Source organism: Trachurus japonicus, chromosome 14 (assembly GCF_045865225.1).
Source record: "Trachurus japonicus isolate A0001 chromosome 14, Traja_1.0".
NCBI lineage: Eukaryota > Metazoa > Chordata > Actinopteri > Carangiformes > Carangidae > Trachurus > Trachurus japonicus.
In genome coordinates this window covers 9,062,071-9,290,109 of record NC_140920.1, presented here as the reverse complement: position 1 = coordinate 9,290,109, position 228,039 = coordinate 9,062,071, and the positions used below count along the sequence as shown (strand labels likewise).

The 228,039-nt window shown below is 41.2% G+C and overlaps 9 protein-coding genes and 1 long non-coding RNA gene across 16 annotated transcripts; 4 read left to right on the top strand and 6 right to left on the bottom strand.

Annotated features, from left to right (window-relative positions):
* Positions 1-352: 352 nt before the first annotated feature.
* On the bottom strand, positions 353-93,264 carry uvrag (UV radiation resistance associated gene). The gene is made up of 15 exons (XM_085797342.1): positions 92,929-93,264; positions 89,757-89,874; positions 88,037-88,071; positions 86,442-86,603; positions 85,510-85,584; positions 85,294-85,379; positions 76,278-76,383; positions 71,347-71,473; positions 62,415-62,499; positions 59,176-59,263; positions 58,670-58,730; positions 55,435-55,600; positions 39,950-40,025; positions 12,331-12,422; positions 353-1,356 (listed from the first exon to the last, which is right to left on the bottom strand). The coding sequence occupies exons 1-15, from the start codon at positions 93,031-93,033 to the stop codon at positions 462-464; spliced, it is 2,277 nt and encodes a 758-aa protein (XP_085653468.1). The 5' UTR covers positions 93,034-93,264; the 3' UTR covers positions 353-461.
* LOC146974222 (uncharacterized) lies at positions 31,943-33,022 on the bottom strand. Its single transcript, XR_015037542.1, has 2 exons — positions 32,745-33,022; positions 31,943-32,710 (listed from the first exon to the last, which is right to left on the bottom strand). It is a non-coding gene; the product is annotated as an uncharacterized LOC146974222 (long non-coding RNA).
* Positions 93,265-95,049: 1,785 nt separating the features above from the next.
* dgat2 (diacylglycerol O-acyltransferase 2) lies at positions 95,050-105,321 on the bottom strand. Its single transcript, XM_085797340.1, has 8 exons — positions 105,161-105,321; positions 103,395-103,514; positions 103,048-103,155; positions 102,414-102,484; positions 100,338-100,542; positions 99,645-99,819; positions 97,549-97,751; positions 95,050-96,500 (listed from the first exon to the last, which is right to left on the bottom strand). The coding sequence occupies exons 1-8, from the start codon at positions 105,198-105,200 to the stop codon at positions 96,346-96,348; spliced, it is 1,077 nt and encodes a 358-aa protein (XP_085653466.1). The 5' UTR covers positions 105,201-105,321; the 3' UTR covers positions 95,050-96,345.
* Positions 105,322-109,446: 4,125 nt separating this feature from the next.
* On the bottom strand, positions 109,447-120,284 carry mogat2 (monoacylglycerol O-acyltransferase 2). The gene is made up of 6 exons (XM_085797339.1): positions 120,063-120,284; positions 118,946-119,124; positions 111,609-111,813; positions 111,313-111,487; positions 110,873-111,072; positions 109,447-110,010 (listed from the first exon to the last, which is right to left on the bottom strand). The coding sequence occupies exons 1-6, from the start codon at positions 120,151-120,153 to the stop codon at positions 109,856-109,858; spliced, it is 1,005 nt and encodes a 334-aa protein (XP_085653465.1). The 5' UTR covers positions 120,154-120,284; the 3' UTR covers positions 109,447-109,855.
* A 2,498-nt stretch (positions 120,285-122,782) lies between these two features.
* On the top strand, positions 122,783-142,941 carry map6a (microtubule-associated protein 6a). Of its 6 annotated transcripts, none has more exons than XR_015037596.1 (5): positions 122,783-123,769; positions 135,799-136,012; positions 136,921-137,098; positions 140,299-140,409; positions 142,375-142,487. XR_015037596.1 is itself a non-coding variant. In XM_085797335.1 (5 exons), exons 1-5 carry the CDS (start codon positions 122,997-122,999, stop codon positions 142,520-142,522), a joined length of 1,449 nt encoding a protein of 482 aa, XP_085653461.1. In that variant the 5' UTR covers positions 122,784-122,996; the 3' UTR covers positions 142,523-142,941. The 6 variants fall into 6 exon arrangements, 5 of the variants coding, with proteins under 5 accessions (XP_085653463.1, XP_085653464.1, XP_085653461.1 ...); XM_085797335.1 differs by having other exon boundaries at positions 122,784-123,760; positions 135,802-136,012; positions 136,921-137,135; positions 142,375-142,941; XM_085797334.1 differs by having other exon boundaries at positions 122,784-123,769; positions 136,921-137,135; positions 142,375-142,941.
* A 7,197-nt stretch (positions 142,942-150,138) lies between these two features.
* On the bottom strand, positions 150,139-167,657 carry umodl1 (uromodulin-like 1). The gene is made up of 17 exons (XM_085797333.1): positions 167,323-167,657; positions 166,798-167,040; positions 166,365-166,523; positions 165,688-165,815; positions 165,253-165,439; positions 161,891-162,031; positions 160,337-160,573; positions 156,931-157,188; positions 156,340-156,452; positions 156,027-156,246; positions 155,532-155,669; positions 154,363-155,438; positions 154,050-154,210; positions 151,828-152,064; positions 151,035-151,191; positions 150,808-150,892; positions 150,139-150,346 (listed from the first exon to the last, which is right to left on the bottom strand). The coding sequence occupies exons 1-17, from the start codon at positions 167,396-167,398 to the stop codon at positions 150,159-150,161; spliced, it is 3,804 nt and encodes a 1,267-aa protein (XP_085653459.1). The 5' UTR covers positions 167,399-167,657; the 3' UTR covers positions 150,139-150,158.
* Positions 167,658-169,486: 1,829 nt separating this feature from the next.
* On the top strand, positions 169,487-176,457 carry zbtb21 (zinc finger and BTB domain containing 21). The gene is made up of 2 exons (XM_085797331.1): positions 169,487-169,631; positions 171,681-176,457. The coding sequence occupies exon 2, from the start codon at positions 171,683-171,685 to the stop codon at positions 174,827-174,829; it is 3,147 nt and encodes a 1,048-aa protein (XP_085653457.1). The 5' UTR covers positions 169,487-169,631; positions 171,681-171,682; the 3' UTR covers positions 174,830-176,457.
* Positions 176,458-178,396: 1,939 nt separating this feature from the next.
* atg101 (autophagy related 101) lies at positions 178,397-181,409 on the bottom strand. Its single transcript, XM_085797330.1, has 2 exons — positions 180,785-181,409; positions 178,397-179,414 (listed from the first exon to the last, which is right to left on the bottom strand). The coding sequence occupies exons 1-2, from the start codon at positions 181,034-181,036 to the stop codon at positions 179,010-179,012; spliced, it is 657 nt and encodes a 218-aa protein (XP_085653456.1). The 5' UTR covers positions 181,037-181,409; the 3' UTR covers positions 178,397-179,009.
* Positions 181,410-182,506: 1,097 nt separating this feature from the next.
* On the top strand, positions 182,507-202,849 carry c2cd2 (C2 calcium dependent domain containing 2). 2 transcript variants are annotated; one of them, XM_085797329.1, is made up of 14 exons: positions 182,507-183,454; positions 183,801-183,896; positions 185,410-185,529; positions 188,454-188,555; positions 189,007-189,123; positions 190,236-190,344; positions 192,571-192,679; positions 192,780-192,844; positions 192,972-193,087; positions 193,225-193,393; positions 195,620-195,861; positions 196,707-196,974; positions 198,180-198,216; positions 200,255-202,849. In XM_085797329.1, exons 1-14 carry the CDS (start codon positions 183,164-183,166, stop codon positions 200,337-200,339), a joined length of 1,926 nt encoding a protein of 641 aa, XP_085653455.1. In that variant the 5' UTR covers positions 182,507-183,163; the 3' UTR covers positions 200,340-202,849. The 2 variants fall into 2 exon arrangements, with proteins under 2 accessions (XP_085653455.1, XP_085653454.1); XM_085797328.1 differs by lacking the exon at positions 198,180-198,216.
* A 1,328-nt stretch (positions 202,850-204,177) lies between these two features.
* On the top strand, positions 204,178-226,765 carry prdm15 (PR domain containing 15). Its single transcript, XM_085797327.1, has 24 exons — positions 204,178-204,285; positions 204,965-205,004; positions 205,105-205,198; positions 206,110-206,263; positions 206,362-206,514; positions 207,430-207,538; positions 208,214-208,279; positions 208,456-208,686; positions 211,245-211,439; positions 213,178-213,272; positions 213,369-213,456; positions 213,566-213,733; positions 215,335-215,429; positions 215,524-215,655; positions 217,120-217,260; positions 218,112-218,275; positions 219,452-219,531; positions 220,076-220,195; positions 221,097-221,228; positions 221,401-221,484; positions 223,431-223,606; positions 223,692-223,772; positions 224,710-224,931; positions 226,193-226,765. The coding sequence occupies exons 1-24, from the start codon at positions 204,187-204,189 to the stop codon at positions 226,748-226,750; spliced, it is 3,477 nt and encodes a 1,158-aa protein (XP_085653453.1). The 5' UTR covers positions 204,178-204,186; the 3' UTR covers positions 226,751-226,765.
* The last annotated feature ends 1,274 nt before the right edge of the window (positions 226,766-228,039 follow it).

Here is a 228,039-nt window from a genome sequence, read left to right as displayed (position 1 = left end):
AATGTTGAACTATCCCTTTAAAAAAAACAAAGTGAGTGGCATATATGAATGGTCCCTGGTTGGTGTGGAGCAACAGACAACAGTAACGGACAATAAACCCTGGTGCGTCGGGCCAAATCGTTTCATGAATAAAGACTGCCTGAATTATCGTATTGAGGCTGCATGGCGTCAAAAATAAAAAGTTAAGCCAACTGTTCCAGTACTTCCACTTTTAACTGCATTCCATTGAAAAGATTACTTCGGAAATGTTTACAATAAGTGCAAATTGGTCGTTATTCCAGATCAGCTCCTATGATTTTTGATGCTGTGATTAGGAGGTGGAGGCGCCACCTTTGTCGTCTCAGTCCGTCTCGTCTCGTCTCCCTGCCTTTATTTGTCCAAACTCCCTGTGCAAGTTTTTTTTTTTTTCCATGCCTCCCCGTCCTGTCTCCTTTTACGTACTTGTAGGACTCTCTCCGTCTTCACTTCTCAGAGTTCTTGCGCGGTCTGCGGAAGCTGGACATGTTCTCGTTTAGTGCATAGATGCGCCTGGAGAACTCCTCGAAGCCGGCCACGTCCAGCTCGCCCAGCACCTGTTCGTCGCACTCCACGGCCACGGCGTGGTCCACGGGGATGCGGCGGTAGTCGTCGTCGTCGTCCAGCCGGGCCTCGTCCGCCGCCAGCCCTAATCCCACCACCACCGCCCCCATCCCCATCCCCATCCCCATGCCCATGCCCATGCCGAGGCCTAAGCCGGTCGCCTCGGTGCCCATGATCTCCTCGGCTTGTTCCACAGAGCAGCGCAGCTCGGCGGCCAGGCCGACGGGCGCCGGTCCGGGCACCACCGAGCCGTTCATGGCGCCCGTGTGCTGCTGCTGAACGACCCCACTTTCCTGCACTGTGCTGCTATTGGGTGGCTCTTCTTTTTCTTCAGTCTTCTCTTCTTTATCTAAATCAATCTCTCTGTCAGCGCTCATGCTTCTCTCCTCCTTCACTTCCGTCTCTCCCCCGTCCTGCTTCTTCTCCTCCTCGTTGGCCTCTGTTGTCGTTGTGGTCTCGTTGAGGCTCAGTGAGGTCATGCTGGCGTCGAGGGAGGAGGACAGGTGTTTGGGCGAAGAAGGCAAGGCATCGGGGGCCAGACCAACGACGGCGGGGGGAGGAGGAGGAGGCTGCTGCTGTTGCCCCCCCTCGTCCATGGCCGTGTCGTAGCTGGGCGGAGGCGTCGGCTTGTACTTGTCGGCCTCGGAGCTCGCCCGTTTCCTCAGCCCTCGGTCGGGGGAGCTGGTGTGGTACGGGTAGCCGATCTCCGAGGCGGCAGACACACCGAGCTGGGACTTGGATGGCACCGGGATGGAGCTGGAGACATTGTGTCGGTCGCTGTGAGGAAGGAAGGAAGAAAAGCAGGAACATGAACAACAGCAATGACAACAGAACCACATTCAGAACAAAGTTAAAGGCTGTAGTGCAACTGTGTGAGGCTTTACACTTTCTTTTTTTCTTTCTTTTTTGTTGTTGTTATGGTCACTGCTGATTCTGACATGTACTACTTTTGTTTCCTTTGTCTTTGTTTTATTGTGCTTGGGTGTATATTCTTTGTTAAAGGGATAGTTTAACATTTTGGCAAATTGGCCCATTGCCATAATCCCTATAGTTTTTTGTCGGTGCGAGCTATTTTTAGAACGGCGGAGCAGAGCCGTGAGCTGCTCAGAGCTACGCTACGGCGGCTAATGGGATTTCTTGGTTTCCCTCATCAAACTCATCAAATACACACTGAGTTGTTTTCGAGGTAAATTCATGCAAAACCGCTGATGCACGTTCCCGTCAGGGGCAGTTTTACGGCAAGCAATCTCTGTATTTACCTCTAAAACAACTCTGTCTGGTAGCGTTCTGTTATTATCTCATAGCGTGGTGAATGTGCAGGTCACAACTTGTCCACCAGAGCGTTGTGGAGTTGTTGGATTGTGTATTTGATGAGTTTGGTGAGGGAAACCAAGAAATCCCATGAGCCTCCGTAGCGTAGCTCTGAGCAGCTCGCGGCTCTGCTCCGCCGTTCTAAAGATAGCTTGCACCGACAATTAAAGGTAACGACCTACTGCTATGACAATATGGATTATGGCAATGGGCCACTTTGCCAAAATGTTGAACTATCCCTTTGAGTCAATATTCTGTCCATTAGTGTAATTCCTTGTATTGGTCTTCTATGGTTCTTCTATGTATTTCTCATGTGTCTTTTTTTTTACTATTACAACAACCTGCCTGGATGACGGAAATTCAATTTACATGTGTACAATGTCCACTCTCCCCAATCTAAAATAATAATAATATTCAAAAATGTAGGTAAAACATTTAGGTTATTTCCCTTCTGCTACAGTATAGTGAGCCTTTATCTCTCCAGCCAACATGACTGACATGTCCAAAAGTGCTAAATGTGACACCCAGGTTTCTACGTATTTGGACCTGGTTCTCCATTGATCTCATCTGCAACCGACCGCTCTCCTCTCCGCCCCAAAGCGCCCAGCTCCTTTCCTCTGATCCAGGAGAGACAGCTGCAGTTCTTTGTAAATCACTCCACCTTACAACACTCTGAAAACATTTGTGCAGCCTCTGAGACCAGGCCTCACGTAGCCATCCAAGTATGTCAGACATTCTCCTCCATAACAGATAACAGACTAGGGCTCTGGGACACCCCACCCTGCCCAAGTGCTGGAGCCATAAATTTACTTAAATGGGGGCCTCACCACCTCTTCCGATAGCCAAGGCCATGTATAATTCACCGGACTACTTAGTGGTCTGCTTAACAGGACCGGTCTGCTATCTCAGGAGCTCGGGCACGGTGCTGCCGGGGTCAGAGGTCAAAGCGGGGCCTCTCTGTTCTCTGGTGATTCACATGTGTTGGTTAAAGAGTTAAGGACAAATCTCTGCTTGTTCAGTTGGATGTGTAGTAGTAGTAGTAGTCCCTGTAAATTTTCTCCTGTCACTTGGCACAAGCGAAAGGGAAGCCTTGCCTAAAAACAGTGGGCGCTGATGGGAGCAGCGGTTGACAGATGCGTTTACTAGTGTACTAGATAGATAGATAGATAGATAGATAGATAGATAGATAGATAGATAGATAGATAGATAGATAGATAGTAGATAGATAGATAGATAGATAGATAGATAGATAGATAGATAGATAGATAGATAGATAGATAGATAGATAGATAGATAGATAGATACACTGCTCAAAAAAAATAAAGGGAACACTTAAACAACACATTGTAACTCCAACATCAATTACATTGATCATTTTTATGTTATTTTGTTCTCAACACACTCTACTATATATTGAATAACGATTTTAAACTGCAATATTTCATTAATTGAGATCTAAGATGTGTTGTTTAAGTGTTCCCTTTATTTTTTTGAGCAGGATAGATAGATAGATAGATAGATAGATAGATAGATAGATAGATAGATAGATAGATAGATAGATAGATAGATAGATAGATAGATAGATAGATAGATAGATAGATAGATAGATAGATAGATAGATAGATAGATAGATAGATCCATCTATCTGTAAATTTTCTATCTATCTATCCCTGTAAATTTTCTCCTGTCACTTGGCACATGCAAAAGGAAGTCTTTGCCTAAAAACAGTGCCGCTGATGGGAGCAGTGGTTGACAGATGCGTTTACTAGTCTAGTGTACTAGCTTTGCCGTCTAATGGACAGTTTCACCACCAAACATGTGAAAGGCTTGTAAAAAAGGGCCCCGACCTTGACCCACGCAGGCACCCTGCCGAGGTGGTCCCGACAGGGTTCACAGGCAGGACGCCGCTGAGACGAGAGCAGAGGGGCTGTCTAGTTTTTTAGAGAAACTTGTCAAACTTCAAAGCGCCGGCGGTACAGTAAACGAGAACCATCCTTCGTCTGAAAGGTACAGTATGAAACCTGTTAGGCTAACAACCTGTAAATACTGCACCACTACCATTTCTGTTAATTGAAGGCGCACGGATGTGAAATGTTGGATATTGGATAGTCATCTGAGGTCAGGGTTAGGCAAACAAAGGGATCGGGTAATGACCTGATCCTGTGAGAGCCTTCGTCTTAAGTGGGCAGAATGGGAGATGGGCTGTGCTTTACTTGGCAGCGCATATCCATGAAAACACATCGTTTAATATAACTGGCTTCAACGTGCCCCCTCCCCTAACAAACACATGGTTAATTCTGCAGCAAAGCATTTTTTTGAGGGGGAAAAAATGGAAACAATATGCTCCTTAACACCTAATTTTCTGGGGAGACAAATGGAATAAAAAGAAAATATATGAGTTGAATGATTCGCCATCTTAAACACTTATCTGTGACTGCGATTCCAAATGAAACCATCATGGGCTCTTTTGGAAACGGTCCAAAAATTCAAAAATGTGATTTGAAGGGCAGGAATAAAGACAGATGTCATGAGAAGTCAATTATCATTTAAATAAGTGGAAAATCTGGTTCAGACTCTTTGAAACACAATACAGCTTTGGGGAACCGGAGACAGCTGGTACGGCGGGGAAGTCTAAGGTTTCAATGCATCATTTATAACAAGCTAGGAAGTGACTATACGTCGTTTGAGCTTGACAGAGCGATGTCCGACTCCTTACGGCAACGGCTGATTAGATGGCTTTGATTTTAATCATCGTCAGCTATTTCTTCTCCACTTCCCCCCCAGCAAACTCTCTCCTATAATCCATTTACTCGGGTTTTAAATGGCCAATTAACAAATATATTATTGATACTGGCAAAAAATCACATGGTCATCGCACCAACTCTTTAGTATAATGAGGAATCTTGTATTTGGACCATGTTATTTTGTTCCACTGGGCGCTTTGGTTGGGCCGGCATTAGTTCTATTATTTGTGTCAAACTGAGCTGCAGCGTATGAATAACAGAGAGAGAATGGGTGTGCGAGCGAGTACTCGAGCCAAGCAACCCTCTGGGCAGTCATAACATTTTTTCTTGAAACATTTTAACTCTGATGACATGTTTTTTAATGCCAGCAATTAGTCTACACATGTATAGCCACTGTGACCATATGTGCCAAATAAGGGTGCTGGGAAGACAGAACTGCTGAAAAACATTTCCTAAAGTTGTTTGGAAAAGCTGGAACTCATACAGCAGCGCCATTACAGAATAAGGCCAAATATACTCCCATGGCATGAGCTAACTGTGTCTCTCGTTGACATTCTCCGTGCACTGAATGAGATTTTTCATATTCTTCATAAACATTTACTCTGTTCCCTCTCAGAAATTTCCTTCGCCTTGTATAAACTATTCAGACAAACAGCCCTTAAACTGCTTTTGAATGTAATTCGAAGGATGGTCGCTGGGTTGGCCCACCACTTTGGCCCGGACGCTGAAATATCTAACCTGTTATTGGATACACTGTGATTATATTTAGGGCATACAACAAGTTCTGACTTTGTTAGGAACCCTCAGTCAAAACTAATGCAGTGTAATACAACCATTCTGCAGCAAATCACATCCTGTCCTTTGTGATCACGCATTGGAATCAAATACTAAATATAAAAGTCATGACAGAAGATTTATTGCAGGCCTTTTGTATTAGAGAACGTCAGTTTCAGCTAGATGTACCTAATAAACCGCTGAGTGGTCACATTCATGGTCCTCACGACTCCGGTGATCCGATTTTCCTCTCGAACCACCATGAAGTTGACATTTGTGAGGAAGTGTTATGACTCTGGCGATCCGTCGGAATTTTTCATCAAAAGTTGGTTGGTTAATTTCCAAATTCTTTCAAAATAAAAGCACGCCAAGGTGGGCATTATCCCCGTGGCTATGTGACAGAGCTCCTGGCGGCCAGGGGAAACTTTTTAGTTTTGGGTTTGAATATTGCAATACTGCTTCTGAATTTTGTTGAGAGGGTTATCACCTCTGATTTGTTGCCACGTATCTCCTCCTCATGACAGATATGCTACCGGTGTTACTCATTACGCATTTTTGGCATTCCTCGTCTCATAAGTATGTTTAATGTTTTAACTTCTCTCTACAAATAGACTTTTAGACGGACCAAAAGAGCACTAGGCTTGCTTCAGGCACTCACTTGCTATAGAGCCAAGGATGGTTAAGTAAAAAGCCTTTAATGAATCAGGGCAATAATAATTATAAAACAATAGTCAAACTTTATTTTAAGCTCCACATCACCTGGAGTTAACTCTTTTTTCTACTTACTCTTTTTAGACTTAAGTTTTTATTCTTATTTTCTTTATTTCTTTTTTAAAATTTTTTAATTTTGTTTGGAAAAGGTATTTTCCATCAGAATCAACAATACAAAATTAGTATTTACCATAGTCCTTTTACCATTTATGCAACAATTTATACATACAGGTGAGCAACAAGTTTGTGTGGTAAAGGACAGTCCTCCTGATCCTTCATAAGCATCCATTGTCACTTTCCTGAGAACAAAGTTTTTATTCTTATTTTCTGTTGCCAGTAACACAACTACCCAAACTATAGCAACTGTGTCAATAATAATAATAATTGCTAAAATGAATATATTGTGCAAAATGAAAAATCCCACCCACCCATATATGAAAATGTAGCTAAACTATACCGGGCTCAGATTTCAGACTGTACAGCTTGGGCTTCGTCCGAGGCATTCATGACAAGTAAAGTGAATTCATGATAGCAGCTCGACACACAATACTGATGGGAAAAAGGTCTGTTGCTCATCTCTAATGTATAATACGCAGCTGTGCAGTGATAGGTTCCCTCCACTGGCAGCACAGGCAACACTAAGTCTTTACGTTTCACCGGGCCTCTCTCTCTGCTACATTACTCCAACAACAACTTGACTGCACACTGTAAACGCTGCTAAAAGGCCTTTGCCTAAATCATCACGCAGAAAACTTGACGTGCTGAGCCAGAAATAGCCCTCATTCCTCCTGAGCTTTTTGCCTGCTCTCTTCCTTTCCACTGCTGATGTCAAACCTGGCATATTTCAGGCCGACTCAGGAATTCGGTAAGCCAGACCTTTTCCACCGTCCAGTCCCCCCACAGGCTTTACAACATGTCCCTGTTCATATCCAAAATCCGGCTACGGAGCCACGATTTTGGGCCAAAACAAGCAATGGCAGATAAGATTTTGGGTGTTTGATGTGGTTTAGGGAAATCCCTGTGAAACTTATAATGTGTTATGGTGGAAGCAAAGTTTTCTTTTTGTTTTGACAGGGCAGGACGTATCTACTGGCTGGCTTCGGAGGACAGGGAATCACCACAGAAAAGCATGAGCGACATGATCAACAAGCTCACTACGTTAATGATGTATCACATCTTGTCCAACAACGACACTGTTTTTAAAATATTACTCTTGATATTGCTGCTGTACAGTGACATTTATTTTGGCAAAATATTGTCTGCAAGCCAAAAGGGAACTGAATAAAATAAATGTAAACCAGTACAGTTTTGACAGTTTTCATACTAATCCCATACGGCCATATTGACAGCAAGATAAAACTAAATAATAACTTAAAAGATTAGTTTTGGAAAATATGCCTATTCATTTTTGATCTGAGGAGACAATGGGTAAATAACCCTATGGTAAGTATAGCTTGGAATAAAGATTGGAAATAGGGAATCCATTAGCCCAGCTCTGTCAAAAAGGCACATTTAAAACTTAGTGACAAAGTATCTTGGGCATTTTCTTACTGTTGATTGGCACGATGATAGAGATATTTATACTGTAGGCAGTGTTCTAAGCAATATGTTCAAGCTAATATGCTCCTTCGTAGGTTTAGTATGTGCTCAGTTGATGTTAAATGTTCCCTGTTTAGATCTTTCTGTACACCTATGTATACAGCTGTAGCTATAAGAAAAGCAGTATGCGGCGGCTCATAGTGGCCTACAATGATGGACTGAGGTTGTTGCTTCAGGTGCCCAGGTGGCACAGTGTGAGCCAACTCTTTGTTAATTTAAATGTAACCAATTGTGAATCACTTCTAAGAAATTTTATGTATTTTATGTATTTATGTGCCGCCTGGATGACTCGGGGGAACAGCATTATTGGGGCTTTGATTAGCCCTGATAGGAGCTGCTATAGGTATTCATCCAGGCTTAGAAAAAACTGGTGGGATAGTCTGCTTATGAATTATGTGGAGAGTTGATTCTCTATCTGTGTGTCTGTCTTTTTCTCTCTCTCCTTCTTAAATCTGTTTTATCATGTTTCTGTTTGTTGTTGTTGATATGGACCGCTTGTTGTGTCTGCAATAAAGATTAATAATAATAATTATAATTAGTGCTTGAAGTGCTTAAAATCTTATACTCAGTCTTGTTTGTTCCTTGTTTTCGAGTCAGTGTAGCATAACCCAGCCTTGCCCCCCTCTACTTCCAGTCTTTATATTAAACTAACCTAACCGTTGAATTAAGATTATTCAGTTTAACAAACTATCAACAAAGAACAGTGTACTTATTTAACTATCTTAGGTGAGGTTGACTAGACACCTGATACCATGTGAATGTGTGATATCCTACCATGTTCTTCATTCTTGTTCATGACTAGATCATGAGCTGTACTGTAAAACATTACTGGGTTGAAAATGTACTGTCGGTACTGATCTGTAGTTTGAGCTCTAATCTCCAGGAACAAGTTTTATTGGATTTTGGATCATGATTTTTATTGGATCATGTTATAGTGATTTCTTTCAAAGAGAGAAACATAAACATGTGGTTGGTTCAAATAATGGTTTTACGTGACAGAGGGAGAAAAAAAATGAATTGGCAATGGCAGTATTATTCCTGAAGGATGAGGAGGAAACGATGTTTGAGAAACTACTGTACTGTACTCTACCTTTGCAGAATATCACATGAACCATCAGAGAGGGTTTAATCCTTCCAAAGCATTTATTATTACAAATGTAGTGAATTCATACTGTAGGGCACTTGTCAGGTTTAATTTACCTTGCAAATTTTAGGGTTAGTGTTGGTATATAAATTTGTGTATATTATATCCTTTTATCCGTCACGGTTGAGACTGCAACTGTCGAGATGTCACAACCCTTTGTATACATCATGTAACACAAGGGGGACTACCGCGGTTTTGCTAACTTCTGACTCACTATGGGGTCTTTGGGGAAGTTCACATCACATCCTCCAGCTGCGGTGTTGAATCTGCCTGGCCAGGCGCTCTGCCACACCTTGTACGTAGCCCTGCTTCCAGGCACCGGAGTGGGATTAGGGCCCTGTGAACCTCTGCCAAGCCCTCAGTGGATGTGGAGCGGCAAATGGGAGCATGTTGAATGCGTTTGCTTTGATCTCAGCAGACTGTGCAGTTTACAAAGAATTGGTTTCTGGTACTGTCTCTGTCTCGCTCTGGGTAATAGATTCACCATTTTTCCGCTGTTTCTTATCCTTCAGCAAGATTTATAAAAAAAAAAAGAAAAAGAAAAAAACCTATACTGCCCATTTTTCACCAGAGCTTGACTGTATACATTATGAAATGTTATGATGTGTTTCTGAGATGGTACTGTTTGGAAATGTATGAAGATATGATCAGCAGCTTGACAAGCATCTATAGTCCACTGTGCAAAATGGACAGACTTTATAATAAACTCCTTTGTCTCCTTACGCACAAAACTGCTTTTCCTCAAATTTTCCATTTGTATCCTGTATAAAGCGATTCTGCGATACTACTGCTGTGTGGGTCTCGGCCCTTTGGGAAAGGGTCTCCCTGCAGACTGGATGAAAGCTGAATTAGTTCTTTATGGCGGGAGGAACCGCTTCCAAATCTGTTCTGGAAACAGTTCCCTTGGTCCTATCCTTCATCATCCCTCTTTGGATACATGGAAGAAAGAAAGAGGTGGCAAGGAGGGATAGAGGAAGCAGATTAGCCTCTCTCACACAGTCTATAAGATAATTACCTGCAGATGCAACGCTGCCCTCTTATATATTCATATTTCATAAAGCTGGGTCCCAGCGCTGGAAACTGTATCTGAGTTTAGTCTTTTTCAAACAGGGAATGAAAGACTGGAACTGATATGGGAAGAGTATGGCCCAACAGTGTGTGAAGAAAATTTAGTGCGTGTCCTCTATATTGGAAGGGAATGTGAAATAGCCCCCTCCTCATCCTCACTGGAGACTTTAATTTAGGCTGACGCTGCAGTGTGAATGGTGTTATGATGGAAGGTATTACAACTGTGACTCATCTTAAGTGTTATCACACTGTATCAAAGTTCGTTTAACTGTGTTTATTATTGTAACCATGCAGTGGTTTAGTTTTCTCAGTTTTTGTAGCCTACCTAAAATGATCTTGTCTAAATGAAACCATTTTACAAATAGATAACTAACATTGTCCTCATTACATCACTATACATTGTACTTTTGAAGCCGTTTCCTCTGCTTCAGCCTTTCTGCTAAGTAAAGCCAAATGGCTGCGTCATATCATAAATAATTTAGAGTGATGTCAGTCTAACTCCCAACTAATCTTCCTTTCTAAATGTTGAATTAAACATCTAAGTTATTGCTAACTGCGGCGCCTCAGCAGTAAAGACAATATGAATGACTGATGTAAGTGTGTGTTATCTGCTGAGTGTTGTTTCAGCCCGCTGATCTGAGGTCTGTGTCAGCAGCACAGAGCACTTTTGTACCCGTCCCTGTGGTCTCATTGTCACACAGGAGTGTGTTTGTGGGCAAGCCACTGTGGAACGGTTACACTTCCACCCCCACTTCTTAAAAACGTCCATGCTTGTGTACACATGTGCATAGACACACACAGCTTCAGGGTTTAGCGGGCCCATGCTTTCATCTCATCTATCTTTGGGCCCTTCCACTTCCCATTAAGGAGGAGGGGGGGCGATGGAGGGCTGATTTGGGAGCTCAGCCTTTTCATGGCTTCTTTCCTTTCAAAACAAAAGATTATTCAATTAATGTGTGTAATACACATTTTCCCCTTTGCTGACCCCGGGAGGGGAGTGGAGATCAAAGACAGCCCTCTCTCTCTTTTTTAGGACAGTGGAGCTGAGGCCTGATGTCGACCAACTCCCAGGTTTTAGTGGAGGGTTACTCACAGGGCACAAGACTGTAGAAGGAGCGAGGCAGAGATCTGAGCATTCCTTCAAACTGGGACAAAGTGACTGCTGCAAATCTCATTAACAACGGCTCTTTCCAAATGTGGAGGATGATGCTCAGAGGTGGTGCATCATTACAAAGGTCTTTTAACTTTTACCTGAGAGATCCACACGATCTCAGGCAATATTCTGTTTTACTATTCTGTGACAGACCCCCGTCCCATATTATCATCTGTGCCCATATACAATACTATCCTTATTCCGTTATACAGAGGTTGCAGTCAGGACTTGGAGAAGCTAGAACGATCTGCCTGAGGAAATCAGGTCAGCTGAGTCTGTGACTTCCTTTAAGTCTTTTCTTAAAACATACTTTTATCAGACAGCTTTCCCTGGATTTCCTGTCGTTTGACCTTCTTTTGAACTGTTTTAACATCTTTTAAAATACCTCTGTTGTACCTTTATTTTATAGACCTAATTGGTTTATAACTTCAATGATAATTTTATGTGTTGTAATATATGTTTCAGTTTGCTGCATTTGTCAAGTGGATTGTGAAAAAATTGCTAATAATCTATGTGAACAATCAGAAAGAGATTGCGACACAATAAATAAAGTCTTCCATGTGCTCTATACATAACCATACATGTTAAACATGCAGACTGATGGATTTTTAAGGCTGCAGGAAAACTAAAGTTATCTGTATTGGACAATCATTATTTTTGCCCTTTTTTCTCCCGCTCAGATTTATGTCACCAATATCTGTTGATCATAAAGACTAACTTAGTAAAAGTACAAAATAAAAGTGTGAGCTAAAAACTGTGAGTAATCGGTAACACATTATAATAAGTACACACTATTAAGCATTAGTTAAGCATTAATAAATACTGAATTCTTCATTTATAACGCATGAATACTCATTAGTATGTAGTTTATAAACACAGTTAGTGCTTATCAATGATGAGTAAAACATTTTTTACTCCCTTTATAGTAATATTCATGTGTTATAAATTATGAATTCAGTATTTAATGCTAATAGTGTGTGTACTTATTATAAAGTGTTACCAAGTTATCTCCTAAGCCAGCTCTCTCCCAGTCTAAATTGTCTACACAGACATTATGCTAAATTGTAATGCATAGTTACTGTACAGTAGGTTTTATTCTACTGAAAAGCGATTTGTTCTGTTGAAAATAAAAAACCTCTGTAATTTCAGATATATCAAGTATCTCTTAGGCTTCAGTGACTTGAATTGAGGTGTGATATCTAAAAATAATGTTGGTGGTGGTGGTGGTGTGTGTTTGTGGCTCTTACCAGCGGACCAGCAGCCCGTGCTCCAGGAAGTTCTTCAGGTTGGGTAGTGTCTGCTGCAGGTCCGGGGTGGTCAAGCCATGTTGATATCTCAGCTGCAAGAAAAAATGGAAAAGGAGACACTCATTAACTCTCAAACAACACACAACATCATAACGAGCTGTATGTCCGATCCAGTGTGTGGTGACCCAGCACTTCTGCACATGCTGTTAAGACACAAATATACATTCTTTATGTTAACATGTAGGGTAGAGAAGAAAGAAATAGAACCTAAAGAAGAGGTATGAAGTCCACATAGTTTCAGCATGACACATTTCTATTCTCACCATCTGACTATTACTCATCTGGACACAGTTTCATCCCTCCCTGATACCAGGCATGTGCACTAACACATAAAGTGTGCTGAAAGACAGGGGGTGAGATATGGCTGACAAGTAAAACAAAACTTGCTGTTAAAACACCTGAATGAGGGGCACGGAGCGCACATTAGAACCCTTATTTAATTCTCCTGTAATCTCTCCCTCGATCTGTCTTCTTTCTTCAGCAGAGCCACTTCTAAATTTGGCCTTGAATGTTCCTCCTGTGCCACAACGCTTTATTTCAAGATAGAATCAAATCCTGTGGAGGAAAAAAAAAAAAAAACACGTCGGACGGCCACCTTGAAACTCCAGCTCTGGTGCCAGACACATCTCCTCCAACAGTTGAGCGATGTCACAGCGAGCCGCCTCTTGTCCTGAAGAGTTTATTTAACCTATATTACTGAACAGCAGAGGAGCATCAGGCCGCACGTCCAGCGTTATATCTCCCAGGCCGCTCTGTCACACACACTGCCTGCTCCAGCTGACATCTGTTTTGTTTCCACTTGGGTGCCAAGACAACCACACTACTTTTTACACACACACACACAGTTGTGGTAAAAGGATGAGGTACTGCACATGACTCTGACACACCACTCACCGTGAGTAACTTGTTGCTCATTCATATATGACCACATAATGGATGAGCGGTACGGTAATAAAGGAATTACAGAGAAATAAATGGTTTAGCCTGAAAGGTCAAAGGTCACATGTCATTTTTTTTCTTTTTTTTTTTAGTCTAGAGTTGAGTTTGGTTTTACACTTTCGGAGACAAATTGTTTTCAGGGTATCAGCAGCACTACAATCACATCCATACCACTTTTCTTGTGACAGATGTTGTAATATTCAGTCAAGGCATACTGTAGCTGCAGCACATACATAGTGGCTCTTGTAAGGTTTGATTAATGGCCAGAGGAGTGGCATATAAGCATTAACACGAAAGGTCATGCTGACAGAGTACACACAGGCCACATGTGCATGTGTGTCAAATTTCTACTCAACATAAAAATGGCTAAATCCCTCTTCGTCTGAACAGCTGCCAGAACCATGTATAAACTGTATGGTATGAATGGTTCGGTATGTGTGGAACATGTACCAATGTGTTCAGTGTTCCAGTCTGTTGTTTGTGATCCGGCCTCAAATGGTCCGTGTCTGTTCGGGGAGTTAAAGAAACAACAGTTCTGACAATATCAGAGGAGAGGTTTTTTTTTTATTTTTTTATCAAAAGCAGCTCAGACTGGGGGAGTCGGACAAGGGGAAGGGTGTCGCCTTGAAACCCAGCTGGTGATGGAGTGGTCCAAAACCTACGAGAACAACACAGAGATCCATTCATGGCTCAGAGCAGACCTCAGGGTCTGACCAAATGACGGCACTACGCTGTCCACAAGGGCCGGCTGAACGGAATTGGGTTTGAAACAGTAGGCCAAGATCAATAACACCACCAGTTTAGAAACAGAGAGAGCATAGCAACACCGGGCAGGAGGGCTTGCTTGTTCTGCGGCCAGACGCTAAAAAAAGGAAAATCCCAATCTCATGGATATCTTAGAGAGTCACGGTCTAGAAAATACGAGTTAGAGACCATGAATCAGATATCAGGGAAGAATAAACACTATAGCCGGAGCGGAGGTGCACGGTATTTGTTGGGTGTAGTGTGCAGTGTACTTTTCTTTGTTACTCAGGAGGCGTGACAAAGTGGTATATCTTAAATCCCATTACTGAGCCCTGCAGTGTGTGTAACAAACAAGTGTGTGTCTGTTAGGAGTCCTATGTCAAATTACATGCCCATATATCTCAATGTGTGTGGGAGCGATATAGAAAGCATGAGTATGCATTACTATGTGCGTCTCCTATTGTTTTTTCTTGCCAAGCATGCGGGATAAAGAAAGTGGATATGGGTGCAGACATGAGAGTGATGGCTGACGTCACCGGCTTGCTCCGAGCGTACTTCATTACCATGAAGCTCGTTGTGTGTGGGGGATTAAAAAATAGGAGGATGTTACTAGAAGCACATGTGTAGATGGCGATGCTTTATATTTCTGAGAGTCCAAGGCTTCTTCTTCATAATGTATGCCTCCAACAAGCCAACACATAGGAATCCAATTCCAGCTGCAGACACGTTCGTTCACTCAGGGCTTTTGTCCATGCAGTTGTCTGCCAGAGTGGGCACCAACAACACTTGAGCTAAGTGTCAGGTTGGCAGCCACCAGCGCCGGCCGGGCGACTGCAGCTTCACACTGTCTTTGTAATGATGAGGTGCGGCTTAACGCGTTCAGACAGGTCGGGAGATGGAATACTGCAACCCCACGGCTGACCCAGCGCTCAGCCAGCCAGACTCAGACTCTATCTATATTCATAAACTGGTCTGGCCCTCCCTGGTGGAAACCGCATTAAGTTTCTCCTCAGAGTGCACTGAATGTGTATATATGTATGCGAGTTCCTCATGAACTTAGTCCGGGGAAAGGCATATAGTATTCTCAATGCTGGGTGTCGAGTGCGCAAACATCGCCCCCCTCCTCCCTCCCTTCTTTGCCGCTCGCCAGAGACAAACAGAAAAACATTAGTGACCCGGCGGCCGTGTCATCTGGGGGGAAAAGAAAACAGAGAATCTTGTAAAAAGAGACAGAAACGCAGGAGGCAGCTTAATGACACGAAGCTGGGTGTCATTTCCAATCGTTGCACCACGAAAGCTCTGGCTGATAGGAACAAACAGCTGAAGAGTGAAGGTTTTATATCCTAGTCTGTGAACCCAAACTGTTGCATATCACAGAAATAAAAAAATACTGCATTGTTTCTAACCCAAAACCAATAAAATGAGCATCTTGGAAAATTTTGGTCCAAAAAAACCAAAAGAAAAACAGACTCTGAGTGTTTCTATGTCAACAGCTCCAGAACCAGATCATACCGATTGCTCAGAATCAGCTCACTTGAGACAGCTTGTCATTCCCAGTTTCCCTTTCACACGTCCTGGTGGTGAATGAATGCTGGTGGACTTCGTTGCGTGCTGCTTGTGCGTATATGTGTATGGCAGAGCGCTCTGGAGCTAGCAAGCTGGCCACGGGGTTCTTTGTAATGGGACTAACCAGACCGTGGTGAGAAATTCCCAGGATCCATTGAAGGCGGCTGTAAGGCGAGAGCACCTATGTGGGGAAGGGGAGGGGGGCCGGGGGGCCGACTGGGGGCCCCCACTGTGGCTCTTTCACATGATGACATAGTGAAACAGATCTGGCCAGGTCTCCTCATCATCGCTCACACCTTTGTGTCTGGACACTCCCTTCGCTGTTCACCTTGTCAACACACACACACCGCTCAGGACTTTACGGCCCTACAAAGGCAAAGTGCAGTATCTGTAAAAATGCCAAACTGAGAAAAAACTGCTTTTTGTGTTTTTCATTGTCAGGTTTAAGCATCAAATTATGAATAACTAACAAGTCTATAATTGATTAGATAAAGGTGGACTGAATTAAATGTCTTTTGTAGTTTGTCTTTCTGACCAATTTTGCCCATATTTTGTGACCAATTTTGACAGTTTTATGGCAGATACTGCACTTTTGCCCTGGTTTTGGTGCAGATAGTGCACTTTGGCTTGGTATTAGCTACAGATACTGCACTTTGCCTTGGTTTTACTCCAATGGAATTATAGAGTAAACTAGAGAATGCATTTCCTGAAGGAAATACGGGTGAATGCTGAAAGCTGGAAGCTGAATGAGCTGAATAAATTGTTGAAACAATGCTGAATTAAGTGAAGAAATTGCTGAACCAATCTTTAAGAGATGAAACATCGGTTTTACTCCAATGGAATTATAGAGTAAATTGAACGTAGGGAGTACAGTACTCCTTGCAGATACTGCACTTTGCCTTGGTATTAGCTACAGATACTGCACTTTGCCTTGGTTTCACAGTGCGTTTTTGGATGGACAGCAAAATAAAAAGCCCAATAACTTCGGAAATTTTAGCAGTACCAACATCAAATTCTACCAAATTGAAGAGAATATGCCACACTTTTGATTGGTCAAAAAAAAGAAAAAAAAGAAAAAATGCAGATACTGCACTTTGCCTTTGTAGGGCAGTTTAGAGAGACGCTACAGCGTGTGTAGTAGTAGTGGTATGACTGTAGGGTTTGGTATGAGTGTATATGTGTGTGTGTGAGAGTTTGGAGGACGAGGGTAACTGACCCATCACATCAGAGGTTCCTGGGGCTCTTCCTTATCCATCACAAAAGATAAAGTAACAACCCGAGGAATGCAGCATGTGTATACAACCGCCGGGCCGGCCTGCCAATCCACTGGAGCCGCGACCACACGTAAACACACTCGGGACCGACGAGAGCTGGCGGGATCCAGTCCGTTTACAGTACACGCCACCCATCGTTTGACAGAACCTGCTTGTTTGCCCTGAGCTCTGTGCAGCGGCTAAACAAACACGGCCCGGCTTATGCCACATATTACTGTTTCCCTGAGTTTGTCAGTACTAATCACCTTCAGATCGGACCTCGAGTGTGGGCGGCGGGCTACGGAGAATTTTGAGGTTGATTGCTGATGATGTGGTGTCGGCGGGTGGCCCAGGTAACAAAGCATATAAGACAACCCCCACCATCCCTCCCCTCTTCCACATCTTTCATGAGATCACTGTAGAAGGTGCTTGTCAGTGCTACAGTACATCTCAACAGTTCAACGCTTTGCACATTATTAGCATCACTTGACAGGAGGTTTTTTTTTTTCCATTGTCAGTGGAGACCGGAGGAAATTTGGGAGACCGGATATTTTCATCAAGAGCGATGCACTTCATGTGTCAAGAGGTTAAAAGTCTCCAAATCAAACTGCATCACGGACAATTACCCAGTGATTTATAATCAGCAAGCTGTTGTCCACCGAGGTAAAAATAGATTTTTTTTTTTTTACATAGTACGTAGGTTTTACATATTCCCTGGGGAAGATAATCAGGGAGCTCATTAGGTCATATGACAGCTGACCAGGTGTTCCTCCCTCCCACGTCCCTCTTGTCAGACTGTGGACCGGATAGTTCAGCAGAGACCATGAGGTTAATACAGACGTTTGTCTCCATACATACAATTCAAAAGTAGAGGAGTAGAGCTGTGGCAGATTACCTGCCAGTGGCAATAATTCAGGGCTCTGATGACTTATTCATGAAGATCTTACATACTAGGAAATGCAACAAAAACTTACATACAGAATAGGCTATATAATATAGGAGTTGAATGATAGTAAACCCATTTTTACTCCATGAGAATTGTGTAGTCGCTGTCTTTTATTATAATTTTTATATTTCTCAGTGTTTTATCTGATATTATGTTTTTCTTAGTGCTTTTATATGCTTTTAATTTACTGTATTTTAACTTTAACTTTGTTGTGCAGCACTTTGTTGTTTTTAAAACATGCTATATAAATAAAGTGGATTGGATTGTGTGTATCAATTTCTTACAGTGTAATGAAACAGTTCACTTCTGTCATCCTTTCAGCTGATCCTGCCAGTAAACGCTATGACGCAAACATGCTGTTAATTATTAAGGCAAAAACAAACAGTGTTTCAGTGACCTGTTTGCATAACAAGTGGTCATCACCAGTTTTTGAAAATCAAAGCACACACACACACTACAGCACATGGTAGTTACAACAAAACCGTTGCTTGTTAACTATTAAAATCTGGCAGGTTATATTGTATTCCTATGAAATAACCCCAAACTGTGTTAAGACGCTAATGAGCTGTAAATGCAGTAAATGTTTCATTCACATCTATGTGGACTGATGTGGGTGGTTCTATATACAGACCATTACTCAATGGTGTTAAAACATGTAATTCCAAGGGAGAAAAACAATAAAATGGTCAATAACCATGCGTTTCTTGGCTTGTGGGCGTCTTTAGTGTCCTCTGGAGTCGTTTGGCTGGAGCATGTCGACTATATAGGCCCCACACGCAGTTTTGTTCATGATTAAGCTCAAGAAGATATTAACTCATTGCCAAGTCTTTGCATGTATGCGATTCCCTCACACTACAGTACAATGCTGCAGGTGCAGCTTTACTCAGCTTGTTGTCATTAAATTTGTGTGTCTATGTCCTTCTTTATTCCTCTCGTTATGCCTCTTTGCTTTCGTATAAGCAGCTCACACAGTGGCACATCGATCTAATTATTTTTTTGTTTTTTGTTTACGGCTCTGTGAGTCACACAAACGGCTCAGGAGCTTTTGATCAAAATCTTTTTTTTTGTTTTTTCCCCGTTCGCCAACAAAGCTCGTACTGCCAACTACTCCAAGACTAGTCAAGCTTTGAGAAAATAAACACCCGTTCACCTCATTGGGCTGATATGGTGCAAAATGTCAGAACACTATATTTACATACTCAGAGATCTCCATGTAATCTCTTGTTTGGACGTTTCAATAAACAGTTTGACTCGTCCAGTAGAATTACGACATTGGCGTTGTCTTTTGTGGCCGAGCTGCTAAGCCAGACCTCATAACTTTTTGTGTTATACAGTACATTTATTTTAACTCAGAACCTACAATGGAATATATCTAAACTATACTTGACCATCGCATTAAACCCGGGGTTGGAAACAATATTTTTTTTTTCTTCTTTTTTGGGGGGGGATTTCTCACCTCATGGTTGAACCAGAAAACTTTCTCTGTTGAAGTGTTTGCCACATTGATCGATGGTAAAAGAAAAAGAAAATAAAATGTTTTTGCTACAAAATTTCCCCATTGGTGCTAAACCAGCAAAAAATACACCTCAGGGGCATGATAATGATGATTTATAATTTGGCTAAGTTTGTCTACTAACCTCTGGCACCAACAGGAGATACAAATAAACAATTTTAAAAACCCTTAAAGTCAAAGGCTGCCAGTTTAGATATTTACTGAATCATCTACCAAGGCGCATGAAAGAAAAACAATAATTTGAAGGGTGAGAATTTGAGAGTAAGAAATAAATATGAAACTTCTTCCTGGAACCACCAACGGTGTAAACAGCAAAGAAACATGGTGTAATATCGTACTTTCTTGTCTCAGCATCTCCTTCTTTTGTTTTTTGTTTTTTGTCTTCTTCAAGAACTTCATTTGATTTATATCAAACATATTCCCCCCACTGAGAAGCTCTGTCTAGCTCACTGGTGGATTTGAAATGGTTGATTATATTTGTTACAGTGTGGCGCTTCCATGATTCTGCCCATCTGGTTTATCCTGGGCACATAATGAAACTCGCTCTGTGCAGCCTTCACTCATCCGCTAAATAAATTACACTGAAATGTTGAGCAGGATGCACACAAAATGGCTACAGATGGGAACTTGAATATATGAGAGCAATATATACATTTTAGTTTTTTTTTTAACTTTATATTTGATGTGTATTTACTGTACATTTGTCCTTTGCCTTTTCTGTGGACCTGCTGTTTTTAGGCTTTACATTTGCCGCTCTGTATTGGACGGTGGTGGGTAAAACCTCACATGGTGATTGGGTAAAACCTCACATGGTGCAAAGGATATTCAAAACCTCAACAATCATGTGGTACAGCGTGGAATATGAAATCCAACTTGATTAATCACCGCAGCCTTTCATGTGTCTCAATAAATATACAGAGCAGGGCTCAACAGTTGTTTGAGTCTGGCTGGAGTCATATAATTCATTCACAGCAGAAATTCACTTCCCTTCAACGCGAACAGTTTTCTGGCCTTGACTGTGTGCCACGGTCATCATCATCATCATCCAGGCTTCAAACCAAGCTGGGAATCAGGATTCATAAACACCACAGCCGCTTGCTTACCACAGAAAATATCTTCCCACATATTTAGCGTGAAGAATTTCTGCTGTCTCATACTTGTCCTCTACGGATGATTTTCCATTTTCCATGCTAAATTTTCAGTTAAAATTACAATTACTTATGCGATTCTGCTTAGTTACATTAGATTTAGATCCTATGAATGGGCAGAAAATGCCACAATGAAATGCTGATACTTCGGTGTAATGGGCAGAGCAATGTTGTAATGGTTAGAGAAATTATTGCTCATCCAAATGGCCTGGCCTCAAGCTTTCCAAAGGGCAAACAAAAAGAGAGAAGGATCAACAAAGTATCACATTATTACTGCTTCTATGTCTGGAGTTTATTTTCATAAAAATGTTCCAAGGAAGTGAGACTCACAGAAGCAGCTACATAGAAACTCCCTAAGATCAAATATTCAGAGAAACTAAAAGAGTAGAGCTGAAGTGTGCTGTAGTTACACGAGCTTTCCGCTGCCACACGACGTCTCCTTTTTCCATTGATTGTAATTGTAGAGATGTTGGATAAGTCATTATCAGATTTTATGTCAATATCAAATGTTGACCAGTCGATAAAATGTTCCTGTTCATTCCAGAAATTAATCAACATGGGGGATAAATAAGAAAAACTGATGTCAGCTATCTATGGTTTTGAAATAATAAATGACAGTTAAACTCAATAATTAAATCGATAATGATAACACAACAAAAACCTGCCCTATAGTTTGTTTATGATGGATTTTAAATTCAAACAGAGAGGGATTTTTTTTCCCCCAGACATGAGCCTTCAGTAAAAAAATAACACTCTCCAGTGGTTGCAATCAAACCTCATTCTTCTACTGAGCAATGTAAACAAGGAAGTGCATGAGCAACAGTCAGAATATTAGGCTTATACGGGAAAAGAAATGTTTCATATGATGATGTGTTGGCCGGCCACATCGGAGATCAAACGTGTTTATACCTGATCTGAACTGAGGGGGCGGGAGGTCACTCTTGGTTTATTGTAGTTGGACCAAGAATGAAAAAACAGGGCTGGAGAAGAGAAGTGCAATCCCTGGTTCCTTTCTCACCTCCATACAGCTGGCCAATCACAGCGTGAAGCAGCTGTGAATGTTTCCGAAGGTATTCAAACATCCAACAAGCACTTCAGGGTATACTGGCCCCTTAAGACAACTGAAATACAGCTAACTGTTAACAGCTATTTGATGTAACAGGGACTGTTTCTGTGTTGAATGAAAGTCATGGGTTAATAATTTATGACTTATCAGCCGCTGCCATCTTAAGGCCTTAACTTTATAACTGATCTACCGCACATTAAATTCATCACCCGCAAACACAAGAATGCGAGCAAGATAAAATGAAAATGTCTTTTTGAAAAGGTGTCATTTGCTTTTTTTCTTCCAAGCTGGAGAGAAAGGTCTAAAAGTCTGAAATAAGGATTGAATGCTGGTCGGTCATTTTGTGCTACAGGCCAGAAAACAAAACAATAATAAAAAAAACTTTGCAACTTTGACATTGAAGGAGAGCTCAGTCAATTTTAAACATCAAAATCTGTCTACAGATGTTGGGGATGTATAGTGAATGAGCTATGTGAAGTCTGATAAATATCCTCAAGTGATGTCTGTTGAGTCAGTGTAGGTTGGACCATAAAATAGAAGATGTATAAAAAAATAAAATGAGGGTTAGGGAGCAGTAAACTAGGTACCCTGCTCCTGATAGTGATTACATTGGCCTGCTAGTATCAAACACCTGAAACTCAAATGGTCAAGATATATTGTGGGAAATGTAGGGATCATGTTTTGACAAGAAGTAATACTTTGTGGAATACAAATGACTTTTTATCCCATTTAAATGAATGAAAATGACTTTTTATTTCTTTTTAATGAATAAAAATGACCTTTTATCCCTTTTAAAGGAATAAAAATGACCTTTTGACCTTTTATCCCTTTTAAAGGAATAAAAATGACTTTCCCTTTTAAAGGAATAAAAATGACTTTTTCTCCCTTTTAAAGGAATACAAATGTGTGTTATATTGTTGTTGTAGGAGCACAATAGTTAAATCAGTGGAGTAACCTTTGGGTCGTCTTAAAGAGTCCACTCAAGATGTGCAACACCTAAAACCTTTCACTTTCATAAACACATCCACACCTCTGGAAGATTAGATAATATATAGAAGAGAAGTATGTTTAAGATTAATGTGTTTGACTAACTTATTGACTTTAGCAGCGACCTTATCACAGAAAGATGTTTAAGAACCAAAGCAAACCTGATGCTCAAGTGTCCATGGGAACTGCCCGACTGCGCAGCTCATACGGTCCTACTACGTTCAAGAACTTCCTCAACAGGTGAAACGTAATATTCTTTCTACTTCCTGTCTCTGTTGCCATTTCAAAAAAGCGTGTAATAAAACAGTTTTTATTATTGCACACTCAAAGTTCTTCCACTTCATTTAACATCCTTTAACTCGGCTCGCTTTCTCCTCTCGCTCTCCCTGCTCTCCCCTCTCTCTCTCTGTCTCTTCCACGCTGTGGTAATGTAATACAGGTGTGGTGTACTCGCTGCTCCCAAGTCCAATTCTAAAGCAGCCCTAATTCAAACCAGATTCCTCTGTCGCATTACTTGTTGTTACACTTTGCTGAGTATCATATTGCCGCCAAATTCAGTCAACAGATTTACATAATTACGGGAAAGGCTGTGTGAGATGAATAGGAAATTCAGTTATAGGGAGACCACCGGTGACCAGAGACCAATGTTAGTCTCCTTTGACCCCAATCACAGCGGGGAGGGTTGGAGGTGGGTACTGCCGTGCCCACAGTCTTAAAGGGATAGTTCACCAAAAATTCAAATTTCACTGTCTACTCACCCTCATGTCGACTAAGAGCTGTGAGAAGTTTCAGAGTCCTCCGTTCCTTCTCTGAGTTACGGGGGGGGGGGGGGGTCCGCGCAGCAGTATTTGTCCATATAATGGTTGTCAATGGATACCAACTTTCTTTGTCCAAAAAGACACACTAAAAAACATCCAAATACCTCCATACTGCTCGTCTGTAATGTCCCTCTTGTATTGAAGCCCCGACATGAGAAATTGTTCCGAAAAAAATTAAATAAGTCTATATTTTAAGCTTGTTTGTAGCCGAAGCTCCCAGTGTCTCAGTTCACTGAGACACTGTGTCAGTGCAAATCACGTGAGATTTGCACTGACCGGTGGAACAATTTCTCATGTCGGGGCTTCAATACAAGAGGGACATTACAGATGAACAGCATGGAGGTATTTGGATGTTTTTTGGTGTGTCTTTTTGGACGAAGAAAGTTGGTATCCATTGACAACCTTTATATGGACAAATACTGCTGCGCGGACCCCCCCGTAACTCAGAGAAGGAACGGAGAACTCTGAAAATTCTCACAGCTCTTAGTCAACATGAGGGTGAGTAGATAAAGAGTGAAATTTGAATTTTTGGTGAACTATCCCTTTAATGAGATCCCTTCATGATGTGGTTATTTAGTCTGTGGATGTGCTGGTCAACCAGGAGGTGAGCTGTGAGCATTGTGTGCTACACTGACATCTATTGGAGGAGCCACCAGCGTGGATATCGCTCTGCTCCTCGGGGGCTAATGACGCTCGCCACTGTAACACTGGAGCCAAGCTCAGTAACCTAACCCCCACACAGCCTGACCCTGTTTGTGAGGTCAACTTCCTGTTGGCAGTATATTGACATGCAGGACCGTCATCAATGGCGGCTCTCACAAGAACTCGGGGTTTCTTGATGAGGCATATTCGGAGAATATGCTAATTCTCTACTTTGTAGTTCCAAATTCAAAGCATACGTTTGTGGTCTGAACAGCAAATGATGCCAAACAGTGACGGGCACAAGATGTGTGGGTGCGGGTGAATGGAGGGAAACGGAGGCGAGGTTTGGCTCGGCACTCGTCTAGTGTCGTCTTTTTTTTTTTTTTTTAACCATGGAAAGATAAACTAATGGGGAAAGTGTTCCTGAACAAACACAACAAACTTTGCCCTAGTTGTAGGCAGCATACCTTCTAAACAGCACTGCCAAATATAGTCCTTAAAACATAATTTCAATTTTAACCAGAGTCTGATCGCACTCATTTTATTATTTGGAATAAAAGTGTTGTGGTATTTTACAAGGGAAACCTTTTTTTTTATATGTTTGTTGTGTTTCCACAAGGCCCCTAGGAAAATAGTGGGCAAGAGAGGAGCGGATGAATATATGGTTTGTGGGCAGGTGTCTATCCTGGCCTCGTGTTGCCCACAATTCCTCTCTAGTTCCACTGCTTGTGAATGGGCATATTATTTTCTTTCCTCTTCACTTTGCGGATGGCTTTACGACTGAGATTTTCTATTAGTATTACCACTGGATTGGAAGTGACAGGGAGAGCCTGGGCTGGCAAACCTATGTACATTCTTCCTCATCTGTCTGAGTTACCAGCTTTCAGATGTATTTCTCTGAAAGCCATGGTTGCTGAGAGCTACTTATCCAAAATGCCTGCTTATTTTAAATGTCTGTTTTAACAAGCTAGAAGTGTGAGAGAGTGAACAATAAGAAGAAATGAAGAATGGATAATAACTGACGTGGGACTCAGTCTGGTTGTTGCTCGCTTATTGCTCACGACACAGAAATAGAAAACATTTGCAAGAGGCAAATAACATTATGAACCTCTCCCAGCTTACAGTGCTTCACAGAAACAGTTTGTCAAATATGAATACAGCCTTGATGACAGTAAAATGACCATGTCTAGCCTACAGTACAACCAACTGGCCAACTACATGGCCTATCAAAACAGTAACCAAAGAGCCTCAGATTAAAGCTCAGACTTCCAATATTTCACAGAGTTCAAAGGGATTTTCGGTCAGATCCCGCTGCTATTCTACCAGCGCAAAATATGTAGCATCAAACTGCTGCGTGGAGGAATTCAGGCTGGTGAGGATGACGGTGAAAACGGGAGAGAGTGAGGTCTTTCATATAGCCACATGGAGGACTTAGCTACGCGTATCACATGGAAGATATGTGTTTCATTGACTGCACAGACTATGTGTGTACAGTATGGCAGATTTGTAAAAGGTTTTTTGATTTTGTGTGTGTCAGCGTAAATGCTTGTTTGCGAGTGAGCCAGATAGGGCCATCAGGAGAGGGTTACGAACATATTAAGTATTAGCAGGGATTCCAGTCGTAAGCCAACAGATCAACTATTCCTGAGCTCTGGCAGAATAGATCTGAGATTGCGGTCAGCTTTTCAAGAGCCACTGGCAAAGACAAAGTCCATATCATGTTTCAAAAACAAGGCTTACATGAGAATGTTAGAAAGAAAAAGTACAATGTTTATGAAATATGGTATAACTGATAGTTGATCTTATAGACACACTTAAAAGCTGTACAGGCCAAACTGTGTAAACCTGAACTGAGAGATTAGTGCTGAGGAAAGTCACTATGCAGTGTAAAACTGTTGAGATTTGCTCTAAAAGCAAAAAAAGGGAAATAATATTAATAATAAAAGCAATGACTCACTTGAAAGACACACTCAATACAATACACTCCCCACATCTAATCATAGACTTTCATCAGTTTGCTCAGAAATAAAAATCAGTAAAATACCTCATGTGTGTTCAGCAGATACAGTGGTGCACGAAAAAGATTTTTTTTATAGGGATGAAAATTCAAACGCAGCATAATGGTACGATAAACAGAAGAAATAAAAAAAAAAAAACCATGGCTCTCCTTTTCATTGGCTCCCAGTATCAAATTAAAACCTGCCACGGTATGCAAAGAGTATAGGCCGTGTCCGGTTTACTTTGGAGAGCCTGGAGCATTCTCTGGTCATCTGGGTTTGTTCAACTATGACCCTGCACAGTGTTAAGGATGTTAAAACTTTTTTTGCACTGCCAATGGGCGGCTGTGCTTGGAATTTTAACAGTCATACACAAATACAGAAGGATTTTCTCATAATGAATGGTTGATTAAAATCAGGGACTGGTTTTTTGCAATCCATGGTGGATTTCAGAGACACAATCATCTGTATACAATATTTAATTCTGCCTCTGAAGCAATATAACAAAAATAAAATTGAGGCCAAAAAACCCCATGTGATGTGTTCCCTGTATTATGTATTTAAAATGAGTAAATGAGGTTTAATCTGTAATTTTGGCGGAATGATTGAAGTTCGTAACGTCGTCAGACTGAGCGACTGTTCAGAGTTCAAAATCCCCAAAACACATGTTAGGTGTATTTATGAAGATCCACCAATGTTCCTCACTCTTACCCCAAAACAGGCACAGCTATAAAAAATAAAATAAAATAAAATAAATAAAAACATCAATAGCTGCTTGGATTTGAAAAAAAATGGGACTTGGACTTGAACAGAAAGACAGAGACAGAGTGATGAAAAAGAGACAAATGGCTATTGTGTGGTCAAGTTTTTTTTTTCTTTTTTTTTTCCCACCACACTTTTGGAGGCCAAGTATGTAAACTGTTCCATTAATCTCAGCGTGGGGGAAAAGAGTGTGAGGTTTAATGTGTGGTTTCAAACTTTCTAATGAGCTGGATGCAGGCCACCGCTGAATTGAAGTGAAGGTTTAAGTGAAAATACGGGGTCAATCTGGCTCTGGTGCAACAGCCAATTCATAAAAGCAAAGCAACCACTTACAAAAAGAATTTGCAGTGGTGTATAATCCGTCCACTCAACAAAACTGTTAAAAAGTAAGACTGCAAAAAAAATCTATCAACTGCATTAGTGAAATATTACAAAATAAAACTAAAGTCATGTGAAATTACACATAGCCAAAAAACCAAACAACTGTTCACACTGCACATCTCATCAGTTGGATTTATTGATCATCATAACTCTAAAGGCTACAGACTTCCAATAGCTGCAGACTGGCCGGGGTTGTCAGGTGGAGAGAGCCTTGTCAACAGGGATGGAGGAGGAGATTTATGATATTGCTGCTGGCAGGTGAACTTCTCTGGCTGCCTGGTTTTCAGAGCCACGGGATGGAGCAATACTCTCCTTTTTCTCAGGAATAAGCCTTGTGCTCCCAACTGTTTCACTGACTGTTGTAATGGTTTTTTGCGAGTCTCAGGCTCCAAACACATAAAGCCAAACACATGTGCTGACATAATTTAATTACGGCATGTGCATTTGTGTTTATATTTGTAGTTGGATGCATACTTATGCAGGGTGCAGTCTCTGTGGACAGCATCATAATTGCTCTGAAAAGCACAAGCCCAACAACTTGGCTGAGACGTGTTTTAAAATGGGTCAGTTTCCATGGGGACAGCAAGACTATTGGCAATAATTTGTCCACTAAAACTTAAGAGATGGCCGCTTGGCGTCATATTGGGCAAGTAACAACCTGGGGTGTAACAACAAATAAAACTGTTGAGATGCAATCACACTGAATCTAAATATATGAAACAAGCTTAATTATGACTGGAAATAAACTTTGAACACAGGGAAATCTAACAACTATCTCACTAAAATTAAACTACATATTTATTTATTTATCATATTTCATAAATTATGGCTATATTTAACCATTCTTACTCTTGATACTCCATATTATTAAGTGTGTTTCAGAAAGGATGCATTTGCCCCAGGACCACACGATGAAAGTACAATTTTTATGCAATTTAATATTGTGGAAATTTAAAAGTTATTTGTATTTAAAGAAGCAGCTTACACTCATTATTCTTAAAGGAAAAAAAAAAAAAAACCTAACCTCTCCTTTTTAACTTGAGCCGGTGTTTATTTAACAGCTGCTTTCATTAGCCTCTTAGCCCCTTTTCTCCAATAACCATAAAACGATTACGTGTCCTCTGGGGCAACAGGCCGGGGCTCATCACAGATGCCTCATTAATAATAAGAAAAGCTGCGTCTGGATGGCAGAGCTGATGACACGACAGCGAGGACACCCCGCCCAGATCATCTCCTCCTGGCGGGGTAATGGAAGATGACATCAGGGGATGATACACAGACAACAGCCTAATGAGGTGAGACTTGTTTTGATGGAGAGAAGTGTTGGAGTGTTTGATGTTCAGAGAGAAAAGGCTAATGCAGAGATTTTCTTGACAAAACAAAATTAGGAGAAAGAGACTTTAGCTCTCCTAACTTGATGATGAGTGCCACTGAAAGGACTCTGTGGTCCGCAGCCGCTGTGTTAATTCAGATAAAAAGCTGCCGATTGGCCAGAGCCAAAGGGCTGTAATCGAATCCACATGGAAGCAGGAACGGCAGTGGAGAGGGGGACTAACAGAGCCAGCATGGCTGATATTTTTTCAAATACTGACCAGATGGGGCCAGCATTGTTTTATCCTAAGAGCTGTTTAATGTCATTGAGCTGCAATAAGCCCTGAGCTCATGATGGAATACCTCCACTCCCAAACACCCATATGACAGCACACAGGGTTTGATGAATTAACAAGAAAAACAAGTTTTTCTAAACTTGCTCACATAAAATATACTAGGTCTCTGCCCTCTCCGTTCTTCTGACAGGTTGGTGGGGGCCCAAGGAGCTAAGCTCGGCCAGCCAAAAAAAGCCCACAAGCAGAGAGAGACATTATTGTTTCAGTCCTGGGCCAGTTTACTGTGACTTTACCAAGTCAAAAACACAATGGACCTTCAAAACTTTTGATTTTAGCCCTGTAATTTCAGTATACTATGACATAACAATGATCAGTGGGGGAAGTACGGTGAAGAAAATGTTGCAATGTACTGTCAGTAGGGGTTTTCTCTTTGCTCTTATCTACTGAGCAGTTAATATCTATTATTAGGTATTGCCACGTAGACATGACTGTTCAACTGGAGGTGAGAAAGAGGAGTCATCTATAACTGAAAAGGACTGGGAAGGAGGAAAGCCTCGGTACTGAAGCAGTGGTATACTGTTTCATGTAGTAAGACAACAGGAGAAACAGACTCCAAACAAACAGGCCTAGGTTACAAATTCCACCCAGCTGGAAACTGCAGACGCACTATTAAGTAAATGATGGAGCAGAGCAGCCAACACTTTCCAAACACCCAGAATCACAGCAAAACCTCTCGTTTGCCAGTAAAAATCCACAGTCTGACCTGTGGGAACGAGATATTCTAAGGATATGATCACACCATGATTACCTTGATTGATTATAAAAGAGGAAACATAAAAGCAAATAACACGTGTCACTTAATCTATCATCTCTGGATCTTAAGCTGTTCATTCCGATGTTATGAGATAAACTATACCAACAGTATTGGTCGCCCCCCCCTCTCTATCCAATGACGTCTGCGGCATCATCAATCTCAGCAAATAACATAACATTTTGTCTTCACTTGATTCCCTTTAGACACAACATTGGTCAAGATTTAAATGACCAACAAAAAAAAAGGAATAGTTTTGCAGACACCAAATTTTTCTCCATATCACTCAGTCATTCTCGCTCCTGTCGACACAGACACACACACAAACACACAGACACAGGATTAACATTTACTTTTACCCTTATATTTAGTGGAACTAGCTCCTCTGGTACCTCTTTGTGGTGATGGACAAACCTGGAACTACCAACCACAAAATGTGGAAATTCAATTAGACGAATTTAAGTGTTTCATAAAGTCATAGGTGGTTGTCCAGAGGAATTCCCATAAAACCCTGGCGCTCAGGCATAATCGCAGCACACTGATGGCCTCACTGCACACACATATACACACATACACACACACCCAAAACTGGAAACCGCACAGCAGTGACATACACTTACAACTGTGGTCTGAGACCTGCGTATAGATCGCAACTTCTGGCCAAACGGCAAAGTAGAGAGAGCTGACAGACTACAAACACCACTCTCCTCCTCATTGTGCTGCTCTCGTCTCCTGCACCAATTTCACTCTTCTCTCTCTTATTACCCAACACTGAACCTGAGGCCGGGGTGTTTGAGGTTCAGATGCACTGTTTTCCACACACAAACAGTGTATGGTAAATATCTGTTTGTGGAAAAAGAGCTCCTATTTCTGGTATAGTAAAAAAAAAGAGGGTTCCACCAACAACTTTCCCTGGCCAATAAGTGGCACTGGATGCATGTTGTAGCTAACAACACAACTCTGTGATGGAAAACGGGGACCACACAGTACGGCTATGGAAACCCATAAGCGTACAGAGGTGTACGTTAGGGCCTGGGTTGGGTTAATAGATAGCTTGAACAAGAACTTTCGGTGCACCACAGGACGACTAAACCACCGGGAGCTTTATTTTTTCCTACAAGCCGTCTCCTTTCAGAGCAGACACAAATCTTACCTAGATGCAGTTCCTCCACATCCGTTCTCCCTCTATTGAAATAGTGCAGCAAAGGTGGTCAAGACTCTGCTGCCAAATCTCCTGCTCATATCGGCCAAGACACACAGACCATAGGTTACTCCCTTTTCATGTCGAAAAACATTTATCGGATCAGTTAGGTTACAACATGGCAGCAGTAATTGCCACTAATTCTTGCTTATTATGAAAACATACAAAAACTCAAATTCGAGGATTAATGTGGAAAAAAAAACAGAATAACTCACCAATAATCTGCATTACGTAATACTACATACACACCTAATATCATAATAACAGAGACAGTATCTGTCCAATACACACAATGTAGAATCCAAATTGGAAAACAGCACCGTAGACTTCAAACTACAACATTTTGACAGATCTAATCACAAGTCCAGCTCCATGAGAACAGCAGCTTCCATCTTCTCTCCTTCCTCTTTGCATCAATCATCACAGACGGCCATCGGCCTACTGTCTCCGCTCATGTCTGTCTGTTAACAATCTCACAATACAACCCGCGCCGCTCTCGGTTTAACCCTCTTACAAGCTGCCAAAAATAATTTCTTGCTGGAAATGTGATAAATAAAGGCCACTAATGGAGTGCTTTTTACTGTCAGCGGAGCAGAGAGATCTTGTTAGAAGTGGCACCTTAATGGCATTTAAATGCAAAACATTTTCAGACAAAAGTTATCCTCTGTTAGATGTAAGGGATGATTATTCAACATTCGTACAGCATGTGGCCATGTGGGGAATGACGCTCGGAGCGGTACAGATTCAGGCTATTCTTCACCAGGCTAAAGCAAAAACAGACACGTTTATGGCTTGGCCGAAAGAGAGAACTTCACTTGGTACCTCATTTCTTCATCCCTCTTTCCTGTTAAGGGTGAAAGTGAGGTATATTACGTTGGCTTGGTTGCTGCATATTCTGGTGCCTGTCGTGCCCGTTATGCGTTTTATCATATCAATCCCTGTAAAATAGAAAACGGATGTGGCTGTTATGGAAGGATGAAGACAATGAGTGGCAGCAGGCGGTTGAAATGGCTTGATTGCTTCCAGGCCCCGGTCTGTCTTTAGGGTAAAGAAGATGGTGGCAGAGTTCAGGTAAACAAACATCGTACGTCGGGCTGCTGCAGTTTGATTCCCACTGAACACTGAAGAGTCTGTTTGTTGAGATGAGGGATGAGGTTTTTTTTTTGTTGCAGCAGAGGCGGCTGGACAGAAGAATGACTGCAGTTGTTCAGGGGGGATATTGGAGATGTAATCGCCTGTTTTTCTTCCTTTTTGTTTTCAGGAATGTTCTCTGGAACGCACCGAGAATTGAGTCACGAACCACAACCCTCAGCTGGACAAGGAGAGAAAGACCAACAGGCTTCTGAGGGAAACCTGGAATAGTTCTGTCTAAAAATGTTCCAATTCTCAGAAAGATCCTGCTGAGACACAGGGCCGATGATACAGTTTCTGCTCTCATTCAAGGCGATTCAAGTGATGGGGAAGTGAAACATACTGCAGATATGTCCTGGTAGAGCAGAAGGTTTTCTCATGGGAACGATGCCTTGGAGTTCAAATGATGAATCCTTGTCTGCTCTTTGTTTCCACTCATAAAAGACTGTTAAGTAGCTTTGGGATTTTGGTTTAGACACAATGTAGCTATCACTCTTGTCTCACTGAATCAGGTTTTATACAGTACTGTAAAAAAGAAATATAACGGGAAAGGGAATTTAACAAATTGACCGTAGAAAGTTATGTTTGCGTTCACGGGATCCAGCGTCTGTCATGATAGGATAAAAAGGAAGTACACATTTCGATCACCTACGTTGCACAATCACTCATTGTTCGCAGCGACGTCGTCTGATTCACAGGCTTTTGTGGACTGACAGAGAATAAACACACAACTGCTTACAGGAATGTCAACTGTGGAAAAACTGAGTCCATGTGCAAATATGGTACGCCCTTTGTTTCACTATAGGGACTCTTTTCACAAAACCCAGTTGTAGGCCCTGTACCATCTCCAACATCCGCGTAAAAGGAAGTAAGGAAATAGCTGGAGATAGCTTTCAGTGGGGAATTTTAACAGTCTTGACAACTTAGTCTGAGGTGGAGGGGAGTTATGAGGTGGAAGGGACCTGTGTAATGTTCACTTTTTGTATGACTTTTGCTTGGGTCATATGGTTTTTATCGAAAACACAATCACATGAGCTAATGGCTGCAAAGGGCTAAGCCAAGAAGACTATGCATCTCTTTAGACTTGGTCAGAGAGAAGCGAAGAACAGAAGGAAGGGCCTACAGTAAAAGCTTGTAAGGCAGTAATGTGAACTACATGAATGAGAAAGGAGAAAAGGAGGTGAATCATGGTGAGTGAGTTTGCCTGCTGTCTCACTCACTCACCAAAACCTGATGACATTACTGTGTATTTCCATATTCATTTTTCTTTTTCTTTTTTCTTTCTAAGGTTGCAAACACAGACTGTTCTCCAGCAGCCAGCTCACTTTTTATGTGCAGATCAGTCAGAGTTTTTGTTTAACAGTGGTGGAAAAAAATATTTGTCTTGTTGTATTTTGTCCAAACCAACAAGGTCTGCTTGTAAGTTTGAGATTAGCGAAGGCAACATTTTTACAATTTGGGTCAAGAGGCCTGAGGATCAGATGACATTTTACCACAACAACCAAGTCAAAATGTGACACGGGGACGTTTTGTTGTTTAACCTTTGGGTTTTTTAATTATTATTTTGAGATGTTAAACACACCATAACTGGCCAAAAACATGTCAAAACTGAGTAATGCACAAAGCATCTGTGAAACGCTACACTACTTTGACCACTTCCACGAGTAAATCATCACCCTGTTTGCTATTATTGTCACTTTTAAGCAAAGGTTATTCTTGGTAGAGTACCTACAACCTTTCCAAGCAGCTTCCCTATATGAACACACTAACCACTAAACACAGTAGGCTCCCCCATGAGTCATAGCCATGTTTTATGGAGCCACAATTGCCGCTTTTAATGGCATTAGGCACTCTGACGTATGCTCCAGACCACCAGTATGGCACCGTGCCCGCAGATCATGGTGTGAAATTGCCCAGAGACTTGGGAGGTGAGAGACGGCGAGCAGCTTTTCCCCAGTAGAAAGAACTAAAGGTGAACCCAGAAGTGACCTGATTGAGCCACAACAGATTTACTGACTTTTAATTCCCCAATACTTGGTTTCCTGTTCCTGAGGACCACAGAATATGATACACTGAGCTTAGTGACTGAGAACTAATTGTTATGCCTACCCCCTTTCTTCCCAGAGATTTTGTGTAGCATCAGCTGTCATGTAATCAGCTCCACATGCCTGTTTCACAACAATGTACTGTAGCCCAGTGGATAACACTGGGGCTAGGTAAATGCAGCGCATGGCCTGACTCCAGACCAAAAGGCTGCTGGTTTTCCTTTGGAGTCAGCTCCACAGACTTAGATAATCTGTCTCAGTGGATGGAGAAATGGTAACAACATTTAACATGTACAAACCTCACACAATGTGCAATTCAGGCCTAACATACCTGTGGTCAACTACTTCGAGGAACAGTAACAAGGCAGATGCCATTCACTTAATAACTAAGCTGAGAAATTCAAATTACATTTTATGTAAATTTGCGTTTTGGTATCGGTTCAACTGGGACCGAAGAGAAAGTATGCATGTTAACGAATATGGCAACATCTCCTCACAGACATGACTGACTCACTCAGGCGTAGCGGATTTTGCAATTTTGTGATTGCACAAGAAATAAGGAGTTGAACAATGTCTGGACCGAAGCCCAGACATTCCTTTAAAGCCTTTCTTAACTTCTCTTTGTCAAGCAAATCAACCTGAAGTGGCGACCTGGGACTGCATTAGCACCTGACATTCAGGGTGCTGCGAGAGCGGCCTTCCCCATCCTCGCTGCTGCTGCCGGCCGCCTGACATGTGGGCTAATGAAGGCAAAACTTCTCCCTCTGCCACATCAAAGCAGAGCCGACCTGCTGTGGCCGTTGTTCCTTCGCCAGCTTCCCTGTATCACTTTCAAACACAGCCACATGGGGAAATTTAATAAGAGATGGGACAGCTAATGTCTCCCACCCATGCTCCAGTCAGTCCGCAAAGTAGCCAATCAACCAGTGAGCCAGGTCTGCTGTGAAATCAGACCTCTGCTTTGTATCACGGCGCCAGACATCGAACAAGCTGTGCCATGGCTGCATAGCTCGCATGATTCAACCATCGGGGCTATTAAAGAAAAATTAATAAGAGATATAAAAAGTTGGTGAATCATATCAGCAGTAGTTGGATTCATACAGCCAGTAAAGCAGGCATTACCTAATAAAGGCCCCAATAAATACACACAGTAGAACAGGACAGGAGTGAAACAAAGTTGATAAAGTAGTTGAGAATGACAAGGTTAAGGAATCCCGATTAGATTTAGACTTACATGCAGCATGAAAGAGCTGTGTTGACTGATTCCTCTCCCTGCCTTAACTCTCAAAATGTTGCACATGTGAAGTGAGATCCAGGAAAAGTGCAAGATCAAACTCACGGGAGAACGGTTTAATGCAGGGAGCAGAAATCAGCCAAACTAGGATGGGAAATCTTAGAATTTGGTGCGTTGTGTTTTATTGACTGTGACATGTTTACCGCTTCTTCACTTCTGAAACAATGGTCTATTATCACTATCATGTGGAGCCGGACTACTCATGTGGCGGCCGTGTTATACTGTTTCGGAGTCAACCTGATAACTCATCCTTAACATGGACATAGTCAGGCACACATGGAATACATAAGACGGCGCTTTGAATAAAAGCTGAAATTTCATCCTGTAAAAATACTGACGCTCCACTATGCAGTTTCAAAAGCGGGACGTGTTACTGTAGCTTACGGGAAAATAAGAAAAAAAAAACTGTTTTCCTCTCGGTGACCTTAGACTGAAGGCCGCCTGCAGCACGGTGTTACATTCAGTTTGCCATGCACACTGTCAGTCACTGAGATTTGCAGAAACAAGCCCCCACTTATGTACTGACAAATAAAGAAATATGCTCACAGTTTATTAATTCATCATTTCAAAGACTGCTGTTATACAGTTATCATGCACATATGCCCAGCTGAGTCACAGCTGATGGTTTACATCTGGTTTCAAAAGCTTACATTTGAATCTTTCTGCATTGGTTTCATGGACACAGGTGAAAACCTCCTGTTTTCTGGATCAAATTTTTCATCTATATATATTTCATCTGCACCAGATTCCTTTGAAGCACCTTATACATACTGTGTTTTTAGACGTAGCCATTATATACTGTAATGTGTGTGAGACCAGAACAATTAAATTCAACAGTATTCATTCAGATTATCTTTTTTATTTATTAAATTATTTAATAGATTTATTAGGAAGCTAATTTAGGTATAGGTATTTAGGTATAGACGGCTTGAAGCCACTTGTAGGTCACTTCTATCAGTAGTCAAATCAAATAGTGACCATACAGTCCAACATTAAATGGCTCTACGTGATAATGATAGTTTGTTTTTTGATGCAAGCTTGCATTAAGGTAAAATACATTTCAACCACATCTAATCAACATCTGTTCAAGCAGATTTTGAATTGAATTTATGTTTGAATTTATTTTGCTGTCCAGCAGCCCTTTACTTTGACTCAAACAGCTGATCTGTGGCATCAGCTTAGGTGTAAGAATATGGAAGTTAAAATATAGTGGGTATTTTGTAGGAGGCTAAAATACACCATGAGGTCTCCGTCCACAGCAGTGCATCGCTCAGCCAACCAAACTGGTAGTGAACCGACCGATTTCTAGTGCACCTCAAACGAGCCCACAGGGAATAACCCTGAACTGTCCCTTTAAGATCAAAATCTCAATAGTTTAGATCATGATGTGTGGTTTTGATAAAAAAATTAGGATTAGGAGTGGAGCTTACGTGACCTGATAAGGAGGAATATTCACAGAGATGTGAGTAGCTGACTTCAATAAGACTGCAACATGCGCATCCCAGCTGGGTTCATCACTATTGTGTGTCCCCTGGAAACAACTGCATTGTTATCTGTGGAGTGTGTTTGTCTACTTAGTATTGTGTGTATGTGCAGCACATGTGTTCACAAACTGTTTTCTTAATTTGCTTGTGTTTGGCTATTTGCATGTGTTTTCTGAAGCTGGAGTGTGATGACCTCTCTCAGCCACAATTTTTGTACTCAGCTGTTTTTAATGGTTTAAAAGCAAAGTTAGTCTACACTAAAGAGCATTAAGGGCCTTTCACACCGAACGCGGTATGCGCTGCGCCCACCGCGAGGTACAGCGCAGACAGGCGCAGAGCAGGGCGGCAGCGCGTACACATATGGCGCGAGTTGCTGAGCAACCGAACAAACAAGACAGGATTTGGGGGGGTAAAGATTATGTTCGCCAGGAGCTACAAAACGACCGCTTCCAGGTGAACTTTAGCGTCAGGCTGAGCAGGGAGCAGTTTAACAGCCTGTTAGAGAGAGTTGGTCTGATCCTCAGGAGGATGACAACTCATTTCATGCATCCCGTCACTTTAACTGAACGTCTGGTCGTTTGTTTTCTCTCTGCAAGCGGCTGATTTTTTTTCAGACTCCACTACATCCTCTCCTATTGGACGCGCCGAGATGTCGTCACAGCGCGCTGCGCCCGGATTAAACATTTTTTAATTCGGGCGCAGCGCGCCGCCGCGGCATGCGCCCACCTCGCGTGCCGCTCAGCTCGGCGCAGAGCCGTTCGCCGGTGCGCCGCGGTAGCACGTACACAATGAATGGGTTTGCTGCCGCCTTCCGCCGCCTGCCGCGTTCGGTGTGAAAGGCCCTTTACAAATATTTCCCTTTCAGCTACACTGCAATTCTTTTTTTTGAAAGATCTTAGATATATCGCAGAGGTGCAAATGCATGCGAGAAATCTAGTGTGTGTATGTGTGCGCGCACTCGGTCTTGACAGTTGTTATCATAGAATAAAATGAATCAAATGATTTTGACCTCAGTAGTTCAGTCCAGATAATATTTCACCTCAGAGTTGAGAGCACTTGGACTGACAAGCAGAGATGGAATGAGTGTCAGACTCTCAGATGAGTTATGCAACGACATCCACTGAGCCAGAGCGGCACTATAGAGTAACAGCTGTGAATAATGGATTCCTTTTTGATTAATTACACAAAAATCCTTTTTACAGAAATACGACAAAATGTATTCTTTGAGCTTGTTTCAAACAGATCATTTGTTGTTTTCTTTGGTGCCGTGAGACAGCGCTTATTTTCATTTGCTTCCTGTTATTTTCTTATTTTTTGGACTCTGGCTGAGAAGATGGCAGGCTCGGATACTGGCTAACAGCTTGTGGTCTGGTATTAAGAGCTAAAACCACGCAAAGTGCAGTGGTTTGAAGTCAGCCACCTGCTAGCGCTAATTGGCCCACGGTCTCATTCAGTGAGAGAGGCCCTTCATTCCCAGGTGGACGAGGAAGAAAACAGGGAATGGAATGCAAATTGTTGAAAACACATTAGGTGAACTTTAATAAGCATGAGTAGTTCAAGAGCTCAGCCCCTCCTGACTGTGTGACGTGTACGTGTTTGTGAGAGGAGTGGGAGAGAAAGCAGTTGAGAGGCATTACGTCTTCATCTGGTTGGCCAAAGGTGACCCACACAGATGGTACAGTAGTTAGATTTCATCTTAAAACTATGTGCAATTTCAAAGGCAACTTAAGGCCACAGCTGTAGCGGACCGCTACATCAGAAAATAAAGGTGTTAATAACGTGTTGTAATATGATTTAAAAGCAGGGGCAGTGGGTCACATTTTTGACGCTCCCTCATGTAAAGCATTCACAGTGCAGCTGAAAACATTTCAAAGCCCCAGTATGTAACTTATTTGGCTTTTTATTAGCAAAAATCAAATATTGCTTTCATAAATACGTATTTCACTGAAGTCGAATCACACCCGCATACAAATGAAATCTTTCTGGTACCTTAGAATGAGTCGTTACAAGTCGTTACAAATATATAAGTGGGCGACGCACCGAACCGAGGCGGCCATGTTGCATCGCCATTTTTTACGTTCAGTGGCAGCGTGACCGTAGGTAACCACGGAAACTCAGCGGAGCTGTGGGCTCGGCCTGTTAAAACTGTCACCACTGTGTAGTGTGAGGAAGGACGGAGGCACTGGTGTTGCATTCAGGTGCAGTCAGGCAGACGGCCATCGGCAAACCAACCGGATGTCATTTTACTCGACGAGAGAAAGACGGTAAAACAATACCACATCACCATGACAACATATTGTCACGCCTGTATTGTTTTGCCTCGTGCTGGCGGACCACTTGTTTACATAGATGCTTGTTTATCCTGTTACATGCAGCGTCTGTTGTCTGTCTGACGTCTGCCTGATTTCACGTGAATGCAACATCAAGAATACGTTCTGATATGCAACCGCACCGCTAGATGGGGGGAATTCCTACACATTATACCTTTAATGTGACAGAAATAGTGTAAAGTGCTGGGGAGGAGGGGGGCGTTTAGCTCACTTGGTGCCGACCCATGTTGAGGCTACAGTCTTCAACACGGTTCGAATCCCGCATCGGGCAGCCCTTTCCTGCATGTCATTCCCCCTCTCTGCCTCCCCATTTCCTGTCTCTCTCTCCACTGTACTATCAATTAAAGGCAATAAAAAGCCCAAAAATATATGAAATATAATACCTCACTGTCAGTGAATCCTTAATTTGCTGAAAAAGTGTTGTATATTACAAAATAAAGTTGTATAATCTTGACAATTAGCAATCAAACATTTGCTAATCCCCGCTAAAGTCAAAGTAAAGTTGAGGCTGCAGCTAATGTCATTAGTTTTGCATCAGCACGATTACAAGTCCTGCTGAAGGAGACATCAGTGAAATGTCTGAAACTTTTTAGTTTATTTTATGTTTATTTCTTTATTTTTTCTGTTACCATGAACTTTTTCTTTTTTTTAATGTTTTTTCACTACAAAATACATATATTTTGTGGGATCGCTCCAATACAATGGCTAAAAAGAAACATGTGTAATGGAACATGAATCAACGACTTGTGCAATCCTGCAATAAAGTATTTAAAAAAAAATGTCTGAAACTAATTTTAATGACAATCCATTCAGTAACTGTCAAGTCATTTAACCCGAGAATAACAAATGATGTAATTTGTGCACTGGATGTGTGTGTTCATACAGTATTTTTACCTGGGCAATGTTCTTGTTGAGTAAGTAGACCCCGTATTCGAAATGAAACCGCTCTCCTCTCGGATACAAGGGGAATCTGTGAAAGAAGGGAGGACAAGGAACATTTTGAACTGAACAGGAACAGGTACTTTACTTCATGTAATCCTTCATGGAAAAAAAAAATCTGAAAACAAAACTGTTAAGAGCCTTAAAACAAACACTCCCAAGCCAACTAAACACAGTCAATTCAACAACAGTATTATACGCATACTGCATATCATAATAAACCATAGGTGCAGGCATGTGAAAAACTCAATAATGCAGTGTGGAATTTGTTTGTTACTTTTTACTTTGAAGGATTTAAACAACTGTAACTCAATGGCTTTGATAACTCTTCCTGTTATTGAAAGTGCTCCTTCATGTAGCCAGTGGCGTTTACAGTACAGTGGGTAACACTTGCAGATGGTTGAAGAAGAAGCTGCCGGGGTCTGAGTCTCTGAGTCTCTGATCCCGGCCCACAGATGCCACCTCTGTAGCTTGTTAAACTGAAATATCAAACAGGGGGCAGAGGCGTCCAACCAGCCTGTCCATCCGCCTCTCAGCAGGAACAAAGGGAACTTTTCCTTTCAGCGTGGTGGGAAAGTCCCTCCGGTGCCAGTCAGATGTCCTAGTTAGGACTGCACAGGGAGGATGGGGTGGGGGGGGGATAGCCCTGGGTGATGCTGGGGAAGGGTATGCCGACATCCAGAGTGGGAAAATTCTCTCTCCCTACCAGGAACTTAAGGCTGGACTCATCCCTTCCTGTAATTATTTGCTTATGTCTGCTGATCTCCCACTGAGGAGGATACAGTATATTGGGAAAGCAGCTCCACAGACTTGAGCAGGGGCTTTGGTCAGACAAAACACACACACAGACACACACACACACACACACACGCGTGCCGTGCACACAAACACACACCTGTTTGTGTCAACTGGTTATCTACATTCATATCTTCGCTCCCTGTCCAGACTCCATCTCTAAGTGCTTCACCTTAACCTTCGGTGTGACCTAAACATAATACCACTCTTAACCTGCCAATCAAAAAGTGAAATAGTGCTTTTTTTTTCTCGTTTTTTTAAAAAAAAGGTGGCTGGAAAAATGTCTTCTTTTTTAGAGGCGTTTCACTGCTTATACATGAAGTTCACATCTGGTTTTTGTAAGAGCAAAAATCCCGATATCAAACATGTGAGATGTTACCAAGGTAACACACAACACACCGTAGACACAGCGTCCACGCAGTCGGTCAAATAAACAGCTGTTACTTTTTTGTTGCAACAGTTGTTTACGTCGAATGGAAACAAAGGGCGAAGAAATGTTATTGTAAAGATAAGCCTTTCCATCTGAAAACTGATTAATAAAGCGTGTGTCACCGTTGACGTCAAAACAACAGCACACAATTGTGTTTGGAGCGACACCTTGATGCATCTGTTTTACAGCAACCTCCATTCATCATAAAGTGCCATCTCTTTTCAATGAGCTGTTAAGTCTTTCATGTGACACCACTTTCATTTGTCACTACAGTCAGATCTGTGAAAAAAGGGCTGTTTTGTTCAGCTACTTTATCATGAAGACACGGTTGGAAAAACTGCTTCTAAAATGCGTGAGACACTCGCTTGAGTGTCAGGTTGAATCTTTTCAGGTTGATTTACAGCTACAAACTCTACATTTACAAGCTCAACAAGCTCACCCTGAATTTTTACCCTATTTACAGGAACACTGCAAAAACTCAAATATCTTACCACAAATATTTGTCTTATTTCTAGTCAAAATGTCATTTCTAGTCAAAACAAATCTCATTATACTTAAAATAAGAAACATCGCATAAAAGGTTGCTTGTTTTTAGACAGTTTTTACTTCTTTCAAGCATTTTTCACTTGAAACAAGTAGAAAAATCTGATCGTGGAGCAAGTTTTTCTTTCTTACAAGCACAAAAAACTTTCTTTTACTGGCAGATTGTTCTACTTACTGTATTTCAAGTGAATATTTGTTTGAAACAAGTGAAAATTATCTAAAAAACAAGTTGATTTTTAGGTGATGAGTCTTAGTTTAGACTAGAAATTAGACATTTTGACAAGAAAAAGGACAAATATTCTCGGAAAGATTTTGAGTTTTTGCACTGAAGAAAGATTACAAAAACAAAACAAAACTGTGAGAAGATTACAACCGAAAAGTAGAGTAAGTAAAGTAAGTAATATCAAAACAAAACAAGCAGAACCATCGTTTTAATAATAATAATTAACTTACTTTATCCATAGTGTTAAATATTTATTCAATACATTGATTGATTTTAAACATCCTTTTAAATTGGGAACTACAGTAGTTGTACATGATTTTAATTCATTATCAAGGCTATTCCATAAATTAATCCAATAACAGATATGCATTTGCCTTTAGTATTTATCCTTGCTTTTGGTTTGTTTAAAATGAGGTCATACTGGGACTCTCTAGTTGAGAACAGCTCCTGTATGCAGAGTGGAAGTAGTTTTGTTTAATGCTTTATAAGTTATTACAGGTCTTCAAATTTCAATGTATTGGTACTGATGAAGAGCGGATTGGTTGATGCAAGGTAAATTAATCCTTATGGTGTATAATACACCATACGGCTTTTTTACCCTGAATCGAGCCCGTACACCACAGTATATGACCCGTTCAATGAGACAGGTGCCTCTGTTATTATAAGGCCGTGTTGGAAGGAGCAGAAGAGGTGGTCAGATGTGTGTACAGTACAGTATGTGCAGACACATGTCAAACGCTTTACACGTGTGTGTGTGTGTGTGTGTGTGTGTACGTGGCTGTACTGTTGAGTATGTGCATCCGGCGTGCTTCCTTCCTTCCTTCCTGTCTGTGTGCCCCCCTTGGGCTGGGTCATGGTCTTAATCCTGTATGGGGCTCTTCAACCCCTCTTACTCTGACCTGTAGGTGCCTGAGGCCACGAGAGGATACAGCAGAAATTACATATCCTCGGTGCCTTCGCTGCGCTGGATGCTACTGTCAACTGGGATCATGTTAACAGCTCCGCAACCCTGAAGGTTAATGTGCCGACTTAGATGTGCTTGTGACATGTTGAAGGCCGAATTTGACTCAGATCCCGATGCTCTTAGAAAACGAGACTTTAATGACAGCATTTGCCTTTAAAAATTTGAAACTTAATAGTAACACATCCTAACTTATTTTAACTGTGTCTTTAATTTGGCTTTCATCTATTTCTTGTGAGGCCGGTTTGTCTGACCTGCGCTCACTGTAAACACCTCCTCAGTCACACGTTGCACTGCGCGTAAACTCTTCACAGATGGAGATCGTTCTAGGCCTCGGATGAATTCTAACTGGATGCTGCTGCAAACACTAGTAAGTAAAAGAAAAAGAGAAAAAAAAGTGAGACGCTGCGCCCTGAGGGCCACACAGCCAGCCTCTTGTTGGTCCTCCATATCCCCGACATGCAGCCGGGGCCCCATGGAGAAAAGCGACATGCCAGAGGTCATATCTCAGCACTAGGAAATAACTAACATAGAGAGGAAGAACAACACAACAAGCATTCCCCCCTTTACACTGTTGTTGGCATTCCCAATATCGCTTCCCCACGCACAGATAGGATTTGTCTACTGATGAACACGCACGAAAAGCAAAACAGAGCCACTTCCAACACACACACACACACACGAAAACACACTACGGGCTCTGTCACAGTCAAGTGATTAATGGCCGCTGTCCACTGTGTCTGAAATCACACTGGAGAGACTCTGGTTCACCAAACACCAGGAATTCCTCCCGGCGATGTCCAGCAAAGTCAAATATATTATTTCACAGCAGTAGGGAGGAGGAGGGAGGAGGAGGAGGAGGAGGGAGGAGGGAAGAGGAGGAGGAGGAGGAAGAGGAGGAGGAGGAGGAGGAGGAGGACGTGTGATGATGGAGGAGAGGGAGACGGTATCAAATGAGTATTAGAATCACCTAGGGACATTTTATTATTCTATATTAATTTATTCGCACAGGAATACCCCACTGAGATTAAAGGGACAGTTCAACATTTTGGCAAATTGGCCCATTGCCATAATTGCTACAGTCATAGCAGTAGTTTCGTTACCTTTATTTGTCGGTGCAAGCTATTTTTAGAACGGCGGAGCAGAGCCGTGAGCTGCTTAGAGCTACGCTACGGAGGCTAATGGGATTTCTTGGTTTCCCTCATCAAACTCATCAAATACACAATCCAACAACTCCAAAACACTCTGGTGGACAAGTTGTGACCTGCACATTCACCACACTATGAGATAATAACAGAACTTTACCAGACAAAGTTGTTTTAGAGGTAAATATACAGAGACTGCTTGCTGAAAAACTGTCCCTGAAGGCAACACGTATCATCGGTTTTGCATGAATTTACCTTTAAAAAAACTCTGTCTGGTAATGTTCTTCTCATAGCGTGGTGAATGTGCAGGTCACAACTTGTCCACCAGAGTGTTGTGGAGTTGTTGGATTGTGTATTTGATGAGTTTGATGAGGAAAACCAAGAAATCCCATTAGCCTCCGCAGCGTAGCTCTGAGCAGCTCGCGGCTCTGCTCCGCCGTTCTAAAAATAGCTTGCACCGACAAATAAAGGTAATGAACCTACTGCTATGACTATAGCGATTATTGCCAAAATGTTGAACTATCCCTTTAAGAACCTTTCAAATGAGACTTTACAGAGAAGATGAACCTGTCATACAGCAAATGCAACAAGTCAGAATGAAGCGTAAAGCTCTCGGGGGGCTTGGGGACAAATAGCCATTGCTATCACTTTTTCTGCTTTGAGTGTATAAATGCTGGTGGTACAGTTTGTGCTAGGGAGACACATAAGGAAGCAGAGTAAGATGAGACAGAACGCCATCTTTAATCACTCAGCCAGCGGCGGCGGCATAAACTGAAGCAGCCCTCTACGCTAAACAGGATGAAATAAATTACAGTCCTGAAGGAATATGCATGCCTAAATCAGTAACCGGTCAGTCCATCAGGATGGAGGGTCCAGAGTAAACAGAAACAAACAAGAGAGAATCACACACAGCTTGGAGACGTTTTGTTTGTGGCACCAATTGTGCTTTCTCACCGGATTGCAACAATTTGTTTTTGTGTTGTTTGCAAAATGAGGTCATGGTAACTTCTTCACCTCTTGTACCTCGTGCACGATATTGTTGGGTCTCTTATTTAATTTTGTTGTACATTTAAATCAAAATCAAATCATTTCTATCTCGGCAGCACTCCTTGTATTTCCTCACTCCGCCTTAATCACGGCGTTTCCTCCATCAGCACATCCCTGTCCTGCTCCCCTCAGTGGCAGCTCTGTTGAAGGGTCATGTCTGCGAAACTAACACAGCAAACGCAATATGACAGGCCCCATAATCAACACACCCACTCACTTTAGCATCCATTTAGAAGACTGATTACTGAAACATGAAGGCTGCTTTCATTTAGCTAATATTTAACTCTCTCATGCACTGGACAAAAAAGATGAGGAAGAAATGACAGTGAGTTAAGAGCCGGAGTAAACCTGTCACAAAAAAAATAAATCACCCTTCTGTTTTCTCAGCACAGGAGAGTTGACGTGCGAGTAAAATATGTAATTAATAAGCGCGGAGCCATGAAACTATAAAAAAAAACAAAAGCTACATCTGACAGGAAAGTCCCCTGTCTTTATGAGAGAGAATATGTACACCCCCAGCCTGCCAGCTCTGCTCTTTAACTGCAGGGTCTAGACACCCATTCTCCACACAGACAACCTTCAAATATAGAGGAGGGACTCTTGTTAAAAGGAGGAAACAACCATTAAACACACATACAGCTACAATAATGAGATCAAGAAACAGTTCATCAAACTTTCTTCCTGTCCAATCTTTTAAAAAAAATTGCTCCCGGCCCTGTCTTCTGCCCTGTTGAGGGATCTTGTAATAGCAGGATGAGTTATGTTTCTTTCCTCTCCACCACCACCACTGTCTACATGTATCTATACCGTCTCCTCGGGCTGAAGCTCGGGGGGCCTCCTCAGGGGCGATGTCTTTTATTGCCTCTGGTTAAAATGGCCATATTTGTGAGCTATTTTGTGCAAAGAGAAAAGGTAGGCGTTACTATGGCCAAAACACTCCAGTTAAAGCTTCACACATGCATTTGGCTTTGTACAGTACACACACAGCCTGTTTGAAAACAGTATTTCTTTCTGAAGTTACAACACTGACAGAAGGATATGAGTTTACCTCTGTTGCTCTGTTGCAGCCCTGATAAAAGCCAAACTAGTAGAGCAACAAGGCCACAAGGTCAATGGGTGCTTCTTGTGCAAACTAGACAGCCTGTATGTTTAAGCGTGCTCCAGTATATTAGCCTCCTCTCGGGCCCATTGTACTGTATTAAATGGAGGACGCAGACCTGCAAGTGGGTGGTCGCACACGGCGTTACTGAGCTTCATGAGAATATGGTGGGAAGACTTCTAGTGACTGGCTGACCTGCTGTAATGTACACACAGGCTGAAGGCTCCACATGTGTTGGCTTCCCTGTTTAGACATCCTAATTAATACTCCAAATGTGCAAAACAACAGTTGTGCACATGGCGCAGATGAGGCTTGGCCAGCGCTTAGTGCTTACACCCCTGCTTTAATGGTGGTGGTGGTGGTGGTGGTATGGGGGGGGGGGCCGGGACGGTGAGTTTCACAACGTCTTTAATGTGCAATTTCAAACGGCACGGCACCATAAATCACCCGGACCTGCTTTTTAAAACAACACCTGCCTTGCAACTGTCAAGGCTCTAATGGCAGAGGTTACTATATAAATCACGGCGAGCTGTAATTTTCAATATCTGAGAAATGATTACACTGAGCATCTGTCAGTGAATGCTATTTTAATGACCGCTGCTGCACTTAAGACCCCAGTATAACCGTTTCGCCATCTTGGTCTTTGCCGTTAAAGTGTCTCCTGAGTGATGTGGCGGTTGCTCGCTCTGTCACACTGGGTTTTCATCACAGCTCTTAAGAATATCCAGCGATGCACTGACCCCGGTTCCCAGCCCCCACAACGCTAATTTTTTCTTCTTTTTTGTTTCTCTTTTGTTTTGTTCCATTGTTTTAATCTCAAACAGAGTTGGAGATGAGTGGCTCAATCAGACCGGCGACTCCACACAATATTCAGAAATCCAACTTAGTCAAAGCTCTTTAACCCGGTGCCAGTAGAAACACTTATTTAGCATAATTATTCACGCAGCAGTCTCTGTTTTGAAGACAAGGCTAAGAGTGTGCAGCGAGTTTAATGTAGTCATGCTCATATTGACAATTCTTAGGCCTGAACTTTCCCATGTTTAGCAATTTCAGCAATCTAAAATGTGGTAATTACTACAAAATACAAAGTTCAATTGAGGTTGAATGATCCGTTTATCAGGTATTTGATCATTAAATTCTCAAAAATGAGACCTGACAATGAAACCGAGGTTCTTCAACGCGTCCTTTATGACAGCTTGGGAACACCAAGGAGCATTCACCCACGGGGAATCAGGAGTGTTTGTGCCAATCCCTCAAAACATTGTTGAGATGTTTTAAAAACGGTCCACTGACCAACAGACAGACCAACAGGCGCGATGCCGCCTTAAGAGTGACGACTGTAAAATCCATTTATCAATATTTGAACAAGTAAACAATAGTATTGAATGTTCTCCGCTGGCAGGGCCATTCCTCACAACCTACAGCACCCTCAAGAAAAGCTATTGAGCCCAGATGCTTCTTGTTATCTTTTTAATGAAGTATGGTCAAAGACTGCACAACAGCAGGGCTCCGAGATGAAGGGCTGCTCATGGAACTAACCTGTCAACGTAGAAGAGACTCCTTGACTTCTCCAGAGCTATTATAAACATACCATTACTGCCATTGTCCTTGAGTTTTTTTGTTGGGTTTTTTTTTTGCAGAAAACCTCAAAAAGACAAGTAAACATTCTGTCCAGTCCCGGGGTGTCTTTGTAGTTGACATACAGACCTAAATAATGAGCCATTTGTTCAAATTTGATTAAAGCTGTCTGGCTTTCATACTGACTGCCTCTGTCATCTCCCCCATGAAAAATACAATAACTATGTAACTGAACCACTACCTAATATGTGCATATAATACTGCTTAGATAACAATATCCTTTCTGCAATGCTGGACAATGAGAAGTCTCTTATAGAAACCACTAGGGTGTCATTAAAAGTCTAATATTTTATGGAGAAAACAACAAAGGATATTATTTTTGTGTCCACAACCATAACCATCTTTAGTTTCCGTTCACTGCGAGCAAGCAATATAGATAATATAATAACATAAAGCACATTTAAAGAAGGAAAAGTCTATTGGGAACAAAAAATGTTCCATCAATACACATTGCACAATATCGCTAAAAGAAATTTAACATGTCACAAAGCCCTTGTGAATCTGAATGGCTGGACCACAGAGGTGATGGAGAGTATTCCCACTTGTATTTGGTTAAATTAACTCTTTAACTACTCATGCTGGGAGCAGACTAAAAAAGCAAACTCTGCTTTTGTGTATTTTTCCATAATACAGATTGAACAGGATGTGTAACCTGCCCTGCAGCCTCACACGGCTTTTCCCCTTCACTGCCGTGCAACCATATAGGCAGGACGGGGTAAGTTGGGGTGTAATTCCCCCTCTCCTCCTATGCACATGGTCCATGTTAAGAGACATGAAACCGCTGAAGCCCCGGAACAATAACCTCTTTTCTTGGAGCTCACAGGTTCCTCTCATCTTAAGCTGGCCTCCCTCCCCTGGCATTCAAGTTCAGTGCCTCCACCAACATTTTCTTTTGTGACTGAACCAAGCAGTGATGTGTAAATCCCACTTACATCCGTTTTTTTTTTTGTTTTTTTTTTACTTTAACCAATGACAGAGAGAGAAATAAAATGAAAAAAAAGAGAAAAGAAAAACTGATTTGCTTCAATACTTTGGGCGAAAGACTATATGAGGCAGCGCTCACTTTTTAATGGCTGGGTTCTGGTCTCAATCAAACGCTGGACATCTGGATCGTATCTCCCTACCTCGCCCCCCCACCCCATGCAATCAGAAACACTGGGACTGTGCTCTCCACGGGACAAAATGTGGGAGCAACATGTCGTTAGAGTCCACTGATTTCAGAGAACATCTCTGAAAAGGAGGATGATGATGTGGAGATGCCAAAAAGTAAAAAAAAAAAATCATAATGAGGGCCAAACAGCCCAGTCATCTCTCACACTTTACTTTCAAACATTATTCCAGGACCGGTTTCAAAACCTGGTCTGTGCCCAAGTGCCGGAGGGTGACACAGTTCAGACCAACATATGGCAAAATATCATACAATATGAAATAATACAGGCTTTATTCTAACCCCCACCTCCTAACACCAGGTGGGAAAGAACAAAGTGATATTAACCAAAGTCAAAAGGTGAAATATTTTATTATTTTCATATTTCACATGCATAGTTTTTTCCACTACAGACAGAACGTCTTTGTTTGTTACGCTGTAATTTGTATTAATTAACAGATTCTACATTTGATAGTAAACTGGAGCAAATAGTTAATAGGAACTGCTACTGAAATCTGTATATACACACTAGCTACTGCAGCGAAAGCCACAGGACTCGACTTAAAAGGGACTGGAGATCTAAAAAAAAAAAAAGAGCAAAAGGTTTCATCGGGTTCCAAAAGTGAGGTCAGGACAATTACCATTCAACGGGGGCCTACGGTGCAACACACAACTAAACCAACCATCAGGTTCCTGTGCATGCCATTATAATTGACCGACTGCTTGCTAATCCTACCACACTTTGAGGAACTGATCCCGAGCCACCTCACTTATCACCGCCGGCTGCCTCTTTCCGACACTTTAATCACCCCCTTTTTTTGTACACATTTAGAGCACAGCTAGTTGCTTTCCGTCTCCCCACACATCATTTTGCAGTGTGTGTCTTGCATGCGGCCCGCTGGGACCTCAGGGGTCATAAACATGTGGAGGGGGGGCGGTTAAAAGTTTGCTGGAGTGTTTGACTCGGGGTAACACACCAGGGCGCTGCTGATTGTTGTGCAGTCACACAGTCTACAGGTTTATTTTTTCGTTGCTGGATGCTGGGATAAATATCCTGCGTGGTATACTGTAGGACTGGAGATGGATAAAGTGGCTCCCAGTGAGCCGCTCCAGCTGTTGTCATAATATAATCACCCATAGAGAAGAGATGGCCACTCACTCACTGTGTTGTCCGATAATGTCTCTTTTCTCACACACTTTCTCCCAGCTGTTTTCCTTCTTAGTATGACAGATGAGGATGTGAAAGTGTCAGGACTTATTTGCACATCATTCCCATGTGCCCGGACTGAGGAGAAGAGAAGCAGTGACTTTTCTTTTGGAAAAACAGTTGAATTGGGTAAACACTAGGACTTGTTGTCGACCCTGATACTACGGTTACACTCATGGATGGCTGCACCACTGGGCACAGGTGGGGAACCGACACAAAGAGGACGATGATGATGATGAGGGCTTCTGGCCTGCAGACCTGTTACAACAACCTGATTTGACACCAACATGTGGCCTGCATCTCCTCTCTTTCCAATTTAAATAATTCACTACCCTGAGCCGACATCAGGCTCCAAACGATCCACAACTTCATGGCAGACAAGCTTGGCACTCAAAATAAAAGGCACAGAAAAGGGCCCACAAGTGCTTCCAGAGAGACGACACCTTTGTTCAGTTTCCAACCAATAGTCACTCCATAAAAATGTGTCAAAATACTTTAAACAAGTATAAAACCGGAGTGAAAAAAAATAGATAAAGAAAAAAAAAAGTGTGAAATATTCTACTCTGCTGATATCAACAAGGACATGCTGTGAAGAGCTGGCGAGTGCAAGCTTGACTTTAATCTTTATTCTCCTCTTTCAATGCCTTTGAACTCAGTATAGTATTCACTTGCACTAAGGGGGCAATCATATTCCACCATGGCTATTAGCAAAGCAACACTGCTGATTATAACATAATCTTCTCACTTATTGAAAGGGGTCTTGCACGTGTGGAATGCTGATGTGTATGTAAAGTGCATACCTGAGTACTACGTGTGCCCCGAGCGTGCAATTATATTGCAGCAGGCTTTTTAATTCTGACTTGATACATAGTTACAAGACCATAACATGTACAAATAATAATTTCATTACATTGCCCTGGGTTGTAATTACAGTGGTTGTACAGTTCAGCACTTATACAAACGACCATGACAAATCCCCAGAGGAGATTAAACTGTCAGTTTATCATTTGCTGCTCTCCATCTCGACATAGGACTTTTTTTTTTGTTATATTTGTAGTCAATAATGCTTGATTCAACAAAAGAGATATCACGCTGTGAAGATAGGAAGTAAAGTGTTTAGAGCCTGAGGGTGTGATAGAGACACGGACGGACGCATAATGGGCTGAGTGATTTACAGTTTCAACAGAGCTTTATTATACACTCTAAAAATACCAGAGTAAATTGAAAAAAGGGGGATTTTAAGCTGTTACCATGGCTCAAACAAAACAGCTCCAGAAGACAGCACCTCCTGTCCAAGCATCTATACTGAGGTTCATCAGTGATGTGGGTGGTGGTGGTGTACCCAATCTGAACATTTCATGTTTGGATGTGTCTCAGACTCAGAGGCCAAACCCCAGACAGCATTGATGCAGCTGTGAGGATCAAAATGTCAGCTACCAGACAGCATCGCATTCAAATAAAATTAATTCTCAACAATAATACAATCTAAAGAGGAATAATTACTTTGGTGAGGAATTTAATTTTAAAGGCTGATGTCCATCGCATGAGGTCTCAACATCACATAATGTCATAAAAACATAATGCTGTCCAGTTTAACGCGGCTAAGTCTACAACACCAAACATCAAAGTAATAAATGAGACGAATGAAAATCTAAAACTGTACAAAACACTATCTGTTAACACTACTGAATGTCAGGTTCAAAAATAGTTAATTTGGAGTGTAGCTGTGTGCAAGAGTTGTCATTTTCCTAGCCGCCACATTAGTAAAGAGTAAATATTAAACAGTAAATCTGTGCATTGTGTGTCTTTAGTATAAATCTCTACAGAGAAGTGTTTTTCTTACTACTGCCTTTCTGCTCTTACAGTGATTTAATTAATCACCTAAATTCCACAGTTTCCTGACAAACTGAAAATGTATTCATACATTTGTTCTTTGTTTTTTATGTATTAAGTATGTGTTTCATGTATTAAGTATATGTTGGTTTGTATTGTCACTTATGAAAATGAAAAGACCCCAGGAAGAATAGCTGCTGCCTTGCAAAAGCTAATGAAGATCTTAATAAACCAAACCAAAACCTCTCATCATCATATCAGGGACTACGGATGGAAAGTAGCTGCTAAATCTGGTACAAAGCAAGACTAATGTTATTTTGTACATTGTTCCTGATACAAATAAACTTATTAAACTATCACATTACATATTTCTGATGGAAATTAGAAACTGGAACATTATACAGTAACACATCAAAGTGAAAGTGGGCTCGGCGTCCAAACAGAATGGTGATGGCTCTGTGATTGGTTTAATGGAGGTTGCGCCCAAAAAGCTGCCATGAATAAGCAAGAGAACGCCTTTTGAAGGGGGGGAGGGGGCTAGTGTAGTGACTGTTTTTTCCACCAGCAAAATGCATAAAAGACATGGATGGACACATCTTAAATGTGCTTGCACCACACACTTCAGACCATGTGCTCAGAGTTAAACTATATAGAAACAAAGAAGAATAGGGCAGACCATGTACACTGATTATGGTTCTGGGCAACGGTTTGGGGAAAAGTGAATTTAGATGGTGTTGGGTGACAAAACAGTTTCCAAATAAATAATGCCCTGTAGGATTTTAAAGAAATGAGCACATGAGATGCCCATGTTTTGATATTTTATCCAGTCCAGTCTGAGTCCCCGTGGAAATGATCTGTTTTTGCTTATGGACCAAAAGCTGCAGCCACCACCAGCTGATGGAAGACAGGATACTGCAGCAGAGGGGTGAGACCAAGATAAATATAATCCCTCCACACTGTGGAAAAAACCAAACTACTGTTACTGCAGTCAGTCACTGTAACCTAAGACCACTGTCACCCTGACCTCAACAGGTAGCTGAAAAATATTGGACAGGTCCATCAGACGACACTTCATTGATACCGTCTCTGCTGAGAAAACAATGCAGATCTTTTTTCAAGAAGTTACTCTGCATAAATAAATTCACATTAATGAGTGTTAAAGATATACACTTGGTAAAATCTCAAGTGACAGTTAGTATTATTATTATTATCAAAAGAAAGAATCAATGCCAACTCGACTGAAACACCCTATTTACAGATTTATCTCACATTTATTCTTGGAAAGCTTCGACTTTGGAGCTACTTTGGCCATTTCCAAGTGGATTACCTAAAACACTAAGTGGTTTACGCCACTCCCCAGTTCTGTCTCACACATGCATGGTGCAATTATATCACTGGATTTATGATCTGTTGAAAATATAGGACCTCAAAGAGAATAAAAGTATAACAAGGCTGGCAGTTCATTGACTACAATATTCCTCATCTTCGAAATCTGGCAGCAGAGTTATTTGATGTGGTTTTGACAAATTACTACAAGTCATAGTGCCGCTGGAGCACAGCAGGAAGACGCTCTGCCACTACTTCTATCCTTATGAAGAAATAACGGCATGGATGTTTTGAATACAGCTTCATTTGACCATTGTTGCTGAAGTGTTGTTGCGTTACTCGGTTCGGGTCACTTCGTCACTTTCCAGTTTATTCACAGAGCCAGTTTTGTTTCCAGCACACTTACATAATGGACATCTAGCGGACCATTCGGAGATATTCACCGAATCTGTGCAGCAAATTAGAATCATTTACTCCACCTTTTAATGCGGCTTTCATCTTATGGCCCATCTTTTTCCAGCGAGTATTCAAATTAGGGTCAAGGTTTTAGAGGACACCACATTCTTTTCAACAGATGCAACAATGCAAATTTTCCAAACTGTCAGATAGTAGGCAGCTGTTCGCAAAATTGAAAATAGCTGGAGTGAGAAACGCTTCAGCCTCGCACACACCCAGCCAACGAGACAGACGGGATCAGGTGACATGAGCACAGTCACAGGGATTTGCTACGAAATCAAAAAGATCATATGGCATCCGACTACAGAAATTCTTTCACACAAAAAAACTAACTAGTGAATAAATATAAAACACATTTTTAGTGTTCCTCAATCTTCAAGAAAAGGCTTGAAAGTACGCAGAGACAGGTTCGAAAGAGCAGAACGGGGCTCTGGGAGAAATCAAGGAAGAAGAACGACGGTAAATGTTTTGACACAAAACAAATACGAGTTTATATGTTGCATGTTTTTATATTTAATTTAGTGTTGTCCAAAACCCACATAATGAAAAGAGACAGAGCACATTACCAACACTTGGCTGGCAATGAGGGAAAAGTTGGAAGAAAAAACAAGAAATGGGTTGCACGATCCTAGCAATTAGTCTGCAAAGATTAATAGTTTTGTAACTGAAATTTGTATTTTGAGCTCAAAATGTTGCAGTTTTTTTTAAACGTTTTATATTCAAAATGCTTTTTAAGGGAGCAATCTGGTGTTGCACAATGTAAGTCTGAATGTGAACAGTTATTTATCAACCCAGTGCTGAAATGTGATGATTGAACTGTTCACAGAGGGACTACCATTGTGCAATGCAGGATCACACCTTTAAAACGTTTTAACTGAGAAACATGCCAGGCTCCAATTGATGTTTTTCAGTTGCAGTTGCAGTCCAAAGTCCAAATATTTATTTTCTACACACTCTGACATGCTGTTTAATTCAAAATATAATCATTTACAGATATTGGTAAGGTGATAAAGATGTGTTAACATTCCTTGAGGTAAGCTGAGGAATATCTTCACTGCAATCAAATATTCATTTTAAGTTTGTTTAAAAGCTCTTATTCACATTGATTTCCCTCATGCATTTAGTTTGTGTCCCTTGGATGAACCAGAGCTTTATATATATAAAAAAAAAAAAGAGAAGAGGATGGTGCTTTGTTGAGAACTAATGTGGTCCTAACACTAAATGACTTGCACAGCTTGTTTCATGTTCACAACGCTCCATGCCACAGTCTGCACACAGCCGTGAAAACAGAGCCCCTAATCTGAACATCAGTACATGTGATCCAAATATTTTGGGGAAGTGGAACTAATCAGAGAGTCCACACAAGGCTGAGTGAGAGCTCTAGCAGGGCTTAATATCAGCCACAAGAGAGTCATTAATTAAAAAGGAACACATCTACACTAAGTATTACAATGTGCTATTTGTACAGCAAGGTAGATGGACTTTGCAAAACTCATATGTGAGCATTTTTTCTGCTGGAAGAGAGATGGATGTGGATGGTTGGAAATGAGATGTCTGGTGTTTTCTGTGTCATGTTTTAAGCTCACTTACTCTCTCTCCTTCTCGGTAAGCCTGTCAGTGATGGTGTCCTTGATGGAGGAGCGTGAACCTTTGTGGATCACTGGATATCTCAGAGGGATCTGAAGGAAGCACGAGATCATCAGAACCAGGTGCGATGTGTAACCCAGGGCGACTGCCACGCTCCCATCATCCTTTGCTGCAGGAAACAAAGCCAAAAGCTCCAGTCAGTCACATTTGATAGAGTTTTGTTCACCAGAAACAATGTGAATGGCAACGAACACGCTTCACACAAAAGTCTGCCAGCTTGTAATCGAATGTAAATTAAATTCAAATTGGCAATGGAATTTTTAATTACACTAACCCAGTATTTTATCATATCTAAACCTTCAAAGCTTTTTGTTTGGAGCGTACTTTCATTACAAAATAAATGGTGTTTATATACACCATGTTCCCATCTTGTGAATCCAAACAAAAATGTGTAAACATCCAACCAGAAATAGCTTGGTATCAAAGTACTCACAGGAGGAAAAGCCGTTACATTCAGTGTTTTGAATGTGATATAAAATGTGGCAAAGCATATATAGTGTAGAGGCGGAAACATTGGCTGCAGTTGATACCCAATTTCTTTTCTTGATATGTGCTTGAGAAGCAAAAGCATCACATATAAGTATCCCCTCGGAGCCCAAATAACTTGAAGGGTGGAAAACTGGATGCCTGCTCTGTGAACATTTTCTGACAGGGAAAGAAACGGCCAACCATCTCACTTTAAGCACTAGAAATGGTTTCAAGACAACGCGCTAAGTGGTTTCACATTCTCAAACAGCAGCAGGACACTGCTCCAGGCAAAGACTTAGTATCACCGTGGTTTCTATCTTAATGCTTTGAAAAAATAAACCATGGCAGTGGTGAGCGCTGGACTCCTTGCATCATAGTGCGTTACACAAAAAGCCTGCTTTCTATCAATCTTTTTTCTATCAATTTTTTTTTATTACACGGCTATTATTTTACCGATGTTATATGCCTTTTAGATGATTTTATTTGTTTTTATGTTATTTTATGTCTCATGAAAGATGTTGTGTCTTTATTTCTGATGCTTTTATTTATTCATCTGTACAGCACTTTAGTCCAATGTGGATGTTTTAAAGTGCTCAACAAATAAAGTTGGATTGGATTCTTCCTGCTTTTCCCTCCGTAGCAGCTGAAGTACCTGAGGTGAACAGCTTCCTGACCTCTAGTGCTTTAGGATGATGTGTCACACTAACGGGGATATTAGGTCAACTAAAGGACAAGCCACAATGAAGGACACCTTAGGGTGCAACTGGAGACTGTTGATACCTGGTTCAGCCGGAGCTGACAAGGTAGGCTTAGTTTAAATGTAAAACATAGATGGGCGTCAGTGCCACCCTGCTCCACTTTGACCTGCAGTGGGATTAAAACTCCAACTAACTCTGACCCTGGTCTCTAATGTGGAACATCCTCTCCTTCAGGCCTTTCTTAAACTGACTTTGACACCCATGCAGACAGTTCTGGACTTGAACAGGCTCCTCTCTGAGGGAGACCTCACACAAATGAGAGCAGGGGGTCAGCGATGGGGTAAAATGGAGGGAGTGTAAAAAAAACGCATGCGTCTCCATGCTTTCTTCCTTTCATCTCTACATATACAGGCCTTTGCATGATGTCTGATGGTCACAGCTGTTAGAAGAGTGGATATTAATTTGGAATTGCAATACACAAAAACCACAAGCCACCCAAAAAAAGGGTGGAGGGGGCATATGGGAGTTAGCATTAATGCATTCGGATGGTCTCTGTTAGCCCTGTTAGCTGCTGCCACAGCACATGCTAAGTCATTTACTCACTGCTACGTGTCCACCTATGCAGGACTGGCAGGCAGAAGCAGACACAGGTCTCCACCTTATGGGAACAAGTGATCGCTGCAAACACAAACGGGGCTGGCTGTCACTTCTACTGAGCAGCTTCTGTGTCTGTGTGCTCTTATAAAAGACGTTAACAGGTGGAGTGTGACAGCGGGGAGCGGAGGAGATCGGGACTGGTCTTTTTGAATTATGGTGTTCAGAGGCTCTGCTCTGTCTCACCAGCTGTGGGGAAGGAATAGAAGGGGAGCTTGAGAAAGTCGGGTGGACAGTGAGGGGTGTGTTGTGTTCTCGGTATAAGACAAGTGCTGCCGACCAAAGCTAATCATTCATTACCCATTCAGTCAGTCCCACCCCCCCCTTCAATTCATCTGGGCAACTGAGAAGTCATTAAGTCATCAAGTTTTCCTTGCTATGACAGCAAATCCCATCCATCATGACACATACAGCGTGACCTTTGCTCTAACCTACTCCCCCCCTAGAAAACGATAACAAGGGCTTTGTGCTGTAACAGCCTGCTGACAAAACCTTTTTTTTTTTTCTTAAATGTTCTGTTCCCAAATACTGTGTCTTTGATATCCAAGCATGTGGTTTTTGTGGCTGTCTCGCTGGGGTGGTGGAACCAGAGAGTTCTGACAAGACTCTCTAAGACTGTGGTGGTGCTGAGCAAATCCTCCATCAGCGGCCAACAAGAGATCAGAAAGGCCAAGTGTTTCAAAAAACAGAAGAATGCAACCAAGCCTCCACACAGGGCTCTAAACGCCAGACTTTTCCCATATTCTTTTTTATCCTCCTTTTTTATTTATTTGATTTGTTTTTTTTTTACAAGTTCGATCAGTGTGCAACCATCCTCATCACTGTCAGCACCTTGCGTTAAAGTATCAGTCGTTTCTTTTTACTGTACCGATAAAAAAAGTTGGATTTGAGTCAATGTCAAAGGAGAAAAATAAATAAAATGCACCAAGCAAACATTGTGTGTCATGGACTCATTTCACATATTTGAGGAAAAATGTCATGTCTAGGTAAAGAGTAAATTTGGATGTATAGAAATAGCCAGAATAAAGAAGGTTGTCATTGTCAACCTTTCCCAGCTAGTAAAACTAAAACTGACTCGCTATTAAAGATACAATTATGTCATTATGTCTTTTATTTATTAAAATTACACACCAGTAATTATATACACATGCAATACTATAATTGCCATCTACAGTAGCCAAAATGATGAGATCATAGATACAATCATAGATACTGTAACTGTGAGATCATTTGCCATCAAATGGTAAAATGTTTAATTGCATTAAATCTAAGACGAAACAGTTGTTCTGCATGCCTTACCGCTGCTTATCCTCGCGTAACCCTGAAACACACACACAGCTTTGCAAATGATGAATTACCTTGAAAGTCTTCGGAGTTTGGCAGCTTGACTCCACAGATGACATAATCTGACTGATTAGCCTGTGGATTTAAATACAAGGTTTCATATTAAAGATGATCAGACAGCAGAAACAGATGGAGACAAGATGAAACACTGCATGGGACAGAGCGTCAGCTTTGCTGCTGACAAAGGAACTCACTTTAAATCATCATTCAGTCAGTGCCGAGTGGTGTCAGAATTTAAAGTATTTAGCTTTGTGTGCCAACGGTTTGAGAAAACTGACCAACTGTACTGTCAGAGAAGCATGTTAAATGGAGACATGAAGATTTCAGTTGATCTTCTGCGGTGACACTGACATTCAGAATTAGACATTACTATGGAATAAAAACGAGTGCTGTTACACACATGAGTATCTGCAGCACCATGTCTGCTTTATCAAAGCCCGGGTTGTGTAACCAGATAATTTGATGCAGTTGCCCTGTCAACAATGTGTTGTGCAGCAGGGTACCATCACGTCCAACTCACCACATCAATGGGGTAGATGTAGGAAAGCTCAGAGAGGAGCTGCCGACAGCGGAAGGTAAGCTGGGCGTTGGACTTGAGAAACTGCTCTCTGGAGGAAGACAAAACCAGACACAAGGAGGACACAATGAGACAAAAAAAGCTGCAATTTCGGAGCGCTGGACATAGGGAGTGGTAGGGCAAAGGAGAAAGGAGAGAAAGTGCAGGGATGAGATCGTAGAGGAAGGAGCGTAGCTGGAAAGCAGTAGAACTCATCCAGGCTAGTTACAGCTCCACCGGGACTATCTGTAAGGCTCCAAGGTAATTAAACATACAGGAAATATGACAGATTAATGACGACCAGAGCTGATAGTTCATGTACGCTGTATAATTTTGTGTGATAGCAGGTTAATGTCGGTCTAAGCTAAGGCTGGTCTGCTTTTTGTCCAGGGCACTCCTGCATGAGAGCTAATTGTCTCAGCAGCAGTGAATGGTATTGAGTTTAACTGTTAAAAAAACACACACAACTACCAAATTACATGCTATTTTGTATCTTTAGTGGGACAGTCCCAGTTAGCTTCACTGAGCCCCGGCTTATCACATTATCAAAACAGGCTGGAGACATTCAGCAATTATGACCTGGGAGTGGGGAAGTCTCTGTGTTTGTCCTTGTGCTTTTCACTGTCAACTGAGTCAGGGAACAGTGGGTGAAGGTGAATATATGTTGCCTTTGCCAGAATAAAATATTTCTTTGAACAAGACAGCAAAAAACAGCAAAAAAAAAAAGCAAAACTAGATAATGCATTTCCTGAAGTAAATACGGGTGAATGCTGAAAGCTGGAATGAGTTGAATAAATTGTTGAAACAATGCTGAATTAGGTGAATATGCTGTATGTTGCCTTTGCTGTCTTGTTCAAAGAAATATTTTATTCTGGCAAAGACAAAAAAAGAAAGAAAAATAAATAACATTGACATTTCTAATTGCTGCTAAAGTAAAAACCAGAATAACACGTTGCAAAATACCAGCATAAACAGTCTGGAAAAAAAAACAACAAAGAACTTTTGGAAGACTTTTAAGGAGAAAGTAATACATTTTACTAATTTCCCCTGTTCAAAAATCTCTTCCATGTAGAAACTCTCTGTGCTGTATTAAAATCATTTTGCCTGCTCATGTAAATGGATGTAAATGGATGTAAATGGATGTTCATTCATGGTGAAAATGTGTACACAATGTATATGTGCAACTATGTGAGAATGTACATACCATGAATGAAATAAATCAAAAATGAAAATGTAAATGGATGGCTCTGTGGTAGCGACAGCTCGATACGTTCATTACAACGTTACTGACTGTTTATGTAGTATGGAGTACGAGTGTTTGAGTAACACAGCAACATCCCCTGGTTTGAAAAGTTGACAACAAGCATGACTAACTGCTGTGGTTGGCTGCTCTTTGTGCGCATGTATGTGTGTATTTGAGAGAGAGTGTGTGAGTGCATCTCCCTCTCCACCTCTCTGGGTGTCCTGTACAGTACTTACGCCATGACTTGTGGGTAATAGTCCATCATTTCATGCGGATGAAAAGAGTTTTCAAGGGAAAATGGTTATTGAATGTGATGTATCCTCCCCTCTATGCTCTTTGCCTTTGACAGGAATTTCCTATGTGGCCTTGTCTGTGGTTAGCAGTCTCTTATCATTAGCCTTTCCCTGTGTGTGGCTGTGCTTTGTACGGGTCAGAGGGGAGAAAGATTGGTGTGACAGCGTGACCTGTCATACATATGTAGACGGGTACTTGCTAATAAATGTTTCTTAATGCTTCTACTGCATTGTGTTATTCTACATATTAGCTGGCATATGAAAGAAAAATATATAGATATAGATTTATCTCAAAGTGCTGAATTAAGTCAATCTATATACCAGAAAGAGATGTGACAGTGCTATGATATCCATCTTCTCATCCTCTCTTAGAAAATGTAACAATGTTGTTAGGTCCATTGTCTTTTGTTTATGATAAATGAAGCAGCATTTTAATCTTATAGCTGGTTGAGATGGAGTTTATTTAACTACCAGTCAAGTAGTGCAGTCAAATGGTAAAGACAAATTGTTTCCTAATCCTTCAAAGTGCTAAACTGATGTAAATGGTGCCAAAACTTTTGCCCTGGATACATTTATCTTTACTTACCCAATTCTTAATAAAAGTGACCCTGCATGATTTTTCTTTAATATTGGTTTCATGAAAAGGCCTTTCACTTCAAAAATCAACAAAATCCGAGGGGGGTGTGATATTAAATGGGACAAAAGAAGAAAAAACTATTTTTGGAATTTGATCTGACCTGCAGCAGTCTGAGAAGATTAGAAGAAAACATGTACAACCCCGAACAGCGCATGTGTATTCATATATTATACTCATGTGACAAGGAGCCCAAGTTTGAATTTAAATTTTTAACAATTCATAATATTTTAACAACATATACAGTATAAGTTTATCATTTACTTTTATGGAAAAAAGTAACTAAACTCTACAATTCTTGCCTCTGAAATTGTAAATTTCAAGTTACACATACCGAGTCCTGTTCAGCCAATATGCCAAAAAGTGTACTGAAAACAAAAATAGATGTACTACTTATGATAATGGTTTGATTTGATTCCATTTCACACTCATTTTGTGAGTGTGTGAATATCAAATGAGATTTAGGAGAAAAAGTTAAGTTTGAGCTTAAGCAATCTTTCCTAACTTCCTCCAAATGAAGTTTAATTAAAACAAAGAAATTCTTCCATGAAAAACACCAACGACTCAGACGTTTTCCAAGGAATTGATGTTAGGCAGATGCACAGCTGTCTGTATTAATTTCCTGTTTGCGGGGTATCTTTGCCCCCGCTGGCCTTCCTGGGGCTCCGGTTTACCCTCTCTCACTGCCAGGTACTTCTCAGATAAACAGAGCCGTGTCCAGGGTCGGCAACCTCCACACACGTCTCCCCACGGGCCAAGGCAAACACAGGCCAATAGGTTTTTTAGCACAATGTGCAAATTCGGAGAACACATAAATATAGGCAGCGCCAGCCGCAAAAACATCCCCTTGTTTTGAAAGAGCAAGGTGGGAGGCAGGGTGCAGGGTGTAATCTCATCGTTGAGAGTCGAACACAACAACAGCGCAACACACTGGGTCACATCATGCAGCGAGCCCTCGGCGAAGATAAATACATTTAAAAATGTGTTTTCTGTGCAGAAATACAGCAACAGCTAATGACAGGTTCACACATACCTCTTGGCTGTACATTCCTTCTGCAGCTTGGTTAAGGATTCTTTCTCCTCCTTCAGACAGTCATGCTGAGCGGAGAACGCTTCCTCTGACAGATAGAAAGAAAAAAAAAGGGAAATTATCGGGTGTGAGTTCTGATCTACGATGTCTGAACAGCCAGGTGGGCTTGTGTTTTGTTGGCTGTCATCCACGGTTTAAAATTTGAGGGAGATCAAACAGTTCCTTTGATGAGGCCAAAACCATTTCCTTCTGACACCACATAAAACTAAACAACATATGTATGCAAATTACAGGATTTGTCAGACTCTAAATACAGAGATGGGCAAATAAATAAAATCAGACAGATAAGAGACAGTGATGATACAGCTTGTAGACATTATGCAACCGCAATGCTGGCAAGCTCACAATAACTCAGTGTTATTGCGAGAAAGAAACAAAATAGATTTTAGGACTGTAAGAGAATATTTCTCTAATCTGTCTTCTCATACAGCGTCACATGTGGTGGGATGGCAGGCGAACGCAACGGAAATATGCCTAATGGTTCCATATGAGTAACATATTACTATTTAATGCATATTAACATACTACAAACACATGTGTAATATAATGTAAGAATTATGTTTTCAGTTTCTAGTTTAAGTTTCTTCTTTTTGTCCAACAAATATTACAAATGATCCCCATTATAAGTAAAGAGAGTAAGTAGACAAATCAAACTTAAACCACATGCTTATATTACTCTGCTGTATTTTTCCACACACTGAAGAATGAACAGAAGAAAGTGTTTGTTCGTTATCATTATAAAGAAGTGAGAAGTAAATGAAACTATTGTATTTGACTTGTCATAATTACTTAAAATTTAGTATTTGGAAATAAAACTTTTAGGGAACGTGGAGCTGACCATCAGGTGTAACGACTACAGGACTGTTGCTGTACAATCAAATTGTGGTGGTGATGAAGACAGAGCCAAAAATCACATATGCTTTATGTCCATATTATGAATATAAACACTGGTAATGAGGTTTATCCCCAAGGCTGCCGGCTTCACTCTGTGTGACACGGGGAAGAACATGGCCATGCAGGAGGTTAGGACGTTAGGAGTCAAGTCACTGCTGCTCCACAGCCAAATGATGATTAAGTTATTTTTAAAGTGCCTCCATTTAAAAAGTGGAAGAATCTGAGTTTTTTCTTTCATTTCGATACAGATTTTTGCTTCATACTGATTCCTGGCATGGGAATATTATCAAAAGGACTTAAAATATGTTGAAATTAAAGAACAGCTTTATGTTTGCAGATGTGGAATGCAATAAATACTGTAAATGACAAGATTCTCCGTGATATTGAAGTGTTTCAGTGCCTCCTATTGTCCATTTCCAATCAAACACCATTGCAACAGCCGGCAATAACAAGAAGAGGCAGAGCTATCCATTGTCAGGAAAACTAAACACATTCAGTGTTAAGCAACGAGCTACAAAACTAAACTCAGGAACCAATGACAGAACTAACCAGCTCATTTTCAGATGATTTTCTTTTTTTTTTTTTTCAAATTCCAGATCGCCTCTCACAAATCAATCTTTGTGTTTACCTGCATTCCCCTATTTAAAGTAAAAAAGAAAACCATTTCAATATCTATGGAGTGTCAGGGTGCTGGGAGTAGACCAATTCAAAAGCAAGACTGAGATCCACACACACACACACACAGTCAAGTGGGACGATAGCAGGTGGCATAAAAGTAAGATCATCGAATTACAGTTGTGATCAGATCAGATGGAGGAAAGGACCTGGGGCCTCATTTATCAAAGAGCGTGTAAAAGTCCTCTTAAATTTTCAGTACGACGGAAAGGCAAAATGTGCGTACGACCAAAAAATATACACTCTTTTCAGATCTATCAAACTCCGCGTACACACGGCTGCACGGTATTTCCCTTGATAGATCACACCGGACCTGAGAAAAGCGTGGATGAGAACACGCCTCATACCCAGCCCCCTAAACGGTCCCACACAACCATATGTGGTCAATGCAAATCAGTTACGTGCATATTAAGTAGCCATGTGCACTCTGGAAACGTGTGGAATGACGTCAGTGGAAGACGGTGAAGACAACAGACGACGGAGAGCGGAGGAAGAAGCGGAATTTCTCTGAAAGCGAGATACACGGTAACACGGCAATATCAGTCAGAAACATCATCTTGCATTGAAAGGCTTCAATAAAAACAAAAAACTCCCAAATCTAAATGAAACAGAACAGAAAGAAGAAGAATCATATTTATTCTGCCCCTTATTTTAGATTATGTCATAATAATTTAAAGCAGGGTTTCCACTGCCAGTCAGTACTTTGCACCCCTTTCCACTAACCCCCAACTTCCGTTCACTGGAAGACTTTGATTTTCATTTGTGCATAGCTATATATTAAAAAAAAAAAAAAAAAAAAAACATTGAAGTCCACCAGTCTGTGACTTTTCCTAAAATGATGTTGGGCAGCACCCAGTTTTGTTAAATACAATAAATATTATTCACACAAAAAATATCGATCATGTTTTCTCATTTGCTTTGATTTGCGCCGACATTATTGTGCTTGCTGCTTGCTTGTGTGTGTCCAGTCTGGCTACGTAACACACGCACGTCGCAGAAATTATTTTCCAGACTGGACAGACTGGTTGTGGAAGAGGTGTAGCCTACATGCAGGGGGAAATATCAATATGATATCAAAAGAAAACGAAATTCGTTTTATAAAGCCAGTATTTAGGAGCAAACTAGTGTAAATGCACAGGGGAAAAATCTGAGTCGCTGTGCTTTTCATGTAAAGTGCCGACGTCAACACGTGTGCGGTGGTGGTGGTGGTGGTGGGGGGGGGGGGGGTCATCATCACCACCACTTGCTACTTCAAACAGTGTCCGCGCTCCTCTCTCCCTCGCATACTGCAGTTCTCTGACTCTGCAGCGGCGTCGCCAATTCCTCTTGTTCTTCAAAAAGCGTGTAAATGCCGGTACGCCATGGTCGGACTGGTCGTAAATTTTTGCACTTACTCCCGACAAGTTTTGGTTTGATAGATCCCAAATTAGGCGGAGAAAAGTGCGTACGCACAAAATGGGGGAAAGAGCGTGTAAAAAAGCGTGTATCCACAATGATAAATGAGGCCCCTGCTTCTTATCACATACTTCCACTGACGTCCATACTGTGCTGCTGAAACAGACAGTTCTGAAGATAGAGGGAAGGAAAAAAATAGAGGTACTCAGAAGCATCTCCATCAGATTAACGTAGAAGACAGATAGTGTCAGACGGAGATCGCCTCACGCTGTGAGTGATGACATGAAAATATTTTAACACTGACTACGTGGGCCTGTATTGCAGTCTTGCTTTCATGTAATGCCCAGCTATGTCCTATCTGTTTTCTATCCATCCATTTTTTTTCTTCATCATCCTCTCATCCCTCTGACCTGTTCCATTTTGCATCGCCATATCAACATCATCAAAGACAAACTGCAGCCAATAACACGGCAGCGTGGTGGACACGACATGTGGTTGTTTGATGTGTGTGTTGACGTCCATGGTAAACATGAACGGTGCATTTAGGATGTTAAATCTGGAAACGATTTCTAATGTGACAAGGCTATAAAATGTAAAAATGCTTTTAAAAAAAAACTGTAAATCAATAAATAATAAATCATGGCACTGAGCTTGTTTTAGTTTTCTAATTTCAGGGAAAAGACAGTGTACAGTAACTTCCCTCGCTTTCGCAGATCCAGCTGCAAAGTCTACAACCACACTGCAAGAGAACATTAAAGGGATAGTTCAACATTTTGGCAAATTGGCCCATTGCATAACAGAATGTTAGACAGAGACAGAGTTGTTTTCGAGGTAAATGCAGAGACTGCTTGCTGAAAAACTGTCCCTGAAGGCAACGCGCATCAGCGGTTTTGCACGAATTTACCTCTAAAACAACTCTGTCTGGTAACGTTGTGTTATTATCTCATAGCGTGGTGAATGTGCAGGTCACAACTTGTCCACCAGAGCATTTTGGAGTTGTTGGATTGTGTATTTGATGAGTTTGATGTGGGAAACCAAGAAATCCCATTAGCCACCGTAGCGTAGCTCTGAGGAGCTCACGGCTCTGCTCCGCCGTTCTAAAAATAGCTTGCACCGACAATTAAAGGTAACGAACCTACTGCTATGGGCCAATTTGCCAAAATGTTGAACTATCCCTTTAAAAGTTTTAAAGAGCTATTAAGCTATTAAGCTGCCCGTTTTATTTTTATTTTCCCTATGGGGTGCTTTAGGTGGCCAACTTGTGGATATCTCAATGTTGCTCTGTAAAATAAAGTTTGCTATGACATATAGTGAATTTTATCAATTAAAAGCAATATCATCACCAGCAATTAAATGAACTTAATTCATTTCAACAGAACACATCACACCGGTGTCTGGAGGAGAAAATGCATCATGGAATCCTGGATGTATAAAAATGTTTAGGAGGCCTTAAAAAACGCTTCATGCTGGAAAACGACTGTAAAGAACATATATTTGTTTCCAACTAAAACATTATTACCACCTTGTTTTCCAGCCACGGCTCTTCACGCCTTATATGCACTGTAACATAAAGACTGAATGGGATGGCGGAGGTGGAGAGTTAACAAAAAAAGACAGGCAATATGTAGAAAGACATCACAGCGAGTCATTATTAGGCGGAGTGTCGGACTGTAGTACCTGTCAACACTTAACCATGAGTAAAGATGGCGATCAGCTGCTGGTAAAGGAGCCCTAATGATGATAGCTTCAATATGAGACCTTTTCTCTAAGGTGACAAATACCTCCACACACCACACCTTCGCTAAACTGTGTTCCTTACACTTGAGAAACCCAACCACTGACATTTATTGCTCGGGAGCCCTGGCGGTGTTACAGAGCGTGAGAATAACTACCGTTACTAAGTACAATAAACGCCGTTCACAGACTTGATTTATGTCATCTGCTCAAGGTGGAGGGAGGGGAAATTAGACGGGAGGAAATTGTGACAAGAGTGTGACCCCCACCAAAACCAAACCCATTACACCCCGGGGCCAGGAAAGACAGATTTTTTAGTTTTAAATTCACAGCTGTAAAAAAAAAAAAAAATGGTGGTCATGCTCATATGCCCTCTGTTACGGTTTGTGTGAAAGTATGTGTTCTTTTGCAGTGGAGAAAAACAACAGTATTTCTACACCCCTGCTATGATTTCGCTGCCATTACTGTAAATCAGCGGGCACTGAACAGCCCGTCGTTAACCTGTCATCAGGATGATATCGACCGCTGAGATTTTTCAGCGCTTATTATGCGAACGCTGTCCAGGGTGGTGAAGATGAAACACATGAAACACATGAACAAAGATGAACACAAAACAGGCATCAGCAAGTCTGCACTGCAGCCAGCAACCATCTAATAGTTACTTAAAAAATAACACAAAAACAGATACCAAACTTTCATCTCATCTTTATCTTTTACTACGTAGACGCACACACACCTGCGGATCTCTACTGTACTGTATGTCTGGGTTTTGTTTTGAGAGAGGCCCGTTTTCTGGGAATAACGGGGCTGATAAGAGCTATTTGCTAATGGGCCCCATGGCTGTGTGAGAGATGAGAGGACCACACAGCCAGGTACAGATGACATCCGAAAGAGCGTGACTAAGAAAGGAGATTAAGTCCATACGAGACGAGATGCCCTCTGGGGATGTATTGCATAGCGATGCACTTACACATACTGTTAAACTGTCAATAAAACTTACTTTGAAACCTGTGTCTAATAAGAGCTGCAATGTGTGAAAAGCCAACAAATTAAACACTTGCTTCTAATTGAATCAACATTGACATTAAATTGGTGTATAAATCATCCGTCCTTAGACCCTGTTAGTTAGTCTGTAAAACCATCTGTATTGAATAAATGGGACTAATTTAGCTCCTTCCAGGCCTGTGAGGGAGAGGCAACGTTCAAAATGAAATTTAACCAAGATCTGATAAAATCATATGTGTCTCGAAAATGAAAGATGAGATCAGATGAAACAAACACACTGCGCTGCCAACCTAAATATAATCAGACAAAAAAATCAGCTGCTGTATGAAATACTGTAAACACCTGTCCTCAAGAGTATCCTGTCTGTAATGAATGCAGGGTTTTTTCCGATTGTGTAACAAATGAATGTGAGCAGGCTGATTAGAAAAGTTAAACAACAAGCTGGAAGTACAGTAAAGCTCTGCAGCATATGGTTTTTGGCTTTTGAGTTATGAGTCTGAGGGAGAGAAAAAAATGACAAGATTTCAGCATTGCCCTGTTCAGCAACGCCACATCATTTCAATTTATCCCAAAATGGCTTTTTTCCCTCTTTAACCAACTGAAGGAATTTTTCTGCTGTTTCTTAATAAGCACCTGTCCAGTCGGGGGGAAAAAAGCCGTGAAAAAGCTGCAGAGAGGCAGAGCAGCAAATTCTTTTGTTTGGCTGCAGACGGAGCGCTGACAGGAAAAGAGGCAGAGGATTAACGGCTTTTTTTTCTTCTTTTTTTTTTTTAGAAATGCAGCACAAAAGAAATTCATCCCTACAACCCACTTAGTGCTGCATTTATGAGTGAGTGTGGCTGTCTGCATTCATGTGCAGACTTCGTACTAATTATTGACAATCCCCACCTCAGGTTGGTGGCTCAGTGAGGTTCCCTGCCCTTCGGTCAAACAGCTAGTTGACCTCACAGATATGTACGGATCATCTGAGCTGCTTTAAAGAGGAGGAACTATGACGGTCCGGTCGCTTTTTCGCTGTGTTGCTAACCCTCCTCCCGGGTCATGTGCATTTGTTTACAAAGAAGCCAGCGAGAAATCAATCAATAGAGCGGTGCATAACGTTACATATCATATACGATGTTACGACGTGTGTATTTGTGTTTTTCAGCCAAGAGATGCAATAAGTGACACGCTAAGTGGAAGGAAGAGAGCCTCCATTCTCCCTCGTAACAAGTTAAGCCATTTATTAAACCATCACAATTACTCCAAAGCTGTTTGATTAAGGTAAAAATGTAGAAATGTAGCATAGTTAAGCTACAAATCCTGCATAGTTCCTCTTTAAGACAAACACCAAATGTTTGTCTAATACATTTTGGAAAGCTGCACAGGAACAGGTTAACTGTACAACACAGTAAACTCTGCTGCTCAGCTCATTGTGAGTTTTTCTGACTACCATATTAAAACAGCAGGATGTAAAACACAAAAAGCTGTTGGAAAAAGAGGAAACTTAAGTGGGAAATATATGTTTCCTACCTCAATGTATTGTAATAAATGTAATAAATAATATATTTTATCATAACTAGTGCATTCATTCCTGGGACACAGTGACCTTGGTCCTTGACCACCTATCTCTAATCAGTTCCTCTTTCAGTCCAAGTAAACATTTGTGTCATATTTGAGGGAATTGCCTGACTGTGCTCCTGAGTTCACACATTCACCTGAACGTGACAGACAGACAACCTGCAAACATACAGTACAGTAACGCCTCTGGTCACAGCTGTCGCCAGCTCAGAGGCATAAACAACTGAGAAATTGTGTCCCAGCTCCCCCAAAACACTCTGAAACCACAATGTAACCACTTGTGTGCACTTACAATCATAAAAGCCAGACAGATACACGTAGCCTATGCGTATGGTGTGTTTGGGTTTTATGTGTCTTTTACTTCCCCACGAGCAGGGAGCAGTAAAACACTCCTCGGCCTCTCAGACATCAGTCAAGAGCTGCAGACTTCACAGGGTTAAACTGGATGACATCACTGAACAAACACCGGCCTTTTAGAGGCCTGACACAGGCTGCAAAATCCACAGGAATGGCTCTATATACTGTACATGTGTGTGCATGTGTGTGTGTGTGTTGAGTGACTCCAATCCACTTGACTGTGAGTGTGACTGATGTTTCCTGTATGTGACCGGCTCTACTGTACTTCACAGTGAACAGTTAGTACAAGGGGCACAGTCTACCTGCTGCTGTCTGGCAGCGCTGAAATCTTAACCGAGGTGTTTTTTAAACTTTCCAGAATAACAAAACCACATACTGACCTGGTTCCCCAGTCTTTTTAATTATAAGAAAAAGCACGAACACTATTTCAAAAACTACATGTCTCTTTAACTTGTCTTCTCTATCTGGTGGTGACACAATAATGTGGAAAATGTGGAAATTGACAAAAAAAACTATCGAGGATGTTGGGAAGGGTTCTTAATTATACCGTAGAAAGATGTAAGATGGTGAGCAATATTATAAGGCAAAATGAAGGAATTTAGGTAATCCGCTTAATTCAATAAGTCATAACCAGAGGAATGTACCGTATTATTCTAACTCAAAATGAAAAATATCCTGCTTAGTCCCGTGCTTTCTGTTATGTAGACAAAATGATGGTCCAACTATGTCAAAACAACATCCTCTGTTCACTTCACAATTAGCAGCTGAAGCAGCCTTTTGTGGCTGATCGTGAAAGGAGGTGGTGACTTGGTGAAACTCGCTGCTGACAACATCATGACAGTAAGATAAAGGACGAGAAAACGAGCTACAGAAGGACTCGCTGATCATGTCGTGTGATTCTTTTGCAACACAACATGTTGAGAGCTTTTTATTGGTATTGGCATCAGAGTGACTGATTTAAGTCTTGCAATAATTTGGAGGGTAAAAACACTGATTCAGTGCACCTGTCTGTGTTGCATTGATATTGTTGGCTCAGTTGCACTTGCAAAATGGAATTGTGTATTATTATGATATTATTTTGTAAGGCTGAAAAAGCTGAATATTTTGCTTTAAAACTCATCTACAGATTCTTCCATCTTCACATGGCATCTTCCAAACTACAACTATTAAAAGTGTCACATTGTGTGGTGCACAAAGAACAATGGAAGTTTCATTTGGGTGTTAATTTGTCGTAATGGGTTCTCATTTGTTTTACCTTTCTTCTGAAGCTGTGCCCTCTCCTTCTGCCGCAGGTCTATCTCTCTGCCGAGCGCCTTCCTCTGCCGCTGCAGCTCGCTGCGCAGCACGGCGATACGCAGCTGCATGCACTCCCGCTCCTTCTTCTGCTCAGAGCAAACACAGGACAACACAGATATTGAGAGAAAACAGACAAAGAGGATGAAGGAAAATATTTAGTATCTGGTAACAGCTATTTTGGTGTTTATTGCAGTTTAATAAGATCCCCAAATTCCTACTAGGTCCCCCAAAAACAGGCCATGTTTTTGAAGGCTGATCCCGTGTTGCTTTGATTTAATACGGATCTACTGAGCCAATACTCACCCTCACTAATCCAGAATCTACTGTCAACAACTAATGACCAGAAAGATGGAGGATGATTTAACTATCCAAAACATCTCACTGAGCCCTGAGATCAGCGTTGCTGGTGAAAAGGCTCAGTAATGAGCCGAAAGTCATGGGAATGGCTGGCCGTGAGTCGCCTAGTGTGGAGTTCTGGCTGTAAGCAGCATGCAAGCAGATACTGAAAGAAGATGAGAGGAGAAGAGGCCGAGTGTCAAACCCGGTCTAGCGGTGGCACCAAATACAAAGATTTGGTCAGGGACAGCAACACTGGAAGGTTATAGTACAAACACACCTGCATTGCACACAGGTGTGTATTAATAATCTTATTGTGGCATTTTGATTGTAATTTTCATCTCAGAGAGCTGCGTTCCATTCAGGTGCTGCAGTTGATGATGTGTTGAGAAGACATCGAATTGGGAAGGTGTTAACACATGGTGGCTGGAGAATGTAAATAAGAAACAATAAATGTGATAACTGTAGGGTGAGGAGTGGAGCTGGCAAAGAGCAAGTGTCACCTTTTACTAGAAAAAACTAGGACGTCATGGCACGTGATGCTGCCAGGTGAAGAGCACAAATAAGTCAATCATCCACAGATTGGCAATCGTACTTGTTGTCCAAGGAAATTTTTTCACATTTCTACCACACAAACATAAATGACGCATTCAATGAGCACGTTATTTCATCAGCTCTCATGTATATTTCCTCCAACTGTCTCTGATCATAGTAAGCCTTGCTGGGCAAACAAATCTGAAATTCAGATCTTTTCATTGAAGCATCTTTTGAAAATCTTGAAGAGTTTAAGTCTCTTTGTTCTATTGATCCAAAAAAGGCGACTGGGGCTGATGACTTACAGCCAAAGCCAAGACTGTTATTATTAGAGACTCCGTTTTTAGATGAATGCTCTACTTATACTTTTAAATCAGACTCTGGTTACAGAAAGCATCCCTTACTTTTGGAGGACAGCCAGTGTCCTACCTTGCATATAGCAGCCAGTGTTCGTACTAAATAACTATCGACCTGTTTCCAATCTATCACTTCTAGCTTAAGTTTTATTTAGAGGAACTGGTGAATGGTCGGGTAAGAACATTTTAACCTCAACATCCCATTTTAAAATCATATCCAATCAAGTTTTCATTTAGGGCATAGTACTACTGAGTTCAGCAGGACTGTGTCAACTGTTCTATTGATTTATCAAAGGCTCTTGTATCGTTGATTAACAAGAATTTTATTGAAATGCTAAGAATCTATTGGATTCAGTGCAAAAATTTATTTTGCAAATCTTCTCAAAGAACTCAAGCTGTTCAACTTTATCACTGGTAGCAAGGGTGTGCCACAGGGTTCAATTATAGGACCATTATTATTCACAATAACAGTGCAAAAGTTAAAATAAGAACAATTTATTTGTGCAAAGTTGATGATATTTTATAAACAACAGGGCCCTCTACCACATGTTTATTTCTGTGCTGCTGTACCGCAAATTGGATGTTAAATTATTGTTGAAGTCAGTTAAAAAATACTGCCTTCTTTTTCTCTAAAAAACTGACCATGAAATTCACTGATGGGACATCAAGTGAAAGGACACCTGTTATAAATACCTGGGTTTCTGGCTTTATGACACTCTTCTGGTTCTACTTTTAAATCAAGGCAGTCAGGCATTCCACCCTTAAGTTAAAAAATCATGACGGCTTTGGAAATCATCATTGTTTACTGTAGAAAGTTGTGGCAATCATTGTGAGTGAGAAGAGAAAAACACTGCATTCTTTTTATTTATAAAGCACTTCTGGGCAAACCTCATGATGACCTTGCGCATTAATTCTGTATCAATTTCAAATTGTGATCAGAGGCTGCAAAACCGAATTTGCTATACTACTGAAGTAGCTATCGATTTAGTCCATTGTATTCTAGATTCTAATTAAATAAACTATTCACTTTTAATCAATTTCATTACTTTTAGACACACAAAGAGCAGTGTGAATGCCTAAGTATGTGTCCTTTTAATCGATGTTGTCCGTTGTGTTGATGTCCTTGGCCTGTTTGCTGTATAATTTGCTCATGTATATGCTAACGTTGTGTGTTTTTATCGTTTTATATGTTCTGTAATCAGGATGTAGTCGTACAAGAGAGCTTGCTCCACATGGCCCTCCCCAGTTTAAGGGGTTATAACAACATGCAGACATGTGGACACACACACACTCTCAAACTCAAACACTGGTGCGAGACCACAATAAAGTCCATCAACTCCAGATGAGTATCTGTTTTTATCCATCTATATATCCACAACTTTCAACAGGCGTCTCTCGCACCACATGCTCCCTGACCAGCAGCAGCAGCATCAGAGTGCAGGTCATTAGTCAACATCCCTGCCTCTCTCTGCAGGGCGTCCCTTCATCAGGCTTCATGTCTCTATCTGGTTGGGGGGGGGCTGCAGTTGGCCCACCATCTAATGAGGAACAGCACAAGGGATTCATAGACTGATGGACGTGAATGTGGTATACAGTAGATGAAGGGGAAAGATCGGACGTTAACAGAACCATACAATGAAAAATGATAAGTTAGGATGAACAGATAGGGCGACTCCAAAACATCTAAAGAGTGATTTAAGAGCTGACATTTAAGAACTGTGTGGATGATGACAAACACTTGAGTGTGTTTGAACAGTTGGGAGAGTAAAACACAGCGATGCAATAGCAAACGACATGTATAATGGAGAGATGTGGGGGGGGCGGGGAGAGATTCAGCCTTGTTATTCATCCTGCAGCGACTGTGGCATCTCTCACACGCATACACTTTGATAGTGATCATGGCTCTGGGATCTGAGGAAACACAGATATGCTTCTTCTTGAAGACTTCTGAGGGTTTTGTGGCGAAAACAGAGAGGGGTATCAGTCGCAGAGCGAGGACTGATAGAGCCTCCATCTCTGCAATGTGTCGTACCCTGATGCTCGCATGTTAAACCACCACCGGCTTTGGCACGAAACCACGAGCCTCCTACACTTTCGCTGAGCGGCATAGTTGACAAGTGGGTCACAGCCATGTTGTGAGTCTGTGTGAGAGAGAAGGGAGAGACTCTAACCCACCATCAGGGCCCGTCTGACTCCGACTGAACATCAAACAGCGGTGGGTCAGCTGAGTAAATAAGCAGCAGGCGTAGGGGGGAGCGCGTTATAACCCAGCACATTAATGGCAGAGTGTGGGTGAGAGGGTGAAAGGCCAGGCGCTGGGGCTGGTGGCCTCCACTCTGTCCTCCTTTGATCCGCGCTCACTATGACGCGCACAGAAGGATTGTACAGAGCTCTCCAAAGGCAATGAGGGAAACCCTTAGAAGAGTCACACAATGCTCCACTCACTTCAAGTCGCTGGGTTTTTACAGAAAGGTAGAGGACGAGGATTATGTGATTTATTAGCTGATGTGAGCTCTGAAAGGGGTTTTAATGAATGTTTCACTGAGGGGAAAATATCAGAGACAAGTTTTTGAAAGAGATCCTTTGTGGCAAAAGAATGGAGCCTCAATGTTTTTGTGGGAAGGCTAAAGAAGGCTATAGAGGAGCTGCTTTAATAGGTGGGGTGAAGTCTGGGGAAAGGAACAGAAAAAAAAAAGAGCCATATGAAAAGCTGGTTGAGAGCATGATGGAAAGCAACAGCTGTAACAGCTGTCTAAAGAGGCACTCAAAACCTTTAGATTTGGTATCTGTGCAAAAACACATACAGTACCAACACACTCTTACAAAGCACAAAATGAATTTGGCCATGGAAGGTATGTTCTCCTCCTGTGACAAGAAAAAATGCCTTTTACTAAGACAAGTGTACCTGGAGGATAAAAACACGAGTGTCACCACCTCGGGGCTTTTACTGTATAACAGCAGAAGAGAGAGGATGCTTTTGAAGCGAATGTTTACAATAAACACAATTTCTAACCTGGGATCAGTGCTCCGTTTTCACAGCTGTGTGGCTGCCAATTCCAAAAATGTTAAATATGCTTCCTTAGCTTTTTTTTCTCTTTGTATCGCAGACGAGGATATGACAAGAGGTGGAAACATAAACACTGGGTTTTGCTCCAAATGTTATCAAATCGGAGGTGGGATGTTTCTCTTTCTTCACTTCTCAGTTGAGCCCATCAAAACAAAAAAAGATACAATGGCTGCTCCAAGGGTGAAATCACATGTCACATAACTTTACATTACAATTACACCTGGGGATTTGGGCGATACAAGTTTATAAATCCTGTTAAGTATTTGCCACAACACAAGTCTGCTGATGCTTATTATTGGAGTTGAAGTGCGAGGCCTCTTATCGCTGATCGCAGCAATTACCGCTCTCTGGTGTTAATGAATGTTCCTTGAAAACATCACATCACATCATTTGCACTTCCTCTTTGTATATTTTTCAAAAACATGAAATTCACTGCATCTTTACTGTACATATTTTCACTATATCATAAGCTGGTGAAACAACACCGACCACTGCTGCTAATAAAGAGCAAAGCTGCCTAAATATTGGCGATGACTTAAAGGTACAGTAAGTTGCTGATGCTTTCAAATCTGTTACTGGCAGGTTTTCGGCGCTCACCCGTTCCGTGCAGGTCGCTGTCGTCCTCAGCTTTTCCTCGATCTCCTTCCCAATCTTCTGCACCGTGACCTGGGTCTGCTTGATGGCTCTCTGCGCTGTGTGAAGCCTGCAAGGAGGACGAAGAGAGAACGGAGCTATTATTGTCTGTATAACCACAGAGTGGACCACAAGAACAATCCCATGTTGATACAGTGTCACTGTGGGGTCACTAAACTGACACTTGTTGAATGAAAACCGAGTGTCAGTGTTAAGGCAACACCAGCAATTCATTTCTTTTTGTTTGGATGTTTACAGAAACTGTTTGGAAGGATTGTGATTGTCCTCATGTGGAGGAGAAGTCATTGTGCAGTGTGTTGCTCACGCATGTTTCTTTTTCTGATTTACTGAGGTTGATCTTTATTGTTGTCGCCTGACAGCTGAGCCTTCAAAACTGTTACACTCAATGAGGAGTTTTGACATCAAACAAAATATGACAAAAACAATTTTGAGAACATTCCTAATAATAAAAAGCTTACAGTTAATTAGAAGAGACAGATCGAGTTATGAATAACCACAAACCACATCACAAACAAACACCACTGAAGTTTAAAAGTTTAATCATGATTATTTTCTAATAATCTAACCACAACATGAGATCAAAAGCCGTCTCAAAGGGACAAATACAACTCTCAGACCTACAATCAATTAAATGAAGCCACAAAGACGGGGGCCTATTCCCAAATTCTGTGTCTACTGAAATAAGGAACAGCTACATGAGTACACAAAGGACAAGGCAGCGCATTATCCATGCCATCCATCACAAGAGCAATTAACTTTTAAGTGAGTTTCAGAGTGCAGAGTGTGAAGGAATGTGTCTTTCTTTAAGTACTTATATTATTTAGATCACGTTTCCATACAGGTCATACTCTGGTCACTCTCTATATGCAAGAGATCATAGTTTATCTCTGGCGTGACTGTTAAGACGCAGCTGCCTGATCCCCACTGGCAGTTGCAAGAGCAACCAAGGTCATGAAGCAGAGCAACAGAGATAGGACAGACAGAGGCTCCGGTGTAGGAACTAATCGCTATGACAAACAGTCGGACTCATCCCACACTTTCCGCATGATGTAAATTTCATCACCAGATAGTGTTCACAAGGCGTTGACATCCATCCACTGTCTAATTTGTTGCAGCCACATGGTAAAGGGCGACGTTTTCACATGCAACAACTCTTTCAAGGTGTCCACACGATGTTCACACTGCAAAAACTCAAAATCTTACCAAGAATATTTGTCTTATTTCTAGTCAAAATGTCATTTCTGGTCAAAACAAATCTCATTATACTTAAAATAAGACTCATCACATTAAAAAGTAGCTTGTTTTAGACACCTTTTACTTCTTTCAAACATATTTATATATATATATATATTTTCACAAGTAGAAAAATCTGATAGTGGAGCAAGTTTTTCTTCCTTATTACAAGCACGTGCTTTCACTGGCAGATTATTCTACTTATTTCAAGTGAATATTTGAAACAAGTGAAAATAATCTAAAAACAAGTTAATTTTTTAGGTGATGAGTCTTATTTTAAGTGAAAAGAGTTTAGTTTTGACTAGAAACGAAACATTTTGACAAGAAATAAAGACAAATATTCTTGGAAAGGTTTTGAGTTTTTGCAGTGCACATATGGATCAACATTTTGGCATGTCGTAAATATGGAGTAACGACTTACAGTAAATGTGGTTTCCCCAAGAAGAAATCCTTCAGAATTGGGTGGCAACTTGTGTAAAGTTGTACAGTATTTGCTCATCTCTATTCCCCTTGGCCAATAAGGTTCAATAAACGCTTCAGCTTGAGACATCTGGGTCCCCCAATAACTCTTCCATTAGCTCACACGATTTCCATCGCACAGAGAGACAAAAACCCTTCCTATATAACCCAAGGGACACCAACAACTCATCAACAAAACAACAATCCCCATATGGTATGGTGGTGGGAATGAATTGCAGAGGACGAACAAAAAGGCATTCACACTGTCAGATCTGCGTTAGATCATTCACCTCTTATGTCTCAATGGCATCCATATGTCATGATAGTCGTTGTGCACAGTACTGTAATAGGTACAGAATAGCTCAGCTGTCTGGGCCCTTGGTTTATGTTTTTTGTGTGCTTTTTTGTACCTCTGACAGTTTTTAAATGTGCATTATACCACCACAGGATTGGTGAACCACATCAGCCTGATAATTTCAAAACCATCAGATGTGGTAACGAGTGTTTAGTTCTGACAAGTTGTTACAACAACACCTGTTAAATGAGTGGTTTCCTGCTCTAGTGATGATGAACAAACATATTTCAAACCCAAACATGCTGATACTGCATGTTGACAGTCTCTCTTTAATTTAAACTGAGACACTGCTATTTGCAAAACCAGACACAGGAAGCTCACGTTCAGTTTTACCAAGTGTTAAGAGATACAGCTGTTGCTTTGTTTCTTTCTGCAGAACAGTTTATAATGCTGACCCACTAGTCTGTGATACAACAACTGAACCACTTTGAGTTCATAAGAGTGAAATCTGAGAGCATGATTATAGCAGAAAGAGAGAGAGGAGATTGTGGTTTGGGTCATGAGGGTGATGTGAATAGGGTTTTCCTTACATATGCGCTGCTTTGAGTCTTCAAGAAATTGCCTCTTGAGTGGATTTAGTGTAAGAGGCTCTTTTAAACACTCTCCCAGTTTGGTGGGGTCATTTTACAAATCCTAGGGAGGCTTTTTTGTTATGAAACTCACACAGTCATCTTTGGATATTATTGCTTCTCTCTGGCAGCCAAGTCAACCAATAAAAAAAACAACTTCTAAGACGACGTAAATAGATCTTTTGGGAGGAGTCTGACAGGAAGATCATTTTGTGTTTTTTGCCCTCGTTTTTAATCTGTCTGAGGTGACAGTGATAGCAGCTGAAGATAGTTTTTTGGAACATCAGGGCAAATCTGTTTTGACAGCTTCATCTGTTTAGGTGATTGCAGTGGGAGAACCTGATATGGCCTTTTCCCCCAGGTGAGAATAGTTATCTCCTCTTCCCTTTTCACGCATGTCTGCCCCCTTATCATTCCTTGAGACTTGGCCTAACGCCTGCCCATCAGGCTCTGTCACAATCTATGGACCAGTGGAGTGGGGCGGGGTGCAAATGGGACAACAGTTTAATCATTGGGCAACTGTACAGAGATTGCCCAGCGCTCACAAGCCATGACAACTTTCCTTTTTCCAATGCATGAGTGCTACTTAACAACTCCACCACGAAGGGATTTGCAGGAAGTTATGACTGAGGCTGTGCACTCAACCCCCCGATGGCGATAAACATCAGCAAAACAATAACATTTGTTCCTTTGACTGTGGCACAAGATCCTGCAGGGGTGTTGGATGAAACTTGTGCTTTTGAAATTTCAAGATATTTAGATAAACAGAAAGGCATCTTGAAGAGAATCTTGAATAGGGGCTTTTACATAAAGTATAATCCAAAGAAAGGCAAGATCTTTTTAAATTTAATGAATGTCCAGTCTTTTCAAAACTCCTTTTACACTGCAAAAACTCAAAATCTTACCAAGAATATTTGTCTTATTAATGTCAAAATGTAATTTCTAGTCAAAATAAATCTCATTATACTTGTTTTTAGACACTTTTTACATATTTTCACTTGAAATAAGTAGAAAAATTAGATAGTGAAGCAAGTGTTTCTTTCTTATTACAAGCACAAAAAACCTGCTTTAACTGGCAGATTATTCTATTTATTTCAAGTGAAAATTAGTTTGAAACAAGTGCAAATTATCGAAAAACTGGTGATGAGTCTTCTTTTAAGTTTAGTTTTGACTAGAAATGAGACATTTTGACATGAAATAAAACAAATATTCTTGGTAAGATTTTGAGTTTTTGCAGTGTAGTTGGACAGCAATAGATTTGCAAGCCTCTCCAACAAAGACAGGTCGTCTGTTTTCTGTTCATTTACCTTTGAATAAATATTTGTCAAGGTCTACAGTACATGTTGTGTTGTGGTCCAGCATCTGCAATTTTGCAATCAGCGCTGTGAAGGACCCAACAAATGCAGATGTGTCAGCTGGCTTACAGAGATAAGCAAGAGAACGACCCGAGGATCCGAGGAAGAAGACACCTGGGAGCACATTGTTTTTTCTTCTGAGACAAAATAAGAGATAAACATCAAGTCATTTAAATACCTTGTGTATCACTGCCTCATGAACAGGGGAGGTTTGAAGGACAAGATAGTTGATTACACAACACAAGTTGAAAGTAACTAAAAGCCTTTCTGTTTTTGTTTGCAGACAATCCAGTTTTTCTCAAAAGCATTTTTTCCCAGGCAAGTACTAAGATACATTTTTTGTGTGTGTGTGTGTTTTACAGGAAAGAATGAAATGAAGGCAACATGTAGGATTTAGCCAAACAGGACTGGCGCACGAGAAATCAGTGATCAAATCAGGAAATTGATCAGCTGGTTCAAATTCAGCAGAGATATACACAAAGGTCTTTCCAAAGCAGCATTCTGAATGTTTTAAACACTGTGTGACCTGGCCGCTCTTCCAGCTGTTCATCACATGCAAGTGTGCCCTAGTGCACTTGTCAAACAACCCCGGGTCAGAGGAAACAAGCCCAAGGACTAATGACTGTGCTGAATCAAAAAGGAGTCACACACTCTCAAGATAATTATAGCAGTTTGGATTCCCGATGTCCCCACCTTACACTAAAAATCTAACACTGTTAGTCATAGTTGCTTAAACCGCTTTGGGTCGTAAGCCAAACAATAAACGGTGGCATGGCTTATCTACAAAATAGCGTTTGATATACAAAATCCTATTATATATTAGTGTTGGTAAAAGCCTACTGTGTTTTGTTGAAGAAGTCATAAAATACGAGAAGCCGCTGAGGTGGAAAACTCAGTTTTACGACAAAGTTTAATTTCAGAGAAAGAAGAAAATTAACCTAACATTGACAAGCTGAGATAACATGAGACGGTCCAGCTAGGCAAGTAGCAAAGAGGCTGCAATGCTGGATAAAGATAATACGAAATTGTCTGGCAGGTAGTGGGAATGGAAGGCAGACAAGCTGGAAAAATACATGTCGACGGTCCCAACCATGAGAGAATGTAATCTCAGATTGAAAAAATGTGCAAAAAAGAAAAATACCAGACTGTGAGGCAAATACTCGATAGAGTGCTGCCTAAATCGAAAAAACAACCCGAGACCACCTCTTAAGTTAGATATATACGGGTGTTACTTTGATTCACAATAAGTCCACTTCAGAGGTGTGAAATGAAAAATTCACATCCGTATCTCCACGGTGATTTAAAGCTTAAGCAGTCAGTTTATTTCTGCAGCCTGGCTACTGCCGGTTGAGACCCCAGGGTCAACCATGTACCTCGGTCTAGCTGCCTGTTTGGCACAAGACTACAACATCCTGCGGCTGACAGCTCTGTCCACAGCGTCCAGCCAGCAGGCAAGTAGACCTCTGGGGCTACCTAAAGGAAGGCATAACAACTTCAACAGCGTCTAGGGTAGGAGAGACCCCCCACAGAGCTTCAGCATCGCAGCACACTGCTTCTGTTGACACATACTGTACATACAAAGTGCTCCAAGAGGGCGCAAATACAAGCAAACCAGGAAACATGGCAACATATGGCTCTGATCATGAAAAAGAAAGCTTCCCCTGTAGGCTCCACGAGTTTGAGACAGGTTTAACCTGCAATGTCACACCGCTAAACTGTGAACGTTGCTCCCCAAAAATTATGTTTAATATGTGTCACATGGGACTCAAGTTCAACATTCAGCATCCAACCACAGTTTGGTTATCGTTATAAACACTAAGCTATGAGTAGTGACGGTCCACTTACCCACCAATTCAATGTGATAATTCAGAAACACATTAGGCCATAAAAATCCATTATAAAGTGGAAGAAAACCATTATAAAATGGAAGAAAACCATTATAAACTGGAAGAAAACCATTGTAAACTGGAAGAAAACCATTGTAAACTGGAAGAAAACCATTATAAACTGGAAGAATGGCCTACTTTCTGCCTCTTACTTTTCATACAACGACAGGAAGTAAATTCTACCACCATTATTAGGTCTTCCTTCTTCTCTTAAAGCAAAGACTGAAAGCCTTTCTCAGGTAAGACAGAGGAGCCTACTGTATGTGGGGGGTTGATGCACTTCTGAACCTGTGAATCTTCTCTGCAGAAGAGCTAAAAGTGCAGCTCCGTTGCACAGCTGGATCATTTTCGTCACTGTCTTGGCTTTCTCTTTCTTTTACCCGGGCCGGCCAGGCAGGGGCCCAGATCACTGTAAGATGTGGCTCAGCCTCTATCTCTCCAGTTTGTTGATTGATGATCTGTACGCTCCCTCTTCATCTCTCCATCTGAGACATGTTGTGTTTGCTAGCCCACATCACCATGTTACTCACACAAGTGAGGGGTGTTGTCAACCCAGAGCCAGGCAGAAAAGCAGACTGTGAATCTGTTGACAAATTACCGTCATTAATCAAGATCAGTGCGTTCTTAGTGGAGCAGCTCTCGTCCTTTTCTGCTAAAACGCTGTGCTGAGAAAGACGCTTTGCAACGGGCCGAGGCACGAGTTTGAAGAGACATTGTGGGTGTCCCTTGTGGACATGCATTACTGGTCTTGGAGGAACGAAAAAAGACACTTCCTCTAAACTCTCTGGACAAGGCACAATAAGAACCAGAATGGCACTCACTCAGCAGAGCACACACACCTCCACCCAGGCCAAACAATCCTACATGCCTCCGGTCCTCAAGAACAGCTTTATTTGTTTATCGACTTTAATCCTTATGCAAGACAGCTGTGTACTTTTATTACCTGTTGTGTGAAATGATGACGTCAGTATTATCACTTCATATGGAGCTCTACAGCTGGACGACACGCTTTGGTGCTGTGTTGCAACTGCTGTTGTTATTGTGCAAGTTGCATGTAAAGTGAAATAGTAATGTAAGCATTGCTAAATGCTGATGGTGCCACATGCACTGGCACTTACTATTCATAAAAAAGGAAGAATTCGGTGTGTAATGCAGACTCTGCAAATTTCTCCTCACAGTTTGTTTCTGTCAATGGTCAACATCATAAATATGTCTGATTTCTTCAGCTCAAGATCAAGACATTTTTCTGTAGAAATGAACAAAGATGTCAAACAAATGCCATAAATCACTTTGTTAGAGGTAGATTTTAAAAAAGAATAGTCATGGAGGTCTACACTTAAATTCCCATGCCCCTTCCTGTCTATGCCCCACCCCTCCACCACTTCTGGTGCAAATCGGTTCAGTGCTTCTGCGTTGTCATGCTAACAGATGAACAAATAAAAAACAAACACAAGTGGCATACACAAATAAACCTATTTGTGCAACCCAAGCAGGTGAGACAAAAACAAAAGCAGAGATTTCCACATGTATCGGGTTTTTATGAGCAGCGCCTCATACTGTTATCACCTGGGGGTAGAAATGCCATAATAATATATCTCATGAGGGGTGAGGGGATCTTCTCTGTCGGAGCGTACAATATCTGATGAACCATTCTACAGGACATTATCATAAACCATGTGCATATGAGTTCCCTAAGCCAAGGAAAAACTCTGACAGGGGTGAGGAGCTGCAGGCAGAGCAGCGTGAGGGAAGAAGGGGATCAATGTAAGTGTGTTAAACTCGGCGGAGTCCCACTGGGTGTGGACAGAAGAGGAGGATGTGGAAGAGGGCTGCAATAATAGAAGAAGTAAGAGCAGGGGTCATAAAAGTTATGATTCAAACTGCTATTTTTTTCTTGCAAGCTGTTGGAGAGGTACAGTAATAGTCTCCTCTTCTAAACATACACCATGACCACTTCTACGTAGACGAAGGAGCGGTTCAGCTGCCTTTGATATAACTCATTCTTCTTGACGCAGCAAAGGCCTGTGACGCATTTATATCCCCCTACTTCATTCTTATGAGAGGAAAATGTGAGCTGAAGCTGCCATAATGCTCCTAATGACAGGATCCTTATCTTATTTTGGCAGTGTGTCTTCCAAATTTACATTTATTTAGACTAAACTGGGTGTAATTACGTTGCTATATGCGATCAGACTTTGGTTAACAGTGGGTTTCCCTCGGGGGAAGCCCTGCAGTGACTCCGAAGCCGGTGTTTACATCCTACCACAGCTAAATATAAACATACAACAGCAAGTGTATGTTTGTCAACAGATGCCAGCTCTGGTCTGTGTCATTTCAAGTTCTTAATTACTGTATTGACGTTCTCCTACCTACAATCAACTCACTCAGAACATCTCTGTCTCCTTCTTGTGGCGTAAATCTATATTACAACTATCATCATATTCAATATCATCAGGTACTTTTATTAGAATGAAAATCACAGACAGTCCCAATTGTGACATTGGACTGTTGATTAGGAATCTGAATATGAACAAACCCCATGAAATGTTTCATATATACATATAAACTATGTGTCAGAAAACACAGTGCAGATCACAGGCTTGGCAGCTTTTAAACAAGAAGCAAGTTATCAGAAATCAAGAGAGGAAATGATTCACTAACATAGTTGTTGAAGCAAGATTTGAACGTGTAACCCCGGAGTCATCAGCCCAGTGATCTAACCACTTGACTACAGTTGCATTCAGTATGCGATGGGCAAAAGAAACGCTTGTATAAGAGGCTCACTGGCTTCTGCTTAAATAAAGACAGAGCTCAGCAGAGCTTCCCTGGCTGTGGGTCTACATGTTGGCTTTCCTGTGGCACCATCTGCTGGGCAACATGTGCAAAAAAAAAATGCCGAATTCCTTGGAAGTCGAATCACATGAGCAATTATGCAAAGAATTAAATAAAAGAGCTATTTGAAGAAAGACTTTGAAATAAACTGCCTTTGTAAATAATTGAAATCCAGTGCACATGAGATAAAAGATGAAAGGGGAAGGATGTAAACTGAGGCCTGTTGAAATGATAATGTGATGTAACACTGCTGCATGGAGTGAGCCTTACCTGAGCAAAGAAAAAACACTGTAGGAGTTCCTGACTGAACTCTGGTCCACCTGAAGCAGACTGTTTTTCTTCCGCTCCGACTGATCCTGCAACAGCCACATATTGTCAGAGTGCAGAGGGCCAAAATAAAGATAAAGATAACGAGTTTAGGATTTGGGTATTCCATTATTATTATTATTATGCAGGAGCTCTGGAGGACGGTCAAAAGGGCTGTACCTTATGATCAAAGTCAGCTGCATAGTAGCCATCATTCAATCCAAATATGATCTCATTGGGATTCCTGGATCGAATCTGTGGACAAAGCGAAGCGGGAGAGGCTCATTGTGCAGACTGACTTGAGCAGAACAAAGGATAGCAGGCATCTGGATGTGAATGAGAGACTGTGCTATCTGTTTACGAGCTTTGAAAATACTCTCACTGTGAAAGAATGGCAATAACACGGACTTCTTTTACTATATTTTATGAGTGCTTTGGCTCAGTCTTCACAACAGGGATCCAATGTGCAACACTGTTAAGTGCCAGTACCAGTAACTATATTTGTACCGCTAAACAAAACATGCTGGACCTGTATAGATGCATACTAATCACTTATCACTTACTTACTTGAAATTTATAGGAAAAGGTATATGAAAGAAAAAGCAAATAAAGGTATATCTTCCTTTTGATAACAGTCTAAATGTTTTGTGTGTGTTGTTGTACAGAATATCATCTCACTCTAATGGAAATAAACAAGCTTTGGTGTCTTCGATAAAAAAGAAACTTTGTGGTTAATTCAGAACAGAAGAAGTGAGCTGATGCAGTTAAGTAGAACCACATTTTAATTATTATGCAGGATTGTCTGATTCCCATTTGTATAATCTTGTACCGAATGACTTCAAAAATCTTTTATTTTGAAATATTTCTTAAATTCAGCGATAAACATAAACAGTGTTCTGATGCTTGGATAAACAATTGTGTGATGCATCATTAGATTTGGTAAAATACAAGTTTAGTCTTTTGCAAAAATGTAAACTCTGCAGTGAAAACTGAGCCATGTGTATAAAACTATAAAACTGTTTTCTCCACATCCTTAACAGTAGCTCCCTACGTGTCCGGCACACACACACGGGAATCCTTCTGAAACAGTTGTTTATTGTGTGAGTGCTGACCTGCTGTCCTGTGTATCTGAGGCCGTCCAGATTGACCCTCCATTCTATGAGGAGCTGATACTGTTCCTCCTGTCCTCCCCAGATCCTCACCACGAAGCAAGACACTGAGGTGTCCAGAAGGTCTGGCAGCATGCCAAAGTCCAAACTCCGCCAAGTTGGATTCTGAAGCACACACACACACACACAGAGAGACATGCACATGAGGATTAGCAGTAAGAGTATGTTAACATCTGACATAATAATAGCTGATCAGCGAGATCGCTTGTTTATGAACTTAGGTCACGACCAAACTTTCATAACTGGCCAACGATGATTTTGAAAATCAGCCCTGTTCCAAAGAAAATACATTTAAACAATGTCAAGACAATAAAATCTGGAGTCTTCTTTTTTTATGTCTCTTCTGGAGAGTTTGGGTCCAAGTATGAAAGCAGAACTGCATGGTGCCTCTGACAAATTCAATACTATAATGTGACCTCTATCCATTATGGAGTAATTGAATCATCCTGCTCTTAATTAACCTTAAAGTCTGATCCCTACTACAGTATTTTCTCTGCCCTTGAACTTCCAGACTGGCAGCACTGAGTACTACTTCTACAAAGCGCTGCAGCCATTCACATCATTCAATTATGTATGATTTCCCTCCATCAGAGAGTAAATCTCTTGCTCTTTGGGTCACTTTCAAGGGCAGGCTGGAAAAGAAAATGCCAAAAGCAGAAATTCATTTCGCAAAGGCCAAGGGGCTGCAGAACTAGTGAGAGTCGGTAGCGGAAGCAGCACAGTGCATGGCAGCTACAATGAAAACAGGAAGACGGACCAGAAATGCTTGTCTGGATGAACGATGACAGGAAGGAGACAGAAAGCTAGAGAACGAATGTCAGCAACAAGGATGTAAAATTCAACAGGAGGAAGCTGGAATGAGAGATGACAGAAGTGCATTTTACAGTCTGTTTGCCAAGGTTACTAAACGGTAATATGCCTGGAAAGCAGCTTAGGTCAGCTCATGACTAGGCAGCAGGCCTGACACTAATGGCTTGCTATCCCTGGCTGCTTCTTGTGAAGCCGCATCTGCCACGTAAATAGACGTGGGAAACGGCCGAAGCGCACATGGTAATCTAGAGCGGGGCCGGGCGACTTATCAATGTCATGTAAATTATGCATTTACAGCAACTGCGTGGTGCTTACATGGATGTGGAGCAACATAGGCTACTACAGTCAGGAAGTTGCACAGGGGAACAGCAAATGTCATATTTTATTCATGTAGCGCCAAGTCTGACATTTTATCCAACAAAGCATGTTTCACAGCACATCACTGTGACTGTGTGTTACTGTTTTAAAGTTTAAATGAAGTTCAAATCAAACAACAAGTCCAACGGAGGGTAAATGTGAGACTGGCGAACAAGCAGCAGGTATAAATGCCAGCTTTGGCATCAGGAAATTACAGGAAGCTTGTTTTTTATTATTATGGCACTGCGGCCAGTGGGCACACACACACACACACACACACAGCAGCAGCAGACTGCACATAATGACAACATCCCGAGCCAATCCCAGGAGCCAGACATTAAGAGTTTGAAGGTTTAAGTCACTTTACTCACCAGTGAGTCTCGTATGACTTCACTCTTGTAAAAACCTAAGAAAAAAAAACATGAGAGACGCCTGGTTAACAGAAGGAAACAGACACGTGCACAAGCAACTGGGGTAAATCTCCCCTCAAATATATTTATTTATTTAAAAGCTTTAATGGTAACACCAAGTAGTTTAGTTTAGTTTCATTTAGTTTATTTAGTTTGTAGCAGGACAGCGTGCAGTGACATTAATTATTCAAAGAAATAAAAGGATGGCTGCATCAGATTTAGCGAGAACGCTTATTTCCAGCCGTAGTCCTTGACTACAGTTCACGCGATTAAGCATTAATAAATACTGAATTCTTCATTTACTGTATAATGCATGAATACTCATTAGTATGTAGTTTATAAATACAGTTAGTGCTTATCATTGAAGAGTAAAACATTTTTAACTGTGTTTATAAACTACATACTAATGAGTATTCATGTGTTATAAATGATGAATTCAATATTTCTGTGAACTTATTATAAAGTATTACTGCTTTAATTTGTGAGCTGAAACCAGTCTCAGCAGGAAAACAGATACACAAGACCTGGGTGATAATGCAATTTGAACTAAAGTCGTAAAGAGATTCCACACACAGTAAGGATGTTTTGCAGCACCCATGGTGACTGAATTAGATTATGGGTGTTTTCTGATTCACAGCTGGGGGAGTCACACTTTCTTTTTTTTTTTTATTAAGTATCTCAATGGATTATCTCTACATAACATTCGCCCACGTAGCTCAGAGTCACTCACTGGCTCTATGTCCATGGCCCAAATTCATTAAGTGTCATCTGATAACATTTTCAGCTTAAGGGGGCAGATTTTGTGTTGTGTCAAAACATTGGCAGTAGTATATCACTTCTATTTCAGGGTGGTTTTCCTGCTGGAGACGATCACACTTTCGCTTGAGACACTGGCCAAGCTCACTCATCACAAATCACATGACTACCTTAACTGTTTTGGCCATGTCGTATATAGTTTTAGGAGTATGTTTGTTACCTTTAATTGTCAGTGAGAGCTGGGGAGGCTAATGGAATTTCTTGTTTTCCCTCATCAAACTCATCAAATACACAATCCAACAACTCCAAAACGCTCTTGTGGACAAGTTGTGACCTGCAAATTCACCACGCTATGAGAAAATAACAGAACGTTACGAGACAGAGTTGTTTTAGAGGGAAATTCATGCAAAACCACTGATACGCGTTCCCATTGGTGGCCGTTTTTCGACAAACAGTCTCTGCATTTGCCTCTAAAACAACTCTGTCTGGTAACGTTCTGTTATTATCTCATAGCGTGGTGAATGTGCCACAAGGTCACAACTTGTCCACCAGAGCGTTTTGGAGTTGTTGGATTGTGTATTTGATGAGTTTGATGAGGGAAACCAAGAAATCCCATGAGCCTCCGTAGCGTAGCTCTGAGCAGCTCACGGCTCTGCTCCGCCATTCTAAAAATAGCTTGCACCGACAATTAAAGGTAACGAACCTACTGCTATGACTATAGGGATTATGGCAATGGGCCAATTTGCCAAAATGTTGAACAACATAGTGCAGACTAGAGAAACACAATGTTTATTAAATGAATAGTAAAAGCATATAATTATAGTAATCTGAGAAGAACATAGATAGATGACTAAGCGATGTGACCAGGTGTGAGAGTGAGAGTGAGAGGATGACAGGTGTGTGTGGGATGGGTCTTCACACTGACCTCGAGATATCCGGTCTCCTATACAAAGGTGGAGGGTGAAGTATGTGTCCAGCAGTGGCGACCCATTCTTGTTGACAATGTTTCTGGCTGCAATGCTCCGAAGATGACGCAATCGTCTCTGTTTAGCAGGTGAAGATAAGGACAGGGATGGAGAGAGAGAGAGAGAGAGAGAGGGGATAAAAGGAGAATAAATATTAGCAAATATCTATGTACAGTACAGTAATACAGAACAACAGAAACCAGAGCAGTTTGTTTTTATTCTGATCATGTGATGGTTGTGGGCAAATTCTATTAACGCTGCTCTGACAACACAGAAGTGAAAAGAGATGCCTCCCGGGAAATAATGAAGTATCACATTGTCCATCTATCTAATGTTAAACTATCCAGAAATAGCAATCATTTCTCAGACGTTAGAGTCAATCTCAGCTGTGACAGCCTGTTAAACGTCAGTCGGCCCTTCACAGAATACTGTAGATGCCTGACAATTTCATGGTAAAACTAAGGGGGCCAGTTAACTTGTCAGGCGTGGTCAGTCATGATAGTCACATGAGAAATGTATCAACATCAGCTCCCAAGTTATTTTTTTCCAAGACTCTACAAATCACAATAAGACAGCAACAGAAAAAACAGAGGTCAGTGTATCAGTTAACGATAGAGCGTCCGTAATGCACAGTTCAGACGATCCGCCGCATTAAGGCTTTCCACCATAAGGCTCTACATTTGACCTAAAGATATAAGTAAAAGGAAACCATGTAGAAATAAATGATGCTTGGAAAAGCAGTGTGCGGACACACACATGTGTTGGCATCTGGCAAGTTCCTGCCTCAGGCGAACATGTCACCACAGCAGCACAACTTTATTTTTCTTGACCAACTGGCATGGACTCTCTCCTGCAGCCATACTGAGACTAAATCTAAGTCATGGGATTCCCTTTAAGATTAAGGGCCCCAGAAACAAAAACACTGATTGTTCCACAAGGGACTTTTAACCTCCTCCCCCCCTTAAAAATGTCAGTGTACATTTCTGAGAGTGTGCTAATATGGAACACTGACAGAGAAAAATGCTTGTGAGCTCAAGCTCCTCGGACATAGATCAAAGTTAGGGTCTGTACTACTGGTAGCTGACCAAATTATTAAAAACATCTTATTGTGACTGAGCTGATCACAAGCCTTTTGTTGAATGTAATTCAGAAACATACACACATCACATTTCTTTAGTAACTTTCAGGGTGAACTAAATCTAAACTCAGACTTAAAATAGCTTGTGAAACGCCACTGAATTTCACATGGGTGGGATTATCTAATCTAAACCTAGACAATGGTATGAAACTACACTTTGAAAAGGAATTTATGTAAGTGCATACTGTAATGCAGTGCCCAAATTGTGTTTCAAGGTTAACTTTATCCTAGTTGTATAAGGATACCCAGGTAAATCTAATGCAGTGTCTACGGTAATACAAGACACCTGCAATAAATCCTATTGCCTTATATAAAGAACTGAAAGTGTATTATTGCTTTATTTCACAGACAAATCTCTGCAACAGTTGGAAAAGGCCTCAACCTATTCTCAAATTAAGCAGATATCACATCAAAGTATCTCTTTAAATTACAAGATAATCCCCAGGTTTCACAATTACCTGACTAACTGTGACAATAGTTAGTTAAATGTTTTAAAATTCACACTTAATTTATTGCTGTATAATAATAATCTTTCTGGAATTACATGAATAACAGAGATCAACCTTCAAATTTATATTTTACAAACTGCTGTAAATTCTACTGTAAATTTATTTAATTATCTTATTTCCAACATGCAAGTTTCAAGTTCCCCATTTCAAACTAAAAAAAGAGAAGTGGCTCAATATAATTCTATGCATAATCTAAAATTTCTTTGAGATAGTAAAAAGATCTTTCTAGTGAATCAAAGTAAGCTCAGAGCGAACACTTGATTGGTGATTGGTGTGGGAGTTTAGTTTATAGTGCATCTTGCTGATATTACATACAGTATATTTTATTTGGAAAATGAAGTACCAGGCAATTTCCTACCAGGTTTGAGAGCAAAGTTCATAAGTCATTCACAAATCCCAAACAGAAAACTTCTAATATAGGTCATCTCTCCTGGGTTTAGCTGTCAGTGTCCTGATATTATACACACAAACAAGGTATACAGCTTAAAGAGTAAGAGTTACTAATGCAAGGAGATATAAAACTGTAGTCCCAATATAAGTTTGAATTTCCTCTCCATCCATTTGTGTGATGTATGGACCAGACCAGACCAGACCAAGCAGAAAGGGCCAAAGATATGGATAACTAGATTTCCATGCTGTGTTACTGACACCCACATGATAAACTCAGCAGCTGTGGCAGCAAAGACCAGCAGGGCAGCTTGATAAATTGTGCTCTTCTAGATGTTTAATCTTATTCATGTTGGAGTTGAAGTTACAGTTTTACTGTTGAACTAAAGTCAATTTACTTCCTACATTTTTACAATAAAGGTGGCGCAACATACAGTACAGTAGATACAGTGTTTCCTCAAGTGGACTGCCAACTTTTTATGTGTAAAAGAATGAATGAATGAACGAATGAATGAATGAAATACTAATTCTTCAGGTTCCCTAAGAAACCTTTCACCTAGCCTGGCATACTTGACATAACTACACACTGTAGATATTTTTCAAATCACACTAAAATAGCTCGACGAGGGGGTAAAAAGACTATGACTGTAATGACATATGCTACCGTTTCCCATGAGCTGGGCTGTCACCTGGCTGCTGTGCTGACTGACATAATGCCAAGTTAGGTGGTTACCATTTAGCAGCAGCAGCATACTTAGCTTCTTCTTGTAACTCTATTTTTTGAAGGTATATGGTGATATTTACGCTCAAATTAGAGTAAGACACAGAAAAAAGTCGGGTTCATAAATATCCAACTTCGGCTGTGTACTGACTTGAGTGTGTCTGTGTTGTCTGTCCAGTTGACTTATATATTCATCTCAAAGCTAGCAGTTGTTAGCTAACTAGCCAGCTAGCCCTGACAGCTAGGCCTGCCGTGTTTTACCAAGGCAGCACTTGTAACAAACTAATACATAACACATAGAGAGGCGACCGTTTTTCCCCCTTGGTTCACCTGGATGCAGTGAACTCCTCTCTCTGGGACTTTGCTTTGCATTTTACCTGCTGGGACGTGAGCTCCACATGTAAGGCTCGGGAGGATGAAGCTCCAGAGTTGGTGACAGAGGCGGCGGGGATGGCGAGCACCCGACCGGTGATGGAGTTCATCCTCCTGTCGGCATTTAACGCGTCTCCCTCATTCAACAACAACAACTAAAACATCCCATCCTCGACATCCAGGACAGTCGTTTTTAAAAGTTTACGAAGCTCGGGAGAGTCCACAGACAACGGCAGCTTGTGTTGAGGAAGAAAGCGCTACAACAGCTGTCAGCTAACCAACCAACAGGACGTAAACAAAGTACAGGCTAGTATTTGCTACACTTGGTTCGGAAATCCGTCTCTGCCTGGTTGGTTGCTGGGCGGCGCGACAGCCAGGCTTCTGATTGGCTGAATCGAACGTCCATCACGTAAAGGGCGGGGCCTACTACTGAAATGCCGCGCTGCTATTGGTCGGTTCGTCTGTTTGTCTTGCGGAACGGGGGGCGGGGCCTGACCGTTGAAATCTGTCAAAGCTGCAAAATATGAGGAAGTTGCATAGCACAGCGTGACATGCAGGTGACAGTTAAACTGTAGCCTATCGGTCAAGTAAATCTTCAGTAATGTGCCGCCCGTACGAAAAGTGACGACAACTAAAATTCTAACTCATATTGCACTTAGTTGGCTGCGTCTGAGGCTCGCGCCAGCCCTTTTGACCTCTCTGAGTACACACACACATCACACATTAGACCATGAACCGACAGCAAATAAAAGAGATGGCCTCGGTTACACTGGCGGTAGACTGAGACATCTGATCGATAATTTCTGCATTGAGTTTTGTGTCTGTGAGCTAGACACAGAAACACTGAATTTATTTAATCGGATTTCAGGAAGTTTCTGGGACCCAGGATTGTGTTGGGAAAGTTAAATGTAGGCTACTGACAATGCAAATTATCCATTCCATGCTACATTATTTTTCTGATCAATTTTAATCGTTTAAGTATTAATTTATAAGCTGCACTGTAAAGAAGGTAAAGTATAGACATGAGGCTATAACCACAAAAACATTCTGTTGGGTTGTTAAATCTTTATCACATTGTGAATGCTGATCTCATGTTTTGTATAGAAAAGTCTATTCACTATAATGCTTGAAAATTATAGCAAACTATTTAAAACTATAATGTGCAAATACTCCAGTAATCTAATAATTGTAAATGAGTACAATGTGTAAGTCATAAGTACATGCACTTGCACTACTACTATCAGCCACTGGAGGACACTAATTACACTTCTACTGGATGACCGAGGTCTTCATTGCCCTGACTGCAGAAGCGACCATCAGGGGGCAGCATCAGCCACATACAAGAGATCAGTTTCTGCAGGGTCATTGGGCGTTACAAAAAAAAAAGGAGTTGATTTTTCTTGTCTGACTTCTCAATTGATGATAATAATACCCAGTGCCAAAAACAATTGAGCTCCAACTAAAAACTACAAACTATAACATGAAATATGTTTAATCTAATCTAAAAATAACAGAGTAGCCACACTGTGTTCATACACTGTAAACACACAATTCATTACTTTTAATACTTTAAATACCAGTACATTTTATTGGTAATTTTCATCATACTTGTATCTCTACAGTATATTGTGATATTATTTGTAAGTATATTTTTTTGGCATTTTTATGCATTTATTTGATAGTATAGTTGAGAGAGACAGGAAATGGGGAGGCAGAGAGAGTGGAAGGACATGCAGTAAATGGAGTGCCTGCTCAACCACTGCTTATTTTTAATCAAAGAATCTGGTTCTGTCTTCTACTACAACTAGGTTTAATATTCTTATGGTCAAATCTTACTGAAAAAAAAACAGACTCTCAGTTAGTCAGCACAAACCCATGCTATGCAGCCAAACAGTTTTCAAACTCAAACAATACCACAATTATACTGATATTTATTGTTGCAATTTATTATCTGGAAACATCTGGAATAATTATTTTATCTGACTCTATATCTGACTCTTAGTTATTTTGTGTGTTCATCATACTGTAATGCACTGGCACTGTGACAATCACATGACATAATGTTCTAAGTAAATGTGTGAACAAGATATAATATTAGAAAAGTCTCAAAAGACAACACAGAGACGTCCTGAAAATATACAAAAGTTTAATTTAAATATCGACAAACAGATGATGCCATTCAACACATCGATGGGTCTCACTGTTTATTGCTTGCAAATTAATTGCACAGGGATCGCCCGGCTCTTTACACACCTGTATGAGAACATCAAGTGACAATCCAATAAATTACTGCCCATCTTCATGCATCTTCATCAACATGACATAAGCTTACTTATTCTGATGATTCCATATATATTCTCATACTCTTATTTCACAAAAGTACTTGACACCCTCGAATAACTTATTCCCAGCAATAAGGGATCACCTGGGGAATCTCTTCCTGTTCAGTTATCACCAACGGAAAGGTTACAAATTGATGAACGCTGGACTCGTACTCATCTTCACCCACAAAACTACTTCAGTAGAAAAATCTTCTTCAGTTGCAGAACTTTAGCTGACTGGCTAAACATGCAAGACATTCCTGTAGTTTTCAAGCCAACAAACACAATGACCATCTTGGGCAGAATCTCATATCAAAAGGCATTTTTCTTGAGACAAAACTTCTCCGAAGGTAAATCAGCAATAGAAAAAAAAAAGTGCATCAGAAATATTCATTGAGGGATAAGCACCTGAGATAGTCTTCTCCACTCTATAGAATATACAATTAATACTTTATGGCATTATACAATCACAGGCACTTGCTTGCACAGTAGAAATACATGCATGTGTGGGGAAAACATATAGTTCTTTGGCTAAATTAACCTTTGGGCTTATCATCCCAAAATAAAGTGGTACCTTCCATTTGCATTGTTTGTGCATTGAACAGGATCTTAAAGAACTCAAGGAAAATTATATGAATTCACGAGTGAAAGAAAACATTGGCACTTCAGTGTGATTGTAAGTCCTGCATGATACCTTCCAGCTCCATCTAGTGGAACCACCCTTCTCCTTCAACTACCAGCACCACATAAACGGGTGCAAACTTGAGGTCTAAATGGAAACTTCAAAAAAGGCACACTTTTTGTACAGCTTTGTCCAACCAAGACTGTTTAAGGCTGTGGCAGCGGCAGGAAAGGACTGCTATACTTCAAACCTGCCATTTCCCCGAGGAGAGAGTATGCTTACAGTATGTGTGTGTGAGAGAGAGGCAACGCAGAGAGCAAAGGTTTCTGTAGCGAACATGCTAGTGTGTCGAGTTTGCAGTCCAGAGATAATCCAACCCGGGCACCGAGATCGAACAGGGAGGAGGGGAAGGGGGTGGAGAGGGCTGAAGGCGCTACCACAGTTCAGAGCTTCAACAAGGCTGTCCATGCTCCATTCTTTCACTGGATGTACAGGACGTCGCTCTCTTTCAGGCCGAAGCGGGTCTTGTACTTGTCAAAAAGGCACTGGAGAGACTTGACGTACATTGCATGATACATATCTATTATATCATCTGTTGGGTCCTCGATTTTTGGCACAGTGATTGGCTCCCCAACTGTAAGGAAAAACAGAGGATTATAATAAATCAAAGAACCAATCAAACTGTCTCAGGTTGAAATTATCAGGAAGAAGTGTTAACCATTAAAGCAGAAGTAAGCGGAATGTTTGTGTTAATATAAGTCTTAAATAGTTATATCTTCTGACAGCAATCACTTATATAGAGTGTTTGGTCTGAAACACGGGTCTGTCAGTCACTCTGCTCTGCTGTAAGCCGAGGAGAAAACTTTCCTTGTATCCTACAACCTTTATCCAATGAGGAGAGAGAACGGCATAAAGGGGCGGTCCTCTCTGTGTGTGCAGCCAAGGGATGCGCGTGAATGTGGTGACGTAGGGACGAGGGCGGGGACTGCTAACTCCATCCGCTGACAAGAAGTTAGCCAAAACCACCGGATCGCTTACTTCTGCTTTAATATGCCCCTGAGGCTGGAATAAGCAAATACTGACTGTCTATTCTGTTAAGTTTGTTAAAGCAGAAGTAAGCGATCCGGTCGTTTTGGCTAACTTCTTGTCAGCCGATGGAGTTAGCAGTCCCCGCCCTCGTCATGGATCTATTGGTCCTCGTCCCTACGTCACCACGTTCACGCGCATCCCTTGGCTGCACACACAGAGAGGACCGCCCCTTTATGCCGTTCTCTCTCCTCATTGGATAAAGGTTGTAGGATACAAGGAAGTATACAAGAAGTTTTCTCCTCGGCTCAGAGCAGAGCAGAGTGACTGACAGACCCGTGTTTCAGACCAAACACTCTATGGCCGTTTTAACCCGCGTCGACCCGCGTCGCTCAGTGCGCCTTTCCCACTGCCACCAAAAGCCGATTGTTAGCGGGTTTAAACAGGTTTTTTGACCAGTGGGAAAGGGGTATCAGTAAGTGATTGCCGTCAGAAGATATAACTATTTAAGACTTATATTAACACAAATATTCCGCTTACTTCTGCTTTAAACAGTGTAGTAAACTTTATCAATACAGTCTTTGAGGATTGTTGTCATAAGAATAGCTCTAATCTGTACCTTTTTTTTTTTATTTAACTCTGATTGTATAACATACCTATGGTGGTGATGGGGTTGCAGAAAGGCACGATGCCCCAGGAGTTGCCAAAGAAAAGACCACATCCATGGAAAACGCATGGGGCAAAGCCCAGGATCTTCTGTAATCTCTTTTGGATGGCTCTGCACCACGTCCCCTCCTCAAAGATCACCTGCTTGTAGGCGTCGTTCTCTCCAAAGGAGTAGACTGGAACCAGGTCGGACCTGAGGGGGAACAGGAGGCGTCAGCAAACATTCCCTCAACATAGAGCAATGACTGCTAACTGCCATCATCTAAAAACACGATGACTGAAATTACAGTAAAAGGATAACATCATATATTTTTTTCGAGAAAGCCTAGTCACCAAAGCCTCGTAAACCAGCCGCTCCCATTTCATTTCATTTCTGAGGGAGAGTCTGGCCTCATCCCCGTTTGGACTGAAACCCTCAGAAGGCCGAGCCAATCAGCGTCGCCGCTGTGATTGACACAGCATGTTGGCCAATCAGGGACCGACTGGTGCAAAGCCCCGTCACTACACCAACTTGCTGATTGGCTGAATGGGGTTGTCTGTCAACGCTACTACTCCCGCCCACCCCAAACGCTTACAACGGGGATGAGGCCAGACTCTCCCTCAGAAATTAAATGAATTGCATTTCCGGGAGCGGCTGGTTTACGAGGCTAGAGTCACCACTCATTCTTCTTGCTGAAACACAAACTGTTCAGACTTGTTATGCCATTGTTTTGTTATGGTTTCAAAAATGCGGCAACGTGCTGATCATCATGAATCATTTGGTACTGTACTTGTCACGTAGGCAGACGATGGTAGTTCCAGTTATTGGTGGGATAGTACAGACATTACTCATTTCTATGTGGGTCAAAATTCAGCAGAAGCAGAAAAAAGGTTTTAATCATCTTGCAACCCCTTCATGGGATGTTGAGTTTGAAGTCACTGTCCTACACTGGTGCTGCTAAAATGCCATAAAAAGGGCAAACCAATATAACGTTGCTCATTTGGGTGCATGTTTTCTCAGGCTGTCAGCGACCTCACATAGCCTTAATCATGAAGCAACTTAATCATGAAGTTCCACAATTTTGCCGCTTATTGACCAAAATCTGAAGCAATTCCCCTACAGGGCTTTTTAAACGTCTTCTGTCGTCATCATCATTTTATGGTTGATGTTGTTGAATTATTCGCTTGTTTCAGTTTGACCAACATTTCACTTTTAATCAATAGAAGTGATGTTGTGTGACTCAAGGCTTTTATGCAGTACATTAAGTGTAGAGGGGCCGGGGCCCACGCATGAAGTCATGAGGTAGACAGCTGTTTGTTTTTAACATTCAAATGTTTTCACAATTGAATGTCTGGATTTTTAACATCAAGATTTTATAATAAGATTTAGAGCTATATTTGCATAAATGTGACTTAAGGTACAGTAGCATTGTGCGTGGGACAAGGTAAAAGACATGTAGGCCTATTTAGCATAGTAACTACTGTACAGTACTATACTATATAATACTTATACAATAGTTTTAGTGTAATTTGTTATATAACTGGTTTATACAGTACATCCATCTTGATTTTATAACCATTAAAAACAAAGCTGTGAAAGTTCCAGTAAATGACCCACATTCACAGACCGAGCTTATTTCTGCTGGAATGTAAACCTCACTGTTATGAATAAAGTTCTGCATAACTACATCTCTTTTCTAACACGCTCTAAGCTTCTTTGGACAAGGTGCACCCAGTGATAATCCCCCAGCTATATATCTAAGAGGGTATCAGGCTTGTTTGGGTAAGTAAGACTTCTCTTTATAGTGATTAATACACAGCCCAGTGCCAGCTCACACACACACACAGACGTGTCTAAAAGGGTGTTGCATGCCACAAAGAGCTCCAAACATTGATTAAAAGTTTGTGTAATGCGCTCTGTGAGGTAATTTCAACCATTCTGAGAATAATAATCTGAGTTTGAATAACTCCAGTGAGTCACTACGGCCCTGAGGATGACATTTAAATGTTAAATACAGATTTTAGTCAAGGCCATGTTGAGGCTGCACCACGTGTCCTTGTGTTTTTTTTTTTTGTGAGTGTTGCACTGCACAGCCAGCTCACTCACCCTTTCCTCAGCGCCAGCCTCACGAAGCCTTTGCGATTCTTCAGGGTGACGGCGTTCATGCCCGGTGCACAGTGCAGAGACTCTGCTGCTCCTCCCACAACAATGACAACAGCGTTTCCTGTCCCGTTACATGACAGCAGGTAGTCGATAGAGTTCTTGTTCACTGGGCAGATACCTGAGAGGGGGGTAAGAATAATCAAAGATCATTAGAATAGCAGGAAATGAGATCATTATAATACAAATAATTAAAAGTTATGGCAATAAAAACTGCTTTATTGTATCTAATTTCTGCATTTAAGAAGAAAAACAGAACTAACCATGTTCAAAACATTGTTTCAAACAACAAGGTTTTCTAAGAAGATTGCTGCATTACTCATTACCACCAAAAGGTTACAGAGATAAACTAATAAGGGTTATCTACCCACTGAAACAACAGGTACAATAACCTACAGTGACCTCAGGGGGGGTATGTACGCATCTATGGTAAACAGCCCCTCAGGACAGAACAGCTTCAGCTCTATAAATCAGTAAAATCAGTACATCCATGTAAACAGAAGCTCTATCAGCTGTGCAACAGGGCAAAGGTCTGGTCTCGGATAGATACACCAGTGCTGTGTGGGATTTCAAGAGCACAGACAAGATGTCATGGCTTCTCAAAAAAAAAAAGAAAAGAAAAGAAAAAAATCCTCTCACCTCCAGACATCAGGTAGTCTCGCAGCACAGGCAGGCGGAAATTTCCCGCCAGGGTCGCCAAGGAGGGCTTGATGCCCGGGAATTTCTTGGAGAAGCCGGTGGCCTCTGTGCCAAAGTTACAGAAAGCACCAAAACAGAAGATGCCGTGTGGGTGGTAGCCAAATATATAGTTCCGGCTGGGCAGCAGGTTGTGGGTTTTAATAAGCTGGAAGGGACAAGAGCACAAAGACAACCAGTGAGGGGCCGATTTCAATATGGAGGGACACACAGTGAACACAGACAGATTCAGTCCATCTGACAGGAGAGACGCTGAAAAAGGCTCGAGTAGATAACCAATAACCATGCTTCTATTGTTTATTTAAATGCACTTTATAACATGTGTTTTAAGAGCTGTATAATAAATGATTACAGTATCATAATTATTAGATGTGGGAGAACATCCTTATCAGCTCACACCTGACACACTGCTCCAGCTGCTCAAGTACAGTCATAAAACCATGACCCAGTATGCGTGATGTGCAGCTGTTCAGGCTGGTGGCAGCGATAAAGCTCAATCTTAACCACTCAGCAACACTTTAACGTCTCGCTTTAACTGTGCTCTGTTCTGCAGCGTAAACGTAGACTTAGATCCATCACAATGTGTACATAAAGCTCCCCTTGGTAGCAAGACAAACACACAACAGTTGCATAACCCACATTAGCAAAAGGAGCTCACATTCAAGATCCCCATAGTACCACTGACAGGTCACACCACCTGACCGACTGTCAGGGCAGATGTGAAGGATTACAGAGGAATCAGTGAAAGGTGCTGCACTTGACAGCTTCTCTACAGAGCTGAAGGCGAGACAACGTTTGTTCTAATATCACAGGAGAGTCTTTGTGTCTAGAGACTTCACGTTCACGTAACAGTCACACTCTGTCCTCACTTAAGGGTGGATCAGACTTTGACCAGTCGGCTTCCAACTCACATAATTAATAGTCATTTGTGGTAGATAGAGAATAGTTGTATTCCCTACAGACAACCGATGACCCAATAGATATATTCTGATTATTTTGAGAGGCAGTAAAAAGCCTCACAGATTAACTTTCATCCACACAACTCAGCTTCTATTAGTTGCTGCTAATAACTAACTGAAGTTAGTTATTAGCAGGATTTAGCCTGCAGCCTTCTCAGGACAGATAAACTCATCACTATCTGAGCACAAGGAGCCCAGTTATCTGATCACAAGATTTTATTTATAATTTTTATTCAGATTTTTATACATTTAAACACGGTCGCAGGAAAAATGATGGAATCACACAAGATGCATTTCATTAATATTCTGAGGACAGACAAACAAAGTGCAGCTAATCCACGAACAGAGAGGAATACAAATTAGATTAATGCTAATACTTTTTTTTTCCCCTACATTTTTTTTTTTGATTGATTAAATATTGTGTCTAGATTCTATGATATACCATAAAGTTAAGCTATATATTTGAGGAACCTTGAATTTACAATAATAAAGCATAAAACAGTTATTTAAGTGGAAAAGCTGAAAACTGAAAATGTGAATGTGAATTATCACAAAAATTGTAACCGACTATTTTATGGTTGATTGACACTTGATTAATGCACCAGTCTGTACAACAGAGGAGATTCAATGCAAACCTGTGACTGACTGCATCATGCATCACTTTAAACACACATCTGGCCTCTGCAGGGGAAGTTAATCATGTACCACCACTGTTCCTGCATACAGTGTATGTGTGTGTTTTGTGTTTTTTCTAATTCCAGCCTCATCTAAAAGATGCTCAGGGGTGTGAATACTTGAGGAGAAAACAAGCTTAGCGCAGCTCCTCAGCATATCAGGCCGGACAAAGTCTGAAAGTCTTAACCTGCGTCATGCCTTCATCAAGGAGGAGCAGCACGGAGCAGACAGATCCACCCCCGATAGCGTTATCTACATATCGAACCTGTGAGATCCCTGAACAAACATACATCACAGAGCCCTGGCTTTCTTCTACCAGACAGAAACACATCAAAAGTGTCTTGGTTTTTTTAAAGACTGGAGTAAAAATGATGGAATAACCTACCCTGATTGGGAAGTAGTCTCTGAAATACGTCCACACGGTCCAGTTCCTCACCCAAGAGGACCTCCTCCCCCCTGAGGAGAACGGAACAGATTTAGCTGCAATTTCATCAGCGATTAAAGGAAAGATTCACATTTATTTCATTCTGCATTGATTTAACTGTCACATCACATCGCCACATGTTTACAGCAGGCTCTCTAAAACAGATTAAAGTTTGGGTTGTCTTTACTGGTCTCATGTTAACATCTTCAAATTGCAATACAAAAGAAGCAAATCCTCACTTGTGAAAGTTTGGAACCAGTGAATGTTTATCTTTTTGCCTGGATTCCTCAAACTATATAGGTCAATTACCTAAAATGTTGCTAAACATAATGCAGTCATTGTTAGTGCTTGTCACTGCAAAATGTGTTACCCAGTGCTTAGATAATGCAATCCTTTTATTTGCCATTTAATCAGTAATTCCCAGGTCATATTTTCAGACTTAAGGACACATCATTCAACAAAATGCTGGAGAATATTCACGACTGTTGCATTCTTTTCTAAATATTTCCTAATTATTCTGGTAATGTGGTCAATATTGAATTAATAGGTTGCAGGTGAGAATCAGCTTTTGAGTGACATCTTTAAAATGCATTACCTTGCTTTGGGGTGTTCCAGTCAAGGATGAGCCATGCAGTGTAGATGGCAGCGATTAGCCAGCAGTCAGTGCAGAACATGTAGATCAACAGCAGAGTGCAGGCCACACCTGAGGAGGGAGAGGAGGAGGAAACCGATTCAACTCAAATTATCTAAAAGGCTAAAATACTGTGTCAACGGCTTATGAAGGCAGAGAAGTCCTAAATAAGTGTGTGTGAGGCTTAGCGCCTTGACCTCCTTATCATGAGTCTAATGAGACTAGCTACAGGTTTCTTTGCGTTCTTACAGATTAAGTGAAATGCACAGAGGCACCAACACAAATACATACATTATTATAATATTATTTACCCAGAGCTAAGAAGCTGATGACCCACTGCAGTACAGAGATGACCTGCAGATGTTTCTCCATCTTGGATCTGCAGGCCAGAGGCAGGTCCTGCAGGGCAGAGAGGATGGTGGAGCCGGTGCCTAGAGACGAGACAGGGAGGAAGAGACAAGAAGAAAAGGAGTTTGATCAAAGCTTGTCAGTGGATTACTGAACAGTTAAAGGAGCTTCAGAGGATGAGAAATCAAACTGAACAATTGCAGCTAAAACACTCTCTGCTGTAGCAAACTTTTCCTGCTCCTAGTTGGAGGTGAACAACATCAAACTAAACACAGAGATTAATGATTTCCAAGAGAACTAATACCAATACTAACACAAGCCGCCCTGCATCGACACACACACTCCAGCCTCCGCTACTCACCAGTTCTTTTCAGCCCATGAAAGTGAAGCCGAGACAGTGTTGCAAAAAAAGGGAGAGCATACAGCAACCGACACATTAAGGGCAACTAAAGCTAGTCAAGCTCACACCACCGAGAGCCCAGTAAGAAGAAGATCTCCACCTCCAGGAAAACACCGTTGTCTAATCCCATCTGTGCACACTGAAAATAACCCAGCAGCACCGAGCCGATGGGGGTAATACCCATGTAAACTATGAAGCTCTACGGCTCCTTAAGGGCTGTCACACTGCTTGAATCCGTGCCAGTGACCGTCGGACAGAGCTGGTCAGGACAAATCTGCCAACTTCCAGTGTGCCGAGTCCTGCAACCGAGCCAAGTCAAACAAAGAGGTGCACAGAAACTATTGGCTCTGGCAGACGGAGCAATCAGGTGAACCATGTGCTTGTCAATATGTAAAATAAACTTAAAATGATTCTATAACTGCATGAGCAGACTCATGTACAGCTGGAGAACCAAGAACAAGTTGGTCTGACATGTATGTACTGAATTAAGGCAAGGCATCTTTATTTATATAGCGCATTTGATACCAAGGCAACTCAATGTGCTTTATATAAAGACAAAACATTAAAAAAAAGAAATAGATAGAGTTTAAAGTTCTTAAAAAGAGCTCAGCTATAAGCACGTGAAAAGAGAAATGTTTAAAGCATTTGAACACATCATTGTGACAGCTTTCCTGAGCTGTCACTATACTTTCAAATTAAAAGTATCTGTCTCACCACACACAGCAGGAGAGAAAAAATAGAAATACATATAATATAAGAATTTCCCACAGAGATAACTATCAAACCTACATTACACAACAACGGTCTTTCCAATTACACATCCACAGTTTCCTAAAAGAAAAACCACTTATTCTCATTTTTCATTGACAAAATAAATCTTGAATTTGCCCAAATATGAAACATTAAAAGTAGATGAAAATGCAAACTTTCTAAATGTGAAATATCAGCTTTGCAAGTACAAATGAGTTGCCTGCATGTAGAGCCAGGCTTAGCAGACCAGATGTCAAACACTGTACTACTCTACAGTGGTATACCTCTACAACAAAGAGTACTTTTCTCATGTTCACTTAGTTTAATTAAAAAATAAAAATAAAAAAAATGCTGAATTTTTTTATTAAAAACAAAAGTTTGTCACGTTTTTGAAGACTAAATTTCCCTCTAAATCTGGAAGCATGCTGGTTTATTCTCATATTCCTGCAGTGATAATCAAACTAGCGTGTGGAGCGTCTCCAGTCCCACTATGAGCTCTTCTAGGAACTACTCTGGGTTTGTTAAACCACCTGTTTCTCTCTGTGTGCAGGTAGCAGGCTCACCGTGCCTCTGCCTCACCTTTCAGGACGCCAGAGTAGGCAGCAAGAATGGTCTTCATCGTGGCTTGGTGGATGTTGCAAGAGGAGGAGAAAAAGAAAAAGACTCTGATGTTTTCTTGCTGTCTGGATGATGATGTAGGTCCAACCTAGAGCTCCTCGGTCATGACTGCCGTCGTCTGCGGCGGACTGAAGCGCGGAGCGGACATTTAACCAGGGCGGGGAGGAGCCAGAGAGAGAGAGAGCCTTCAGGGAGCAGAGGGGAGTCAGTCCGTAGTGAGCCTGGAGGTGGAGAGGAGATGCAAACCAGGAGCAGCACTGTGGTTTCTGCTCCTGGCGGCTCCCCCTCCCTGTATTTATGGGGGTGGTCACGTGGATAAACAGTGAAAAACATCGATTACTGCCTGACCGCCCCTGCCTCACCTTTAGAACAGGTGGAAACCTGAATCTACTGTAGCTATAGGTAAGAGGAGACAAACAACTGAACTGTGGTTCAGAAAAACACTGAATGATATTACAGTATGCTTTCACAGGACTTGCTGTATTTAACATCAATGTCACGGTCTGATTGATTCACAGAAAAAAACTTTATATAATTCTCTATAGTTTCCTCTGAGGACACAGACTGGTGCACGAGTTGCCAGTTTTCTTGTCTTTCCTCTAATTAGGAAGTTAGTTATGTAACTGAGTAACTGGCCTATAGTTTTACTTTACAACTTAACAAAACATAACATAAACAACACCTGGGATTTTTTTGTTATTATTATTAAGAAACATGAATCACACACTTACTCCGTACCTACACTTGTGTTTTGCAGTGATCCAGTAATACTCAGGTAGCCTCACAGACTTTTTGTATATATACACTGTATTTTATACTTGCTTTTGTTTCACATAGTTTTGCATTGTGGTATTTGCAGCCTCACAATAACCTGACGGACTTCATGTATTTTGATTCCCAGTGTAACAAATGCAAATCTGTCTTCAGTGCACTTTGGCTGCAGGCCAGCCAGGTACAGGGGGTGAAATGGGAGACTGAGGCTCACACAACAAGTGGTGGTTGCAAAAGCGCAACAGCACCTATATGGACTGAGGCGCCTCAAAAAGTCCACGAGAGTCATCAGGGACCCCACACCCCTCAGGCAAAACGATACCAACACATCAAGGCCAGCACAAGCAGGCTGAAAAACTGTTGTTTTTCCCCCCAAGCTGTCAGACTATTAAATAAACCAACTTAACAGTTAATCAATCCAAATGGACAATGGACTCCACAACTCAAGCTTTTCACAATGTATGAACATGCACTGCAAAAACTCAAAATCTTACCAAGAATATTTGTCTTATTTCTAGTCAAAATGTAATTTCTAGTCAAAATAAATCCCATTATACTTAAAAAAAAAAAAAAAAAGACTCATCACATTAAAAAATAGCTTGTTTTTAGACACTTTTTACTTCTTTCAAGCACATTTTCACTTGAAATAAGTAGAAAAATCTGATAGTGGAGCAAGTTTTTCTTTCTTATTACAAGCACAAAAAACTTATTTTCACTGGCAGATTTTTCTACTTATTTCAAGTGAAGATTTGTTTGAAACAAGTGAAAATTATCTAAAAATAAGTTCATTTTTAGGTGACGAGTCTTATTTTAAGTGGAAAGAGTTTAGTTTTGACTAGAAATGAGACATTTTGACGAGAAATAAGACAAATATTCTTGGAAAGATTTTGAGTTTTTGCAGTGTGTACATCTGAGTGATAAATAAACTTCTTGACTTCTTGTCTTGACTTGACTACAGGAGGCTGTGGTGTGGGTCAGCGACTGTTGCGGAGTGTCTTTGCAGCAGATTGAGTCACATCTTGGCGTCTTTCTGCAGAGCACAATTCCTGCTCCTTCTCTGACTAATATTAATCACTCTGGTTGAACGTGTCAGTCGTGCTCTCATGACATCAAGGTGTGGGCAGCTGTGTGTGTGGCATTATGCAAGTTTAAAGCGGCTGGCATCTGTCCCAGGAGGCTGGCAGGTATGTCCCAGTCATTATTGCCTCTGATAGCGTCTGAGTCTGGCAGCTGGACCAAATCCAGGACCCGGTGGAGGTGGACACATGGCTAATGTATGGCTTCTGATGATGATGATGTTTTCAAGAGATATGGTCAATGACAAAGCTCACTTCACATAAGTATAAGCATACAACAATGTAAAAACACTCAGAAATGTGAAAATCCTGCATTTAACACCATTCTCCAAGTAAAAAAAATCTGGTGGCATTGTGAGATGATTTATGAGGTGAGAAGAAAATAAAACAAGTTTGGATTACTTAATTGTGTGACACATTTGATCATTTTAACACTTAATGTAACAGTTATTTAACAATTATTGAGAAATTTAGAGGGGACGTGTCCTTGTGGTGGAAATGCTGACAACGTGACGAGAGACCTCGACCCCATTTACTTTATCAAATTAAATATTATACAGAGTCTCTACTGGAAAACTCTGGTGCACTTTGTATCTGATACAGTTCCTCCCCAAAAGTTGAACCGAGTGCATATCCAGTGGGACCTGGTCCAAGAATCATAATCACTGCTTTTTGATGAAATCACGCAATTCTGTCCTTGACATGAGGCCACTGTTAAGAAATTGTATAATCAGTGCTTTGTTCGTGCAATTTTTACAGTCACATCAATCCACTGCTCATATGTCCTATTCTTCTGTTATTTATCGTTCAGTTGTATATTTTGGAATTGATTGTTTTCTATTGTTTATGATGTGATGAGTTCAAGTGCTCAGATCAATTCTTGTCTTTACAGTTCAGTATACTGTATAACTGAGTTAATCCAACCTGTTTACACATCTTGGTTTACCCTCCCATGTTCTGTTGTGGAATTTCTTTAGCGGTTCGTTGTTGGTAAATAAGGAAATAGAGACTTCTGCTGGCCGACAAGTTTTTATCTCCTTGCAAGGAAAGGTCAGTCCTCACCCGGAAAGACCCAGAGATTGGGGAGACCTAAACGCCCCCTAAGAAACAAAAGGAGATCTGATACCTTGGGGGGAAAAGCAGGGTGTAGGGACATCTCAAGTGATTGAAACAAAGGTTGAAATTTACCATTACAGTTCTTATATAATTTATTCTTTATAGCCCACAGTGTATCTGAAGCTCAGATATCAAGTTGTCCACTGTACAGATATGATTTTGTTATCATGCAAGTTTTTTTTTCTGTCTAAATTCAAATACAATATATTTTGCCTTAGGACAGCTGTAAACTCTGTGATTCATCAGGATTGATCCAGCTACATACTGTATGGAGGAGATAGGGGACCGGAAAACCTTTTGCATTTTGTTCTCTTTTAAGACAAAAAAACAAGATAAGATATGACAGAAAGGATTCAGTGAACACGGAGCCTTGATTCTTCTGTACTTTGACCTCCTCCTTCAAAAATAAGTCAATGATGTTGATACCATGACCTTACTCATAAACACAGAGTAGGAAGCTGAGACCAAACAGCCCAAACAGCTTGTGTCCAGAGAGCAGATACAGTATCAACTTGCCATATGAGAGATGTCCGTCGGATAACCATCAGTTTTGTCGTGTTATAATTGCAGCTTTGCTATATGTGAAAAGATATTAAATATAAAGTATATTATAAAAGTGACAAGTCTGTTCTAGTGCTATCCAGCTTGTGTCACCTTATAGTGATGTTTTCAAATATATATATATTTAAATATATAATTTCCCCAATTATTTCCCCTTTTTCATCACAGTACTTTTGCCACTGTACGTTTTTCCGTTAGTCAGCATATTTCTAAGCACACAACTTGTCCAGGCTGTGTTGAAAGCATCAGGGCATTGTCCAATCCGCCAGTCATTTCATTATGAAATATCAGAGCTTGGCATATGATATAAAAAAAAGTGTCTGCCAAAGTTCACAGACAGTCTTATCAGGGGAAACTGATCCAAAACCAGCCACTGTGCTGTAAAGGTGGAATTTAGAACTTATAAAACAATAAATGAGACACGTACTCAAATTTGAATGAGTTTGAACTACCTTTACTGTAATCACGGCTCAGGTGCAGCAGATGCATTTCAATTAAATGAAATAAAATAAAACAAAATAGATGAAATAAGAATTATTAAGTTAAATTATATATCTGTGACTGATGTGGAGATGCAGCTTAACTTTGGACAGAGCCAGGCTAGCTTATCTAACTGTCTCCAAACATACGTGACAGTTGTGTGCATTCTCAAACTGATTTCTTTTAATGTTTCCAAGGCCAAAATAGAGGAATAAAAGAAAGAAAATTCTGATGAGTTGAGAATATATGTTTATTTACCCCGTGTCTGGCATTTATGAAGATACCAAATACATCACTGTTACATTGAAAGAGTCTCAATATGATGTTGCAACCGAAATTCAACTTATGACTCTATTTGAGAAAGTGAGAGTCCTTGCACAAAATTCAAAACCCCAGGGAGATCGAATGAGGAAAACTGGACTTATGTCACCAATGTCCCTTTGGTACAGTTTCCCACACCGACCTAAAAAAAAACGACATCAGTCTGAATGAATACACAGGTCTCAAAGTGCACATTTGAACATTTACATTCATCTTTAATCAGGTGAAAGCAAATTCAGGTGTTCAGAACCAGAAAAAAAAAGAAAACTGTACTGCAGCACTAGATCTTTAGAAATAAATATGCATTCAAATCCTCCATCCTCAGTCCGGTCTAGACAAAGAGCAGGTGTGTGTCCTTGTCTACTCCATAGTTCTCTTTGTGCTCGTCAAACAGATTGCTGAGTTCATCCATGTACAGCTGGTGGAGGGCATCAAGCTCCTCAGCCGTTGGCTTCACGTTCCTCTCCACCCTGATTGGCCGGCCGACTGCAGAGAGGTGAAAAGGTGCAGGAGGACAACACACGCACAGTCAGTGTACTTAATGATCTTATCTGATCAATTTGGTCAGTTTGAAGCCATTTAAGGACTGTTTTATCTATTTAAAAAAAAGGGGGGGAACTGGCATACATTGGGGCACCATGCCAACCAGTTTCAGAAGGACACAGTTCAGTGAAAGTGTGTTTGCAGCAGATTGAGCCACATCTCTGTCTCTGTCTGCAAGACTGATAAGTCCTGCTCTTTATCACACGTGGTCGCTGAAACTCTCACCAACTTAGGGACATGAGATGTTCCCATCTAAATCAGTGGCTGGTTGGGAAATACATGAGCAGAGGTGCAGACACAATGTAAATCAGACCTAAAACAAAGCAGCTTAGTTGCTTTAAAGGGACAATGTGGAGTTTGTATTTGGTTATAAAAAAGTCTCATATTAATGTGGATGAATCTAAGTTACACAGACTTGTTAATGGGTCCATTTTCGATAAATATATCGTTTTGTCTTTATCGTTTTTTGTTATTATTATTAGTGGTGGAAATGCTCGGGAAACTTTCGGCTTCACGGACGCTGCCCGGCAGGTCATGGGAATAACGCCGCTGAATCGCCGTTTATTGTCCGAACTACGTCGGTATCTGATCGTCTTCGAACCTCCAACTTTCATCAATGAAAACATTCTTGGCAAATGTTTTCGCTTTCGTCCGTCTTTTGCCAGTCCAAGAATTTCACCGTGCGCGCGGAGGCTCATGGGAAATGTAGTGTGAAAACACTTCGTTAACCAAAACTCCTCGTTGTCCCTTTTAATATTGTAGGTGATGTTGCTTCATGTAGGCCACTGGTAAGGCTTTCACTCACCTACTGTATTGATGGGTTTTCTGTACGGCATCAAACCAAAGGAGTACTGGAAAATGCCACGTGCGTGGAAAAGAGGCAGGGAGATACCCATGATGCTTTGTAGTCGTTCCTGTATCCATCGAAGCCACGTTCCTCTCCGGTTATCCACTTGATCAAACACTTCATTCTCTCCAAAGGAGAACACAGGCACCAGATGGGCTCTAAAATAGTTTCAATCACAATATAATTAATTGATTATCACTCACTTTTTCAAACTTTCTGTGTTTTGCATCTGTTTCTCACTTGGAAATAATCTCATAACAGACTTCGTGCTTTCCCAGGAATTTCCATGTGAGCAGTTTGAATGAGCCTCTGTTTCAAGAGGCCACGCTCCAGCCACAAGAAACCTAAAATGAATAGATTGATGTTTGCTCATTTTCCTCAGGGCTCTCTGCTCTTACCCGTGCTCCATGGCCATTTTGATGAAGCCCTTCCTCTTAGCCAGCATCACATTGTAGGACCCAGGGTGGGCATCAAGGGCCTCTGGAGCCCCACCGACTGCTATTACGACAGCATTGCCGCCACCTTTTCGACGGAGCGGATAGCTGGCACTCTCTTTGTCTGAAGGAATCAGACCTGAAGTGTTGGAGAAGAACAGATCGAGTGATTAAGATGATAGACAGGGATCAAACTATGGTCCATAACCTTTGCATTGCATGTGGCTGAATGGAAGAGACTCAAGTGTTTGGGCTCAAACCTGCACACATGATGTAGTCTCTGAAGAAGGGAGCTCTGAACCAGAGGGGCAGCATGAGCATGTGGCTTTTGATGCCAGGAAACAGCTGTCTGAAGCCTGTAGTGTAGACGCAGAAGTTAGTAAAGGCTCCGGCCACCAGCACGCCATGCGGGTGGAAGCCTATGACGTAGTTGAGCCTGGGATCAAGGTCGGCTGTCTTCACCAACTGGGGAAAGAAAAAGAGAGAAGGTAGTGAAGATGAAAGCATTGACAATGGTGCATGAATAAAATAATATATTTCATTTCCTCCAGAAAGAGTTGACAGTGTTGCATTGTGGTGGCCAGCTTGGCTGCATCCCAAACATGTGCTCTGATATCACAGTTTCCACACTGTTGCCCTTTTGATCTGTTCCTTTTTCCCTGTCCATGTCCAGTTGGGACACTGCCCCAACACATCTAGGACCTTGAGCTGTGTGTGTGTAACTTGAAAATGAAACTCTACCCAATTAACTAGGTTGCCCAAAACAGCCTGTGGACTGATGTCTGTGTAAAGGACTCCTGTCTGGGAAAATCCAAAGGATGTGATCCCTGAGCTTGCTCCTAAATGCCTCGCCTCAACACCACTCACTCTGCTCCCCTACAGCACAGTGTGCAACACTCGCCAAAGTTCACCCCATGAATCTAGTGAAGCCCATCTGGCCGTATGGGAATGTGACTGACATCTGGGGTCATCAATTAGACTGAACATAGTCCAATAACAATATTACGCCTGATACATCCTATGTCAAGAAAACATTTCATTATTCAAACTTTCTATCCCATGGCACATGGTAGGAATGAAATTCTGTTTCTCAGGTCCTGTGTGGCGATAAAAAAAAAGCACATTAGTAATATTAAAATAAACTTAAACCTAAATTACTAGACCTGTCCCTACACTTGACGTTAAAGGGATAGCTCAACATTTTGGCAAATTGGCCCATTGCCATAATCCCTATAGTCATAGCAGTAGGTTTGTTACCTGTAATTGTCGGTGCAAACTATTCTTAGAACGGCGTAGCAGAGCCGCGAGCTGCTCAGAGCTACGCTATGGAGGCTCATGGGATTTCTTGGTTTCCAAACAACTACAACAACTACTGTACAACTACAACAACTACAAAATGCTGTTGTGGACAAGTTGCGACCTGCACATTCACCACGCTATGAGATAATAATGTAACGTTACGAGACTGAGTTGTTTTAGAGGTAAATTCATGCAAAACCGCTGATGCGCGTGCCTGTCGGGGGCCTCGAAAACAACTCTGTCTGGTAACGTTCTGTTATTATCTCATAGCATGGTGAATGTGCAGGTCACAACTTGTCCACCAGAGCGTTTTGGAGTTGTTGGATTGTATATTTGATGAGTTTGATGAGGGAAACCAAGAAATCCCATTAGCCTCCATAACGTAGCTCTGAGCAGCTCACGGCTCTGCTCCACCGTTCTAAAAATAGCTTGCACCGACAAATAAAGGTAACGAACCTACTACTATGACTATAGGGATTATGGCAATGGGCTAGTTTGCCAAAATGTTGAACTATCCCTTTAATGCTGTGAGATGGAGAGTTCAGTATGATCTAAAATACTTTGTAGACATACTAACATCTGAGAATTTCATGTCTTGTCATCAACCAATATGTCAGTGACTGCACCTGTACTGCAGCTGTACATCCATCCACTACACAGTGACACTCACATTTCTTTGATATGTATAGTATATATAGTAACATGTACACCCTTGATCTGTGCGTGGTTGTGTTGTTCTGTAATAACTGCAGAGTGAAATTCTCCCTTTACACAACACTTTATCGAATTCATCTGTTCCACTTGAACAGTTTCTTGAAAGTTAATCCTTGTTATGTTTATCTTAGGAACTTAGGAGTATTGATTTAATCATGTGTTCACCCATAAGGGTGAGGCGACCACAAAGCAACCCTTTGGGTCTTTCTAAAAGTCAAAATGAATTCAGCTGGTGTTGACATGTAAACTCCATTTGTTTGTTCCTGGGCATGAACTACCTGCTTTGATGATTGCGACTGTTTCTCAGGTGAAGATCTCTGTGTCGGGAAAGCCATTCAGAATTTGAATTAATCAGTGGGGAATGAGTAACATTTCTCTGTGTGGTTAGAAATAATGGCTCTTGATCACACATTGTAAATGACTGACTGAGATATCGCAGTGTTTACATGTCTTCATTGACCAGGACAGAAGAGGAGGTAGTGGGAGACACCACAGGCCACTGTCAAGGGTAAAGAGTCATTTGTCGTGTGTTATTGTTTGTTTTGTAGCACAGGCGAGCATTGTGCCCTCTGTGAAAAACAAATCTGTCCCTTTAACTCTTTGTATCTATGTGAGATTAGTGTTTCAAGGCCACATTGCTCTTTGGGCCGTATTCACACCTATTATCTGGGTCCATGTTATCTGCTCAGAGACAAGAGTATTTCCTACACTTTGATTTTTTTCCCCCTTCATCTTTTGTTATTTTTTTCTTCTCTCCTCTGTTTTACAAAAGTCAGACAACAGTCAGTCATCAACACTGACACAGTAGCTACTGAAAATTTCCTTTCCATTTTTCAAATCTGTAGTGTTTCTGCTGTTTAATCAAGTTGTGATATTGGACCTTTGCAAAGCTGTTATACTGTTTTTGTCCACACAAAATTGTTTGTATTGTGGTGTTCCTGTAGCCGCAGGCCCACAGGTCACAAAGTTAATCATTGGCTCAAGGTCCCCTTTTAAAAACAAAGTTTTGCTATTGTCCCCACCAAGGACTTTGGTTTTCATCAATAAGGTTTGGAGGACCAAAGGTCCAAGGAGCAAGTTTTGGTGTAGATCCACACTTTTTCAAGAAATTCCTCCTGTAGCATTGTGTTTTTGATTGATTGATTTTTTTGCACTTGTTAAATGGAAGCCTATGTGGCCAATTCATGTTTTGCTTTGGAAAAAATAGTGAGCATTTTGGGTTAATGGGCTTACTTTTGTCAACAGCCAGGAGATGGTTAGCATGACGTGACTGGACTGGAGACAGAGGGAAATGACTCAGCTCTGTCGAGATATTGTTAATCAATTTATCAGCATCTCTGAAAACTCACTAACGGATATCTTTGTTTGTTTAATTTGGTGAAATTGGGTTTTTACAGAAGGGTTATGTGCTGGGTATTTCTTGACTGAGCTAGTCTGGTCATTATGCTCGTCATCAACAGACTGTTTCATCAACACATATTGATCCTCTCACCAATCAAATCAAAAGTTCAAACTTCCACAGTGTTGGAACATAGTGCATCTACATTAGATTTTATTTAGATTTCTATTTCTTGGAACATTTACAGTACGTTTCCTCAAGCTCTGTTGTCATGAGTCTGACTCGTTTTATTATATAAGGTCTTGTAATTCCTTGGAAATTTCAGCCCATCAGCATGACGTCTCTATCCCAGAATACATTCTGCAGCAGATCCAGCTGATTAATAAGATTTCACTTGTGCTGTAGGTTGTGGATGTGCTTCATGAGAGCTTTCGTTTCGTATGAATCTGTATCATCTTCCCCTTCAAAATGCATTTGTTTCTTCTCTCAAAATTCCAGTGACCACACATCAGATGGTGTCTGACCTGATGACGGTGTCATTAGAAACGGTCGGAAAAGAATGAAAGAAACAAGTTAGACTCTCTGAAGTACACTGCTTCTCTTCAACCTTACATTGACTCTTTGTCTCAGAGGTAATGAGGCATACAGTCAGATGATGTTGTGAGATGATTCGCTCTGAACGGGTCGGGTTTTGAAACACAGATTTTATGATTTTTAAGATCTGAGACAGAAAAGTAGATGCAGTGTTTTACCGTCTCATATACATTTGAACATTTCTCTCACGAAGAAACTGACAAAATGTTGATATATGATCCCTATATGTTTTGTTTTCTGGCAAGATTATCACTTAGAGATTATAGGCATTATCACTATTAGTATTATGGTAATTCTACAACCTCTATTATCACTTCTGTGCTTGTCTTCCCCTGGTTTTTATTATTATATGGTTCTGCTTTTACAGTACTTATTGCAGTCTTATCTTACCTTTTCTCTGCTTTTATTTTTCATTTTATTACTCGGATTTTCCCTGCAGATGCTGTAGTTGGTGATAAAGCAATATTTTTTACAGTACATAAATAGAATATAACAACAGTGAAATTGATATTTATGTCAAACATAAACGTGTAAATATAAAACTGAATTAAGAATAGGAATCTGATCACCTCAGGGAGTTTTATGAAACAAGCCAATATGAATTAGGTGTTGTGTTATGTGTTATCATTTATGGCTTTGAAGGCAAGTTCATGTAAACAGAGGCTTGACCCAGTAAATACTCAGAAATACAAATAGGCCTAAAATATATATGATGGAGCACCTGGTTTTGAATTAAACATTATAAAGTTGCAGGATGTGACTTTTTGTGGAAAACGAAAAAAAAAAAGATTATTCACTTGAAATTTTCTCTTAAAAATTTTAGATGATGGACATTAGGAAATACACACACAATATAGTTGTCTAATAAAAACACTTAATGTTTTGTAGCACTGCTAAAATAATGCATGCTGCGTTGTTTTTGAACCTATGTTGTTGTTGTTGCTCAGTCTTATCAGCTCAGTCCAAAGTATAAATCTCCACCAAGGGCAAGAAGCGGAGCCATGCATGTAAAGTGGTGGATGTTGTCGACAGATGTTCTCTTCAATGCAAAGTGAAGTAATTTCTACTTATCATTCAAAGGCAACATCAAAAAACTGTTGATAGTTTAGTTTTTACATAAAATACCAGGATTTTTAACAGCAAATCGAGGACATGTACTGTACCACTCAGGTGCAACCACAAGAGGGACACAGTGGGCTGTGAGAGGGAACGATGGCCTGTGTGTTCAGTCCTACTCCATAAGCATCATTCATGTCTGCATACCTGACTCTCACATATCAAAAAACCACCTCAACAAAGCAGCTATGTTTCAAATGAACCTGTGTGGTGTTAATAATCAATTATCTGTACTGTAGGCTACCTATCTCAGATCACTGGATAATGTGTGTGTCTGTGTAAGCAGCAGCCCGCAGCAGACGTGACACATTCACTTGATTTATATCATTTCTTTTCATGTTGAAGCTGGAATGGGTGTTTTTCGGCACGGCGGTGAGAGTTCACGGTTTGTAGACACGTCTGTGGCTAATGGGTTATACTGTAGCTACATTTTGCTGTTGGAAATAACAGCCTTCTGTATTTCCTCTCTGACAGTGCCTCTGAACACTGGAATATTTCTGGTTAGCAGCTGCATCTGGTGAGCAGCCAAAGCAAATCTGTTGAAAATCACTAGGAGGTCATTGATTTGCTGATTAAAGAAGTTATTTGACTTTTTGTTTACTGCACTCTTTCACTTTCTTGCCAGATGTCATGCAAGAAGACAAAAGCCAATCTCATATCTGTCCACTAAATATAAACATGGAGCCAGGAGACAGTTGTCTTAGATTATTAATTATTATTATTATTATTATTATTAAAATATACTCAGTTCCGGTAATATAACTTTTTTTTTTGCTTTATGATTGGTTGTGTGCCAGATTACTTATTTATATGAATCTACCCTGAGGTTTCCAGGTCATTTTGGGAAGTTACTGCTTCAAGTAAAGGTCCAGTACATACTATAAGCCCCCCAAAAAACTGCAACAACCCCAACATAACCAGTTGTTTGCCCTTATGTTAAACTAAGCCGTGTCTCCCCAGCTTTGAAAATAACAGACAGGTATCTAACGTCTAACTTTCAGCAAAAATTGTTTGTTTTGGGGATGTCTTTTCAGTGTCAAACCATATTTAGTAATAGCCTACTGTATGTATTACAACATATTCTTGATTCTATTATAATTCACATACTCTGTATTTAGTGTGCACCTAAAATTATTCCTATCTAGTATAGTATTTCTATATTGGTCCCTAAAATTGAGTCAAACTGAAGACATGTCCTACAGTACAGAGTCTAATCGGACAACAAAACATTGGGCCTCATTCACGAACCGTTCTTAAGAACAAATTAGTTCTTAAGTCCTACTTACGAAGTTTTTACGAAGATTGTGGCATTCATGAATGTTTTCTTATCCAGAATTTGTTCTTAACTAAGAACAAAATCTACGAACAGTCAGGAGTATACTTACGCACTTTTAAGTGCTGAGACTTCTGCAAAAATAACCGATTATAGTGTTTTCTTTTGTTCTGCAGTTGTATGATGATTTGAATAAGAATTATTTTCTTATCTTTTATGATGTTTTTAATAATTATATATTAATAATAATAATTGACAAATCATTGCAGTTTCTTAAAAAAAACATTATAGACACTTAATTCATATCAGTTTTTTTTTTTTTTAAGTGTTCACACTACACACAACTGTTTTTTTTTTTTTTTTAAATATATGATAATATGATGATATTTATGATGGCACACGTGAGAGTGTGGTCTCTCTGATAACAACCCGAAGAGCTGCATCCACTGCTGGCTACTAAATATAGCCTAAATATAAATATAAATATAAAAATATAAACTAAATATAAGCCTTTTGTTTGTTTCTTAGTTTAATTCCTGCCACAGTAGCGCCACTTCACTACTAAAGTTATTTTTATGTTTGGAGTCTGGTGCTCCCTCCCAGATTTTCATTTGAGCATTTCAACTTTCTTTCTCACTTCACCTTCTCTGCTCAGTGCCTGTGGGTTCTGTGTGCACACGGCCCTGCAGTCTCATGCCCTTTTACGGGCATTGATGGGGCGGTTACCTATGCTAATCCTATGTTAATTAGACTCACCTGGCACACGCCCTCAACTTACGAGGAGATGGCATTCATCAAGTAGGAACACAGCTGCGAACAATTCTGAGGCTTACGAACGCGTTGATGAATCTGACGTAGGGTTTTCTTAAGGAACCTCTTAAGAACAACTTAAGAAAGAATCTAAGAAGGTTCTTAAGAAGATATTGGTGAATGAGGCCCATTGTCTCTATGATTTAGGGTTGGCTGTGTACGTATACAGGATTATACAGGCAGCAGAGGGGTGTCATCCTTCAGTGGTCCATTCCCTGCCAAGGACAGAGATAAGGGCGACTGCTCGTATGTAGCTAGAGATCAAAGATTAGATAAAACGAAAGGGGAGAGTGAGATGTTCTGATGTCCTTCTCTCTGACCTGCAGAGGTAAATCCATGCAGCCCCACCTCACATGGACTTTTAGTGCTACTTAATGTGACAGACAGTGATGTACAGGTACAGTAGAGACTGAAATGTGGGTCCTATATAATACACATCAACTGTCTCTTACCTTGACGGGGAAGTAATCCCGCATGTAATCCCAAAATTTAAGGCCACACATATATGGCACCCGGCGGCCTCCGCGTGCTGGGGTGTCATAGTCATAGAACCACCAGACGGCGTACAGAGCGCTGATCAGCCAGAAGCGGGTGAACAGAAGGTAGAAGAACAGGAAGATGCAAGTGGGTGCTGAGGAAAGAAAGAATCAGTGTGTATAGTGAGATGGAAACAAATTCACCGTAAATCAACCCATTACATAACTGTCCGTTCTGTTCTAAGCAATAAACTCTTTATGAATGGTTTCTGTAGAAGAACATCATGCATTTTTATGAATGACATCGGCATCAGCGCTGCATCATACCGCTCAGCTCTGATGGAGATTACATCAAAATGGTTTTGGTGGTCACTGACAACAACAGACCCATGCAACGAGAGGGAGGATGCGCATGTATGATGTCAGTACAATTTAATATTTCACCATGGCTGATGTTTCTATGTGGCTGCAGGCTCATCAGTTGTTCAAGGTACGTACTGTACACACACAGCATTCAGCATTCAGCCGCCAAAAAGTACAACATCTAAACGTTAAATAATCATTACTGTCTTGGAATAGCCTGGATGCTAGTAATGATAATATCTGTAGAAACAAAAAAAAATCTAAATTGTTTTGTTTTTTTAAGTAGAATGTATTGGCTCTAAGGTCAGAGGTCAAGTCCTGAATCAATATCTAGCTCAGAGACGTTTGTTATTGAGCTGGACGTCCCTGTAGTAGATTTGCCTGCTGTCCATTATTAGTTGAGGTGAGGTGAGGTGAGAGTGGCTAAAAACACAGTACAGCAGAATCACTGGGGGTGATTTACAGCACAGGTTTCAATGTCAATGACACTTCCTTGTGAAGTACTTGTGTCATGATATAGTTCCAGCCATGACAGGCCGATTGCAGAGGACACACCTCCCATCGAGGTGAATCAGCTATAGCACCTTACCTGAACAGCAACAAATAGGCCACAGCGACCACACAAAATAGTAAATGTACAATACTGCACTGAACTTTACAGCCAACATGTTTAAACAGCAACAGTACAAGACCTGCACTTTCCTCAACAGCGTCATCCTACAGTACTCACCCAGGCCGAGGAAGGAGAAGACCCACTGCAGCACCGTGGCGGTTTGAAGCCTCCTGTTGAGGGGAACGTCCAGGGGGGCGAAATCAACCATGTTTCCTTTTCCCCCAAGTTCAGAGAGAAAACCCGAGGCGCTTGCAGCCAGCGGCCGAGGAGAAGAGCAAGTGAACTGCAGGTCCAAAGTCTCACGTCTCCACGATCACCTCTGACTGACAGGCTTATCTCTGCAACTTGAGTGTAGGGTTTGATTTGTCAGTTCATATCTGCCTCATCAGACTTTTGACCCTGCAAAGGAAGAAGGTGAAACTGCTGAAACTCACAGTTAAGCAAGTACTGTATGGGTTGTAAGACATGCAAAGCAACATGCAGCATGGAAGTCAGTGGGAAAGAGAGAGTTGTCAAAGCCTTTTTCTGCTCTTTATCTTTCTTCCCTACACTGAAGCAGTCAGTGGTTTGCATGATGACTGTGAAATATGTTGGTCTTTAAACTCGTTAAGGCAGCCCCATCTGGTTGAGCAATCATGTAACTACATCTCACTGTGATAAAACAGAGTGATAAAGGTCCTTTGTAGAAGTTTAACACCTTCTTCCTCCTCAGCACTATCAGCGTTGCATGAAAGACTTATTTTATTTTGGATATTTCTTATTTGGATTTTGATTATTTATATATAAGGAAAGGACTACTGTAGCTTTATGTGGCCCTCTAGCCAATAACCTAAATGTTTGCACAATGCACTGGGAGATTGAAAGGGTTATCCGAGGTGTTGATGAGGGAAACGAAGATAACAGGAGATAGTGGAGGCGTCGTTCATCTATTGCATCACACATCAACACACAACACTGAGACAGACTCCCAGGAGAATATCATCCCATCCCTTCTCGCTCTTGTTATCTTCTATTTTTTCTGTCTTTCTCTTGAGTTAAACTGACATCTGCCATTGACAATGGGTTGATTGCCACTCTATTACAGTTTTCCCTTTGATTACATCTCCATAAATTATTCATTTATTCAGGTTCCCCTGGCCTAATTGTCTCATTAACACTTTGATCTTCAACAACGTTAATGTTTTACCTGCAGCCAATGACAAACAATACAGTGAATAGTTAAATAAAAAGGAAATATCAGCTTAAAAACTATTATTGCTCCTAAAAATGAGCCAACCACCTCCATTATGAAAACTCATGTGTTTGGAGCTGGTAATTTCAGTCTAATAAATTGTAGTCCAATGAAACAGCCCCCAGGGTGTGTAAATGTCTTGGCATTATTCATGTGTTCATGCTCTTTGCCGTCTCAGTCTGCCAGTCTTTGTTACAAAGGCTGTTTTGCATGAATCATGAGCCAACATTTTACAGTGCAGACATATAGGCTATGCCATTTAAAAACAATTGCTACTAGTTATATCAACAATAAATATATATCTAACGAAAAAATCCATTAGTGGGTGGCAAATTATCACTGTAACATTTCTATATCCATAATAATTTTTATGTTATTATGCCAATTTAAAAAACAAGTTTATCTATTTTATAGTTTATATTAATTTATAAGGCAAACCGTTTCTCATTTTGTTTTAACCAATGTCAACAAACATCTGAGTGGTGGGAGAAAAAGCCAAGTGATGGTTGGACCAAACCTCCCTCCTCCTCCTCCTGCACCGGTACGCTGCGTGCGTAAAGACACACCGTTTTACGTCAAGTTCGACGTGTTTAGCCGCCTCATAACGGAAATCATTGTTATTCAACCTTCAAAAATCAAAGCACCAGGCCGAGATGAGTCCTAATGCCACATAAGAGACAAATTAGGACCATAGAGGAAAAAAAACATGTGGAAAAACAGGATAACAACTCCACCATAGAGAGAATGTAGGAGGATTCCCTGAAGGATTGGATAACATGAACATCATTTGGACTATTTCACTATGACCTGTTTATTTAGAAATTTTGGGCTGACACTTATAACGAAACTAATAATCGTGAGCTTCAATCTGCAATGGAGGTCAAACACTTGGATGATCCTACATCCTATTTTCAGGTTCCTCCGTTTGTCTTCTTTCATTTTCTTTTATTTGCTCTTGCTTTTTTTTTTTTTTTTTTTTTAAAGTATATTTTTTTGGCTTTTCATGCCTTTATTCGATAGGACAGTTGAGAGTGTGACAGGAAACGGGAGGCAGAGATGGGGGGAATGACATGCAGGATAGGGCCGTCCGACGCGGGACTCGAACCGGGGCCACCTGCAGCGAGGACTATAGCCTCAACACATGGGGCGGGTGCTCTACCAACTGAGCTAAACACCGCCCCATTTGCTCTTGCTTTTAACTCTGTTTTTAGTGTTCTGTTTGTTTTTATTCTGTCTTATGCTTCTTTTTTTTAAATGTTTTGTCTTTATGTAAAGCACATTGAGTTGCCTTGGTATGAAATGCGCTATATAAATAAAGATGCCTTGCCTTGCCTTGCCTTTCATTACACTCGCTCACCTGTGAAAAGCTTTTAATTTGTTAGTTTTCAACCGGAAGTCCTCTGACACTGTCTCTCCCTTGACGGTATTTTCCTCGGCTCTTGCTCCTGTTGTACTCAGGGATGCTGAGCAGGCGGGCGGGGCCGTTTTTCCTTGCAGTGCCCTGCTGTGGAGTGATGTACCAAGACGTACAGTACGGGACAGAGCGGACACAGAGAGGAAACAGAAGCTACGTGTTGTTGTTGCCATTGCTTTAACTAAAAAAGAAATCTCTAGTTGAGTGTTTTATAGAGGCAAAATGGATTTACTAAACCTTATCTAACGTCAACAGCGTCGGAGCCGTCTGTGCAACCTGATACACGGACATCTTGTTTTTCTCCTACCAGGGTGCCAGGGGGGGGTAAAGAAGATATTTTTCCTTCATTAGGAGGTTGTTGGTGGAGGTTGTTGTGTTGTAGTGTTGGAGCTCTCCGACCGTCACCATGGCGTGGCCCTGTATCAGCAGGGCGTGCTGCATGGCCCGCTTCTGGAACCAGCTGGACAAGGCTGACATTGCGGTGCCTTTGGTCTTCACCAAGTACACGGACGTCTCTGAGATGCAGCACATCCAGCTGCAGCCGCCGCGGGTCGCCATAGAAACGCAGCCGCCGTCTCGTGGTGGTGGTGAAAAAACGCGCGGCGCCACAACGACGGCTGTCCGCGCGCCGCGAAGGTGCGTCTCCGAGGAGCGCGTGTGCAGCTCGGTGATGCGCGAGGACTTCAAACACTGGAAAGTGAGACCCGAACCGAGCTGTAAACCCAAGAACGAGTACCACGGACCGGAAACCCCGTTCAACAGCGAGACCCAGTACCAGAAGGACTACAAGCCCTGGCCCATCCCGAAACGGTACGACCATCCCTGGATACCCAAACCACAAACCACCGGTGAAGTGACCGAGACACGTCCGCACACAAGGTCCAAACACACGTCCAAACAGCAGCAGCACGTGGCGTCGGCGGCGGCAGAGGCTGACAGCGGCGTGGAGAAGAGCGCTATCGCCGATAAGGTGCAGGAGAAAGACCTGGTCCAGGGGCAAGAGAGGAAAAAGCACCCCAGTAAGCAGCAGCAGCAGCAGCAGCAGCAGCAGGGAGAGAAGAAAGTTGTCCTGAAGAAGGTGGAAGGAGGAGAGGGCAAAGGGAGGGCGGCCGCGGATGCAGTGAACAGGCAGATCAAAGAAGAGATCAAAGAGATCACAGCCGGCAGCAGCTCGTACAAGTGAGTCCACACACAGAGAGAGAGAGAAGCCCCCAGGGGTACAGTACATGAAGGGGTCAGGGGGTCGAAAACAAACTGGACAGAAGTTATCTGCTGCATGAGAATTAGACCATTAGAGACTGGCCTTTTTAAAGAGCAAAGCTTTATCAATTGGTATTTGCCATTAATAGCCAGAAGGACACATATAAACAGCCGCCCAATTAGCCTACCCCCCAAAAAGTGAATGATAATAGCAGCTGTAGACATTATTTATTTATGAATCGTTTTACTTTTATGTGTGTCTGCTTCTTGCTCATATGAATTACCGGTACCAAATCTAACCATACCCCTTTTATGAACCACATTTGTATCTGATGGGTCTCCCTGGACAATCCTTTTATAAACAGGCGCCTTCCCCTGGAGAAAATCCTGAGGGATGCCCCCCAACCAAAGATTTTAACTAATCAGTTCAAGCCTCTAGCCAACCAGTCACCAATCACACATTTATGATTCTCACTTATCTATCTAAACATATAAATAAATGTAAAACTGTAATAATGAGGCTTGTAAATCTGTATACAAGTGCATGCAATAACTTCTGCTCATAGCTAGAGTCCAGGTTGGAACCGGTTTCAAATTTCACTATAGAGCAATGAATCTACTTTTATTTTCTCCACAGAACTTAATTCAGTTGAATGGAAAGGCTAGGGTGGAGTTGTGTGTCTGTCAAACACTGTTGATGTTTAGGCCCACAAGGCTAATCTCTGTCCTATTATGCAATGATCCCGAGGATGATGGGAACTTGTGGATGGATAAGCACCACCATGTCACGCTCATCATCACAGTCGCTGTGTGTCTGTGTGCTTTGTCGCAGGTTATTTTCTGTGTGCGATGCCTTAGGAGGATGTGAGGCAATGTGATATGTGATGAGATCCATTTCTACTTGAGGCTTTTCGTATTTTGGCGAAGTGGTGCCACAGAATGCCGGCTTGGGTTGAGGCAGGATGACTTGGCAGGCTGAGGTGAATGGTACAATGTGAGATTAGAGAGTCTCACAGCTGTTTGGTGCTCTGCTGCTGCCATGCCTGTGTAGCTGAGCAGACACTAGACCTCAGGGTGCAGCTAAAGGCACTTTTCCCCCTACGTGGCATGAAATGGCTGCACCGTGACAAGCAGAAGCAAAGCCCAGTCAACCCTCTGTCTTCCTCTGCCAGCAGAGACTCAAAGCAGGTCAGCTGTGGTTTAATAACACAGATATTGTGCACACACTTACCCCCTCCCGCTCACACACACACATGCACATACAAACATACTTAAACACACACAGATATTGATTGATTTGTTTTATTTGAGTGTCATGCACATTTTTGTGCAGAGACTAAGCATTTAAATACATTAAAGAATGGCTGGCGTGTCATCTTAAAAGAAAAGAAGGGAGAATAAACAAAAAATAAGCAAACAAGCTTCCAAGATATACAGAACAATAAACAGTAATTTATGATTTTATTCCAGGCTTTATCAATTAATCTAGCTAGAACATAGATCTCCTTCTTAAAAAAACCAACACAACATATGCTCAGAAATCCAGAATAAGTCTGGATTTTTCCTCTGGGTTTTCTCAAACAAGGACTGTCTCAGTTCATCATACAAAGGGCATTAAAACAGAAAATGTAATTCATCTTCAACAGTATTAAAGTCACACAAAACACATAAATGCTGCTCTTCTGGTTAACCCCCCTACTTCAATTGCTAAAGGCAAAGTGCCAGATCTCAGCTGTGCACTCAGGGACCTCAGTCCCCTCCCCAAGTTTAACATACTTTTAGTTTAGGTTTTGCTCCAAATCTCCTCCTTCCATTGTTTCTCATAGAGATTAACAGATGAACATAAAACTACACACAGATAACTAAATACACATTTAATTTGTTGTTTACTTGAAAAGGGATGCATCATAGCAGTGGACAATTAAAAACGTCTCATGCCTCAGTTACAGTTAGGTCTGGTCATTCAATATTGCTGAAATCAACAGTGTTTCAGTGGACACATATCATCACATGGGACTTCAACAACAGATATTATTAAGTTTAGTTTCAGTCATTGATTTGGATAAGAGAATTTGAGAGATTGATTCAATTCAATTCAATTCAATTCAATTTATTTGAAGTGGGACAGTGCAAGTTCATGAACGAAACATAAAATCGTAAACAAGCCGGATTGTAGCCACAGGCTAATTTCCATCCGCTGTCCCATACATAGATGTTCCCTGGTACAGAATACAATAAATAAAAACAATGATATTGATTGATATCAATACTATTAAATTCTTAGATAGAAGGAAATAATAATAATAATGATAATAACAATACTGATTTCCCATCTCTGTATTCACATGAAGCAATAAAAGAGAAGTTGGAATCGTCAAAATAATAAAAAACAAAACAGAACCAAAATGTACTTTCCAGTCGACATAATGATTGTCAACGTTACTGTATGCCCTACTGTAGTGATTCCCTTGCAATGAGTCTCTCTTGGAAGAAATTGTTAAAGGGATAGTTCAACATTTTAACAAATTGCCCCATTGCCATAATCCCTATAGTCTTAGCAGTAGGTTCGTTACATTTCATTGTCGGTGCAAGCTATTTTTAGAACGGTGAAGCAGAGCAATGGGCCAATTAGCCAAAATGTCGAACTATCCCTTTAAACAGATCATGAAGTAAATTTACCTTGATACATGAACTAAGAATGACCTTTGTTTCATGCACTGTCTGAAGATGCTCTGTGCTGGGGGCTGGGGCCAGTCCTGGGTCGTGTTGTTGTTGTGTAGCTGCAGCAGTAGAGCGACTGATCCTTGGCCAGGCGGATGCAGCAGCTGCTGTTACCCAAGTTCACATACTGTATATCAGTTATCAGAGAAGATGCAGTGTAGAGGAGCGATGCAGAAAAGCCAGTGTGTTCGAGGTAGCTAAGAAATGGTGACACCACAAGACCACAGTGACTAGTTTATTTTAAGCCACGCTCGTAGCCATGTCCATCCAACTGTTTTTTGGTGAGTCAGAGCATCACATGTGATTAGTCTCTTTGTGTACGAGTTGATCTTGTGGATATACTTAAGGTTTTGATAGGCACAATGTGAACAGGTCGAGGTCAGTGCTCACTAGGGTTGCAAAGGGGCAGAACATTTCCAGAAACTTTCCATTGGAAGTTAAGCTGGGGAATTTTGGAAATATTCCAAATTGGAACCTTTCCCCATTATGGGAATTTATAGGCATTTTGTTTTGTCATAAGCAGACATCCATGCAAAATAATACAATTAAAAAACATGGCATTTCAACAGATTTATTTGTGAGTAGAACAAGTATCAAGTTTTAATTCTTGTATGAACAATCAATTATTTTACTAAACAACAAAAACATGAATGTTGAGTAAAATATTACTAATTACTTATTAAGGGCCAACCTTCAATTTAGTAAATTTTGGATTTTTGGAAAGTTTCCAACTTTGAAAATTCCCAATATTTTGCAACCCTAGTGCTCACTGGTGCGACTTTACAGAAAGTAGAGAATCTTGTTCGGATTTACCCGTGTGGTATGGAGCTGATCAGAGGTCAGACCATGAAGGTCACTTGTGGTTTTTTGATTTGACCCCAGTCTCCTTGTTTCTTTGTTCCTGTTTTTACTTTTTTTAGCTTCACTGTGATTCATCTCTCCAAGGCCGATGTACCATCTATTGACCTTAATTATGATTGACAGCTACTAAGCACCACGGTGAGATCATCGAAGCATGATACACAAACCTGATACCTATCATGCATTAATCTCATATCCCGTTGAATGGGGCAACAACAAACGAGCCATGAAAGTGGACACAGAGACTTTTACCTTAAACCAAATGAATTTTTACTCCTCTTCCTTAAAAAAAAAAAAAGGTTTATGTTATTAAATCTGTGGAAAAAATGCTTCCAATTGTGACACACAAATATGGTGCCATGTTGGTTGGCAGGGGTCATGGCCACCACAGGCCACCCCCTGGCTCCACCACTGCCTTTAAATATATTACATAATAACATAACATAATACTACAGATGTCACCCAGTTCATAAACCTCAGCTTCGGGGTTTCTGAGCACTTCAGATATATCCTGTGTGTCAAATTCATCAAACAGAGCTGATTGAATGAGGCCATGACAAAGGTATTTTCTATACTCTCAACAGGGGGGGCACAAATTAGTAATAATCCATGCACACACATTATTGAAACAAGAGCACAGACTGTTAAACTGTGCACATTAGTTATTTTTATCTCCATGGCACTTTTCTGGGCTCTGACAGATTGGCATGTCATGTTGCACAGAGGGTTCATCCTCAAGAGGAAAACTCTTCATGACTGACATGTCCTCTGGCTCCACTGCCAGGTTGACATTTTTATATTATTTATTCATTTATTTTTTTTACAAAAATGTCTCAACATCTTCGGGATGACTTGTTATATGACATTTGCTGCACACGTCCTCCTCGCACTCTATCTAACCACCTTCATTATGATCACAGATGATGGGAACATCCTCTGCATCCATTTGAATGAACTGTGCTGGAGCTTGAACTTTTCCTCTGCTCACTAATGACCTCCCATCAGCCTCAGCTGCCTGTGACTCATGTTCAGTGTTAATTAGGATACGCTAGTACAATAACATGCTCAACAAAGATAGTAAACATTGTACATGCTGCACACGTCAGTATTAGCTTTGTAACTGACAGCATACAAAGACACCAATGTTAGCATTAGTCTCAGAACAAACATCTTTGTCTTAGTGTTTTAAAAGAAGAGTTCCTGCCTGATAAAATCAATACATATCCAACCATTACTGTACATCCATGACCCTCGCTGTCTTTCTCTCCGCTGTAATTGCAGTTACACATTTACACGGCTGCAGGAGCCAGCTTTCCTTATGGAATCACTTGAAGTGTGTATTCAGAGCTCGCCCTGCTCTGCCATTGTGCCGGTTTGCACTGGGGCCAATTAAACAGGAAGCCCTGAAAATAGAGCCCTCCGTTCTGCGCTCTGACGAGGACACTTGCTGTTTTCATTAACTTTTATTTGTCCAGTTTGGTGAACACAAAGGCTCTTTTTGCAGTGCACCTGGGAAATGTCAAAGGCGACTGTCGTTCTTTTATACCACTGGTAACTATTCTTTTCTTGCCTGAATCGGTGCAACATTTTCAGCCAGCAGCCTCCCAGTCTCCAGCTTCCACATCTCACTGCTGCATTATGGATAAAATGACATTTTCTGCATGAGAATAAGTCATGAGTCTGAGTCAGAAGCTGCTGGAGAGTCTTTGTTTTGTTTTGTTTTTAATTTTGCTTCCAGCCCTGTTGCAAAAGACAAAAGCCATTCTTCATCTTGCCAGGGTTATTTGCTGCATCATGGGATGAGAGGCGTCTAATAAATGACATTTAAAGAGCGCATTGATAAGAGAGTCATCGAGCAAGTGAATGGGGATGACAAATGAGAGAGTGCAGGTTTGCTGATTTCAGAGATGGAGAGAGATTCTGAGGAGACATGAATTTTTTATTTTAATTTCTTTCACGTATCACTGCTCAACATTTTTTCACTGCGGCTCAATCTGAAGAGCTTCATCCTTTGATCCTCCTCTTCTCATGTTTCTCACCTGGGGTGCAAGGGCGTTCAATACGCTCAGAGTGACTTGCCTTTTCTGTCACATTTACAGGATGGATGTAGCAGACAGTGCACTGCAAAGAGGCCAGTGGATTCTGGTGGATTTAAAAAAAAAATGATCCTCTTAGAGAGGCTGCAAAGCTTCATGTTTTCCTGACAAGCAGTGAATGCAGAAACACAGATCCTGCTTCAGCTCGGAGACACAGAGAAACTGTAACAAAAATAGCACGTTGTTATCTCAAAAGTCCCAGAATAATTCAGTTTCTTTCTATTCAGTAGATAAATCTGCTGTGATTTCTCTACTTTGATAGTAAAACCAGCAGTGTGCTGTGTTTCCACATCATGTAATCTCAGCTGATATTCAGTTTTCAGTTGTGGCATCAATTCAGGGCTGTGCCAGCTGAAACTAACTGTCTTATGTAACAGATCTAATCTGATTGTATCATATCTGATTACAGTTAATTCACAAGGAAACATGCTCAGATCTGATTCTGGATATGAATGAATTACGTAACCCAGTTAAAATTGCAGTTGTAACCAAACTCCATCAACCAACAGCCTCTTATTTATAAAGTATCCAATCAAAACGCTCATTGATTTTTTAAAACAGTGACTCAAGCATATTTAAATGTTGTTTTTATTAAAATTTCTGCACAGTTTATACTGACCATGCCTAGAATACTTTACGAAAATTTGACATGACAATACTCCCACACTGCACTGCACTGTTTCCTCGGAGAAGCAACAGAGGCTGTGAGATGGAGATGAGGCCAACTGATCCCAGGAGGGACTATTGACCAGAAGCCAGGCTTTACACCCGTTGTCAGGAAGTGAAGCTATAGCATTGTGCGTGGGCAGATTGCCTCCCTGGAAATACGTGGGGAAAAGGCGGCCAGCCCTTTATCTGAGGCCAGCACTGGTGTGGAATTAGAGCCAGATTCACTGTCAGGCCACTGTCAGCGATAAAACTGCACAGACATTTTGTCTCAGATGCATTTGTGGTTTTGTAAAATTTCAAAGTGCAGTCTAGCACAGTTGCACAAATTCCATGGTCCTCATCATCACACAGTAAGTAGCTGCTAGTGGCCTAATTCACTCACTTTGTCTGTAAAAGGTCAGAATATTGTGAAATGTCCCAGTTTTTTGCATTTTTAAACTGTGACGAGCAAAGCACTGTGTTATCGTTCCTTGTATGATTAGAGGTTGGTTTTGTCAGACCACCACTTTGGTGTTGTATCTGACACCAGAGGATGAATCATCCCTGGACTTCTCCTCTTATGGATTTCAATGGTTCAGTTTTTAGTGACTGTTCGATGAAGTAAAGTAACATGAATCTGAATATTGTTACGATTGTGTTTCACTGAGTAGTTTATGGGCTGTTTATGTAAAATTCCTTGTAGTTGTTGGAGGCGGATCTGAGTGGAATTAAAGGTTTGATTCACATTATTGATGTGGGATTTTTTGTTTGTTTGTTGAATGGAAATCCCTTTCTAAAGTCAGTTTGATTTGATGTTGTCGCTCCAGTGGGGACTAGTTTTCTGTGGCCTGCCTATAACCTGTCATCCTGCTTCAACTCTGTTCAGAAGACTTGTGTATCTCGACATGGTTTTTTAGCCACAGCGCAGAAACTTATTTGCAAGCGTTTGTTTTTCTGACAGCTCTGTCCGGCGGTTTTATGTTTTTTCTGTTTGTCCATCACATGGTAACATTCACTCTGACCCAAGATGAATGGACAAGGTCGCAGAGACCTCAGAAAACACTGTTGTTTGCCATAACTAAAGAATGAAAATGCACTTTTGTTAAGCCTGCTACATTACATACAGTAAGTCTGTGCAGACATGGATGTAAACTACAGCTCGGCCCGTCGGTGGCGACGAGGCTGTACTTCTACTTGTTCTTCTTTCTCCTGACCCTCCTGTGGCGAGGGCTCCAGATTGTGTCATGTCAGAGCTCGGCTGCTCGAAGCTAAGCGATGCTGCTCCCTGGCGCCGTTCCACCACGGTCAGTGCCAGTGTTTGTGTCGTAGTGATAGTGACGGGGGGCCTTTCTCTGCACTTCCCTCCACCGCAGCAGGTCGTGGTGGTCAGCCGTCCAAAGCAGCTTTAGTCACACGACAGGAAATATCAGGCAAAGTATCACTGTGATAGCATAGTACAAGCGTCAGTGACTCAGAACTAAACAACTTCTGAAATTTAAAAAAAACAATATGAGAAGACAGAGGAAGGTTTGAATTATAGTGGGGGTTATGTTTTTGGATAAATGACAAATGAAGTGAAACATGTATGAAAATATCAACACGTTACCTCTGTTTAACTAAAAGACTCTCTAAATCTCCAGCAATCAATTGTGTCTCCGTGGTTACTGAGACTTCACTGTCTCATACGGGGAGGTGCACACCAGTGTGATCTATAGTTTAATTAAAACACAATGCACAACTCTTCTCTAGTACTCCATCCTTTACTTAAAGCAGAAGTAAGCGATCCGGTGGTTTTGGCTAACTTCTTGTCAGCCAATGGAGTTAGCAGTCCCCGCCCTCGTCATGGATCTATTGGCCCTCGTCCCTACGTCACCACATTCATGCGCATCCCTTGGCTGCACACACAGCCTTTCATGCCGTTCTCTCTCCTCATTGGATAAAGGTTGTAGGATACAAGGAAAGTTTTCTCCTCGGCTTACAGCAGAGCAGAGTGACTGACAGACCCGTGTTTCGGACCAAACACTCTATGTAAGTGATTGCTGTCGGAAGATATAACTATTTAAGACTTATATTAACACAAACATTCCGCTTACTTCTGCTTTAACAAAAGTTTTCAGCTGACTTACCTTCACCAGGATCTGAAAAAAAATGAAGATTTAGAAATCTTGGTTGTAGCGTATGTTGTGTGTGCACTGCAGGGGCATTTGTCTCTCTAGTAAAGTTTGTTCCCCACCAGGAGCAAAGATTGGGGTTTGTAAAAAATGTTTGTAGAAAGCATTTGGCAACAAAAAAAGCCAATTAGCGGATAGCACAGGGAATAAAACTGAGAAACCACCTTGATGAGATGAAAAATGGCCGTAAGCGCGGTGCAGGTGCTGCTGCTGCTTCTCCGTCTCAATAACCTGCTCCTGTCTTTGTTGCTCAGCAAAATCCTACGTCATGGCCTGACAGTAAACAGTGGGATTGCATTGCCACATCTGCATGGAAGAGCCTGGTATGAACGTCTGACTCTTTTCAAACCCATTTACAGTAGCTTCAATACTTTTCTTAACGCTAATTTTTTAAACAAGTACCTAGTACACGCTGACCTCTGAGACACAGGCTGTATTGTTACACAGTCATATGTTCGTGAATAGCAGCACAGGCCGATGTTTCACACTGTGAACACTGTCTGCACTTACAATCCGTCTCCCTCTCTGTCTTTCTCAAACACACACACACACACACACACACACACACACCCTGTGGTGTCATGTGAGAGCTTTACACCCTTGGCCTTGGACATTGTTGTGCGACCTGTCTTTGCACCGAGGCTTCTTGGCCCTGGCTGAGCACTGAGAGTGGACTTCAGTCCTGTTACGTAACAGCTGCCTGTGTGATTTCCAGCTCTCCTCTGAGCTACTGGAGGGAGCAGACACATCACTGTCCCCTGCCTCTGGATCACAGAGACGTTTTCCCATTAGTGGTGAAGCGACATTTATACGCTTGAGTTTTATTTAACAGTTGAAGAGCTCAAATGTGAGAGCCTGACAGCTAATTTAAGTTTAAATGGATGGACTAATTATACAGTTAGTAAGATGAAATGTTAAACGTTAAAGCGTTTTTTCTTTTAATGGAAATTCTGTCAAATCATTTGCAAAATGTCGCTTATCTTTATTGATATTCTGCCGACACTGTTTGACAAAGATTAGATCAAATACATGAGCAGCTTAGATAAAACTTTTATTGTGACGGTCATTATTTCTGCCATAAGAGGACGTATTGACAAAAACAATAACAAATTTATGAATTTAAAGGAAAAGAAATCATGATGATGCTGAATAGGAATAAATCCAAGACTGTGGCTTTTCACACAGTCTGTTTATTGTTTCACACCCACATGTTGTCTCATGACCACACTGCTGAAGGTCTGAACTCATCTTGTACTCTGTGATGGAGAGTCTCATAGCCCCCTCCCCAATACAATACAGTACAGTAGAAGATGTAAAGTCAATGAGCCTGTCCCTGTTACATACATTACATTTAACAGAATCGCAAGGCTGCTTGCCACAGCTCCACTTATTGATTTTTGTGTCTTTTTATAACACTCAGCCTTACAAATCGTTCTAATGAGTCTCCGGTTCAGCAGCCGGGACCTCTCTGCTCCTTTAGAGCCGTTAGCCCGATGAAGTGCTATTTTTTCACTCACATAGGGAACCGGGGAGTCATCGCTGAGCCTCGGCTACAGTTGTGTGTTTGCCCCGAACCACGCTGGGGTTTTAGAGTTTGTGTTTGTGACTCTGTCTGCACTGGAGCCACAGGCGACGACTGATAGGTGTCAACTGAATGGCCTGAGCCAGAGAGCTGTCCATTAGCGACTGCTGCAGGAGATCAAATGCCATGCATGGCACAAGCAAGAGTGTCTAACTGTTTTATACTGCATCGCTTTTATTACGACTATATTATTTGAACAAAGAGAAATCCAGTTTGCAACCACAAGCAGATAATCAGACAGAATTTACGATTTCTCTTCAGATATTACTTTTCAATTTTGCTTTTATTTACCCAGTTGAAAGTGTTATTACAATTAGGCTTTGGTAAAAACAAAACTGTATGATACAGTCCAGCCCAAATGAGTATACAGTATTTTATGTTTCAGATGGATAAGCAGCTGTTTAATGTTTTATTTGTCACATGTCAATGGGTAATGTACAGTAAGTAGTTGTAATGAGGATCAGACTGGGGCAGCAGGGCAGTAATATGATAGGAAACATTATCTGACTACCTTTTTATAAAGAGCAACCATCTCTAAAAACTATAATGTGTAAAGCTAAGACATGGATGTTTGAATGAACGTGAATGAATGTTTGTGGATATAAAGAAAAAATCTCCAACATCATCTGTGAGGAGAATTTAAAGATTTTTCTTCTGTATCTGTAACATATGGAGGTTTGGTGCAAATTACTGGATGAGTAATGCTGAGGGGAGACAGTGCACTGCAGAGAAACTCCAATGTAAAGGAGAGAGGGAGAGGGAGCAAGTGATGCAGTGTGGCATATTAAAGTAAAAGAGTTAAATAAGCACCTGGTATCAAGCTGCTGCGGCTGTCCTCTGTGGATCATCATCAGCCCTCCGCTGCTCTTTAAACGTGAGGAGGCTGATACGCTGCTGCAGGGCCGCTGCCACACCGCTGACCTTCTTCACTCAGAACTGCTGCGTGAGGACGACTAGTGAATATCACTCCAACAGACTGTGGCGCAGAGTAGACCTCCTCCCTAGTAATGCACCACTCCAGAGAGCCGTCATAAATTACTAGGTGTTGTAGTGTACCACCTACTCTAATAGTAACAGTGATTTTGAAGAGGTGATGCTACAATAAAGACAGATATTATTATACTGCAACAGACGCCCGGTGTGCACATTAACAGTCATACCAGCAATATATTGATACATGGAGTGAATTTGCATGAGTGACAGGCGAATATTGAATCATAACATAGCCTAATAATAAGACCAGCTTTAATGGGGTGACACTAGCCAGTTTAATGGTCAGGTGAAATGACTTCCTGTGTGAATACCTGTGGAGACTCCGGTAGATTATTTTTCTTTTTTTGGACAGAGCTATAGTAGGTTCACTGTAAGCTAAGCTAACCGTTCCCAGACTGACATCAAGGCCTTCAGACTAAAAGAGCCCCAACATTTCCTATTAACAGAAGCATGCTCTGATGTCATTAACCCAGTCAGTGGCTTTTCACCCTCACCTGTGCATTATCATGACTCCTCCTTTAAGGGATAGTTCAACAAGCTTGCCTTGAAAAACGTACATCAGCCGGTTTTGCATGAATTTACCTCTGAAACAACTCTGTCTGGTAACGTTCTGTTATTATCTCATAGCGTGGTGAATGTGCAGGTCACAACTTGTCCACCAGAGTTTGATGAGGGAAACCAAGAAATCCCATTAGCCTCCGTAGCGTAGCTCTGAGCAGCTCGTGGCTCTGCTCCGCCGATCTAAAAATAGCTTGCACCGTCAATTAAAGGTAACGAACCTACTGCTATGACTATAGGGATTATGGCAATGGGCCAATTTGCCAAAATGTTGAACTATCCCTTCAACTAACTCTGTTATTTGGTGTCAAAGCTCCGCAGCATCATAGATTTCCCTCTGACAGCTGACTTTCTTCTTCATCTTCTGTCTCTACACAGAACTGAGTTTAAGGCCTACACAGATGTGAAGCCCACCAGGATGATCCGGGCCAAGTCCCAGTACCTGCCTCCGGACGGGAAGACCAGTCAAGAGACGAGCTACAGCGCCACCTTCAAGGGACAAGGCCCGCTGCAGCCGGCTAACAACAAGGCTGTGGAGAGGAGGAGGATACGCAGTCTGTACAGCGAGCCTTACATAGACCCGGCCAAACAGGTGAGAACTCACCTTTAACACAGTCTGTAGCGTTGTAAAAGATGATCTGCATTAGTGGAGAGGCTGGTAGGATCTTCATGTTACTGCAGTGCTGTAAAATCACACACAATCAATCAACACAATTTTTGGAAGTTATAATCCCAATCCCAGGGAGAAAAGGGACATAATTGTATTGTGACCAGGGTTCCTACACAAGTATGGAAAAGTATGGAATTTGATTTTATACATTTCCAGGTCTGGAAAAGTATGGAAAATGGAAACTATTCTATGGAAATATATTTATTTTATTCATCTTATCTTGGTTTGGTCTTATCTGAAGTTATTTGGGTTAACTATTTTGTATGTGCTATTGTACTTAGCTACAATCTCCTGGAAATTATTTGGTTGCATAATGGCATACACATTCAGAATAATGAAAACTAGATAAATTGCATGCTTTTTTTTATATTATGCACATCTATTTACTTAAATACCACAAATTATTTGAATTTTTTTACCAAGAAGTCTGGAAAAAGTATGGAATTTGGAAATTTCAAATATGTAGGAACCCTGTGTGACTGTTTATCTGTTGAAAAAACTGATTATAACCTCCTTTGTATATAAAGTTTATATTTGTGTATATATCATAGCAGGACTACATGTTGGCTAGAGCCAAAGCATCCAGCTATTTTTCTCTAAATCTTAGTGTATATTCATATAGAGACGCCTTTCTGGGCTTAGAAGAGCACTGTACAGTCTTGTCATGGGTCGACCCATCAGTGTGCTCTACCCATGCGTTGTTAAAGATGATCTACATTAGTGGAGAGGCTGGTAGGATCTTCATGTTACTGCAAAATGCTGTAAAATCACACACAATCAACACAATTTTTGGAAGTTACAATCCCAATCTCACTATCCAACATCCTTAGGTTGACAGATATAGTGCCCCTCGCTCTAAACCCAAAAAGTCCGGAGCCACAGCGGCAGGCCAGGGCAAGCCAGTGAAGAAAGCCAAAGATAAGCAGAGCGCCGCGCTGAAAGGCTCCAAGAAGACGACCTCGGAGAACCAGCCCGAGAACCGGCCGGCGGTGGGGGACAAGGAGAAAAGTAAAGAGATGAACAACAAACTGGCTGAGGCAAAAGAGTAAAAACCATTTAGCACTACTACTTCTCCTTTTTGTTTCTTATTTTCGGGGGGGAAATCAGACACAGAGGCTGCAAAATTTATTAAGTTTCTCATCTTTTCTCGTCTTTCGCCTCTGCTTCCCCTCCGCTCTCTTCTTCTATACTTCTCTTCTTCTTCGCTCAGTCTCTCTACTCAGTCTCATTCTTCTCTGTGCTCTCTCTCTCTCTCTCTCTCTCACTACCTCTTGGCTACGTTTGTACAATAGCACTAGAATAAGATGTCGACATGACATGCCATCGCTCCTCCTGCCTCACGCTACTGTATGTTAGATCGCTATAGTAACGAGCGAGGAGGAGGAGGAGTGTCCTCTTCCTCCGCCATTTGATGCCGCCACCCACCACCACCCCCCCCCACTCTGCTCGCCTCCATCTCCAAGTTGCCATGGCTACCGGCTGCCTGGCTAGCCAATGGATGGCTCTTGTTGCATGGGCCCCACCAACAAGCAATTCTGAAGAGTTGGCTTTGATCAGCTGAACAGATTTGCTTTGTCGAATTTATCAAGGATTTTTTTCTTTTGTTTTTTTTATTCCTTTGTTTTGTTTTTTTAAATAAAGATAATCAAATTGGCACTTTGGATACGGCCCCTGCTCTTGCTTGCTAAATTAACACCAAATCTGAAAATCTTTGATAAATATCCTGCTTGGTTAAGTCATGAATGTCTGATCCACGGCTTGTTTTGTACCTGCTCTGTCATCTCCGCTACTGTCCTCTGTTCATGTAGAGCTCACAGAGCTCAGTGTGTCTGTGTGTGAGAGTGTTTGCCAACACATGATAAACGTGATTTTGCAATTGAATGCCTCATTTATAATCAAACTGAACTCTGCTGGAGGCGACGTAGAATGATACTTGGTTCATCGTGAGAAAAACACCCAATTTGTTTCCTTCATTCATGTGAAACCCACTCACACAGTTCACCTCAAGGTTATTTTGCAACACCCAGTTTGTTGCCAACAAACCATCTGGGTCACACTAAACTGATTATGCATTAAACACCAGTCGTTTGCATAGCAGATGAGAAGTGCCGCTGAATTAGATAACACTGTCACGCAGTCCTAATGTTATTATTATATTAACGTTAGAGTATTTTTCAGTATCAGAGTTTGATGAGTTTATAAATGTTGTGTTGAGTTGTATCGTGTCTAACAAACTCAGAGCTGTCAGTGATGATTCTACTTCAGTGTAATCACATATGATCTTTATTAACAAGACTCAGCCCAACAACACTTATATGCAACTGCAATAGGCTGCGCTGAAACACACGCCTCCTTTTTTTATTATTTTTTTTAATGAACTCTGCCCAGGGTGACCGTAACCAATGTGATTAGACCGCCATTGGATGACGTGCAGACGGCTCGTGTTGCTGCTTAACAGCACTTTTCGCATCACCTTTGAAGAGGGAGCTTAATGGATGATTTGCCATTCAATCCACTGCCATTTGTTTAGTAAGACAAGAAGTTATGATTGAGTATTTTATTCCAATATAATATAAACCGATATGATGAGCTCAGTGATGTGTAACTTGGAGTCTCTCCGTCTCTGAATCATCCTCTTGTTTTGCCCAGATTTCAGGCTGAAAGTATGAACCGTACGTTGATGAGGTTTGACGAGGTCGAGGTTGTCGTAAAAAATAACATGATGATTCCACACTTCTGCCCCGTGTGGCAGGTTTTGATACGATGGTGGCGTGTTTTTTTATCTAGCAAAGCAAACCAAAACAAGCTGTAAGGCCTCTGTTTTTAACTTCTGGTTTAATCCAGATTTCCTCAGTGAGCCGTGTGGAAGAAAAGGGAACAAGACGTAAGTTGTATTGTGACTGTTTATCTGTTGAAAAAACTGATTATAACCTCCTTTGTATATAAAGCTTATATTTGTGTATATATCATAGCAGGGCTACATGTTGGCTAGAGCCAAAGCATCCAGCTATTTTTCTCTAAATCTTAGTGTATATTCATAATAGAGACGCCTTTCTGGGCTTAGAAGAGCACTGTACAGTCTTGTCATGGGTCGACCCATCAGTGTGCTCTACCCATGGGCACACACCTCACTGTTCTCATTAGTTCTGCTTCCTTCCCTCCATTCTGATTGGATGAGTCTTTTCTGTGGTGTCTGACGCAGCGGCCACCATCACTGCTAACCACCATGTCTGTCCAAACCGAGCACGCGCCCCCGTCAGGAGTGAAGGCCCAACTCATTAGCATTTTTGCAGCCTTTGGTTTGGGAGAACGACCGGCACACTTTGTCATGTAACACCACAAAGGAGAGCGCTTGCAGGGGGCGGGGGGGGGGGGCAGTAAATGTAAACAGTGCTTAGCACACACCACACACCTGGTGCTATCTTTGTGAGTAATAGGCAAATAAGGATAGAAAGTATGGTAAAGAAAGTTCTGTATTGGGCAAAAAAAGGAAAAAAAAGACGAAAAAAGAAAAGAAAATTGACTGTGACGTGCTTGTGTTTCTATCTGCTTGCTCATATTTAATGAAACATTACAAATAAATGCAAAAAAAAGCAGAAAAAGCAGTGTCTTCTTTCTTCATTTTGTTAAGAAGATTAGCGATTGCAGGTGTCTGTCAACATTTCTCTTGTCCAAGTCTTTGTCGTTGTGAGACAGACAACATTTTGGGTTTTTTGTTGTTGGTTTTTTTTTTCTTCTTAAATAAATCCACATGGAAGAGAATTTTTTTTGCTCTCACTACTCCTTTCTATGCTTATCCAAGATCGCACCACATTCTGGCATGAGCTCTGACATCCTGTCCGGGCCCTGCATGTTGCCCTCGTGTGAGATCTGAAGAATATATTATTTCTGCACCGTGTCTCAATATATTCCAAGAACTCATCCATCTTCCAGAGCAACATGCATGTCAAAGGATGTCCAGAAACTTATTCCAGAATAAGATGTCATGTGCTTCTTTAGGCCTCTAGTTCATCATGTATCACTGATGCGCTTTAATTAATGTGAAAAAAAAACAAAAAAAAAACACAACAACCACAAATGTGTGATATGACATTTGCTTTCTCATCCTAACAGTCTGGTGTCATGGTTTTTTTGAGGATGTCACATTTGGATGATGCTGTGTCCAATTTTCCTGTGTGCTAATGAGTGACATTCTGATTCATTTGAAGGGTTGTGCTAAAACAGTACCACTACATACAACTCTGCCAGCCAATCCGAGATATTGGCTGGGTGCAGACTCTAAAGCAACACCTGTGGGGCTGTGCACTACCCAATCCCAGGTAACCAATCACAAGAGCGACTTTAACAACAATGAAAAATGAAAAAAAAAGGCAGCGATCCACAAATGCCACTCATAACCCATTCATACATGCTCATGGAGTTTGTGGTTTACTTTTTCTTTTCTATTTACAGTGGCACAGTTTTGTTTTTTCTGGTAAACCACCATATTATTATTTAAGGTCCACTCCTCAGTCAGGTCATAGTATTTCTCTTCCATATGGACACTTGAGTAGGTGGGAGTGGGGGTAACTGGGGCTGTTTTGACTGCCTGCTGTCACATCCTACTGTACATGCCAGGTTCCTTAAGGTGCTTCTTTCTTAAGGAGGCCACGGGTTTAGTAGTCCAGTCATCTCCCAACATCACAGTCATGGCCTGCAGTGCCGCAACCTTTCCTCATGGTTCAGTACAACCTGCATGACTGTTGACTTATCCACCCAGGAGGAAGACTGCCTCACACATCCAGTAATACTCCCAAGAAGACTTTGCATCTCAGCTTTAGATTCTCATACTTCGTTTGTTAAGACCATAATGATCCTTTTTTTTCTGTTATTCTTTTTTTCTTCTTTTTTTTCAAGCATGCTGCCACTGTTTTCTGTTGGACCTGCAATCTGATTTTATGCTGGGTCTACTAGTCTTTGCAACTGTACCTACAGTAGAATATCTGTTGAGCTTTAGCATGGATGTAGGACGGACTCACCCCGGGGGTAAGTACAGTACGAGTGGAATGAGGGAAGTGGCTCTGCTTTGGAAAGAGACAGAAATTGTAAGTGCATGTTAATGATCTTCACTCTAATTTGTAATTTGATAATTGATCCTCCATTCACATGTGATTTAGATTTTTCTTTAATGTATCTGCATCCCGTCACAGAACACCCCGAGACCCTCATTGCACTATTGGCGTCCTGTAGTTTTGTGCCACAGAGATTTAACGGAGTGAGTCAATGTGTAGATTGTATTGATCCCAAATGGGAAAGCTGTCCAATTTATCAGTAGAAATGGACCCAACACCTCACTGTGCATCTGTGTTATGTCTAGTTAAAGGGATAGTTCAACATTTTGGCAAATTGGCCCATTGCCATAATCGCTATAGTCATAGCAGTAGGTTCGTTACCTTTATTTGTTGGTGCAAGCTATTTTTAGAACGGCAGGGCAGAGCCGTGAGCTGCTCAGAGCTACGCTACGTAGGCTCATGGGATTTCTTGGTTTCCCTCATCAAACTCATCAAATACACAATCCAACAACTCCAAAATGCAAAAGTTGTGACCTGCACATTCACCACGCTATGAGATAATAACACAACGTTATGAGACGGAGTTGTTTTCAAGGTAAATACAGAGTCTTCTTGCTGAAAAACTGTCCCTGAAGGCAACGCACATCAGCAGTTTTGCATGAATTTCCCTCTAAAACAACTCTGTCTGGTAACGTTGTGTTATTATCTCATAGCGTGGTGAATGTGCAGGTCACAACTTGTCCACCAGAGCATTTTGGAGTTGTTGGATTGTGTATTTGATGAGTTTGATGAGGGAAACCAAGAAATCCCATTAGCCTCCGTAGCGTAGCTCTGAGCAGCTCACAGCTCTGCTCCGCCGTTCTAAAAATAGCTTGCACCGACAATTAAAGGAAACAAACCTACTGCTATGACTATAGGGATTATGGCAATGGGCCAATTTGCCAAAATATTGAACTATCCCTTTAAGTCACATTGTCAAAGTTACACTGTGTATTGATATTTAGCTGGTAAATTGTATCAAGATTATTACAAATTTAACTGAGTTTTCATCCCTAAACCAGAAGTCTGATCTTCTCCTCTGAAATGAGCGGTCACAGGGTGCTCAGCCCGACTCAGCCCGATCACATGCTGTTGTTCCCTTTGTAAAAATGCCTCATCATGTCTCTCTCTTTCTCTCTCTCTCTCTCTTCTTCTTCCTCTTCTCTGGTATCTTAACCATGTGCTGCCTCCTAGAGATGCTAAGGACGAGGTTCTCCGACCCAGTCATCATCATTCCCAGGGTGCTTCTGGAGGAGAACCACAGCCACTACTGGAGAGAGACGAACCTCGGAGGAGCAGTGGAGTCGTACGCTTTGCCCTAGATGTGAACCAGACGGAGTAAGCTCTGCCTCTCTGAGGAACGAGGCAGCTACACCGTCACACAGAGACTGCTGCTGCTCTGTAAACTGTAAATATCTAGTATTTAAATTGAATTAGGAAAAGAGATGAATCCTACACATACACACACATACATAACATACACGAGCTCTCATATTTGAAACACGCATGTTTGAAACAGCTTCTGGCTCAGAGGTCGCAGCTGTTTGACCCAAACGGCATTATTGCAAAGGTGCTATATTATTTTCCGGTTTCATGCAATTTTATTTGGAAGGATATTGTCAATATCGTTAGAAATATCACACCATAAAGTGCTTATACCACAATTACAATACCCTGTACTGTATATTGATCCGTTTTAGTGTAAATAAATGAGCATAACTTGCAGATTGCCAAACTGTATTTTACTGTGTGTTGCATGGTCAGACACCGGGTTAGACTGATGATGAAGAGCGATGCAGGGATGAAGAGTTCAGCATGACGTTGAGGAAGGAGAGAACTCCTGAATCTGGATATTAGGTGACCTTAGATGCATAACAAAGGAAATTGAAACTTAGACAGAGAAGTAATAAAAATGATTTATTAACTTGATAAATTGTAAAACCTTCTCACCAAACCTGAGTTACTTTATGATACTTCAAACACATATTTCTACATAACACACTTGATTTAACAAAAGAGAAAAGTTTTAAAGTTCCTTTCATTCAATGTGTGTTTTGCTTAATTTCTCTGCTTTCACCTTAAATCTGAGTTGAATGTTTATATCAGCAGCTCTTTGTGAAGTCACACCTTGTTTAGAAGCCAATCATTATCCCATATGTGACTCCCAAGTGTATTACAGAGACATTAAAAATGGGATTTGCCACCTCCAGTGTGGATGTGGATGAACAGACACAAATTATTAGTAGTATTTATTTAGTATTTATGAAGTGTTTATATTTGTCTTAAAAATGAACTCCACCAATCCAGGTGCAAACTGTTGTTTTATATGAACATAAAGTGTTGTGAATGTCCTTCACTGATGCCACTTCAGTCAGCATCAGTTGGTTGAAGTTCGTATTTCTGCATAAGTCATCATTGGCTGCTCCAAACACAATACACTTACACCACTGACTGAACTGATGAAGAAGTACATGTGGAAGAACAGAGACAGGATCTGTAGGACACTATTAAGCCAAATTATTGCACATACTCAGTAGGTCTAATCTAAAAGACTACTTCCTCTAGATGGCTTTAGAAGAAGAAGAGTTTCCTTTAAATTTTCAGGATTTTTTAGCTTTTGGAGGGAATGAACTGTAAAGAAGAGAAAGAGAAAACTCAGTATGTCCAGTTGTTTAATATTACTACAAATTCTTAACAAATTACACTACATTAAACAATAACATATAGATTTTGCAGTGAGACAATGTCAATTTAAGCAGCAGGTCAGAAGGTACAGAAACATGTTAGAGCCTGTGGAGTTGTGGTGAATCCTAAAGGCTCAGAGGAGATGGGAGGACCGGCCTGTTGGTGCACAGAACCAAAACTTGTACCAGTTAACTGTATAACTTCAATATGCATTCAGGTGAAGGTCTTTTACAGCAGTTTTCTAAGACCAAGCAATCCACCAGTAAGTCATGTGACTATGTAACGACCTCTTTTATTGTTTCTTTGAGAGTGCACATTAAGTATTGAGTTGTTTCCAGTTATTAGGACGATGAGTGGATCTGTAACTACTGCTGATAAATTCATATCTTGCCGCAATGTGATGAGATAACCTCAAAAGATTCAATTATTACATGCTACATATTCACTGATAAGAGTTGTGTCTTGGCTACATATAGGTTAGAAAAGGTCACACTCCAGAAAACACAGTGGAGAATGTTCAAAGGAGCTCCGGCAACACTTGTAATATGGAAAAACAACTTTATTTGACCGACACGTTTTGGCTTGTGGCCTTCATCAGGGTCACAGAGAAACACATTAAACACATCATTTTGGCCCCTGAACTAAAAGGGTTAGGGTTAGGGTTAGAGTTTGACACCGCTGATTTAAATAGACACAGCTGAAAAAATTGTTTTCATGTATTTGACCAATCCTCAGTCTGCATCCACATATACAGTATGTCTCAACCAATGGGGAGTTGGTGCTGGTTAGTGAGTTGGAAGCAACCATGGAAGACCTCACACTCAAAAGACGAAAACAAAAGACTCTGAAACAAACAGGGAACTATAGAACTTGTCCATTATCAAACAACTCTGCATCTTCTACCAAACTAGGACAAAACCTGTTGCCTCATCACTTCCTGTCAAATAACCTCAACAACGCAGAACGACTGATGGACTATCGACTCTCTTAAAAAAGAACATGTACTGTAGCTTTTTTGGGAAGCAAATTTTGTCAGTGTTTTTCTGAGTGCCCCATTAAGGCAGGTATTCATATTTTATGCATGACTTGTACTGCAGCATGTAAAATAAAAAAGAGAGAGAGAGGGAGGGAGAGATAAAGAGAGGACAGCGGAGGAGATAGGACTCAATAATGGAGCTGCATGGTCTGAGGTTGGGAAGCTGTTCGGCTGTCACGGCTCATCAGGCTTCCCTTCCCTCCTCTCATTATTAGTGCTGTCTGCTTCTATAGCAAACCGTACATGACAACATATAACTGTACACACACAACAGTAGCATCACAATGTGCAATTCAATCGGTGCTGCTGATGATGGGACGTGTGAAGCTGTGCACTGACAGACTATTGTCTTTAACAAGCAGCTGGGGGGAGGGCGGGGAGGCAACACTCAGTCTGTCAGTCTCAATCAGCGAGTCAGCCATCTTGATGCAACACTCACAAATAATTCAAAATTCAGTGGACTGTGCTGAGAGCAGACATCGGCTCTGTTGCGTTACGGTGTTTATACTTCTACTGAAACGCTCTGCTTTATAACTTCTATATGTCTCACACTGTTGGTTTTCCCATGACACTATGTTCTCAGCATCTCACATTGTTCTGCACTGACATTTCTCTTCACTATCAGAGTCTGCAACACCCAAGTCCAGAGGTTTTGTTCTTCTCTGTGTCTGGATACTCAGGTCTCCTCCTGGCCTTGGATAATTGGCAATTAGGAAACTAAGGTGAAAGTGTAGCAGATGTCAACTGGGATCGTCTCCAGCAACCTCCAACATAGAGGAGCAATATATAGCTTATATAGGCTGATGAACATAGAAAGCTACTTTGTTTTATCAATGAATTAAAATGATCCAATGTTAAATCCTCATTGAGTGCTGTTGTGCTGGACATGAGAAGAGTTCTGAAAAAGTGAACTCATTTTTGAGAAATGTGTGTAAAGTGCGCTGACCACTAATCCACACCTCACAATACACTTATAACGATCAAAGCAGGAGGACCCACAAAGCAGAGGCACTGACAAACAAGTGGCAAGAGGCAAGTCAAAGTCCAATCACAGGCAGACTGGTATCAATATCACTGGGCTAAACTCATTGTCAAACTGAAACTGGATCAAAATCTCAGAGGTCAAGGAATACACAAAAAGAAATTCTGGAAACGCTCACTGAAACAGACGAGACGATCTGGCATAGAGCTTAAGAACACAAGGGGTGGGGGGACAACGACACACAGGTGAGAGACATCAAGGTAGTCACAGACAGGAAACTCGACAGGAAGAGGGGAATGACAGAGACAGCTCACCAAAATAAAACAGGAAAGAAACAAGAGACAAGACAGGACAGAACCTAAACACTAAACAAACCTAAAGGCTCCTGACACTTACCAGAAAATACATTACAGTATGTGTATTTACTGTCATCATGTCCATGAGACCACTTTGCCTTTACCTTTTACATTCTGACATGGATGGCTGTTAGGAGTTGGTGAATGAGGCCTTTAAAAAATATAGAACATGGTCGACATCAATACTGACAGACAGGCTGCAGCGTTCAGACGTAATTGATTGGTGTTCTCCGATTTTTCCCTGTTAAAAGGGTTTTCCATGGAGTTTTTCCTCAGTGGATGTGAGGGTCTAAGGGCAGAGGATGTTGCTATGATGCCATGTAAAAGCCCTTTGAGACAAACTGTTTGTAAAAACGGGCTATACAAATAAAATTGCCTTGCCTTGCCTTATGGGTCCAAAGTGAGTCAAGAGGACATGCACCACACCTTACACCTAACTCTAGGGACCGTTGTGTGTGAAAATCCCAGGAGATCAGCAGTTGTAGAAACACTCAAACCAGCTCATCTGACACCAACAATTATGTCACGGTCAAAGTCCCTGAGATCTCATCTGATCCACATTCTGGTGTTTATTATCGTCAACATAACCTAAAGCTCCTGACCTGGATCTGTGTGAGTTTATGCACTAATACTGCTGCTACATGATTGGCTGATTGGCATAATCGCATGAATAAGCAGGTGCACAGATGTGTAATAAAGAGCCTGCTGAATGTACAGTATATATTCATGTGTAAGGACTGTAAAGTTAGACAAGTTATAACTGATTTATAACATTTTAAATGACAAGGTCTCTTCAAGAGACACTGATATGAAATGGTAAACAGTAACTGTAGCAGTGATCTTTGAGTCAGTAATAATCTTATTAGTGTCTTCATGGAAATTTCACATAAAAAAATCAATGAGTCTTTATACAATAGTAATAGTAGTAATAATAATCCAAAGTATTACAGGTGCAGGACAAACAAACAAACAGACTTTTAGAAAAAGGGTGAAGTCTGCACTCAAATGTTTATTGTAGGCTATAAGATCATAGATAGACATACATAGATCTTCATCAGGATCTTTATACAATAGTGATTATAAGATAACTACCTATACTTTATGAATATGTGGATGCACCCAGGAAATTCCTACTGAATTATGGCAGGCTGTTAAATTGAATCTATGAATATAACCCAAATAGGTGGAAAAATGGTCAGTAGTAGTTGTAGTAATAAAAAGTACTAAAAAGTACAGTTCTCTCTGAGCTGAAGTGGAGCAGATATATCAAATGGAAATATTAAAGTGAAATACAAGTATAGCTCATTAAGTTCAGTACTTGAGTGAATGTGCGTATTCCTGTAGGAGTGCATTCATGAATATGACTGACTGAAGTAGAAGTCTCAGCAGGCGACTGAGATTTCCTCTGGACAATACAATTACACTGCTCTGCTCATATCTATAGATAATAATCCATTACCCTGCTCGTGTGCCTGAAGGAAGGTCCTGAGGCGGTCTATAAAAACACAATCAGGATGTTTAATTAGTTGTGACCTGTGTGTGCCAGAGTCTTTGGAGATTTCTGCTTATCCTACACACACACACACACACACATATATATATATATATATAGACACACACACACTGGCTATAAACTGTGATGAATGTTCTGTGTCTCAGAGTCGCCCTGACCTGGATGAACAGAAAATGAGACAGATGTGAGCAGGAGAGGGGGAGGAAAGAGGAAAGCCTGCAGACACAGATCATTTTGCAGCCATTACAACTGGGGAAGTGGCTCTGCTGAATACAGACGTACATGCTGCAAATAAATAAATAAATAAAGACACATTTCTCCCCCCAGTGAACTCGCCTGATCCCCAGGGGCTGACTTGTGAATTCATGAATGACTCCCTCGACACTTGTTTTCTGTATTTAACAAAGGGGATTGGTTTTAGTTGAGGCCACGGTGCATGTGTGTGTGTGCGTGTGTGTGTGATGGTTATAAATCATCAAACACCTCAAACACAGTGCTGCTGTTTTTAAAAAATCCAACCCAAGGCCAAGATCCACTGTAGATTAAGGGGAACTACAGACATTTGCATCAGCACACGTGAACACAGAAACGAAATCTACCGATAAAAGAAAACACATCTCAGCTGATTTCACGCTTTTTAAACTGAAACTGTTTCCCCGCTCTTTCTCTCTCTCTCTCTCCCTTTGATCGCTATTATACAGCTCTACCCTCCATCATTCCCTCCATCCATCCATCTCTCTGCACTGCACTGGGGCTGTTGCCATAGAGACAGGTTGCCAGGTCTCAGGGAGTGGGACAGAATGGGTTAATTAGGAGGCGGGGCATTTACAACCCTCCAGATGGTGGTAAGCCCTCCTTCAACACACTGTAAGGTCTCCAGGGACGACCCCCCCACTCCACTCTCTCAAAGAGAAAAGCCTCTCCTGTTTAGTATTCAGCCCCTCACTGTGGATCCAGGAGCTGCATGCGTCTATGACCCTGTAGTCAACAATGTGGCATTATGGGATGTAAGTGTGGGGAAAGGCTGGATCCCCCTGTGCAGCTCTGCTCTTTTTTCCTCATCACCACTGATTTGTTTAAAGGCAGAACATGCAGCCTTGTTCCCTTCACTCAATAATGAAGATATTTAAAAATGTGCGTTATTGTATCAACTTTTTCTTGTATCATCTGACACCTTTTTTCTGTCCTCTGTAAATACTATAAACATTTTGTCTCTGGGTGTGCAGTGCAGGAAGCCATTTTGCATTGTGTTTCTGCAGCAGAAGAAACAATGCCAGCAGCGCCCCCAAGTGTCTGTATTCATACACAACATGTTTATTCTCACAGCATACTTAACGAGCTTGTACAAGTAAGAACAGCATGAATATTTCACAAATAGTACATGACTTTTAGAAAAATAGCAGCTAAAAGAAAAATTGAACAACTGTGCGTTAACATTATTGTAGCTGGTATATTTAGAGGGTATTAGTAAACATGAAGATGACAGGTACAATACAATACAAACTAGTTTACGACAGTTATGAGCTTACTTTACAAATGTAGTGAAGTGCTGTCTGTGCTTTCAGTTTTCTGAATATAATTTGGGGAACTGCCCTTTAAACTGTCAGGTGAACTTTATAAAATATCTCCTCAAACCTTTGAATTTAAAAATGTGCAAGAAATCATTCGTCGTTATTTGTCGTTATTTCTAAAACATCTGCATATATCTCTATAGATAACATGTATACAACAACTCTGTCATTTTAATTTCTTTAAATATATATTATATAGAGTGTCTAGTGTAATGTAAATATCTGTTCTTCATTCATTGTTTCATGTGCAAAGATTTGCAATATTTGGTGAAGGTGGTGGACTAATGCCTGAATGGTGCGACAGCGACACCCAGTGGTGACTGTGCAGAAACAGCCGGTTGAATTTATCTGCTGTTGCAATTCTCCGATCCTGGACTTAGGTGAGGGGTGGATGGGGGGGCATTGTGCTGCAAAACACTGCAAAAATTCAAAATCTTTCTCAGAATATTTGTCCTTTTTCTTGTCAAAATGTCTAGTTTCTAGTCAAAACTAAGGCTCATCACCTAAAAATGTAATTGTTTTTTAGATAATTTTACTTCTTTCAAACAAATATTCACTTGAAATAAGTAGAATAATCTGCCAATGAAAGCAAGTTTTTTGTGACAAGCTCCACTACAATTTTTCTACTTATTCCAAGTGAAAATATGCTTGAAATAAGTAAAAAGTGTCTAAAAACAAGCCTCTTTTTATGTGATGTTTCTTATTTTAAGTGTAATGAGATTTGTTTTGACTAGAAATGACATTTTGACTAGAAATAAGACAAATATTTTTGGTAAGATATTTGAGTTTTTGCAGTGTAGGTGAGGGGTGGATGGGGTGGCATGGTGCTGCACCCCTAGGTGTTGAAGACGAGATAGGTGAAGTTCTCCTCCTTGGGTTTGACGCTGAAGTTGTAGTGTCCAATGCGATTCCTCTGGCAGTAGAAAATGCAGACGAGACCAACGATGAAGAAGAGCGTCAGACCGACCCCAAGACAGGAGAAGCCGATGAGCTGGGCAGTGTCTAATTGATCTTCAAAGGAATCTGCAAGAACATGGGTCAGGTTAAAGCAGTAAAGAGACAGTAAATAGAAAAACATGAGGATTTATTAATATATTTATGAATCAGACAGCATGTAAATACTATGACTTTTATAAATACTTACATTTTCTATTCAGCATGTCTACAAAAATCTAAAATCTGGCTCTATCATTAAAATACCTCATATTTCTTATCCATGTCAGGGTTTTTTAATAAAGCTACATAAAACAGACTGATAAGACAGCCCGACTGCTGCCATTATTCAACAGCTACAGTAAATGGCTTGTTCAGATTTTAATATGAAGAGACACTTGAGGGCTTAAATGGCTTATCCAGTATTAGCTGGAGTGTCATTGTTAATTCAGCTGAGATTAAATCTAATTTTACAGTTAAAAATCATACATATCATTAAAAGTGTGAAATGTTTTTTTCTTATTTCAGTTTCTCTCTGTAGAAATACTCACCCAGAGATAATCTGAGCAGAGGCCCAGAGGAACCAAAGGCCGTTCCAATTGTGTTCGAAGATCGAGCAGTTCTTTGGAAACAGTCCTGCAAGAAAACAGGGAAGGGCATTTTATTCTTTCATTTTGCATCATTTAAACAATTAGATGTTTTAAGTCAAAGATAGATTCATCCACCCTGCAAATGCTGTAAGGATCCATATGATTCATTTAGAGAAGGAGGTACTCACAGGCACACAGGTGTCTGATCCGATCTCCACACATATGTGGACCTGGCAGTGCAGGTAGATCACATTCAGGTTGACGAAGGAGAATATCTGCACAGACACTTTAGACGTGCTGGAGTTTCCATTCATCAACACTTCGGTGTATGTGTTAAGGGCACAGCTGTGGAGACAAGGAAACAAGAGACTGAACCAGGATGGATACCGCTTTAACACCTGTAGCTTTGTATTTTATAGACAGAAATGAGAATAGTATCAATCATCTCATCTAAGGCTCAGCAAAGAAGTAGAAAAGCATGCTTTTTAAATGTTTATTTATGCCTTTTCTATTGAATTTTCTATTGCTAAATTGTATTTCATTTTATTATTTTTTACTAGATTCTATATTTGATTCATCACAATTAGAAAACAGGGTTGTCTGGCTACAATAATACAGGATTTCTATTAGGCAGATTACTGCACATGAAGTAGTGAACATGTTCTCAGTCTGTTTTTAGCCCGTGACCCTATTTTTAGGTCCTGAAGACCACCCAGCAACCCTGCAGCTACAGTGTTGCCATGGTGATCTGAGCATCAGTTACATTCGCAATTTATTTTGAAAAGCATGAATGGAGCTCCACGTTCATTTTATGAAGAAGAAAAAAAAACAAATGGTGTCAAGAATAACAGAAAGTGAAATTGTCATGTCAGTGGTCATGATGAAAGTGATAGAAAGAGTGAATGGACGAGTAACAGCAGCTGAAATCTTTTTAGTGATAGAAATAGTGACAGGAACATGATGCTGTGAGTGGAAGCAGACCTGTTCTCCACAAAGGTGTAGCTGTAAGCGTCTGCAGGACTCGGGGTGGATGTGGCCCAGCACTTGTTGATGATGACTTTGATCTTCTCTGAGGAGGTGTTGAGGCTGACGTCCACCACCAGCACCTCGTCCGGGGACATGCTGTAGTTGTGGGGAAGCGGCGCTGTGCCGTTCATCAGCTGCACCGTCACCTGGAAGGATCCCAAGCCTTCGATCACGTCCTTGATCATGTTATACCTGGAGACGGGAGAAAACAAGTACAGTTATAATCACACATTCAACTAGATAAGAACACGCTTCAAAGATGTGACTGATGAGGCTAGTAAAATATTTTAAACATTCTTCAGATTAGAATCAAAGGAATTGAAAAATACAAGTGCAAAGGCTTCAATCAATCAAATCCTAAATCAATAAAATATAAATCATCAAAGGAAACAAAACTTTACAGCATGTCGTTGTTTCCGCAGGCTGGAAAGATGTTTAATTCTGTAATGTACAGTTAATGACTGAGCTCATTATGTAACAGTGCACTCCATTATACTGCCTATTATTAAGGTTCTTAAGATCTGCAGTCAACCTGAGAGTGAAGCTGCTGCAAAAATGTTTTAATCTAATTTATTATTATCACTTAATTTCATTATCAATGCATTTTAGTGATTCTCTTTCTTTCCAAGAGCTAAAAGAAACAGGTGACACCTGTTTTAACATGGACCTGCAGACATTTATCTTAGCACAAAGACAGGGTGGAATGAGAAATGACTTGAGCTTGAACACATGAGATCTTGTTTGTTTTTTTTGTTTTTTTGTTTTTTTACAGAAACCAAAGAGTAAAATATTACAATTTGGTCCAATTTGTTGGCTGGAACCAGTTGCCAGGCAACTAGTAGAGACTGTCTGCACCAGCTATTCATAAATTAATCATCTAGTTTGACTGTAGGACAGCATCTTAGTGAGTACTAACTAGTTTCAAACTAATCAGTTATTAAGTCAGGTTGCATCATTACACAACAAGAAATGTCTTAGCTAGTGAAGACTTTTTATATTATGCTACCTCACTGATTTACTCATTCTGGTTAGAGTCAAATGTTATTGACATAAAATGTTATAATTTGGCTAAGATGGTTACTTTCAAACCAATCACAATCAATCATGGTTTTGAACACCACAGTTTCCCTTTATGGCCACAGTCGACCAGCTTCTGTCACAAAAAAAAGCTGCCTTAAAGGGATAGTTCAACATTTTGGCAAATTGGCCCATCGCCATAATCCCTATAGTCTTAGCAGTAGGTTCGTTACCTTTAATTGTCGGTGCAAGCTATTTTTAGAACAGCGGAGCAGAGGCGTGAGCTGCTCAGAGCTACACTACGGAGGCTCATGGGATTTCTTGGTTTCCCTCATCAAACTCATCAAATACACAATCCAACAACTCCAAAACGCTCTGGTGGACAAGTTGTGACCTGCACATTCACCACGCTATGAGATAATAACAGAACGTTAGGCTACTAGATGGAGTTGTTTTCGAGGCAAATGCAGAGACTGCATGCTTGCCAGAAAACTCCCCCTGACAGGAACACACATCAGCTGTTTTGCATGAATTTAGCTCTAAAACAACTCTGTCTGGTAACGTTGTGTTATTATCTCATAGCGTGGTGAATGTGCAGGTCACAACTTGTCCACCAGAGCATTTTGGAGTTGTTGGATTGTGTATTTGATGAGTTTGATGAGGGAAACCAAGAAATCCCATGAGCCTCCGTAGCGTAGCTCTGAGCAGCTCACAGCTCTGCTCTGCCGTTCTAAAAATAGCTTGCACTGACGATTAAAGGTAACAAACCTACTGCTATGACTATAGCAATTATGGCAATGGACCAATTTGCCAAAATGTTGAACTATCCCTTTAAGCTGGTTGCACCAACGTCACAATGAGTTCATCAAACTTTAATGGCCCCTGATTTTTTTTTTACCCCGATTTTAGAGCCAGTTAAAGTTATCATTGTTTTTCTGTTTTCTTTTTTTTAGTCCTTTGGCCTTTGTGGCCTTGGTTATGTACTGATCCATCTATTGTCTCTGACATATTGTACTCCTCTGCTGCTTGTTGTCATGGTTGATATTGTTGGTGTTTTTTACGTTCAGAAACTTCTTGATCTGAATTTCCTCCTTGTGGACTAATAAAGTTGTCTGAATCTGAATCTGAATCTGAATCATGGCAGCAAGTGAAGCTTATACCCCATGGAGCCAAAGTCAGAGGAGATGAGCATGCTCCTCTTGTAGGTACACATGATGGGAACCTCCAGCTTTTTTTTAGGCATCTCCACTGTCCCATTGGAATAAGTGTATGAATCCATGGAGTTGGACAGGGTCACAGATGCCGTATAGTGGGTCTTGTTCTGAAATACCAGATGTTGAAGGCAGATTTCAGAGTTAATGCACTTCAGTTGCAGAGATAAAATACTGGCATGCATAGTTTATATGTAACATGCAAGAGAAGAGAAGACAAGTGAAGTTTCAAAAATGCATCTGGAGAAAAAAAAACACTAACGTGTGCAAGCGTGGTATTACATTCATCCCAGCCCACGGTCAGCTGGACGTGGGTGCCATTGCCTCCATTGTCCCCACATTCCTCCAAGCCCAAGTACAAAGCATTTTCCCTGATTGTGTTGTTTTGAAGAAAATCCCTGCCAAGTGTCACGGTTATGGCCGCGACCCTGCACTCGACCGAAATGTGCTTTAACAAAGAGACATTGGTGGCGGCTCTCTGGGCAGTAGCGCTGGTTGTAGGAGCCATGGCTGGAGGGTTGGACGTCATGGCTGCAGTGGTGGTAATTGGGTCAGTAGTGATGGTTGTAAGAGCAGTAGTGGTGGTTGTAGAGTCAATAGTAGTGGTTGTAGGGGTAGTAGTGGTGGTTGTTGGGGTAGTAGTGGTGGTTGTAGGAGCAGTAGTGGTGGTTGTAGGGGTAGTAGTGGTGGTTGTAGGAGCAGTAGTGGTGGTTGTAGGGGTAGTAGTGGTGGTTGTAGGAGCAGTAGTGGTAGTTGTAGGAGCAGTAGTGGTGGTTGTAGGAGCAGTAGTGGTGGTTGTAGGGGCAGTAATAGTGGTTGTTGGGGTAGTAGTGGTGGTTGTAGGGGTAGTAGTGGTGGTTGTTGGGGTAGTAGTGGTGGTTGTAGGGGTAGTAGTAGTGGTTGTAGGGTCAGTAGTAGTTGTAGGGCCAGTAGTAGTGGTTGTGGGGGTAGTAGTGGTGGTTGTTGGAGCAGTAGTGGTGGTTGTTGGGGCACTGGTGGTGGTGCTAAGGTCAGTAGCGGCGTTTGCTGGGGCAGGAGTGATAGTTGTTGGGACAGAAGTGGTGGATGCAGGCGAAGAAGTGGTTAATGTTGGGGTAGTAGTCGGTGTTGGGGTGGTAGTGGCAGTGGCAGTGGTTGAAACCAGAGTGGTGGATGAGACTGTAGAGGAAACCATTTCGCTCGTTGATATAATGGCTGTGATTGTGGCTGGAGTGGTGGTTGCAGCGGTAGATGTTGGATCAGTGGATGGCGGAGTCATTACAGAGGAAGTGGTTCCACCAGCTGTAGAAAACGCTGTGGGTGTCACTGACGGTGTTGTTGTCTCCAAGGTAGTCTTCACTGCACAACAACAGAGAATTCAGGTTACAAAATGAAAAAAGATATGTTGTTAAAATGAATCCAACACTTCCACGCTGTCACTCTGGACTGTACCTCGACAGGCCCGTCCAGGTCTTTCTGGGTTGTTGTCTGTAAATCCCTCCAGGCAAACACACGTGTAAGAGCCCACGGTGTTGGTACATCTCGACCATTGGGAACAGTCATTTTCCCCTGATGAGCATTCATCAAAATCTACAAAAAGTTAAATACCTAAAGTGAGTTTTAATGCTGTTTTTTTTCTGCCTTATGACACAGAACACATGATAACAACAAATGTTCACACATAAAAGCTATAAAATCTCAATATCTTATATTTTCCAGCATGTAGGTATACTTCATTATACTTTCATAATGTTTGCAGTCTCACAAGTAATTCATAATAGTACAATACAGTGCTAATGAATATATCTTTATTTCAGACTCAAGGTCCATAGGCAAAACAAACAACACAAGACATACAATAAATGAGAATAAAAACTAAAAAAAAAAACCTACATATTTGACACACCAATGATATTACATACTTGTAGCTCCTTACAAAAGACGTACCTTTAAGGACTGTGTTGTTCCTATCCACTGTGTATTTTGTGCTGTTCATCAGAGAGTAGAGCAGAGTCATGGACACATTGTGGATGTCTTGGCTTTGACTCGGGGTGAAGATGAGGTTGAAGTTGACCACCACGCTGCCCAGCGAGAAGCCTCTGATCTCAATTCTCACCTGGCCTGAATCCACCATGTCCTTCATCTCTTGAGACAGAGCCTGGTAGATCTGTTTGGTGACAAGGTGGACGGCTGGTTAAAATGGGTGAAAATTGTATTCAAAGCCACTGGATTATCCTCATGTAACAGCTAACAGACCTACCTCCTCTATTATACTCGCGGTAAGGTTGTGGTAGGCCTGACTGCTGGCGTTCAGCAGGTCAGGAGTGAACTGGATGTTGGTAAGTCGAGCTGTGGCGTCAAGAGCCTGAGCATCTACAAAGAAAAGCCTTATTTGGTACAATAAACACATTTTCCACAACTAAAGGTCAGCGCTTGTACCAGCCTTTGGGCAAGACTGGTTAAAGAATGTGTCTTTTCTTCATCACACATTCGACATTTAGGACGAATTTTACCACTTTACTTATCAATCCCTTGGGGCAAGAAACAGTTTTTTCTTTTCAATCTGAGAAAATCTGTGTGGAAAAATTTAAATCACCATTTTGCTTAAAAACAGCATGTTGGAGTAGCTTCCACAGAGAGGGGGAAAATCTGACTTTTCTGTCTACTTTAATCAATTTATATTGTCCTTTGTATTTCGTTAAAAGCCATAGCAACAATTTAAAAGTTATCTTTTTTGATTAATAGCCGAAATATGATCATTAATGGATGAGAATAACAATTTACAAATGACACTTGATGACTCAAAGATATATGATTACATCTCAAAGTCACAGAAACATTTGGTTTTTACCTGTTTTGACTGTTATACTGTGCGGGACTCCTTGGACTCCACAGGCACAAGGCGTGACAGTGACATTATAGAGGACCCCAGGCTGCAGCCCCGTCACCTCAAACATGGTCTGATTTGTTTCCAAAAACGTAACGTCCTCCGACCCTTTGCTCACAGCGACTTGATAGGTCTGATTTGTCTGGAGCTGGCTGGACCAGTAAATGCAGAAGGAGGTTCCAGTGACATTGGACGACATTAAGTTGGTGATGCTGGGAGGAGCTGAAGGTTGTGGTGGGTAGGAGGAGAGAGAAACGATATATTGTGGTTAAAGGAAAAGACACATGAAAAGATTGACAACAATGCAGGAGTTAGAGGCATTGAATATTATTCATAAATAGGTTTTCATCAGTGCATAAGCAACTGCAGATATAAATGCTATTTGTCATTGCTGTGTTTCTACAGGCCTTTTTTTATGTTACCTGTGGGCCACTCTTGAAAAGGGAGGGGTGAGGTGAGGGGGTATTGACTAAGTGCAATGTGCAACCTCACCAGTAGGTGGCACTAAATCCTGCATATTGGTCCTTTAAAGCTCACTAATTAACATGTTTTATCTCATTAATTCTGGCCCTTTTGGGAACTGTTACGCTCACGGTGTAGAAGACACAGTCCCATAGAGAAGCTCAGGAGACCGTTCTGTGACATTAAACCAAAAGTATATGTCAAAACAACTAGTTTTGTATTGTTCAAAAACATTTCCAGTTAAACCATAAATCTCATTGGCTGTTGAGGTAAAAACAAAACATTCATCAACTCAGTTGCAGTGCAACAGGTGTTTTTCAGGTGGCACTAATGAGCCTGTTGTTGTTTGTGGCTCTACAATGAGGTTAAGAAGGAGGAGCTGTACTTCAGATCAAGAAGGTCCAGACTTTGTGCGGTGGAGATGTGTTGAGAAAGTAGAAACAATGGCAAAGAATTTAGATGATGATTGGGATTAGAGAGTTGGATGGACAGGCAACAGGTCCAAATTATAGAGATCAGCACTTTTACCATGTTCAAGGGAAAACTAAAAGCATGGTTACCAAACATGTGACCACCTGTAACTTGTATATAACAACTGCTGGGGCACCATTTGAGTTTTTATTTTTCAGTTAATTGTACACAATGTCTTTTTTGTGTACGTCATTCTTTGGTTCTAGAAGTACTTACATAATTACAATTATGTATTACATTTCGTGCAATATCTACACACTCCTGCTTGTGCAACTGGGTGTACGGGCATAGTGCAATACAACCTGGCACTTTAAACTGATGTGCACTTTAGGGCACCGTGCAATACCACTTGGTACCTATGCACTCATGCACTTTAGCACTTGTCACTTTGGCCCAGCACTTTTGCACTTTATCTCTCAGAAACTCTTATGGTCCCCCTACCCATGGAAGTGTTTGTCAAAATGTCAATGTTTTATTTCGTTATAGTCGTCTTGTTATCTTGTTGTTGTCTGCATTATTATGTCGTCTACATTACAATGTGTATTGTCACTGTACTGTTTTTTTATGCTATGGGACTCCGGATGGAAATTAGCATTGCTGCTATAATCCGGCACATTTACATGTTTTTATATGTTCACTAATGTGCACTGTCCCATCCAAATAAACAAATAAAGTAAAGTAAAGTCCACAACCAAGAAAGGAGGGGAAAAAAAGACTAAATGTGAAAAAGCCCATGGTTCAAGTAAGAATTCTGAAAGGGTAACAACTAATTTAGTGGAGGGGATCTTTAATATGTGACGCTGACTGATAAATTGTCAATATACTCAGCAGAAATAATTCTGGGCCTTCAGAGAATAGAGTGAGTGTAGCCATTAAAAAGTCATTTTGCAGAGCAGCTCTCAGAGGTTTGTCATTACAGCAAATGGTCAGAGGAGCTCTCATGTCAGAAATTCACATTATGCTTTTAAGATTACATGTGTGTGTGTGGAAGTGCAGTTCTTCTGCGTCCCTGCTCATATCCACGTTAAAGGTCAGGAACAAGCTGATAAATTGAAAAGGAAGGCTTTTAACATTTACAATAAGGTAATAAAAGTATCTCTTGATATAGGAGAGAGGGGAAAAAAATTAGAGCAGAAATAATTAACGTCCAGCTGAAGGAATGGGCTATAAGTCAATAAAGAGAGACTCAAAGGAATATACAGAAGGCAGAGCATGTTAAAGTGAGGATATTGTAACTGCAGAAGAAGCAGTAAGATAACATAATATTCAGAAAAGAAGAACTTGAAGAAGCAACATGAGATGTATCCCTTCTTATAGCAGTGTCCAAAGACTAAAGTTGTTTTGACAAAACCTTTCCAAAATGTCAGATTGTTCCTTTAAAGACAACTGTCTAGCATAAAGTCTAAAGATTTTTGACAGTTTTCTTGACGCTTCCAGCCCACTGGTGGTTTCCAACCTGTGGGCTGTGGGCTGCGCTCCACTGGGGACGGCGACGCCATCATTGATTTATTTATATGTTTCCTTTCAAAATCAAAGCTGGTTGGCAACAGGGAGAATCAAAATGAAAGAGAGTCAAGAGAAGACACTGAAACTGTCAAACAAAAAATAAATGCATGTTACACTGAGGATTTATTCTATACCTCAGTATCGTTATGGAGTTGGATGGTGGTTTACAATCTTTAAAGGGATAGTTCAACATTTTGGCAAATTGGCCCATTGCCATAATCCCTATAGTCATAGCAGTAGGTTCGTTACCTTTAATTGTCGGTGCAAGCTATTTTTAGAACGGCGGAGCAGAGCCGCAAGCTGCTCAGAGCTACGCTACGGAGGCTCATGGGATTTCTTGGTTTCCCTCATCAAACTCATCAAATACACAATCCAACAACTCCAAAACGCTCTGGTGGACAAGTTGTGACCTACACATTCACCATGCTGTGAGATATTAACACAACGTTACCAGACAGAGTTGTTTTAGAGGTAAATGCAGAGACTGCTTGCCGAAAAACTGCCCCTGACAGGAACACACATCAGCTGTTTTGCATGAATTTACCAAGAAAACAACTCCGTTCTGTTATTATCTGTTATTAGCATGGTGAATGTGCAGGTCACAACTTGTCCACCAGAGCGTTTTGGAGTTGTTGGATTGTGTATTTGATGAGTTTGATGAGGGAAACCAAGAAATCCCATTAGCCTCTGTAGTGTAGCTCTGAGCAGCTCGCGGCTCTGCTCCGCCGTTCTAAAAATAGCTTGCACCAACAAATAAAGCTAACAAACCTACTGCTATGAGTATAGGGATTATGGCAATGGGCCACTTTGCCAAAATGTTGAACTATCCCTTTAAGATGGCCTTGAGCTCATTATGACAAAATCTATTTTGACACTACACCTCCATACTTTCACCCACCCACCCTTGAGATAGCAATAAAACATTTCTTACGGCATGTGGTTGTCGGTGGAGGTGATGACTCCACTGTTGAATTCATGCTGGTATTTGCTGAAGAGGAGGGGGTCCACTGTGGAGTTTGTGATGAATTATAAGGGACAGGGGTTGTGTTACTCTGAGATGTTGTCATGCTGCTGTCTGGAGCCTCCTGCGTAACGCTGGGAGCCGGGGCGCAGGTAGGAGGAGGGTGGGCCGGCGGGGTCTCTGTGGTAGTCCACACCCTGACGTCAGCTATAGGAAAGAAAAAAAACAACAGACAAAGAAAGAACAATGTTGAAAGTTTTAGCACCTGTGTGTAGAAATATGACAAATCTCCCTGCAGGAGAGAGTTTTTTCGCTCACACTGGCGTCAGTGAAAGTGATTAACCTTCACCCTGCTGTGTTTCTTCAGTTGCTTTCACCTTTTAGCGAGACTGTGAGAATCTAAGGGCTTTTCTCAGTACTGTGATCCTGATAAGACAACAACAGCTAAACCCACACGGATGTAATTTTCCCACAATGAAACGTATTCAAGTTCACTCTCACTTTTCAGCTTTGATCTCAGTAACAACAATGACTGGAATTCCCTATGACACACAACCTGTTATTCATCTTTAACACGTTCGTTTAAAATCAGGAAATAGAAATACTGACAAGCATGCAGGCCCTGCTTAGTATGAATTATTGGGCTTTTTACAAACATTACGTGGAATTTATATCAAAAGTCTCAGATAAAGGCATGGCTGGATGGAAACCTTCACATTCAACTACATCAATGGTGCAGTGTACATACAGTATATTGTGTAAATATATCTATAAACACAATACTGATGGCTAACATGGATGGCTCAGGAAGTGGAGCAGTTTGTCCACCAACCAGAAGGTCAGAGGTTCAATTCCCAGGCAAAACACTGAGGCCATACTTGTGTTATGTATCATCGGATGTATGAATGTGTGTGAATGATTAGCCTTCAAGCCTGTCTGTGCACAGAGCTGTATGGAAGGGTGAATGTGACAATACAGTGTAAAGCGTTTTGAGTGGTCCAAGTGACTAGAAAAGTCCATTTACCATGTTTTTTCAGTGATAGCTTGGTTGGTATCAGATTATTTGCTCGACTAACTTAATGTTGATGTGCTTTTCTGATATGTTTTGTATTAATCTCTCCATATTAACAACATAAAATCAATATGTATAGTGAAATTCCAGGTGTTTGATTCCTGACTGCATATTGAAGTGTCCCTGGGTAAGATATGAACCCCCGAGCTGCTCCTAGTGTAAATGTGTGAGTATACGGTAAGTCAATGTAACTACGAAAGCAATACAAGTGTAGTTCATTTACAATGTTATGTGTGAATTCTTAAACCACAGAGAGGATGCACAAAATAATGTGTCCCCATGCATCTTTATTTGCATGATTTATGATGTTTTTGTCTCATTTTAGCCCTGCAACTTGATAAGTCTACAGTTTCCTGCAGTCCAATTTACTGCCATTTAGAAACTAGTAAATCAAACCTTATATATACACTTGCAATATACACATACACACACACACACAAACACAGTTTCACCTGTACAATTGGCTCCAGGATTGCCAGGATCAACATCAACATATCCTTGGCGGCAGGTACACTGATAGGAGCCCACTGTGTTGACACAGTCTGCCTGAGAGGAGCACCGACAGAGAGCAGACTGCTCACACTCATCTACATCTGCAAACAGAAACACACACAGGTGAATGGTTGGAGTCAAGTTTCTGTTCTTTGGGATCTGAGCTTCACTTAAAATAAAATGTGATTTATAAGTTAAAGATGATAACGATTGATGTACTATTATATATTTTGTGTAAACTAAACACAAAACATCAGCAGACTTTGTTTCTTATGTATATGTCCAGGAACATTAATCCTGCTGAATGATGAAATGTCCACTGGGTTTCAATGCATTAGTCTGAATCAGAGCACAGACCTCTGCATTCATCCTGTTGCCTCCATCGACTGTGAAATAATCAATAAATGCCAGCGTTTCAGTTCCATTAGAGCCATGTTTGACAGACGAGTTAGTGGCTCTGGGTTATAAACTGTTCTTTTTTCTTTCATGTTTTCCCTTTTCTGTCATTTTTTTTTTATAAAAGCCAGCGGCAGGCATCAATCTGAAATGTTTTCTTGTTTTGTTTTTCTTGCATCTTGCACTGAATCCTCTGAGGCTTTGATCACGCAGTCCTGACGTGATTGTTGACAAGGAATCATGTCCGCCTACATCCTGGACAGCATTCTTGACTTGCTTTACAGTCATAAAGGGCTTTTTTTTTTCTTTCTTTACCATGCAACTGATTTTGTGGTCGTCCACTGGCTTGGTTCTCCCTCCGTCAACCAAATCATTTGCCATTTTTCTGATTTCCTGTGTGCACTCGCTTTTTTAGAAAGTACCCCAACTGTTGACCTCAATCTAAATGGAAACTCGCAACTCTCAGGCAGCTCTGAACTACATCTGAGCCTTTCTGTGCATGAACAAAGGTTGACAGGACATGAAGCTGTGCACTTTATATTCACGTGCCTACTTGCATCCCAACCTCTACACTGTAAGCACTGTGTGTTAGAGGTGATTTATCTCCCACACAGTTCTTTCACTATTGATGTAAACCTTATATAGCACGTTCATGTATTACCCATTGGTTTCTATTCAATCAGGGATGTGTTTGCACAAGCAGAAATCTGAAAATAACATATATGACAGTGAAAATAAACATTAACTCAAAAATGTAATTTATAGCAAAAAAAATATTACATGATGAATTCAGAGACACAGATTTCGTTTTAAAAAATACATGACAAAGTTTGCATGTAAGAATATTAAAGGTTGACTTTGTAGTTTTACCAGAACAACAACAGAACGCCAGACCGTTGCTATGTAAAACGGGCCGTTGCTAGGGACTCCGTTCTGATCAGAGGACAGCAGAGGAGGAGAACTATGCAGGAAATTATCATCATAGTTTCATTTTTACCGTCATTAACAGCATAATAAATGACTTTTAGCTTGTTACAGGGAGAGTGGAGGCTCTCTGCCTTCCACACCGCTGCTGAAAACCAAACCTGCTCTCAGAGCCTCCGCTGTCACTGCTCTCGTCAAGTTGAAAAAAAAAAAAAAAAAGTTCGGTGGCGAATGTAAACAGAACGTGACAGAGAATCATTGTCGAGCCCGTCAAATTTTTTAAAAACATTATTTCAGACAATTTTTTTTTTATTTATGGAAAAGCACTACTTTCATTCTGTAACCCTCAAAACGCCCCATGGATGTATTATTTTTGTAAAAATATAGCTTTTAATAAATATTCTAGGGTGAAGTCAGGTAAAATGGGCCACTTTTTGGTAAACGATTAATAAGACCATCAAAAACGCTATGCATGAAATCCATTGATATTTTTAAAAATCGACATAGGTCTCTTAAATGTTTCTGTGTGAAAAAAAAATTAAAAAGTATAATTATTTTGGAATTATGAGAGTTAAAGTATCGGGATATTCCCTCTCGAGGTACGATGAAGGTTCAGGTAAAATGGGCCAGCCGTTCAGTTAAATTGGGCCAAGAGAGAACAACACAGTAATTTTAGCAGAAATCATTTAAATTTTAATAATTAATTGACACTACTACTAAACTACAACACTAAACTTAACATTAACAGTGAATACATAAGAGGTTGAAGACATTTTTTAATCTTAAAATGCATTTTAAAATTGCATGATCATGTTGTTGCTATGCTCTTTGTTAACTGACTATGTTATAGGCTCTTTTACTGTGTGTGTATGTGTGTGTGTGGCATTATAGATGCCATTTTTTCCCCCACAGTGCTAATGGCACCATGAGTGGCACTGACCAACCTTGGATATATATCTAACTTTGAACATGTTTTGCACCCTCAATTTCTGTGTAACTTCAGTGTAAGACTGTGTTTTGTATGTGGCCCATTTTAGCTGAAATGCATGGCTCAATTTACCATGATGCATTAAGGTAAATTGAGCCACCCACAAAAAATGCATTTAAATTAAAAATAAGTAAGCTTAGCAAGAATTTTGCATTCTATCCAATGGGGGGAATCACAATATGTATTATAAATCACATTTTTTATTGTAGATCTGTTTTTTTACGGAGTTATCAACCTTATCAGTTTCAAGTGAAATTTGTTTGCCAGGCCACTTTTCGCACACTTCTCCTCAGCAGGCTGGATATAAAGCATTGTCCCACCCACAACAGCAACCAGAGACCACTCAAATCAATTGTTTTTTGTCAAGTACAGTTGTAGCAACAATTTGAAATCATTTACAGCCATTGCCTGTTAAAACTTAAAAAGCTAGGAGGCTCAAACCTTAACTGGCTCATTTTACCTGATGGCCCAATTTACCTGATGTCACCCTACATAATCAACCTTTAAATACAATGTGCAAGAGGGACTGGACTCACTTGTCATTTTTGTATCTTACATTTAAAGGCTAAGTAATTCAGTGGTGCTGAACAATAATGAAAGCACATTATCTAAATTGTACAAAGGGAAATTAATTATCTGAGAGAGAACATTTTGAAGGCAAATTGATGTGTTTGAGTGTGTGAGGTTAATGTGCCTTTTGTGCAAATGTAACAAGTATGACTGGTTCATGATTAATATCTCTGCATGCATGCGTGTGCGCGTGCACATGTGTGAGTGTATATGCACTCGCTCTGGTGTTATTTTCCGCTATTGCAGGAAACATCCCACATATGACTGTCACTCAAATAGAAGTGGTGGGAGAAGGAAACTGTGGTGCGACTGAGTAATTTTTTCCTGAACACCGCGTTCTCTGCAGCATGAATCATTCTCAAAACTCTACAAGAATGTCATTTCTCTGAAGAAAAAAAAAAAAAAAGCCCCAGTAGCTTCAAACAAACAAACGTGTCTCCTCACCTTCCACTGTTACAGATGACACCTCCTCTATGTGTTTGAGAAGAAGATGCAGCTTTGATGTGACATTGTGCAGCGACATGGTAGCGTTGCAGTCAATCAGCAGTGAGGTAGCAGTTCTGTATGGATGCACAGGCCACGAACTGAGATAATATGTTGAAACTTCATCAGACTGCAAAGCTCCAGTCACCTATTATCGACACAAAACACGGTTAGTACGAAACTAATGAAAGAATAAATATTGATTTATCTCCAGATAAAGCCTGGGTATTTCATTTTGCAACAAACAGCATTATCAGACTAGGTATTATGATGTTAACAGTGACAGTAGTCTGATTCACCAATGTTGCTACTTTACATAGGAGAAGCCACAATTGCAGAAGTAGAGCCAGTAATAGTATTAGCAGTAGTATTTCTATTAGTATCAGTAATATTAACCATTGCTTGAAGTAATCGTGTGTGATTCAGAAGTCCTTGATCCTTTGACACCAGCTGTTGGTAATCTGTCTTCACTGTCACTGTTGCGTTGAAACGGTATCCTCCATTCTCTCTGTAATCCGTTGAGTCTGAAAGTTAAATTAAAAGGATTAGTTCATCCAAACTACAAATAAACACTTACACCTTGTGCTATTTTGGGCTGCAGGAAAAGCTGAATCATGTCGCTGACATTTTTTAAAAAGTAAAAATTTATCCCGCTTTGTGACTTGGACAAAAAAACTAGACACTAACCTCACCCATAAAAACTATATGAAGAACTAGTTTGATTATAAAAACTACATATGCATGACAAATTTAAGATTCACATCTGCAATTATGGCAGACATTTAATAATGAATCTCATTCCAGCAGATTTCCCTAGACACTCTTCAGAAATAAGAAAAAAACACACTTCCGTTACCAGCTAGTAATTCTCATACAGTTGCAGTGCAGTAATGTCTGGATTTTGATATAAACAAGTGGACAGGTGGTGTAATAAGTAAAAACAACAGCAACAGGATGCATTATATAAATAGTTTTCAGCATTATTTCTTAACAGAATCTAGTTCCAGTGAAAATGGTAGAAAGGGTATCTATATACAGTATTTTCAGTGGGGCAAAAGACCCAAGCTACTAACTTGTAGGATGACTGCAGAAACAGCGACCAAGCCTCTGGCAGCATTTTTGCCAGCCTGGGCAGTCCATGTCCCACTCACAGTCCTCAGATCCGGGATACAGTCCATCTGCAGTTGGACATGATCCTGGCTTGGCAACGCTCTCTCCACTCCTGTTTACAGCTTCATTCAAAGGAAATAACATGTTACAGGCCATATATTAGCAGCAAGATATTTGTAGCAGTGCGGTTTCTGTGCTTCCATCTGGTGTCTTGCACACAGCACCACACACTTAAAGGTCACGCTGATTGCATCTGCGCTGTCTGAAATTTTGATTTTTTTTTATCATCAAATATTTCCAACACAAAGGGTATTCAAATCAAAGAGCAGACGGAACAATTTATTCTCATCAATAATGAACAAAACACAGAGATAAAATGATGTGCAGCACACTCACACAGGGCGCAGTAACGCCCGACTTGTACGTAGCCATCACAGCACTTGGTAACCTGCTCCATCGCCATCCTGGTCTCAGTCTGGTAGATCATCTTGTAAACTGTGACTGTGCATGTCGTCGAGAGGAGCCAGCCACCGCAAGGTTTGGTCGTAGTATAGGGGACCTTATGTATCGCCAGGAAACTCACCGTCCTCGTCTCATTGTGAACACACAGATGGTAGCCAGATGCAGACAAACCGTTTTCTGGAATGAAATTAATACATTCATCATGTTTTTGTTGTTGTTGGATAATTTTCCTGGACGGTTAATATCTGGCTGCATTTACATTTTGAGTCACAAACAATCCTCCTTGATTTTGACTTGCCCGTAAAGTAGATCATAATACATCTATCATTTGTAACATTAAAAATGTTTAGGTATAAACATTAAAGTAAAACTAGACATTAAAAAATCCTCACATACACTATATTCTGTTGTGGCAACATATCGATTTCATGTGAATGCGTCATCTGCATAGAGGCCTACCTTCGTACACAGTGTTTAGTCCCCTACAGTGAGCCAGCAGAGCCGCAGCCACCCAGATGGAGAGCATCCAACTCATTTTTCACAGATCAGAATCTCAACCCTGTATTTAACGACCACATTGGACGTGCATGTTTCTCTTTGAGATAATGCTAACTCACTGTTCAGGGTGGATTCAAGGAACAAAATCCTCTGTGGATCTGTCTCTCTCCTCCCCTCGCTGCACCATCAGTCCCTGATGGACCACAAAATCATGGCAGCCAGCAGGCAAGTATTAGATGAATATGAATATTTGGACTCAGTTAGTCAGTGTGCTGACATTACACTTACTATATTACCATATTTCAATCGTTTGATTTCCTGCATTTACCACGATAAATGGCAGCAATACAAGCCAGTGTGTAGAAAAACCTCTGGTTCACATGATTTTCAGAAAAGACTCACAGACCTTGTTTAGATTTTTGTAGAATAAATAAATAGTCGTTACATTCTTCCTCTTCTTTTTTGCAGTATTATGGTCAATAAATATGTTTATCGTGCCTGAGAGAAAGAGAGAGAGAGAGAGAGAGGGAGATAAGGATGAGGAATGGGAGGAGTCAAAGTCCCTAATGAGTTGGTTTCCACACAGGTAACCATGGTAGTTCTTGCTGGCAGCATTAACAGTCTGTGTCAGCCATTAATGTCAAGTTAGGAGGAGTGAGAACCTCCCTGCCATTTTCCCACATGTCTTCATTCTCTGAAATGAAGAAGAAGCAGCGGGAGACTTTGGCTGTCAAAGATATATTCTAAAAAGATCATCTTGGCACTTTGATATGAATGTGAAGAAAGAAAATTCCTCGGGTCCTCTGCATTCTTTTCAATCATGTCATGCACATGTTTTATCCTTAGTAGATTAATGAGGTGTGAGCGTGTGCCTGATTAAATTTAGCTCTGTCATTAAGTGATAATGACTGGGTACGTGCTGATGCATGAATGTGAATGCAGGGAGATGCAGGGGTACAGGCACAAGTCATCTGAGGTCACTTACACTCAATAGCTACTCCAAGAAAAACATCACTTCAAACAATATGACAGTAAAAAAGATCATCAGGAGTGGTGAATTCAGTGCCACACCTGGCTGAGTCACGAGACTGTTGCCAGGTGGCTGACAAGGCTTTCTTGGAAGAGGCCTGTAGGCTAAACAAACATGGCAACGATTCCCCACTGGATGCCAGTAATGACACAAATCTACTGCCATGCTGTAGTGACTTCCATTCAGTCAAAGACCTACCGGTAATTAGTTTCATTGGGGTTAGGAGTGGGCCTGTAGGTACATGCAAACAAGTATATGAATGTGTATCAAGAGATAGATAGATAGATAGATAGATAGATAGATAGATAGATAGATAGATAGATAGATAGATAGATAGATAGATAGATAGATAGATAGATAGATAGATAGATAGATAGATGTGTTTATGTCTTTTAGATAGATGGGACTAGATAGAAATTTAGCAGTTGTGCTATGTCCGGCACATTTACACTGGAACGCTTATGGCAGTGTTGATGAATGACAGTCATGCTAATAAAGCTTGTGAAATGAAATGAAATAGATAGATAGATAGATAGATAGATAGATAGATAGATAGATAGATAGATAGATAGATAGATAGATAGATAGATAGATAGATAGATAGATAGATAGATAGATAGGAAGTTAGTAATTTGTCTTAAAACATGTGTATTTTTCTTCACTAAAATAGCCCTCAAATCATTCACCCCTATAAATATTTAGTTTACTTTCAGTGTGAAGTCACCACTCAAGTCTTCACCCCTGTGCTGTTTACAATAATATTACATGACTAAGTTTCCAACCCCATTACAGGCTACTTAATTTTAAATTTAACTAGATACTTAGAAATAATTGCAGAATAATTCTTACATACACTGTCAGTTACAGTGTTGAGGATCAAATAACTTCATATAATTACCATAATTATCCTCCTTGGCCTCGTAAAAAAAAAAAAAACCTAAACATGGATTCTGGCATGTAAAACGAAAAAATATGACCTATCCCTTTAAATTAGCCTCAGTGTCAAGTCTTCCGTTCGCCCCGCCCCCCCTGCTCTTTGACCAGCCAATCGGAGCGCGGCGCACGTGACGAGCGTTCTTTGCAATGACCTCATCCCTGGTGTGGGATGACGTCAAATTCAAGATGGATGGAATCACGACCGTAAGCTGTATGATCACGACGAGCGCGCAGAAACCTACACAACACTGAATAAAAAGTCTCGTCGCGGGGTGGAGGAAACACCGTGTTGACGACGTGTAGGGTAAGTGTGGACGAGAATACGAAAGTTATAAGGTTTAAAAAACCCCAAAAAACGAGCAGCGGCGGAGGTAGAAACATAGTTGGAGGAGTACTAGCTGTTAAAGGAGAAGCTTTTTCCTTTTCCTCCCTGACGTAACTCGAAAAGGGGGGACTGTGTGTGTGTTGCAAAAAAAAAAAAAAACAGAAAGAAAAAAAACTGACCAGCTACAACCTGTTTCGCAGCCACTAATTGCGCCGCCGTGTCAGGTAAATAAGGTAAATAAATAAAAGAACCACAACATTACACCTCACTTCTTCAACCAGGGAAAGGAAAGGAAAGGAAAGCGGTTATAATAATTCACTGCCCCCCTCACACTCACACTCCCACCGGGGCTCTCCGTCCGCCTGCAGCCGCTGTGTTTTCATTCCGGGATTACCGCGGTAGAGTCCATTGAAACGCGCTCAACTTTTTTTCCCCCATCTCCCTCTCGTTGTTGAGCCACCACGGTCACGTTAAAACGGTGGTTATAGTCTATTATAGCCTATTATAATAGCCTATACCGGAACAGTGCCTTTATGGTTCATTAGCCTATTAACTCACAGAAAAATAATAAAAGAGACGGGAGGGTTTTCAAATCCGAAAGCGACATTTTCGGCAGGAGAAGTTATCTATTAGTCAGTCATCATGAGAGAGAAAGAAACTGAAGCCACGTCTTATGGATGATCTAATGCTGCTGAACGCCTCGCTCGACTTCCTCATAGAAAAGAAAACTGACGCCATCTAGACTGTCCCCTGCTCTCTTAATGTGAACCTCAAGTTTTGGCCAAGACAAGACAGGCCACTGCATGGGCTGCTCGCTCGTTAGTTTATTGTTTTTTTTGATGAATGAATGAAGCAGCTTGTGCCTGTGTGGTGTGGTGTGGTGTGGTGAAGCGATTACAGCAATGTTGTGAACACAAGTAACACGCCTTCCGGTCACACTTTTCAAAATAAACGTGCATTGTGAGCAAAAACGAGAAATGTTCTTAATTATAGAAAACTTAATTACAGAAGTCCCTCTAACATAGGGCTATCATGCAGTGTTTAAGGATATTGTGAGAAGCAGTAAATGCATTATGCTGTGTACAAGAGTCATGCAACATAACAACAACAGCAGCAACAATGTATTGATAATTCACCTACTTATAGCTCATGCAGTTTCTTTCATCAGCATCACAGCACCACCACAGCTGAACATATTGATCACTTTGAACACAGGATTTATATGATGGCTGCTGGATTAGACTGTGTTAATTTTATTCAGGTCTGCCCACACTGTATTACTGACAACTTGGTGCATGTTGCAGTGTAACAATGATATCATGCATATTTATTTTTACAGCTTTACACAGGGAGGATGTTTGCTAATGCAGGATATATATAGAAAGTAGTGTATGACATTTTAGTGTAGAAATGTAAGTGGATGGTCCCCCTCTGTGACTTGACAAAGCTAAGTTTCCATACCTTTTTCTGATTATTAATATGACAGATGTATTTTCTTTATTAGAATAGTTTGAATTATTTAGCTTTATTTATAATTTGGACCATAAAATGTGAGAAAAATAATGAAAAGGCATCACAATATTTCAGAAACAGTGCATACCCAAAAGATTTATTCACTTTTCAGAAAATAGAGAATTATGATGTGGTTTGAAGTCATGTTTGATGATGAAATACTCAATTTTTGGTTGTGTTTACTATTCTTTTGCTCAATGATTAATTAATAGCATCATAACTGTGCCTTGAAACATTGTGTTTTGAGCTAAAGTAGGATAGATCATAATTAAAAGCTACATCGCCTACTGGTATGATAATAATGTTTATTTTATGGACAATTTAGAGGTTGGCAACTATACTGTGAGTGCTCTGACAAATTACAACAGACACAAACCTACATTCAATATAGAGCAATAGATTTTGTGTGGGAGTTTCAGTCTGCATGTAAACTTGGCTGTTAGTGTGCATATTTAATGATCATCTTTGTATTTACATCCCCGCATTAAAATCTTATCCTGTCTCCTTGTCTTTCAGCCATGGAGAGCCTTGTGCATTACAGCAACCCCTCCCATGCCCTCTCAGTGTTTGGGGGTCTCAATGAGCAGCGGCTGCGGGGCCAGATGTGTGACGTGGTCCTGGTTGTGGCAGACCAGAGGTACCAGGCCCATAAGAGTGTTCTGGCTGCCAGCAGTGAGTATTTCCAGTCCCTGTTCACGCGGATGGATGCCGAGTCCCTGAAAGTTGTCAACCTGGACTTCTGTGAGGCCGATGCATTCGAGATAGTTCTGAACTACATCTACTCCTCCTCGCTCTTTGTGGACAAAGGAAGCCTGGCAGCCATTCAGGAGCTGGGCTACAGCCTTGGAATCCCTTTCCTCACCAACATCGTGTCAGCACGACCACACGCTTCCTACTGTGTGTCTAGAAAAAGGCTTTCGTTCTCAGAGGAGGACGAGAATGATGTCCAGACAAGGAGTGTCATTGTTTGTCAGGTCCGGAATGACACAGCCCATCCCTCTCGCTCAAATTATCAGAGAAAAACATCAGAGACATCATCATCATCTCCCCACTCTGCCCGGGAGTCAGCTCAGCCGCCGTCAGAAGTAAACTCACATGAAACAATCAGGAACTCAGAGTCCACCAGCAGGAAATCATCAGAGCTGAGTGAAGCTGCTGAAAGGAAGTCCACCTATCCATACACATCCATATTAAAAGGGAATTCCTCACACATCACATCTGTCAGGCCTCAGCTGACATCGTCGGTGTCTTTCAGCGATGCTGAAATGCAGCAGCACATCAGGATGCACTCTGAAGCCGACCAGGACACTAGAGAGGAGAACGAGGAGCAGGAGCAGCAGTATCACACCAAAGTGCCCTTTCAGGGTCAGGCCAGTGAGCCAAGCCAGACCATTGACAGGAGCGGGCCGCTCATAAAAAGCCTGCTCCGGAGATCGTTATCCATGGACAGCCCCGTCCCCGTCTTCTCCCCCACACTGGAGCTCAAGGAACTGCAAAACCGAGAACAGTCGGTGGTTAAAATGGCATCAAAAGCGTGCGGGCCGGGATCATCCGCTCAAAACGGCAATTCAAAAATGACATCTCCTCTGGTTCTCAGGCCAAAGTACTCCAGCAGGTATGATGAAGAAACTCAGGTAGAAGGGGAGGTCAGCGTGAAAGCCGAGCCGAGCAGTCCGCTCGCTGACCCCATGGACATTATTCGAATCACAGTGGGAGACGCTTTGCCGGTCAATCTTAAAGACTTGCAAACAAATTATGAGCAAGGTTCCCGGCTAGACTTCAATCCTCCGGGGAAGAGAAAGGAGAGGTCCGACAACAGAAGGTACCCGTTCAAGAAGAGCAAATTATTTAAAGACCATAGCCTCTCTCTAGATGGGAAGATGTCAGGAACAGTACCTCAGAGTGCCAACAGTGACTCTAATGACAACAGCGAGGACCTGTCTCAGAACAAGATTTTTAAATGCTGGAACTGTTTAAAAGTTTTCAGGTCCAGCGCTGGACTACATCGTCATGTAAATATGTATCACAACCCAGAAAAGCCGTATGCTTGCGACATCTGCCACAAGCGCTTCCATACCAACTTCAAAGTGTGGACACACTGCCAAACTCAGCATGGTGTAGTGCAAAACCCGGCTTCATCCTCCAGCTCCTCCGTGCTGGATGAGAAATTTCAAAAGAAGTTAATAGATATTGTGCGAGAGAGAGAAATAAAGAAAGCCTTGCTTTGGAAGCTAAAGAGGAATAAGCAGGGCTTGCAGTCTCCCATGCTTACCAAGAAGAGATCCCGGCCCAGCTTTATTTGTCCGTACTGTGGGAAAGTATTTGTGTTCCAGTCTCAGTACAGGCAGCATTTACGGACGCATCCTGCAGAAAAACCTAACCAGGAAACGGCAAGTGAGGACATCCACTACCAGGAACAGGATGAGATCAGTCAACAGAAGACCACAGACGCTGGTGTTTACTCCTGCAGACTGTGCAACACGAAGCTGTCGTCGCTCTTTGAGCAGGGGGATCACGAGCGGGGCTGCCGACATGCGACCGTGTGTCCTTACTGTGGCCTCCGCTTCTCCAGCCCGACCGTGAAGAGGGACCACGAGGCGCACTGTAAGTACAAGAAACTGACGTGCCTGGAGTGCATGCGGACCTTCAAATCCTCCTTCAGCATATGGCGCCACCAGGTGGAGGTCCACAACCACAACATGATGACTGTTAAGGAGCAGATTCACCTGAGGCAACAGGAGAACAACGAGGAGGAGGAGGAGGCGTCCGAGATGCTCATCAGAGGAGAGGACCATTACAGCGACGAGCCTCTGGCGGCCGGGAGCTCCAGGGAGAACATCAGCTACAGCGACTCCTCGGGTCCACCCATGTACGACTCAGAGGACTCCTCGTCTTATGTGCCTGAGGACCTGAGCATGGGTCATCATCATCATCATCACCACCACCACGGCAAGCTGGTGGTTAAGGAAGAGCCCGTGGAGGAGGCTGTGAGCGAGATGGAAAACGCAGAGTCTGCCAAATCCGGGTCCGAGGAAGCCGGCGTGTGGCCGTGCGAGAAATGCGGAAACCTCTTCAGCTCTCGCAAAGACCTGGAGCGACACCAGGAGCTGCTATGCCACATCAAACCGTTCATCTGTCACATCTGCAACAAAGCCTTCAGGACCAACTTCCGCCTTTGGAGCCACTTCCAGTCCCACATGTCGGCGAGCGAACCTGGAGCCAAAGAGATCGACAGACACCCCTCGCCTCTGTCTCCCTCCCCTCCCACGACCCCGCAGAACTCTGACCGTCGCTCCCCGCCGCAGGCCGCCACGTTCAAATCCACCCAGACAGCGGTGCCGCCGGTCACAGCAGCAGCAGCAGCAGTGATGCCCGAGGAGTGCAGCAGCCCAGAGCCCTGCAGCTCGTCAGCGTCCACGGCAGCGAGCAAGATGAAGAGGCCGTCGGAAGCAGAGCAGCAACCGAGCGGCGGCCACAGCCCTCTGTCGAGGTCGAACAGCATGGAGAACCCCGGTGGCCCTCAGGAATCAGACACGCTCTTTTACCACGCACCGTCTCTCTCTGCGCTGACGTTCAAGAGGCAGTACATGTGCAAACTCTGCCACAGGACCTTCAAGACGGCCTTCAGCCTCTGGAGCCACGAGCAGAGTCACAGCCACATGTAAGCATCATCACACCAAGTTACAGCAGTGCATTTCTCTTCAGAGACAAAAAAAAAACTTAATATTATAGTATATAAACACACCTCAGCCTACACAAGGAAGACTTTGAATGTATAGCTTATTCGCTTGCCTCCAATGTCATATATTAATGTGGCCATGTTCAATTGAGGTGTAAACGTGAATGTGCAATCAAGTGCTAGATTCCTCTCTTAGATGAGAGATGATTACAAATGGTTTATTTTCCTTTTCAAAATGATTGATAAGCATTTATCTATTCTAAACTGCTTTTTAATTGTCTACTTGTATTTATCTATCTAGGTGTGAGAAAACAAAGTACAGAGTTTTAGCCCTCAAGTGAAAACCAAGGTACAACTATATACTTTGTTTTCTCAATGTGGAAAAAGTGCTTTAAACTATTGGAGGCTGCAGTTGAATTAGAGATTATTAGTGCTTTTTGCTTTTGTATCAGATCTATCTGTTGACGTGAGTGAGTGATCCCTTAAGATAATATTGGTGGCCTCAACAATGTATTCAATATGCACTTTGTTTGACAGTTTGATTCTGTGATAGGGCAGTTTAGTCCAAACGTTTGATGGATCTTTACGTTTCCATAACTGAAGTGTTCGGCTGCAGAACTGAAAATGATCACTAGGCCTAATGGCATTCACTTTGTTTCTTCAAACTTGGCAATCCGTTAAAATCTGAGTATCAAACTAATTAAATAAGACCTTCAGTATAATATAATACATGAAGTTCTAACAGAAACTGCACATCAAACTCACTTTGGATACCGGTGGTTTTATCTTTTAACTGCTAACACTCTTCACTCTATAACTATGATTTACACATTGGTGACAAATTGAAGGAAAAGACAAAGTGTCTCTTAGTAAGATGTTGCACCACCATGGGCCACGAGAACAGCTCCAGTGCTTCATGGCATTGATTCTCCAAGTCTCTGAGCTCTCCTCGAGATACTCCTTCATGTGGTGAGGGTGGGGAATCTGGTGAAGAATATGGTGACTCATCAGACCCGATAACTTTTTTCTTTTTCTTTTTCCCCCCACATCTCTGTAGACCAGAGAGTCTGGGTTCTTTTTGCACGAATGAACTTACAAATGTGCTTTTTTTTTCTTTCTTTGTAATGAGAGGTTTATGCACTGCAGCCCTTACGATGACATCCCTCTCTAGTATGTAATTGTCGACAGATTGTTGTTGACACAGTTTGGAAACATCCTGTAGTGAGTGTGACCTATACCCAGTCACCTGAGAAAGCACCATCGTCACCACGTGTGTGCTTTCGAGTCGACCGCGATTCCTCATTGACTGACGTATTTCCCACAGATTTAACACAGATGTCAACTAGAGTCACTGTTGAAACACACACAGGTTGAGCACTTTGTGTGACTGAAGCTCCCGCCTCGACAATTATCGCTCTTTCAATGTCATCCTTGTTTTTCCTTTAATTTGTCACCTTTCTGTTTCTTCCTAATTGTTAGCTTGGTGAATCATTCTACAAATTCACAGGTGAATGAGATCATAGAATCACTCATAGGAGTTGAGAAGGTGTTTTCTCTCACAGGGCGATGAATACGACCTTGCCAAATACTGCTGAAAAAAATAATTTGTAAAAGGTGCTGCAGCCCAGCAACCAGGAAAATTACTATCAAAGATTATGTGCTTTGTTTAATTGGATAGTGTCCTAAACATGCAAGTATTTGGCATCACATCAGCTGCTAGGAATGAACCCCAAATAAAGCAAGTTTCTTTCTAAAGGCACACTGCAGTATAGAAATGTAATTTGTGGCTAAACTGAAATAAAGCCTCAATTTTAAAGTGTGTATTTTAGACCGATAATTCCTGATTCACTAAGTCGCCCCGGTGCAGTACCAGTGTTATGTAAATACTCATACACTGATAGATTTGTGCAATTAAACATGTGGGAATTAACCAAGCTTTACAGTGCTTTGATGGCCTTATGCAACATTAAAATATTTTGTCATATTTTACACAGAAGCACAATAGAGTTTCAGATGATTAATGACTCAGGCATTTTGAGGTGGTAAAGTCAAGAAGGAGGCATGAGAAAGTAAAACTTTTAATGGTGAGCGAATGTTCCTGCTTCCAAAAGATTTATTATTAAAAGACTGTGTTTGATTGTATTCCAGTTTTTTTCACAGTTGTTATTCTTGTACAGGTGTATACTTCTGCTTTGGCTTGTTTATTTAGATAATTATAAATTATTACGACAGCAATTATTTGGGAGATGTTTGAGTTAAATATTGCTCTACACAATTTATGGAAATGTATTTCCTCCAAATGAGCAACACAAGCTGCAGTGTGATATTAAATTCATCAGAGAGATTTTATGTTGATAATAGTGCTCTTAATTTCTTGTGAGAAAAACTTTTTCAGAGTTTCACAGAAATGATTAGAATTGTGTATATGGAAGTGTTTGTATCCTCAATTTTGTACCAATTTTGTTAGTAAACGAAAGTTTTATCTTTTTAGTATTCCTGTGCTCTCACTGCAATAATGAATATTTGTATAAGCATTGGTTGTATTATTGTTGCTTTTGGAGACTTGCAGCTGTTTTGTGTTTAGGTTTTTCTACAGTTTTTGTGCTTCATTTCTGTAATAAAGAGTAACAATGGAGAATACATACATATATTATCATCAGTGGTCATTTATTGGTGTTTAGTAGAGTGGGTCTAATCTGGAAACTTTAAACCTTTTTTTTTTTTTTTTTTTAACTTTGTCACATTTCAAACTGTCAAGGTTGTTCAGTTCTAACTCTGAATAATAAGAAGATTGTTAAAAGTACTCACTGTGATTTCCAACAGTCCAAGATGACGTCCTCAGTGTATTCTTCTGTCCAAACGATAGCTGAAAATATTTTTTGGGTGGATGATAAAAAAAAATATGATTAAAAAAAAAAAACATCTGTTGAGCTAGAACCGGTTCATGCTTAGTGGTTTAGCTGAAAACAATTATTTTCAAAGTGGCTGCTGATTTAGTTTTTGTAAACAGACTATTAATTGATTCAACAACTAATCTTCACAGAATTTAATCGAATGAACATTCATTATTACACACTTGAACTTACCCTGTATCCTTAAACTACTCATCCATATTCATTTTCAAGATTTATATGTCCTCTAAATGTCAAATTATATTTAATTCATGTAACCAAACATCAAAAATCTGTGGCAAAACCATTTTAACTGACGTGTATTGTGTAAGTACTTTAAAATGGATATAAAGGGGTTTGAATTGATATGGGAGGAAAGGGCATTTTTGCCATGCACTCAAATCCCTCACCTACTAAGTCATTGGATTCTGTTGCATAAACATTCCTTTACAAAGTGGTAAAGCACCGATAATTAACATCCAGTTGTTGGTCAATGTGACTTGTGAAGCAAATCCAAGTTTGTTTATTAATTTAACAGTGGAACCGAGCGCATGAAAACACACAGAGACACGGGATCCTGTTGGCAGACAACCCCCGAGCCAGCGGGATGTTTTTCAGGCTGTGGGCCACTGTGACAAATTCTGGCTGGAAACTCAGGACTGAACTTAGGAAGTGCCTGCGTTAATTTGGAAAAATGGCAAGCTGGAAATCCTGCCCTTCCCATGTGTAAGGTCACACTCTCCACGAAACTGTGCGCAGAGAGGAAGTTTTCACATGGACGAGGAAATCTGTTTCCAAACGCATCCATATCTTTTGAACACACGTGCATAAAAAAAAATCTGATTTTATCTTATTATGTGCTCAAGTTTAGAGTTAATTGTTCCCTGCTGATGCTCTCATTTCAAAAGTGAGGACAGGTTTACTAATGCAATCTTTAGTTTAAAACCACAGTTGACTGCCGATGACTCATCAGTTACAATTTATAACATTTATTGTCAAAAATGTACAATAATTTACAGATGTGACATTGTCAACAACAACACAACCGGTCTATAATATTACTCACTACTGTGGTAGGCCAAGACAATTTGCAAAAATCTTTGTAATTATACACAATCAAGAATCTTCAGGTACGAGCAAGACCATCAGAGGTGTCAGAAAAGTGAATACAGTGACACATTGTAGCAGGAATAGAGCTGACAAACCATATTATTGAGTAGAGACAGAGATTTAGATGTAGTTAGGGATACAACCATCCATATATTTAATTTCCTTTCACAAGGCCAGGGTGTCTTTAATCAGCCTTCTCATGGTGGTGCTGACGGAGGTTCCCAGAGAGTCAGTGATCTGGTATGTGATCTTGTAAAGGTACGGCTGGACGTCTTTGAGGCTCGTATCGAAAACATTGTCCACCTCGGACTGGGTGGGCATCTTTGGCAAGTATTCGTGACGATTTATGACCTCGACGACGTTGATCACCTTCTCCCCCAGCTTCTCGCCCACTTTCTCCCGGCAGATCTGTCTCTCCTGCTCGTTGGCGAGGTTGACCACGTTGACCTTGATGCTCCACACCTCCCAGGGAATGCACTCGTCGGAAAAAGGCCAGCGGGACTTCTTCTTCTGGTAAAACTCCAGAGAGATCTGCCCCATGCCATCGCTGCCAGTGTTGCTCAAAGCATCCTGCGACCAAAACACATAATTATAACAACAGTGAAATTGCAGGCCTGTACACGCCTTATAGGTAATAAGTTAATAACACCCTTTTTTTCTCATCTTCTCATTGTTTTCCTTTTGTTCCTATCATATTTATTCCCCATGTAATGTACACTTACCCCCCTTACAGTAGTTGGTTGGTTTAATTTCTCATTCTATTTTTAGATTCACTGTCACTGCCCCTCCACTATTGCCTCATTTCATCTCACAGTTTTACTCTATCCCATCTTATCGTATCTCATCTGATCTCCTTTTATCGTGTGTATACCCCCCTTTTTATTTAGTGTATCTAATTAGCTGCATCCTGCATTTTAATTTGAGTCAGCTTAGTTTTATTAATTAATTTATTGCTGGGGTCTTGCTTGGACGGTCCATCCCCTATGTATGGCTTGTGACATTTGTATGTGCAGGGTTCCCACTCTTTTCTTGAAATCATTTTCCAGGACTTTTCCAGGACATTTCCAGCCGCTACAGTCTGACAGACATGTTATTATTAGGCCATACACGTCACCCCGTCCCATTCATGCTTTGGAGAAGTTGTAATTCAACAGTTGTACTTTATTTTGTACATTCAACCAGTTTGAAATATATTTATTCTTTTCTTTCACCCCAAGAAATTTGATTTAAAGATGTGCAGTCTGTGGCTCTAACTTATCTATGAAATAATATCTTACATGCTTAGAAATTAAGACAAATGTATCATAGAACAACGCAAAAACATATTGTTTTTGTTTTAAAACTGCACCTAAAACAGCTCTCTTTTCTCGCTGGGCACATCTTTTTGGAAAATAAATTCTTAGTGGGGTCTGAAAAAGTCAAATAGAGCTCTCTGGTAGCTGCTGTCACCATGTGATAAATAATTTCCCAGGACAACTCAAGCTTTTCTAGGACATTTTACCCTTTTTTCTCAATTTCCATGTGTTTTCCATGACTGGATAATTGGTCAACCATTTACCAGGTTTTCCAGGACGCGTGGGAATTGATTGATTGATTGAAAACGTTATTGAACAGCATTAGACAAGTGTTCAAAAGGATTAAAAACACAATAAAGTCCAAAGGCTTATTTCCATTGTGGTCCTATTTGATGGTAGACAGTAGTACGCATAGATTTAAAAACAAGGAAGACAAACACACAACACATGGACTAAAAACATGGGAGAAAGACACTAAGGCACATAGACTAGCCTACAACATTGAAGAAAAAGAACAAAATGAAATAGATAAAACAAGGGATTAGGTCCCAAACAGAAATTGTGACTTGTCTTCTCTGGTTTGTTTATATGCTGCTTTTGTCAAGCACTTTGTAAACGTACTATTATTATAAAATCACCAGTTACCTTGAATTCAGACACGGCTTTTCTGATCACCCTGTCCAGCTCCTCTGAAGACACCCTGACAAAGGTGAAGTCGATGAAGTCGCAGTCGAAGTCCAGTGTCCCCACGGTCCCGATGGAGTAGGTGCCCTCCTTCTTGTAGTGAAACTTCCCGGTGCTGCGGTGCAGTAAGATGGTGTGGAGCAGAGCCAGCATGGCCTCCTCCACCTGCCTCGCCTCCACCGTCACCTCCAGAACCTCCGAGCGACAGTTCATGATGGCGAAGTGAAGAGTTTGTTTACATTTACAAGCGACGACGACGAAACTAGCAGTGATGGTGGATATCTAACGTTACTGTGCTGTACGCAGCTCGATTGTTTACCTCTTCGTATGGGTTTTGGCCTATTCTGAAGCTACGCTGCGTATTACACTGTGTTAAAATACATAAAGTACCCTACCATAAGTACCTCGAAGTGATATTTGTGAGCAATGACCGAGGGAACATTGTAGAAGAGCCCAGCTAGCTAACTTAGCTGCCTGTTCGCTATAAACAACAAGATAAGGGGAGACGTGGTAGCGAATGATGACAATGACGTCAGACGTCTACGGCACGTCGCGTAGGTCAAAATACTCCTGCTGGTTTGTTTTTACCATAGACTGTTGTAGTTTTTACCATGGTTTTTACCGCAACTTCTTTGGAAAATGTACTCCAAAACTATAACTCATCACTGAGAGAAATAATGTATAAGCCAACAGTCAGCCTCAGTTGGTAATTGAGCAATTGGAGAAAAAAATACATACAATGGATGTGATATTTACCCAGCAATAGGATAATACTGAGTATTTTATACCAATAATTCCTTGTCACAGACAAGGCTATATGATCCATATAAAAAAATAATATGATATAGATGAAATGGTGGAATATCATACATTTTTCACTAAATAATATATAATAATATATTTTGTCCTGCTTTATTGACAACAACACAGGAGATTAATACAGACAAGGATAAGTGTATACAACATTAATACAGGGTTTAAGGGTGACAACAAGACAAAGAGAGAGAAAAAACATATTCAGTGAACATTTTGTAGAGTTTACAAAGATTATATTATATTCTTAGGAAGACCAATCGCTATTCTAGGTCTTTTGTGCCTTCTGCCATAGTTTGTTGAATGTTCAGCTGGCTTGAAGCTGTAGTTTTTAGTACTGTTGTTGACAATGTGTTTTTTACGTATATTGCCCTCTCATGTATTTATTATATGTTTGTACTTTATCTTACTTGATCTCAAATTTGCACTGTCCTTGCACTTTCCTCCTCAATTGTATGTATGCTTGTGTATGTGATTGTGGTGTGGAGGTCAGTTGTAGAAACAGAATTGCCCTATGGGATAAATAAAGTAATATCAACTCAACTCAACTCAATTATATGTTTTAACAACTTTTTTTATTTTCACAATCATATAGAGGAGATATATTATTCATTTATTACGCAGACTGTTCCAGAAAATTCTGCTTCTTGCCTGAAAATTTAGATTTGTGCATGTAAAAAAAAAAGTAAAATAAAACAATTAACAAACTAATCAAGTAAAACTGGAAATTTTAGTTTCTCATCATATCCATTATCTCAGTAGTTCGCACAGTCATCCGACAGACAAAAACAAACTCGCATTTCGCCGCGGTGCATTGTGGGAGTTACAGTTTGTGCCACATATCCGCTCAGAGCAGCAGCGGTAGTTGGTTCAGAGCGAGTCCAGCGGCAGCGGCTCTGCTCCCGTCGCTTTCAGGATGTTTCCGCGGGACTCTTGTTCGTTCATCATCAACAACATCTGGAGGAACTTATAACCACCACTGAGTTCGGAAATAAGTCTCGTTTTTTTTTGTTTTTTGAAACTTAAGCGCTTCATAAAAGAAAAATAAGAGCAGCTAGTTAATAAGCAGCAGGGACCGTGGCGAAGATTAGCTAACTAAGCTAACAAGCGTATTCAATGAGAGGACGACACGGTGCCACTCTGCTGCAGGTTTGTGTGGACCCAGAGACTGACTGTACCTTAGCTCTTTGACAATGGTGTAGGTCTGCTACTCAGACAGCCTTCTTTGTGTTTTTTTTTTTGTTTTTGTTTTTTTATTGGGGGGGTTGCATTGGATTTCCTTGTGGTGTTTTATGAATGCTGCTGCTATGGAGCTCTGCAAAAAAAATGGATAACAATAAGCAGAATTTGTTTTGGGGGTTGAGATCTGTGCTGTTTCAGTCAGTTTCGGGTGATTGCCTTCATTGACTTCGCCGTCCCCCCGACCAAAAAAATAAATAAAAAAAAAATAGTATGAGGTTGCCAGGAAATTTCTCAGAGGAGGTGTGTTAAATAAAGGCTGTGTTCGTCGTTTTCATTCTCAAAAGAATGTCCGACTCGGAAAGTGCCAGTTCATATTTTTTTGGTTTGGTGGAGGATGATCCGCAGTGGCTATGCATGGTCACACTGTTCGTCGCATCCCTGGTCACTCTGGTAGTGTACTTCATACAGTATTACCAGCACAAGGCTGTAGGAAATAGCCAGAGAGCAGCAGAGGACAATGCGGCGAAGGAGGAAGCCGCCGCTCTGCTGGAATGGGCGCTGTCACTGAGAAGCTGGAAGAGTCAGTGGAGAGGAGCTTGGTGCAGGGCTCTCAGCGACGAATCGAGGAAGCGTGGGGTAAGTAAGTCTCATGACTGACTGACTGACCAGCCAGGCCACCACTCCTCTGTGTGGCAGCAGGTGACTCCAATAAACAAAGTGCACCGTGTCACATTTTTCTATCCACTTTGGCTGCAATTTGCATATTCCTCAATCACTCCCTGGACCATGCCCAGATTTGTTTTGTATTTGTATCCCTGACTATAATCAAGTTATAGCAGCATACTATGTACTCATGCTGCCAAAAAAACATTGCTCATTTTTTGGCAGCAGCTTCATTTTCCATTTTCTTTTCTTTTTTGAAAGTTGTGCAATGTTTATCCGCCATTGTTTCACGCCTCTGTCTTCTGTTCTTTCTTATCAGGGTACTGTTGTGTTGACATTTGAAGAAGATGATCTCGAGGCATCAGAGCTCACGGTCTGCCATGTGTCCGACTTCCAGAAGTCTGCCAGGAACCAGGTAAACTTTTTATTCTCATTGTCAGATTATCGTCAGTCTTCCTTCAAGCTGGGAGATCTGTTATCAATTGTTCTCATGCTGAGTGTGTATCATATTCCTATTACCTCTGAAAAATAGTCTGTAATTTTCCACGGCGGCTTCTCCATTCATCTGGATTTATAGAGGCAGACGCTTTATAGATTTTTATTTTCCTTATTTATGTAGTTTATTGACAAAGGCTGTCCCTCAGATTGATCTTCCCTCCCCTAAATCATTTAAGAGGGAGCTATCCTTCAGCCAGTGCAACATAAAACCCACATTAGAGAAGCACAAACTCATCGACTCTTTCACTTTACGTCAGACGTTTCCCTTTCAGTAATTTATATTTGGTAAATTGATCTGCTTAGCATTCCTTTTCTGGCATCCGCATGCATGCCCATTGCAAAGATCAAACAACACTATGAATGAAGCCTTGTGCTTTAAAAGCGCTGCAAAACGCTTGCATGTAGCTTCGTTTTGGTAGTTCTACAGATTTTGTGCAAACCTGCAGCAGAGCATGAGCATGTGTCAGTGAACTGTCACTGGTGGACAGCATGCTTTCATTTTTCAGAGAGGTCAAATAGGGACAAATTGCTCGCTGTGTTTCTGGCTGTGCTGTGCTTTGCCCAGCTCCCTCAATGCAAACTCAGCTCTTCCTTTGTGATGATCGTGATATGGACCAAAATACCAGGTGTTCTGTGTTGTGTTGAATGTGGAGAGTTTTAATCAACAGAAGCTTATTTTTACCCACTTGCTGCTGCTGTGTGTATGTGTGTGTGTATGTACGTGTGTACGTGAGCGCTTTAAGAAGCTTATATATCTGTCAAGCTCAGCACTAAGGAGGAGCAGGCAGACAGGAATGCATCAGCAGCACCTATATTTATGCTTTGGTTTCCCCTTTCAGTGATTTAACACCAAACTCAACCTACCTGAAATCATTGTGAATGCAGTTGAATAAGTGTGTTTCTTTCAAGTAAGGTGACACTTCAGCATTGTGTGGTAATTTACTGTGTTTAAGTTGCAGTCGAGGTGATTCTGTTGGACTCACGCGATCATTGAATTTGTTGATTACACCTTTTGGAAGCTCGTGCAGATGTTGTTCTCTGCAGTGAAGAGTGAACTTGTGGGGCAAATATTTTGTCTCTGGATCTGTTTCAGCTTAAGTCGGTGTTGTAAACACCACACCGTGTTGTAAACTCTGACTTCTGCCTCCACTGGTATTTACTTCAGTCCGTCTCTGTCAGATGTTTCCTGTGTAATAATCAGCAGCACACACACACACACACACACAGTAACTATGAAAGTGTGTATTGTGTCAACTTTTACAACTCATTTCATGAATTGACACTTGACACTCTGCGGATTAGGACACATTCTTTCCCTTTCCGACTACGTTTGTGATTTCCATGCATGTGCTGTAGCCAGTCGCTGCTCTAGCTCTGACATTCCCCGTGTATTTACATGACACTGATGTCTCACTTTGTCTTCCCAACAGGCCGCTTCCTGCAGCGTGGTCGGGGAGAAGCTCCAGTTCTCTCTCAGCGCAGCGTCGACAGCTATGGCCACGGCAGATCCTTGTAAATACACCGTCTGTATAGCCCCACTGGAGCTGCAGGTAAAAACCCTCTACAGTTTGTTTGTTCCTACAGCATCAAGTAAAAGTTATGAAAATAATGCTAATGTGTTTCCTTTAGTGCTGAGGCGTTGAAAGAACAGAGTTACATCCTTTTGGCAAGACATTGTGGTTTACTTTAATGGGAGATTTTTATTAAACATGATGTCCTGGACTGGCACCGCCGGCTCTCTGCTGGCAGCAGCAGAAGATTAAATGGTCGGGGTATCTTTCTGTGTTTGGCAAATGTCCCGAAGACCTCATTAAAATCACTGTCAGCCGGCCTGTTCCCAGTAAGGCTGGCCCACTTTGTCAACCTTCTCCTTCGTCAGCAGCCTTTCCAGGACCGATGATGATGATGATGCTCTGAAATTATGACAGAACCGGACTAATGACTGCTTGCTCTTATCTAGAAATGATAGTGATTCATTTTATTTTATTTGGCATCCTCGGATCTGACCGCTCTCATCTCTTCATTGTAATATTCAGGTCTCAGCCACACTGACATTAGGACTGGGATGTGGTGTTGAAATGAAGTAGGTGTGTTTGAATGTGTAATGGATAGAGCCGAGCGCATCAGAGCTGTTGGAAGCTTCTATCCTCTTCAAAGGTTGGGAGTTAAATCTTGACTAGTGTATGTATGGATACAAGCTAACCCAATTGTATTAAGGCTATTTTTAAACCAATAAGGTGCTTGTCAACTCTCTTTGAGCTCATTGTGCCATAAATACAACCAGAGTGAGAGGCTACAAAGCTTAAGTCAGGATTAGAGTCGGGGCATTTTTGTTTTGGTTGTGGATCAGTTGTTGTTGTTGCAGGAACATAAAGGAAGCCTCTTGTCCGCCCCCCTCTTTTTTTTTTTTTCACTCTCACTGTTTCGGCTCAGTCTGGAAAAAGTCAGAAAGCCTTTTCAACTGCCTCCTTCCATCCACTGGAACATTTGTTAGCTTTTGACAGAGATCCAAGCTAGAATGGTCCTGGCTCGTAACGTTATGAGCGCACGCAGAGGCAGGAATATGTGGAACAGAAGCTCTGCACATTGACAGTAGATGGACATAATAATACACCCAGTTCAGGCCGTGGTGTGCTGCTGGGTGTAGTGTACTTTGTCCTTTAACACACTGCTGCTGCACCACATGGCCCTTTGCATGTGGTCAGAAACACACATGTGACATGTCATGCTAAAGCAGTATTCATCTTTGACATGCAAATTAAAAAAAACATTTACATATCTGTTTTTTTAAGTGTGGCTCCGTCTCTTTTTACTTTTTTAAACAGACACTAATGTAGTTGACGCGTGTCTTAAGCCACAAAAACTCACAGTTCTTCTTTCTTTATTGAAACCTTTCTTCAAGTTACAACAAAAAAAAAACAAAACTGTGCAGCAGCAATCCAAAATTAGGCAATAATCATGAGCAAAAATGGTCAAAAACTAGTGTGCTCTCCTCGTCTCCATAGTCACAACTGAACCAAAGTACGCACACATCACTCAGCCAATAAGAAGAGAACAGTTGTATAGGCACTCTTATAACCTCAAATATATGAAATCAGGTCACAAATCTAAATTATTTATCATAATATCGTAATAATACAAAATGGCTCTAACACTGTGTATGACTTCACAACAGGTGGCGACAGGAGTTTTTTTTTTTACTATATAAATGACAATTCATTCAAATAAGGCATTATCCTCCTCCTTTTTATATGAACTATTTCTGTTTTTCAATTCAAGTGGCTTGAGAGTGATTGTATTAGTATGTTGAGATGATCTTCCAGTTTTAGATGAGTCATGTCTTATCAATGCAGGATCTGATTGTTTTCTTCTAGATCCATCTAAACGTTCTTTTTACTATCTGATAAAGCCGTTGTTCGACATCACAGGCATCTGTGCTGTCATTCGCTGGAATCCAGGCAAGCCAGGACATGACAGCTTCGTTTGTTGTCTGTCTTTTATTCTCTTTCTTCATCTTCTCTCTCAGATGAGGTGTCGTTGTGTCAGTGACCTTCTCTAGAAACCCCCCCCCCTTCCTCCTTTTTACTGTAAGATTGACTCACAATCACAGAAGCGTTACTTTCAGTTCTTTTACGTTTTAATTATATTATGCAGAACACATTTTCGGAGAAAAGCAAAAACAGAACAATATTTTTATGTATTTACTGTCATCCTATATCCTCCACAGCATTTGAGGTACTTCAATTTCATGTGTCGTTTGGACTTATCTGATAACTGCATTATTAAGGCCTTAACCTGCCCCATGATGGGATATCGGTTCACATCCAGGCTTCACAAGCACTGGACTGGCACAATAGTTTGCATCGTTCTTCTATACTAACAGTGACAAATTACTGTATTTTATTTTATTTGTTTGCTTTGTTTTGTCTTGTATGTCATGTGTGTACGTGTATGAGAGTGGACCATTTTTTTTCGAGTCCATAATAAAGATTATTATTACTACCTATACTCTCAAAAAATCAAACCACACAAATTTTCTCCGATCAGACAATACAAATGAATCCCATCCATCCATACGCTGTGGTTTGGAACGATCAGAAAGTCCATGTTAATGATGTGAGAAAGGTGTTTCTAGTTTTATTCTTTGCTGGCTGGAATTTGCCAACAAATTACCAAGAACTGATCCACTCTCATATCATCATTTCTGATGATATGAGATGAGAACTGGTGCAGTGGAGTCGATTAAACACTTGCTGTTTGGAGACTTAGTCAGCAAACAATGTGAAGTCCAGTCCACAGGAACATTAGAAAGCAGCTGTATGAGTTACAGAACATTAGGCAGCCACAATTATACTTTTAATTTAGTTTCCTCCCATTAGTCCCAGTCTGAAATTCATTATGGTTAGTTGATATCTTATTTCATGTTCATTTGAACACAAGTTGACATGATTTTTTCTCCCCTGTGTCTCCTCAGCTTAATCTACGGATGCAAGAAGCTGAAGATGAAGTCAAGTTGAGCTGGGGAGTGTCTCAGCTGGAGACGGGGGAGCTGCAGGTCACGCCCAATTTCACCCAGGTAACTTTCTTGAAAGGGGGGCTGCTGTTTTTACAAATGCTGATATACCAAAACAGAGGCAAACACAGATCTCAACTCAACTCAAAATGTATTTATATAGCACATTTAAAAACAACCTTAGTTGCCCAAAGTGCTGCACAACATGTGTGCTAGCAATGTAGATAAAAACAGCATAAATCATCAACATAGACTAGAGTAGCAATAAGATAGGGCAATAAGAACAATTACTAAGATAAGGTAAAACAAATAAAAGCTATACTAAAAGATAAGGGTGTCAGGGTGAGTTGAAGGCCAGTGAGAAGAGAATCATCAAAAGTAAAAAAAAATTATCTGGTGTAGAGCACTTAAGTAAAAAGAGTACTTCCTCAAATTTATTTCATTTACCATAACATACGGTATTTATAATGTGTGTAATTTATCTGACATTGTCACCTTTCTCTTTCCAAAACAGGCCAATGCCAACACTTCCCGTGTAGTAGCTGTGAAGGAGCAGTTGAAGCAGCTGTTATGTGCGACGCGTCCCTCTTTGTTACTGAGCTGCAGGGCTGCTCAGGCCTCAGAGGTCAAGGTGAGTGGGGGTGTCATACCTGATGCATGACGCTGCAACAGCTGCCACACAAGAACGCAGCGCCGGTATGTGTGTGTGTGTCAGTGTTTTCTGTGTGCTGCAATCTGACAAACCTCTGCCCCAAGTTGAAGTCTAAAGAGTAAATTCACCATAGTTTATCACGCTGCCATGCATTTACAAAAATATTTCCACTGATGTGCACTTTGCACAGCCGTCACATGATGTCATGTGGAGTTACAACAACACTGCATAACCTTTTTTTGTGACAAAGCATCTGTCATGTTTATGAGGCAATTACGGTGTATATAATGACCACTGTGACTGAGCCTCAGTTCACAACTATATATTATTAAACTTGGTACATTTACTTGACTGATTAATCCTATATTAGATGTAAAATAAAGAAAACAGTTAGTTTTATTTTCATTGAAATGGAAAAAACTGGCAAATTATTAGAGCTGAGATCTGTAACTAGGAAATGTTTGATTAAATTATTAAATTATCAGCTAATTGTCACTAAGTAACTGAGGTAATCCTACCAACTCTGCATGTGGCTTAAAGGTTTAAAATGATCAAGCAGATCAGATACCTCTCTGAATCTGTGAGTTCAGTGTAATCTCAGCCAACTGGTTCAACCAGGCCATGTATCTTGATGTGCAAATGTATTCTAAATCAACTCTGGTACAATATTTACCCATCTTTCAAGCTTAAACTTGTCTTTTTAAGATGCAAATCGTCCATGTTCATAATGAAAATCCAATGCAAATCATAGACAAACGCTCATTCTGTCAGCAGGCTTGTTTTCCATAGATTCCCACTGGCTTGTTCAAACTATGGTTGTATTGTCTCTTTCACAGTGAATACTATGAATAAACTCCTCATTCAAATTCTTGTGATGTTGACAGAAGCCAGAAGTGATGTTTATTCCAATATAAATGTTCTTGTATTTCTGATACTTGAGGATTTTACAATCAACACAAACACAGCTCCACCTGCCAAAAAGGTTTTTGACACTTTAGTTTTCCAAGGAAGCCTTTGATCATGTGTTTGTTAGTGCATTGTGCTAATTTCTATATGAAAAGGTTATTGAGTTGCTGTGGTTTCTCCAACAGGAAATCCAAAACAAAGTGGCTTCACCCCCAAAACCCCCTCGTGCCCACGACTGGAAGCTGCTGGTGAAAAACATCCGAGTGACTCTCAATCAAGAGGAAAATGCTGCAGGTTAGATGTTTGTCACCTTTGTTATTCAGATCACCAAGTTGTGATAACAGCAACTTAACCACATCACACGACCACGAAGCTAGCTGAGCTCACTGCAAATATCTGCTCAGTGAAGACAAATGCAAAGTAAAATGGTTTGATGGCGGTGTCTTAAGCTAAAGAGTAGTTGAGGGCTTGGACAGAATACCAGTCTGTTACAGGGCCGACACACAGAGATGAACAACACACACAAATCGCACCTACTGGCACTTTAGAGGCACTGATGATCAGCCTTGTTTGCCTGTCTGTCTGTGGACTGTGGAGGAAGCTGGAGAACCAGCAGTGATGCAGGGAGAACATGCATGGAAAGAACCCAAACCTTATGTTTTCCATATTCTGTTATAAACTGTTTTCTTGTCTGTATACAACATCTATTGCCAGGGTATCTGCGGGGTCTTAAAAAGTCTAAAATTTGAAAATCTAAATTTTAGGCCTTAAAATGTCTTCAATTTGTTGAATTATTGTGTTCAAGTCTTAAATAATTTTAGACAGTGATTTAAAGTGTTGACAGTGATGACAGTAATTTTCTTATGCCCACCATGGATGAGCATTTCACTCACATTTGACCCTAAAAAAATACATGTGTGAACCGGGAAAATGATGCGAGTAAAGATCACAACCTGCGATTGTTCAAAAAGTACAAATCCCACAATTCTCTGGCCTCAACGCACCAATAACAGTAGTTACGTGTAAGTAAGGGAGAGTGGAGCTGTCGGTGAAAAGAGGAAACAACGCCACACTGATCCTGTTCTATGTTGTTCGTTTACGCCAAGTTTTGCACGTCTGCACCGTCCTCTGTTGCTCACCCTGAGGTTTCTCAGATTTTTCCCTGTTAAAAGGGTTTTCCATAGAGTTTTTCCTCAGTGGATGCGAGGGTCTAAGAACAGAGGATGTTGTTATGATGCCATGTAAAGCCCTTTGAGTCAAACTGTTTGTAAAAACGGACTATACAAATAAAATTGCCTTGTCTTGCTTTGCCTTCTTGCTGTGAGGCGACAGCACTAACAGCTCTACCACGGTGCCACCCTCCTTCTCATTATGATAAGCTAATAAGCAGATTTCCTACAATTTCTGCCCATTTCTTTAATTACATTTTTCAATCAAGTTAACAAAAGACGCTGCTTGCTGAATCATCTCAAAAATACTGGAGCTGTTTTATCACTGTGTTGTATTTCTTAGACTTAGACTGCCGTAGTCTCTAATTTATCTCCTCTATTTAGTCACATATTTCTCTCATGTCTGTGTTGTTAGGAACTGTTTCTGTCTGGCTTTCGTTTATTATGTCAACATATCTGTGTGCGTCCTGTCCAGAGGTCTCTCAACAAACTTGGGACTAGATTTTGAGTTTCATGGCTGTCGGTGTCACAGGTAGTAATCTGCCGCTGCCGATCATGTCAATAATGAATCCACAGCAGTGACACACCACCACCACCACACCCATAAAATGAGAGATTCTCTCGCGATTAGTCTGAAAAAACGAAGCACCGGGGTGTTGTCAAGTCGTGAAACCAGAGGACAAGATGCTATGAGTGGATAAGAGGTTATTAAAACCGCTGTCTAATTTTAGAGCATCACATCACCCGCCACAACAACTTTGTTTTCCTGGTCTTTGCGATGAGTCATCCTCTAATTGTGAGGCATCGGTCGACTCGTACTCTGGCCATCTTCTTAAGCATTCTGGCCGTCACTAGACAATGTGGAGAGACGTGACACAGCAGCATTCAACAGTCACTTTCTGTTTTGCTTCCCTCGAATGAAGACCAATTCTTCTCAGCTCCGGTTGTGGCATTTCCTGTTTTGTGCTCTGCTCTTTGAGCCTCTCTCACTGACATTGTATTCGTTATGAGGCAGCACTTTCGCCGTATCAGGGCGTTGCTTGTGGCTGCTGGTTCAGTTTCAAATGGCTCTCATCTGCCTGTGCTCATCCTTTTGTGCAAAAGGAAGAGCTCTCCTATAATTTATACATAATTTATACATATGATGTTGGCTGAATTCCCCTCTGTCCATTAAAGCGAAAGCTGTGGAAGTGACCACAGCAACTTTTAATCTTCCCACAGCACATTATATTTGACAAGCTGTCAGTCAAACTCTTATCCCTTGGACCACACATTGTGTTTTTTTTTTCTTTTTTCTTTATCTTTTTCCTGTGATGCAAACTGACATGTTTTTCTGTTTCTGTGTTTGCAGGCAGCATAAATCCTCTGTGTGTACTGCAGTTAGATGATCCTCCACAGAAGTTTAACACATCTGTTTTGAAAGACATAACCAATCCTGCCTGGGACCAGCCCTTTATTTTGTAAGTTTTACTGCAGAGCACCGCAAAGACGAGGATTGTTCATTGTTTATTATCCGCAGTCTGTTTACATGTCGCCTCTTCTTTTCCATGTTGTCACCAGTGAATTGAATGGACGATCAAAAGAGCTCAGTATTCAGTTGGTGAATGATGGACAAGCTCAAGAGAGTAAGAGAAACCCCCCGAAAAACACTGGCTTCCTTTAGAGACGATTCACTTCCTTTTGTTCATGAGCTGTGACTGTCACATGGTTTGGTACAATCAGACCTCATGATTAATGTTTTCTCTTTGTCAGATTGCTTACTGGGTCAGGTGTCAGTGCCTTTTGATCTTGTGAAGAAGCAGCCCAAAGGACAGCAAACATTTGCACTCATGACCAAAGACACAGAGACCGGATCACTTACTACTGACGTAAGACCAAGATCATCACTGACTTCGATTAATTAAGAGATTTTCTTTCTTTCTTTTCCTGTATCTGAGTTTTTTTTATTTTTTTATTTAAACACACAGTCAGAATAATATTAACCATGGATAATTGGATTCCTCAGTTTACCTACCTGGAACCCAGTGAGGTGAGGTCCTGGCACCCTCCGACCCCGGCCTCCAATAAGAGGGTGGAGATGGACCGTACAGTCATGCCCTGTGGCACGGTGGTCACCACCATCACCGCAGTGAAGAGCAAACCAGGCCGACCACTCCCACTCGGACTCAACATAGGTACAGCTCAGAGAATCAGAGAAGACTTTTTTTTTTTTAAATATATGTTTATTGCTTTTCAAAATTTAAGAAAAACACAGGACAAACAGAGGAAACAGACAAAACCAAAACAAAACAAAACCCTCCCCGACCCCAAAACAAACAAGTAAACCATGAACAGAATCAGCTCATCTCTTAAGAAAATACGGTAATAAAGGCCACAGTCAATACAATAAACTACACAAATTTAAAGAAAACTGTACAAAATGAAAAGTGAAATAAGAAGTACACACAAGGTGTTTCACATTGACACATTAGTCCTTTCTTTGATATAATTGCAGAACAGGGTCCCACATTCTTTTAAACATTTCTTCTCTGTCTTCATTACAAAGTCTCAGTCTCTCCAGGTGAAGCATGTTAGAGAAGACATTTTGAGTACTTTTTTTTTATTGTCAGAATCACTTCTGAAATTTTTCTTGCGTCCAAGACACTTGTTCCTCATGACAAAGAAACATTACAAAATATAAACACAATATAACACCAAACAAACATCAAACAAAATATCACATCAAACAATGAAAAAATACAACAGAATATAACACAAGACAAACATCAGACATGTGACGTGCTATACGTAGCATCAAAGAGGCTGCAGTGCCTCCAAGTCCCTACACTAAGCTATTCAGGCCCTACCAAGCCCAACTGATTCAACATTTTACTAATTGACTAATTGATCTATTTAATCTAGCCATAGGGACTCTACTGTATATCTATGGCTAGATTAAATAGACTGAGGAACTCTTTTATTCCTCAATCAGTTAAAATGTTGAATCAGTTGGGCTTGGTTTTCCCCTATTATTGATGTATAAAACATCAATAATTATTGATGTATAAAACATCAATAATAGTTTGTTTTTACTGCTGGTGTAAGAACAGCCCCAGTTGTTAGAAAATACAAATGTTAGTGCACAGAGACTGTGAGTGCTCCCAGGTTTTCATTATTCATGAGTTCCCACACCAAGACAATGATATAGGCTGTTATATCAGAAGCCTTAGCATCCTCTTAATCCATTGTGGAGTCACTGGAATTGGCAACAAGTCTGTTATTGTCTGCTGATATACGACCGTCATTAGCGCCTCTCAGCGTTGACAATCTTTTTGGCGCTTTAAATACACGATTAACTAGAAGTAATCACATCTTTTTCATGTGAACGAATGTCTGATTAGTATCAATTGGATCCACAGAATCAACCCTTCACATGTTGGTGTTGCGCTAATGTGATAATTAGCTGTCATTCGTATGCAAATCCCTGGTAATTGCATCACCACTCCAAATTAAACAGTTGGAAACTCTGCAGTGATCACAGAAACAAGGCCTGGCTCTCTGGATGGTAATGACCAGACTGCACCATCCAGTTTTTTGTGAGGATGGCGGTGAACACATTATACCTGGTAAACACTGGCATGTTTACTTTGCCGCTGCGCCTTTTAGCATTTAGCTCAGAGCACCGCTGTGCCTCGGTGCAGCCTCACAGAGAGGCTTTCATGACTCTCGTTACTATAATACCAGTCGGAGTTGGGATGCTGCACCATAGGAACAAACACCGAAACCATAAATAGAGTAATTAGAGGGTTGTGTGTAACGTATGTAAGACTTAATTACACAGTGTAAACAGTTGAAATACACTGTTTGACCAGTTCTATCTTTGAAGAAGTCCAGAGATGAAAACACATCAAATTTGTAATTAAAATGCAACACAGAAGGAGTACACACTGTGAATGTCAGTGATCTCCAAAACAAAACATGACGGGTGTTTAAACGTGCTGATCTCAAACAGTAGAACAGACTTTCTAGATGTCAACAGGAATTTTCTAATTACTAATATCATGATAATAAAGAGCTACACTTTTTATTGTAAGACATATCAACCACAGCCGCAGTTTTGTCCAACTCGAACGAGAATGATCATAATAATAATAATAATAATAATAAAACATTTTATTTGTAAAGCACTTTTCATAAAGTAATCTCAAAGTACTACAGAAACCAGAAACAAAATAAACAAAAGACTAAGAGAAAAATCAGACACGATTAAAATCAGCAGTAGATAAAACAGCTAAAGGAGGAGATTTAAGTGCAGAGAGAGAATAAAAACATCTAGGAACGACCTAGGAAAGCCTGTCTGAACAAATTCCAACAATTTCTCACTTGAAGCAGTCGATTAAAATAACTTTGCGTTTCCTCAGATTCTGCCCAGAAGGCCGTGGTCAACAAGCCCAAGCTGTCGGAGCGCCGCGTTTCAGAGCAGACGTCCATGTTGGGCGCCACGGTCAGCAAGGCCCTGTCCTCCTCTGACACCGAGCTGCTGATGCTCAACGGCACCGACCCGGTGGCCGAGGCGGCCATCAGACAGCTGCACCAGTCGGCCAAGCAGAAGCTCAAATCCCCTGTGAAGAAGAGCACCATCATCATCTCTGGCATCGCCAAAGTAAGGACGAGCTCCCGTCTTGTCCTCTCAGAAACTCACACTGCTTCACTTTTATTATTTCACATTGGTAGAGGAGTTTTTCATTTATGTGATGTACAGGAATTTAAAGGAACAACGAGGAGTTTTGGAAAAGCGAAGCGTTTTCACACTACATTTGAGCCTCCGCGCGCACCGTGAAATTATTTGACCGGCGCAAGACAGACTCATGTTTTCATTCATAAAGAATTAAAGTCAGAGGTTCGAAGACGATCACATACCGTCGATTCGGCGGCGTCATTCTCATGACTCGCCGGGCAGCGTCCGCAAAACGAAAGTAAGGAAACACCGGTCGACTCGCCCAGCATTTCGGCCACCACTAATAATAACAAAATAACAATAGAGACAAAACTATATATTTATCGAAAATGGGCCCATTAACAAGTGTGGGTAACGTAGATTCATCCACATTAACATGAGACTTTTTTATTGTCACAGAATTTTTCATTCTGCCGATGAAGAAACTCCTCGTTGTCCCTTTAAATAGAGGCCAGTAGATGCCAGTTCCCAGCCTTCGTCTGCTGTAACCTGTCAATGATTATGACAGAGGAAAGAAACAGAAACAAGAATTGCTTTGTCAGGAGCAGGAGGATTCTCCTTATTTTGTTAAAGTATACTTCATGTGCCCTGATCAAACCTTCTGACTTTCCAGTGTTTTTTTTGCCAAATCCCACTATGCTCCAACCTAAATTAGATTAAACGAGATCCTCCGAGCTGCCAAAGTAAATATTTTTTTTGTGCAACTCAACTGGAAACGTCACTTGAGCAGATATTGATTTTAATTTAAAAATGTGAATATGCTTCCACAGACGCCGTTGTCTCAGGATGATGAGCTGGCTCTGATGGCGGGCTACGCCGCAGCGATGGACGCCTCCATGTCGGAGGGCAGCTCCACTCAGGATGTGACCACGGCGATCGCATCGGGACCCAGCAGCCCCCCGGACACGTCGGAGCCCCAGGAAGGCCCTAGCGGGATCGGCCGGCCCCCGGAGGACTGGGAGAGCCAGACGGGAGAGGATCTAGACCATACCTCGCTGTCCATGTGTGTCTCTGAGGTGAACTGCAAGAAGAGCAGAGGTGAGGGGGCTGACCATAGCTGACCATCCCGAGTCACGTCTAAATGTTCTTCTGCGTCATTCCACACTAGGGATGTCACGATTACTTGTTTTTTACAATTAATCATGGTATTAAAAGCCACAATTAATTAATCGTGAAGCTTCCTAAATACCGTTACTTTCCAAAAAAGATTACGTTGGAACCATATTGGCAGATCCGCACCAAACTTGCACAGATACTGGTCCATTTAACTGAATGAATGAATGAATTTATTTATTTCGGTATATATATCAAGCTTATATAACCGAAAGGGTGTAGGTTGAAGCCAAAGCTTATATACATACCCCCACCCCACCCCTTTTACCTTAAATTCTTTTTTTTTTAATTATACGCATTAATACAAAAGGATCAGATCACAGACATTTGAAATTAATCAGTACACTTACATTTCTGATCACAACAAAATAAAGAATTGTACACAGCGCATAACCCCAAATAGTACAAAATCATATTATATAATATCATAATATAATCATCAATAATTTTCCATACTGTAACGAGAAATTATGTTGTTCTTATAAAGTCTTTTAAAGCTGACTAGAGTACAGCATAATTTAATATTTTCAGGACAAAAATTCCAGATGTTAACCCCTCTAACAGAAAGACAGTGGTTTTTTTACAGTAGTTCGAGTCTTTGGTTTCTCAAATAATAGTGGTCTTCTCAGGTTATAACTGGAATCCTTCATTTTAAACAGATTCTGGATATCTTGAGGAAGAAGTTTATTTTTTGCTTTGTACATAAATTTCATTTAACTAAAGTAACATTGAATTGGTAGGACATAACATAACACAACAGGAAACATAAACTTTTGGTATAAATAACAATTTAGACCTGAATTTTTCAAACACTTCCCCTGGGGGATTAATAATTGGTCATATGATATAATAAATACTTGAAATATTTTGCTATGAGTAATGTAATTATATTTTGACTATATTTGATTTTACACATTCATAGTGTTGTGAAATTAATTAATAATCGTAATACCGTGGTTATTTTTCTGACAATAATTGTACCAAGAAAATGTATAATTGTGACATCCCTATTCTACACTGTTAATCTTTCTTTTACGTCCTCAGCCTGTTGTGATGCAGTCTGTTTTTGTGTTCCTTTCTCTCTGTCTGTTCAACTTTTCCTTTTCCAACTTTCACCACTGCCATCTCAGAGGAGAGCAGTGATAAGCTCACATTATGTCCAGAAGAGTAAGTTACTTCATGGGTTAGTTAGTTACTCTGGTGCTCTAGTTTGTGTAGTTTTCTAGAGTAGACGACACCCTCAGGTTCATTCTGCTGTTAATGTAACACCAGTAGATATTAGCTCACACAGTAGATGGTTTTAGATGCTTTATTGTTGCTGTGGAGCTGCACAATACAGATGAGTGGTTCTCCAGCTTTTTCTGATTCAGAAGCTGAAAAACATTCACACACCCCCACTCAACTGAAATAACATGATCAGCATCAGAACACTTGTTAGTCCATTTTCCATATAAATCATATTCATTTAACTTATTTTAACTCCCATGTTTTTGACATATGCAGTTTACGCCAAAATCGATTGGTATCAGAATACGTAGTGTTTTTTTATATTGCCTGTTTGTGTCCGATTGGTTCACTGATATCTGCTTCAGTGTAACACATTCGTTTTCATAATGCTGGTTTATGTTGTTAAAGTGATGTCATGTTTAGAATAGAATAGTACTTTATTAAAGGGATAGTTTGACAAATTGGCCTATTGCCATAATCCCTATAGGTTTAGGAGTAGGTTTGTTACCTTTAATTGTCGGTGCAAGCTATTTTTAGAACGGCGGAGCAGAGCCGTAAGCTACTTAGAGCTACGCTACGGAGGCTAATGGGATTTCTTGGTTTCCCTAATCAAACTACTCAAGGCAAAAAGCCTCTGTAGCGTAGCTCTGAGCAGCTCACGGCTCTGCTCCGCCGTTCTAAAAATAGCTTGCACCGGCAATTAAAGATTGTGTCACAGCAGCTCCAATAGAATAGAATAAAAAATACAGATACGATAATTAGGAGAATAAAAAAAACTTAGGCTAGCAATAATATTAAGGATACAGTAACAAAATCTGTATAAAATCATAAGGAGTAGATGAGAGCTGTGTTCAGAAAGGGAGCACATAGTTTTTTCCACCGAATGTTTAATCTTTTTGTTTCAGTGAATACTTACAGCTCTGGGGTGGCTTTTTGACACACAGAAGGAAAGCCACTACAGTTCAGTGCATGTTAGCTGCTGATTAAACATGATTTTACAAGTGGCAGAGTGTCCAAAGTTTGACCAAGCTCTTTTACAGAGGAAAGTTTTACAGTGCCAGGGGGGAATAAATAGTTGTTTTTTATATTTTCAGTGTGCTCCATGCCCGCCAGATTTCTTTCACCAGCAATAACAGTTTCCAACTAACTTCGAGTTTCTTTCTGTGCCTCTGCTGCTTCAGCTGTCCTTAAACTAACAGGGTATCTGCGGGGTCTTGAAAAGTATTAAAAGGTGATAAATCAATTTTGGGAAAATTAAGACCCTTAAAAAGTATTAAAAAGTCTTTTCACAACTTTATAAAGTCTTAAATTTTGAAGGTATTTTTTCTGAATTAGTTAGTTAGTTAGTTAGTTTCATTTATTGTCCACGATGTGGAAATTTGTTTTTGGTCTCATAAAAACAACAGGCAGGACAATAGAGTTCGAGAGTTTGAGTCCTAAAAAACATTGTGAAAGTGTGTGAATTTATTCATTTTATTAAAAAACAAAGATGAACCGGTGCATGAAAAAGAAAAGAAGATTGTTGTTTTTGTTTTTTTTTAATCATAAACTTTGCCTTTTATTTATTATCCTAGCCTATTTTGAATACTGTTGTATCATAGTGGTCTATAGTCTTTATCACAAACTAGAACTCATTCATTCATTTTCTATACCGCTTATCCTGCACTAGGGTCACGGGTGTGCATCTCAAACTAGAACTGTTAAGTTAAAAGTGTCACTGATGTAAATGGTTACAGCTTGAAGTGGTGGTGAGGTACTGAAAAATATTGAGAAGGTCTTGAAAAAGTCTTAAAAAGGTATTAGAATTTACTTCAAGATTCCTGTATATACCCTGACTAAGCTGTTGCCACTTCAGATACTTCAAACAAACCCTGAGTGTTCCTGAAGGTTTCTCTGTCACATTTTTTTTTTTTTGCCTTCAGTCTTGTCTTCTTGTTTGACAGTGTCTCTCTCCTTCCCTGCTCTCCCCCGCTTACAGGCAGCTTCCTACAGAAGAGCGCCAAACTCTTCTTCCGGCGGCGCCACCAGCGGAAGGACCCGGGGATGAGCCAGTCGCACAATGACCTGGTTTACCTGGAGTCTCCGGCCGCGGTGGAGCGCGCCAGCCGCACGGCCACGCTCAGCCGCATGCTCAACCGCAAGAGCAAGAGCAAGAGCAAAGCCAACGGCTCTACCTCTACCATGGGGGAGCCACACGTGTGACCTCCACCTCTCCTTCATCCCCTCCACCTTCGTCACCTCAGTCCCTCCCCACAACAACAACAAAAACCACCATCAGCCACCTCCACCTCAAACTTTGCACTGGCAAACTAAACTAAAACTTTTTCCTGGCTAACCTACTCCCCCTAATGTCCAGCTTGTATACTGGGGCTCCTGCGTCGTGAATGGGAGAGCCGTGCAGATGGAAAAAATATCCTCTTTTATCGCCACATCCTGCTCAAGTGCTTCCTGTGCTTACATATACGTGGATGGATGAAGGAAGGCAGCCTGTCCAGGATTGATGGCATTTCAGAGGATATTGTATAGCATGTTTTTTTTGTTTTTTTTTCCTTTTTTTTAATTTGATTTTATGCAACATTTTTGAAATCTTTAAGTGCTTTTATGGCCTTGTTACGGACAGAAGGAGACTGGTGCGGGCCGTCGCTTACCTTACCTCACTGTGGGGGGGGTAAAGTGCAAAAAAAAACAAAAAACAAAAAACAAAAACTCTCCCTGCTGTGAAACCGTAACGTTTCCTTACGGTGGACCAACAGGACCAAAGATGAAGAGCGGTAGAGTGGTATTTGTATGATTTGCACAATCATCGTTAACTTTTTATTTAAAGTGCAATGACAGGAGCTACTCTCATGACAGGGACTCTTCTGCAGGTCTGAGTCGTGTTGAAAAAAACATTCACAAAGGGAGATGATCTTCCCGCTGCATGACTAGTGCAGGTGGGAGACAGTAATACGACTACTCTTTGACACTAAGACTATGAAATATGTATTTAAATCCATTTCCAATCCAATTGAAATACTTAACGTAATTTTTACTCCATATGAATAATAAGCAGCTGTATGTAACGCGCATATAAAAGCTGCACTACAAAAATGCAAGCCTTACGTTTTAACTAATCAAACCCAGTCATTGCAGGCTCGTCGTGATTGGCTTGTACAGAGGTGATGTCACCACGCATCAGCTGTTGAAATGAGTTAACACCCTTCTAAAAAAGGAAACGGTGACACTGTGGCTAACAGGAAACTTTAGCTATATATGAGCATTAAATGTTTACTCCTCTCTGTAGTGTTTTTAAATGATATGCAACCTTCTTCTTTGTCTTCCCAGAAGATTCCTCCTGTACACTACTATTATCAGCGGGACTGTTAATGTGTCAAAAGGGAAGGGAATGAACCTTTATGTTGGGACTGCGATATTACACTCGGCCATATTTGTCGCATTACGCACTAATGAAATTTCTTCTATGCTAATTTCAATCCTGCAATTCTCTAAATGAAATCCTCCTTCCTTCATTTAATGTTTGTTTCTTTTCTTTTCTTTCTTTCTTTCTTTTTTTTTTTTAAAGATGTAGCTTTGAACACATGAACAAGAGAAAGTGTGAACATGTTTGAGAGCAACCAAACTGTTTGGCTGCTGTTTTTTTTTATCCAGCTAATGATTGTATTTTAATTTTTTTGTTTTGTTTTGTTCGTTGTTCTTGTTGAAGACGTTTCTGTACATCATGTTAACTACTGTTTCTTCAGTAATTTAAACTGCTCAGAGAGCTGACGCAGCACAGTGACAGACAGAATCAACAGATTGCCTTACAGATATTCTGAGGATGTTGTCGTGTCTGTGACCCGTTCGTTCCCTGACTCGATGTGACTTTGCCCGGTCCTGAGGCTGCATCCAGACCTCAGACCAGAGGAGTGAAGGGACTGTAGCGAGCTGTGGGGGACTGGTCGTCAGTGACTTAACGCGCTCTGCAGCATCAGCACAGTGTCCAGAATCGAAAAAGCCTATGCACATATCTTGAGTGTTTTCATTTAGTAGACTACCTGAGAATTAAAAACACTCACTGCTCATGACGGCGCTCCTCTGCAGTTACAGCATGGCTTGTCTTTGTGTCAAGGTATTTACATGGTAGAGCTGCGGCCCCTAGTCTCAACACACGCTCTCTTCTACCATCATCGACTACAGTTTGTTTTTAAAAGAGAATATATTAAAAGAAAAAGAAAAGAAAAGCCGGGATTCAGGCTGAATAAAATTCTGTAACCACCAAAAAAACGGGTCGTTTTAATCATGCTCAGCTTCAGAGCCGTTGCTCAAGGCAGCCAGCAAGCAGTGGCTACAGTTATGCATTCAGAGAGCAGTAGGGCTGTATGTGATTAATAAACTGCTTCCTGATGTGTGTGTGTGTGTGTGTGTGTGGGGTTTTTTTTGTGTTTTTTTTTAATTGGCATCTGCTTTGTGTACAGAAACTGATTTGACTTCACTGTTGCTGCAGAGAATCGGTCTGTTCCCTGCAGAGATTGCAACTAATATACATATCGAGTTATTTCATTTTCAGCAATAAATATTGATTGAATAACTGAGACTGTGTTGCTGCTTTCAATTTCCTGGCCGTGGAGACTTCTCCTTGGTGCTAATGTAACTTGTAAATCTCCACATGCTGTTTTGCTTTTTATTTTATTACAGAGGTTTTTTTTTGTGCATGAAAGATCAGCGGCATCCCACTTTGCTAAGTCAGTCAGCAGCAGTGCACAGTATGGTTTTGGAAGTGCATGTGTTTTCTGTTTGGGACACTGCATCTGCTTCTGTTCCACTTCCAGAGGGAAATATACGTTTTTACAACGTTTACCTGACACTTTTATTTCAGGGTTGTATTTGCATAGACATAAAAGACACAACCAGCTTGTAAAACTGCAGTAAATCAGTTCAGTCTGAGTCCTTAAACCTTTTAATTTTCCTATGATCAGTAAAAGAATCGGCCATTGAGAAAAAAAAAAAAGTTTTATTGCTCCATTGTCTGAAGATACAGGCACTTATTTTGAAGGCGTCTCTCAAACTCTTAAACCAATGCAAAATAACAATCACATGTTGCAGTCATTGCTTTATAATTAAACAAAAATACTGCTCATTTGTTAGGCTATACACTTTTACTATATTTATTTTTAGTATTTTAGTTTTTTAGTATTTATATCATTTTTAGTTATTTATTGCTCTCTGTGTGTGTCAACTTGAATTTCCCTCAAGGTGGATGATGAATAAAGTATTTTCTATTCTAAATATGAACATATTATATTTCTGACACTATGATAATGCATTTGCTCTGTGCATAGATAGACCTTATATAGCTACACTTCAATTGGTGGAGGATTGTCACACTGACATGTCCACATCTGTGTAAAGCCCAATATACAGTAGATTAATAGTGTAGTTTTAACAGGTGGGTGTGGATAAATAGTTTAGTTTAGTTTAGTTTTAGTTTAAGTTTATTTCGGACATATTAAAAGAAATAAAACATAATACAGAAATGGACAGACATAACATATAAAAACTTTGCAAAGACAACATATGAACAAAAAATATATATATAAAAAATAAAATAATTGAAAATAAAGGTAATTTGATTTTTTTGTTTTGTTTGTTTGTTTCATATCCATTCTCCCACCCCTTATTCATAAATTATCTATCAAGTTATCTAGTCATTATTACTTGAATTTATCTATCAAGTTATCTAGTCATTATAATCTATACAGTAAGTTAATGTATTAATAGTGAAATAGTGAAATAATCAAACTGAGTTATTGTGGTAGTTAATGCAAAATCCAAACTGTGAGCCTACTTGTCTTTATCACCTAATTAAACACAATATCTACCCAATTAATGTTCTATGGGGCAGTTTTTAGACCGAGCACTACATGTCCCACAATGCACCGGGCGCGGCTTGCTTCCGGTCCTGCGCCGTTTCTGGAGCGGATTGGAACCCGGAGTCAGGATCGGATAAATGAAGGGTCTCCTGCAGACAAGGTAACGCGTTTCCCCCGCAAATACACACCGATCTGATGCAAAGCGGAGCCGCGGTCCAGTAGCCGAGGTGCAGCCGGTTCTTCCCCGCCGCTCGCCGCCTCGCTGCGCCGCCTGCACCGCTCCCTGCGCGGCGCTGAACAGCATCGACTCCCGTTTGAGGGTTTGCGTCTCCGGTCCATCCGCCATGCCGACTGTTCTTTGTTACAGTTTTGCTGAAGAGGAGCCGCGCAGATCGGAGTTAAAACCCGGCTAGACTTTGGGAGCGATTCAAATCCTGGATCTCCATCCATCCATCCATCCATCCGTCCTCCTCCTCCCGCGGTCGGACTGCATATGTTTTACAACAACATGCGTCCTCTCCGACTGTGCAAAAAGCCGCTAATGTTGTTGCTGTTATGGTTGTTGTTATTGTAATACAGCACCACCGTGTAATATAGAGACAGCAGGAGGACTGATGCATTCAAGTGTCCCAGATGAATTGGACTCGGAAGTTCAGTTGTCTTCATCCAAACACACTCTTAAAATAGTCTCTTTATATAACTGCTGCTCGTTTTAACTAAACTCTGGAGGTTATGATTTATAATAATCAGCCCCCGAGTCCTGATCCTCCTCTCCTGTCAGTGATGTGTGATGATGATGATGATGATGATGATAAACCTGATATTATCTCTGTTTGCAGGTTACAGTAATGGCTGAGCAGACGCCAGATGAGTTCATCTGTGAGTATGAGTCCAGCTGTCACCCTGCTGTGTGTGTGTGTTGGTGTGAAACCAGAGGTGTGATGTGACAGTTGTGATGTCATGTGTGTGTCTGTCACAGGGTGCGATGACTGTGGCCAGTACCATGACTCTGAGTGTCCTGAGCTGGGACCTCTGGTGACCGTCCAGGACTCCTTCGTCCTCAGCCGAGCTCGGTGAGTGTCCTGATCCAAACCTCACGTCATAAAACTGTCACTAACAGCCCTGCCCATGTGACCACGAGCAAGGCACTAGACTTGATAGACTTGTTATAGTAGGTTTGAACTGAGTGAATAGAGTTGAACTGAGTTATTCAAGGGATAGTTCAACGTCTTGGCAAATTCTCCTATCACCATAATCCCTATATAGTCATAGCAGTAGGTTTGTTACCTTTATTTGTCGGTGCAAGCTATTTTTTAGAACGGCCTGTCCCTCATCAAACTCATCAATCCAACAACTCGAAAATGCTCTTGTGGACAAGTTGTGACCTGCACATTCACCACGCTATGAGATAACTATGTATAATTATGTAAAATTAGGACACACAAAGCAAATACTCGGAACTACTTGCGCTTTTGAAATCGCTCCGCCCAGCAGCAGCCGTGTCTGGAATGTAGTTCCGGCTGCATTTACCTCTAAAACAACCCCTTCTCATAATGTTACATTATTATCTCATAGCGTGGTGAATGTGCAGGTCACAACTTGTCCACCAGGGCGTTTTGGAGTTGTTGGATTGTGTGATTGGATGAGTTTGATGAGGGACAGAGGACCTGTACCATTCACCTCCGTTGTGTTCACTGAGCAGCTCACGTCTCTGCCCCGCCCATCTCAAAACAACATGCACCGATAAATAAAGGTAACGAACCCACTGCTATGACTATGACTATAGGGATTATGGCAATAGGTGAATTTGCCAAAATGTTGAACTATCCCTTTAACAGTATAGCTATTTGAGTGAGTGATGACTGTCTTTAACTGCAAACTTGCTGTCTTCACACATTTTATTTTTAAATTCAGTGTTTAGATAATGATTTTTATGTCGTTTTATGACATTTTATTAACACACTTTTATTCCTGTGTGGATCAGCTCGTCTCTACCAAACAGCCTGGAGATCAGAGCGGTGGCCGAAGGCGGGGAGGGGGTGTTTGTCCTGCGGCGGCTGGTCAAGAGGACCCGGTTCGGGCCCTTCGAGGCCAAGAGGGTCTCTCACATGGAGGAGGAGTGCGCGTTCCCTCTGAAGGTGTTTCCTCTGGTTGATCCTCACACATTCAGCTCCTTCGTACGGTCGTGTGTTTAGTTATATTATTAACTTATATTAACCTCGTTGTTGCTGCTCAGATCTTCCAGAAGGACGGCCTGGTGGTGTGTTTCGACTCCAGCAGCGAGGAAGACTGTAACTGGATGATGATGGTACGACCTGCCACCGACCACACGCACCAGAACCTGACGGCGTACCAGCAGGACGACGACGTTTACTTCAACACCTCCCAGGTACCTCTGAGTGTTAACTGCCTTAAAAGGATAGTTCACCCAAAATTGAAATTTCACTCATTATCTACTCACCCTCATGTCGACTAAGGGCTGGGAGAAGTTTCAGAGTCCTCCGTAGCTTCTCTGAGTTACAGGGGGTCTCGGCGTAGCAGTGCATTGTCCATATATAACGGTTGACTTATTTAATTTTTTCGGGACAATTTCGCATTTCGGGGCTTCAGTACAAGACGGACATTACATACAAGCAGCATGGAGGTATTTGGATGTTTTTTGGTGTGTCTTTTTGTTACAAAGACAGTTGGTATCCATTTGCAACCATCATATGGACATGCACTGCTACGCCGAGACCCCCTGTAACTCAGGGAAGCCACGGAGGACTCTGAAACTTCTCCCAGTCTTTAGTCGACATGAGGGTGAGTAGATAATGAGTGAAATTTCAATTTCTGGGTGAACTTTCCCTTTAAAGGAGAATTCCGGTAATGTTTTGACCCCCTAAAACGTTGTCCTGATGGTCACCCAGTGTTGGGGGGAGCAAAAAACGCGACTAAAATTGATGCAGGCAAACCAGAGTTACACCATATCAAATATCTATGGTACATGACTGGAATCCTTAGAGACACCACTGAACTCATATAGTGTACGGTTATACTGAGTATAAACAGTATAAACTTTGTGTTTTTGCATGTAGTCACTCACCTCAGACAGCCGAACTCTGAAACATCCTGGAAAGACATTACTATCCGATCGCAGAGTGCCTACTCTGCTCTCCACAGAAACAAACACTTTTTCACACTCATCAGGAAAACGATTTAGGGGTAAAAAATGACCGGAATTCTCCTTTAACCTGAGCCCTCCAGTTCTCCTGTGGTGTGTTTTTTTTAATGTTTGCCTCTGCTGTGTGTGTGTGTGTCTCAGGATGTTCTCCCGGGCACGGAGCTGAGGGTCTGGTATGGAGCTTTCTACGCCAAGAAGATGGAGAGGCCCATGCTGAAGCCTCCATTTGAACCTCCACCACTTCCATCAGGTGCAGTCACTACTCCGTGCTTTCGGAGATGGCAACATGAATTGTCCCCCCCCAATAAAAATACCCTAAATTATTCAAAATTGAACAAATGTATTTTCAGACTTCACATTTTAGCTTCACATCTCAAAAGAAATGATTGAAATGGTGTAACATAATGTTTGACAAATATATTTCTGATTCCACATCCCATCTCTGGTCTCCTCTACGATGCAAATGAATGGGTAGTTTAGGCTTTAAAAAAACAACCCCCTCAATCTTAGGGCTTCATATTTTGATATTCATCCAATAATCATGCATAAAGTTCCATACACTGGGAGAAAAGGAAGATGGTGAGAAGAATTGGGGATCTGGGAGGGTCAGAGGGAGGTGAAAGATAAGAACGCGAGTAGATATTACATGTCCGAGACCCTTAAAATTATGATTTACTAACACTTAAGTAAGCAGTGATTCACGCTGTTGGCTGTTTAGGACAAATAAACAAGACGCACAATAAAGGATTCCCTGTGCAGTACTTTTTGAATGCGGCGAGCCTCTACAAAGTTGTGATTTATGGGGGCATGGTATGAGCTGCATATGGGTAAAAAAATCTAATCGGATCTGCACCCCTGATGGCAACGGTGTTAATGGCACCTTTTTATAGTTTTTTTTTTTTCTCTTTCTCACTCTTCTTCTCAGATGTGATGTCCTCTGATAAAACGGAGATCCCAGAGAAACCCTCAGTGTCTGAAGAAAACAACACAGGTGAGACAGATCTGAGAAATATTCGCTCTTTGACCCAAATTCAGACTCATTCATTTCTATTTATCTAAAGCTTTTATCGTGGTTTTCAGCCGCAGCGAGAGTGGAAGTATGAGGAAATGCTGTGTCATCATGGTTACTCATTTAGGAATCCCTCAACTTCCTTCTGTTGATTACAGGCAACATGCTGAGTCATCTGGACGAGGTGAAGACGGGCGGAGCGCTCCCAGTCGACCCGCTGCTGCCGCACAGCGAGAGCCTGGTCGGCCCAGATGAAGAGGAGGAGGAGGAGGAGGAGGAAGAGGAGGCTGCCCCCCCCGCCCCTCCACCGCAAGCCCCCACCAAGAGAGGGCACGGCCGAGGGAGGAGGACGAAGGGACGCAGACCTGGAGCCGCGAGCAAAAACAAAGGTGGGAGCAAAGAGTCAAGGAAGTTTAAAGGGATAGTTCACCCAAAATTGAAATTTCACTCATTATCTACTCACCCTCATGTGGACTAAGGGCTGGGAGAAGTTTCAGAGTCCTCCGTGGCTTCTCTGAGTTACAGGGGGTCTCGGCGTAGCAGTGCATGTCCATATTACGGTTGCAAATGGATACCAACTGTCTTCGTAACAAAAGGACACACCAAAAAACATCCAAATAACCTCCATGCTGCTCATATGTAATGTCCGTCTTGTATTGAAGCCCCAAAATGTGAAATTGTCCCAATTTTTTTTTAAATAAGTCTATATTTCAAGCTTGTTTTGTAGCGGAAGCTTCTCAAAGGAAAAATAGACTTATTTAATTTTTTTCGAGGCAATTTCACATTTCGGGGCTTCATTACAAGACGGACATTACATACGAGCAGCATGGAGGTATTTGGATGTTTTTTGGTGTGTCTTTTTGTTACGAAGACAGTTGGTATCCATTTGCAACCGTTATATGGACATGCACTGCTACGCCGAGACCCCCTGTAACTCAGAGAAGCCACGGAGGACTCTGAAACTTCTCCCAGCCCTTAGTCGACATGAGGGTGAGTAGAGAATGAGTGAAATTTCAATTTTGGGTGAACTATCCCTTTAAATGAACATAAACAGCTCATCATGACGGCAAATATTTTTGACTAATTGATGAAACACAGGGCTGACGTCACGCTGAGAGGAGGCTGAACAGCTGTTAATGATCTAATGCGTCCACAATGTACATGGGTTGTGTTGTGTAACACATCATCGTGCGCCGAGCAAGTTGCAACAGGTTCGGGCACATTTTGCGGCGGCCGCCCCAAGGGCATTCTGGGAAAAAAAAAAACTGCTACAAATCACTTCCTGGAGTCGTGACACGGCACATGGAGCAGATTTATGACAATTTACCTGCAAAACTAATGGCATTCCCATCAGCCCCGGCTTTATTTTGTGTCCAGGGCTAATTAGGAAATATAGGCATCCTAACACATTAAAGGGATAGTTCAACATTTTGGCAAATTTGCCCATTGCCATGATCCCTATAGGTTCGTTACCTTTAATTGTCGGTGCAAGCTATTTTTAGAACAGCAGAGCAGAGCTGTGAGCTGCTCAGAGCTACGCTACGGAGGCTCATGGGATTTCTTGGTTTCCCTCATCAAACTCATCAAATACACAATCCAACAACTCCAAAACGCTCTGGTGGACAAGTTGTGACTTGCACATTCACCACGCTATGAGGTAATAACAGAACATTACCAGAGTTGTTTTCGAGACAAATTCATCAGGGATGCAAAAAGCGCGCGAAAAGCGAAACTCGCTTTTTCATGACCAATTAGGTGACTTGTGTGAATCGTTCAGATCCGAAGAGTTTTTGTTTTGAGGGGGGGGTCTCAGCGTCTCAGCTCGGGTCAGTAAAATGTTTTTCTAACAGGCTGACAGTGACAATCATGTGAGGCGAACTCATTCATGGACTCTGATTATACTGATAACAGCCTACCTCCAATGTAGACGCGGGACATGCACGCACGTTACCTAAAGCGGCGACGCCGTTTTTTCCCCGTGCATGTCCGTGGAGCTGTGCGCCGCGGACATGCACGGTTCCCTACGTTGCTGTGTCAGGCAGGTGTTTCCACGGAGCTCTGCCCCGTTTCAGAGGTGAAGGAAGCCCTGAGTGGAAAGACGTCGCCTCCGCGATGTAGAATGTATTCAATTCAAAAAGTGAAACTAACACATTATATAGGCCTATATGTCCATTACACACTGAATGGGATGTTAAATCCCATGTCTTTATTTCTTCAGTTTATTTTAATAGTAATAATTATGACTAACATTCAGTGAAGACCTAAAAATCAGTATCTCCAAAATTGAAATATTGCAATGGTTTTTATTTTTTTAAAGCATTTTTGATATAGAAATGTTGGCCTTCTGAAAACTGTCCATCTATATGCACTCAATACTTGGTTGGGGTTGAACTACTGGAAATGGACTTTTCTGTGATATTGTTAATGGTGAGCCCCCCGCCCCCCCGCCGGACAATTCCTCTCTTTTTTGGTCCTGACCCGTTTGCATCCCTGATTCATGCAAAACCGCCGATGCACGTTGCCTTTTTCATCAAGCAGCCTCTGAATTTACCTCTAAAACAACTCTGTCTGGTAACAATCTGTTATTATCTCACAGCGTGGTGAATGTGCAGGTCACAACTTGTCCACCAGAGCGTTGTGGAGTTGTTGGATTGTGTATTTGATGAGGGAAACCAAGAAATCCCATTAGCCTCCATAGCGTAGCTCTGAGCAGCTCGCGGCTCTGCTCCGCCGTTCTAAAGATTGCTTGCACTGACAATTAAAGGGAACGAACCTACTGCTATGACTATAGGGATTATGGCATTGGGCCAATTTGCCAAAATGTTGAACTATCCCTTTAAACTAAGCATGAACATGGTGAAATTCACACTCACTTTGATTCGTATCACCACCCGCTGCTGCATCTACTGTATTTTTCTCCTTGACGTTGCATTCCTGATGTGTGCAGATGTGAAGCCCGCGGTGGAGACGTCAGAGCGTGCGGCCTCGCAGGCGGCAGCAGCAGCAGCAGCAGCAGCAGCAGAGAGCGGGGCCGTCATCAAGAGACACAAAACCAGAGAACACAAGAGAGTGTACCGCTGCTCTCTCTGCAACAAGGTCTTCCAGAACAGCAGCAACCTGAACAGACACATCCGATCTCATGGTACATGGAGGTTTGAAAAGATAACAACGTTGAATTCATCATCTGGATATGCACAAATCACACAAAATCGTTGTTTATTGTATAATATATTAAAGGGATAGTATCATTTTTTTAAAGTGGGGTTGTATGATCTACAAATAGCCCCTAAGTACTTTAATTGCAGTAGAAGACTCTCTGCACTCCTCCCGTTAGCAACGCCAGCCCATAGCCCTGCCCAGAGATTTACAACATACATTGTTGTGAATGGACCCAAAGAAACGGCCTATTTTCGCAGCCTAAAAGAGGTTTTACCTGAAAAAAAATACACAGTTGCATTATTCGCTATAATATAATTTTTTCCAGCCCTTCAAAGTGCAGGAAAAACACAGTTTTTATTTGGACCTAACCAACTCACGTATCCCTCCGCCCACGGTTAGGGCCCGCCGATCAGCAGTTGGTTAGGTCCAAATAAAAACTGTGTTTTTCCTGCACTTTGAGGGGCTGGAAAAAATTATATTATAGCGAATAATGGAACTGTGTTTTTTTTTTCAGGTAAAACCTCTTTTAGGCCACGAAAATAGACCGTTTCTTTGGGTCCATTCACAACACTGTATGTTGTAAATCTCTGGGCAGGGCTATGGGCTGGCGTTGCTAACGGGAGGAGTGCAGAGAGTCTTCTACTGCAATTAACTCATTGAGTGCCAACCACGTAATTTCTCGTTTTTCGTTCCCATGCGTTGAGTGCCAAAAACGAAATTTTTCGTTTTTTGCTTTTTTTTTAAATTATGAAAATAGACACTTTAATACACATTATATGTCAATTTGGGGACTCTACGACGAGCAGAACTGAAATAGATGACGATCAAAGTCACATGACAGCTCATGATCTGGAAGTTTTTATCATAACTCAGCTTCTGCAAACGGAGTTCTGCATGCAGATGCAGCGCAGCTGCTCCGCTGCTGCTCCGCTCTCACCCGCGAGGCTGCAGCAGCTGGGAGCTGAACCAGGAAGCTCTCAGCCGACAGTCCCGCCCGGTCTTCATCTGGAGCAACACCGTGTCCTCCCCAAAGTCCTCCCGCGGTAAAATCTGATGGTCTCTGGGTCAAAGCAGACCAGCACCGACCCGTACCACAGACGGACCGCGACCACCGGCGGGACCGGTGTTCGCGAGCCGCTGTGGCCGGCAGAGCCTCACGTTCCGCGGCGAGAGGCTGTGACACGGCACGGTGCGTCTGTGTTATTGTTGTTTAGTGGCGCCCCCCCCCGCCCCCGATGGTGGTTTTGTGAATAGAACAACAATTGTTGTGTATATTTATCTTATACGAGCCCTTTGATCCAGAAATGCGAGTGTGAGAAGAGCGACAGGCACAAACAGCGCACCTTTCATAAAAGACGCTCTATCTCCTTTTCTAGAAAAAAAGGAGGGATTTTGGTGAAACCCAGCCATGTTTAGCTTGACTTTTCTCAGGAACGGAGGCACGTAGAAACAAACGGTTTGTGGCCATTTGAAGGATAAAGTTAAACCTTTCAAATGAGCCACAGTATGTGTTGGTGGCAATAATATAGAATACACTATGGCTCTAAAATAAAAAGTCAAATATGGTCTAATTTGCCGGTACACTTGACTAAAACTTTGGAAAGGAGCGCGGCACTCAATGAGTTAAAGTACTTAGGGGAGTTTATCTGGAGATCATACAACCCCACTTTAAAAAAATGCTACTATCCCTTTAAAAACGTTGTACGTGTATGTTCTCCCAGGGGATAAGCTGTTCAAGTGTGATGAATGTGACAAGTTGTTCAGCCGCAAAGAGAGTCTGAAGCAGCACATCTCGTACAAGCACAGCAAGAACCTGGTGAGTTAACACTACAATACAGCCTGTCACCTCAGGTTTGCACTCCGGTGACGCCGCCGATTTAACATCATCGTCCTCTCATGTGTTCACCAACAGCCCGACCAGGAGTACAGATACAAATGCAACACGTGTGAGAAATCCTTCCGCCTGGAAAATGCCTTAAAGTTCCACAACTGCCGCACAGGTAAAAGTAAAGTGAAGCCGTTTTTTGTTTTTGTCGTTTCGTCATTTCATTCAAACGTCTCCGATCACGTGTGTGTGTGTTCACTTTTTCTTCTCATCTCTTTTTTTAGATGACAAGACGTTCCAGTGTGACATCTGCTCGCGCTTCTTCTCCACCAACAGCAACCTCTCCAAGCACAAGAAGAAGCACGGCGAGAAGCTCTACTCCTGCGAGATCTGCAACAAGATGTTCTACCGCAAAGACGTGATGCAGGAGCACCACAGGAGGCACGGTGTGGGTGAGTCGCACACAACTGCTTATTTTAGCTTGATTTGTTGTCAAGGAGGGAAATTAAAGGGATAGTTCACCCAAAATTCAAATTGCACTCATTATCTACTCACCCTCATGTGGACTAAGGGCTGGGAGAAGTTTCAGAGTTATCCGTGGCTTCTTACAGGGGGTCTCGGCGTAGCAGTGCATGTCCATATGACGGTTGCAAATGGATACCAACTGTCTTCGTAAGAAAAAGACACACCAAAAAACATCCAAATACCTCCATGATGCTCATATGTAATGTCTGTCTTGTATTGAAGCCCCGAAATGCGAAATTGTTCCGAAAAAAATTAAATAAGTCTATATTTCAAGCTTGTTTGTAGTGGAAGCTCCTCTTCCTGGTCCGTCCAAATCGAGATTTGCGCCGTAACAATTTCGTATTTCGGGGCTTCAATACAAGACGGACATTACATACGAGCAGCATGGAGGTATTTGGATGTTTTTTGGTGTGTCTTTTTGTCATGAAGAAAAGTGGTATCCATTTGCAACCGTTATATGGACATGCACTGCTAGGCCGAGACCCCCTGTAACTCAGAGAAGCCACGGAGGACTCTGAAACTTCTCCCAGCCCCTAGTCCACATGAGCAATTTGAATTTTTGGTGAACTATCCCTTTAAGGAGGATCAGCGTATGTGTAAAATAGTGAGTTTACTTCATGTTTCAGTGCTTCGTTCATTGTGTTTGATTACATGGGATGTCACTTTAATCATGCAAGTGCAGAAGGTTAAGACGATGTGGGTGATGTGGGTGTAATTATTCAGTTAGATCACTGGTTGATGTGTGTAGGGGCATGGGTGTATTTGTGTGTGTGTGTGTGTGTGTGTGTGTGTGTGTGTGTGTGTGTGTGTGTGTGTGTGTGTGTGTAGCATCCTGGGGTCATTAACATGTGATTTTAGAAAGTCAAAGAAAGTGAGCAGCTGTGTGTGATGACACAATGATGAGATGAAAAACTTCAGATGTGTCCTGCTGCCTTCAGGTGCTGCAGGGATTTAGAGAACTGAAGATTTTCATGCACAAATTGAATGCAGCTGTGGATAACGTCATGTTTTTTAATTTTATAAATTAATGCAGACTGTATTAATTACCAGTGAACACATCTACAGGTTTATGTGGTGTTTAATTCACATTTTATGAATGATTGCTGCACATTTTGTTGCTTTCTTGTTTATAAAATCTCCAGATCTCCAGTGGAGTGATGTGGTTCTGCTCTCTCCTCGGTGCTGCACACACACAGTTTGACACAGAGGCAAAGCAAATTTCAAGGCTGGGAAAGTGTCCGAAAACCCTTAATGCTCTGGAATCTGTGCCGCCACTAAAATAGATTTACCACTTCTTTATTTTTCCGTGTTTTTGGGGTGTGACAAATCCAAAGAATTTTATTGCAGAGTGAATTTAGTCTAACTCGAACAGATGTGTGGAAGAAGAAAGATTAGAATTTGAATTGATATAAAAACAAAGCATGTGTTTAAAAACTAAGTCTAAGCCTAACCAGTCCACAGCTTTTAGTTGCATTTCACCATATTTCTTATCTTGAGCTAAATATATACCCATAATGCCTCTGTACAGGACCAAAGCACATGAAGCGGGAGGAGCTGGAGGCCAACGGAGAAGAAGGGACCAAGTACAGGAAGGAGCCGTCGCCCTGTCCCATCTGTGGCAAGGTGAGAGAAGGTCGAAGGCAGAAAGTCAAGGTGCAGGTGTCTGCTAGAGCTCGAGTGACGTGTGTGTGTGTGTTGTGTGTGTTTGTGTTCACAGGTGTTCTCCTGCAGGAGTAACATGAACAAGCACCTGTTGACTCACGGCGATAAGAAGTACACCTGTGAGATCTGCGGCCGCAAGTTCTTCCGCGTGGACGTCCTCCGGGATCACATCCACGTTCACTTCAAGGTGAGGCGGTGAGGAGGAAAAGACTTTTCCTACTCGTACCTACAGTACCAACTCCTGCAAAACAGCCGACTCAGTCAAAACTACTGCTACTGCGATGTTCAGCATCTTATTATTGATGCATTTCTATTTTAAAAGATGTCCGATGCCCTTCCTGTCTCGTTAGCTGCTCCACGGCATCAGCACCTTTTTTTTTTACAGCGCTTTGGCCGCATTAAAGGGATAGTAGCATTTTTTTAAAGTGGGGTTGTATGATCTACAAATAGCCCCTAAGTACTTTAATTGCAGTAGAAGACTCTCTACACTCCTCCCATTAGCAACGCCAGCCCATAGCCCTGCCCAGAGATTTACAACATACATTGTTGTGAATGGACCCAAAGAAACGGCCTATTTTCTTGGCCTAAAAGAGGTTTTATCTGAAAAAAAAAAAACGCAGTTCCATTGTTCGCTATAATATAATTTTTTCCAGCCCCTCAAAGTGCAGGAAAATGCAGTTTTTATTTGGACCTGGACACTTTGAAGGGCTGGAAAAAATTATACTATAGCGAACAATGGAACTGTGTATTTTTTTTCACGTAAAACCTCTTTTAGGCCGCGAAAATAGGCCCTTTCTTTGGGTCTGTTCACAACAATGTATGTTGTAAATCTCTGGGCAGGGCTATGGGCTGACGTTGCTAACGGGAGGAGTGCAGAGAGTCTTCTACTGCAATTAAAGTACTTAGGGGCTATTTGTAGATCATACAACCCCACTTTTAAAAAAATGCTACTATCCCTTTAACCCACGAGTCGGCAGCTCTTTTCTATTCTGTCTGTACACGAGGGCGCAGAGAATCAGTTTTGACAGAATCCAGGATTTTGCAGGAGAAAAAAATGCAGACGAGTTTAAATTCTGCAGAAAAAATGGCCTGAGGATGCACAGACAGCAGACTCAAGAGTTTTGCTCTTAACTAGTGTCCCCAGCTTCCCTGTATATTTTTTTCTGGTCAATTTAAAAATGAAAAAATATGCTCTTTTCTCTGTGCCCTTACTTTGTTCTGACCAGTTATATTAACTCCACAGCAGCTGCATGACCCAATTAACCGTGGGACAGCACAGTGTAGTCGCATCACAGTCAGACATTCATAATATCGCGCATCGGTGCCCAAATCTACAGCATGTAATCATTTTCTCAGTGCATCCCAAATATGTGTTTTTCCATTTTAAGCATTAAAAAAGTGAAGTGAAGTAAAATGTAAAAGGAAAAAAAAAGAATGAAACAAAGTTGAGACCATATCTGTTCTGTCTGTGCCATCACAGGCTGAAGGTGTGATGTTATTAGCGGTATTCCTAATACACAGACAGGTGTAATCTGTTTGTTTCCATTCTGCACTAAAATGCCCATAATGCACCACATTGGGATCAGACATGTTTGATTTAAACTGGGCGTGTGGATGTGCAGCTGTCACTGACTGCATGTCGTTTCATCAGGACATAGCCTTAATGGATGAGCAGGAGAGAGAAGGCTTCATCAAGAAGATCGGCATCTCGGCGGGAAACAGCGACGAGACGGACGACGACGAAGAGGAGGACGATCCCGAACACCACAAGTACAACTGCAAGAAATGTCAAGTAAGCATAGAGAATGTTCACAAACATGTTTAGGGAGTCAAATCTGATCCAACCGACGTATAAAGGTCCTGTGATACTGTATATATGAAAGCAGATGGAGATATAACCTGCATTCAAGGGATAGTTCACCCAAAATTGAAATTTCAGGGGGTCTCGACGTAGCATTGCATGTCCATATAACGGTTGCAAATGGATACCAACTGTCTTCGTAACAAAAAGACACACCAAAAAACATCCAAATACCTCCATGCTGCTCATATGTAATGTCCGTCTTGTATTAATGCCCCGAAATGCGAAATTGTCCCGAAAAAATTTAATAAGTCTATATTTCAAGCTTGTTTGTAGCGGAAGCTCCTCATCAAGGTTCGTCAAATTTGGACGAACCAGGGTCCGTCCTGTTACCAGTTCGTCCAAATTTGACGAACCGGTAAGAGGAGCTTCGAGAAGCTTCCGCTACCAAACAAGCTTGAAATAAAGACTTACTTAATTTTTTTCGGGACAATTTGGCATTTCGGGGCTTCAATACAAGACGGACATTACATACGAGCAGCTTGGAGGTATTTAGATGTTTTTTGGTGTGTTTTTTTGTTACGAAGACAGTTGGTATCCATTTGTAACCGTTATATGGACATGCACTGCTATGCCGAGCCCCACTGTAACTCAGAGAAGCCACGGAGGACTCTGAAACTTCTCCCAGCCCTTAGTCCACATGAGGGTGTGTAGATAATGAGTGAAATTTCAATTTTGGGTGAACTATCCCTTTAACATGTTTAGTTTGTTTGCAACACCGTCACACATACTGTCCTGTACGTATACATGAGCTCCTCCCCTCCTCCTGTGTGTGTGTCCAGCTGTCGTTTGCTAAGGGGAAAGACTACCTGAAGCACATCATGGAGCAGCACAAAGAGAGAGGCTACGGCTGCGGCATCTGCAACCGGCGCTTTGCCCTGAAGGCCACGTACAACGCTCACCTGGTCATCCACAGAGAGCAGCTGCCCGACCCCGCAGTGCAGAAGTAAGACTGCAGGGGGGAGCACAGACACAAGACTCAGCTCACACTGTTGGATTTGGGTTTTTTTTGTGTGTTTAGTCCTTATTAGTGTGACTGCTGAAGCAGTCACACTATTGTTCTTCTGTTTGGCCATTTTCTTCCGCCTTTTTACGGTCTTCTTCTAGTCCTTCATACTTTGTGCTATTTCAACAATTCATATATCAAAACGTGCAGCTTTTTTTGAACTTTATCGGCATTACTTTTCTCTTTTTAACTATTTATACTTTTTCAAATATTTAACTTTTTCACAAAAAATCTCACATTCATCAAAGTCTCAACCTCTCTTCTTCACAACTCCACTGTGGTGTAGGGGTTAGGGTGGATGTTTGCCAACCCTAAGGTCACTGGTTCGAATCCAAGGGAAGAACTCTTGTTATGTTATGTTGAATTCTGCTCTCCTCCCCCGCCTTCAATTGGTTACAGGTGTTTGTTATCTCCTTGATTACTCGTACCAGTTTGCAGCACATCATCACATTACAATGAATGACAACAGTTTTGAAAGCAGTGTGCTCTCTGTAGCCGAGTGGCAGAGTAAAGGTTTAGTGATCATATGGTCATGGGTTCGATTCCTGCCTCAGTCTTTTCACTTCATTGCTTGACTTTTGATTCCAATTATTCAGCTGTCATTGGACAGTCTTTGATTCCTCATAGTATAAAGCTCATTGTAACTCAGGTTCTCTGTGGCCATATGGTTAGTGCTCAGCCTGAAATTCACAGACATTTTCATTCTAAGTCATTCAAGCTTGACTCTCAAGCTTTCTTGATGTTGACAGTGTGCAGATCATTAACAGACAACAGTCTCTGCAACTGTGTGTGCACTGTGGCCTAGAGGCAGAGTGGAAGTCTAATGACCATGAGGATGTGGGTTCGATTCTGACCTTGGTCAAACATTTGTATGGTGATCACAGCTTGCACTATTTGCTAATTCTGCAACAGCTTTCAGTTGCTGTCAGCAGTCACACCATTTCCATTCTTGGAAATGCTTTTTCTAGTTACATATATTTTTTGTGTGTTGAGAGTTAATTTCAACAGAGTTTCAGCTCATTTGATACTGAGAAGGTTTTTGACAAAGTGAAACTGAAATATGAAGTTAAATTTATTTATTATAAACGTTTTGAATCTGCTCATCTCTTCCTACAGGTACATTCACCCTTGTGAAATCTGTGGTCGGATCTTCAATAGTATAGGTAACCTGGAAAGACACAAGATCATCCACACAGGTGAGATCTCCATCAACCATTTCTGCCCTACAAAGGCAAAGTGCAGTATCTGTAAAAATGCCAAACTGAGAAAAACAGCTTTTTGTGTTTTTCATTGTCAGGTTTAAGCATCAAATTATGAATAACTACCAAGTCCATAATTGATTAGATGAAGGTGGACTGAATTAAATGATTTTTGTAGTTTGTCTTTCTGACCAATTTTGACCGTTTTATGGCAGATACTGCACTTTTGCCTTGGTTTTGATGCAGATATTGCACTTTGGCTTGGTTTCAGAGTGCTTTTTTGGATGGACAGCAAAATTAGAAGCCCAATAACTAATAAAAAAAAACCTAATAAACTAATTTTAGCAGTACCAATATCAAATTCTACCAGATTGAAGAGAATATGCCAGAAAAAATGCAGATACTGCACTTTGCCTTTGCAAAGCAGATTTGATCTTGAATTTTATTGGTGGATTTAACCAGAGAATCAGAACTCATGCAAATATGTTATTTCTTTTTTTTTTTTTTTTAACTTCACCAATCTGTGTTTGGGATCACTCAGGGGTGAAGAGCCACAGCTGTGACAAGTGCAACAAATCATTTGCGAGGAAGGACATGCTGAAGGAGCACCTCAGGGTTCACGACGACATCCGAGATTTCCTGTGTGCCGAGTGCGGGAAAGGTCAGCAGCGCGCCTCACACCCCGCTGCATCACACACTACATGAGTGTTTTGTCAAAGAATATAGAAAAACATATAGTCCACTAATTTTAAGCCAAAATGGGGGTCAACCGTGAACAAATTTCAACAGAAGCAAACTCAACTGATTTTGTATCCTCAACGTGTCCTGAGTGAAAGGGGGAAAAAAGCCCAGAAGAATCCCATTAGGGACACTTATCTTCTGATGGTTGTTTTGATTGAACAGTTCTTTAAAAAATATATATTCTTGGCATTTTCACCTTTAATGATAGATAGAGAGGTATTTGTGAGAGGGGGGTGGAGAGATGGAAGGACTTACAGCAAAGGACGTGGATTGGATTTGAACGTCGCTGCGGGAAGCACTGATTTTACCTGGTAGCCTAAGCGCCCTAGCTTATTAAGATACTGTGTTCCTAACTGTAATATGTCAACAAGGTTGAACAAGACATTTTCACCTGCTGTACCCAATGTTTAGATCTGCTGTTGTATGTATGAAAATTAGCCATACATAATTAAATTATGCCCTGTTTGCTCATGCTGACAAAGATTTTCAAAAAACGTGTAATACATTTTTTGTTTGTCTTAATGTAAGTAATCAACTGGGTAATTTTCATGGAGATATCTAAAGGTTAAAAATGTTACCCTATTCATGTGAGAAAAATAATTACTAGCCGTATGAATGGGCTATATTTTGGTCTTTTTCGAAACTTTCCCCTAATGAGATTCTTCGGGGCTTTTTTTCCCTCACTCAGGACATGTTAAGGTCAGGATACAAAATCAGTTGAGTTTGCTTCTATTGCAATTTGTTCAACCTTTTTTCATAAAATGACTGGACTAATAGCATAGCAGCTGATGATGATGAGGATGAAATGTTTGGCTGTGCAGGCATGAAGACCAAACACGCTCTGAGGCACCACATGAAGCTGCACAAGGGCATCAAGGAGTACGAGTGCAAGGCTTGCAACCGCAAGTTTGCCCAAAAAGTCAACATGCTGAAACACTACAAGAGGCACACGGGTGAGTCAGAAAGTTTGTTGCAGATGTGTGACAGCAGGTGTGTGTGGAAATAGAAACAGGTTCAATGTCTGTTGTTCTTGTGAGAAGACGATGTGATTATTGTTTTTGTTTACATCTGCAAACTTCTCATCGAGTACATGGTGTCTCTGTTTGTTTACTCTGGTGCCTGCAGGTGTGAAGGACTTCATGTGCGAGCTGTGTGGAAAGACGTTCAGCGAGAGAACGACTCTAGAGACGCACAAGCTCATCCACACAGGTGAGTGGTTCGCTCATTCACTCAACTCTTAACTGTTGTGGGACCTGGTGATTTGGCTTTTTTTTCCATCCGGTGTGTTCAGAGCCAGAAAAGTAAAGTATGATGTGAATCTGCACAAAAAACATTAAACCTCCACTAATAAATCAAAGGGTTAACAGATTCACACAAGTGTTGTCTCTTGGGACTAGAAACAGAGACTAGGGAGTAAGCAAATTAAAGATTTTGTTATGATGAAAGGGAAAAAAAAAGAATTTCTCTCTTTTACTACTTTAGAATAAAACTTTCAGATTGAAACCCCTCTCATCTGTACTGTAAATATGAAGCTGCATCTTATCTTATTGTAGCTTAGCGCAAAGATTTTAAACACAGGGATTATGTCCCATGATAAAGTAATTTAACAGCACTTCTTCCAACGTTCACTAATAAACAGTAGTTTTTGTTAGAATGGCACAAAAACGTAGATTTTCAGTCTTCTCGGGTGGAAAGAGATACAGGGAGGGCTGCCACATGACATGGAAAACCTGGAAAATGGTTGACAAATTTTTCCAGTCATGGAAAACACATGGAAAATGAGAAGAAGAAGGAAAAAAAGTCAAATGCTGTGGAAAAGCTTGAGTTGCCCCATGAGATTAATTATCACATTGCGACATTGGTAACACTTTAGAATAAATACACACTATTAAGCAATAGTTGAGCATTAAATACTGGATTCATCATTTATAACACATGAATACTCATTAGTATGTAGTTTATAAACACAGTTAAAATGTTTTACTCATCATTGATCAGCACTAACTGTATTTATAAACTACATAGTAATGAGTATTCATGTGTTATAAATGAATGATTCAGTATTTATTCATGCTTAATAGTGTGTACTTATTATAAAGTGTTACCGTGACATCCCGTGACATCAGCTACCAAAGCTCTATTTGACTTTTTGAGTTGATGCGTGAGGGTTTTCTATCCTGCAGCTGCAGTTTCCTCTGCTGAGTGACAGATAGAGGAGCAGCAGAGAGCTGTAGTGGGTGTGGTTTAAAAACAAAAACGTGGTTCTATAATTTCTTCTAAGCATGTAAGATATTATTTTGTAGATAAGTTAGAGCCATAGACTACACACCTTTTAAATCAGACTTCTGGGGGTGAGAGAGAAATAAACATGGAAACAATAATGTGTAAAATAAGGTACAACCATCAAAAAGAACACTTCTCCAAAGCATGAATGGGACCGGGGATGTATTATTTTATGGTGCAATAACATGTCTGTCCTACTGTGTATTTTGTATATTTTCTTTCTGCCTTTTTTCTTCAGAATTGGGCTTCATTAAAGGTACATTGTGTAAGAATTTTTCATGCTGCATTCACGTGAAATCTGTTAGATGGCAGACGGACGACAGCTGCTGCAGGTAACAGCATAAACAAGCCTCTATGTACAACAAGTGGTCCGTCAGCACGAGGCAAAACAATACACGTGACAATATGTTGTCATGGCGATGTCGTATTGTCTACCTGACCCACGTTTTACCAGCTTTCTCTCGACTTCTGTGACTAAAATGACATCTGGTTTGTTACCGACGGCCGTCTGCCGGTGTCTCCGCTGAGTTTCCGTGGTTTCCTACCGTCACGCTGCCACTGAACGTAAAAAACATGGCGACACCACATGGCAGCAGCACCGAGCTTACCTGCTCCATGGAGATATGAATGATATGAACGGCTCATTCAGAGCTGAAATGAACACTTCAGTTTGTTGATGGGGGGGATTACTGATTAATGAAAAACAGACTTTTGAACGGAATAATCGATTTTCAGGAATAGATAACAGGAGAACTTACACAATGTCCCTTTAAAGCATCTGTATCACAGGGATGGGAATGTGAAGCATCTTCAGTGCCTCTGCTCTGCTGGACTGACCTGGTCTCTTGTCTTTCTCTTCTCTTCTCTTGCAGTGGGGAAGACGTGGACCTGTGGGACCTGCGATAAGAAGTACCTGACGGAGTACATGCTGCAGAAGCACGTCCACCTGACCCACGAGAAGGTGGAGGCCCAGTCCTGTCACCTCTGTGGGACCAAGGTGTCCACCCGGGCGTCCATGAACAGACACCTGCGGCGCAAACACCCTGAGGTGAGTCCACGTCTGTCGCCAGAGAAGAAGACCAGTGACTGATGTCAGATCCTGAAGTTGACCAGTCCTTCCTCTCTGTCTCCAGGTTGTCTCTGTGAGAATCGACGAGTTCGACGATCTTCAGGAACCTTCAACAATCAGTGATTCGTCCATCAGCATTGTGCAGGTTGGATCTCTGTCCTTCAGCATTGTGCAGGTTGGATTTAGATAGATAGATAGAACTTTATTCATCCAGAAGGAACTTCTTCTGCCAGGATGCTCCAAAGGGAAATGTGCAAGGAAAATAAATAGAGGAAATATATGATAAAATATATCCTACAATGTCTAAAACAATAAAATATACACGAGGAGCAGGAGCAACCTGGACATAGGTAAAATACTGTGCTACATAATTTGAGTGCAAAATTTAAAGGGACAACGAGGAGTTTTGGAAAAGCGAAGTGTTTTCACACTACATTTATGAGCCTCCGTGCACCGTGAAATTCTTTGACCGGCGCAAGACAGACTCATGTTTTCATTCATCAAGAATTAAAGTCAGAGGTTCAAAGACGATCACATACAGTCGTAGTTCCGACCATAAACGGCGATTCGGCGGCGTTATTCTCATGACTCGCTGCAAAACCGAAAGTAAAAAACGCTGGTCGGCTCGCCCAGCATTTCCGCCACCACTAATAATAACAAAATAACGATAGAGACAAAACGATATATTTATCGAAAATGGGCCCATTAACAAGTGTGGGTAGCGTAGATTCATCCACATTCACGTGAGACTTTTTTATAACCAAATAGAAACTCCTCGTTGTCCCTTTAAAAATGATATGATACTAGTGCAAAAGGGCCTTTCAATGTCTGTTTCATCTAAACTAAATATAAAATAGAGTTCATGCATATTCAATTAGGCAAACCTGTACTGTTGTGTATGTACTGTACTGCATTGTGTCAGTAGCACATGGTAGCACTTTTTGTTCCTATGTCCTGTCATGTGTTTGTGTTTAGAAAAAACAAAACATTTTTCATTCAAAAAATGAAAGAAAGAACCAAATGAATGAAATCATCCTAATTGTTTGATGCCGTCGTCCTGAAATGTTTGATCCCCTCCTCAGTCCACACTGACCCTGGAGAAAGACGGCACATCTCAAGAGAGGCCGAGCCGGCCGTACAGACATCCCAAGAAGAAGCAGAGGGTCCAGGCCGAGCCGGAGCTCTCCGAGTCCGACGACTACGTGGATTTCGCTGAGCCGCGGCACGAACACATGACAGAGTACCAAGCCGTCATCGTCGGTGATGAGACTGAGACGAGCTCCGCTGTGCAGAGCATCCAACAGGTACATGTGAAGATTTGCTGCTTTATTCACACAATAACACGTCCAATCTTTTTTTTTCTCAAAGAGCAGAAAAGACGAGAAATGAGAATTCATACAAAACAGGTTGCCACAGTAAAAATGAAAAAAAATTCTCACTGAGAAGCCAAATTACCAGACAGAAGCAGACTGTTAAAAACAGCATTAATACATTTTTGTCGCTTTAAATCTCATTTTTCTTTTTGTTGTTGTTGTAACTAACAAACTGACAAGATGGTGACAAGCCACATATTGCACAGCAATTAGGACTTCATGAGGGATGTCACATGTTCAAGTGAAAATAGACAAATGCTAATTAGTAATTGTATGTAATGAAGCACATTTACTAGAAGCTGAACAAAGCATATGTAAATGAATGAACATCCCATGTTAAGTCATAATTCACAGTAATGTGAAGTTGTAATATTTGCAGTTAATTATTTTCAAGAGCTTTTTAATAAATTGTTCAGTCATCACAGTATCCAGTCTTTACAATGTCACTATAAATGTAAACACAGTTTAAAGGACCTGTAACATTAATATTTAAAGGGATAGTTCAACATTTTTGGCAAATTGGCCCATAATCCTATTTTTAGAACGGCGGAGCAGAGCCGCGAGCTGCTCAGAGCTACGCTACTGAGGCTCATGGGATTTCTTGGTTTCCCTCATCAAACTCATCAAATACACAATCCAACAACTCCACAACGCTCTGGTGGACAAGTTGTGACCTGCACATTCACCACGCTATGAGATAATAACAGAAGGTTATGAGACAGAGTTGTTTTAGAGGGAAATGCAGAGACTGCTTGATGAAAAACCCCAACGGGAACGCACATCAGCGGTTTTGCCTGAATTTACCTCTAAAACAACTCTGTCTGGTAACGTTCTGTTATTATCTCATAGCGTGGTGAATGTGCAGGTCACAACTTGTCCACCAGAGCGTTGTGGAGTTGTTGGATTGTGTATTTGATGAGTTTGATGAGGGAAACCAAGAAATCCCATGAGCCTCCGTAGCGTAGCTCTGAGCAGCTCACGGCTCTGCTCCGCCGTTCTAAAAATAGCTTGCACCGACAATTAAAGATAATGAACCTACTGCTATGACTATAGGGATTATGGCAATGGGCCAATTTGCCAAAATGTTGAACTATCCCGACTTACAGTAGCAACATAACTTCATGAGGATAACATGAACCGCAGGTGAGTTGCTCTTGTCATTGTTTCTCTAACGGACCTGTTGTGGTTTCAGGTGGTGGTCCTCGCCGACCCCAACGCTCCGTCAGCCTCCTCCCCCAACAGCTCGGTGGGTCTGACCAACATCACCGTCACGCCCATCACCAGCCACGCCCCGGCCCAGTTCACCAGCCTGCAGCCCGTCGCCGTGGGCCACCTGACCGCCAGCGACCGGCCCCTCACGCTGGACAACTCCATCCTCACCGTCACCTTCGACACGGTCAGCGGCTCCGCCATGCTCCACAACCGTCCCGCCGAACTCGTCCCGGAGACCGTCGGCCCCGGCGGCGGCGGAGGAGCTGGCGCCTCGCAGTCGGTCGCCCACTTCATCAACCTCACCACGCTGGTCAACCCCATGGGCCACCAGCTGGAGGCGCCCACGCTGGCCTGGAGGCCCGTACAGGCGGCCGAGGGCGGCCAGGTCGCCGCCGTGGTGGACGGAGCTCAGGGCGAGAGTCAGGAGAACCAGAACCAGAACCAGAACCAGGGCTCAGAACCGGGCCGGTCGGGCCAGAACCAGCCGCCCGGCTCGCAGCAGCAGAGCAGCTCCGCACAGCAGATGTTCAGCTACTGAGCAAAGACTATACTGCAAAAACTCAAAATCTTTCCAAGAATATTTGTCTTATTTCTTGTCAAAATGTCTCATTTCTAGTCAAAACTAAACTCCTTCCACTTAAAATAAGACTCATCACCTTAAAAATTGACTTGTTTTTAGATCATTTTCACTTGTTCCAAACAATTGAAATAAGTAGAAAAATCTGCCAGTAAAAGCATGAATGAATGAATGAATGATTTTTTTTTATTTTCGTGTCATGCCACCACTGTGGCCCATCCCATATGAGATTACAAGACACAATAACAAATACAAAAACAAAGACTAGACAGTCCTTCCTGTTGGTGTTACCTGCCACACAGGTGTGACATAAATAAACAACTTAAGATTACTTTCAGTACTCAACTACAGTATATATCGCGCTTCGTCTCATTGCCCAAGCCTTTTCAAGAAATAAAGAAAATGCAAAAATATTCAAATGAAAAAGATGTTTTAGCTTCTCAGCATCGTCTAACCACACAAATTCGTTATTTGGATCTACTTTACTAAACAATTTTTGTCTTATAGAGTCATAAAAAGGGCAGTAGAACACAAAATTAATTTCATTCTCCACCTCTTGGATGTCACATAAATTACAAAAAGCAAGTTTTTTGTGCTTGTTATAAGGAAGAAAAAACTTGTTCCACTAAAGGAGTAAAAAGTGTCTAAAAACAAGCTACTTTTTTAATGTGATGAGTCTTATTTTCAGTATAATGAGATTTGTTTTGACTAGAAATTAACATTTTGACTAGAAATAAAACAAATATTCTTGGTGAGATATTTTAGAGTTTTTGCAGTGAAGAGGTGCTGGTCACCTCACACTCACCGACATCGTCACGTAGTAGAGTAGATTTTATGACTGAACTGTACAAGCTTTGATCACTGTCACCCAGATGCCTCTCCAGCCCCATGGAAGTGAATGAAATGATTTTTTTTCCCTTTTACATACTGACAAAACAAAGTGGCTGTTAATAATTAACATGATATTTAAAAAAGAGAAAAGAGAGAGAGAGAGAAAAATGGTACATTTAGCCAAAATCACTGACACTCTCCTGGAAGATTTCCATTTCAAACCAAAGCAACATGTTGAATATTCAAATGCCTTACCAGCCTTTTAAATACATGCATGTTTTCATAATGAATCTGCTGCTCGCACAATGAAACAAGAAAATGTACCAACCTGAAAACAGAACACACTTGTACCAGGTTGTGTGATAAGTGATGGTTGGCATATTCCTAAAAGTGGCTCACTCATGAAATGTTATTTTTGA

Excerpts from the sequence above, each read along its gene's own strand:
- map6a (XM_085797334.1), top strand. The coding sequence starts at position 122,997 with ATGGCGTGGCCCTGTATCAGCAGGGCGTGCTGCATGGCCCGCTTCTGG. Across the intron at positions 137,136-140,298 it reads AAACTGGCTGAGGCAAAAGA|GGTTGTGCTAAAACAGTACC; the intron begins GTAAAAACCATT and ends ATTCATTTGAAG. Across the intron at positions 140,410-142,374 it reads TGTGCACTACCCAATCCCAG|AGATGCTAAGGACGAGGTTC; the intron begins GTAACCAATCAC and ends GCTGCCTCCTAG.
- uvrag (XM_085797342.1), bottom strand. The coding sequence starts at position 93,033 with ATGAACTCCATCACCGGTCGGGTGCTCGCCATCCCCGCCGCCTCTGTC. Across the intron at positions 88,072-89,756 it reads AGGAGACCGGATATCTCGAG|GTTTTTACAAGAGTGAAGTC; the intron begins GTCAGTGTGAAG and ends TTTTTTTCTTAG. Across the intron at positions 71,474-76,277 it reads CAGCGACCTGCACGGAACGG|AAGAAGGAGCGGGAGTGCAT; the intron begins GTGAGCGCCGAA and ends TGCTCTGAGCAG.
- umodl1 (XM_085797333.1), bottom strand. The coding sequence starts at position 167,398 with ATGAGTTGGATGCTCTCCATCTGGGTGGCTGCGGCTCTGCTGGCTCAC. Across the intron at positions 157,189-160,336 it reads TCCACCGACAACCACATGCC|CTCCTCCCAGCATCACCAAC; the intron begins GTAAGAAATGTT and ends CACAACCTTCAG. Across the intron at positions 150,347-150,807 it reads TCTGCTCAGATTATCTCTGG|ATTCCTTTGAAGATCAATTA; the intron begins GTGAGTATTTCT and ends ATGTTCTTGCAG.
- dgat2 (XM_085797340.1), bottom strand. The coding sequence starts at position 105,200 with ATGAAGACCATTCTTGCTGCCTACTCTGGCGTCCTGAAAG. Across the intron at positions 99,820-100,337 it reads AGACTACCTGATGTCTGGAG|GTATCTGCCCAGTGAACAAG; the intron begins GTGAGAGGATTT and ends CCCCCCTCTCAG. Across the intron at positions 97,752-99,644 it reads AGGCTGGCGCTGAGGAAAGG|GTCCGACCTGGTTCCAGTCT; the intron begins GTGAGTGAGCTG and ends GTTCCCCCTCAG.
- atg101 (XM_085797330.1), bottom strand. The coding sequence starts at position 181,036 with ATGAACTGTCGCTCGGAGGTTCTGGAGGTGACGGTGGAGGCGAGGCAG. Across the intron at positions 179,415-180,784 it reads AAGCCGTGTCTGAATTCAAG|GATGCTTTGAGCAACACTGG; the intron begins GTAACTGGTGAT and ends TTTTGGTCGCAG.
- zbtb21 (XM_085797331.1), top strand. The coding sequence starts at position 171,683 with ATGGAGAGCCTTGTGCATTACAGCAACCCCTCCCATGCCCTCTCAGTG.
- c2cd2 (XM_085797328.1), top strand. The coding sequence starts at position 183,164 with ATGTCCGACTCGGAAAGTGCCAGTTCATATTTTTTTGGTTTGGTGGAG. Across the intron at positions 195,862-196,706 it reads TCATCTCTGGCATCGCCAAA|ACGCCGTTGTCTCAGGATGA; the intron begins GTAAGGACGAGC and ends ATGCTTCCACAG. Across the intron at positions 196,975-200,254 it reads GAACTGCAAGAAGAGCAGAG|GCAGCTTCCTACAGAAGAGC; the intron begins GTGAGGGGGCTG and ends CCCCGCTTACAG.
- mogat2 (XM_085797339.1), bottom strand. The coding sequence starts at position 120,153 with ATGGTTGATTTCGCCCCCCTGGACGTTCCCCTCAACAGGAGGCTTCAA. Across the intron at positions 111,073-111,312 it reads AAAATGGCCATGGAGCACGG|AGCCCATCTGGTGCCTGTGT; the intron begins GTAAGAGCAGAG and ends AAACTATTTTAG. Across the intron at positions 110,011-110,872 it reads AAAACCCATCAATACAGTAG|TCGGCCGGCCAATCAGGGTG; the intron begins GTGAGTGAAAGC and ends ACCTCTCTGCAG.
- prdm15 (XM_085797327.1), top strand. The coding sequence starts at position 204,187 with ATGCACCGGGCGCGGCTTGCTTCCGGTCCTGCGCCGTTTCTGGAGCGG. Across the intron at positions 206,264-206,361 it reads AGTGCGCGTTCCCTCTGAAG|ATCTTCCAGAAGGACGGCCT; the intron begins GTGTTTCCTCTG and ends GTTGCTGCTCAG. Across the intron at positions 215,430-215,523 it reads CCTGTCCCATCTGTGGCAAG|GTGTTCTCCTGCAGGAGTAA; the intron begins GTGAGAGAAGGT and ends TTGTGTTCACAG.